Source organism: Misgurnus anguillicaudatus, chromosome 24 (genome assembly GCF_027580225.2).
Source record: "Misgurnus anguillicaudatus chromosome 24, ASM2758022v2, whole genome shotgun sequence".
NCBI classification, from domain to species: domain Eukaryota; kingdom Metazoa; phylum Chordata; class Actinopteri; order Cypriniformes; family Cobitidae; genus Misgurnus; species Misgurnus anguillicaudatus.
The window spans coordinates 16048517-16336874 of NC_073360.2; the positions used below are offsets into that span (position 1 = coordinate 16048517).

The 288358-nt window shown below is 37.2% G+C and overlaps 13 protein-coding genes and 1 non-coding gene across 24 annotated transcripts in view; 5 read left to right on the plus strand and 9 right to left on the minus strand.

Moving 5' to 3' along the window:
* Nucleotides 1-14167: 14167 nt before the first annotated feature.
* tyw1 (tRNA-yW synthesizing protein 1 homolog (S. cerevisiae)) lies at nucleotides 14168-103820 on the minus strand. 2 transcript variants are annotated; one of them, XM_073863049.1, is made up of 16 exons: nucleotides 103602-103820; nucleotides 102888-103015; nucleotides 102650-102781; nucleotides 102427-102528; nucleotides 99529-99723; nucleotides 99173-99451; nucleotides 95719-95838; nucleotides 85892-86024; nucleotides 73176-73228; nucleotides 72965-73083; nucleotides 66188-66297; nucleotides 58053-58230; nucleotides 55871-56006; nucleotides 45172-45282; nucleotides 31610-31777; nucleotides 14168-16157 (listed from the first exon to the last, which is right to left on the minus strand). In XM_073863049.1, the coding sequence occupies exons 1-16, from the start codon at nucleotides 103684-103686 to the stop codon at nucleotides 15936-15938; spliced, it is 2271 nt and encodes a 756-aa protein (XP_073719150.1). In that variant the 5' UTR covers nucleotides 103687-103820; the 3' UTR covers nucleotides 14168-15935. The 2 variants fall into 2 exon arrangements, with proteins under 2 accessions (XP_073719150.1, XP_073719149.1); XM_073863048.1 differs by having other exon boundaries at nucleotides 102650-102784.
* A 140-nt stretch (nucleotides 103821-103960) lies between these two features.
* On the minus strand, nucleotides 103961-120203 carry tmem120ab (transmembrane protein 120Ab). 2 transcript variants are annotated; one of them, XM_073863051.1, is made up of 13 exons: nucleotides 120068-120203; nucleotides 108421-108526; nucleotides 107445-107563; nucleotides 107215-107331; nucleotides 107063-107122; nucleotides 106454-106549; nucleotides 106280-106369; nucleotides 105994-106059; nucleotides 105784-105846; nucleotides 105575-105666; nucleotides 104776-104840; nucleotides 104527-104595; nucleotides 103961-104403 (listed from the first exon to the last, which is right to left on the minus strand). In XM_073863051.1, the coding sequence occupies exons 2-13, from the start codon at nucleotides 108487-108489 to the stop codon at nucleotides 104293-104295; spliced, it is 1017 nt and encodes a 338-aa protein (XP_073719152.1). In that variant the 5' UTR covers nucleotides 108490-108526; nucleotides 120068-120203; the 3' UTR covers nucleotides 103961-104292. The 2 variants fall into 2 exon arrangements, with proteins under 2 accessions (XP_073719152.1, XP_073719151.1); XM_073863050.1 differs by lacking the exon at nucleotides 120068-120203 and adding an exon at nucleotides 109697-109882.
* gdpd1 (glycerophosphodiester phosphodiesterase domain containing 1) lies at nucleotides 109271-119269 on the plus strand. The gene is made up of 10 exons (XM_073863052.1): nucleotides 109271-109782; nucleotides 110248-110290; nucleotides 112714-112849; nucleotides 115225-115270; nucleotides 115418-115539; nucleotides 115716-115805; nucleotides 115879-116012; nucleotides 117167-117226; nucleotides 117504-117555; nucleotides 117701-119269. The coding sequence occupies exons 1-10, from the start codon at nucleotides 109647-109649 to the stop codon at nucleotides 117836-117838; spliced, it is 957 nt and encodes a 318-aa protein (XP_073719153.1). The 5' UTR covers nucleotides 109271-109646; the 3' UTR covers nucleotides 117839-119269.
* An 88-nt stretch (nucleotides 120204-120291) lies between the features above and the next one.
* ypel2b (yippee-like 2b) lies at nucleotides 120292-134094 on the plus strand. Its single transcript, XM_073863053.1, is given in 8 exon segments — nucleotides 120292-120470; nucleotides 120568-120796; nucleotides 121657-121776; nucleotides 125323-125419; nucleotides 125422-125552; nucleotides 125770-125813; nucleotides 128930-129038; nucleotides 129691-134094. Coding segments are annotated over 6 exon segments (474 nt in total). The 5' UTR covers nucleotides 120292-120470; nucleotides 120568-120796; nucleotides 121657-121773; the 3' UTR covers nucleotides 129781-134094.
* A 21562-nt stretch (nucleotides 134095-155656) lies between these two features.
* Nucleotides 155657-202008, minus strand: hip1 (huntingtin interacting protein 1). 2 transcript variants are annotated; one of them, XM_055196185.2, is made up of 31 exons: nucleotides 201655-202008; nucleotides 183195-183258; nucleotides 182630-182772; nucleotides 180947-181003; nucleotides 177555-177635; nucleotides 176692-176768; nucleotides 176428-176489; nucleotides 173481-173621; nucleotides 172029-172086; nucleotides 171809-171884; nucleotides 171564-171707; nucleotides 171331-171428; nucleotides 171161-171233; nucleotides 170892-171075; nucleotides 170111-170199; nucleotides 167790-167906; nucleotides 167593-167694; nucleotides 165444-165638; nucleotides 165212-165359; nucleotides 165009-165095; nucleotides 163626-163733; nucleotides 162174-162310; nucleotides 160887-160997; nucleotides 160729-160787; nucleotides 160425-160518; nucleotides 160221-160321; nucleotides 159907-160012; nucleotides 159701-159824; nucleotides 157199-157260; nucleotides 157004-157121; nucleotides 155657-156881 (listed from the first exon to the last, which is right to left on the minus strand). In XM_055196185.2, the coding sequence occupies exons 1-31, from the start codon at nucleotides 201772-201774 to the stop codon at nucleotides 156871-156873; spliced, it is 3147 nt and encodes a 1048-aa protein (XP_055052160.2). In that variant the 5' UTR covers nucleotides 201775-202008; the 3' UTR covers nucleotides 155657-156870. The 2 variants fall into 2 exon arrangements, with proteins under 2 accessions (XP_055052160.2, XP_055052161.2); XM_055196186.2 differs by lacking the exon at nucleotides 201655-202008 and adding an exon at nucleotides 192870-193295.
* Nucleotides 202009-206281: 4273 nt separating this feature from the next.
* clptm1 (CLPTM1 regulator of GABA type A receptor forward trafficking) lies at nucleotides 206282-220370 on the plus strand. Its single transcript, XM_073862592.1, has 14 exons — nucleotides 206282-206437; nucleotides 211098-211228; nucleotides 211658-211781; nucleotides 211913-212071; nucleotides 214332-214449; nucleotides 214559-214644; nucleotides 214734-214849; nucleotides 214943-215192; nucleotides 215311-215404; nucleotides 215487-215677; nucleotides 215773-215868; nucleotides 215954-216089; nucleotides 218686-218853; nucleotides 219248-220370. The coding sequence occupies exons 1-14, from the start codon at nucleotides 206384-206386 to the stop codon at nucleotides 219424-219426; spliced, it is 1902 nt and encodes a 633-aa protein (XP_073718693.1). The 5' UTR covers nucleotides 206282-206383; the 3' UTR covers nucleotides 219427-220370.
* A 2419-nt stretch (nucleotides 220371-222789) lies between these two features.
* On the minus strand, nucleotides 222790-224038 carry mos (v-mos Moloney murine sarcoma viral oncogene homolog). Its single transcript, XM_055196190.2, has one exon. The coding sequence runs from the start codon at nucleotides 223933-223935 to the stop codon at nucleotides 222946-222948; it is 990 nt and encodes a 329-aa protein (XP_055052165.1). The 5' UTR covers nucleotides 223936-224038; the 3' UTR covers nucleotides 222790-222945.
* Nucleotides 224039-225564: 1526 nt separating this feature from the next.
* Nucleotides 225565-237839, plus strand: relb (v-rel avian reticuloendotheliosis viral oncogene homolog B). 2 transcript variants are annotated; one of them, XM_073862476.1, is made up of 11 exons: nucleotides 225565-225967; nucleotides 226496-226507; nucleotides 226617-226795; nucleotides 230679-230978; nucleotides 231479-231639; nucleotides 231792-231875; nucleotides 231998-232137; nucleotides 232409-232513; nucleotides 232590-232805; nucleotides 235206-235283; nucleotides 235368-237839. In XM_073862476.1, exons 1-11 carry the CDS (start codon nucleotides 225925-225927, stop codon nucleotides 235802-235804), a joined length of 1755 nt encoding a protein of 584 aa, XP_073718577.1. In that variant the 5' UTR covers nucleotides 225565-225924; the 3' UTR covers nucleotides 235805-237839. The 2 variants fall into 2 exon arrangements, with proteins under 2 accessions (XP_073718577.1, XP_073718578.1); XM_073862477.1 differs by lacking the exons at nucleotides 225565-225967; nucleotides 226496-226507; nucleotides 226617-226795 and adding an exon at nucleotides 229852-229991.
* Nucleotides 237840-239680: 1841 nt separating this feature from the next.
* On the minus strand, nucleotides 239681-243699 carry mrpl28 (mitochondrial ribosomal protein L28). 3 transcript variants are annotated; one of them, XM_073862792.1, is made up of 6 exons: nucleotides 243198-243699; nucleotides 242579-242893; nucleotides 242254-242403; nucleotides 241497-241631; nucleotides 241304-241393; nucleotides 239681-239905 (listed from the first exon to the last, which is right to left on the minus strand). In XM_073862792.1, the coding sequence occupies exons 2-6, from the start codon at nucleotides 242867-242869 to the stop codon at nucleotides 239810-239812; spliced, it is 762 nt and encodes a 253-aa protein (XP_073718893.1). In that variant the 5' UTR covers nucleotides 242870-242893; nucleotides 243198-243699; the 3' UTR covers nucleotides 239681-239809. The 3 variants fall into 3 exon arrangements, with proteins under 3 accessions (XP_073718893.1, XP_073718892.1, XP_073718894.1); XM_073862791.1 differs by having other exon boundaries at nucleotides 243194-243693; XM_073862793.1 differs by having other exon boundaries at nucleotides 241304-241390; nucleotides 243194-243689.
* On the minus strand, nucleotides 243681-243767 carry trnastop-uca (transfer RNA opal suppressor (anticodon UCA)). Its single transcript has one exon. It is a non-coding gene; the product is annotated as a tRNA-Sec (tRNA).
* Nucleotides 243768-244702: 935 nt separating this feature from the next.
* cul5a (cullin 5a) lies at nucleotides 244703-283442 on the minus strand. Of its 2 annotated transcripts, XM_073863286.1 has the most exons (20): nucleotides 283287-283442; nucleotides 281977-282086; nucleotides 281788-281887; nucleotides 263166-263342; nucleotides 262940-263081; nucleotides 262525-262670; nucleotides 262318-262398; nucleotides 262089-262182; nucleotides 258282-258412; nucleotides 257996-258103; nucleotides 255417-255481; nucleotides 254990-255073; nucleotides 254752-254884; nucleotides 254514-254645; nucleotides 254292-254422; nucleotides 253102-253270; nucleotides 252176-252337; nucleotides 248853-248971; nucleotides 248651-248774; nucleotides 244703-248562 (listed from the first exon to the last, which is right to left on the minus strand). In XM_073863286.1, exons 1-20 carry the CDS (start codon nucleotides 283302-283304, stop codon nucleotides 248368-248370), a joined length of 2421 nt encoding a protein of 806 aa, XP_073719387.1. In that variant the 5' UTR covers nucleotides 283305-283442; the 3' UTR covers nucleotides 244703-248367. The 2 variants fall into 2 exon arrangements, with proteins under 2 accessions (XP_073719387.1, XP_073719388.1); XM_073863287.1 differs by lacking the exon at nucleotides 254990-255073.
* Nucleotides 264645-269597, minus strand: LOC129434109 (uncharacterized). 2 transcript variants are annotated; one of them, XM_055192969.2, is made up of 4 exons: nucleotides 269269-269588; nucleotides 268813-268920; nucleotides 267602-267809; nucleotides 264645-265364 (listed from the first exon to the last, which is right to left on the minus strand). In XM_055192969.2, exons 1-4 carry the CDS (start codon nucleotides 269445-269447, stop codon nucleotides 264894-264896), a joined length of 966 nt encoding a protein of 321 aa, XP_055048944.1. In that variant the 5' UTR covers nucleotides 269448-269588; the 3' UTR covers nucleotides 264645-264893. The 2 variants fall into 2 exon arrangements, 1 of the variants encoding a protein (XP_055048944.1); XR_012367581.1 differs by lacking the exon at nucleotides 264645-265364 and adding an exon at nucleotides 266093-266608 and having other exon boundaries at nucleotides 269269-269597.
* On the plus strand, nucleotides 269620-279631 carry LOC129456028 (uncharacterized). Of its 2 annotated transcripts, XM_073862870.1 has the most exons (5): nucleotides 269620-269799; nucleotides 269893-270040; nucleotides 274554-274700; nucleotides 274857-275105; nucleotides 279078-279631. In XM_073862870.1, the coding sequence occupies exons 1-5, from the start codon at nucleotides 269797-269799 to the stop codon at nucleotides 279386-279388; spliced, it is 858 nt and encodes a 285-aa protein (XP_073718971.1). In that variant the 5' UTR covers nucleotides 269620-269796; the 3' UTR covers nucleotides 279389-279631. The 2 variants fall into 2 exon arrangements, with proteins under 2 accessions (XP_073718971.1, XP_055076801.2); XM_055220826.2 differs by having other exon boundaries at nucleotides 269620-270040.
* A 1314-nt stretch (nucleotides 283443-284756) lies between the features above and the next one.
* Nucleotides 284757-288358, minus strand: part of itgae.2 (integrin, alpha E, tandem duplicate 2) — a 15120-nt gene continuing 11518 nt past the window's right edge. For both annotated transcript variants that reach the window (XM_073862742.1, XM_055196196.2), the window contains exons 22-32: nucleotides 288331-288358; nucleotides 288144-288233; nucleotides 287981-288060; nucleotides 287807-287881; nucleotides 286863-286935; nucleotides 286398-286499; nucleotides 286276-286308; nucleotides 285835-285915; nucleotides 285418-285504; nucleotides 285235-285345; nucleotides 284757-284953 (exon numbers count right to left, since the gene is read on the minus strand). The exon at nucleotides 288331-288358 is cut by the window's right edge and continues 96 nt beyond it. In XM_073862742.1, coding sequence (XP_073718843.1) covers nucleotides 284900-284953; nucleotides 285235-285345; nucleotides 285418-285504; nucleotides 285835-285915; nucleotides 286276-286308; nucleotides 286398-286499; nucleotides 286863-286935; nucleotides 287807-287881; nucleotides 287981-288060; nucleotides 288144-288233; nucleotides 288331-288358 — 814 coding nt within the window. In that variant the 3' untranslated portion in view covers nucleotides 284757-284899. The remainder of the gene's footprint in view (nucleotides 284954-285234; nucleotides 285346-285417; nucleotides 285505-285834; nucleotides 285916-286275; nucleotides 286309-286397; nucleotides 286500-286862; nucleotides 286936-287806; nucleotides 287882-287980; nucleotides 288061-288143; nucleotides 288234-288330) is intronic.

Sequence of the window (288358 nt, forward strand, 5' to 3'; positions counted from 1 at the left end):
TCAACAGAAACCTATTCAGTCAAATCACATACAGTGATATTATGATGCGATAATTAAAATCCTCCTCGCTTCTAAGCCTGAGTGTCCACCAGCTGACACACACACACACACACACACACACGGACTGAATCAGTGAATCACAGATTTTTTGGAGCATGTCATTTTCTCCAGCCATCAGTCTCTGATAAACTGACCTTAGAATTAAGGCTGAAACGCATCCGACAACCATCTGATATCGACACTGACGTAAAAAAGCACTGTGGTAATCATGAACGATGGGGAACATTTTTAATACTGGGTTACCTGTCACATTATATGCTGCTAAATCGGGAAACGTCAACAAAAGGGTGAGTTATTGGAGTTGAAAAATGACCCCCTTTATTAAATACAGAAATCACAATGTTATTCCCGTCAAACCCGCTGTGAAGATTTAGTGGAGGAGCAAAAGCAGCTTTGCAAACAAACTCACTTCTTACCTGTCTGTAATAATGCACTGAATCATGACAAGCTTTTCATTCGGTTTACTGCATTTATGGTTCACCGTGTGAATCTGTGCCAGGAGTGCAAATGTTGTGATTGTGGATATACGTTGAGAAATGACTGAGAAAAGAGATTCATTCATTTTCATTAGCTAAGTAGGGCAGTCTGCAATGCTCCATGGAGAAAGCCTTCGGCTTTGAAAACCCAGCAAGCTTTGTGCCATCCACACAACCCAGACGTCTAGGATAAAACAAATTTGGTCTGTAAGTGACAATTTTATAGATGTCTAAACATAGCCAAAAATAAATACCTGAACACCTTGTAATCACACACTGGAATCATACATCTCACAAGTTATTTTGGCAAAAACAGCATTTCATTTTTGCTAGAAGTTGGTTAACTCTATTTCACGTCTAAACATAGATTGTGAAAAGGTGGCAATTGCTTGCTGCGATAAGTCTTATACAGTATACTGTACCAGTGACCAAACATTTCATTCACTTTTATATTTGTATGTTAAAGGATCACACATATGAAATATTAGTCAACATTATACCCTCATGTGATTCCTGTATGTAAACTTTTTTAAAGGTGCAGTGTGTAAATTTTAGCAGCATCTAGTGGTGAGGTTGCGAATTGCAACCAACGGCTTAGTCCACTGCTCATCCCTTGCTTTAGAGAAGCTATGGAAGCTGCCACCAGACAAACACGTCATCGTCGGAGACAACTTACTAAAAAAATTGTCCATTAAGGGCTTCTGGCGGCACAAAATGGCGACGTCCATGTAAGGGGACCCTCTTTGTATGTAGATAAAAAGGTCTCGTTCTAAGGCAATAAACACATAACAGTTCATTATGAAAGGTCTTTATACACCCCTGAAAATATAGTTATGTATATTTTGCATTTCTGTAAAGAGATCCTTCTAAAAATTACACACTGCACCTTTAATGGATTAAAATTTTTTAATATGCAGACCACACCTTTGTGTTATAACAGGACAACAAGCATCATAAAGGTTAAAAATCATATTTATCATTTTCTTATCATATTTTATATTTAGTAAATGACATACTGTAACATTTTTAGTGACCTACTTTTTTAACAGGTAGCGGTACAGAATACTGACCCAGTAACCAATTAATCCATAGGCACAGCAGCACATCCCTCTCTAAACTCAGGAGACTGTCTGAAGGAGGAATCAATCATAGGGAGTGCTGCAAAATTAATAGCTTGCAAAATTAAACGCAACCAGGTGGAACATACTACGTGTTCACAGCGACACGGCGTTACTATGAAGCATTTGAAGGATAAAAATGTTAGGATGCTGAGTCTGAGGTACAAGCAACAGAAGGAGGTGTGTGTCTGTCGGAGAAGAGGAGATAAATGAAACACAGGTGTGTTTCTGAATCCTCCATTACACTTTTGATAATGGCTGATGCTGGTCCCCTCATCGTGGCCTGACCAGTCTCTCGCTGTGTGGCAACACATTTTATAGAAACTGTACAGAATCTTTGTTAAAACAAAACCATTAGTATCATCCTCAATCCCAAGATATGTGTCTATGTGACTTTTACCAGTTTACACGACACCGAAACTTGTAACCGAATTCTGAGCCATGGGTAATGCAAACAACTAATTTAGCCATGCAAGCAACCTATTTAACTATGAATTTATAGTATACTGAAGAAGTAGCGTCTTACTTCACGTCATGCTACATATCCATGCAGTCATTTCCATCATAAAAAACACAAGTTCTATCTAATGTATTTTAATAGGGGAAAACTGATAACTTTGAAATTGCTAAGGTCCCACTAACAATTAAAACTGACGTCAAGTGTAGCACAATTACACTTAGGGCCAGGTGGCGGCCGGTGACTTCTTTTATCGAGGGCACTCAGTGCGAAGTTTGTATGAGGGCCGTCGTGTGTGTGGTTCCTTTTTTCAAAATATGTGTTCTGCGCGTTGTTTGTTGCGTCATGTGAATGTGCATCACGTGTTTTGTCAAAAAAAGTGCCTGCTGCAGACGCGTCTAAAGGGTTTTTGATAAAAGAAACGATCGCGTGTGCCAGATACTCGCATAATCTCATGTCTTGAGTGTATTTTGTGAATGTGAGCGTCTCTTTTATCATTAACGGTTTTGACGCGTGTGCAGCGGGCACTTATTTTGACAAATCATGTGATGCACATGGTTAACATGACGCAACAAACGCATATTTTGAAAACACGAGCAACACACATGACACTCCGAACATTTATTTTGAATTAGCGCCTCCCTCGGATGAACAGTCAAGAGCGCCACTGTTAGGGCCCTATTTTAATGATCTAACCGCATGGTCTGAATGGCATGGCAGTCTAAAAGGGTGTGTCCAAACTCACTTTTGCTATTACTGTGAAATTGGGGGTAGGTTGCTTACAATTTTTCAAAGAAGAATAGTATAGGGGATGCTGAGTGCATCTTAATCAGCTCCCTATAGGCGAATCAGTATATAGTCTACAAGAATTCGTATACAAAGACACTGCCTCACTTACCATCAGGATACTAAGGGCTGGACATTGGCTGGTCACTTTTGTTGGATAACCATTCTGATTGTTATTTTGCTGATTATTTGTATTGTAGGTCTTCTGGCCTCCTGTTCTCCACAAATGCTGGTTGGTTGTCCACTGGGTTGCACACATGTGCATCATGATCGCTTCAAAGCTGCATTATTCATAGCCTTCAAGGTGCTTAACGTTTCAAATCGTTTGATCATCCTTTAAAAATGTCGGTGAGACACAGCAGTTGTGAATTTAACGGTGTTTAGAGACCACTGCTTGGTGATTACGGCCTTTTCACAGCGCCCGGGAGTCTCTAAAATGTTTCAATGCGGTACAGTTCAGAGACGCACGGATGCTCTTGAGGGCAAAGAGGAACAGCTTGGTACCAACTGACACAGAGTCTCACTTAAATGTGCCCTCATGTTCCACAGGGTCTCTGTCCCTATAGCAGACTCACACACAGACTGTCCTAAATAAAGTCTTTGGCTTATTTTATTATTTCCAATCTGGAAGTAAATCCGCAATAGCCTGAGAAACACAAAATCATGTTTATACAATATGTATGTTTAAGTGCTGTAGAAGTTATAAATCTGGTTAATGATTCTGATTGGTCAATGCACCATACTGTAACAGCTATGATTTGAAACACCTGTTCACAGCTACACTGTAAAAAAATCTGTAGAAATTACAATGTTATTGCAGCTGGGTCTACGGTAATTTACTGTAGATTTAAATTTATTTTTTGGCAATAGTTTGTTCAAAGTTAAATAAATTTTAAATATTAACATTCAACATTGAAGCATTCTGGAACCAGAAATCATCATCAATCTTTTTCTGTTTTTTGCTTCAGATTTTGTTTCCTAGAATGTTTAGCTTGATGCTGTTTATTTGGTTTTACTCTGTAAAGACAAATACTTGTAAATGTTAAATGTTCATTTAACTTTGAACAAAATGTTGCCAGTAAATAATATTAAATTTAAATCTACAGTAAGTTACCGGCAACCCAGATGCAATTTCTACGGATTTTTTTTACAGTGATAACATACAGTATCACTGAGTGCCCTCTATGTGGCTTTTATAAAATTGGTACTATAAAATTGAAATATTAGGAACACAAATTTTCATTCAAACACTTTATGGATAATTCATCAAGCTTCATCCTTTCAAAAATACAAAATATACTGTAAAAATTCCTTGTTGCACTTAAATTTAAATTTACATTTAACATTTTTCTTGACTAGTGAGTTGCTATAAATTATAAAAATAAAGTTGAAATAGCTAAAGCAATATAAAACAATAACTTGAAATAGCTTATTCAAGTTAATATTTTTAATTTAGCAACTCCTCAGTAGTCAAGAAAGTTTAAATTAATTGTTTTTTACAGTGTATTACAGTTTTTCTTCTTCTCCCTCCTCCTCTTTCTCCACGTCCTCCTCCTCTCCATCTTCCTTCACCACGTCCTCCTCCTCTTCCTCCTCCTTCACCACGTCCTCTCCCTCCTCCTCTTTCTCCTCCTCCTCGACATATTCCTTCATTTCTTTGTAAATCCATTGTTCCAAAGCTCAGTGAACTGATTCGGACCTTTTATCTATCTATTGAAGGATTTGATTGATGTGTGTTGAATTTTGACTCTTAGTGTTTCCACCTTGGTAATTGTTTGCTAGTTGAGCCTAAGCTGTGCTGACCTGAGTAAACAGTTTTGAATGCTAGTGCTTTCCATATGACCAGATGGTGTAAGCACTGAGAAATGTAGTGATTTGTGTGTATAGAGTTTTGAAGTAACAGTTCACCAAATCTGACTCGTGTGAAAGCACGGGAATAGTGTTTATAGTTCAGCAAAATGGGTGTGCTTTTTGAAAAATTGCGACTTTTTAGTTTAAAAGCCTGGTTATACGGCGGTTTTCCAGACAGGGATTGGATAAGAGCTGTTATAAGAAAAGGACGTAAAAAATCTTGATGAAGTAGTTTATTGTGGTAGCAGTGACAAAGCACGTTGTACTTTGGGTTCAGCGGAGTCCAATTGAACCCTGAGCAAAGTCAGTCCTAACACTTTATACAATTTCAAACCTGTTTTCCCACCCCTAATGCTAATGACTAGAAATCAATAACAATAACTAAACCCAGCCCCTAACCCCAACATCACAGTGGCAAAGGCAAATCGTAAATTTTTTTTGAATGTGTTCGTTCAAATTAATATTAAATTAATATGATTTAGCCACCTCATAAAATACATACAAATTTCCATGAGATCGTGTTGGATATCCTTAAATAGCTTTCAGTCAAACCTGAAGTCAGATCATCCCACCGAATAAATATTGCAGCAGATTAATGCTATTTTAAAAATTCTGGCACTGTGTTAAATGTATAAAAACATAACATTTTCATGATACTGTACATGTCCAACTGTACCATGTCTAAAAACTGTACAATTGTTCATAAAACAAACTGTTGTGTGACTGCTGGTCATTTTTACAAAATGCACATACCTGTACAGACATAGTGTGGATATATTTTCAGCCCATATAGCTACTCACTGTATTAATTACCTTTCACAGGTTGGGACACTTTTGATTGCTGAAATACCAGAGATGGCATTCAATTAACCCACAGCCATTAATGAAGGCCAGACGCCTTTTCTTACATTTGGCATTTTGTTTATGGCCATTATTATGTGCAATATTATGTGGGATTGTAACGGTATGCTTTAATGAAAGCGATGAGAAGAGGAATCCATGTGCAAAAGTTGTTTATTTGTAAAATCCCATAAGGGCCAGCAAACAAATCCAGTAAGGGCAAAACCAACAAACGTAATCCAAAATACAGGCAATGTGTCAGGGCAGGCGGCAGTACGGGCAAAATCCAGATAACAGGCACAGGTCAAAAAACAGGAACAGATACAGATAAACAGGTAACAGATAAACAGATTCAGATAACAGGCAGATACAGACTAGATGTGGCGATGTAATAATCAGCCAGGAGCAGGTGAACAGGATGTGACTTAAATACAAAACAGACAGGAAGTGTGAAGTGAAACATGGCATGTTGTATTTCAAAATAAAAGCCAGAACAGAACAGGATGTCAAAATAAAAGTCCACAATACAAAAATACACAGAACACAGAACAAAACCATTACAGAACCCCCCCTCTAAAGGGTGACTCCCGGAGCCCAACAAACAAATTATCAAGTCCAATAGAGGGTGGGCGGGCGGGCCAGGACCTCTTGGCAATGACAGGGCAGTTCAGGAGAGGTCATGGGTCATGTGGCCAGGATGGTCGAGGATCATGGGGCAGATGCGGGCCTGGGTCATGGGGCAGGCTAGGACCTGGGTCATGGGGCAGGCTAGGACCTGGGTCATGGGGCAGGCTAGGACCTGGGTCATGGGGCAGGCTTGGACCTGGGTCATGGGGCAGGCTTGGACCTGGGTCATGGGGCAGGCTTGGACCTGGGTCATGGGGCAGGCTTGGACCTGGGTCATCTGATCCGCCTGATTTATCTGATTCGTCTGTTTTGCCTGATTCACCTATCCCATCTGATTAATCTGATTCGTCTGACCCACCTGTCCCGTCTGTTTCGTCTGATTCGTCTGACTCACCTGATTCACATGATTCGTTTGGCTCACCTGGCTCACCTGTCTCGTCTGATTCACCTGGCTCAACTGACTCATCTGATTCGTCTGGTCCACCATCTGGAATATTATCACCCTGGTCTGTGGAAGCTTTTCCAAGTTTTTTTTTTTGGGGGGGGGTAGTACCCGGACACAGGAAGGAGGCAGAGGACACCGAGGCGGAGGCCGAAGTGTACTCTGATCCTTCCTTTCCTGGTGATCTGGGTCTATTCCTACCCCATGACCAAGCTCCATGCCTGCCCCTTGATCCTGCTCCATGCCTGCCCCTTGATCCTGCTCCATGCCTGCCCCTTGATCCTGCTCCATGCCTGCCCCTTGATCCTGCTCCAAGCCTGCCCCATGACCCAGGTCCAAGCCTGCCCCATGACCCAGGTCCAAGCCTGCCCCATGACCCAGGTCGGACCCAAAAATCAGAATCCAAATAACAGGCAAGATATCAGGGCAGGCAGCAAACAGGCATTAAATCCAAAATACAGGCAGAAGTCAAAACACAGGCAGATCCAGATAACAGATAAACAGATAACAGATTCAGGTACAGAAACAGGCAGATGAATAGACTAGGTATTGGCGATGTAATAATCAGCAGGTAACAGGTGTACAGGAAGTGACTTATATACAAAACAAACAGGAAGTGTGAAGCGTGACATGGCATGATGAGTTTCAAAAAAAAAGTCAGAACAGAGCAGAGAATCAAAATACAAATAACAAAAATACACAAAATACAGAAAAATACAAGACAAAACCTTACAGGGATACACAGTGAGATTGTTTTATAAGTATCATTTTTTAATTAAAAAGCAAATCTCTTTGCAAACAAATAAACATCAATATGCCAGAAACAAACAGTAAATTTGGCAGTCATGTGGTTAACTGACTCACACCAGCAGTTAATAAGGGAATTAGTGATGCTTTTCATATTACTGTCTCTGTGCTGATGATAATGCTGCACATAGGGGCTGTGATGATTATTAGTGTGCTTAACAGCATGCATCATTTAGAAGGTCACTGAACCCCTACACTTGATGTCTTAATACACTGCTGGGACACTACAATATGATGTGCCGATAATGACAAGCAGCAGCGCTATGCTTACAAATCTTGAAAACTAAAACAGTGCATAAATTTAAAGATTTGGACAATAGGAGCGCTTATCCATGCAGAACTCACCTCGATAACTTACGGTTACTGTTAAAGGAATATTCCATTTTCTTAAAAGAAAAATCCAGATAATTTACTCACCACCATGTCATCCAAAATGTTGATGTCTTTCTTTGTTCAGTCGAGAAGAAATTATGTTTTTTGAGGAAAACATTGCAGGATTTTTCTCATTTTAATGGACTTTAATAGAGCCCAACAATTAACACTTAACTCAACACGTAACAGTTTTTTTCAACGGACTTTCAAAGGACTATAAACGATCCCAAACGAGGCATAAGGGTCTTATCTAGCGAAACGATTGTCATTTTTGACAAGAAAAATAAAAAATATCCACTTTTAAACCACAACTTCTCGTCTAGATCCGGTCGTGATGCGCCAGCGTGACCCCACGCAATACGTCACGACGTCAAGAGGTCACAGAAGACGAACGCGAAACTCCGCCCCAGTGTTTACAAGTGTGTTGAAAGAGGAGCGTTCCGACGTTGTTGTATGTAAACTGATACTAATTAATGTCTTTGTGTCAGTTTATTGTTTAAAATGGTCCGCAAATGTGCGTTTTATATATGTAACACGTGACCTCCCTATGTCACTACACATTTACGTTAGGTCGCGCTGGACCGGACCTTGACGAAAAGTTGTGGTTTAAAAGTATATATATATTTTTTTTCTTGTCAAAAATGACAATCGTTTTGCTAGATAAGACCCTTATGCTTTGTTTAAGATTGTTTATAGTCCTTTGAAACTCCGTTGAAAAAACTGTTAAGTGTTGAGTTAAGTATTAAATGTTGGGCTCTATTAAAGTCCATTAAAATTAGAAAAATCCTGCAATGTTTTCCTCAAAAAACATAATTTCATCTCGACTGAACAAAGAAAGACATCAACATTTTGGATGACATGGTGGTGAGTAAATTATCTGGATTTTTCTTTTAAGAAAATGGAATATTCCTTTAACTTTGTGGTTTACTAAAGTCCATACTAATAATAAAATAAATAATCCGAAAGCGTTATATCAATTTGATATTAATTTGCTTGGCCTTTGTAAGAAAGCAAACAGAAACATATTCTATAAAGGTCTCCAGTAGCATCCAAAAGCAAATCTGTGGTAGATGAGAGCTGCTTGAACTGTTGCAGATATTTTAAGCAACTTCCTTTTTGGCAAAAAACAGCTTAGTTTGGCACCAACTTCACCGAAATCTGTCCGTTTGACAAGAAGCCCAGAGCTCCGTGGCTCTCAGGCACATATGCACCACATAACCGCCACTCGCATTCACAGTCGGTGGATTAGAGATGTGGATCGAGAGGAGGCTTGAGGTTTATAGACAGCGGTAGTGACTGTGATTTTGCCAAGTACTGCATCCTCCTTGATCAACATCTTATGCTGGTGCGCGTACAACATAGCTTTTTAACCAAACATAGTCCTTATCACTAACTAAATATCAGTGGCGGCTCGTGGCTGCTCATCCAAGGTGCGCTAATTCAAAATAAGTGTTCGGAGTGTCATGTGTGTGGTTCCTTTTTCAAAATATATGTTCTGCGTGTTGAGAGATTATGTGTGCATGACGTGTTTTGTCAAAATAAGTGCCTGCTGCAGATGCATCAAAACAGTTTATAATAAAAGAGACGCTCATGTTAAAAAAACACACAAGACACTCCCTTAACACATTTGTGCTCTGATTACGCACAAATGTGAGCGTCTCTTTTATCATAAACCCTTTAGACGCGTCTGCAGCAGACACTTATTTTGACAAGACACGTGATGCACATAGGATCACTCGGCGCGCAGGACACATATTTTGAAATTACGAACCACACACATGATGAGCTACATACATGTTGTGACGAACTTCGCATCAAGTGCCTTCGAAAAAAAGGCACCGGCCACCGCTGCTAGTTGTGTTCAAAAAATAGCGCCAGTAACCTGATAAAACACTATTATTAGTAGCAGTAATATCTTTGCATTGGAAATGATTTACGTACAGATGTGGTAGTGTAATAAAAAAACAATAAACCCATGTGGTAATGACACACCACTACTTGAGTGATCAAAATAATAGCAGTGTGAAGTTTAATAGAAAATGAGTTAAAGGAACAGTATGTAAGAAATGTATATTAATGAATAATAAAATGGCTCTGATATGTCACTAGACATTAAGAAATCATTTTCATTTCAAATACTTATATCACTGACAACAGTGGTTTGGCCAGGATATTGTCATTTAAAATACCCACTAGATGGGGTAAAAACTACTTATTGCCCCTTTAATACTTAATGACATTTTAATGAAAATTTTAATTTGTACCACTGTAGTTGAGGTCAAGAAAAATATTCACGACGCTGTTATAAAACTATTTGACATAGTATTAACACTGGTAAAAAGTGGTCAGAAAAAAATCATGACACATTTATAATGGCCTCATGACAGCCAATGTCAAAAACAACCACATAACGTTTAACATGACGTTAACCCATAAAGCTAGGTAGTTTCTTAAGTTTGATCATTAATCTGCTATTTCAAATCTGCTATGTTGTCTTGGTAATGTCAAGTTGTCATGACAAGTTATGATGTATTGGTTTATGTCAAGTTGTCTTAACAAAGACTTCTCAAACAATGTCATCTGTGATCAAAAAAGACATAGTTGAGCAATGACACTTAATGACAGCTGTCATAAATCTCTTTCATGGTTATGACACGAGTCATGTCATGATTATTAAGGTATAATGTCAGTCTTATGCAGACCCCTTTAAGTGTTACCGTTAAATCTTAAGAAATGTCGGTTACACTTTACAATAAGGTTCATTAACATTAGTTAATGTGTTAACTAAAATGAACAAACCATGAGCAATACATCTGTTACAGTATTTATTCATCTTTGTTAATGTTCATTAATAGAAATAAAGCTGTTCATTGTTTGTTCACGCTAGTTCAAAGTGCATTAACAAGATTTTAATTAAGTATTAGTAATTGTTGACATTAACAGAGATTAATAAATGCTGTATAGGTGCAGTTGACATTAACATTAACAGAGATTAATAAATGCTGTATAGGTGCAGTTGACATTAACATTAACAGAGATTAATAAATGCTGGTGCAGTTCATTATTAGTTCATGTTAACTAATGTAGTTAACTAATGTTAACTAATGAACTTTATTGTAAAGTGTTACCGAAATGTCTTCAGTTTTAAGTGTCTACAGAGAAAAATGTTGACACTGCTATTTTTTGAAACACTTTAATATTCATTTTCTTTGCGTTTCTTAAAAGAACAAGGCAGACTTGATCAATTTTGCTTGATTTGGAATTAAATGTGTAATGTTTTCAATACATTTGAAAAGAGAAAATAAACTGCACTTTAATTTTGAAATTTGAAATGCACTTTATTTACTTTTATTAGTATTTTTTAACACAACTGTATCATTCTAAAAGCAAGAAAACTATTGTGAATAAACACTTCAGATTTTCAACATGCTTTTGAGAGGATGTTGTCAAGCCACCTACATGTTTTGACAACACATAAAAAACAGGACATCACTTCAGCAACTTTCCCTCATGCTTACCAGTCAGCCTACTGTTCTTTTATTTCCAATTACTCTTTACTTGATCTTGTATTTCAGACCTTTAAATGTGCAGAGGACAATTGTGTTGAGGCTTATAACACAAGCTGGGACAGAGATAATGAGACTGCGGATGCTAGACCGTCTCTCTGTGAAACCCATTTCTGGGATAGAGGATTGGGGTTGTATAGCCAAAGGGGATGTGAAAGGAGAAATCCATTACTGAGGCTAGGACATTTACAGTAAGAAATTTAGCATTTGTTTATAGTGAGATTCTTTTTTCAGTCTGAATGAGCAAGAAAAGTTTTAGTCATATGAAAAGTCTGTTTTATTAAGAAATGATCACAACACAATCTAATGGCAATATGTACTTACTGTATTTTGGGAAGTGGCTTCTTACATTTGCTGCATCCGTGCATTATCGTAATTACTGTTATTTTTGAGATGACAACATGTGACACTTAACTCGAAGCTGTTCACGTCCTTGGACTGAAAATTATATACTTTAATCCGCTTAAAAGAAGTTTGTTGCCAACTGTAAAATACATAATTACAAATACATTTTTAATGCTTCTGCTAAATACTGCATAACACAGAACGTGCATCAATAATAAAATACTGGAAGTGGTTTTACGTGAGATTTCAGAGGTCATGTGGTTCAAGTTATAACTCTCAGAAAGCTCTACAAGAACAAACACTTTTCACACGTTGAAATCTCGTAATAACGGTAACTACGACAAAGCATGAAAGCACCTTTTGGTACTAAATTGGCATGATAAAATGGATAAACTCTTAAAAATAAAGGTGCTTAAAAGGTTCTTAACATAGGAGGACAATTTTGGGTTCCTTTATAAGTTTGGTAAGAGCGCCACCTGGTGGATTACAGCGGAAATACAGATTGCCGGAAAAACTTTGGCAGGGAAGTGTTTTCTCTTAATTGATGAGTTAACTTGTCAATGGCGGGGAAAGAGTTAATAAAAACTGGATAGGTGGTGTGTGCCATGGCAAAATTCGGAATGTAAACCTGACTCAAAAAAGTCCACCTCCATGTCTTTACAATGTTCTGATGCAGAGATGCAGGTTTTGTTAATACTGTAATCTTTGGTTGCTAGGGAGTGAACTGGCATCCACCAATGATTATACTCCAAAGTCTGTTCACTTGACAACATGAATAATATAAAATGGTAAATGGACTACATTTATATAGCGCTTTTAACAGACCTATGGCCATCCAAAGCGCTGTACATGTTGCCTCACATTTACCCATTCACTCACACATTCATACACCGACGGCGGTGTCAGACATGCAAGGCGCCATCCAGCTCGTCGAGAGCAGCTGGGGTTAGGTGTCTTGCTCAAGGACACTTCGACACTTGGTCCGGTGGAGCCGGGGATCGAACCACCAACCTTCCGGTTTGTAGACAACCTACATGAACCACTAAGCCACTGCCGCCCCTAAACCAACCCCTGTGTCTCTACGATGTTCTGATGCAGAGATATAAGACTTTCTAGGGTACCTCTGTTTGGTTGCTAGGGAGTGAACTGGCATCCACCGGTGATTATAGTCAAAGCCACAAGTGAAACGAACCAACCCCCATGCCTCTACGATGTTCTGATGCAGAGATATAAGACTTTGTTTTTTTCTGTTGCTAGGGTACTGTATTTGGTTGCTAACGAGTGGCTTGGCAGTAGCCAATGATGATACTCCATAGGCTGCTTGCAAGTTTGAGGGATATAAACCAAAAGCCATGTCGCCATTACATTCAGATTTTAAGATATAACTGTTTGAATTTTGTGTTGATAGGGTGCTCATATGTGGTTGCTAGGTGCGTGGCTTAATACCTCTGTAAAGATTCTGAGAGACTGATTGGATGCTTGAGTAAAATGAGCCCACACCTATGTCTCTACGACACTGTGCTGCAAAGATATCCATCTGGGCATTTTATAATGGCAGTCTATGGGATCGGTTGCAAGGGTGCACAAAATGGTTGCTAGGGTAAACTTACACCCCATTGTGGGGTAAGTCCTGACAGCGTCGAGCACCCTCTTTAAATATAGTAACCCACATGTTTCTACAAAATCCTTGCTATGAGCTATGACCCATCAGTTTTTAGCAATGTTAAGTCTATGGGATTTTCGCCCATTGTTTGTCTATGGTAAATTTCGGCACCTCTTACAGTACACCCCAATGTGAGCTATATTCTTTCAGAGTCTTCCACCCTCTTTAAATGTTGTAACCCACGTTTCTACAAAATCCTTGAGCGGAGCTATGACCCATTAAAGTTTGGCGCAATGTTAAGTCTATGGGATTTTTGGGGTGTTTTTTTGCCCCCATTTCGGAAATCCTGCACTCGATCGCTTATAAACATCATATTTTTGCTGATAATAAAAACACTTCTGCCTTTATATGTTGTCTACTGTACCAATCAATGCATTGGCTTTATTATTGGCAAGTCTCAGATATCAAAGATTATACTGGTTAAACCCACCTTGAACAGAAAGCAGATACCATATAATCTAGATTGGTGTTAATATTATACACTTAAAAAATAAGGAACGAAAGCTGTCACCGGGGTGGATCGCTTTCAAAAAGCACACATTTGTACTAAAAGGGTGCATATGAGTACCTCAAATCTACATATCTGCCCCTATAAATGGTATATATAGGAACTTTTTAAAGGTTACCATCCCAGTGAAGGCTTTTGTACCTTTACTTCTGACTGTGTACTATTACGCTTCACTCAAAGACAAAGATTTCAGGTTTCTTCAGCTCAGAAACCAAATGTAATCAAGTTTATTTAGCTAGTCTAGTACAATAACACTCAAACGCCCTTTTTAATGGAAACACCAAAAGCAGCTACAACAAAATGTCATATATTTTGATCTGTAACACACAAACCTGTAGGCTCATAAATAATGTATGCAGTTTGTAGACACCTTTTGGCCAGTAAGAGACAGACAGCAGTCCTCAAAACAGCAAAAACGTAATACAAAAATATTAAAGCGACATCTGACCTCAAAGCAATCTTGGAAAAAAAGACACACAGGTGCTGTATAATCCAAGATACACTATTAGAAATAAGGGTACAAAAGCTGTCATTAGGACAGTACCTTTTAAAAAGGTCCTAATATGTACCATTTAGTTACAAATATACACATTAAAGGTACTAATATGCTACATTTGAACCCCTTCAGACCTAATTTTTTCAGTGTTTTATCAGTGTGCCTTATTTTGATTGGTTGATCAGCATTTTTATTAGTTTGAACCACAAAACACGCAATGTCCATTCCATTGGACGCAGGGTCCGAAGGCACACTTTTTAAAAGGGTACCGCTCCAGTGACAGCTTTTGTACATTTTTCCGAAAGTGTACAGTATCAAAGTGGGCCGTTACAGGACAAACGATAGAAAAGATCTGTAGTTCATTTCATTCCAGAATAGTTGTGATTGAGATGTTTGTGGGGTAGTTTCCAGCAATATGATGAGTCTTATTGTAACCACCTGATCCATACAAGTCCCATATGCCCTCTAAAACTTTAAAAGATCACACAAATCAGTTTGAGGTGACATGTTCATTAAGGTTCATAACACTACAGTGATGTTTTTCATTGCAGGTCTTGTCATCTATAAATCTAAGCCCTATAAAGGTACCGTGAAGCCTTAAATTCCACCACAAAACCCTGAAGGACTAATCAATACTAATAATTAGTCTTAAGGGGTCCATGCAGGGCAAAGGTGAGATCTGTCACTGTTCTCCAGGGGATAATCCGGCTCATCCGGTTCTCTGAATGATTGTGATGTCTGCATCAAGACTTCAGGAGAAAGAAAATCTTTATTATCATAACCACAACTTGAATTAAAAAGCTAACATTTATTAAAACTGCATGAAAACGAAGTATAGTGTATCTGTTGGGAACATAATATGTCTCTTTATTTTGTTCCTGATACGATTGCGTAACGATTAATCGCGATTAATCTATTGCCGAACAAAAGCCTTTGTTTACATCACATATGTGCGTGCACTGTGAACAATAACTCTGCATAAATAAATACACACACATGCTTGTATATATTTAAGAAATGTTTACATGTGTATATACATTTGTATATTTATGTATCATTTATTCTGTATTATAAATAAATACTTAATAAATAAATATATATTTTTTCTTAAAATGATACATGCATGTGTGCATATTTATATGTATACATAATTACCATACACAGTTCACACAAATATATGATGTAAACAAAAACCTCCACTCTCCAATAGATTAATCGCGATTAATCGTTATGCATCCCTAGTTCCTAAGCAAATCTGGAGAAAAAATGATGGTCCCAAGCTGTCACTGGGGCAGTACCCTAATATGTATCATTTAGGTACAAATATGTATACATTTTATACCAATATATACCTCTTATGTACTAATATAAACACTTTAGGTGCAAAGGTGAGCTTTTTAAAAGGGTAACACCCTAGTGACAGCTAGCTAGGGACCATTTTTTGACTGACAGTGTATTCCATACCCTTAAAACACATTCATCTACTACAGAATCAAACGAAAAATACATGATCCTTCAACATCAGCATCCCGAGATATTTTTGGTCTTGTTCTTTCTCTGAAAACGTGTGTCAGAGGGGTCGAATCCTCTTTCTCTGCCTCCAAAAAGAGCCCAGCTGGGTGTCTTCGCCATATAGTCCGTCGCTGAGAAGCTCTTGGTACCGCCACTCTCCTCGTATTCCTGAATGAGTTCCTGAAATCGCTCATAGTCGATCCACGTCCACCACTCTCCGTCCACTTGAAACTGCAAACACAAGAGAATAGGGAGGGTGAGCAACACACACACACACACGCATGAATGCACACACACACACACACACACCAATGTGAGACTTGGAGTGAGTGTCTCAATCTGACAGGTGTGCACTTTGACTAATGAGGCTTAACTGTGTTTTTTAAGCAGATGCCAACTGGGCAAAGCTTTGCCTCTTAAGTGAAACAGGAAGAGGGCAATAACAGTGCTCCCAAACCACACAGAGCTGTTTTTCTTTATTTAAAGATACAATTTCTCTAATAGTCACAATAATATGGCACTTTCGACTTCTTCAAAAGTGTCCTCCGAGTCCGCGTAAGTGCATATAAACTGTTAGCCGAGGATGTAGTGCAAGTCAAAAAATACAAAATGCTGCAAAAAGGGCACTTGTGAGCACCTTATGAATTCTAAAACAACAACTGGGACACCCTTCGGTCGGTCACATAGTCCCTGAAGCAAATAGCACACTTCATTTGAACCTGCAGATTTGCAATAGCCCATGAAAAGACTGCAGGGCTTCCCATTTGTAGTTTTTACGATTCTGAAGGGTTCTCAGGATTGCCGCCGTTGTGCACCCTTGCACCTTCGGCGGGATTAAGGTAGCATTAGACACAAAGCCGTGGACTACGTGACAAGTCGACAGCTTCATAAGTGTGCCAGTGAAACAGACAGTAACATTTGTGCTCTGTCTGGGAAAGACATGAAACTTACAAAACATAACATTTAAAGCATCTATTAACATTTACATCTATGCACCTGGCAGACGCTTTTATCCAAAGTGACTTGGATTGCATTCAAGGTAACACATTTATTAGGCCACCTGTCTATTTGTCTTAAAGACCTTGCTGAATCGTAAAGTGCTGTAATGAGGACTCTTTCCTTTTCAGAGAGATTTCAATGTTTCACCATTTTGAACAGAAGTGCCAAATTTGAGTCGTCACATTCAACTTCTCTCGTAAGTGAAGCATAACTTTCAATCATAACTTGCTGCAAGTAAATAACTGTAATTGGGCATTTGAATAAAAAATCTAAAAATAAATTTGAAAATGGATAACAACAATTATATAGCATTAGAGATACTACTGTGACTTTAAAGGGACACTCCACTTTTTAAAAAAAATGTGCACTAATTTTCCAGCTCCCCTAGATTGAAACATTTAATTTTTACCGTTTGGAATCCATTCGGACAATCTCCATGCCTTAAAATAGCAGGGGACTTTTTTCGAGCGCTGCGTAATATCATTACGCCTGCTGCAGCCATGTTACGGCAGCAAAGTCCTTGATTATTACGCCAGAATTAGAGTATAGTTCCTAGCCATATCTGCCTAGAAAATCACAACTTTTAATTTTCCGTCAGTCTTAGTACATGATGTAACTACAGAAGAGTCAAGTTTTAAATAGGAAAAATATCCAAACTGTCTGGTAATTTTTTAGCGCGATGCTAATGGTCTAAGCTATGCTAAAAGTGGTAGCGCCAGACCCGGAGATCGGCTGAATGGATTCCAAAACAATAAAAATCAAATGTTTAACTCTAGAGGAGCTGGAAAATGAGCCTATTTTCAAAAAAAGTGGAGTGTCCTTTTAAGATACTGTATGTAACATTGGGTTGCCAGACACATGCAGCAGCGCTACACTGAAGATAGAAAGTATACGTCTATCTAAATTTAATTGTAAAATTGCAAACCCGCTCATGTGGATGTTTATATCTCAATCTGCTGCTCATTTCGGAGGTGTGGGCAAAGGAGGTCGCATTTATGGTCCAATGCAGCCTCATTTGAGCAACTGTTTTAACTGGCAACCGAGCAGTCGAAATACACTATTGGTTTTATTGACAGTGGCAGGACCACACAGACCAAAACAACAACAGACATTTCGACCATTATGTACCATTTCAAAAAGAGAATAACTGGCGACTTCCATGTAATTGGACTCGTGGTTTATAAAGATAAAACGGCTCATTCTTAAAAACAATACAGTTCGTGTAAGGTCTTTATGGGTGATTCTCACGAAACCATTGAAACACCACAGCACTAATGATTTTAGCTTTAAAATGTGTAATATAGTAACATTAAAAAGCATCAGAATTAACAATACTGTGTTCTACCTTGCACAATGTGTGATTTCAACATAAGATTTTGTAATTGTAAATTTTATCTCATTTTCTGCTGAAATTCTCATTACCGCAATGTGTCCGGCTGTGTTTGAACGTGCGTTATGTTGTAATTTAATCAAATTAACACAAAAATATTAAGAAAAAAAATAAATGGATGTTTTGCTAGACTACTTTAGATGACAGAAAAAATATTTACTGAATATTCATGTATAATAATAATGAAGAAAAATTAGGAAAATTATGTGTCCATGCCTGATTCACTTTTTGAGAACAGTTTAAGCACACATACAGAATTTTAATAAAGTTTGATTTTGAGTGACCAAGCACATGGACCAGTTACTTCAAGATGGCTACCAGGTAAGATCATTTTTTACAGTTAATTTGAAATATTGTCTTGTCAGAATGCTTACACGACATTTTGATTATAATTACCGCAACAGATGCTTATTAAATGTTAATTTAATTAATAGAAGCATAATACTTTGATTTTAAATGCATGTGCAGAATCTCCAAATTATGTTCTTTCACGTTTGTCATGTCATTTTGAAAATATGTCAGTGTTGATGTTTTCTGACTGTTGCGGTAATGAGATTTTTTAGGACTAATTTTTTAAATTATGTTACAAAAAGTGTTAAATGATAAGTAAACGTTTTTAAATTAATGTTCCCATTTACTCCAGACTTTGTTTTTCAATGTCTGGTGGGAAAAAAAGTAAATTTAAGCAATTTTTACATTTTCATGCTTGACATTTTTAAAACCAAGTTTTCGTGAGAATCACCCTTATACACCACTGATAATATAGTTATGTAGATTATATATCATTTCTGTCAAGAGATCCTTATAAAAGATACACACTGCACCTTTACATGCTTAAATATACTGCTAAATTAAGCAGAAATAGAAACGTAAAAAAATGATACTAATACTGTAAGTTTAAGGCAGCTGTGGCACAAACCCTACATTGGGTCCTGGCCTATTAAATATGTTAAGCACTGTTCACATTTAATCAGTATGTGGGTGGGATTCGAACCCATGATGTTTTATTGCTGCTCCGCCGATACAGCTATAGGAACATTCACATCAAAAGCAAACATAATCAATCAGGATAACTTTAATTTTTAAAGTACCTAACCTTCAGTTTTAATCACTCACCTCACATTTAGACTTTCAAGTTCTGATCTATTTGTGGGGGCAGACGTAGCTTATTCTGCTTGTTTTCTTTTCTATACATTTAATCAATTTCCATCAGTGCCTACAACTTTGTCTGACACACAGAAGTAAAGAGTTGCGGTGCGGATCTGCAGTGATTACATTTCACACAGCCTTGATGAGACAACACTGATCCGCGCTCAGCATGGTGATGCAATCAGCTACAGGCGCCACACTCCTATTATCCCTTTCTCTCCAAACCCCTGTCTTTCCACAACTTTCTCATTTCCACCAAATCAAATTAACTGAAGAATGTGTTGCTCTCAGTGAACTTGCTGAGGTGTTTTTGTTCAAAGGCCTGATTGGTTTGTTGCGGACCAGGGTCGGGGGGAACACTTTCGGTCCGTCTCAATCAGCTCCCTTGTTCGGTAGTCAGGGCACTGATCAGGGAGCCGGACATTTTAAGGACCGTCTCAATTGCAAAATCCGTCCAGTACACTGGAAATTCCCTAAAAATGTCCATAATGCAACGGAAAACCTTTTCTGAAGCCTTACATACAAAATCGTGCAAGCCCATATAATATCCATATTGATAGTATAGCATCTTGCAGTTGATGGAGATTTGTGGGATGCACATCCAGGGCATGAAGCTCACGTTCCACCACATCCCAAAGATGCTCTATTGGGTTTAAATCTGGTGACTGTGGGGGCCATTTTAGTACAGTGAACTCATTGTCATGTTCAAGAAACCAATTTGAAATGATTACAGCTTTGTGACATGGTGCATTATCCTGCTGGAAGTAGCCATCGGAGGATGGGTACATGGTGGTCATAAAGGGATGGAGATGGTCAGAAACAATGCTCAGGTAGGCCGTGGCATTTAAATGATGCCCAATTGGCACTAAGGGGCCTAAAGTGTGCCAAGAAAACACCCACCACACAATTACACCACCACCACCAGCCTGCACAGTGGTAACAAGGCATGATGAATCCATGTTCTTATTCTGTTTACACCAAATTCTGATTCTACCATCTGAATGTCTCAACAGAAATGGAGACTCATCAGACCAAGCAACATTTTTTCAGTCTTCATCTGTCCAATTTTGGTGAGCTCGTGCAAATTGTAGCTTGAGTGGTACCCGGTGGAGTCTTCTGCTGTTGTTGCCCATCCGCCTCAAGGTTGTGCGTGTTGTGGTTTCACAAATGCTTTGCTGCATACCTCGGTTGTAACGAGTGGTTATTTCAGTAAAAGTTGCTCTTCTATCAGCTTGAATCAGTCGCCCCATTCTCCTCTGACCTCTAGCATCAACAGGACTGCTGCATACTGGATGTTTTTCACTTTTCACACCATTCTTTGTAAACCCTAGAAATGGATGTGCGTGAAAATCCCAGTAACTGAGCAGATTGTAAAATACTCAGACCGGCCCATCTGGCACGAACAACCATACCACGCTCAAAATTGCTTAAATCACCTTTCTTTCCCATTCTGACATTCAGTTTGGAGTTCAGGAGATTGTCTGGACCAGGACCACACCCCTAAATGCATTGAAGCAACTGCCATGTTATTGGTTGATTAGATAATTGCATTAATGAGAAATTGAACAGGTGCTCCTAATATTCCTTTAGGTGAGTGCATGTATAATCTTCAAATCTGCAGTTAATTAGTAAAAATAGCGGCTATTTAAAATGTGATTAGACGAATTCAGAGATGTGAGTTCCAGGCGCAACCAGTGTGCATCAGCGTACCATTACCCCGCTGAACTCATCTCGTCTACTCCTATGAATTGCCGCTGGCTCTGATGTATCTGTGTCAGACAGTCAAAAACGCTTTTATCCAAAGGAATTTACAAATGAAATGAGAGAGCATTTTAAGGGACATTTACAAGACTTTTTTAAAATGTCAAATAAATCTTTGGTGTCCCCAGAGTACATGAAGTTCTAGCTCAAAATACCATATAAATAATTTACTATAGCACGTTAAAAGTGCCACTTTATAGGTGTGAGCAAAAATGTCTTAAAGTCCTTTAAAATGCAAATGAGCTGTTCTCTGCACTAAATTGCAGTGCCGTGGTTGGATAGTACAGATTAAGGGGTGGAATTATCCCCTTCTGACATCACAAGGGGAGCCAAATTTCAATGACCCATTTTTCACATGCTTGCAGAGAATGGTTTACCAAAACTAAGTTACTGGGTTGATCTTCTTTACATTTTCTAGATTGATAGAAGCACTGGGGACCCAATTATAGCACTTAAACATAGAAAAAGTCAGATTTTAACAATTTGTCAAACATGACAAAAATAAATGTAGCCTATAAAGCTATGTTTATCGGTAGAAAGAAGGTAGAGTTTTATCTTGGGAAAGATGAATAAGCTATCTGATGTAAAGTTTTTGACATTGCTTCTGTTTATGTCATTGAATGTACCCCCTATACAAATGTAATCTTCAACCACAAAGGAAGCATCTGGAAGTGTGACTTTCCAAGACCTCTGTCTCTTTATTTCTTGAAGAGGGAGATGTCAGATAGCTAACAAAGGCAAGCGCTGTCTGAATTGTACTGAATCGTCAACTTTCTGAGTTGCTGAAATCAGCGTATCGGCACAGAGAGACACTGGTGATGTGCAACCAAAAAGTCAGCATAGGTTCCACTGTAAGTGTCCTTATGCTACATCATTATCTCTTTAGACGCTCACCTAAAGCTACCTAGAGGCAACCCTAGATCTGTGCGTCCCATAAGCACCTCAGTTCCCCCTCAGGACTTCTTTCCCTCAATCGTTTCGTTACAGAGTCATTTTCTGAGGTAAATCCCTGAGCAGCTCCCTTGTGGATCTTCAGCCGTCAGTAGATGAGGCTCCCATGATGCTCATCTCTGCAGGAAGGCTACGAATCACTCATCTACTGTACCGCTTTATGATGTTGCCTTCCCATCTTTGAAATTCTTGAGAACATTCGGTTCAGCTCTGTGTTTAAAGTTAAATACCTATACCTAAAATATAACAACACTATTAATATATAGTATTAACAAAACATTCAAGAGCCTTGAAATGATAAGAGACAATTTCCACTGAAACAGTAAGAGCGATACATATTAAGTGGCTCCTTGCCCTTTTAAAATGTTTGATTTAGTTTAGCTCACAGCTTGAAATCTGGTGACAAAAGTGCAGAATGATGTCATAAAAAACATTGATCCGTACTAATGGAAGTGAGAAACTGTACGATTTTAATGCTTTTATCTACTGAATGCAAATGTTTACAATGCATTGGAGCACACTAGTTTATAGATATCCTTCACACTTAAAAGGCAAAAAAATTAATGGGGGCTGTATGCAAGCTGAACAATAATTAACATCTCTGCCCAAGAATGTCCTTGCTCTGTCTAATACTATTGGCAAGTCAGATTTAATTTAGCAAGCATGGTTCATTTCAATGAAGTGGTTTCAGAAAATCAATGTAAATCATCACTCAATTGAGTTCCTGGAACTCTTGACAAAATTGTTTTATCTATTTGGGTACCACAATAAACATTTAGTCAAATGTTTATCCTTAAGCTTTTAGCTCAGATATATAAAATAAAATATTGCTTATTTTTATTAGTTGTTTTTAGTTTATTATTTATATTGCAGTGACCATAATAAATATCCTAAGTTTGGTACCAAGATAAATACCGCTCTTTTGTGGAGGACCACAAGAGTCATGCAAAATGTAATGAAGAACTTCAATATTTAATAACTACCTGGACAATAAAAATAGCAATTAATAGATTTGTTTAAAAATCCATTAATTCATCAACAAATAAATAGACAAAGTTACAAAAAAAAATCATTATGTAACATTTTATTAGATTATAACAATAATGTAGAAATGAAATATTAATCCATTAATAAATAGTTCAAAGTAATATAACAATTTACAAAAACAACATAAAAAAACTCAAGTTCATCATTTAATATTGCATTTATACATTCTTAATTAAATAATGGAATTTCAAAATGTATTTCAAAAAGCGATTTAAAAATAGAAATAAATAACTGGATTTATAAATTGAACTACAAATACAGGTTTAAATTAGGCATTTAAAAGGGCATTTCCATTTTACATTTCTGTTTTCATTTTCCCGATGGTTCTCCTTATTCTTTTCGTTATTCTATTTGCTTTTCGTTTTATTTAGCTTTTCTGTGACTCTTTGGGTGCTTGCAAATGGTCAAAGAGAAATGCAAATTAGCTATGGTCAGGTGGATGTAACAAGCTCGCTGATTGGCTCTGATTGTACGTCTTGCGCAGATTTATAGATCTCGGATGAGGAACCAAAGAGTCACGGAAAAGCTAAATAGAGAGGCTAAAACAAAAGCAAATCGAAAAGAATAAGGAGAACCATCGGGAAATGAAAACAGAAATGTAAAACGGAAATGCCCTTTTAAATGCCTACTTTAAACCTGTATTTGTAGTTCAATTTATAAATCCAGTTATTTATTTCTATTTTTAAATCGCTTTTTGAAATACATTTTGAAATTCTATTATTTAATTAAGAATTTGTAAATGCAATTTAAAATGATTAACTTATGGGGTGTTTTATGTTGTTTTTGTAAATTGTTATATTAATTTGAACTATTCATTAATGGCTTAATATTTCATTTCTACATTATTTTTATAATCTTACTTTTTATTGCCTAATAAAATGTTACATAATAATTTCTTAAAATAGAACTTTGTCTATTTATTTATAGATTAATTAATGAATTTTTAAACAAATCTATTAATTGCTATTTTTATTGTCCAGGTAGTTATTAAATATTGAAGTTCTTTATTACATTTTGCCTGTGGTCCTCCATACTCTTTATGTAATGACATTTAAAAGAAAAAAAACGTGCCCCCTTATCCGGCTTTATTGTTGTTAGTTACTTTTCATGCAGTAAATCATAAAATTCACAGTTCGGATCATATTATGGATGTTGAGTCACGGCTCATATCATTTGGCTGATCAGCAAAAAAACATATATTCAATTAGTTGTGAACTTTACCATAGCTAGCTAATGTACAGTACTTTTTCCAAACTACTTATGTTATGAGCTGGCAGCAAGCTACAAACTCAAAGCAGCCTTTCCAAAACAGAGCAGACAGACTACTGAACTTTACATGGTGGATATCACGAGAGTGTAAAACTGGCAGACCTTTAATTTTCTGAATGCAAAATTATCCTCGTCTGCCATGCCAACAGATGGCCATGCCATTGAGAGAGTGCTATCTGTGGGTCCATTAGTTTGTAAAATTGCTTCTGCATAGTTAACTCAGAGAAATCGGCAAACAAGGCCACTATGAATATGTGATTTGAGAAACTGCATCAGCCAACACAGACCTCTGCATTGTTTGCCAAACACTGAAGCCATCACCTGAAGTTTATGATGGTTTGGAAAGCGTGGTGTGCTGGGGGGCTTTTGTCATTTCTTTCCAACAATGCACTAAACAACCTGGCAGCTGGTGCAGTTACTAAGAGACTATTGGGTGTTTAAAGATGAGATTCATGGTTTTGTGTTTATTCGGTAAAGCTTCTTGTGAAAACTGAATGCACTATTTAAAGTTTCTACTATTAAATGAATAATCTAGTTTTTGAATTCATGAATAGACAATGAAAAATATTTTATATAAAATGTAAAATGTGGTTTACTAAAAGATAGATGGTAAGGCTTGTTAGGGCACCAACAGTACTCAATGTTATAGAAACCTATGTGTTGTGAATTATACCTGAAACCAAACCAAACCTGTTTTCCATCAGGTGAATATTAAAAGGGGTCATAGCGTGAAAATCTGACTTTTTCCATCTTTAAGTGCTATAATTGGGTCCCAAGTGCTTCTATCAACCTAGAAAAGGTGAAAAGAATAACCCAGTAACTTAGTTTTAGTAAACCATTCTCTGCAAACATATGAAAATTTAGGTAGTTCAGATTTTGCCTCTTTTGTGAGGTAGGTAGCAAGGTGAATTACAATAATACCGCCCCTTAATCTGCACTATCCACTATCCAAAAACGGCACTGCCATTTAGTGCAGAGAGAAAGAGAGAGAGAATAAATAATTGACAGCACAATTGAGTTTCAATTGCAATAAACCACAATCATTGCGATCATGTTTGCATTTCATCAACTCATTTGCATTTAAAAGGACAGACAAAGTGGCAAATTTAAAATGCTATAATAAATGATCTGTTGGGTTATTTTGAGCTAAAATTTCACATACGCAGTCTGGGGACACCAAAGACTTAATTTACATCCTCAAAAAAATCTCATAATATGCCCCTTTAAAAGAACCAAAAAAGCCACAGACTTGCGTTAAGAGACCAGTAATACCATTATAACATGACAAAGCAATAAAATAGGTTATAAACCCTGCCCTCTTCATGTAAATGAATGGTATATGAGCCAGAATTAGAAATCAAAAAATATACTTCAAATATATATTTTTTCTCTATTGATGGTTTCTATTTTTTTAGTTATGTTGATGTATGTTTAAGTGTTTTTTTACATAATGTATTTGGCTTAAGTTGGTTATTAGTAGGACTAATAATGTTAGCGATTACAGCAATGATTATTAATCTCTCTCTCTCTCTCTCTCTCTCTCTCTCTCTCATAATAATCGAATAGAAACATAAGACCAACACTTTGTGATGCTAATGCGAACTATTACTGCATTGATTATTAATCTCTATCTCCTTCTCTCATGAGACCATCATATCGCAATGCTAATGTGAATGAATACTGCATCGATTATTATGTCTATGTCTATCTCTCTCGATACTTGTAATCGAATCGAATTATGAGACCATCACACCATGGTGCTAATGTGAACGAATACTGCATCGATTATTATGTCTCTCTCTGTCGCTCTCTCTCTATAATTGTAATCAGCTTCCGCTGATTTTAATCCCATACTGTATTTGTAGCGATGTCGTTATGCGGTTTGACTAGATATGATGTTTAGCTTTGATGTTTTTAAGTAGTAAACGTATTCACGTTCAATTGCAGGAGAGTACAGCTTAAAAAAGAACCCCTTCACACACACGCATGCACTTTACAGGTGTGTGTACCAAAAACGGCACCACAGTGCAATCATATATGGGCAACTTGTAATCTGACATATTTTGTTCAATAATAATAATCTCTGTCTTATTGGAGTTTAGCATAATGAAGTTATTCTCTCTCACGCGAGTAAGACCGATCGCGCAATGCATCACATATGCTTAAACTTTTATGTAGCCACGCAACAATAATTTCAGCATGCATTCACTGTATACAGCGGGACGTGATGTTCTGATTTTTCGAACGGATTCTTAACCTAAAATGCACCGCAATGCAAGTGATGCAAACCAAATGCAGCGTTCTATTGAAAAGGAATGTATTTATTTCTGCCGTACCAAAATGCAATGAAGCAACTGAACGTCTGACTGGGGTGTCACTCTTCCTCACGCACAGATCGATTAATCGATTATTATGTCTATGTCTCTCTCTCTCTATAATTGTATAACTGAATACTGCATCGATTATTATGTCTATGTCTCTCTCTCTATAATTGTATAACTGAATACTGCATCGATTATTATGTCTATGTCTCTCTCTCTCTATAATGTATAACTGAATACTGCATCGATTATTATGTCTATGTCTCTCTCTCTATAATTGTATAACAGAATACTGCATCGATTATTATGTCTATGTCTCTCTCTCTCTATAATTGTATAACTGAATACTGCATCGATTATTATGTCTATGTCGCTCTCTCTATAATTGTATAACTGAATACTGCATCGATTATTATGTCTATGTCTCTCTCTCTATAATTGTATAACTGAATACTGCATCGATTATTATGTCTATGTCTCTCTCTCTATAATTGTATAACTGAATACTGCATCGATTATTATGTCTATGTCTCTCTCTCTATAATTGTATAACTGAATACTGCATCGATTATTATGTCTATGTCTCTCTCCCTATAATTGTATAACTGAATACTGCATCGATTATTATGTCTATGTCTCTCTCCCTATAATTGTATAACTGAATACTGCATCGATTATTATGTCTATGTCTCTCTCTCTATAATTGTATAACTGAATACTGCATCGATTATTATGTCTATGTCTCTCTCTCTATAATTGTATAACTGAATACTGCATCGATTATTATGTCTGTCTATGTCTCTCTTTCTATAATTGTATAACTGAATACTGCATCGATTATTATGTCTATGTCTCTCTCTCTATAATTGTATAACTGAATACTGCATCGATTATTATGTCTATGTCTCTCTCTCTATAATTGTATAACTGAATACTGCATCGATTATTAATCTCTCTCTCTCTCTCTCTCTCTCTCTTTCTATCCCTCTCTCTTATTCATCGTTGGCATAGTAATCGATCGTAATCGAATTGAATCGTTAGATCAGTGACAACTCGTACACCTAGTTATTAGACTCCACCCTACTACTAAAGCAGACTCTGGCTCCAAATTACTTCATCGGCGCAAGAGGTCAGCAGCATAGAACATGGAAGTCTACAGACACCAGTTGTCCAACATATTTAAAGTCTATGGGTAAAACCCAAAGCTTGGATTTAATTTCTTATTAAACCCTGTTTTATAGGCTTCCAATTTGTTCTTATGGGAAACTAAACAAACGGGGAACTAGTTCAGAACACAGCGAAATAGGGAAAGCTTAGAACAGGGTTCCTCAAATCTTACTCTGGAGGGCCGGAGCACTGCAGAGTTTAGCTCCAACCCTGATCAAATACACCTAAGCAAGCTAATCAAGGTCTTCATGATCACTAGAAAATCACAGGTGGGTAAGTTTGATTAGGGTTGGAGCTAAACTCTGTACACACAGAACGGATGTGTTAATTCCCTAACCCAACACCCTAAATGCGTTTCACCCATATTTGTGTTATAATTGAAACAACACATTTTGTGTTACTTTTAACACAACGTGTGTTTTATTTTAACACAAAATCCACACAAAATTACACATAATGTGTTAAAAGCATAACGCAAAAAGATGTGTAAAAAATGAACAGTGCAGTGGTCCGGTCCTCCAGGGTAAGATTTGAGGGACTTTGGCTTAGAAGATGGAGCACACTAACTCCACCGGAATACATAAGCTGTCATCTCCGCATGGTGAAGAGCTGTAAATTCATTCAGGTCTTACTTTGCCAGGAACGCCACAGATAAAGGAAGGAATGTTTTCAACCTTGAAATAAGAACGAACGAATAGGACGGCTAAACAAAGTCAATGCGATGAAATGCTGTCGGTGGCCTTACAAGGACCAATGTGAAAAATTGCTTCTCATTACAGGAACAATGGCCCTTCAGTACCCTTGTGAGTCACGGTCGTGACAAACCGAGGGTGAGAGAGGGTCCCTGTGCGGCCGCCTGAGACGCTGCGATGAATGATTTTTCACATCAAACTCAATGCCTTTTCATTTACCTGTCTGTCACGAGTTCTTTAAACATGCATGAGACGGGGACAAAACCCTAAAGCATTGCAGCCTTTCTGCAAGTCAAAGTGTTGAAATTCAACAAAACCAGGGCAGTCTAATCACTAAATTCCATAAAATTTACTGCAAAAAACATCATCATCCAACAAACCACACACCTGTGGAAGAACTCCTTCATTAGCTCTTCTAATGTAACTCTTTCATCAAAGGCCTTGCATTCAGCGTCCTTTCAAAATGCCTACCAAAAAACATGAACATCTCTCTCTTGTTTCCAAACAGTTTCTCGTGCCTGCGTGGGTTCGAGTGGATGTTGCTCGGGGCATTTACACTGAGTAAGATTCTCCACTATAGCTTATCTGAAGCTGTCATCTTTATCTCTGCGCTGAGACAGCAGATGAATAGAGGTACCAGTGCTTCTAATGAAGATAAACAGGTGGACATGTGCAATTACTAAGGGTGTCACGATTTCGATTTTAAATCGAAATCGATAGAAATTAAGTCTCAACCTCGAACTTCGAATTTAAAAATTGGATCGTCGATGCTGCCACGCCCCCATGTCACGTCCGGTCGGCTTGCCAAGCGGGGGAAAATAAACTCTCAGAAGTGCCTTTAAAAACATCCATCCAGCAGAACGCGATTTATATTTTAAACACGAGGGATGTATTGCTCCTTGAAATGCATATCATAAACAGGATTACTACCTAGTGATCTGCCTTCGGACAGAGCGCAACTCTCTGATTGTGCACGAGAGAGCCGCCAAGATGCAGCGGGTTTACTTTTAAACAAAAGGTATAGTTTGCCTCAGCTCGCATAAAAAGCATAAAACTGAACAAATACGTAAGGATTATTACTTTAGTTTATGTTTAGACTTTGGACAGATGCGAGATGCGCATGCACGTGAGACAGAGAGAAGCGCAGCTGCTTATGACGCACCGGTTTTAGTTCAGATAATAGGAGTCCAAGACGCGCACATTAAGTCTATCTGCGTGCAAGAAGGAATTCTCTCTCTACAAGCTCTCTCGCGTAAAGTAAAGCCTACAAACCCCCATGCGAGGAAAAGCATGCAATGTGCATGTTAATGTGAAACTATAATAATAATAATAATAATAATAATAATGCCATAAAATTTTTTGTCTTAAAAAAATCATTTAAAAATCGAGAATCGAATTGAATCGTGACATCAGAATCGAAAATGTAATCGAATCGAGGATTTGGAGAATCGTGACACCCCTAGCAATTACTGCCACTCACTGCATCTGAGAGAGAGCCCTCCATATCTAAGAAGAGAACTAAGGCTTAATGAAATAATGGGATAAATGGAAATCACGATCATGCATGAGGTAAATATCCAGTGAAAACAGTTATAAATAATAAAATGTATTGTATGGAGAAGGGTTTTTCCCTCCTAGGACTTTTCCCTCCTGAATAAAAAAGCCAGGAGTTTTTCTCCCCCTGGGGAGTCAGCTAACATTGGCTTAACTTAGCACCCTCTTCTATGTGTTACATTATCACTACGCTCGCTAGTACCATTTAATCTTAGCCGCTGTATTCTGCTGCTTATGTTGTCCATCAATTTTTGCATCTATTAATGTAAAGCTGCTTGGAAACAATTAAACTATTGTGAAAAGTGCTATATAAATAAATAAATAAATAAATAAATAAATAAAATGACATTAATTATTGTAATGCTGCGCACACACCAAAAGCGAAGCATTGCGTTCCTCGCTGTAGATAACTTGTGGTATTTGGCTTTGCGTCATGCGAACATTGGGGCAATTACGCCGGCCAACGCGCATTTTTTGCATTGTGCAGAAATCAAAAGAAGATATGTTGAAGAACACAGACAACACGGTCCACCAATGACTTCCATTGTATGGACATAAAAACAGTAACTTTGAGCGTTGCCGTGGGAAACGCTCGGCTGGTGTGAACGCAGCATAAGACATCTCTCAAAATATTAGGCAAAAGTCATATAGTTTTTGAATGACGTGAGGGTGAATATTTTTATTTTTTGGTGTACTACACCTTTAAATAGGTCAACGGGGAGCCAAAGATTTAAGATGGTTACATGTTTACATGCCCAAGTTCAAATGTTTAAGATGGCCATGTCTTTATAAAATCAAACAACTAAGACATGCAAACCAGCCTTAGGTGGGTCAAGATATTTTTCAGCACAGAAAAAGAGAAATTAGTGCTATAACATCAAAGCTTTACATTTCTATTACGAAAATACTCCACTGAGTGCAATAGTGTCTGTCAGAAGAGAAAAACCTTACAATCACATTTGTGTGTTGTACTTGATTTCAGAACACAAAAAAATCATATAAAGGACACTTGAAGAGGCATATAACATTTGCACATAAATATGTTTTTTGTTTGTGAGAGAACAGTGCTGGCAAGGGCTCGCAGCCCACGCAGACCATTAGAGAAGCTGTCACAAGAAACAAATGTAAAACCAAAGCGCCGGTAAGAATGATTGGCGCTATGTCACGAGACGACATAAAAACACATGAAATGAAGGTTTAACCCTTCACCCGAACTGGCAATTTGATGCAAGCGCCCGTATCAATGCTTGCTTTTAAAATGACATTTACAAAAACGGCATCGTTATTTATAAAAGCTTTGTACTTTGAAGTAAAAAGCTCAGTTTCCATGAAACACTTCACAGGAGTAAAAATGCTACATGCAAAGCACCCGCGAAGGGTTACCTTGTGGTGTGAGAGCAGCAGACAGTTGGAGTGTTCGTGTTCGCAGGCGAGTTCGTAGTCTGGTAGCAAGTTGGCCAACTGCTGCACGAAGTGGACAACCTCCTCGTGCCAAGGGACATTGGCCATGGTCAGGCTGCTGGCCGAGCTCTCACCGCAGTACGTCACTCCCTGAAGGAACAGCAAAACATACACAGAGTCTGTAATCACTTTACTTTTTTTATTTGTGAAGTCTCATAATCTAATTGTAAGATTAGGAGCATCAAAGTTTGACTTTATTCGGTATTAAAGATATCAAGGTTATATTTTTAAATGTAGGATGATTTTATGCAGAAAACAGTAAATAACACTAAAAACTTTAGCTGGGTTTTCACAGACTGTTTCACGTTGTTGCCGTTAAGATCGTTGGCCTCACCATATTAAAATCACTAGATTAGACGGCTCGTTGGAATGCTTGCTTTTGATTGGCCAATCACAACATCTGCAGGTTTGTTATTTCCAGATAACAACCCCTCAAAAAAAATAACACAAGCTAACCCGGATGCTGCAAATTATTTTGACAGGTACGGTGTAATATATTACACAAAAATTATATATAAATATGTTTTTAAATAACATATATTACATTATATTTAAACAAATTGCATGTTTGTGATATTTGAACGTCTCATCTTAAAACCGAAAGTAAATGGGTTTTCCTTGCGAAAGGTCTGCATTCGTTAAAAATTTGCAAATAAAATATTTCATAACCGCACGCAGCCCAATGCTTTTAGTACAATACGTGTTTTAACTCTTTCCCTGCCAATGACGAGAATTTCCGGCTTTCCGCAATATCGCTATTATCGGGTGTGCCTCATAAGTTTTGAAAAGTGAAGCCGCTGGTAGAGGTCTACACGGAAGACCCTATATTTTAAATGATCAGCCGGGTCCGGGTCGGGTCTCAATCTATTACTTCGGGCTCTGCATCTGATTTCTATCAAAAGTCCTTCACAAAAATGGAATTATCTCAGCTTTTTGCTCAAAATTGTGTGTTTTTGAAGAAACCTTCACATATTTGAGAGGTGATAAAAAGAGAACTAATGAAGGTATGATGAAACTGTTTTTTTTTTTGAAAGAAGACGGTCTGTTCTTTCATTTGATATATTGATTGTTTTTATATTTAAAGTTGAACATTTTCTAGAAGTCATTAAACTTTTGTGAAAAATGCTGGCGCTGGCAGGCCACTTTTTTTTTAAAAAACGCTGGCGGGGAAAGAGTTAATAAAACTGATATTTCCTAGCATGCTTTAAAACTCACTAATTTTCCTACTTTAGCTATAACTGCAAGGCCTTCCTCACTGTATAAAGTAGGGACGCAAAAACACAGAATTACATTAGCACGCACACAAAGCCCAAGGACATGGCAGCACGTGGAGGCTGATTCATAATGTTTTTTATGGATGATGGGAACTAAGAAAGCCAGATCATTTCATTTAACACACACACACACACAATACACTGGACAAAATGAACATCACACCTGATACCTCACATTTTTACAGTCATGAACTCTGACGTCTGATCGGATGGCGAAACAACCCAGTGTCAATTCAGGTCACACGCTTCGCGCTCATTTAAACCTTCACACATCATGAAAAGCAGTCATTAATATCTATGGCAGCCAGAGAAGCAACACATATCGCCGCTGGATGAAAACAAGACCCATGCGTGATGTGGCCGGCATTCGTTTACAAGCCTAGGTGTGTGTAGGAGTAGCTGTAAAGATATTACTCATCCTGTGATATAGTGAAAGCCCATTCAGCCTTCATAACTCTATATTAGGCTGGACAATCAATAGATGAACATCTCTGAATGACCAATTGAAAGAGAACCAATCACATTTCACAATCTCTAGACTGAGGTTTGGTCACAGGTCATATGAAATGTAATGTGGGTTAAAAATGGTTTCGAAATTAACAACGACATAAACAAACGGCTTTTGTGAGCCAAACTTAACTCACGGTAGACTTCCACAAAGAATCAATAACAACAGAGTCCTTCTAGAGTAGATTATTTCTGATAACAAGCAAAATAAATAACAAGTAGATTAGATTAGTTTAAATCATAGCTAAAGCTAGAAAAAACTAGTATGTTACAGTGTAACAAAAACGAAAGTTCATTTTCTTAAAAAAAAAATCCAGATAATTTACTCACCAAAATGTCTTCCAAAATGTTAATGTCTTTGTTCAGTCGGGAAGAAATTATGTTTTTTGAGAAAAACATTCCAGGATTTTTCTCATTTTAATGGACTTTAATGCAACACTTAACAGTTTTAATGCAGTTTAAAGTTGCAGTTTCAAAGGACTCTAAACAATCCCAAATGAGGCATAAGGGTCTTATCTAGCGAAACGATTGTCATTTTTGACCAGAAAAATAAAAAATATCCATTTTTAAACCACAACTTATCGTCTATCTCCGGTCCTGTGACGCGCGACCTCACGTAATTGCCTAATACCGTGGAAAGGTCACGTGTTACATATATGAAAGGCACATTTGCGGACCATTTAAACAATAAACTGACACAAAGACATTAATTAGTATCATTCCACATGCAACAACGTCTGAACGCTCCTCTTTCTCCACACTTCTAAACACTGGGGCGTAGTTTCGCATACGTCCTCCGTGACCTCTTGACGTAATGACGTATTACGTGAGGTCGCGCTGGCGCGTCACAGGACTGGAGGAAGACGAAAAGTTGTGGATTAAAAGTGCATATTTTTCAAAAATGACAGTCGTTTCGCTACATAAGACCCTTGTGCCTCGTTTGGGAACATTTAGAGTCCTTTGAAACTGTTAAGTGTTGGGGTCCAATAAAGTCCATTAAAATGAGAAAAATCCTGGAATGTTTTTCTCAAAAAACATAATTTCTTCTCGACTGAACAAAGAAACACATCAACATTTTGGATGACATGGTGGTGAGTAAATTATCTAGATTTGTTTTTAAGAAAATGGACTAATCCTTTAAAGTCACAATGTTATTGAAATTAAAAACTTCAACTTGTTTGGAATATTGTGGTATTTTTTTATAAATGAGTTATAAGCGAGCTTCATTCTTTTTTTATTCACGTACCCTTGTAATCTTTAGTCAAACACGCTAATCTCCTCCCCTTCCTGGAAACGACCTCTCTTTATGTCCAGTCACGAGGAATGGCGAAAGGGCGAGGGCCAGGAAAAGATCACAGGGATTAGCAAATAGCAACATGACCCAACTCCCAATGAACCAATCCATTCTCAATGGACAAATTAAAGCCAAGCCCTACCTTTAATTCTCATACGAGAAGTCATTTCACTATACGTCACGATGGGGTAAATAAACAATCACTAATTCAGTTACATTGTGACTTTAAATAATAGTAATGTGGAACCGAAAGAGGCTATGTGTTATCTGCACTTCAGTCATTTAGGTCGCGGCTGATGTCCAAAGCTGATATCAAGCCTGAAACAAAATTAATGAGTCCAGCTCTTATCTGACCGCTCTGTAGCCATACAGAATAACGATTACCTACTGGCCCAAGAAATCAATGGGGTGAGAACAATGGGGACGATTTCTCGGCCTGTCTCTACCAACACTATAGATTTTGTTTCAGACTAACAACGCAGCTAGTGAAACAAATCTGCACCCACTGTACTGCAACAGCTACTATGAAACTTAACAAAAATGGTGCCAAATAAATGTCATAAAAGTGGTCTTCAGAAGTTACTGTAGATAGTTTATCCTGTCCTCTGAAGTTTAAAATCTTCAATGACTACGGCAGATATAACTGGTGAGCCCAGCGCTGGCTCTCCATCTTTGCGTCAGGGCTAACAGATAAGACACTCTTTGAAGGATCATGATTTTAACAAACACAAATATCGCGATTACTTACCACAGGACTGAGAAACGGAGCAGTCTTTATAGGTCAGACAAGATATCTTTGGTATCATGACATTGTATGCAGCTATAAAGATAACTTTAAATAAAAATTGGACTATATTTTCACTTAATACAAGTTCTTGGTATAATTATGCAAAATTTAAGAGGTCACAAAAAAGCAAAATGTTTGTAACTTGCTTCATCCATGAAATGACTTTCTGCTCACCAAAGGTCATGTTTAAAGCAACAAATAAGGATCTCAGAAGCAAACACATCTAAACGTATTAAAGAGCCGCACAGATCCAAAATTGAATGTATTGCAGTGTGTCATGTCCATCAATGTAAACAATGTGCAAAGTAGTTGAACCAAAAAGTGCACGATTAATAAAGTTATTGGCTTCTAAAGTAGGGAGTCGACTCAATCGCTGAAACGAGTCGCTGAATCTCCCGCCTGTCTTTATCTACGTCATACGAACACTTTGCATAATAATCTTCGCCTACAGCCTTGCCCGTGGGAGAAACGAAAACTATGACCTGCCCACAGCTAGTTAGTGTGTAAACATCATATCACACTGTTTTTTTCAGTTGTGTTGTTTTCACTACCGAAGGATGAAGATATGAAGAATCTGTGGTTAAAATTACTTTATCAAGGAGAGAAGATACCCATATGGTTCAGTACCTTTATTTGGAACAACATGCGTCTTCTAACCACAACCTGTAAGTTACATACTTGCTTAAATGAGTGTAAAATGTTAGTGTCTGTTGTCGTTTTTATTGCTTGGATTAATGATGAATGATGTGTATTGATGTTGTTGTTTAAACTCTTAATATACTGTCAGAGAGTCATGCGCACTTGTGTTTACATTTTTGCTATGGTCCGGTTAGCTTACATAAATGCTTAAATGAGTGTAAAAACGTTAGTTTCTGTCGTTGTATTTTTGCTTGAATTAATGATGAATGATGTGTATTGATGTCGATAATGTCTTCTCAGTAAATCATGTTAGCACTAGGTCAATACATGTTGCACTATTGTCGGTCATGCCACTGATTTGTGGTCTGTGTCAGTTGATCAATCAGAGCAGAGTAGGCTATTGAAAGGTGGGGTTTAGGCAGAGTCGTTGAACAGCTTCACACGAATCGTTTGGGGATCTCTGAGAAATGGGGAAATTTAAAATTTATATTTTGAGAAAATTACAGCATGCATTTAAACCTGTTGTAAACTGTGATAGGACACTTAAAATTTGCATCTTACTGGCTCTTTAAGCGAATACTATCTTTACATCCTATACGCAATGAAATTGAAATGAAAAGCTGTAATTTGTTTTGAAATATTAATATTATTATTTGAATATTACAAATTCATGTGCCCTCATAATCTTTAATCAAAAACGCAAAACAATCCAATCAGTTCTCGATGTATGAATTCAAGTCCAGCCCTAGCTTTATTTCAGAAGCTGTTTCACTCGAATAAACGTCACCACGGGGAAAATAAGACAATCGCTACTTTCATTTCATGGCGAATTTAATCTCGGCCTCAGGTTATTGAGAAATACCTGTTTGTTGGCAGAACCATAAGTCACATAAAAAATGCTACATTCAGACAACATGTCAGATGCACCTAAAGGGTTTTGCATCTGAGCTCTTCAAATGCGTGCAAAACAAATGTAAACATATCAGTCTGAAACGTCATAATCTAAACTTTACAAAACAATACACGTGACTACGGACAACACAAGGGTGCCGGACAATCTGGTGTGTAAGTAGCTGTCAAGTGTTGTAAATACCCCAAGACTGAGCAGCACTCGTGGAGAACAGAATAAAATGGAAACCGCCCAACAGCTTCATAACTCAGAGGCACACGTTTCAAACCTGTTCGGCTACCACTGAACTTCATTACTACTCATATAAATCAACCCTCTCCTCCACATCTACAGAAATGGCCAAACGCACACAACACAATTCTGCCGCTGCTGTGGGTTTGATGGCTGGATCACTGGAGCGCCATAGAGGAAAATGAGATGTCAAGACATTCGATGCTTGGCTAAATATACAGCCTTGTTTAATGGCTAAAAGAAGCCGTCTGTCTGGTTTGGCTCATGCAAAGAGTCATTTGTCTAATTTAAAGGAATGTTGAGTGTTCAACGCAAATTAAACTCAATCAACGACATTATTCTTGAATCAATTATGGATGTTACAGTAAGTCTCGTACAATTATATTTACAATGGGCAAAAAGCTGTAATTGGTAACTTTTGCTTCTATTCTGCATCTCCAAACATAATGTAAAATTGGAGATTATGTACTTATCTTTACATGGGTTGAAAACCAATGACGTCAAACTGACGTTTCCCAACTAATTTCCCATGAAATCTGACCTGACAGCTTAAATTATAAATCATTTTAAGAGTTTATTGTTGCGAATCAGGTTAAAGAAAAGAGACAGATTTTTATGCTTGCTCAATACAGGATTTATGTTTATTATTAACCAAAAGTTATTACAGATTTAATGGTAGAAACATAAAGCTCAAATTGTTAGCACAACTTCAAATGTTTAGTTATTGTGGATTATTTAGGCTATAAAGTTGTCTTTATCATACACTGTGAAAAGTCCTTGTTGCAGTAATTTTTAAGCTTAATCAGCTTAATTCAATTCAATTCTTGAATAGTGAGAAGTTGCTATAAATTATAAAAATAAAATTGAAAACTTAGAGAGACATATAATGAAAATCTGACTTTTTCTATGTTTAAGTGCTATAATTGGGTTCCCAGTGCTTCTATCAACCTAGAAAATATGAAAAAGATCAACCCAGTAACTTAGTTTTGGTAAACCATTCTCTGCAGGCACGTAAAAAATAGGTTAATAGATTAATTTGGTTCTCCTTGTGATGTCAGAAGGGGATAATACCACCCCTTAATCTGCACTATCCAACCACGGCACTGCCATTTAGTGCAGAGATCAGATCATTTGAATTGTAAAGGACACACCCAAAAAACACATTTTGCTCACAACTACCAAGTGGCAATTTTAAATAGAATTTAATAAATTATCTATTTGATATTTTTAGCTAAAACTTCACATACATACTCTGGGGACACCAAAGATTTATTTGGCATCTTTAAAAAAGTCTGGTAAAATGTCCCTTTTAAGCCAATTTTTTTATAAATTTATAGCAACTCCTTAATATTCAAGAAAGTAAAAATTAACTTAAATATTTAGGTGTTGCGAGTACATAAACAAAGGTGTTGTCCTTTGTTGTTAGGTAAATACAGGGCTTGACATTAACACCCACCAAATGCGGGTAGATTTCGGCTGTGGCGGGTAAGACAGCCAATCCCACTAGCAACTTTGGCAGGTTGAATATAATTTTTTAATTGTGGTTTTCTTAAATTTATGCGAAATGATAAACAATGCGCAATGCGACACTGGGAAACTACAACTCCCATGAGCACTCTGCACCCAGCGCAACGCACAGAGACCGTTTGTTGAGACGCGGGCGCGATCAGCGGAGCGTTGCGGACCAAACGCCACCTTCCAAAAAAGTGCGCGAGAGCTGATGGATTTGCGAATGCACAAAAGGACGCAGTCTGAGCGCAAACATACTTCGGGAAAGATAAAACAAATGCATGGAATTGATCGAAGAGACATAAATTGCGTGCACACTCACAGGGCAAGAGCGGAGAGAAATTCAGCGCATACCTGAATGCACATGAAATCAAAGGAAACCCGCCAGCTGAGAGGTTTGGGCATCATTTAAATGTACGCTACTTTGGGCAACAATAATGCCCTCGTGACATTTGTCATTAAAAGTCTTAAATCACTTTTAACATAAACCATGATCAAGCTTATAAAATACAATCTGCATAAACAGTCAAATTTATGTACATTTCTTGACAGTATTTACTGCTGTTGTTAATAAATATTTAAAGTGGTTACAAAGGGGTTTTGTGTTTATCTTTTAAGTTAATCTTCTACACCCCTGCTCCACTTTTAATCCCTATATTCATTCAAAGTTAATCTATTTATGCCTTACTAGCATGTTTTTCATGCACCTAAATATATGATATGATCTATACCAGTGGTTCTCAAACTTTTTCCCCTTATGTACGGTGCATTTCTTTCGCGGCCCCCCCAAAGAAAATGTATAACAAAATACTGCTCTAAAATTTAACATTTTAATTAAACAAAACATATTAAGTTAAACAAAGTAGTGCTGTTGGTTAGTAGCCTTATTTTTGTTTTAAGTTTAATTACACAGAATTCATGATAAATTAATGTATTTTATAAAATGTCATAAAACTGGGGCCCCCCCTGATACCATCTCGCGGCCCCCAGTTTGAGAACCACTGATCTATACTGATATACCTGGTATATAAATGATGTCTTTATTTTGGGTGGTCAGACTGCATTTGAAATTCATTATGTATTTAATTTAGCTAAACCAAGTAAATTAGCTTGAATTAAAGTCATTTTAGGATGCCAAAGTCAAGTTTAATCATATAAAATGTATAGGTGCGTTCTATTCGACCGTAAGTGGACTGCGAAGTGGACTTCACAGGGTATTGCGCCATCTTAAGTGATATTCCAATCCGAAGGGAGCGAACATGTTCAGTTCGAAGGGCACTGCGCACGGCATAGGGAAACAGGGAACATCGATACATCACTTCACAGGAAGTGGAGAGCGATAATCACCCAACTGTCATTGCGCCCATCACGTGATCACCAGTCGGAACGGTCAGACCCGACTATGCAATTATATGGCAATCGTTTAAAAACACATATATACACATAGTTAACCAAATAAAAGTTTTCTTTCATATTTGCATGACAGTAAAAGCAGGGCTACAAGTCTGTTAATAGTCAAGTAATAGCAGCAATAGTCAATTTAAGTGTATAATAAACATACGGTTTTCATTACGTAGTACTCAATGTTTTTTTATTGTATAGTGTACATATTTTAAATGTGATAGTAAATAAAAATTAAAATATGAATGTAGTCCTATATATATTTTTGTTATATCAATCTGCCCGACCCCGTCGTTGACTTTCTTTGATGATGTTTGCAGGCCGTTCCAAATGAGCGGTTATTGTCCGTGAAGTCCACTTCAACTGATATACCGTGCTCAGGGAGTAGGGAGCAGTGAACACTCCGTAGGGACCCTGTCGAATGGAACGCACCTTATTTTACCAGCAACAAAATTGTGGCCAGTGAAAATGCTGAGTCCTGGGTATATACATAGAAATTTAGACTGTACTGGTTTTCATTGTCTGACATGAATTACACAATGTTTGTTTGTCTGCCGATTCAAAAAGTACAGCTAAAGGGTTCATATTAGTACCTGAGAGGTACATGTTGTTGGTACCAAACGTATACATACCTGTACTTAAATGGTACAATAGGATTTATTGCCTGGCTTAAAATATTTATATTGCAAGTGCCTTACTGTAAGTTTATTTTGTGTTTTATCATTCCTCTAAAAAATAAGGGGAAGAAAGCAGAAATGACTGATTGATTATGTTTGCAGTGGGCTGTGACCAAAAGATTAAAAACAGTATGGCACTTTTAGTGGGGTTATACGAGTACCAGCTTGGCCCATTGCAATCATTAAACAGCAGAGTGACACCATTAGGAAAACGGTTTCTGCAAATCATCTTAACATCTCTCTTGGATGTGGTCGACTGATAAAACAAACATTTCAAGTTTGCATGAGAATACACCCTTAGTGTTAACGGACAGGTGTCAAGAAGGTAAGAGACAATTTGCAATTTTGAGCAGGGCTGATAAACCGTTGAACAGGTTCAGAAATCAGGTCTAGAGTTTAAGACAGACCAGCTCTGTTTGGGTAATTTCTGTGATTTCATTTTACACATTTCCATGGCCTTTATTTTATCCCGCAGAAGGCGGTGTAAATCCTCGCCTTCTGCGGTCTATCAAAGCGGGTGATTATTGTTGCTAGGCAACAGGATGTCATAGTTGATGTCGGCTTTACTTTGGAGTGCTTCTGCTTTAAATGTGAATTCAGTGAGGTGGGCTCCCTACAGGGCAGGTGCTCAAAAGATCACATGACTGGCTGTTGAGTCGTAATGAGATTACAGCAGGTTTAGGATTTATATTAACAGAGCCATTTGGGAGTTTAACAGGGAAGAAATACCTGAATGAATGTAAAAAACCCAAAATAGCTGCATTTGTTGCTCCCAAATATACACTACCATTCAAAAGTCTAGGGTCTATTCTTTATTCTGGGCTCATGTTGGCTGCCTTTCATTGTTTGGCCCAAGTCATTTAAAAATGTTTTGTAATGAAATAAATTACATTGGCATAATTATATTTTTCTCCACATTACTCATTTCAGTAACAGTTGTATTTATTAACAATAGCTAACATAAACTAACAATGAACAATACTTCTACTGCATTTATTAATCTTAGTTCATGTTAATTTTAGCATTTACAAATACATTTTCAATTTAAAAGTTTATAACCGTTAATGAACAATTGTACTTGTATAAACTATCAATAACAAATATTTATATATGCAGAGACGGTTTCATCAGATGCACGTGCGGTGTTTGTTTAATGGTCTGACTAGTTACTTAACTGAACTCTTGAACAAATATCTAGTTGAAAATAACAAATGTTTTGGTTTCCTAAAGACGAGGAAAGATGCCGATCATTGATTACTTAAGGAATAATTGCAACGGGCCATTGAATTATAAGAAAATAATGCACACTCAAGGTGGTAATGCATTATTTTCAAATAATTCAAAGGACCGAAGTCAGTTATTCCACGGTTACCACAGACATTGCTCTGGTGCCTATTTTTAAGACATTTGACAAGTTAAGTGTGCGGTTATCAAAAAATAATGCATACCCACGGAACATTTTTTAACCAATCAGATACAGCATTCAACAGACCCGTGGTATAACGCTTTTTGATGGGAGGTTTGGCAGCCGAACTGTATTTAAGATTGCATACTTTATATAGTACACATTTTACACAGTAACGTTAACTAAGTGTAGTTTTTTATACGCTTTAGCTATGATTTGAACTAAGGTAATCTACGTGTTGTTTATTTTGCTTGTTATAAGAAATAAACTACTCTAAAAGGATTTCTAAAAGGATATTGATTCTTAGCGAAGTTTACCGGAAGTTACGTTTGTTCCACAAAAGCCGTTTGTTTATGTTGTTACTGCTGAAACTGTCTATATTGCTAATTATTAGTTCAATTTAACTAATGGATTTACTAACTACCCTATTTTTTTACATTTAGACATATGGTCAGATCAAAAGGCTTTTAAGAAACACTTCAGTCAAGTGACACTAAACTTTTGAATTTCCTTACAAAAGCAAAATTTAAGACAAAGCTTTTTGTTCATTTTGACGGTTACCAAAATAAAGTCAGCACTGCTCAATTGGTCCAGTGCACACTTCATATGCGATTACAGTATTTGGATATAAAACGATTTGAATCCAGTTTACACTTATTATAATTGCTCACCAGCTGGGATCGGATCACAAAATTTTACATTTACATTTACAACAGAGCCACTATGTTAACTCTACAGCACTAACACTTATCTCAAATATACAGTATTGAAAAGGCTTTTTATGTATATTAGAGCTCATTCTCAAAGGAATATTTGTGCAGTGGTGTGAAATGGTGATCAATGCACAGTTTACAATTAAATCACAATAAACTAAATAGATCTAGGATGCATTAAGGTAAATAAAAAATCATTATGAGAAGAGATTTAAACAGTTTAGTCAATTATATTAATCTTAAGAGTAGGTTAAATAAATTAGACAGGGGGCCAACCATGGGTAAAGAAAAGACTTTAGGATAAAGCCTAAATTGCATTCTGGCTATGTATAAAATATATAGATACATGTTGACATATATGCATATGAGTTTTATATGTTATTATGTGTAATATGTATTATATATTATTATTTTTAATAATTATTCATTTCCCAAACACTTCATCATTTGCCACTGATCAAACAAACAGATGGACGCTTATAAAAAATGTGTTGTTTCAGAGGCGGTACAGGTCCCCCCATCTGAAGGTTGTCCCCCCTAAAGTTATCATTAAAAACCACGTCTATTACAAATAATACAAACATATATACTTTAAATAATTGTGTAAGTAGTAAAACAATACAAATGCCAACGGGAAAGAAAAAAATTGTTTTAAAGCAACACTAAAGGCCGATTTATAGTCGTGCATAAGTTCTACACAGTAGCTACGGGCTATCCATAGCCTGTGCGTAGCCTGACGTGCACCTCGCGAAAATTTTTACAGCGCATCGGAGCTACGCGAACTGCAAGCGCTGTGATTGGCCCACCAAAACCCCTCCTGTCAGGTAAAAAAAACTGTGTCATAGGTAGTTCTGTTTGTGACGGTGAAACAAAGATGAGCCAAGTTGAGGAGTGATTTAACTCAAACTGCATCAAAAGTCGTTGTTTATTTACTTCCATCACTGCTGGTCTTCTCAAATTATACACAACAAGTTGCTGTTTCTTCTTCGTTTGTGGGTTAACTTGCTAAGCTTCTTCTTCTTTGACGTTTGCGCTGCTACTGTGGTTACACGCGTGGTTACTGCCTACCAGCGGCCTGCGTGTGTTTGCACTTCGACGCAGATGACGACGCAAAAGTATAAATGAAAACCGACGCGGAACCTATGCCGTCGGACCTACGCACAACTATAACGAGCCCTTAAAGGGTTTTTGCTCTTTGCTCCCCCTACAGGTTGGAAGCGGAATTGTCCATTACCACTATCGTAAATACTGCAGCATAGCTGGCTCTGATTGGATTGTAGGTCTGCCGTAAAGCAAGTTTTTGTAGTTTTCACTCGAACTACAGGCCCGAGACCCGACGGTTGGAAAATTCTTTAGTGCGGTTTTGGCCGATAGAGGGCTGCAAATCGAGCCTGTTTCGAGTTGATGAACGACTGAAACTTTTTTGGAAACGTTATTTTAAGGTTAAAAAAAACTCTTTGGTGTTGCTTTAATTTTAGAAACAATATGAGTCCCCTTCCTTTGCCTCACAGTTGTTTGATCCAGTGCCTGCTTTTCCCATTTACTAAAACTTAAAAAAACATTGCAATAAATAAATGGTATTGAAGAGGAATATTAGGCTTCTTTCTTTGTGTACACATATCCTTACAAGTAAACATTTTGCTGTATTATTTGTGTTCCCTTCAAATTTTTTGTTTATTGACACTCCACTGTTAGATGAAATTTACACCCATGATTTACCTTATTAAAAATAGCATATTATATTGACTGTAATAGTGTGATTAACAAAAATTATAAAAGAGACTAGATCAGTCGATTACAAGTAGATATTCGAAGTTTAACATTTAATTGAACCGACACCGTTTCAGCATTTCATTTAGCAGCTTCTCCTAAAACCACAGATTTATCTGGTTAAGTAAGTTAATCTTATCCAAGCTAAAAATCTGTCCTCTGAGGATCCATCGAGTGAATGCATTAGAACACAGAATCAATTTAAAGACCTTGGCTTTCCGCAAAAGGATTAGGGGAAAATGTGTGGGATTTTAGCAACAGCTTAACAAAGCTTCACACCTATTAAACTTAAAAGGGTCAACAGATCGACATTAACTCTGATGATCGAAATTAGCAGGATGGTAATGTAAATTAGCAGGATGCGTACCTTGACCTCGATGAAGTCTGGTTGGCCGAGGGCAATGAGATCAGCGTAGGCTTTAAGTTCATCCACATTCCAGGCCTTAACCAGGGTCAGTCTGTACACCGTTCGTTGTTGCTGGAGAGAAAAAACACAGTGTCAAGGGTATTTAATCTCATTTAGCAACACATTTTACTTTAATCTGATGGATTTGTGAGTGCAACAAGGTATTTAATGAAGGAGGAAATATAGCTGGCAACTGTGGGTTGAAACTTAAGTTTTCTGAGTTATGGTGCTGTTGTTCCAGAGTTCAGCTAGACCCTGCAGTAATCATAAAGCTGCCCTCATACCCTTTAAACCAACACCTTTCTGTTTTTTTGTTTTTCATTTTGTATGTGCAGAATCTATCACTCTCCTAGTGAAATACTAACTTGGCCTGTCAGACAGTTTTTCACTGTTTTACTTTTCATTCTGCGAGTCGGAAAGTCAGAAATGAGATTGCAAAAATATGCCATTTCAAATAAAAAGTATTAAATAACAGTAAAAAATGTTACTGAATAATTATCCATAGGTGATTGATCAGATTACCCAAAAGGGCATCAACATATAAAAGCTGGAATTATGCTAAAATCTAAAGAGCAGAATGGCTGATATAATATCATTTTTATGAAATGAAAATAAAAATAAATTTAAAAAATGTTAATACTTGTTGTCTACATATATGAGATTGTAAAGGTATGGAAAATAGGAGTCTTAAAGGGGTTGTTCAATGGTATTTCAAGCATTCTGATTTATTAACACAGTTATAGAGTTGTGGCAAAGTGTTAAAAAAGCATTTGGGCGTATTACAGAGTATTTCTGTGCTGAATGCACTTCGCCAGGGTTCCTACAAGTTTCGGAAAGTTTTTTTTCGATTACAGGTCCAGCTGACGTTTCAGGGGTTTCTATACGCATCACTTCTTTATATGGGCACTTCCCCCAGAAACCCCCCCCACCCATCAATCAGCGGGAGATGCTAAAACTTGCAAAATCACATCATGCGACACAGCTTTGTTTAATTTCAAAACTTAACAATTGCGAAAGAGAAATCAGACCAATCGGACGACGGAAGGGAGGAGTTCACACTGATGGGGAACTTCTCTACCTATTTCCGGCCTGACGCTTGAGTCTGTCCCAAAATACAACTCTGGTGCGCCCTGTTGGACACGCGTCAAGGGTCCCTAAGGTCTGCACTACATGATGTAACCAAAGTGTGGACTCTGAGGAGGTCCACAAGTTCGGAGTGTGCCATTTGGGACAGGGCCCCTGTTTACTTGTAAACACGTAAATGCAAATCTGTGATAACGGTTACGTCATGTGCATGTGTTAATTTAGTTTTAAACAATGAGTTTAATAACAATTCTCTGACAAAGTTGACAAAATTTTGGCGCTGTATAGTCACTTGTAATAATAAACCTACCTCAGTGTACCTCTAAACAAAACTGTTCAATGCTTTTGCAGTCTTGATTGTTTGTATTTATGGCTCTATAGAAGATATTTGTATGTAAAAGATATATGTGCGCAGGCGCGTAGTGTTTCTTTACAATGTAACATCGCCATCTACTGGCCTGACATGCATAATAGTGCATATTTTTAATAATAAAGCATCATCTTCGTGGATCTGTGTAAATGTTGATTTTTTGAAAGCCTTGTCACGTGTACGTAAAATTTTCAAAAGTGCTACGTAAAAAACGTTTTCTACTAAACATCCTTAAAGACATAGTGCGCTTGCCAACAGAAGACCAACAAAAACCTGTTCAGAGTCCAGTGCAACATTGCATTTCTAGCCATTGCGTCAATGTAATCTTGCTGACGATGCTTAATTATATCACTGGCGACAAGAGAGTCAGGGTGAGCACTGAGAAAAGAGAGAGAGGACTTTTTAATAAGCTCGTTGCTCCAAAACTTAGCCTACGGCGTTTACCCTGGGGTCTTAGAGAAGGTATCACACCAGCCTACATCATTACTCACAAAACCCTCACACCGCGAGGGAGATCTCACACAACACCGAGTGATAATGGACACTCGTCCCTCCAATACACAGTATTGCACCTTGTCAATCCAATGTTCGGTACAGGTACGTGTCACTTTCCTTAAAATAACCATGTCCGTCCCTACAGGCCATGTGTCTTTGCAGTGATGGCTGGTGGCTGTCTAAGGACAGATGTCAGCACTTTCAGCAATGTGCACGATCCATGCTAACTATCAGATGTGAAAGGTAGCCAATAAAAAACCTTACAGCTGGGGGAGATCAGGATGGATCTGTGCTCATGTATGTGAACTGGAGCAATGGCTAATTGGAGTGATGTGAAGGAAGGTGAGGGTATTTAGAGGAGCATCCTGTCAACGCTTCACCCATCCAGGTCAGCAGGCAGACAGCGGGGGAGAACAGACACATGCAACCAACAACATGCCAACGTTGTGACAGCTATATGTGTGAATAAAGGAAGTGCTGACAGTATAACCTATGCCTTTACTGCAGTTCACTTTAAGTTGTCAAACGCAAAAGTGGAAGTTCAGAAGCAAAATGGGCAAATAAACAGCAATAAAATTCATATACTGTAAACATGCATTATACATTTATCCAAAGCAACCTACAGTGCATTCAAGCTATACATTTTATTAATATTTGTTCCCTTGGAATCAAACCCATGACCTTTGTGCTGCTGACGCAGTGCTCCACCAACTGGGCTATAGGAACAATGTATCGCCCATCCTTTCAACAAACCAACTAGGAAAGCCCAGCAATCCCATGATGCCATGCTAAAAACCAAGGAAGGCAGAGAAGAGAGTTTGCTTTAATTCATCAGCAGGGGACGGATGGAAATCCAGCAGAATGGCAGTGCGAAGCTATAAAAAACTGTGTGACTTTTTGCCTGACCTCTATTCACCACGGTGCATGGTATTTTCAGCTCTGTGAAAGGTCTTAAAAGAGCAGGACCGCTTGTGCACATAAACCGCTTGGTCTTAACAACCGAACCAAAGTCGTGAACTGCAGAGTGGGGTTTTGACAGTACGGGGTTGGGGTAAATAATTCATTTGTAGAAATTAAGCACTGACTATATTGGAAAGATACGTCTTTCGAAAAATATTTTTATGCTCAAAATAAATAAAAATTGTATAGGTGTCTGAATGTGAAATAAGTCCCAGTCACACATCAAAATCTACATAACCACACACATAAACTTGGTAAACCTGCTTCCTTACAATCAACGTGTGCTGTGTAAGCTGAAATTATTGCAACTTGTTCAATAAAACATTTCTAAATGTCTAAAATGGCACTTAAACATTATCATACTTGGGGAATGATTTATTTTCCCACCTTGGAGATGCATAGTCTTCAATCATGAAAAAATGTTGCCACTTGCTACTTACACTGCAGTTTATTCACGTAGCTGGAAAAATGTCATCTATGTACATAATGTGGCCATTACACACAATCACATGTAATAAAAGGCACTTATACCGTGAAGCGAGCGCATTTAAATGCATCCTTATTCTTACTCAAAACACCATTATATTTTCCTGCTCTGTTGGGAAGCAAATGGCCAAAACGGTACATTAAGATGAAACATGGTGTGTGATGTGTTAAAGACAAGATGCAAAGTGTCAAATACAGTATCTCCTATTGAGTCTTTCCACTGAACCACAAAACGGTGATTTTTTTCCTTTTATTTGTATTATAATCTTTTTCCTCTGCAAGAATCCATTAGCATCAAAGCGTGTGAATCCATTGGCATCAGAGTGACACGTGTGAATTTATTAGTATTAGGGCTGCGTATCGATTCAGATGTTCCAGATTGATTTGATGTCGATTCACAAGCTATCAAATAGATTCAATTTCGATTCGGTTCGATTTACGATTCCGACTCTCTCGGGTCGTGTTTTTTTTTACTTGCTTCTCGATTCAACTCAATGAATTTAGATTTAATACAAATACTATATTTATTTAAAAAAGAACAGTGAACATACGTTTACAAGTGGGTAATTAATAAAAATTAATTAATAGCCACAAACCTGTATATTAAACTCTTTTATTTTGGGTACACTTGGGTACATTAAAACAGAACCCATCTCTAATTTTCAAAGCATACAATTATGTTAAATACAATACAATTTTTATGCAAGATGAAAAATGAATGCTTAAAAAAGGCAGAACAGTCGCATTCCTTGATCAAACAGGATCAGGTTATTTCATAAAAAAATGGATTCATGGCCTTTGTGAATCGATTTTGAATGAACCACATAAAAAAACGATTAATCGAAAAAAAAATTTTTTTGCCCAACCCTAATTAGTATCAGACAATATTTGAAGAGTTTGGTTCCAAAATGCAATAAACGCCTTTTTTATTAGTTACTGGCAAAATAAGGATTGTATCAGGTCAGTATTAAAAAGTAAATTCTTAATTTTATGCAAAATCTGATATCCACCCTGTTATTCTGTCATCTTTTCTCCCTTTTTTCCAAAACACGACAAACGCCAGTCCTCCTTCTCTTCAGAATGCAATAAATCCGCTCAACCAATCACGGCGGCACTTTGAATACACACAGAAACCTAGTTTGTACTTCGTGATTAACAAACAAACAAACAAAATAGTAATTTTGATGGCATTGATACACCTGTGGTGGTTTTCCATCGCGGGGAAGAAAAGTAAGCCACGTTTTTCAGAATGATGAGCTTTGTACAAATTGACGCATTTTAGAAAGGCGGAGCATAGAGGAGCAACAATAATGTACGTTGTGTGGGAAATAATGTGTTTTATGAACCATAAACCATGCTAATTATTACACCAAATACATTTTTTTTAACAACTTAACAAGGGCTCTTTAAAAATATGGCCACGCAATTATAAAACTCTGTAATTTGCAAAGTCAAGGTCCAACATATAATAAGCAATATAACTAAACGTGTTTATATTTTCTATTGTTATAATAACAACTAGTTTCCCAGCTTTGTGACTGTGAGGCTCTCAAGAGTTGCTCTGAACACACATTCATTCAATTCCACACTAAGTTGGGGTTTAAATAGAGTCAAAACAATTTTGCAAGTGCGTCCGAGGCAGATTTATTGTAATTATGCATTGCTTGCACCTGCTTTAATGGCAAAGCTCATTTTCAAGGTCATTAAGCTTTACCAAGAACATTTCTCCATGATGGTGCACTTTAGAAGAATCTACTAATAACCCTAAATGAATTAAAGATTGACCACCAAAGCTAAGTTTATAATGCAGGTTTGTCGAGAGTAGTGCTATTTACTTGTATTTTGCAGAAGGGGAAAAAAGTTAAAAAAAGGAAACAGAGATTTGGGAATAACAAGATAACTTGTCTTAGAGCAATAGGTTGAGGATAAAGATGCATGGGAACACGTATTAAGACAAATTTATCCTATGGGAACTTTCCAGAAAGCTTTACAGAACATGTATGAATGCATGCATTATTTATGCATTATTTTTATTTATGCAAAGTGCCTCATGCCATTAGCCAGAATAGGTCAAAGCTAGACATTAAAAAAACTGGTTGCGTAGTCTATATCAAAATATACTTTTAACTCAAAATTAATGAAGGAACACAAAGTTGCTTCATACAAAATGTCTGAGGCAATATCTGAGAACGAATTGAAATGCAGAATGCATTCTAAAGCTAAATAAATGAGGAAGTGATGTTTCATTTTAAAACTTGTTTTATTTATCTCTGACAAACAGAAGTCTGAAACAAATGCATGATCGCACTTAAATTCTCCCGATGTGAAGGATAAAAACGAATAAACCATGCTTAAAATAATGTGGATACTAATGCTGCGGCCACACCAGCCGTGGCAGAGGCGTCAAGCGTGATTTCAATGTTAAGTCAATGTGAAGACGCGTTGACGTGCCTTTGGAGGTCTTGCGGTGCAAATGAGGCGTTCAGCGCGGCGCGGTAGATGCGATTACGCCTTACAGAATTACAGAATTGAGCGTTGTCGCGGCAAACGCGCAAGTTGAAAAATTCAAACTTTGGCAGAAAAACACGCCACGTTAACCAATCAGGAGCTTGGCTCTAGTAGTGACATGATTACAGGAAGCAAGCAGAGTCGCAGAAGCCCCTCCCATGACGCGAATTTCCGCAAGAATGTCTCGATGAATAGAATTTCATGCATGAATGAAGCGAGTAAACTCAAAATGTTCAAGCGGCAAACTAGACGCAATAGACGCAAATTTGGTGTGAACACATGGTAAAATTTTGAAAACTGTCCCAATCTAGACAAGTAATGGTGACAAAGCAGGTGTCAGTTACAAAATTCTCTAGAAGATCCTACGAATTAACTATTTCCCCCTACATTGACGACTTATTTTGTCAATTTAGAGGAAGCGCTTTCCTGCCAAAGACAAGTTTTTACGGCAATCTGTATTTCTGCTATTATTCACTAGGTGGCGCTCTTACCCAACTAAAACACTAAAGCATGATCGAAAAACAGTAACTGTTTGTATGTTTTAATCATCATTCTGAATCTGAATTCTAACAAAAATCCTTTACAAAATGCAATTATCTCAGCTTTTTGAACAAAATTTTTTTATTTTTGAAGAAACCTACCCATTTTTGAGAGGTGATAAAAAGAAAACAAATGAAGATAGGAAGAAACAGGGTTTTTATGTTTGAAAGCAGAGGGTTTGTTTATTCATTTGATATATTGTATATTGTATTGATATATTTATATATTTAAAGAAGAACATTTGAAGAGTTTCGTTGCAAAATGAGATAACTCCGTTTTTTTAATTTTTCAGAAATCTTGTTTTTTGGTTGTGCATTCCAATTAATATCAATTCAACTGCAGTTGGTTCGTTTTGATTTAAACCTTCATAACTTAAAAAATACAGCTAAGTAGCACCATCAAACAAAATAATAACATGATAACATAATAATAAACATGTTTTGACAAAAATGTTAAAAACGGATTTATCTCGTTTTGTAACGAAACTCTTCATTTTCTGGAAGGCATTAAACTTTGGTGAAATTCATAATAAATGCTGGCGCTGGCTGGCAACTTCATCCCCTTTGACATCAAGTCCAAAAACAAACCAACATCAGTACTACATGCGCTTATCGCTGTTAAACTGCTCCTGCACAATACGCAGCCAACCCGCTGCAACTCATTTTAAAAAACAGAAAACACTCATCACTCATATGCACAGACGCGCACATACAGAGCGATCGGTCTGTTTCAACTGCAAATTCAAGAAAGTCATTACAGAAGTTTAGCACACAGGCGCTACAGTATGAATCATCTCTGAATGATGGCACTTAAAATCATTAAGCTGTAATGTCAAGGCCTCTGCGCAACAAACCGGTTTTGTAATCTCAGCACGTCGAACCGTGCGTTAGTGAAAGCTTTTGACGGACAGCACCTTTCGCTCTTGCTTCCTCAAGCTGGCATTTTTACAGAACTTCACCTTGCCACTGCAGTAAAACATCTGAAGCATCCAGCAGCATTTATTCAAAAACAGCGACAACGTGAGCACTTTAACACTCATTACCCCCATGCATCCCCCCGTGAGATTAAATCAATGCTGGAGCTTTAGAGTCATTAAGACTTTCACAGATTGCAATTATCGATCGATAGCGATTTATACAGGCCTGATAGAATATATAATAATGATATGTGAGAAGAAAACGGCTTACAGCTATTAATTAAACAATCATTTTTAGGACCAGCAATAACGGTTTCACAAGCTGTCATGGCCAACAGAATTACAGCATTTATCAAATACTGAACAAATGATGATAATCCTTCAGAAAAAACAGCATCTCTCTCTCTATTAGAGGGTTAGTGCAAAGAAACATACAATTAGCAGTGTCGATGTACGAGCCGTGTAATAGCATATGTTGATCACATCCAACTTCCTATTGATTTATTAACCGCAAAATTATAGTTAACACACAGTTTTACACAACCACATGTACTGTAGATAATCTGTGTCGGTAAGCAAAAATGTTGACTTGTCTAACTGCTAACATGATATCTTAAAAAGGGACAAGCTTCTTTCAGGCATCTTTATTGTCTATTAGCAGATCTATTAGCAGTATCTGTGCAAAAAATAAAATAGTCCCATAGTTTGTTAAAACAAACAACAATCATCTTTACAGTAATGTATTTACAATAAAACTCTATGGGAATTGTGCCAAAGAAAACCTTTAAAGGACAGTTCACCCAAAAATGAAAATTATCTCATCATTTTTCACACTGGACCACAAAGTCAGCCATAAGGATCTTTTTTTTTATTGAGATTTATACATAAATAAATAAGCTGAATAAATAAGCTTTCCATTGATGTGTATGGTTTGTAAGGATATGACAAATTTGGTTAGGATACAACTATTTGAAAATCTGGAATCTGAGAGTGCAAAAAATCTAAATATTAAGAAAATCGCCTTTGAAGTTGTTTAAATAAAATCTTTAGCAACACATATAACTAATGATAAATACATAATTGACATTTTTACTGTAGAAAATGTATAAAATATCTTCGTGGATCATGGTCTTTACTTAATATCTGTATGATTTTCAGCATTAAAAAAATTTATAATTTTGACACATACAATTTATTGGCTATTGCTAAAAATGGGTTTGGTGGTCCAGGGTCACATTTACTCTCCAGAGTAGGAAAGAATACTATACAAGTCAATAATGCTCAAAATCTTTCTTTCTTTGTGTTTTGCAGGCCAAGAAATTTAATTTATAGAAGTATGTAAAACTTAAGGCCAAGTAAATGATGAGCTATCCTATTAAGTTTTTTAAAAGTTAGTCAATACTTAAACATATTTGTCCGGTTTCCCAGACAAGGTTTTGTTTAATCCAGGATTAGACCTTAGTTATATTGGGACATTTAAAGGAATATTCCATTTTCCTAAAAGAAAAATCCAGACAATCTACTCACCACCATGTCATCCAAAACGCCCATGTCCCTCTTCGTTCAGTCGAGAAGAAACCACGTTTTTTGAGGAAAACATTGCAGGCTTTTTCTCATTTTAATGGACTTTAATAGACACCAACAATTAATTCTTAACGCAACACTTAACAGTTTTTTTCAACGGGGTTTCAAAGGACTATACTGGAAACGATCCCAAACAAGGCATAAGGGTCTTATCTAGCGAAACAACCGTCATTCCCGACAAGAAAAACAAAAAATATGCTCTTTTAAACCACAACTTTTCTTCTAGGTCCGGTCCAGCGCGACCTAACGTAAATGCGTAGGTACGTAGGGAGGTCATGTGTTACATATATAAAACGCACATTTGCGGACCATTTTAAACAATAAACTGACACAAAGACATTAATTAGTATCAGTTGACATACAACAACGTAGGAACGGTCCTCTTTCTCTTCTGTTACGTGTTGAGTTAAGTATTAATTGTTGGTGTCTATTAAAGTCCATTAAAATGAGAAAAATCCTGCAATGTTTTCCTCAAAAAACATAATTTCTTCTCGACTGAACAAAGAAAGACATCAACATTTTGGATGACATGGTGGTGAGTAAATTATCTGGATTTTTCTTTTAAGAAAATGGAATATTCCTTTAACCAATCACATAATTGAAAACTACAATACTAATTTCTCGCTAGAAATGCAATTTAAAGGTGTAAAAAGTGAAAATCTACCTTCATTTACACTAAATTTGTGCTCCAGTCGCTTCCATGGCCGCCATTTTATTTTTTCGAACTCGACCAGGCTCGACCAATCACATTCTTATTGTAAGCTCACGCATAGGTATCTCAGGAGACAGGAAGTAAACCTAACATTGAATTCGGACATGCCTTGATGCCTTTCTGCCTTGGAAAGGAAGTGTAGTATTTGAATGTAGAGTTTTCGGACGCAGCCCTAGACGGTTTCATTGGATGCATATGCGTTGTCGCGGTTACGCGTCTGGTCGGAACTTTACTTCTGGTTTCTGTTTGTTTGTCTGGCTAGTGGCTAACATTAACTCTAGAACAAATACTTTGTAAATGTTTTGGTGTCACTATGTGAAGGGAGGTTTGGCAGCTGGTTTGTAGTTAACATTGTATACATTATGTATACATAGTACATACGTAGTACATAGTACACGTTTTAAACAGCAACGTTAGCTCAGTGTAATTTTTATATGTCTTAGTTATGAAATAGATTCTAAGGTAATCTACTTGTTGTTTATTTTGCTTGTTATCAGAAATAAACTACTCTAAAAGGACTTTGTTGTTATTGATTCGTAGCGGAGTTTACCAGAAGTTGCTTGTGTTTCACAAAAGCGGTTTGTTCATGTTGTTACTGCAGAAACCGTCTTAATGTTAAGATTTGTCAGTGCAAGCTGATTTCAGTTCAACTCAAACAAGAGTTTTAATCTTGGACTAGACTTAAGCCCTGTCCGGGAAATAGCCCATTAGATGGTCACATGAGACTAGTGTAATCAAAACCGAAGTGATACATTAGTTTCGACCCTCTATTGTAATCATATAAAGCCAGTAAAAAAAACGTGCACAAACACCAGAAGAGACTACATGCATAAATCTACTCACTAACTACTGTACATGTCACATGTGTTTGCAAACACCCCCCTATACAATCAGCTCTCCCCACCCTAAACTCAATCACTTAAAAAAAGATTAATAAGGGGAAAAAATGCTTATGAATATGCTTTAAAATCCTTGTTTTATCTGAACTTTGGCAAAGTGGACTGACCTTTTCACCGAGAGCTTTCAGACTGTCCAAAAAGCGCTGCCAGAAGTCTTTAAAGAGAGGACGGTCAATTTTCTTCAGGCTGTCTTTGGTGCTGGCATCAACGCTGACATAGAGCTGTGTCACAGGCACTAGATTCCTACAGAGAAACAAAAATAGAGTAACATCCAATTATTTACTCACATTTTTATTTTTCTATATCAAAACACATAAAAAAGATGTCTGGGTGATTCAACTGTGCTATCAGGGCTCTTTCTTTTTATAAATCAATTACAAAGTAATTTTTTGAATATATAAAACAAGAAATTAAAAAGCAATAGGCCTATTGGTTATTTATTCTGAAGACATTCTGAAGTGTGCATTTATTCATTTAATTTATTTGTCTAATTATTATTTTATATATGTGTGTGCGTGTGTGTGTGCGTGCGTGTGTGTGTGTATCCCTTTATTTTATTTATTTTTTATGCTGGCATGGGGGGGTTCTTTTGTAAAATGTGAAAACTTTAAATAAAATATTTTTTAAAAACACTATATGTGAAGCGACACAACACAGCAAATTAAAAAAGGTCTCAATACAACTTTTTGGCTTAAGTTTAGCCTTTGGGTCTCTGTAAACCACTTTGTTTTTTCCTCCTTTAATGAAAACAGTAAAACATTCGCAAACAAAGCAGCAGATAGCTTTTCATTACAGTGCACTATAAAAAGTGTGTTTTTCAGAGTGTTGTTTGGACGCGAATATCCTTTCTTCTCCTTTTGGTTTGTTTATTACGCATGAGGGTCATGCTTCAGCATGTTAGTGTAACAAAGCTTGCAACCTTGAGATAAACGCCACATCGATTGACAACTGTTTTGCACTTTCTCAGCACAATAGCAAGATGCTAGACCAGTGCACGAGGTGACGTCCCCAGAGTAAACCCACCCCAGATCTGTGAGAGGATTCAGTGCATGCTTACATGAATGAAACCAGGATGTATTTTGCATTAAGCTGGGGAGCAGAGAAAGAGAGAGAGAGCTAAAAGCTTTTTAGCTGCTCAAAAAGTCGAATTTAGCACAAGCCAGCAGAAAAGGAGGAGCTGTAATTTGCAATTCAGCGGCTGTTTATGTGGCTTATCAGTGCAGTTACAGCCCATGTGAGACTTCAAAGTCTGAGGAAGAACTTTGAGCCGGAGGATGTTCGGGAGCTATAACCAGTGCAGATATAGGAAAAACAAACACGAGGCGTCGGCTAAAAGAAAACATGATTTTGCAGAGCTCCACATATCTAGGTCAACATTATTGTGGGAAAAACATTCTCGACAACCAATCAGATTTCAAGGTTAGAGTTAGGGAAAAGGTTATAACTTAATTTCTTGACAGGATTGTTGTTCCTGATGTCAACCCCCCCCAAAAAAACATGCTTTACACACCAAAATCAGGATGTGCTTAAAAGCACGAAATTCAGATGTCACTAGCTGGGTTTCTTTTAACCTGATTTTATGCACATTTGAAGTATTGCATCAGAAACTACACTGAAAAAAAATGATTCATTCAATTTACTCCATTTTTTAAGGTAAGTGGTTGCAATCGATTTTTTATTTTAAACTTTTATTTTAAATGTAGCTTAAATAAATTGATTGCAACCACTTACCTTAAAAAAAATTAGCAAATTGAATATTAATCATTTTTTTCAGTGTAGTGATCGAAACGACACATTTAAAAAAAATCCCTTAATGTGCTAGCTTAAGGTGGTTTTTACTTACTCGAGTAAATGCGTATATTAGTAGATGGAAGCGCATTTTCCAAATAAATAAATTCTGACATAGCAAACATTTAACCCACATGACTGATCATCTAGCTGTATCCGCAGACCTTGTCTTTCCCATTTATGGGGCTCCACATTGTCAAAATGCCCTTGCTGCTAGTGCCTGCATCAAAAATTCTGCATTTCTTCTTCTGTGCACAGCATTCGTAACTAAATGCAGTCCTGTCATCATTTCCTGAGCATGCCTTGTTTTATTTGGATACTGTTGGTTACTAGGTTTTCAACACCACTGTCATTCACTTGATAGAAAGGCGCCTTCGCATTTTGCAAATTTTGAAAAGATTTGCTTCGCGTTTGGATGGATACCCAGCTATTGGTGTCATCGATAACGATTCATATTTGAATTTTGGTTCTGAATCAGTAGCAATACTACATGAAGCTAACCTGATCTCCTCTGGGAACTGGGCATTGGTGACCAGGAAGCTGGATATGTGCTGCTGGTGTAGAAGGCGGAGGAAGGAGTTGATCTCAGGATACATGATGGGTTCACCCACCAAAGACAGAGCACAATGCTTTACGGTGAGTCCTTCTTCAAAGCGCTCTGGACGCACACCCGGCACCCCTGTCATGTGATACAACATACCGCATGGTTAGAACATGAAGAGGACGTATTATAAAGTCAAATTTATCTTTTGAGGACAAAGTATATTGTACTATGACAACATATTTTAAATTGTAGTCAAAACTTTTTATCAGCTGCAAAAAAAAAACAGAAAAACTAAATTATAAGTTTGCCAAATCTTGTGTTAATCCTGACTGTATGCAAGACGTGATTTCTAAGAAATTTAGCATAGCAAAATGTTGAAACAATCATTACGAACAATGTCTTTGATTTCAGTCAGATCTCAACAGTTAGTGGCATATTTCAGAACCAATTGCTTTGTCAATCTGTCAAAAAATAATACAGGCTTTGCAAGTAACTGTTGATGGATGGATTGATGGATGGGGGAGTTAAAAACCATACTGATCACTACAGCAGGCCAAAGCAGATTCGCTTATGTGAAATGGGCAACTCCTGAAAGAAGACAGACCATTTTTAATTCTAAAGCCCAGAGTATAGTTTTTTTTAACGTGTAAGCGAACGTATGTGCACAGTCGAAAACACAGCCTTGCAAAGTTTATTTGACTAGAATGTATAGAGATATGCTTGACGCATGTGCATTGCAACAAAATGCAATACATGTCCTTGTCTCTAAACTACATTGTCCTGTTTGCGCGACCTACATGTACAGGGTACGCACAGTTACAAAATATGGCGGTGCATGTGTACAATTCTGATACGTGGACCCTCGCATATGTGTACAAACAGGACCATACTTAAGTATGACTTAAGTGCCAGAGTTTAGATAAACTGTAAAAAATGCAGCATTTTTGTCAAATCAACATATATTTTTATGTTACTATAAATAAAAAAATGTATTTAACAATTCCATCTTGTTTTTTTAAGTTATGTCAACTTAGCACAGGTATAAACTTATAATAGTAGGTTGAATTGACCAAGTTGTTTTAAAAGGAAAACACCACCTTTTTGCAAATAAGAAAACATGGAAGTGTTTGGTGGCTTCTAAATTAATCCCTGTTTGGATACTAAGGAATGAATGGGGCTAGGCTAAATGCTAACAGTCACAATGCGCTGTACAAAAATAAAGTGCACGCATTGAAAAAAGATTTCAGTTTTATAAACTATAGGCACTATTACCTTCCGTATGTAGCATGACACCCACTGTCACTTTGAACTACCATTTAATAAAAAAAAACTAAATTGAAGAATGATGTTTTTTTGTGTTGTATAGCTCTTGGAAGAACAAAGGATGTGTAAAAGACTCGGTTAACTTAACAGTCTCTTTAATTTTCATATTCACAGTGACGGCGCAAGTATACTCATTCCTCCCACTTTCTCTCTCTCTATACAAACTCTGGCTCTCATTCTTATACTCTGCACAGCGTGTTTCCTGGCTTTTCATCTGCTCCATACGTTCAGACGCTGGTGTGTTTGTTTACTTAGCCCTGGGTCATTATGGCTCAACTATGAAGCAATGATGTCACCGCTAAATGTCAACTGTGCCACCAAGCCGGAGGCTAGGACCCTGTTGATGCAACACATACACACACATCTGGCACAAACCTAAAGTCTCTATCATGGGCTTTATTTCACTGGTTTAGATGCATCAATATTGATAAGGTTGGTATTATAAAGTATTATAAACATAATAAAAAGAGGTTGAACACCACGATTGGTCTGAAGTCGAACATACACGTTTTCGTAATAAGCACAGTAACAAGCAGATGAGTTATGGGGACACACATCGAAAACATTTTGGGAAGTGGATTGTGAGGACTAGAGAAACATTGATGTAGAGGAAACCTAACTATCTAAGTTGAGCAATCCCAACAAGATATATACAGTACATGTTAAACAACTCGATTGAATAATTCATGGTTAACTTAATTAGCAACAGTATTTTTATTTTTATTATTTAGTCCAGTGCAACACACACTGGGAACTGGAAATCATCTGCCCAGTTGAATCATTCACATAGCCCCAACTTAAATGGATTAAGTGAGTTAATCCTGCATGATGAAATGAATTTACATGAATACGTTTATAAATAAATAACATTAAAAACTTTTTTAACAACAGCATGTTTTTTGCGTACTTTCATCAAATTAATATTCATTTTTAAAATTACTTAATATTAATATAAACTGATAACACTAACGGTACATTCAGACGTGGCGAAAGGGTTAACACTTGATGGAAGGCTTGCCTGAAGCGTGGCAAACAGCCAATCACAGTGGCCGCAACACATGCTATGGTCTTCCATAAACGTAATTGGCTGGCTCTGACTAGGTTATTTGCATAAGGCTCTGATTGGCTGACACACGCAATGCCGCTTGAAAAGTTGAGAAATGTTCAGCTTCTGCCGCGAGCAATGGCACTGACGCGGCGCAGACGGATCCACAATTCAGTTCCAGGGCTCCAGACTAACTTTTTTTTTACTAGGAGCACAGTGGCCCCCAACTAAAAATTTTAGGGGTGTAACCAGAAAATGTAGGGGCACACACCAAAAATCAACATGCTTACCAAATATTCACATTTCTACTAATTTCCACTGTATTACTAATAAATACTTTAATGACAGATGCAGAAAGTACAAAGTGCTGTTTCAAATTCAGTGTCACATCACAAAAAAAGGTCAAATTTAGTGGTCGCACATGTGCGACTGGATGTAAAATTCAGTGGCACGCTCTCGAGTTTTGGTGGCAGTCTGGAGGCCACGCATGACGTCACCCATTAAAAGTAAATGGGAAGCACCAATGCTTATGCCCCATGTGAATGTACCGTAATATAACACATTTAAATCAGCAACCCTGCTCAATAGCAGACGTAATGTTCACTTTACAAAAATCAGATCCGCAGGTAGAAAATCCGATCTAGAAGATTTTATTTCTCTATCAGTCAAATTGACTTTGGGTTTGTGCCACATAACCTAATGACATTTCAGCAGATACCATCAGAAAACTCACTCTGCATGCTGCGAATCTGATTTTTGCAGTCTACAGCAGACATCTGATGAATTTTTCAGACTACTGCAGGCTGAAAAAAACACATCAAACGCTCTCCAAATCTGTCTACAAAGTTCTGTGATCAATGAGATATGGTAAAATAAAATCTGCAATATTAACTGACCCACTTTAAACCACTAGAAAAGAGCACCACAGAGGACCAGGGTCCTTCTTGAAAGTCCACAAAAGCCATCTGGCCAAAGAAGTTACGTCGCCCGCTGTAAAGAAATGCCAGATGTGGATCTCGAAAAAAAAGGAGATGAAAGTTAAACCAGACTCTGATCTCTGAATCTGGAGCTGAATTTACAACCCATTACCAGGTGACGTCACCTGATTGGTCAGATCAGAAATGAAAGACAGGAATGTGTTATCTCCCCAAAGGCTCATTCAAGAGGGAAAGAGAATAGGTTTGCAGACATTAAGATTGTTTTGTGACAGAATTATGTTGCATCAAAAATAAAAATATTTCTGAGAGTTTAGGGCGCCATTGTGACTGAGTATTTTTGAGAAAAACAGATGATTTCCCTTGGCAGTAACATTTTACTTATATAGGGTATGATTTATTACCCAATGAAAAATTTATTAGCCCTGCGAAACAGCTTTGTGATTCAAAATCTTGTGCTAATGTATTGTTACACCAAATTTCATGAAAATTGGACAAAGGCATATTTAGGAAATTTTGCTCTGGAAATAGAATACATAAAGGTCCCTGAAATCCAAACCCAAAAACCAATAAATAACAAAATAATAAAAAAGAAAATAATAGAATGAAGATTGCTGGTACACTGTAATGCTGTGTTCAGACCAGCCGCGGTAGAGGCATCAAGCACGAGTGATTTCAATGTTAAGTCAATGTAAAGACACGTTGACGCGGGTCTGGAGGTCTCGCGGTGCGAAAAAGGCGTTTAGCACGGCATGAATTGAGTGTTGCCGCGGCAAACGCGCGAGTTGAAACATTTTAACTTTGGCTGAAAAAGGCGCCACGTTAACCAATCAGGAGCTTGCTCTAGTAGTGATGTGATTACACAAAGCAAGCGGAGACACAGAAGCCCCTCCCATTCGTTTTACGCACGAACGAAGCAAGTAAACTCAAACTGTTCAAGCGGCAAACTAGACTCGGTAGAAGCGAATTTGACGCCTCAAACGCAGCTGGTGTGAACCCACTTTAAAAGGTGAAAGCTGCTCTATTTAAAAAATTACTTTAATATTTAAAAAGATTTTACTTAAATTGTTCACATAAAATAAATTGAAGTAATTTGTTAAGTTGATCCAATTTTTACTTTTTACAGTGTATTTCAATTCAGCAAATGCCACCTTATAGAAAAGCATAAAACTGTAAGCATCTATTAAAACCCTGAACTCTCTCAACCCTTAAATGAAGTCCCATCAAGATCTCCACTTAAAATGATCCCTGCCTGTCAATCTGATCAGATCACAAACTCTTCTCCCCTAATGCTGTTGAAAGCTGATGGACCACCACCAATCTCAAGAAGCAGACAGCCATGTGAGTGACAGGGTGCAAATGAATAAATTACAGCCAGTCGGACTGCACTTACAGCCTGTCCTCTTACTGCCTTCTGCAAACTATAGTGACGGCTAAATATACCCCAGCGTCTGTTGGACAACATCTAAAACCAAGAGGGTTTTCAGAGTGTTGAGATGTCAACTGTGTGTTGTCACATAATGTTGTAACTGGATTTCTTAGCACTGTGGGAAAATGATGTAAATATTCTACTATAGTTATATGCCAGACAAACATTTTGCTATTTGCTTAAATATATTTGCAATTTTTGTACAACTACATAGTAAAAGCCCAATCTAATGGCAATTGTTTGTTTGACCTTCATAATGTGTAGCTACAGTATATAAAATTACTCAGTTGAGTGTGTTTATTTAATTTTACAGGTCACATTTGCAACTAAAAATAAATGCATTACGCAAAAAAAATCAATTCAAAAAATGAATACCTTTTAATCGGTTAAAGCAGAAAACATTGCCGTGACTCATTTTAAAGAGATCACTAAAAGGAGAATAATGCATGGAGATGCATTTCTAAATCTATGGAAATCTAAAGAAGGCGCTGCAGTGGCGTTTTCCATGCGGACGGGAAATGTGAACCGTTATGTTTAGTCTATAATAGTTCATTGTTCATATTGATGATCTTATGGTCCATTTACAAATGTTTTTACGAACTGACTGTTTACGTCAGAAAACACCAAATAACTTCTATTCACTGTGCTTGTGGTGTGTTCCCCCACACGCGTACTACGCTCATGACAAAATCGTGGCCGACAAAAGTATAATAGCACTTTTGGGAGTACTTCGACTCGGCGCAGTAACACCCTCCCTCTCCCATTATGAGAGGGAGAAGGGGAGCGGACTTTTCAGGCGAGTCGAAGTACTCCCAAAAGTGCTATTACGCCATAAAATATAGTTCCTCTTTTAAATCCGCTTAGAAAAGCGCTACATTTTATTTTGTACCACCAAACTTGCTCGTATAACTACTCGTCTTAAATAGGAAAAACGTTGATGTGCCTGGGCACCTCCAACTCCATCTCCAAATGGCACCACCGAATGAATGGGGCTAAGCTAAATGCTATTGAAGCGTCGCAGCGCGCTCCAGCGCTTACGTGCACACACACAGATGATAGAGGGATGTATCAACAATTCTTAGTTAAGGTAATAACATATTTTAATATTAAAAATGAGTAGACTATTCCTTTAACACAGTTATAGAGTTGTTTTCTTATGCTAAACGTAGGCAAAGTGTCAAAAAAGCAGTTGGACGTGTTACAGAGTATTTCTGTGCCGAATGCATTTCGCCAGGGTTCGTACAAGTTTCGGAAAGTTTTTTTTTGATTACGGGTCCAGCTGACGTTTCAGGGGTTTCTATACGTATCACTTCTTTATATGGGCACTTCCCCCAGAAAACCCCGCCCACCCGTCAATCAGCGGGAGACGCTAGAACTTGCAAACAGCTTTGTTTAATTTCAAAACTCAACAATGGCACGAAAGAAGTGTGCTTTTGGATGTAAGGAGAAGAAATCCAGCCTTATGGAAACAATGGATATAGTTTATTATCTGGGGTAGCAGCGGAGTTTTGCTTGTGTGTTTGATGCGCTGGATTTTTTCAAACAGGTCATGAGTTGCACGCGGTAAGTAAGACTTCTGTCTTATGTTTTAAATATGCACGTGCATATAACATAAATGACACGAACATGTAATGAATCATAAGTTTAACAGTGTTGTATAGTGTTGCATGACTCGTACTCGCTCCTCCCGCGGTATAACTCCTCCTTCTTCATTTTTTCGTACGTTATCGGAAAGATTCTGTAAAGCTAATATTTCTTTTAAAAATCTGATTAAACTAAAGACTCTTCGGAGATATAAATGATGTAATACTACTCTACAGGTACTCCAGATTAACATCAGAAATGCAGAAACAGCATGTGTTACGCGAGCTTTAAATTTTTTTTTATTAAAAGTGTGTGCCTTGCCCTCGTATTTCCTTCGCTAGCGACACAGAAATTGCAAAAAACACAATCGCTTAAGTTTTAAAAATTAATATGACGCTTTAAAAAGTCAAAGCATGCTGCAATCAAATGCACTGATTCAAATCGTGCTCTGAATGAGCATGCAAATATAATTTCTGTGAACTGAATTCAAACAACTAAAGGCCGGGGTATACTTTTTCTGCGTCCGGCTCGCGCGCGCACATATGTCCGCGCAGCTTTCCAAGTATACTCCCCGCGACTGCACGTGAATGGCCGCGTTGGACACGTATACGCAATACAAATAATTTCTTATTCAAATTCAAATTATTACTCTACCAGTGCAGCACTGATTTGCAACATTTATAGTGCATTTTAAAAAATAGGATAGATGAAGAATAGTAGCGGATCCACCACTGCAAATAAAGTTTAGAACAAACAAAGAACAGAAATCAAACATTATGGTGACAAAAATGCTCCACAGCTTTCTGTTCTTGGAAGAAGTGAACATAAAAGAAAAAAAGATGATGGTGTGTGTGCAAATGCTGTCTATTGCCTTTGGGTTATTGTATATAGTGTGGTGTCCCGTCTCAATGCATGCGCTGTCATACGCTGAGTGTCTTGATGACGAAAATGACGTCATGCGGACGGCGCCCATACACGGACGTCCCTAGTATACCATCGGCTTTAGCCACCATGTTTGGCCTTTAATCAAAATGTGAAAATAAAATTAGAGAAAGACGAATTTGTATATTGGTCAAAAGTACAAAAAAACAAAGCCATATTTTTTTTATTTTTAAATTTTATACAGTGTGTGCTTGCTGGTAGGTCTACTGGTAGAGCCAAGGTCATGGGTTCAATGCCAGGGATCGCACGTGCTGAAATTTATACAACTTAAATTAAAATGCCGATTTGCATAAAAGCCTCTGCCAAATGTGTAAATTGAATGAGTTATGTTATTAATTAAAGCAGAAAAAAATGTGTTTATTCATACTTCATTCAGTGTATGAATAGTTCACCCCAAAATGAAAGGATAGTCATCACTTACTGACCCTCATTTTAGTTTTTTTATTCTGTTAAACACAAAACAAGATATTTTGATAAATGATGGTATCCACACAATTAACGGTTCCCATTGACTTTTATACTAGGAAAAGCAAATAATATGGAAGTCAATGGGTACTGTCAGCTGTGCGCTTACTATCATTTATCAAAATATCCTCTTTTGTGTTCAACAGAATAAAGAAATTTTTACATGTGTAAAGGGTGATTAAATGATGACCGAATTTTCATTTTTTGGGTGAACTTGCATTGTATAACATTGTGTGCACTTGTTTTAATACAATGGGGAGCACACTGTGCCCATAAAAGTTTCTAGTGATAGGATTAACCTTGAAAAAACCCATTTATGTTTGTTTCAAGGCAGAAGAAAAGGTTAGCTGAGGGTAACAGACGTCTTACCTTTGAATTGCCGAATCATATTCCTGTGGTTCTCCACGGCCTCCTGAAGGATCTTTTCGGCAGGGTCCATTTTCCAGCGCCACTCTGTGCCCACTGGATTGGTGTGGTGTCTGTGCAGAGAGAATGAAAGAGGACAGCTCCTGTCAGCATGACACCATCACAGTATTAAAAGCCGTGGAGCGCTGCCTCATTCACTTGAGAGGACCACCTGCACTCACACTGCTCAGCAAATTAGCATCCTGTGACCCTTTCAACAACTCTCACATCACATGAAAGGGCATACATGTCAGACAGTGTGGCTTTATTTCTGTTCCCCTGCTGCAAATAGCAACAGGAGATGAGGAAAAGTCCGGGTTAAGTCATCATACCTGCCACCGAACTATAGTAAAACCAAATCCTATTAAGAGTATGCATTAAGAAACTGCACTTTATAGTAGCGAACATCCATTATTGAAATTTTTAATGACTAAAGCATGAAGTACAGTCTGTTTTTTATGTGTACGCGAACACATGCGCACGATTGAACACACCGCCTTGCAAAGTATAGTTTTCTTGATACGTACGTTGTATTATTCGATACAATGCGTCCCCTGGACTACATACTACAATCTCCTATAGGAGCATACGTGCACAATGTATGCAGGGTTTTAAAAACTCGGTGGTGCACGCTTCTGATGACTAAAATTGCGTCACGTGCACTTTACATGGACCTTCGCATATGCATTAAAAATGTACCATACTTCAGCCTTAATGCTGATTTCAGAATGGAGGGATATAGGTATATAGAAGGTGTGATTTAATAATGTCAAATTTGGAAAATAAATGAACATTTAACACACAAAAGGTGAACGACCACTTCTGTAAATGGGATAAAGCCGAAGGTATACTCGGGCCGTCCGCAGGACATCATTGTCGCCATCAGGAGGGTCCGCGGTCGTCCACCTGGTCCCAAAAATTTGAGACCGCGCGAACAGTCCGTGTACGACAGTGAATGTGCTTGAAAATGTTGAGACAGGACACTACACTACAAACAATTACACAAAGGCAACATACATTGTTTGCACACACACACAATTGTTTTCTTCTTTCATTTTCACTTCTTCCAAGAACAGAAAGCTGTGGAGCAGTTTTGTCACCATAATATTTGATTACTCTTCTTTGTTTTCTTGTTGTTTGTTCCAAACTTTGTTTGCAATGGTGGATCAGCTATTTTTCTTCATCTATCCAAAATTTTTGATGTACTGAAATGTCGCGAATCAGTGCTGCCCTGAGTAATAATTTGAATAAGAAATCATTTGTATAGCGTACATGTCGAAAGCGGCCATCCGCGTGTAGCTTTGATGAGTATACTTAGAAAGCAGCACAAACGTGCAATGAAAAAAACGATTCATTGAATTTACTCAATTTTTTTAAGGTAAGTGGTTAGGGCGGTTCTAGGGTCAGTGGACATCAGGGGCTTAGACCAAAAACATCCACGCATGTGTTAAAATACACTTTTAATAAAAAATGATAAACATTTTCTAAGTGGTATTATTTTTTGCCAAAATATATTTTTAATTATGCTTATTAAAATAACAATGTTCCACTGAGTTAAACTGAGAACACTTTACACTGATATCAAAGAAGTTAAAACCTGTATGACTTCTGCAGAACACAAAAAATAAATATTTAAAAAAATATTGGTAACCCTAACATTACTCCCCATGACTTTGACTTATGCAAGTGGGGGCAACAGTTTTTTTTCTAACATATTGGCTTCTTTTACTCTCCCTCTAATTCACTGTCCCTTTATTTTATTTACAACTGTTCTCTCTTCATATAAATCTTTATTAAATCTTTTTCTTATTGCATTTCTTTTTAATGTCATTTTCTCCCCCTTTCACACTTATTTCTTAATTCATCCAAGATAAATAAAAAATTTCATCCAGAATATGTTCCTGGATCTCAAACCGGCTTGGGACCATATTTAAGATTGACATCTCACTGGAGGGCCGCAAAGCTATTTTAACATAAAATACACATTATTTTAATACTTCAATATTTGCTAATATACATATATTTTTCAATTATTTACCACAGAAATCACTGTTTATATTTTTATAAATATATATTTAACAGTATAAATATTTTCTTAACCTTATCTTAAATAACTGTGTATATTATCTTAAATAACTTTATATTAAAACCTGTAACTAAACTAACAAATTTAATTCCTGAATATGAATTTATTAATGATTCTACATTTTTCTAAGTTACAGACTTGATTTGGTTATGTTCAATCTCTGTGAAACTGAATATAAGGCTACTGCTCTATGTGTAACTGCATAGCAAGCAACCTAATGATATAGTTCATACAATTCTTATACTCCACCTCTCCCTCCTTATATGAGGTGTTACCATTGAAACTGTCACTTGGCGTAAATAACCCCATAACAGATATCTTCTAGACGAAAAGTCCCGACAAGATTAACTGATCGCATGGTGACAATGATATGATTGTCGTGAGTAGCAGAATAGAAAAGCAATTAAAATCCAACCACGCATTCAGTTATCCTCGCCGTCACGGAAAGACGCGCCACCTCTCAAGCCCTTTGAAATGAAAACGCGCGTTTTTAGACGCGACATGTGAATGGCCCCTTAAACGTTTAGCCTAAATCAATAATCAAACGAATATGAACTAAGTAAATACTGGATTATGTTATATTTTTGAGAGCAGACGCGGGCCGGGAGTTTGAGACCACTGCCCTAGAGTGTCTTATTGATGCCTGGTTGGTCAGTAATTTCTGGAACCCTCAGTGTGCGGTTCTTGTCAGACGTGAAGTTGATGAAGTTGAAACTTCTTGACGAGAGATTTACGGTTCGGCTGTAATAGAAAATATTTCAACGCGCATTAAAATAAGTGACGTGCGTATCAGGCATACTATTATAACAATCGGGGCTTTACTAAATACGTCCGGGGCTCAAGCCCTGCTAGCCCACCTCTAGCGCCGCCCATGGTTACAATCAATTTATTTAAGCTACACTTAAACAAAAAAAAAGAAAAATAAAATAAAAAACTTTTGTTTAAATGTAGTTTAAATAAATTGCAACCACTGAACTTAAAAAATTGAGTAAATTGAATGAATAATTTTTTTCAGTGTGTGTGCACACGAGCCGGACGCGGAAATAGGTATACCTGGCCTGTAAGAGGATCAAAAGCAATCATCTCCCAAAATTGGACCATTAATGACCAAGCTGAAATATTTATTTGCAAGTACTTGACAGGTTTCTTCCAAACATAAGATTTCATCGGACGCACATGTGTTGTCGCAGTTAAGCGTCTGGGTGGAACTTAACTTCCGGTTTGTTTAATGGTCTGACTAGTTGCTAAACTGCACTTTGATAATACCTCGTCGATAAAAAACAAATGTTTTGGTTTTCTAAAAGACGAGGGCACACGGCGACCATGGATCACCGCTTTGTGAAGGGAGGTTTGGCAGGCATCTGTACTTAACATTGTATACATTATAAAGTACACATTTCAACAATTAACATTAGCTGAGTGTAGTCTTTAATACGCTATGATTTGAACTAATGTAATGTACTACTTGTTTATTTTGCTTGTTATCAGAAATGAACTACTCTAAAAACACATTGTTATTGACTGGAAGTTACATTTGTTTTCACGAAAGCCGTTTGTTTATGTTGTTACTGCTGAAACTGTCTATAACAACTCCATCTAATAGCGTGAAAACTCCACAGTCACATTTTGCATAAATTCTAGCTTTATTCTAAATCTGTTGGGATCAATGTCTAATGTCTTTGCTTCATTTCGAGCGAGGTAGAAAAATGGATAAAATAGCCTAAATTATACGCCCCATCCGAATGAAGAGGCCTCTTATGAGTCATTTATTCAAGTGCCACTTTTAACCAAATTAGTCCCCTTATATGCAGTTCAATATTTCCCTTGCATTCCCCCTAAAGCAGGAAGCTAATCTAATTTCACATTCGTACTTCTTAAGCACATTTATTTGCATTATGTCATTAAATACTATGAGGCATTTGAGTACGCGCACAGCATGTGGCAATGAAACGAATGAAAAACTCGATTAGCTCGATACACCCACGATGCCAACAATTGCATCCGATACACCGCTCTTACACAACGGCATAAAAATAGAGCACCCCGTCAGTCTCAGGACGACAATTTTTCTTCATGATGTTTCATAATGTCTCAAAATTAGCCGATTCAATGAGAAAATTGGATGGGAAATGGCAGCTGTTCTCAAGGGAAGAATTTTAGCATGAAAGCCTTGAGACTTCCACAATCTGCTTTGATATTTCGAGACTTTAGCAGTGAGGGTGTCCCAGCATGCCCTGTAGCAGATTTACAGGGCACAAGCAAGTATACGGTTTATTTGCAGACAAATGTCACACACAGGATGATGTGGTCGGTCACGTCTATCTTACTCATCCACTTGTTACAGAAGCACCAGCTTATTATCTAACCATAAGGTAAATAAGGGCCACTAATGCTAGAAATCATCTTAGATCCACTCTTCAGAAGAGCTGAGCTGATTGAATATGACAAGCAATTTTTCTTTCCCCCGATGAAACCTCACTGTCAAAGGCAGGATTGCTGAACGCTAGCCTCTCTTCACAAATGTCACACTGAATCATCGTCGCATCTTCCTCTGCACTTATAATTTGTTCAGATGTACATCAGGAGACATTTCACAGAAACGTCCTTTCCGAGTAAAAGTCTGACAAATTCAATGTTATAATCGAGATCCTAAATGAAATCGGCATACCGATAAACAATTGCATACCAATTCCTCAATGTATAGTATGCAATGTAAAGCCTGGAGTATAGTCAGTTTTTTGTCACTGCGGCGCGACGAAGGCTGTCACAATTCGAAGGATCCTTCAGATGTAGGGATGGGAATGATTACAGGTTTCACAATTAACTAGAGGTGGGGGGGGGTCGATTCTTAGATGCATCACGGTGCGGGATGTAGACGATTCTGAATCGATTCACAAATGCCAAAAAACGATTTTCTGCAAAAAATGTAATAAAGTAATATTGACGAATTGCAAAAGGCGGAACTCTGAAGCGCAGAAGTGCAGAGCCCGGACAGTCCGTGGCGTGCACATAAAAAGCAGAAACACAATCCGAAGGAATGGCTGAGCGCGAAATATGAACACCCTCCTCGTTAAAAGCTGAAAGGTGGAAATATTTGGCTTCTATGAAGTTGATGACGGAAATGAGCTAGACAAGAGTCCCACTATTTCTAGGTTATGTCAAACAAAACTAAAATATTTCGGAAACACGACAAACATGAGAAACCATATTACACGTTTCCACCCAGAGAAGGTCTGCTAGTTCAGACACAAATTTATTTTCTGTTGGTTCAATGTTAATAAAATATATATTGGAAGTAAATTCTTCATGGGTCATTACTTCGTACTTTAAAAGCAAAGTATCTATGGTCACAAAAAAAGATTCACATAATCATTTTTAGCATTGCCTTGCCGCCCTCTGAATCGTCATCGAATCGTGAGATGGCTAGAGATTCCCACCCCTACAATTATCCACGATAAAATGTCCTGATGGTTAGTATTATTGTTTAAATTTAATTATCATTGTAACCGTGTTTGATTACCATGATTTTGAAAACTCTGGGTAAATCCTGTTCAGAATCAGCCAGGCGCGTCATATGCAACAGTTTTTTTGCACAAGAAGGCATTTAAGGGATAATGTTTTGTATTCATTCACGGTAAAGATAGATTTATTTATTTTTTACCACAAAAAAAATTACAGGGACATGAAATATTAAATTGTGATTTTCAAAACTAAAAAAACTTGATGTTAAATGTTTTCAGTGTGTGTGTATCAGTTGAACATTTCCATCTCATTTTAACAAAACCATGATAATATTGATAACCGTGATAACTTTGGTCACTGTAATGATGATATGAAATTTTCATACCGTCCCATCCCTATTCAGATGTGGCCTCCAAATGTGTCCTTCGTTATTATAGTTTATAAAGTTTTAAATAATGATAATTTTCTTACAAAATCGCAATGATTATCCTCAAAATGACCTCTGGAGGGCTTCAAAATCTCTGTTTACTACCATCTTAAAGCTTGAATGAGCCAGGACATTTTCTAATCATTTCCTCCAAAAAAACGCGATTATGCGATAAAATGATTCAATGCATAATCAGTCAAAGTTTGCATTTTTATAAAAAATACGCTGCACTTTCGCCGCATAAATTGCAGATTTCCGCGCACAAAATATCCAGGGCTTGTATAATTTCATAATTCATTTTGTAGCAAAAAGTCACATATATCTTAGCAGAAAGTTAAAAAATGTTGCATTTACTTCACACAGTGCAGCCACGTCCCCTGTTGCCATGATAACGTAATAAAGTGACGTAATTACGCGACGTGAACATCAATGAAAAGCTGCAAAAGCTGCAAACAGTTTTTGCAAGTTCCTGCAATTTCATTGCATTAAATTGCATAAATATCCCACATATTCCATCGCATTTTTTAAGAAAACATGACAAAAAAACTCAGCGTTTCTCTGGAAAGACTGTCTAATATAACTTTGTGTTTGTCTGAAAGAAGATGGTCATATGTATCTCGGATGGCTTGAGGGTGAGCAAATCATGGCATCCTTTGAATGCCTTGAGTAACAACAGCAATGCTCGTCTTAGTAAACATCATAAAGTACCTTTACCAGGAGCATTATATTAAATTCATTTTTAATTAATAGAAAAACTTGTTCTTACCTCCAGCAAAAAACACATTTGTTGGCACACGCCAGACTCGGTGTGGTCTCCATACAACGGTGTGATTCAATCCCATAAAAGGTGTGCTTATAGCAGCCTCCTCTGCCTCTCAGCATTGACTAATAAAGGAAGGCAACATTCATATTATATTTTCAGAGCTTTAGTTACTAAACAGCGCTGACAACAAAATCAATTGGAGAGAAAAACCCACCTTTGTCCAACGACACAGTTTCACCCCTGAGTGACTGCCTATTAGTTTATAACCTACAGACAAGAAATAAAAAACAAGTGTTTACGTAAGATTGACACAAAGTGGTTATATAGAAACTGCTGTAGATAATTTTGAGAGATTACACTTATACAGCTATATCACTTGTCATCAAACACAACCTAACATTGGTTTTACCCTGCCTCTGGGTTTCTGTAGACAAATTCATTTAAACTGGCTTGCGAGACAAGCTGGAATCAAATCCAGGCGAACTTGTTGAACGCTAGTCTGTATTAAAAATGCCAGCTGCTACTGGATTAGCCACCAATATGTTTAGGGTTTATGAGGTGGGTAATTTCACTAATATGGTTGGCCTACTTTCAAGAAAAGTAATTATTCTGTGTTACACTGATATGAAAATTAGCTCATTAGACAAAAGAATAATGATTCATTGTTTTGCACAAGCTGCCTGAATGATGAATTTGATATCATCTAGTGGACGTCTTTATGAAAACGTCTGACTCGAGCGAAACGCGCATCAAAGTCCAATTAAACCCTTATCAAACCCTCATTTCAAACCTACAAAATGTAAATTGAAAAAGAAAAATGATTACTGAATTTGATTAAGTATTAGCTATTATAGTACGCTTTGTGTGAAAATTATGCAAAGTCCAGTCCACCCCACAATGTCAGAAAAAAGGTCAAAATATATACAGTAACCTAGCAGTCACTGGGGCTGTACATTTTCAAAACTTACACTTTTGTACCTAAAGAGTTCATATTAGTATCTCAAATGCACATATCGGTACCATACATATCTGAACCTAATGGTATTTATTAGGACCTTTTAAAAGGGTGCTTCCCCATTAAAAGCTGGGATACATATTTTGACCATTTTTTCAAACAGTGTAGCCAACTATATAAACAACTTTCAATAATAAGTGTCACAATTTAAACCGCAATATTGTAAACAGAAATTGTGCCTCTGTTTTCAGGATCACCATCATCATCTTGCCTGAGAAATGGGGAAATTTTGATAATAAAGCTGCATAATTCATCCTGTCAGGGTTAACACGTGCTTAGGTTTACGAACAGGAGTATTTTCCGCTAAGCATTTAAAGTCCGCCCGTTTTTAAGGTCCACAGATCCAATTACCCACAACTGTGCCGTGCACCCTGGGGAATGCGACTCAATTTGGCCTCAATCCACACGTAAGGGCCATCACTAGGGCAACCATTACTCTTGAAACAGTCTTAATAAAGCAGTGGAAAATAAAGACGTCATTCCGGGCTTGAAAATGCGGTAAGGGTTCCAATCTTAACAAAACTTCATGTTAGAGAACAAATGGATATCAGAGCCTAAAAATAAAAATCCACAGTGCCACCTGACATAGGCCTATATTGAATTTTAAATCTTATAGAGAAAAAAAACACAAATTCTGTCCTCACTCTCATGTGTTCCCAATGTCATAAAGGTATAACAAAAAGGTCCATAAAAGTAGACTATACCTTTTAAAAGACAACCCGGTTATAAACACATGTAGGGTTTAACACTGGGATTGGCAATATGAATGTGAAAATAAAAACAGTACAAATGACAGTTTAAATAAACTTAATAATCTTTTTTTAATCGGAGGCTGCCATTTTGTTTTTCATCACTATACATGAGGTCAAATGGTTGCAAAAAAACATTCTATTAACACAACAGCGAGGTAAACATTATAAACAATCAGTAGAGAGCAGGTGGAGGTATTTGGTAGAGACCGACCGATATATCTGTTTTCTGATATTTTCCCCGATATTTGAGCATTTTCCGATGATCGGATATCGGTTTTGTAATATCGGATTGACCGATAAACGAGAGAATTGAGAATTGCGCGCTGGACGCATCTGAGGAGAGGAGCTCACAGCAGCAGCAGCGTGCACAGCAAATATGACGGCGGAGTGACGCGACTTCATTAAAAGGACTTTGAGTATACTTACTTTGCATCTGAGGCATTTATAACACATCTTATTTGTGCATTAATGTATGTTATGTTAAATAAGTTGATATATTAAAAGCAATGTATGCAGTTTGTCCAAGAATAGAGACGAACTCACAAAATCACGTGCTGTTCACTTACCGGGGTTGAAGGCTGAAGCTTTTAACAAGATTTACCCTAAGTTATATTAAAATTTACCAGATAAACATTATTTTGCTAAAATATCTATATAAATGTCTGTGGATATGAATTAATTATTTATTACCTCCGCAAGCGGTCACAGTTTGATACAGTTAATGCGTGAGTAAATGCATAGATAACAGCGCTGTCAACAGCCATTTCATTAGCTATAACAACAAAATATTAATTATTCTGACATCAAATAACATTACCAGTTAAGAAATTCAGTGATATATAAGCCGTTTTGTTTGTTACTTTACTGAATGTAGTATTCCAGTCAGTGATATTATTTGTAAAACCTCTTTGCTAACTACTTGTTTTACTGCTGAAGGCTACATGTTGCTGGTCAAAACAACCATATTATTCCAAAAAAGGCACTTAATCCACCTGTTTTACTCTATAAACTATGTATAACAAGCAGCCAACTCCGCTATACTTTTCTCTCTCTCCCGCTGCCAACCGCAGCGCGTCCTTTGGATCAGTCCATTTCTGACGAAATGATAGGGGTGTTTGGAATGGTCCATGTATTAGGAATATAGTTTCTACATTATTCATTAAATTAATATTATTCTTCACTCTTTCAGACCCCTCTATTTATTACTTTGTATGCAAAGAGGGAGTGATTGTGATGATGATGATTATTATAAGGGTTTGTTCAGTTCAGTAGTGTTGTAGTAATTATTATGTCAAAAACAGAAGTATAACAGTAAATAAAAATCGGTTCAGCATATCGGTTATCGGGCACATAAGCATCCAAATATTTGTTATTGGCATCGGTTTAAAAAAATGAGTATCGGTCGATCTCTAGTATTTGGTTCGCATTTCATTAAAAATACAGCATCAGATCTTCTGTTCAGCCCTTTCACAGAGAGTAACATAAATAAAGAATGATACAAATAATAAACTAATGAAAGAAGATCAAAATAAAGGCAATCTGAGAGGTAAGAATGTGTGAGTGGGAAATAAAAAAATCATACATGAAAAACTATAGAAGACAGTATTTACTATAGTAAACTGTAGCAATATTTCACAACATTACACGTCATCAATTTCAAAACGTGAAACATAATGGCAGCCACCATATGTTAAAATGAGTATTACATTTTATGGGTTTTTGAAGTAATGAAAATATTTAAAGGGGGGTTCAACAGTATTTCATGCATTCTGACTACCAGTTACAGAGTATTTCTGTTCCGAATGCCAGGGTTCTTACAAGTTTCGGTAAGTTTATTTCGAATACAGGTCCAGATGACGTTGTAGGGGTAAGCCAAATGCATGACTTCTTTTTATGGGCACTCTGTCAAATCACACGTCACACGCCAATCAGCGGGAGAGTGAGAACCGAGGACACGAAGTTATAGGCATCACTTCACACGACAGCTTTGTTTTATATCAAGACCCAATAATGGCACGAAAGAAGAAGTGTGTTTTTGGATGTAAGGAGAAGAAAGCCAGCCTTATGGAAACAATAGATATAGTTTGTTTATCTGGGGTAGCAGCTGAGTTTTGAGCGAGTGTTTGTTTAACACTGGATTTCACTGAAAAGTCTCAACCGGGTCATGAGTTGCATGCGGTAAGTAAGACTTCTGTGTTATGTTGGAAATAGGCACATAAGTGCATATTATATAAACAACACGAACATGAGATGAATCATAAGTTATCCAGTGTCTTATGTTGCACAATTCACGACTCACTCCTCCCGCAGCTCGTAACTCCTCCAGAATTTTTTTGTACGTTATCAGAAAGAATCGATAGTTTAATCTGATTAAACTAAAGACTCTGATATATGAAGGTTGTAATACTACTCTATAGGTACTCCAGATTAACATCAAATATGCAGAAACAGCATGTGTTATGGGAGCTTTCATGTTTTTCTATCAATGAATTTTAGTAGTTGAAGACAAATATAAAATATTAAAGCATACAAGTCTTCATAGTCTTTAAAATCTCCCTCTGTAGTTAACTCTGGTGCCAAATGCCAATGCTGTAGACATAACATTTGCTTGCGAAACATGACAGACATGCTATTCTTGCAATCAATACAGTTTCAAAGATCATTTAGTAGCTTAATCATTTTGTGCTTTTTCTTACAATCCAAGCTATCATAAGACTTATAGCACATGTGTCGGAAGACTTATGTAGTTGCACTTTGCATTACAAACGAACATTTCTTGCACTGAAATAAAATCATCTTTTCATGTGTACTAGAAGAAAACAATCCCGAATACAAAATGATATCCATGTAAAGTCTGATATTAAATGTGTTCTCAGATTGTCACACCACAAAAATGTGATATTAACTATGGAGGAAGAAATATTAAATAAACAAATACATACATAAATGAATAAATAATTACAAAAATATACATACATAAATATACATAAATGCAGAAATAAATAAGTAATTAATTAAATGCAAAAATAAATTAAATTAATGTAGAAATACAGAAATAAATGTAGTGGTGCAAAAATAATAAAGATAAAAAATGTATACTTTTGACAAAACAATATATTTATTTATTTATGTCTGCATTTAATAAATTACTTATTTATTTCTGCATTTATGTATTTATTTATTTATTTATGTATTTCTACATTTATTTATGTATTAATTTAATTAATTACTTATTTATTTCTGTTTTTATTTATTTATTTACTTTTTCTGTATTTCTGCAATTAGTTATTTATTCATTTATTTACTTTTATACCACGGGTCTGTTGAATGCTGCATTCTGATTGGCTGAGAAATGTTCTATGGGTGTTGATTATTTTTCTGTAAACCGCACACCTATCTTTTCAAACGTCTTAAAAATAGGCACCAGAGCAATGTTTGTGGTAACCGTGGTATAAGCGGAATAATTGACTCCGGTCCTTTGAATTATTTGAAAATAATGCACACCTGCGGTGTAACGGCATAATGCACACCTGCGGTGTAACTCCGCTTCGCGTCGTGCCGCATTACCACCTTGGTGTGCATTATTTTCTTATAATTCAATGGCCCATCGTCAATTATTCCTTACATATACACAATTCATTTTTCGCCCTACATAATTAACCACCCAGCCAAATCTCTCTCAACTTTCAAATACTGTTACAACCTGATTTGAAGCTCTGGATTGTGTTAGGGTCAGGGCCATGCTCTGTGCTCCAGTGCATCCTTTAATCCCCGTTCAAATAAACACAGAAATATGGAAAAACCTTTTAACGCTGTAACTCCAAAATTCAGTACTACATAGTTCACGGTCTTTGTAACGTGTTTCAGCAATACATTTCTACCATTTATAATGTGTTTAGAAAAAATTATCAGAATTGACTTTACACAGATTTTAAGTTTGGATATACTATCGCTTTAAGGACCCTATTTCTCTCTCTCTCTCTCTCTCTCTCTCTCTCTCTCTCTCCATGAAAGTGTGTAAGTGATGATAGGAGACAGAGCTCAATACTAATGAACCTATCCAGACTCTACTTCCTGTGTTCCTCCTAATCAAACACATGCTCCTATCTTTTAGGTGTACATATAGCCCGCGGTGGCTAAAGAAAGGGGATAGCACGCGCTCATCTTCTTCAGAAGAACAGCATATGATTGAATAAAGCTAGGGATCAGAGAGCAGTTCGGCTTAAAGTTGATATTGACTGATTCCCGCTACATGCTGCACCCTCGTGGATCGAGAGCAGAGCTTTTGTTGGTGATGTATATACGTAGACCTTTACAAAAACTGAGAAGCATCGAAAAAAAGTGAGACTTAAGCGAGATACAGATATTTCTTCTGAAAAGGAGCTAACTCTAAAGTGTCCAGATTAGACGGAGTAAAAATGTTTCAAGACAACATAAAATTGCATTTGTACTTTAAATTAAAAATGTGGGTGATCCATACGAGAATGGCACAGGCCTAAATGTTTGCAATGGATTGTAAAGAAGGTGAGATTTGTTTCTGGTCATTTTTTCTTAAGTTTTAAACTAGGAATCAAATTGGTGTTTGGATGCAAGTGAAGATTTTAGTTTTCGGGACATTTTTAGGCTGATACTAATTTTAAACAAACAACAATATTTGGATTATTTACCCCTTGCTCACTTACATGAACTATTGTTATTTACACAGTTAAAGGGTTTGATTCTCATGCTAAACATGGGTAAAGTTTTAAAAAACTAGTGAAGCATATGATGAAGTATTTCTGTGCTAAAAACACTCTGCCAGTGTTCGTATACGTTTCAGAAAGTTTTTTTTCCTGAGTATGGCCCTGTATGATGTCGTAAAAAGTGGAAGTCCTTATTTGGGCACTTCTCTCTGAATAGCGTGCGCACACACTGCAGCACTTCACAAACGATTTCTTTTTAGGTCACAAAATCATCATTTCACATTTTTAGTAAACCTAAACTAAAATCAATTTAACATTCAATGGGCCAAATTAAACTATATTTTGCACGTATTTGATTTTGTTTTACCAAGTATTTATTTTACCCAGAGAAAAATGTTGACATTATACATCTTAATGCTTTTACAGAGTCAATTAACAATTTGTTTGTTTTATCTGACTTTTTATGCGATATCCAATATGCGGATCGTTTTAAATTAAATAAATATCAACTGGTGACAAATAAAGAAACATACTTGGAATCATTCATTTCATACCTATTTATTTATGTTTTGAATGTAAAGTAGTAGACATTAAACACCTTACTCTATTAGCCTCAATCTGATTAAACACTTTTTGTCCCTTTCTTCTGCTCTATACTGTATGTTTCTGATTTTAAGGAATTTGAAGTCATCTCAGGGTCCCTCTGCTCTCTTCATCATTCAGCTTTAAATCACCACTGTTAATGCTCAAGGGTAATTCTGGTTTATCAGTAAAAGAGCAAAAATAATGGAGAGCGAGGGGACATTACAGTCAGCTTTTCAAGGAAATGAGTGTTATATAACGTAACATACACTGCGGGCTAGCACTGCTAAATTACACGCATCTGTTTGCACGTGTGCAATTCACAGCTTCTCAGTATATCATTCTATTTAAAGTAGGGCTGTCAAAAGTTTAAAACATCTAATCTAGATCAATCGCACGACTGTCATGAGTCAACTCGCGATTAATCGCGCATTTTTATCTATTCTAAATTTACCTTAATGTAACACTTCAAGTTTTTAATACCCTAATCTTACATGGTTGTGGACAAATATAGATGGTTTATGCAAATGTAGGTTTACACCAGCCTGTTAACATTTTCAACAGAACCATCAGCCATTGTTGTGTTTGTGAATTTTCCTTTCAGAAGACCCTTTTCTTTCTCTATTTCTGTTTGCTGCTTCATCATTTGTGAGCTGTGCAGGCAAATTGAGTCGGAATGAGCACATTTTCAAAAATGAGTCATTTATATTTTGACATTCTCTATTAGAAAACTTCAAAACAATGCATGATTTGTTGGAATTTGACAAAACATTACAAAGCTACACCTGTTTGAAGTTGAAAGAGTCAGCAAAGTTAATTTTGAGAAAAATCCAAAATTACCACAAAAATTACCACATCCATACCTTAAAATCACTTGTAAAACTAATAGATTTGGCACACACAAAGTCAAAAACAATATCTATACATGTTAAACTTTCTTTATTTTATTGTTTGATTGACATTGAGACAGACAGCTTTAAGATCTACTGTAATGCAAGGATCTAATATAATGTTACACATCAGATATTTTTTCCTCAACAGTTAACCAAACATTCACTTCAGATATAACATATATCTGTGTGAATTCTTGTCAAAATATTTTTTTTTAAACTGTAATTCTGTTCATGAGTGCATATATCGAGGTCACGCACTAACCCGTTTGTGTGCACGTGCTTCAGAAATCAGCGTGAAGATCATCACTTTTGAGTCTTGTCTCTCTTAATAACTCTTTAACATTAATCAGGTCCCCAACTTTCTCTCTCTTAATAACTCTTTTAAAATCAACCAAGACCTTTATTGTCTCTTTTAATAACTCTTTAACATTAATCAGGTCCCCAACTTTCTCTCTCTTAATAACTCTTTTAAAATCAAGCAAGTCCTTTAGGACGGTCAATACACCTCTCAAAAAACTTACAAATATGCATCATTTTAGATGTTCAACGAAAATTAAAAGCATTGGATTCGCTAGACGAGAGCTTAATGTTCTGATTTTTATGAAAACCTCCGACTCATTTAGACAGTGCTGCTTCTAAATGTATCCAACTGGGGTGAAACAGAAATTGCGTGTTGTGTTAATCGCACATGTATAAAATGAGTTTTATTACGCGTTATTAATGCGTTAATTCTGACAGCCTTAATATAAAATAAAGACCACCATCCAAAAACAGTTTTTTACACATAGCAGCTTTAAAAATGTATTTAAAATAGGGTGGTTATCTTGTCAGAAGTTGAGATACAAAACAGATAAGCTGTTCCTGGAATTATGAAGATGACACGAAAAATATTCCCTGGCACTGACCTAATTGTCGCTCATGCAATTAAATACTGTGGTGTGTTTTCACTTTCTAATGATAGAAAAGATGTTCCTAAAATGAATTATATAAGAATCATCATGTGTTTCTGTGAATAAGTAAACACAGAGACGATCAATGTTAATGTTTTGGCAAGCAAAGTTCAGGTATTTTTATGCAGAATAATAAAGCGTTGTGTCAATAAAATAATTATTTTTTTTCACATCATAGATAAAAGTTTAAGAACTGTATATCAAATGCTTAGTTTTAAATGTATCATTTTACAACAATTAACACAAATGACATTTGAAGAGTTTGGTTCCAAAACACGATAAACGCCATTTAAAAAAAAAAATCAGTATTGTAGCAGGTCAGTATTAAAAATTTCATTCTTCATTTTTCGCAAAATCCGATATCCGCCATATTATTCTGTCATCTTTTCTCTCTTTTTTCCAAACCGCAACCAACACCAGTCCTCCTCCTCTGCAGAATGCAATAATTCCACGCATTGTAAACAATAATGGCAGCGCTTTAAATACACACAGAATCCTAATTTTCCTCATCTACTTTGTACTTCGTGATCAACAAACAAACAAAACAAAATAATACCTTGATGGCATTGCTAAACCTGTGGTGGTTTTCTGTGGCGGGGAAGAAACGTAAGCCATCAAAATCTAATAATTTACGTGAGGCACTCAGACGACAGAAAAATGTCGGCTGTTTCTCCCGACAGCATCAAGGTCTGTCATGCTAACACATTGACCCTGAATATTATAACCCCGAATTTATAACACATTGACCCCGAATATTTTTAAAAAAGTTCAGCGACGACATCCCAAGGATGACAGCAGCAATGACAGTGTTCTTAATATGACAAAGTAAGTGTTTTGGTTAAAGCCATTAATGTTTTTTTATCAGTGGATACCACTAGTCAACTAAATGAATATAACATTGCAAAGATGAATCCACATTTATATATTGATTGAATAGATTTATGGCATTTTGAAAAAAAACTTTTATTGCATTTTGCAGAAAAAATAATCAGTTTTTATAATAAATCTTTGAAAATCAAATTATGGATTTGAATTTTTAATGTTACTATAACCTAAAGATGTTATGTAAAAGTTTGTAACAGAAAATTGTGGTTTGTCACTTTCTTGATATAGAAAACACATTTTTACCCAAATTAGTCAAAATGGATTTATTGCGTTTTGGAACCAAACTCTTTATATTTTAGTAATTTTTATGGTCATGACTCTTAATACTCTTAATCTCAAAATTTGATTATGCAACATTAGCAAGGGGTTTCACAGGCAGGTTCACATTAGGTTAAAAGAACTAACCAAAATTAAAATAATTTTTATTTTCCTTCTCATTTCTCGCGTAAAATGAAACTATATAGTGATTCATGTCAAACAGAATGACACCCATTCAAGAAAAAGTCTGAGAGCATGTGGAAATTTCTTGGTCTGAAACATAATAAAATAACAACAGCTCAAAAGGTGTTGCATACTGCCCCAAGCACATTGTCCCATTACAAACTGTGATTGGTAGCACACACTGTGCCCTTGGTGGAAGTGTGAAAGCCAGTTTGTAGGAGCTTTAGTGTGCAGCTGGTCTGGAGGCAGGCTAGCTAATAAAAGGTGTGGTGCTGGAAACTCTAGGGAACTCCAGCAGCAAGAGAAAAGTAATTGGACTTTGCTACATCATTAAGCTCCGTTAGGCATACTCACACCATCACAGGCTCCATACGCAAAAAGGCGACAGGGGTGAAATTTGTACCACACTAAAAGAGAAAAACCACCGCTCGGCAGCCGATTTATTAATAACGCACACGAGGAACACTTACAAGGAGGAAAACTGTCAAAAGTATGAGAAATAATCATAATTGAAAACGAGGTTTACTGTAACGTGGATGACAGTCTGCCAGCACTGAAGACCTAATTACCATCAGGACCCTGGCATCCGGTTTTTGTGCGATGAAAATATATATCTCAGACGTTTTCAATTATTCTCAGCTGGGAAAGCAGGAAATGAGTGTCCATCATCAGGGAAATGGGACATAACAGTAATCAGTGAGGTGTTTGTGCAGCTAATATGCTTCAATTGACAAATAAGCTAGCTGTCAATCCGTCAAAACAAATTTTATTATAAATGCAAAGAGCCTAGTTTTTAACAGTGATGCTTTCTAATGCAACCATAACGACTATTCCTCATGCCTGAGGTTAGGAATTTGAACAAACTCCCAAAAAAATACATTCTGGCATGTAACTGGGTCTGTGCTGAACACGATAGCTGAAAATGTAGCTTTTATGGAGAGGTGTGCGGTTTCATTTTTCTAAACAACATTATGATTCTCACATAGTGGAGGAAATAATATCCCACAGCATGAAAAGAGGAAGCTATATTGATGAATTTGTTTTGGATATCACTGAACATGCTTAAAATATTAATAAATAACATGAGACATGGATTAGGTTCAGAGGACTTGGCGCACCCGCTGCCTTTTCCTTAAACTACTCTCGCTCTCCTCTCCAATCAGGCCGGGGTGGAGGCACAGGTCTGCTCATTAACACTAGCTGGAAGTACACTCCACTCACTTCACTATGCACAAATCACACTTTCGAAAGCCATGCTGTTAACATCACCTCTCCTACTCAACTTCACATTGTTGTAGTTTACCGCCCTCCAGGTGCACTTCTGAATTTTACAGAGGAACGGCTCTCCACATTCCCTGAGGACGGCAGCCCTCTCATAGTACTCGGGGACTTTAACATCCACCTGGAGAAAAGCCCTACGCTGCAGACTTCCACACACTCACCTCGTCATTCGACCTAACTGCCACTCACAAATCAGGAAACGCCGCTCTTCATCTCTCTCCACTGGCTACCGATTGAACCGTGTGTCAGGTTTAAAAGGGCCATTCACATTATAACGATAACATTAACTATAACTATAAAAAATATAGTTTTGAAAATCGTTTTATATTTGCAGATATGAAACCCTGTCTATAAAAAATCCAGGATAAAGTCTCAATATCATTTTGAGATTAGGATCATAAAGGTAGTCATAGCCATGGCGTCCTTAACACTCATTTAAATCTTTCATATGGCATTACCCATTATTGAAGATATCAAGGTTATATTTTCACTATGTTCTTTACATGATGTACAATGTTTCTACACTCTAAAAAATAATTCAGGGAATCTGTTGGCACTATTTAATTTAATGCATTGGTGCAAGTTAAAAATTGTAAATAATAGATTTATTGAAAGATTTAAAGTTGCAAACGTTTTTTATTGAGTGGTCCAGACATGATAATGTTGATAGTTACATCAAGTTAATAGTGTGTTTAACTTCAAATTAATTATCTGTGTTAGTTTGTTTAAAACATTATTTAAGTTGTAGTAACTCAATGCATTTAGCTTGATAACTTCAGGTTCCCAGCATGCTTTGCATGGGACTTGATAGTGAGAGTAAATGTAGAAATATGGTGTTATTTTATGCATTTCTAATCAAGATGAAAACATGAGAAGACTTTTAATGATTATTGTTCTGTACTTTTGGTATTTAAAAGATGTTCTGTTATGTTGTTGATTTTTAAGAGGTTACCATTGTCCTGATGAATAGAGCATTTGCTCAAGTTGAGAAAAGACTCACCGAGCTTATCTTGCTGTTTTAATCAGATGGCATTTTGATAAAAATGCTAAAACTATAGAGTAGATTTAAAAAGAGTTCGAATCATTTTAGTAGTTTTGTGTAAATCAGTGTCCACGATTGAATCAAATTTAAAATGCAAAAAAAAAAACAAGTTAACACAACTTAATAATTGCGTTAAATCTCATAAAATTTAAGTACATCCAACTTATTATAGTTTGTTGGCCGGAATTAATTTCAGAAGTAGTTGTCTTAACTCAAAATAATTGATGCAAACTGTTGTGTTAATTTTTTTAGTTGAGTCCAAGCAATATTTTTTAGAGTGTATGTAGAAAACAGCAAATCACAGCTTTCACTGACTGGGTCACATATCTGCTACAGCTTTTATTCCCATCACACACATCTTTCATTGAGAGAGTGAATAACACAGGAAGGTTAATGCTTCAGTGTACCTTGTTTAGTGAGTGAATCTCTCAAGGCTGGAGTGATCATTTCTCTGCTCTCTTCCTCTTCCTCGCTCTTCCTCACTCCATTCTGCTTTGACAGCTTCACCCGCTGGGAGTTCACCTCATCTGCCTCCATCCTCTGCAAAAAAATAAGACTTATTCAAATAATACACCATATAACACCATTTAACCATAGTTCATTGGACACATTTCCTCAATTCAACATTTATAGTACAAGATGCTTTACTAATAAGTGGACCCTATCTGCAAAATTATGATGACATTTGATGGTTGCACACAAAATATCCACCTGAACGATTTTTACAAGGTTTTAATCTGCAAGTGGAAAAACGGTACACTGTAACGATGTACAAAAAGTCCTTGTAGCACTTACATTTTAAAGTTTAATCAATTTAAAATTACAATTAATTTATATAGCAACTCCGTCCTCACTAGTCAAGAAAGTTTAAATTAATTGTAGGGATGCACTGATAAATCGGCCAATAATGCTTGCAATGCTTCAATGAATTACGGTGAAATGCCACTACATCCAAAAGCCGGAGGGCTCTCTCGTGCAGAAACTCAATATGGGCCGCAGAAGAACCACCATTACACACAGAGATTTAAGTGTTTCTCAATGATCCTCTGAATTTCAAACCAAGGACTGAGCCCTTAGTTCGAAAAATATCCCAATATACATGAAAGGATGCATATGTGTAGCCCTCGTGCTCTTTGCGCTCTAAAATCACCTACAATCCTATGCGCACAGCGCCAAAAGCACACCTTTTCACTGACATAATGACGCAAAGACGTGCACTTGCTAGCCTGTTTCATTTATGTGTTCTTCGAATGCTTGCCTAGCCTCTGAAAGAAGTGACTTGTAAGGACCAGTCCTGCTAAGGAAGTATACTTGACATTGAGAAACACCTTATGAAACGCAGCTCCAGGAAATGACTTAAGCATATATTTATATTGCCACTCTTTAAACTTTTTCAGGTATTTTCATGATAATAAAGAATATGTATAATGATTATGTTTGACGAGTGTTGCTTTTTCAAATGCATGTTATAAATGACTGAAACTAACAGTAATTTTAGATCGATAAGGACTTACTGATCAAAAGGCGTAGTATGTGAAATAGCTATTAATAATATCGGCTGTGCGATTCAGAATAGTTATCAGTTAGGTATTATTAGTGTACTTATTATTAGCATTTATCGTCACATCCCTAATTAATTGAAAATTAAAGTTGATTAAACTTAAAGATTTAAGTCCAACAATTATTAAAGCAATAAGCCCCAAGAAGCAGTGGGTTACCAGTGCATTTTATAACAGCCAAAGGGCGTTGTTAGGCACGACGCAAAGCGGCTGTTATATAATGCACCGCAACCCCACTGCTTTGCGGGGCCCATTGTGTTTATAAAACGGTTACTTCATATGCATAGCAGATTTTCATAAAATGAAACACAAATAAGTTGTAATTATATTAGTACAAATATTACTCTTCCGCCAAACAAAGTAGTTCCTCAGAATCAAGTGTGGATGAGACAGAGCGTAGTTCCCAACCAACACAGACGCAGCAAAGACACAATAAAAATATAATTACAGACTGTGGTATTTATTTTTTTATTAACATTCATCGAATTTATACATTAACATTTATATCGTATAACTGTTGAAGTGATAATTAAATATGCTTGGAAGCATGCTTTACAGAAAAATTATCTTCTTTAAAATATCTAGTGATGCTCCGATCAATGCCGATCTCCACTAAAAATACGTGGCCGATCACTATTCTGAATCGAACAGCCGATCTTATTCACAGCTATTTCATGTACTACGGCTTTTAATCAGTAATCCTTATCGATCTTAAATCACTGTTAGTTTGAGTCGTTTATAACATGCATTTGAAAAAGCAACACCCATCAAACATAATTATTAAACGTTTTCTTTGTTATCATGAAAATACCTGAAAAGGTTTGAAGAACAGCAATATAAATATATCCTTAAGCCCTTTCCTGGAGCTGCGTGTCATCATAGCTGCATGCGTATTGTTCTTCGTCTACAGCGCACCATAGCTTTTGGATGTAGTGGCATTTCGCCGTAATTCATTGAGAAGCATAGCAAGCATTACCGGCCGATAGAACGGAGCATCCCTAAAAATATCAAATGAAAGAACAGACCCTCCGCTTTAAAAAAAAAAAACTTTCATCCTACCTTCATATGTTCTCTTATCACCTCTCAAATTTAAAAGCGGAGATAATTCCATTTTTGTAACAACTTTTGTAAGAGATCAGATTCAAAGCCATGACGGTGTTTTAAGTGGTGAGTGAATGCGTCAGTGTTTAAGTTGGGTAAGATCACCAACCAGTGGATAGCGGAAATATGAATTTGAGGTAGAAACTCCTCAGGGAACGTTTTCCCTTTATTGACGAGACGACTCAACAATATTTGTTGACATTTATCTGGATATTGCCATTAATTGTGCAATTGTAGACAACTTAAAAATATGATTAAAGACTGTGGCGTTTATTTTCATAAATTAGTACGCAACAACAGTGGCGCAGTGATACTTATGTAATGCAGTCTTTTATCACGGCTTAGAACGTGTTTTAAACAATCAAAATGAAGAACCAGAACGGCCCGTTTTATAAACTTTTTTACAGTGTAAATGGGGGGGTTGAAATACATATACATCCAAATACTATAAAAAAGCAGGCCAAAGAGACACTATAAAAACCTTCTACGATATATATACCCAAATATATATATATATATATATGGCCAGCAAATAGATTGAGCTGAAAGAATACTAATACAAAAGGTTGCTGACCCCAGAATTTCACTGTACCCTGCTTTGAAAATGATGGCACCCACAAGTGAAAAAAGACCTGACACTTTAACACAATTTAACTAAAATATGGCCATACTTTTCTGTTGAGCCAACCTGATGAAGGTCTTGGACTTCCATCACTGACCTTTATAGTGAACCTAATCTTATACTAAACAGTCTGAATTCAATTTTATTGCAATTCCAGCCTGCAGTGAGACACCTGAATATAGAAATCAAAGCTAAATCAATTCTGACATGATAGTTCCTGTTTCACTTCTCTGAATGAATGTTATTATTCCATATTTGCTATTTTTTCCATACTAAAAGGTCAGAGACAGTCTGGCTTTTCAGATTCAGACACTATGAGTCAAAGGTTCAGTGCTGTGTATGCCAGCTGAAGTGAATAAACAGACTCGGGGTACATGTGGCTGGACTCCATAGGTCACACTAGATGGTCTGAGCCTGACAGCATGTCACAGCTTATTCAAAGGATTTGTAAGCAATGCACAGTATCTCAAACCCACGGGTGTCAGAATGACAGAAATCCACACCAGCATATCAGAGTAAATATTCTTAAGAAGTTTATTTGATACATGCGATATTTTTGGTACATCTCTTCAGTTGTTAAGGACAATAATATGGATTTATTTTAAGTTTGAAATAGTTTTTCAAAGGGCCATGTGAAAACATTCATTCATTCTTTGATTCAGGTTTAAGAATACAACTCATTCATCTGAACATTTTCTTGGAAGTTGTGACAGGTACTAAATCAGTTGGTTTCTCCTTGTGTGTGTTTTACTGTTTTGACTTTGTTCATTTGTTTCAGAGTACGCCGTGTCCCTTGAGCAAATTCCAAAAACTAACAGTGCGGGTGGAAGTCATCGGGTGAAGTTAGAGCAGAAAGCGGGAGCTATGCCCTATCACAGCGAGATCTGTTGAGGAACTGCTGTGCACAACGTAGAGTTGACATAGCTGCAATCTGTCACCCAGAATTCATCTCTCTTGTCTCCATGCTTATGTCCTTCAAGCTTCCCCCCTCCAGACTGATATCTTCAGCTGGAGATGCTCCATTTCCCACAATCCACCCATTCAAGTGACAGTGTTGATGCAGGCGGTGGTCCTGAAGAGTTCATGCTGAGCAGCTGACAAATTCAGAATGACAAACAGCCAAAGTGACGACGAGTCCCTCCGGCTGCCGCCCGTCCCATGTTCGATGGTGCGGCTGCGGTTAATGCTGTAATCTCAAATTCCACCTTACTAATACCATATGCTGACAACTCAGCCTCAATACACACATGCCGTAAATCTATACATGACTAGGGTGTGCAAAAGATATACTGAGTGCATACAAAAGCTGAAATATGCTGCCTTTGGAAAATCCATTCTAAGGTAAGAAGGCATCAAGGCATGTCCAAATCCAATGTTTGCATCAGTTCTTGTCTACTGAGATACTTCATCTGATTGATTTTTGAAGGCAGCATGGATTTAACCTTTACTACCTCTGATATCCAACAGTCCTGTGTGCATCCGAAGGTGATTGGTTGAGCAGGGCGATCTCAAAATATTGACAAGGGTTTTAGAGAAATTAGGGCTGGGCTAGTGTTGAGTGAAATGCCCCATTTTGAGATCATCCTATATAGTCGTTTACTCATTTATTAAACTACTGCCCCACTACTTTCCTTATGACAAGTCCCTTGATTGGTGGACAAAAAAGAAGCAAGGGCAACACCGTCATGACCGCAACCTTCTTAAAACTGTTGCCATTAATCCATCTGCATCATTAAGTCTAAAATTTCCTACGTGCCAGGGAGTGGGAACAACAAACTTGTTGGTTTTAACCCTCTGCGCTCCTAACAACCTCTCTAGTGCAAGGAAATGTCAGAGCTGAGCATATTACAAGTTCATGTGCTAGAATGAGTCCATGCAACACGCATTCAGGTCCGAACAAGAGTCCAAGACGCGCGTTGCGTCCACGTGCATGTGAGAAGAAATACGTGCGCATTTCAAACTCTCTCGCGCAAAGTAAAGCCTACAACCCCTCTCATGCCAGGAAAAGCATGCAATGCGTATGTTAATGTGAAACTATGATGCTAATAACAATAACTATCGGCATGAAAGACCGCTTTTAGCGATATGTTTGACGATCATCGACACACGATACTATCGTCTATCGTCACAACCCTAGGCTGGGCAAAACAAAACAACTTTTCGATTAATCTTTTTTTATTTGGTCGATTCAAAATCGTTCCTTAAAGCCCACAATTTTTTTTTCCATATTTATTTCCGCAAACACTGAACGCAAGATTAACGTTAATCTAATTAATAGTCTTCTCCACTAGATGTCACCCTCTTTTTTGCCTTGCGCAATGTTACCAAGGAATGAAAGGCGATCATTCAGTGCTTAAAATGGCGGTTTCAGGTGCTTCGTCGACATTGATGCCACCTTCACATAAAAGGTCAGAGGTTTGGAAGCATTTTAGATTTCGCAAGCCAGACGACGACGATAGTGTTGTGGCTTTTAATTTCTTTTTATTAATTACTTGTAAACTTCTGTTCACTGTTCTTTTTTATAAATATAGTATTTGTATTAAATCTAGGTTCATTGAGTTGAAACGAGAATCGAGTATAAAAATCGTTCGAATCGAGAATCTAAAGATAGCTTGTGAATTGAAATCGAATCGATATGGGGCATCTGAACCGATACCCAGCCCTAGAGAAAATGTTGTAAGAGTTTCTGTATAAATTTCTATCTTCTTGCATTTCTAGCGATAAATTTGTATGTTGTTTTTGTTTTATTTTTAGGGCTGTCAAAAGATTAATCGTTATTAAATCGCATACAAAACAAAAGTTTGTTTTTGAATACCATATGTGTGCACTGTGTAATTATTTTGTATATATAAATACACACAAATGCATGCATTAAAGAAAATTAATTTAAAAATTATATATATATATATACACATTTTGATATATTTTTATATAAATGTAAAGATATTTATATATCTTTAAAACAAGCCTAAACACAAAGCAATAATAAAGCTCATCAAATTTCTAGGAACTAAAAGAACTTAAAAAAACAACACAAAATAATCTTTTAAAGGTGTGGTGTATATTCAGCACTTCCAAGAGCATCAGTTTCTCTGCATGCTGGGATATGCTTGTTCGTAAATATAAGAAAGCAGTGCTGTATATTTACAATGCAGAAATAAATAAAAAAAATAGAGCAATACAGAACTGATTCTTAATTGAGTTTATCAGAGGTGCACATGTGTTTAACAACAATAAAGTGAATGTTATGCATTGCAGATACTGCAGTGATACAGGGTCAGGTTTCTGTACAAGCAAACCCAATATTAAGTATATCTCTGATGCCACCTGGAGCCAAAGCGGAGTAATTCTACACAAATTAAAAAAGATAAAACCAGGTCTGCTCAAACTAAATTTGAATTTTAGACGTTTTCATTATTCAAGTCTTCAATTTAACTGGTTTCATAATTTATTCATATTGCACTAGGAATAAAAAATGAATTATGCATGCATCTATTGCGGCCTTGCATATTATTTAAACAGCCAAGTTATAAAATGTGACCCTGTCTGTGAAATCCAGGCAAAAGTTTCATAATTATAAAATTAGGAACATCAAAGTTTGATTTTAAACATTGATTTCACATTGATTTCAATCTTTGTCATGAGCTTACTAAATATTAATTAAAGATATAAATGTTATATTTTCAGAGAATGTTTTTTACATAACGTAGGATGATTTTAAGTAGAAAACAGTAAATCACATACAATTATTTTAGCTGGGTTTCTCACAGATTGAGACTCAAAATACTCAATTTAAATTGATAGAAAAAAGCACATTGAGAGCTATTCGAAAATAATTTACTGCTTACCGGCCAACAACAGAGAATTTGCCGTCCTAAGAGGTTGTTAGATGTTTGGCATTTTAGCACATCATTAATCAAAACAGCACAAACAGCTGAGGTACGATACTCTTTAGTCAGCAAATTAAAGGTGAAGGGTTTAACATCCCAACATAATGTACAGAAACCGCCTTTCCACTGCACACGACATTCGGAAACGCTTGTCGGAGTTCGCCCCCTAGCGGCAGTCGTAATCAAGTTTCAGTTTAATCGTACATGGGAGATAAGCTCATTCCAGCACAAAAGGTTTTATTCTAATATTTAACATGGTGGAATAAATAAATGAATGCAAATGAATGAAACAATTACAGCTATATGACAAAGACTGCCAAAATATTTTGGAGAGAACATATGGAGACAAGATTAAAATATTAATGTATACATATTAAATTAATAATGTATTACTTGTATCAGTAATGAATAGTTTTTTAAAGGACTCAAGAGTTACAGATAAAGTTAATCAAAAACACTGTAAAGGAAGTGCTTTGCTGCCTTGAAATTTTTTGTTGAATCAACTCGAATTTACAAATCATTTCAACTTACTATTATTTATCTTAACTAGAGAGGAGTTGTTATAACTACTTTTCTTAACTATATTTTATACGTTGTGACAACTCATCTCTGTTCACATGACTTGTAGGTCTGAGTTGATTTGGCGGAAAGTTTTGAGGCAGCAAAGTATTTTTTACAGTGAAGGATTAAATAATTTTCATCTTGCACAGCGTTTTGATAATACACTGAAATAGATTACTTCCGGTCAGCGCATCGCATGCGGTGAAGTCGCAAAAGTTAACTTTTTAACGGATCCAACTGCCAAAGCGGATCCGAGAATGTGGAAAGGCGGCTTAAAGTCGCCATGAAAATAAAATGACCTAGGGAGTCAGCTGACATTGGCTTAACTTAGCACCCTCTCCTATGTGTGGCATTATTACTACACTCACTAGTACAGTTTAATCTTAGCCGCTGTATTCTGCTGTTTATGTAGTCCATCGATTTTTCTGTGTTTTCTCCTGCATCTATTAATGTAAAGCTGCTTTGAAACCATGAAACAATTGTGAAAAGCACTATATAAATAACATTTAATTGAAAAAATAAATTGAATTGAAAAAAACTGTAATTTCATTGGAATATTGTGGTATTTTTTTTACAAATGACATTATTTAAAAAAAATGAATGTGCCCTCAAAATCTTTAATCAAAAACACAAATCCTTAAAATGATCCCTTCCTTAAAACGATCTCTCTTTACTTGTGGTCATATGGCATGGCAGGTGGGCAGGGTCTGGGAGAAGATCGCAACGATTAGCAATTAGCAACACAACCCAACTTCAAACGATTCAATCAGATATCGATGGACAAATTCAAATACATCCCTGCCTTATTTCATTTCAGAAGCTGTTTCACTCGGATATACGTCAACACGGGAAAAATAAGGCAATCACCAATTCCGTTTCATGGTGACTTTCAGACAAGTTAGTCATAAATTAAAAGTATAAACACTTGCGCTATTAAAACACTTTGTTTCCTGAACAGCCCAACATGAGAATATTTAGGGTGGGGTGATCTGGTCTTTTGACCAATGGCAGGAGGAGAATGCAAAATACTCCTCTGTAATGTAATTTTTGCAACCCTGCTACTAAAATCATCATCATCTAAAAGTTGGATAAGTTTTGCATTTATGTATGGTTTGTTAGGATAGGAAAATATTTGGCCTAGACACAACTTTTTAAAAATCTGGAATCTGAGGGTGCAAAAAAAAAATTAAAATATTGTGTCCTTAGCAATTGCATCCATTCACAAAAATAAAGTGTTGATATATTTACGCTAAGAAATTAAAAATATACATCTTCGTGGAACATCTGATCTTTACTTAATATCCTAGCAATTTTTGGCATTAAAGAAAATAGATAATTTTGACCCATACAATGTATTGTTGGCTATTGCTACTGGGCAGGACCACTGTAATGAGCCCTCAACAGATGGTTTACACAAAATGTATCTGTCTTGATCTGCATATTTGAAACGATGCAATTGGCTGATCGTTTGAGCTCCAAATCCATCTTTTAAAACCAGTTAAACGAGCATCTGATCCTGAAATTGTTTATAAAGGGCTCTTACTGGATTAAAATGGGTTGTCACTCACAGCCTTCACTGTTCAGATGAGGATGCGATATAGCGGGTACAAGTGTGTATGGAGAGATTTGTCTCATGAATCACTCCTGCGCACAGGCCTGTAGAGTGGGCGTCAGTGATCACAGTTCACGGTTACGCAAGTCTTCGCAGTGCCTGCTGCAGTAAACCATCTGCCACTCAGTCTCTTTCAATGGACACAATACTTCTGTCTATACAAAACTCTGCCCTCTTAAAGGAACAGTTCACACAAAAAAGAAAATTCACTCATCATCATGACTAGGGATGTAAAAAAAAATATTGAGCATCGTAATATTTCATTTGGCAATACTGTACCGATTTGCAAAAAAAAAATACAATATCTTTTTTTTTATAAAAAATAAATGAAAGATTCATGGCAGTTGTTTCGTTTGGAGTTTACGACCACTAGTTAGCATTCTTCTTATGTGTGAACTTAAACAGTACCAAGAAGTAATAGCATTGTATGCATATGGTGGTGTGATCTCAATGACAACTTTCCTAAAATGATACCCTATTACATTCCTAAAATATCCGAATATATTGGAGCGATTCACAGTATTGCAACACAACTCCTTAACACTGCTCTAACCCTGACCTTGTGTCCTTACAAACCAATATGCCGTTTTTTATTTTTGTAAACTTTTAGATGGTCGATTGTGAAAATGCCTGTATTAATGCAAAAGGAACAAAAGCTTCCAAATATATTCCAAGTTTCCAGCATTTGTATTTTTATGCATTCGGCAGACACTTTTATGCAAAGCAGCTTACATTGCATTCAACATTTTTATGTTCCCTGATATTTATCTTGTTCTAAACCTTTAGTTTTTTTATTCTGTTAAACACAAAAGAAGATATTTTGAAAGAAAAGCACACACAGTTGATTTCTACTTTTAACCACCACAGAATGTGCTGTTACTAGTTTTACCTTGGCTTTCTTCATGCTGTTCATCACATTCCCAAGGTCCTCCATGTCAATGACCGAGCCGTGAGAATGGTCTTCTTCACCTGAGGATTCAGAATCACTGCTGGACTCCATCAGCTCCTCCTGAGAAGTAGACAAAGCTTTAGGGTTTGCAAAAAACATCTTGTATATCTCACCTAAGAAAGGCCTAGAGAAGATTATCAAACATAAAGTCTCATAACGTTCTTGTAATTTGATCAGAAACATGTCTACAATCTCTGTATCACGATTTGCCTGTGTTTGTGGTGTTTAAAGTTATAGCCTACTCAATTTTAATATTAAAATATGTTAATACCTTAACTAAGAATTGTTGATACATCCCTCTATCATCTGTGTGCGTGCACGCAAGCGCTGGAGCGCGCTGCGACGCTTCGATAGCATTTAGCTTAAAGCCAATTTATACTTTTGCGTCGGGGTTACGCCGTAGGGTACGCCAGACGCTACGCACGTAGGCAACGCCGTCATGAGCATTTATACTTCTGCGTTTGTGTTGCTCTGCAGTTAACCGCCGAAATGCGTAGGAGGAAACACAATGCATTCACGCCGACCAATCACAGATCTTGCGGTCCGCGTCGTTTCGACGTGTAGTTACATTTTTGAGGAGGTGCACGTCAGGTACTGCGAAGGCTACGGCGACAGGGTTCGCGTCTATGCGTATATTACGGCGTACATATAACGCGCACCTAACGCAAAAGTATAAATTGGCTTTTAGCCCCATTCATTCAATGCCGCCATCTAGAGACAAAGCTAGAAGTGACCAAACACACCAACGTCCCCCCCATTCAAGACGAGCAGCCACACGAGCAAGCTTGGTGGTACAAAATAAAACGTAGCGCTTTTCTAACTGGATTTAAAAGAGGAACTATATTTTATGGCGTAATAGCACTTTTGGGAGCACTCCGACTCGCCTGAAAAGTCCGCTCCCCTTCTCACTCTCATAATGGGAGAGGGAGGGTGTTACTGCGCCGAGTCGAAGCACTCCCAAAAGTGCTATTACGCCATAAAATATAGTTCCTCTTTTAAATCCGCTTAGAAAAGCGATACGTTTTATTTTGTACCACCAAACTTGCTCGTATAACTACTCGTCTTAAATAGGAAAAACGTTGATGTGTTTGGTCACTTCTAACTTTATCTCTAAATGGTACCATTGAATGAATGGGGCTAAGCTAAATGCTATCGAAGTGTCGCAGCGCGCTCCAGCGCTTACGTGCACGCACACAGATGATAGAGGGATGTATCAACAATTCTTAGTTAAGGTAATACCATATTTTAATATTGAAAATGAGTAGACTATTCCTTTAAGACAATGTCTGACAAGGACATGTTGCTCAATAACAGCTTACATTTACCAATTATTATATATAACTAAGTATTATCCATCATCTGTGCATTCTTAACTCATTTCCTGACAGCCTTTTTAAAAACAAAATTGCCCGCCAGCATTTTTTGTGATTTTCACAAAAGTTTCACAAAATGGCTTTCAAGGAAAACATTTTCTTCTATAAATATATAAACATACAAATATATCAAATGGAAGAACAGACCCTCAAACAAACAAAATGGGAGATTTAAATGTTGAAAAATTAGTTTTTGCTTCAGTTCTTTTTTTTATAAATTGGGTATCTAGTGGATAATAGCAAATATACACATTACGGTAAAAACTCGTCAAGAAAGCGTCATTGGCAGGAAAATGTTTTCTCTTAATTGACAAAATAACTCGTCAATGGCGGGAAAAAAGTTAATAACAACAGAAGATAAGAAAATGTGTTTTACAGGCAGAGAAAAGTTATAAATGCTCTCTCAGTTTGTAAGTCGCTCTGAATAAAAGCATAGATAGGTAAATAAAGACACTTTTCCATGACCCTTCAATTGAAGAGCAAATAAAAAAGCAGCCAATGGAAACGCAAAAAACTGCATACCGCAAAAACGTTTTGACGCTCGGATGAGGTGGTCTTTCATGCGATTCGAAAAATGAATATCGCAAAACTGCAATGAAAAATGTTTTTTATTTTTGTATTTACAGGTCACCTGATGTGCATGAAAGTCACATGATCACTCTTTAAAAAGTAACTAAACCCTAAACCAATTTTTTTTAGTACCGTATTTTTCAGACTTTAAGTCGCTCCGGGAGTATAAGTGGCATCAGTCGCATCAGTCAAAAAATGCATCATGAAGAGGAAAAAAACACATAAAAGTCGCATTTATTTAGAACATTATTATTCTTTTGGGAGGCATTTTGTTTGTGAAGTCTTTCTCCGTTGTCTTTAAGTTAATGTTTCAGTTAACAGTTTTTTCAAGGGTAGGCTACAGGAGCAACATATAGCGCCCTCTCGTGGCTATAGACAGTAATGTTTTTCTTTGGTTCACTTTAGTCAGTATCAATTTATTTTGACATATAAGTTGCACCTGACTATAAGTCGCAGGACCAACCAAACTATGAAAAAAAGTGTGACTTATAGTCCGGAAAATACGGTAAAGATCTGTAAGAATGGGGCTTTATTAGTGCTGTTCATTGACTTGAGTAACTTTTTTGACAAAGTATTTAAATGCTACAATAGTGCTGCCCTCTTCAGGTTGAACAGTGGCTACTGCAGTTGAATTTTCCTCGCTACAACCCTACGTAAGCAGGTTCAAGCTCACCACGCCGTTGTTACGATCTTAACCCCACACTTGGTACGAGCTCAGTACATCCCCTCTATCTCCATTAGGGATCTGCCCACTTTTCTTGCATTTTTTAAATATTGCCAGTGGGTGGAGTCAGGCTCTGACCAGGGGTTTAGTTACTCTTTAAATATGGCGCAGTATGTTTTTTTGGAGGACAGTGCATAACATCCGACAAGAACATAACAAAAATCCTGCTCAGTATGATTTCAAATCGCTCTTGCGGTATTTTTATGTAATCTGGATGTTGTTCTTTGCGGCGCAGAATGATATTGAACATACCTGTCACCATGGTTTTTGAAATTACTTTTTGCGAAAGAACAAAATTAAGTTTTAGTCAGATAACATTGGTTAAAGGAAACGCTGTCATTCCGCAATAGTTTTTAATCGACATTTAGAAAATAACGCTTAATTTTACGCAAATGTTTAATGGAAACCAGGCTAATATAAATGCATTTCGATTTGATTTATAAAAATATTGAATAAAACACTGTGCACTGATGACTTATGCTTAATAATCTATGCGTTTGTTAAAGTAAATGGCTAATTTTAATCTCATAAAAATGTTTCCTGCAAGAGCACATCTACAAGAACAAATTTTCTTCTCGGGCCTATAATGTCACCCCTGCTGTTCAGATCCCATTTACATGAGTGAACCACACTCTGTAGCAGAACAATCTGCTCACCGCTAGTGCATTAAGAATGGTTACCATGACTACCTGTGTTCAAAGACATCAGAGAGAGGAAGCCGACTAACCTCTGAGCTGTTCTTCTGGGCGAGCGAGTGATCGTCCTCTGCCTCCTCCTTATGTTTCTTCTTATTTTTGCATTTTTCCTTCTTGCACTTCCCCGAGCAAACTTTCTTTTCACCTTTAGCCAGGGCCAGCAGACGGCTCAGGAACTTCGTTTTCCAGGCTTGGAAATCCGCCTGGATGCTGCCGTTTCGACTCTTCACCACGTTGCAATCGCCTTCACCTCTGGTCATGATCCGGGCGGCGCTCAGCATCCATAACCACTTATCAATGTTCTTACTCACCTGAATACATAAAAAAGTAAGAGTAAGGCTAATGCGACTGAAGCTGAGCGAAATTAATAAAAGAATAACTGTCTAACCGTGTTATAATGGCCGACGTAAACAGAGTTGCCTAGGCCGAAGACGGCATATCTCATTCCCTTCAGGTAGGTTTTTCCATAGCGAAAGTCAGTGGACGCTTCCTCAAGCCATTTACAAAACCATTCAGCGCTCTCTGTGGGCTGTCCATCAGTATACGTGGCCACCAGGAACACACAGATCATCTTGCTTGAACACTAAAGTAAAAAATGTTAAATAGGTTACTTATGGAAACGGCTTCTTTATAACAGATCGAAGAGTGTGATTTCTAATGCTAGGCAATAAATGTCTGAATCTAATGAGGAAATATTTTTTTAAAGGGCACCTATTTCATTGCTAAAAGTAACTTAATTTTGTTTATTTGGTATAATACAATGTGTGTCATATGGTTTATGGTTAAAAACACATTATTTTTCACATACTGTACATTTTTGTAGCTCCAGATATTCCTCTCTTCGTCAAACGCTCCGATTTTTACCAAACACATCGATCGGAACAGCGCTGTATCCCTGATTGGCCAGTCAACCTGTTCGTTGTGATTGGTCTGAATACCTCTGACGTCAGCCGGAAATGTGACGCTCCTTACCATGTTTGAAAGATTCGCGCACAATGCAATGCTAACAGGAATTAATTTACAGGCTGTGGGTCCAAAGTGGGAGGAATTATGATAATGTCGGTATTGTCTACATCACCAATCCCAGGAACATCGTTAACATGTACTAATACACACTTACACACCAAATGAATCGGACCAAAGTTGCTTTTTAATGCTTTTTATTTTAATACAGACTATTTTAAGGACATTTATCATTTTTTGCAATGTGATGTTATTTTAATAGAAGTTAAGCCCTTCTTGCCTCCAAATTCTCATTACTGTACTGCAAAGAAAAATAAAATCTATAATACAGTAATAAAAATAATATTGTCCAAACAGAAAAGTTTTCATCTACTTAAAATTAGTATAAATTTAATTTATTATAATTATTGTTATGTATTAGTTTATTTTTATTTATACTTTTTTGTTTGTTTGCTTCTTGTCTTATGTTGTGTTTGTTGTTTCTTTTGCTTTGGGTGTCTCTTGTTCACTGTGTTTTGTTATATTTAGAGAAAAAAAGCCAAATAATATTTTTAAAAAAGACATTTTTATTTACTTGAAATCAGTATATATTACATTTATTATAACAATGATTGTTTATTTGTTGCATTTATTCATTAATTTAATTTTCTGCATATTTGTTTGTTTTTATTTTGTTTATTTTGTGTTCATTTCTTTTTATTTGTTCAAAATAACCTGGTTCTTTTGGTCTAATGAGCTAAAGTGTGGATGAAAGAGGAAAGTTATTATCCACAAAAAGACCAATATTAAAAAGACTAATACCATTGATAGCAAATTTTAAAACCAAAACCTACAATGCTCCCAGTAATTTCTCAGTGATATTTCCCATCACAAAATGATAACAAATCTAGCAGTTTATATATTCATTTCAACATTTTCTACATTCAGGACACAAGTGAAAAGACCATAAATTTTACAGCACAATGAGGTCTTTGATTACGCGATGAAATAGCAACCAGCTGAGAGTGAGAGGTGCGCAAATACAGTAAACATGTTGGAAAAGCATTTTAAAGTGTCCAACAAAGACACGAAAACATACATGACAACAAGTTTCATTTATCATTTAAAATCAAGAAATCCCCGAACACCACGCAGCATATGAGAAAGACAGGGCGGCGATTCTGGGTATTTGTCTGCTGAATGCACAAGCACAGAGAACGAGAGACTTTAGCTCTTCATCTCATGTCATAGTACGACAAACTGCATCAGCAGTATGTAAGAAAAACTTCCTAGAACCAGTAAAGTCCTACAATAACAAACAGGCTTATATTAAATAAGAAATAAACTGTTTATTAAAGCTTTTTGGTAGACCACTTTGTTAAGAGCTTTTTCCTCTGTCATTCTCCTGTCAAACTTGCCGCCATCTCTCCCTTTGCTCAACATACAGTACCAGGGCTCCAGACTGCCACCAAATGGGAGCATTTTGCCACCAAAATTTGAGAGTGTAACCAGTAAATTTGACCTTTTTTTTATGATGTGACACTGGATTTAAAAACAGCACATTTAACTTTCTGCATCTATCATGAAAGAATTTATAAGTAATACAGTGAAAATTAGTAGAAATGTGAATATTTGGATAGCATGTTGATTTACAGTGCGTGCCCCTAAATTTTCTGGTTGCGCCCCTAAAATTTTCAGTTGGGAGCCACTATCCTCCTAGTGAAAAAAGTTAGTCTGGAGCCCTGAGTACAGTGCTGCATAAGCATTGTTGTAAGTTTTTTAAGGCAGAATAATAAATAGGTTATTTGCATTTTGTGCGGAAATAGAAGATCGGATTAATATCCGTTTAGCCAAGTCTCATGTATGTGGTCAAATATCTGATCAGAGAAGTGACCAGATATAAAAAGGCTCTATAATGACTGCTGGGAAAATGTTCATTGTTATATAATGAGAAAATAAATATAGTAAAATGGACATTCTGAAAATGTAACTTGTGCAATAGTGAGAAAATTGGCAAAAAATGGAAAATTTAAAATATTTTTGGGGGGGCATTTTTGCCTTAATTTGACAGTGATTAAGGAGAGGACAGGAAAGTACAAGGAGGAGAGAGGGGTATGGGATCGGCAAATGACCACGAGCCGGGAATCAAGCCAGGGTCACCGAAAGTGCGAAAGTACCACATGTCGGAGCCCGTCTTCGGCTGCGTGTTTCATTTTGTTCGGCTTTGGCCAACCATTTTTTTAATATGTGCCACACCATTTTACATACCAAAATGAGACACATTATCATACTGCTTGACATTGTAATGCTAAAACTGATTCTCTTTAAAACATGTTGTGCTCACCTCTTCTGCTAGACGGTCATCTGGATCATAATCTTTCATATCCGTGATCTCACACTCAAACCCTTGACCCGTGACATCTTCAGCAAGCTCTCTGGCAAACCCCTGCACAGGGATAGAAATGTAACACAACCACATCAGATATTTGCATATGATTTTATTAAAGGTGTCAAAAGAGTTTTTAAGCTTTTGGCACATGTGACAATGTAACATTTTAATATCCAACCTTTGCTGTCGCAGTCTGGGATCCATAAAATATTCTGACCCCAGCAACATGAATAACTTTCTCTGTTTCAGATGACAGTTCCTTCTTTCTCTCAGATCTTTGAGGCAGTGGATTTACAGGCTGGATAGGTTTCTTCTATAAAACAACAATTTATTATTTCATAATGGACATTGGACACAGCAGCAAAGATGTAAGCTAAAATGTAGTGAACAACATAGAGACTAAACAGACACGCTACCTTTTTGAAGGCTACATTCACAGTAAACCAGACTCCTATGAGAACAGCAGCAGCAGTATACAAATATAACCTGTTTTGCCACACAGCCAGCAGGTAAGGCTCAGTGTAGCCCCAAATGTCACTTAAAGCATCTGTGAAAGCAAATAATACAGTTAACCCAAACTAAACATGAAAACAACATTAGAAACAAAACAAAAATATAACGAGAACTGTATTGATTTAATGGGAACTATTATGGGGTCTGCTGGTAATATAAGTTATATTTTTGAGATGTCATCAGATTGGAACCAATTCAACACCTTTAAAAATCCTTCTGGTATAAACACACAACTAGAGAATTTTGTATTTGTCCTAATGGTGAACAGCTAAACAATAATATAGGTAAACAATAGTTTGCATTGTTGTTTTTATCAGCTGGGAAATGTGCGTTATATTAAACAATCAGCGATCGTAGCTGTAACGTACATTTTACTTCAAATATCGTTAAACTATAAAACACGAGGCGCGCTTTTCATGCCCCAAAAAGCTGCCTAGATGGGACGCTCACTAGGTTTCGAGACGCAGCCTTATTGCCTGTTTCGTGTGACGCGGTTGTTGTGCAAATATGTGTGAATGTGAATATAGACCATCGTTTATCATTTTATTATAAATAAATAATTTTGTATCTTCGCTATGGTATCTGCTAGTGCTCAGTCACGCGTGTAGAAATAAACTCATCTGAGACCTCACAACCGACTGCACAATACATCAAACTCGACAACGTCGCTAAAAACAACATCTTCTGTAGTTTATCAAACATGACAGCACTTTTTATAAATCTAAGTTACAACAAAAGAAAGTTATAGATCTAATGCGAACTATACAACAAGCTAACTTTACGGGTGCATCTCGATGGACGCCGCCATGTTGTTATGGTAGGAATGCTGGGAAAATGAGGTCACTTCAGGTCACGCTCCACGTGGGTATCGAAATAATTAAATGTTTGGATATATGTATAATAATAATAATAATAACAATTATAATAATAATACGAGTTCCTTAGGGTGTATAAATTAATAAAAAATAAGACACACTTTGTTTTGAAATATAATGAATTTATGAAAAGGGTTCATACATTGTTTTTATAATTTGTATTTTGTTAAATCTATGTAAATAACATTATTGTATAAAATAAGAATTTTATCTTATTACTTCTTAAAAATTCAATTACAACTTTTATTCAATAATATTTGAAAATAAGACTTATAGCACAATAAAATTACAACTTAATGAACTAAACTGAACTAAAATAAAAACACATGTTGGTATATGAAATAATGGAACTATGAAAGCCAGTTTATGATGTACCGTAAGATGCATTTTAGGCTGAATCTACATTCTTTGCTTAAAAAATAGTGAAAAAAAATCACAGCCTCTTGATCTTCTCATCATTCTTGAGCTTGTGACGAACAACTGCAAGAGTGGTTAAAAAGTTTCCAGTAAACAGAACCAGAAAGCAAAACCCACACATGGACACCTGGAAAGTAGTACAGAGGTAAAAGCAAAAATGTTATTATACTTTCAAACTTTGAGTCTTACATATTTTATTAAAAATCTATTACCTATATGCAATGAAAAGATCTAGTAAAGCAAACCTTACCTGCCACTCCTTACACTCCGGGAGCTGAGCCATTCTAAAGAGAGTTATACTATTCCAAAACTGCCAAAACTGTAACACAATTAACATTTAAATATTAACCATCACTTATAAAATAAAATTCATATGCCTGCCATTGCATGTATGCTGTAAAGGTTACATTTTTTTAAAGCCTGATTCTTTAAAGAGCCATCCATGACAAATAATACATATATGCTTGTATTGATAGTATCCAGAAAAGAGAAAACTCACTTGACCCAGGAAGAGAAACGGAAGGAGAAAGGTCAATCCACGCCACATCCATGACTGAAATCCCTCTGTGTAAACAACAACAAAGTTTATTTAATTTAATGTCATTTGCTATAAAAAAAAATGTATGCACACCCTATTGGTATAAGGGTCAATGACGTGACGTTAATTATTTTGTGTCAATTAAATGTAAAAGGGTTAAAATTGCTAAATAAATTTGCAGATTACTTGCATACATTCTTTTTTGAGGACCAAGTCTAAAACTTATGGTTTTATTTAATTTCTACAGAATATTTTGGGGATAATTGCAAAAATGTCAATGTGGTGTAACCGGTCTATGTCATTTGGTGCAACTAGTATTTTAATATTTAAATGAAAATATAAATATATTGTGGAATAAAATATAATTTTCTAGTTTTTACATCATTAATCAAAGATTATTTAGAAAACTGAGCTGTTTTCAGCATATGTCAGGACAAATATTATTATTATTTTGATGATTACGCATACTTGCCATCAAAGTGGATACAATATTTAATATTTCTCATTCTTTGGAGCAATTGGCGGTTACACGATTTGACATTTTCAGGTCCATTCATTCTTAACTTTCATAAAATTGCGCAAATATAATTTTTTATTGTATAAAATTAACATAAATACACTATGCGCATTGAAATAAACCTGATGCATGCTTTTAAAACAACATTTTTTAAAAGATTGAATTTCTCATCTTACCAAACCATTTTTGTTACTGACCCATAAATGCTTTTTTGTTTTTTTGTTTTGTAACTCACATACTCACCGACAGTTAGATCTAAATTGTGTCTTTCTCCTAGTGCTTTAAGTCTGTAGAGACATCCACTTTGATAGTAGTACTGAAGAAGCTGCACAAAGCTCTGAATGAAAAATCAGACATTACCTTTAAAGCCATTAAATATCATGTGCAGTTCTGCCATTGTGCTTTATCTGAAATGACAGATGCATCAGATAACATGTAAAGTTTATTACTTACTCTGATACAAAGAATAGGCCAGGAACTGGTTCCTGTATGACTGATACATTTCACCATCAGGCCTAAATACATTAAAATTCTAGTATGAGGGCAAACTAATTGTAGCAATTGATCTTTCATCATTAAGACTGTATATATCTGGGCTTATAAGCATTCAATAATGTGCAACATTGCTGTTCTGTATATAAGCATAGTTTGACACTACTCACCAGGTCAACATAACCCCAGACAGAAAGGTGGAAATATAGTGATGGAAAACCCACCAGCCCTTAATCCTGAAAAATTTCAGGAAAAATTATTTTATGATCACAAGCTTACAACTGAAAACAACTTGCACTGACAGATCTTAAAATACATCAGTGTCCTTTGTTTCGCCTTACAATGCACACAGGTAATGTTTTAGTAAGGCATGTTTGTTAAAACTAGTTATATTTCCTAAGGCTTAAGCTAATCCCTGTCCAGGAAACCACCCCATATAGTTTTAACAAATCTTACCTGGAGCCATTGCTGATGAGTATACTCTCACGAATTGTTAGGGTGCAATAGTACCACACCAACACGAAGTTCAGAAGCGCATCCACAACTCTGTAGTCACACAACAAAAGCAAACACATGAAATCTGACAATGTGACGTGAGTGACAGACAGCCCTGCATGAATTCATTCTTACCTGTAGTTAATGAAGAAGCGACACAAGAAGGTCAACAGGAACATAATCAAGGTCACACATAGTTTGAACTTTTCATACTCATCTTTGTACTCAGCTCTGCAGTAAAAAAATATTAAAAGCATTAGATGCAGTATAAAATATGAACCAAAAGAGAATGGTTAGCAAGATCTAGTTATTCAACAATTTACTTTTTTTTCCAAAAAGTACACGTGTACTTAAAGAGTGTATAAGTATCTCAAAAGGTATACATCGGTACTTCACAGGCACATATCTGTACCTTTTTAAAAAAAAAAACACCCCAGTGACAGCTTTCATACTATTTTACAGATAGATTTAAGATTTTAGATGTAAATGTCCGTAAAACAAGACAAATCTAAGGGTAAGAAAAAATGCTCCAATTTAAGCAAAAATACAACAAAATTTTGTGAGGTTTATACTCAGAACAAGAAAATATGCCATTTTACTCCTTTTATTTTGTTTAACAGAGAAATAAAACATAACCTATTTTATTGATCTATTTCAAACATAACTTATACATTAACTTATTTTCATGTACAGAATAGAGCAAATTATAGGGTTAAATACTTTTCATGTTTTATGAATGCTTACTTGGATTCTTTGCTCAGGAGGTTGACATTCACGTTTCCAAGGACAAGGCTAAGATAGAGCCTTGAAAAGAGAGGAAAAAATAACAAACATGCTATTTTATTACAAAGGTTATATCAACATCCTAAAATATAAAAATAGTAATCTTCCAATACCCATTTTCCTTTGGAAGAAATGCTTCCATTTGATTTAAAATGGTCGGCATATCCTGAATTTGACTTTTGACCTTTTCCACAGCATTCTTCTCCTCTTCTGTCAGACCTTTACTGACTCTTAAGTGACAAAAAGTAAGCATTCATGATAAAAGTAAACATTTCAGTTGGTAAAGCCTAAAAAAAAATTAAAGAATAAAGAATACTTTCAACTAGAAAAACAAGTTACCCACTTCTTCAATGTTTTGGATAAGTCCTTTATATTTTTCCTCTGTCGAGCGATGGAGGCAGCAAAGTTCTTTTGAAGTTTAGAGACTTCATCTAACTTCTGTATGTAAAGGCGATGAGTCTCCTTGACACAGCAATGTTTTGTTTCAACAGAAAAGTTATTGGATATTCTGCTTATACACATTAAAAAATGCTGGGTTATTTTCAACCCAACACTGGGTTGAAAAGGGCCAATCCCAACTTGTTTGGTTGTAATTTAAAGGTCACCTAATACGTCAACTTTTCAAGATGTAATATTAGTCTTACATGTCCCTAGAATGTGCCTGTGAAGTTTCAGGTCCAAATACCCTATAGATAATTTATTATACCCATTTTTGGGTCTGTCTCTTTAAATGTAAATGGCCCACCCTCCCCTGTTATTTATACCAAACACATACAATGTTTTTAATAAGACAATTACTTTATTTAATTTTTCATAACAAACGTGAGGTAATCACTCATGTAAAGAAGATTTAAAATAGAAATTATCACCTAACTGTGGTCTCTGCACGGTTATGGGCAGAGCCTGTGCAAAGTGACATCACTTTGCTCTGAAAACTACAAAACTTGTCTCATGAAACTATTGAGGTTTTATGGGGATTTAAAAATTAAAAGGAGTGGACAGGTTTATAAGAGGGTTGTGTACATGGGTGACACACAATTATCTTCAAACAACATATACAAGTGTATTTCTCAAATTAGGTGACCTTTAACCTATGCTGGGTTGTTTCAACCCAAAATGCGGGGTTGTTTTAACCCATTGTTGGGTGAGCTATAAAACTTTCTGGGTTAATTAAGCCCAACGGCTGGTTTGTCCCTTTTTGGCCCAATGTGTAAGATCATTTAAAGATAAGAAAGTCACAAATCTACTATTAATAGATGCATGTTAAGGAAGAAAACAAACCAAGTATGAAAATTCTATTATGACAGATAAGATCCTACCTGAATCTGCTGCAGTTCTTTCTCCCGAATATCCCATTCTTGAAAAGCTGTTGCAAGTGCTGTCGACATTTATACAATAATCGGGTTCCTCCTTCTTTGATAACACCTGAATGCAGGAGAAATGCAATCACAAGAATATCTTAATAAATATTGCAAATATTTACTTAAAAAAGCTTTACTTTTGAGGCATTTTGCTTGTCAATCATCTATGTATCTCTTACTTAAGAATTGCAATAGACAGAATTGAACTTTGTAGTGAACTTTGACAGACCAACCTGGCTGACCTATGACACACTTGGTTTCAGAAACTTTATAGGAAGGGCAACATATTAAGAGCCGCCCTAAGAATCCTGACTTATAAAATAAAGTGAAATTCAAGTTTTGAATGAAAATTACATTCAAAATATAAGGGGCGGGCAGGGTTTAGGACAGGGACTAGGCCTTATTTATATCAGGTCATTTAAGAAGCCGTAGTTTCACACATTTCACATATGACATATGACAGGTAATACAAATAAGCACATGAACAACATTAATAATCTTGCATTTTCTGTGATTCTGTGAAATTCATAGGACACAAAGTAAAATAGCATTTAATAAAAAAAAGTTATGAGAATAATTGTTTTTTAAATAAGTAACATGTTAAAATGATTCAGCATACTGTATTACAAGATTACGCTTTACATAAATATAGCTTTGACTTTTATACATAAAAGCCAATGAAATGTTTATTTTGGTTTCAATCACTGTCCTTTTACTTCAATGGATCTGACACGTTCAAGAAATTTGTCCAGCAGCATCCTCTTGCGTTCACTTGCAGGTTATTTTTCTTTTAGTGCGCATGCGCATTTTCGCGACCGCGGTAATAATATTGACTCGAGCGGTAACCAAACTGAGTCCGCCGGGGGATGGCCTGTCAAGAAACATTGGACTGCAAGCCCATGGGTGGGTTTTCAGTGAAAATCATGACGGTGCAACAAAAGCAGGATCTAATCTCATGGATATTGCATTCAAAGCCTTTTAAGATTCTCTCGTTTGTCTTCTGATCGCCGATACAGTGCGGTGGATGGCCAGCGGTGCTCGATGAAGAAACCGGCCGGTGTGTTTACTTCAGCGCGCAGAGACTGTCGCATTTGATGCCACTTGTCAATGAACTTGTAGTTATATAGACATTTTACAGGACTCCGTTGCTTTGCTCTGGATTTGTCCGGTACATACGTGTCAAAATGAGCACTGCGATTTATGTTTTATCCACCGTCACCGGGTATGTGCTTACCTCCGCGCTATTGCTGAAGTGTCCGTCTCTGCTTCACCGGAGAAAGAAAGCGGCTTTCTGCAGCAAACACATTTCACACCGCGGAGGTAACGTGCTTTTCACACTCCTATTCACGGTTGTCTCGTGTGACTTGGAATTCAGGGTGTGTTCAGTCAGTCTTTCTTTATGTGGGGTGTGTACGTCAAATTAATGAATGGCTGTCATATAGCACCCAACGACAATGCTGTCAGCTCGAAATGAACAAAATACTGGGTTGCAAATCTGCACGAGGCCTGTATATTGCATAATCAGTGTCTTTCCTTATTATAATAATTGATTTTATTTACAAGACAGCAATATCTCTGCTTCACTTTGATCAAAGTCAAAGTTCAAATACTTGGGATAATTGACTAACTTAGATATCGGTATGTGTACTGTGAACCCTACGACATAGCAGAGTGCTATATTATACAGATTTTGACCGTATGTAAGTAATTGACTGGTGTTTTAATGAGTGTATGAAAGCAATATACTTTTTTTTGTCCTTAAACATTGTTTTTCTTCATTTACAGGTGCTGGTGAAAACTTGGAGAACACAATGGCAGCGTTCAAGCAGTGAGTTTCACTGTATTTGAGAAACAGATTACTGTAAAATGAAACTATCCCATAATTTTGACACGCTTATCCCTTCCCAGATATATGATAGGATACAACCACCCTACAATGAAACAAATCTACCCACCCCTTCGTTTTTAATCCCCATTAAACCAAAGCAGTCTCATCGGACATGCTGTTTTGATTCTCTTAGCAATGTGATGTCACACTAACAAAGCCCCGCCTAGTGACTGACTGACTGACTCGTTAATTTTACCCAAAAATGTGTTTGTTAGCATGTTGTAGCGTTAATGCGGCTAAAGATACTATTGTCTCGGACTGTATTCACAGGAATCCAATCTATTTTAGTGCTCACTGTCTGTTGGTAGGAGTGAGGGCAGTAGCTTAAAGGGAGAATAAGTAGGATTTACCCCCATCTAGTGGTGAAATTGTATTTTGCATTCAAACAAATAGTGCTCTCTAGGGCCTCGCTTTTCCAAATGCGTGTTGCAACTGCGTTAGTCGTTACGTATTCACTAATCTCCTTGTCCGTTTCAGCTAGTTCACGTGTTTTGAATGATAATGCGTTGTGGAAACGCATTGGTAGGCTAGTGCTTTTTGTCCCTCTCTGCTATTATAGTTTATCAATACGGCGGAACGACATGGAAGCCTCCTTGGACTTACTCGTTCAATGTAAGCAAAGAGAAGAAATTCTAAGATTACAAAGAAAAGTCAAATCACTGGCAGAGGTTATTTGACACCAACAAGGACATATTTATGAATAAAGACATTGATTTTGATTAATAAAACACTTAAAACCCTACTTACTGTCCCTTTAAGGTACACGTTATTGCTCCCACCCAAATAGGGGCATTTTGGACATGCTATAATAAAGGATCTGTTGGGTATTTTCAGCTGAAACTTCACAGACACAATCTTTGCACACCTGAGATGTATATTACATATTGTAAAAATGATCATAATATGTGTCCTAATAAAAGTCTGGCTCTTACTAACTTCAAATCGTCATGATATTAAATTGGTTGTCCAGTGTTGTGAAGCTGTAAAATGCGGATACTGTACATCCATCATTAAAGTAATCCAAATGACACTACTGGAAAAATAGCAATCAATTTGGGAGTGAAAATGCTTCATAAACATGTGATGCATATCATTGTAGAGGTTATTGTAAAATCAGCAGTGTAAATTCAAATTAGGGCAGCACGTCGATAACGTTGAGTCTCATTGGTTCTCGCATATCTCGTAACTTAACAGTACATTCACACGGGACGAAAGCGTTAACGCTTGACGGAAGGCTTGTCTGAAGCATGGCTGAATGTACCGTAGTTGTCATAATGTGTTTCATCACAAGAATTTAAGTCTACAGTGGAATCTTAAATGCAATGTGTGTTGTGTGCACCCGTTGCCATGAACAGATTATACAGGTTTTGGATATATAGGGGTGGTTTCCTGGACAGGGTTTAGATTAAGCCAGGATTAGGCCTAGTAATATTTGGACCGAGGGGCAACCTTCCGATCTCTCTAATGAAGCCAACACGGAAGTGACTTAAACTGCAATTCATCGACTGGCCGCTTGAGGCTGGCTTCAAAAGGGAGTCAATTCCCATAGACTCCCATGTTAAAAATGGCCAACTTTACAGTAGAAAATAATATGTTTACAGCCTGGTACAAAAAGTGTTTTTGGCCTATATAGCTAATTTTGCCCTTCATGACAACTGTGAGGGGGGTGAATTTTTTTGTAACTCACCCGTTTAGATTATATTAAGCCTTAAACTTCTGCATAATTAAGGGCGTGGTCGCTTGAGTGTCGGTTGAACAGCCACTGCTGTCACTAGACTCGCGCTAGGCGGGCGTGGTTTCACCTCAGCTTCACCCATGTCCCGCCTCTTTACCCATTTTCGGTTTTCCGCGAGTAATTCGCGGGGGACGCGCGGCCAAGATGGCGACGGCAGGCAACGCCTACTTTAAGCTTCAAAAGCGATCTTCACAAACCAATGGGTGACGTCACGGACACTACGTCCATATTTTTTTACGGTCTATGATTTGGACATACGCAAACATGCCTTACAACAGCACTACAGGTGTGCATCTTGATTCAAAGCAATGGATATATTATATTTTAGGATAGCCTATGTCAGTGCAAGATGTTTTTAGTTATGAAAGCTCAAATTTTAATCTGGAACTAGGGAAATCCCACCAAAATGTATAGTGATGTTAGCGTCAAAAATATAACTTTGTTAAATCATAAATTAGTCATAAACAATTTCAGGCCATTTTCTGTTGATTTGATCACTGCATCTGATTTGCGGGTCATGCACCTTTTCTTAACCACACACTAAGAACATTGTCTTAACAAGTTAATGAGACAATTAAACAGACACTGTATTAACTCATCTTAACTCATTTGCCTTCACCCCACTCAGTGCTGTCAAACTAGGCACTGACATGTTGGAATTGGACTGTCATTTGACCAGAGATGAGCAGGTGGTTGTGCTGCATGATTCCAACCTGAAGAGGTCGACTGGGATGAATGCATACATCTCTGATGTGGCTTATGCTGTGAGTGGAAAGACTTCAAACATAATTGAACACTTTCAAATAATTGTAGTTGGTAGGGGTGTGATGAGACACTTACTCCACAAGGCATGAGATTGGGTTCACAAGAACGAGATTTTTACACTTTTTTTTTTCTCCAATTCAAAAATCTATGAATGGACAATGCTTTCTAATGTAGGGATGCAGAGTTAGTTGCATGCGATTGTCATGCGCATCACGTCAGTAAAGCCGGGTCAGTAAAATCGCCATCAGCTGCTTTCAGATGGAGCGGCATTTACTACACAGAGCCGTGGTTCACTGATAAGCAGGGAAATATTGCATTCGTAATCGCGGATGAATATCCTGCAGCCCTAATCTAATAGCAATTCGTACATATTTTACAAGGTGGCTAATTCATATTAATTTATACGACGACCACATTCATACATTTTTGTATGATTTGCCTTTGCCCTTGTGGCGTTGGGGTGGGGTTTTGTCATTTTTTTTAATGACAAACGTTTATTTGTGCACGATAAACTTTGTACAAATTCATACGAACTTGTAAAATATCATAGAATTCTTTTGAGATCAGGCTGGAATGGAAAATACTCTTTTATTCAACTTAAAAACACATAATTGTCACTAACAATTATTTTGGTAATTGGTAATGAAGTAATTTGATATTTTTTGGTAATATAAATAGACCTAAAGCTGCATTCAGACTAGCAGTAGCAGAGTGACGCAATCTCATTGATTTCAATCGAAGCTGTGCGACTTCCGGAGCGACAGTAACGATGGCGACTGGATGGGGCGTATCCAGTCGCGCGACAAAGTTGAGAAATGTTTAACTTTATGCAAATTATGAGCGACATTCGGGGGTGACTACCAATGAGAACGAAGCAGGGGAGGTCACGTCATCCATCTCTCATCAGTTACTGGAGTGGACGTTACTCATTTCTTTATGACAACCAGATATAGAACCGCCTCTTTTGAAAGAGACGAGCGACACACAGCGACAATGTCGCTTCTAAAGGTCCATCCACATTATAAGCAACTTTGTCGCTGTGTGTCGTCGGGTGCCTCCGAGCTTCCATTGAAATCAATGAGATCGCGTCGCTCTGCTACTGCTAGTTGTTTATGATGTGAATGTACCTTAACCTCTTCAGCTCTGCAGCATATTTTGAATTTTTTACAGAATTAGGCATACCAGAATTTAAAAGAGAGCCCTACTCGCATACTTTGGAATAAATTGATACAAATGGTCTCATTTGACAGAAAACTCTCTGAATTTTAAAACATGGGTAAAATATTGCATATTTTGTATTTTATTTGTTTACAACACTGTGATAAACACTGACAAAAAGTCAGATTTTTATTATTTTTTTTTATTAAGTTTTAATTTAGGACATGTTTGGTCTATGTCGCTTTAGACAATCTCTTATGATTCCACTAGGTGGCAATAAACAGGAGAAAAAATAATTTTGTTGATAGCATCTTCTAAGCAAAAGTTATTTAGCTTTAATCGAATGCTATAAATATGAAATATGAACATTATTCATATGATTTTCGCAAGGGGTGTGGTTGCGAAAAAACGAATTTAGACCTTATTATTTCTTTTATGTAAAATTAAAGCAAATATCATGGGACTTGCAATAAAGCAGAGGTTCTACTCTTTCAAAAAATACCATATATGACTAGTTTTGTGCTTTACAGTTTATAGATTAAAAAAAATAATAATATTATGACCTCCTCGCGGGCCCACCGGTGGGTCCTAGGGCGTGGCCAGAGCTCAAGAGGTTAAAGGCGGAGGGCACAATGTTTGAAAGCCAGTGTTGATATTTGAAATCACCCAAACAATCATGCCCCTACCCCAATAGAATCTGGACCTTCTCTTGATAGACCCGCCCCACACATACGCAACCCAGGCAGCGATGTTGGTTAGTAGACACGCCCCTTACTGCTGATTGGCTGCAAGTGTTTTTTGGTAGTCGGCCCGACACCCTTTTGAAAAGCGTTTTTCAGAAATTGTGCACTCCGCCTTTAATGTGAATGTACCTTAATGTGAATGTACCTTAAGTGAGCAATAACCTTTACAATGACACATTATAATGCTGAGTTCATATAAAGTATCATGTGGTTTCATTTTACAAAAACATTCAAATAAATGAAATTAAAAACCAGCATTATGTATTATAACAAATGCCTGCAGAGGGCGCCAACATCCTGGCGATTGATATTTTACTTTCACTTTACATTAAGAACACGCTTGCTTACAAACTTAACATTTGTCTTAAAATATTAAGAGATCTCGTCACACCTCTGTAGTTGGCATATAACCTCAATGCCAGTGTGAAAGTAAAGTCAGTGTTTGTGTGAAGAACGTGTGTTTGTATTTTCAGGAACTTCCACCTTACCTTTGTAAGCTTGGGGTGACTTTCAAGCGAGGTGAGTGTTAATGTTCAGCAACAAATATACTAATGTACAAATATACAGTGACACTAATGTGTTACACTGAACCCTACAATATCTAATATATGCATTTAAATGTAAGTTTGTACAAATGCTTCACATTATATTTCTTACGTATTTCAGAGTGCTTCTGTGAAGGAGGAGATGACAAATGCATCCCTTTGCTGAAAGACGTGTTTGATTCTTTCCCAAACACCCCTGTAAACATTGACATCAAGGTCAACAATGACACACTTATCAAGAAGGTGTGTGTGTGTGTGTGTATGTGAGAGAGATATGGGTCCTGTTGTCCCACTCTTGTTTCACTCTCTTGATTCCTGTCTGTGCAGCTGTTTGTTAATGCTTAAATTATTCACAGTCAGCAGGACGTGTTTGCCAGAAGCAGATTGTTCAGCTGATTGAGTTTTACCTTTTCCATCAGGTGTCGGAGATGGTCATTCAGTACAACAGGGAGCATCTGACTGTTTGGGGAAACTCCAGCAATGAAATTGTGAAGAAATGTTACAAAGAGGTAAAGTCAACTACATTGCAAAAATTTTCCAGCCTTTAAACTGTTTATACAATGTTTTGTTTTTCTTATGTAGAATCCACAAATCCCAGTCTTGTTCAGTTTGCAAAGAGTGCTGCTGTTATTGGGACTTTTCTATACGGGACTTTTGCCCTTCGTCCCACTCAAAGAGCAGTTCCTGGAGATCCCCATGCCGTCCATCATTTCCAAGTGAGCAATACTTGTTTAAAGTGTATAATATTCCATATGGCCTTAAAATAGTTGGATATCATAGTTGGATGTCCTATAGCTCTTTTTCCAAACATACAGTGAGACCAGGGTAGATTAATTTGGTGAGAAAATTACTATAATATGGTTGTATCTTAAGGAACAATACTTGTTAAGTGCAACTGATATTAGAATCATCAAACTCGTTGATTGAAGTTCTCCGAACTTGCGTCACGCAATGATCTCAGCTATTCCAATAGGGTGATTCTCACGAAATCCAGACTTAAAAGGTGTCCAGCATCAGATTTTTTAAAAAGCCCTTGGAGCCATTTTTTTCACATATAAGATTACTTTTAATCTTAAGAACTTAATATAACCATTATTTTTAAAAAGTTTAAAAAATATTTCCTATAGAATTACTTACATTTTTTAGATTATCATTATAAAAAATGATCATTACCGCAACATGATATTACATTAAATATATGCATTTAAAACCTCATGTATCGGTAATGAGAACTAAAAAGTTGTCTAGATACTATGATGACAAACAAAATTTTTACTTTTATCTGGAGAGAAAAATAAGAACTGCTAACCTGGTAGCCATTTTGAGTGTCACAGTCAATTATGTCCCTTCCAAAAATTTGTTTTTGGAAAATGTTAGTTCCTTGAGGGCTTAAACAATGATTGAAAATTGTTGCGGAGGATGAGAAAATTAGTCTTGGACAGATTTATATTCCTTATTGTTGTCTCTACATTTACCAATGATTGCCAAATACAACATGTTTCTTTACTGTAAATGTTTATAGTATAACATGCACTGAAGCTTTTTATTTTTAGATTTTTGAATTATAAATATTTCCATGTCAAAGAACCCAAATCCAGTCATGGACACGTTGCGGTAATGAAAATGTTCCACTTAAATGTGGAAAAAACAACAAAATTTGTTTATATGATGTCATTTGAAATCATGTGCAAAATAGTACATGAAGAGATGTTTATAACTGTATGCTTCTTATTTTGATACTCTTACTTTGCATTAACTTTTTTAATCAAAATGTTTCATGACACCTCATAAGTCTAATATTGCGAGAATCACCCAATAGCCATTTTGTTAGAAATCTGTAAAATTAAAATGATTTTTGCATGTCTTGTAGACTTCGAGACCCTGAGAGTCAGACAAAAAGGCAACGTTTCATAACATGGCTGGCAGACACGTGAGTATACGTACATACACACAGGCCTCTGCGCACCTTTCACCCAAATGTTTACTTTCACAGTTTGTGTTTCTTATAGGAATGTTGGAAATGTTGTTTGCTTGGTGTGACCCTTGACTAAGATATATATGCACACAGGCATAATTGTATTTACACAAGTGTAAATGATCGCTTGAAGCTTAACCCTCATCTCATTCAGATGTGTTGACATATTTTAAAGAACATAAACACATATGACTTCTAATAATGTTAATTGAAAATGTTGATGTATTTTCAGGCTTCTCATGAGAAAAGCTCTGTTTGATCATCTGACAAGAAGAGGAATACAGGTAGATTTAACTCACACACAATATGCTTTATGGGTGACCGTATGATGTGCGCAAGCAGATGGCAGGAGCTTTGTATGGAATTTCACTCTCGACAGGAACGTCATCGTGTGTCATTGGTGTTGTTTTTTCCCCATCCAAACCACAGGTGTATGTTTGGGTGTTGAACGACGAGGAGGACTTTAAACGTGCCTTTGACCTTGGAGCTACAGGAATTATGACAGACTATCCCACCAAGCTGAAGGAGTTCATGGAGAAAAACAACTATTATACCAACTTTAAATAAGACTTGATCAAGATGTTTTTCGCTGATCTTTGGCTCATTGGTACTGAAAACATTGCTTTGTCAATGAGTGTAGAAGTAGTGGCAGCTATTAGTTCTGCTTTCTTCAGCAATAAGAGCAACTGTAAAGGGATAGTTCACCCAAAAATGAAAATTGTCATCATTTACTCACCTTCATGTCGTTTCAAACCTGTATGAATTTAAATAGATTTTAATGGGAAACATTAAGGTATCATAAAAGTATTATTTGTGTATTATGCTTAGGAATCATGACTTTTATGATACTTTTATTGTGCATCCTTCAAAGTCTTTGAACTCTCAATTTGTTGTAATTGCTAGAATAAAGGCAACAAGTGTGTATGTATATGTATGTATGTATATGTATGTATGTATGTATATATATATATATATATAAGTAATAGGTTTGAAATGACACAAGTGTATGTAACTCATTACAAAATTGTATTTTTGGAATTCCTTTAAAGCACATTATGAAGTCTGACTCTTTATCTTGTATGTAGTGATACAGGTGGTCCACAAAAGTTGAATGATTTTTAAGTGTCTATGGTTGTGATAAATCTTAGTGTGATATTGTGAATGTTATGATGCCATTTCTGTTGTGACAAATGAATGATTGTTTGAGTTAATTGTCAAGACTGAAGCTACTGATGTTTTACCAAAGCATTGAAAATATTGGGTTATATTGTGGGATCATTCAAGAGACCAATACTAAGAAAGCAGTAAAAGAGATTGTTAATGTTTTCTGCGATAATCTGGTTTTATTTGACACCTGCATTTCGTCTTTGCTGTTTTCCAAATCAACAAACCGTGTTATTATCATTGTATCTCAATGTGACTACAAACTTCAGACAGTTATGTTGTTTTTGGTCCCAGTCGCAAGTTCGGACACTCATTTTTTACCACTTTTAAAAAAGTCATCAAAACTTTTAAAAACAAATGAAAAGCATAAGAACTTTGACCAAAAATGTTAACCACATCTTATATTTTAGCCTATTCAAAGTAGCCATCCTAAATTGCAGTTAAACTATCGATGGAGTTTACATAAACTGGAGTGCAAGAAAATTAGACAACTTTCCAATTATTTAAAAATGAATGGAATTCATTTATAAGCACAATCAATGTCTACAAATATAAGCATTTATAATCACAAAAAAATGTATATTTAGTCAAGTGTATCCAAATGTGCTACTTGTCGTATATATTTTAGTACGTTTGACAATTTGACGAAGGATGTAACAAATAATGACACTGTTGTGTTGCCATATCTAAAAGAAAAGTGTGAATCTTGAAGAATTGCTGTAGAATGCTGGACATGATAGCAACTTATTGAAATTATAAAGTGTTTGTGAACTTTGTGTTTGGTGAAACTTATTGGTACTTTATTTTTTGTGATTTTGCAATTGTATTCTTTTATATATATATATATATATATATATATATATATATATATATATATATATATATATATATATAAATTACTATTATTTATATTTAGAAAAGCTTCACTGGTTGTGTATGAACCCAGTGTTTTGTTTGATTTAAAATCGTTGTATTGTTATTCAGTTATGACAAAAGTTATCTAGTTTTATCCTCTGAATTTAAGCAGCACAGTTCTGTTTGAATTTGTAAATATGCTGCCATAAAATATATTAAGAGTGAATCTGGATTCATTTGCTTCATTGTGCTGTTATTTTGTATTCGTGTAATCTCAAAGAAAATCCGCTGGTCGATCTCATGCGGAGCCACAGGAAACGACAGGCAGTTTGACGTCAAAGTACCGCGAGAGCAATGCGAGAAACCATACGGGGAAGCCTAATTTTTTTAGCTCTCGCGGTATTTTGACGTCATCGCCTATTAGTTCTTGCGGTGCTGCATAACGTCGAACACACCTATTTAAAGGCTGTGGTGAAACTCTTCAGACGTCACAAATACATTAGGCTTGACCACAAGAGGGCGCTCTATGATAATGCATAAAATGTGTAATATAACCAAGGCAATTTTATATAATTTATAAAATATGTGCGTTACTATCAATTTACACATGTATTTGCACTTTATAAATATATATACACATACAATTCTCATGTACAAATGAATGTATTTATATTAGGGCCTAAAGTATGTACATATATTATTTTTGTAAGTTCCTTAAAACATGCACATTAATTACATAAAAAATACAATCGCTGGATATTAAAGCTTTACACTTACCTCACCGCACAAGCACTGATCCAGCAAAGAGGGTTATTGCGTTAAATTTTTAAGCTCCTCAACTAGTTGGAGCTGCAGGTAGACAACAGCCACAAAATATAATTGGTTGATTTTTCACGCTCTGACCAATCAGCGTATTGTTGCCATGTCCGTCCGACTCAGTGATTGGTGAAAGCAGCTGTCGTTCATCGTGTAGGTGATGCACACTGTAACCGTGCCCAGACAAAACTTGCTTCACGCGCTGGTTTAATATACACCACGTCGTCAACACTGGCCGCGAAACCCGAGCGGAAATTATCCGTGATAGGAATGCGCATGAAAACTTTGCTGTGAATCCTGAATTACTTCAACGCAGGAGGTGGACGTGCCATTATTTCATAACCTCGTTTTCTTCTTTTCAAAGGTAAATGCGAGCGATGTTTTCAAAAGTAGACAAATATTAAACTTTTGTGTGGTCATCGGCTAAATGTAAATAATGTGCAAACTTGCATTGGGATTAGGCTGATGATGTGCATCGGTTCATGATGCAGGCTTTGGAGATGCTGTATGGTATCTGTTTTTGGACAGAGTGATGTGATGCAGGACCGCAGTGGTGCTTGTTTATCTCACACCTCCACTATGACATCCACGCGCGTGCCCGCGACACCAGCATCATCATCAGCTTTACTGCAGCATCAAAGCGCTTTAACAGTGTATAATCTTTGACCAAATCCTTCTGTTACGTGCGATGTAAGTGTTGGCAGACTTAAATAAAGACATTTTTGCGTAACGCATGCATTATTGTTTACTGCAGTTTAACCTGCGTCATACTTGTTAGTAATTTAGGAGAACAGCATTGCAGTGTTTATTTAAAAACCTGGTCGTACTATAATAATGGTGTGTTTTAACAAGAATTTGTTGTGGACGTGTCGTAAAACCAAGTGAACACTCAGTACTAGTACACTGCATTTTTGTGCTCGAGTTTCTGAAACTTGGTGAGACTGCAGCATTAGGTTAGATTAGGTTAATACTGATAATATGTCTCACATTTTACTGAGACTTAAAAGTGTAGTGCCCTAGTAGTGTGAACAAGGTCTCAAATGTGTGTTAGTGGTTGTGATGTCATAAGGAATGAGGGTTGTGCCCTACATATCTGCCATTCGTGCATCAGGTAGCCTATCAGGACCAGCAACGCACTTAAATCTTGAGTTACTCTACAAAGCCATAATAAGATTGATTATTGTTTTAAATTCAATCATCTTTTCAATTCAACAGTCTTGTCTTTCACATGTCCTTTCAACAAATTCAGGAAGACGAGTGCTGCCTATTCTGAAGCAATGTTACACTGTCAAATCCAATCTAATGCAGATTAAAATTTACAGAGGTACTTCTTGTTGCATTATGTTAAGTAACGCCCTGCATTTATAAACGGAAACACAATCGGAAAGGGATAAGTACAAAAAGCTGACTCAGACCACTCGGAAAATTACAAAAACTCTATTCAACAATTTTCCTAATTATAATTTAAGAGAGTTGTAAAAATCACCATTTACAGGCAGATTAGAAAACCAGTCTCAATGTTATTACCACTAATGCACCATTGTGTCTAGACAACCAGTTAAGGATGCGATGCAACACAAGGACATTTTCCTCTCATTTCTGCTGTTATCCCCATCAGTGATGCTCCAGTTATATAAGGAAGGTTCCTGTGGTGCATAGGCTTTAAAATGGTGAGTACAGCCCCTCTATCACAACAAATGCATCAGATCATTTACTGTAGCAGCCCCTGTAGCAAAGACATTAGAGGGGTCTGGAAAATGTATGTGGTATTTATGTTTTTGGCGGTATTCGTCCTATGTTGATTTATACTGTTGTTCTTTTGAAAACACTGACATACAGTAGAGAAAATGTTGAGTTGTGTGTATCTTCAAAGATGCTTCTTTTACAAAAAACATTTTCAAGACTTTTTTTAGGATGTCAAATAAATCTTTGGTGTCCCTAGAGTACGTATATGAAGTTTTAGCTTAAAATAGCATATAGATAATTTATTATAGCATGTTAAAATTGCCACTTTGTAGGTGTGAGCAAAATGTGTTGTTTTTGGGTGTGTCCTTTTAAATACAAATGAGCTGATCTCTGCACTAAATGGCAGTGCCGTAGTTGGATAGTGCAGATTAAGGGGCGTTATATTCTGACATCACAAGGGGACCCAAATTTAAATCACCTATTTTTCACATGCTTGCAGAGAATGGTTTACCAAACCTAAGTAACTGGTTTTTCTTTTTCACATTTTCTAGTTTGATAGAAGCACTGGGGACCCAATTATAGCAGTTAAAGGATTAGTTTATTTTCTTAAAAAAAAAATCTAGATGGTTCACTCACCACCATGTCATTCGGGGTGTTGGTGTCTTTCTTTGTTCGGTCGAGAGGAAATTATGTTTTTTGGGGAAAACATTCCAGGATTTTTCTCATTTTAATGGATCCCAACACTTAATAGTTTTGATGCAGTTTGGAATTGCAGTTTTAAGGGACTCTAAACGATCCCAAACGAGGCGTAGGGGTCTTATCTAGCGAAATGATTGTCTTTTTTGACAAGAAAAAAATGCACTTTTAAACCACAACTTCTCATCTATCTCCATCTATCAAAGACATTAATTAGTATTATTCCACATACAACAACGTCAAAACAGTCCTCTTTCTCCACACTTGTAAACACTGGGGCGGAGTTTCGCATACAGCATCCGTGACCTCTTGACGTGATGACGTATTGCGTGAGGTCGCGCTGGTGGGTCACATGACTGAAGATAGATGAGAAGTTGTGGTTATTGTAGTTATATATAAGTGCATATTTTGTATTTTTCTTGTCAAAAATGACAATCGTTTCACTAGATAAAACTCTTATGCCTTGTTTGGGATCGTTTAGAGTCCTTTGAAACTGCAATTTCAAACTGCATTAAAACTGTTACGTGTTGGGGTCCATTAAAGTGAGAAAAATCCTGGAATGTTTTCCTCAAAAAACATAATTTCTTCTCTACTGAACAAAGAAAGACATCAACATTTTGGATGACATGGTGCTGAGTAAATTATTATTTTTTTAAGAAAATTGACTAATCCTTTAAACATGGGAAAAAGTGCAATTTTAATTAAATGTCCCCTTTAAAAAATAGTTAATCAGTACTTATGCAATTCAGCTGCTTCCTTGCCTTGTTGGTAACTAGCTTTTTATTAACGTGTTCAATACTTTTTTGCACATATTTATGGACTTTAATGTTGTGAATTCTTTATATTTGTGGATTTCTTGAGTTAATACTGATGTCTGGTGAAAATTTAATATGAATAACCTCATTGGAAGTATTTGTTCTGAAAAAAATGTTAAAGTGTTCAATACTTATTTCCCCCACTGTATGCTTTCACTTACGAAAATTAACCATGGTTTTATTGTAGTAAAAGTGTAGTAACCATGGTTAATTTCGTAAGGGTTATCTCATTCCCTATTGATTACATGCAAACTCATAAAACAGCATGTTTGACTATTAAAACATTTATAAAAATGTTCTTGCTCATGCTAAATCTTCAGTCATGGTGTTAGGTTGTTGTGAGTGCTTGCTTACAACACTGTTAAAAAAATAGACAAAATATGTACCCCAGCTGTCTGTCACTGGGGCAGTACCTTTTAAAAAGGTCCTAATATTTACCATAGGGACTGATTTTTATGCATTTGGTACCAATATGTACCTCCAAGGTACTAATATGAACTCTTCAGGTCCAAAGCTGTACTTTTTGAAACTTTTCAACAACTTTTGTGCGATTATTAAGGTATTTAGTGTATTGGGTGTTTTGTACTGGCCCAAGTAAGAAGAGCCCATCCCAAAGGCTTTACGATCAATCCCTTTTATGACTTAGGTCCCTCCTATAATGTATCATTCATTTAAAAATTGCTGTAATTTTATTTGTCTGTTGTTGAAAAATCACTCAATCCCTTGTTTTTGGCACCTGTGCCCTTTCGTGATCTGTGGTACAGTGCATGTTTTGGATCAGTGGTCAGTGTTTAAACCGGTGCATGATGGGTCACGGATCAGAGCTTGGCTGATGTGTTCGGCCTGCACGTTGAAACCATTCTGAGGCTCTCTTTGCTTTTATTGATTCTGTTATGGCAATGCGAAACCTGGTTTCAATTTGCAGCTAATTTGTTGCTGACAAGGGAGGGATGTAAACATACATTTTTCTGCCAAATGCATGCATGGTTTAAACAATAGAGTGCATTATAAAGCAGTAAATTGTAGATGAGCGATTTAGACTTTTATTAAACAAGTAGTGCGTTTCAAGAAAAAAATGTAGACATTTGGTACCAATATGTACCTTTGATGTACTAATATGACCTCTCGGGGTGCAAAGGTGTACTTTTTGAAAGGGTATCGCCCCAGTGACACCTAGGGACCTTTTTTTCTCACTGTGTTTATTTCTATGTACACCCTGTTGCACAGCTCTGAATAGGATAACCAGAATTATGCTGGTTAACATAATGGCTATGCTGGTCCACCAGCCTGGACCAGTATGGAACATAATTCCGGTCTATGCTGGTCTTCTAAGCACAAGTCTAGACCAGTGAGTGGATACTTTAGCAGTTGATGATTTACAGTACATGTCCATTCAATAAACCACTAGTACTAAACCATTAGTAATCCACTCTTACCACAAATTGATTTAACCTTAAGAAACAGCCTTAGATTATAGTTTAAATACAACATTGAGATGAAACCTGCATTACCTTTGAAAAAAGTCCCTTGGTCTAAATACTGTGTGTGTGTGTATGTGTGCAAGAAACCAAAACATCCATTATCTCATCTATTATGCATGATATCAGCGTATCACAAAATGCATTGTTTGGTCTCTGTCTTTTCAGTATAACATCTTCACTGGGCCCTAAAATATCCTTACGGTCATGGTGTGCATACTGAAGTCACCAGAATGCAAAGGAGTTTATTTGTAGACGTATGACAGTAGGAGCGTGTGTTTGCCCCTTTCCACTGCCGTGTGTTTGTGTGGGTAATGGCTTCGGCCTATCAGTAGATTCTTTATGCTCCGACCCCACGCTTTGGCTTGGAAACAATACAAAGTACATAAAAGCTGCTTTTCTCTACAGACTTTTAAAATATGCTCTCAACAAAGCCTTACAAATGAAAGGAGTACAAGACAGCATCCGACTGCTGCTGCTTTTTAAAGGGAGAAATCTATTCCCAATAGTAATCCCAAGGTATCCCCGTGTGTGTACGCAGGTGTATACCTCCCACCCCGCCCCACCACGGCCCTCACCTGTGTGTTGCGGTGCTTCCCTTGTGAGCCGACCTGGGCCGGCAGCCCCTTCTTGCACCGCCCGCCGACCCGGTCCATGGTTACCATGACGCGCTCCAAAACCTTCCAGGCGTACCTTCCCAGTTGCCACCGTACCTACAGCTGCATCCACTGCAGAGCACACCTCGCCAACCATGACGAACTCATCTCCAAGGTAAATAACAAGCTGCGAATGAATAACCCAATAACAGGTGTAGGTACAGGCCAGGAACAAACAAACATGTTTGTTAACCGTACAACACAAACATATTGACATGCAGTGTGAACTTCCTGTTTGTCATGAGTCATGTCATGAGTCAGGTCTGCCTAGCAAGATGAAAAGCTCATTTATTTATGAAAGTGACCTCATGTGTTCTCTTTCTGTCTTTTAGTCCTTTCAAGGAAGTCAGGGCAGAGCATATCTGTTCAACTCTGTGTAAGTTTATTTTTGTTTAGAAAATTGCAATCTCATTTTCACTTAACTGCTTTTGCTGGTACATTAATTAGAGGGATGGTTCACCCAAAATGAAGGTGGTGTCATTAATGACTCATCCACATGTCGTTCAATAAATAAAAGACCTTGGAACACAGTTTAAGATGTTTTGTATTTAGTCTGAGAGCTTGTTGATCTACGTACGTAGATTTTCAATGAAGGTTCAACAAGCTCTCGGACTAAATATTAAACATGATGAACTTACGAGTTTGGAATGACATGAGAGTAAGTCATTAATAACATTGTTTTCATTTTTGGGTGAACTATCCCTTTAAGCTTTTATTCTGTATAAACAAGCAAAGGATAATGTCGCTATCGTAAAAAATAGATGATGACAGGGTGATCAAGACCACACGCAGTGTGGATGGGTTTCATATCCCCCTAAAACTGTTGAATGTAGTACGTAATAGGCCTACACTAAAAATATAATCTGAAATATAATACGTAATATTTTACTAATGCAAAATGTACATTTTATCTATATTTTATGGTTTTGTTGCAAAAGTTTTCATATACATTTTAGCTTAAAGGTACAGTATGGGTTTTTAGCGGCATCTAGTGGTAAGATTTCAAATTGCAATCAATTTCAAAATGCAATGAGAAGCTACGGTAGCTGCCACTGAGCTAACATGTCATCTGAGACAACGTAGGGATGAAACGATTTCTCTAGAACAATTTGTCCGTTTAGGGCTATTGTAGAAACATGACGACAACTTCCATTTAAGCGGACCCACGGTGTGTATAGATAAAAACATCTCAACCTAAGGTAATAAAAACAATACAGTTCATTATGTAAGGTACACCACTGATAATATAGGTATGTATCTTATATTGTATTTTTTCAAGAGAGCTTTCTAAAAGTTACACACTGCACCTTTAAATTGAAATTGTATAAAAAAAAATTTAATAGCACTTTTTTACTTTTACATAAAGCATTACTAATATACACCTTATGAAAATTGTATATGCATATTTGCTTGATATAACTATAATATTAATTTTAAGATAGAAGTATAGCTCCATTTTTAAGCATACGTGAAGGTCACGCAAATTTCGTGGACGCTGTACGCACACTGCTGGATTTTTGTAACCATACGTACTTTGTACACGTAGGTCACGCATGTGCGTACAGGAGAATGTAGCATGTAGCGTTTTGTCACAATGTGCATGCGTTGGACGCCTGTGTGAACGTACGAGTCAAATAAACTATGCTATGTATATACACTCACCTAAAGGATTATTAGGAACACCATACTTATACTGTGTTTGAACCCTTTTCACCTTCAGAACTGCCTTAATTCTACGTGGCATTGATTCAACAATGTTGGCTCATATTGATAGGATAGCATCTTGCAGTTGATGGAGATTTGTGGGATGCACATCCATGGCACGAAGTTCCCGTTCCACCACATCTCAAAGATGCTCTATTGGGTTAAGATCTGGTGACTGTGGGGGCCATTTTAGTACAGTGAACTCATTGTCATGTTCAAGAAACCAATTTGAAATGATTCAAGCTTTGTGACATGTTGCATTATCCTGCTGGAAGTAGCCATCAGAGGATGATTACATGGTGGTAATAAAGGGATGGACATGGTCAGAAACAATGCTCAGGTAGGCCGTGGCATTTAAGCGATGCCCAATTGGCACTAAGGGGTCTAAAGTGTGCCAAGAAAACATCCCCCACACCATTACACCACCACCACAAGCCTGCACAGTGGTAACAAGGCATGATGGATCCATGTTCTTATTCTGTTTACGCCAAATTCTGATTCTACCATCTGAAGGTCTCAACAGAAATCGAGACTCATCAGACCAGGCAACATTTTTCCAGTCTTCAACTGTCCAATTTTGGTGAGCTTGTGCAAATTGTAGCCCCTTTTTTTTATATTTGTAGTGGAGATGAATGGTACCTGGTGGGGTCTTCTGCTGTTGTAGCCCATCCGCCTCAAGGTTGTGCGTGTTGTGACTTCACAAATGCTTTGCTGCATACCTCGGTTGAAACGAGTGGTTATTTCAGTCAAAGTTGCTCTTCTATCATCTTAAATCAGTCGGACGATTCTCTTCTGACCTCTAGCATCAACAAGGCATTTTCACCCACAGAACTGCCGCATACTGGATGTTTTTCCCTTTTCACACCATTCTATGTAAACTGTAGAAATGCTTATGCGTGAAAATTCCAGTAACTGAGCAGATTGTAAAATACTCAGACCGGCCTGTCTGGCACCAACAACCGTGCCACGCTCAAAATTGCTTAAATCACCTTTCTTTCCCATCCTGACATTCAGTTTTGAGTTCAGGAGATTGTCTTGACCAGGACCACACCCCTAAATGCATTGAAGCAACTGCCATGTGATTGGTTGATTAGATAATTACATTAATGAGAAATTGAACAGGTGTTCCTAATAATCCTTTAGGTGAGTGTATGTAAATATATGGGCTTGTTTAATAGCACTGTGTATTTAATGGTCATATTGTTTTCACAGTTGGTAAGGCTAAGGTGGTTGAGTTTCGTAATAATACCATTCATCCTATATTTCTTATGTATTTTTTATTTGCCTGTACTTTTGTATTTACTGTAAAGTAACCATTGGATACTGTCCTATATTTAAGTCCTGTTAAGCCGTTTAATACAAATGAAAATTGTGAGCTGCCTGATGATTAGTCGCGACTAATCGTTTGCAGAATAAAAGTTTTTGTTTACATAATATATGTGGGCGTACTGTGTATAATAATTGCAAAGTGTATAATAAATATAAAGTGTATATACACATGCAAGTATTTCTTATTATACACATTACACCCACATGTATTATGTGGACAAAAGTTTTTGTTCTGCGGACGATTGGTCGCGACTGGTTGTTAGGTAGCCCTACTAATAATAAAAAATGTATGTTTTTTTGCATTAAATATTTAAATAGCCCAGATCAGTTGCTGTTATTAAAATATTATGATTGACCAATCAGATTCCAGAAAGTGTAGTAAACAGTTCATGCACTGTAACACTATCATGTCTCTAACCTGATTGTACTTTCGTAATGTTGTGTCTGATTGTATCTCAGGGTGAATGTGGGATGTGGCCCTGCAGAGGAGAGAGTTCTGCTGACTGGACTTCATGCAGTTGCAGACATCTACTGTGAAAACTGCAAAACCACATTGGGGTGGAAATATGTAAGAAAACATTACCATATAGTATAATATGTCTTTTAAAGTAAAGATATTCTAGCCAGCTGCTTAATTTAAACGTTAATGCATCAAGCAAAAAGAAAATGAATGTTTGCATGTTTATATGGCATGCAAAAGTCAATCACATTGACATTATGCAAGTTATAATCACCAATGTGATGCGAGTGTAAGCATGCTCATAGAGGCTTGTCTAAGCAGGAGACATTCCTCGCGTGGCGTCCGTTTTTAATTGGCAGCTGTGCCGCATGCCGTTTGTTTTTTCCACATATCAGCACCACTGGATTTCCGGTCGCCCTTGACAGCCGGATTATAAGCGGTGTTGACCGATTTAAACGCAAGCATGTGATAAACCTACACACAAAGATATAGGTTACCATCACGCCCGTAGAGGCCCTGTTATTTATACACACGTCAGATATTGAGATGTTTGACACAGTGACCTTCTACAGATATCTGATGAGCTCCTAACAGCACCTTCAGCTATATAAAGAAAAGACAGACAGGATATTGAATGTTATAGTAAACTTAGTCGGATAAAAAATGCTCATTTACAAGAAAACATTTTGCATCTGAACTCTTCTTATACATTTGCACAATATCACCTCTGTTCCTGTGTTCCTTTCGCCTCCTGTTACAGGAACATGCATTTGAAAGCAGTCAAAAGTACAAGGAGGGCAAGTTCATCATCGAACTCGCCCACATGATCAAAGACAATGGCTGGGAATGAACAGACGCCTGGGAGAGTCGAAGTGGATGACGGGTGAATGCGTGGGTGGATGACTGACTTTGGTTTGCCATTACCCTCTTAAAACCTAAAATTCCTCCATCTCCTGCTGACACACACGCACCTCGTCCCCGGGTGCCCACCCGGACCGGTATCGGGAGAGAGGGCCGCCCCGGGTGGGCGTTGTGTGCCTGGAGGAGAGCGCGTGCGTGTGTGTGTGTCCTCCCCGATGCGTGGGAGCACACTGAGATACATGAATGCATACACAAGGTGTACAGACGTACATGCACACACATACGCCAAAGCATGTCACGCTTGTTTGTACTGTACGCAGCTCTATTCATACGTGTGACATAAGGCAGGGCTATGAGGGCACGCTGCGCTTGGCAGGATCGGGGTCATGAGTTGACAGAACTGACGGGGGTCTCTCCACATTCTGTTTGTAAGAAACTACCAGGGTTTTTCACATTCAGCACCATCTGTACAAGCGTGGAGGCCTGGCACAGGCAGATAGCAGCGAGGTCTGGAGAGATCAGTGAATGGGGCTCTTAAACCAATGGTTCGAATGAAGTTTACCCCTCCTGCTTTTAAAGAGATAATGCACATGAAATAAATATTCTGACAGAGTTGTTTTAAAGGCAAATGGCAGTTTAAAGAAAAATATTCAGGCTAGTTTTTACTTTATAATGAAGGTAAATGGGGACTGGCACCATCAAGCTCCAAAATGACAATAAAAGTATCATGATAGTGGTCTGTACATTTTGTTAACTATATATGAGGAGCTCACATGCAAAAGCCGCTTAGCATCACCTCCATCAAAAAATGAGATGTTATGCTCTCTGTCATGTATTAAATGTTTATCAAATAAAATCCCTGCCGCAGGCCATTAAAAAACTGCTTTGTTGGCAGAATCCGCTAAACGCTAGGACGATTTTTTAGCAAAGTCCTCTTAAGTGCACTCATAGATATGTACACTCGATGGCGCCTTGGCTACGGCAGTTCATTGGACCGAATGCGTCAAATAGAGCCGCCATCTTGAAACAGGGGACAGCGTCATTGTAGGCAACGATGTAACGGAAATAAAATCACCATAAATCGTCATGAATGCGATTTTCTTTTGGTTCGTTTCACCAGTCAAACATGTCTTTAGCATTGAGTCCAGAAAAAAAATAAAGTTTTGATATTTCGAAAATCTACCTTTTCTAACTATAATGCATAGTGCTAGTAGGCCTAACATCAATACGCAGCACAAAAGTCCGGCATCGTCCGAGTACGGCGGAGATAGCAGTGTTACCTAGCGACTTCCAATGACAAGTCCCCTGTTCTAGGATGGCGGCGGTTTTGACGCATGCTTAGAACCCCAAGGCGACATCTAGTGTATATATCTATGAAGTGCACTGAAGATAAATAGGATAAACGTCGGCATGTAAAACATTCAAAATTGTGTCGCTTGTGAGTACTTGGACCTGAAACAACCCGAACATGGCAGTCACATGGACCACAGCGCCCCCTGATGTGTGGTTCAGTTTCTTTATTTTTACATTCTGGCTTTCATCATTTGCAATGTTTCTAGTAGCATTCTAATGCTGCATTTAGACCAGCTGTGGTAGAGGCGTCAAGCGCGAGTGATTTCAATGTTAAGTCAATGTGAAGACGCGTTGATGCGCGTCTCGAGGTCTCGCTGCGCGAATGAGGCACAATTCTGCCTCATTCACGCGTCTAGTTCGCGCGAATTGAGCGTTGCCACGGCAAACGCGCGAGTTGAAAAATTTGAACTTTGGCGGAAAAAACTTGCTCTAGTAGTGACGTGATTACAGGATGCGAGCGGAGTCGCAGAAGCCCCTCCTATGATGCGAATTTCCGCGTGAATGTCTCGATGACTAGAATTTCACGTGCGAATGAAGCGAGTAAACTCAAAATGTTCAAGCGGCAAACTAGACGCGGTAGACGCGAATTTGACGCCTCAAACGCGGCTGGTGTGAACTCACGGTTAGTGATTTTGCAACTGTTTACTATGTCTTACCCAAAAAAATGGGTTTTATTTAATACAAAAAAAGCTTGTGTGCACTTAGAGGGTTTTTCAACGAAATACAGTCAAATTTGTTAAAAAGTTAATTTAAAAGTACTTAAAGGTGCAGGTGGTGAGGTTGCACATTGCAACCAATGGCTTAATCCACTGCTCACCCCTCGTTTTTGAAACACATAGAAAAGCTACGGAAGTCGCCACTGGACAAACATGTCATTCGTAAAAAAATGTGTCTGTTAAGGGCTTCTGTAGAAACATGGCGGCACAAAATGGCGACTTCCATGTAAGGGGACCCTCGGTGTATGTAGATAAAAAGGTCTCTTTTATTTTGAAAGGTCATTATACACCACTGATAATATAGTTTTGTATATTCTTTTGCATTTCTGTCAAGAGATCCTTCTAAAAATTACACACTTCACCTTTAAAAGTTACTGACTAATTGTATGTTCACACCGCCGCCTGCGAGAGTGTCAAAAAACGCTCTGGCTGCCCTGCCAGTGACGCTATAGAAAAAGTGTAGTAAACGCTCTGACGCGCAAATGCATTCTCTGGAATCGTCTCAAGTGGAGGTTTCCGCCTTCCGATTGGTTGCCACTAGTGCTGCACAATTAATCGCATCGCAATCGCAATGTCATCCTGTGCAATTATATGACAGCAAAATGTTGCAATTATATTAAATAAATAAATGTGAGGACTTGTTAACACAAACTTTCTGATAACAGTCTGATGATTTTCCTTGCTGTTTAAAAAAAGAAAGAAAAACGAACAAAAAAGGCAGTGCACGTGTGGCATGCACATGTGTGGTGTGCGTCGTCACTTATACCAGAGCGAAGATGGATGCAGAGGAGGTTGACAGTGATCTGGTAGCAAAAAAAAAACTATGTCTGTTGTATGGCGGTATTTTGGATTTAGGATTACTGACACTGAGCAGTTGCACGTGGCAATACGAAAACATTTCTAGTTTTACAAATACACATTTTAGCTAAACTGTGTCTGGATTTTCCTTGAAACCCATCAAGTTGACTCATGATACCATTTATTATAATCGCAATCGCACATTGCAATATTAGCAGCAATAACCGCAATGGGAAAAATTACCCAAATCGTGCAGCCCTAGTTGCCACCAAACCGCGTCATAGCTCGTTACCATAAAGTTGAGCTAATTTCAACTCTCCTCAACGCTCATACCGTCCATGACGCGCCGGAGCTCGGCACCGGCTCTCATTTAAAATGAATGACTTCCGGCCACTTTGACGCTCTTGGTGGTGGCAGTGTGAACGCACAATTTATTGCCATCAAAGTGAAATTACTTCGAAATTACTGAACCTAAACATAAGAGAGTGATAAAAATCTAATTTACAAGAAAACATTTCAGACGCACTTCAAAGGGTTTTGCATCTGAACTTCTCATATTATATATTTTAAATCCAATTGAGAGCTTTGTGTGGAAAAAAGACCAACATTTAAGTATTCCCATATGAAATCTTGTAAGCTGTATAATGACAGCATTTTCATTTTTCATCTCTTTAAGAAAAGATCTCATCGACTTTAAAAACATGCAGCCCACATTAACATGAATGTAAACCTTTGTGTATAGCAGTTTACAAGGTGTTGTATCTGGACATCTTTCTGTCTGTGTGTGTACCATGTTAAAAGTTTGTGCCGGTTTCAATTTCAAGGTGTGTATTTGTAGCGAGTGTTCTTGCTGTTAGTGGACTCATGAAATTAGGTAAGACACTGTACACTGCCTCTCCATTAGATTTGTATAATAAAAATCAAACCACTCTTGAAAGCTCCTGTGTGCTCAAGACAACTGAAATACAATTCACTTCAGTGTCGACATCATTAACCAAAGACCCAACCTCAAGTTAGTTGACCAACACAAAAATTGCTTTTTATTTCTTTGCTTGGGGCAGACAATGGTGGGGTGTGGAGTTGTATAGTCAGAAGGCAAGCTTATTGACATTTTTCTCCTCTTAAATGTATTATTTACTTGTCATTAGTTGAAATGACTATATAATGAATATATGTTTGTGTGTGTGTATACAGCTATTTATTCACAGCTGATTTTCATCTGTGTCAGGGACTAAATTGTTGCGTTTGTTTTAAATTATTACGACTGTCATCCTAGCATTATCACAATTCATGTCTTGACACCAAATTTACTACTTTTGTACTCCTGTAAGACGTTTTAACTGTAGTGCGTTTTATAAATGGAGGTGGAGAGGATAATGATGTTATTGGCACTCATCGATATTGATAGAAAATATCAATAAAGTTGAAATGTTGAATGGTTTGCGTGATTGTTTTATTTTTGTTAGTAATTCTGCATGCTGAAGAATTAATTGCTTATTCTTTTGCAATGAAAGCTCAAACTAAAATGTACTGTAGAGGGAGTCTATTCAACAAGAAGTCTTCTGAAGCCATAAGGTACTTTTGTGCATCTTTAAAGGTGCCAAAGAATGCATTGAAATAATCTGTTAAATTGTTTCCTGATATCTACATAGAAGGTATTTTACTTTATTAAATGCAAAAATGATCCAGAGACAGTTTTACATGTCCATATACAACTCTAAAATTTGTCCCCAGAATTAAATAATATATTATTACTGTATTTGAAAGGGTCATGAATAATAGTGTTGAGCTCTGATCTGATTGGCTCTTTCTCAGAGCAGCTCATTTGAGAAGCTCTATGTGTGTCCAAACAGAACTTATGTTTGAGCCTGTATTAGACGAAGATACAGAATTTGAGGAACCAATTGTTTGGAGATTGTTAAAGGGGGGGTTCAACAGTATTTCATGCATTCTGAGTAATTACGACAGTTATAGAGTTGTTTCCTCATGCTTAAGAAATGCAAAGTGTCAAAAAAGCAGTTAGATGTGTTAAAAAGTATTTCTGTGCCGAATGCACAAGTTTTGTACAAGTTTGGAATAAAAAAAATCTTACGTATCAACGTTATCGTTTTTTATGGGCACTTCCCCCGGAAAAGCACGCCCACACGTCAATCAGCGGGAGAGCGAGAACCGAGGACGCTAAGTTACAGGCATCACTTCACGCGACAGCTTTGTTTTATATCAAGACTCAACAATGGCATGAAAGAAGTAGTGTGTTTTTGGATGCAAGAAGCAAGCCAGCATTATGGAAACAATGGATATAGTTTGTTTATCTGGGGTAGCAGCAGAGTTTTGCATGTGTGTTTTTTAACGCTGGATTTGAGAAGTCCCAACCGGGTCATGAGTTGCATGCGTTAAGACTTCTCTGTTATGTTGAAAATCATATAATGTAAATGGCCCGAACATTTAGGGAATCATAAGTTATCCAGTGTTGTATAAAGTGTTGCTTGGCTTGTGACTCGCTCCTCCCGCAGCTCGTGACTCCTTCCGAATGTTTCCGTGTGTTCCAGAAACATTCGCTAGAGCTGATCTGTCTTTTATAAATTTGATTAAACTAAAGACTCTTCGGAGATATAAAGGATGTCATACTACTCTATAGGTACTCCAGATTAACATCAGATATGCAGAAACAGCATGTGTGGGAGCTTTAATGGACAGTGGCAGGTTTTTCTTTCAGTATGGACCTGCAAAATGTAACTATTATGTCAATAGTAGAACTTCAGCCTGAACGTTAGCATATAGCATTAACTAGCGTAAAGCGCTAACTGAACAGTCACAACTTTGTTTTCAGCATTGTAACAACATTGTAATTAATTTAATGTTGGGGCGTACATCACGATCATGTATCGTCACAGTCAGTGTTAGGTTGAGCTTGCCTGTTTTCCAGCGGTCTTTTATATGTGAAGTTTACAAACACGTTTGAGGCTCATGATATGTCATTACCATGTACAGAACTCTGTTTATTCATCTATGCCTAGGTACAGTTTTACATTCTACAGCACTAACATGTGTTTTTATGCATTTAACACAGACTCTCCTGGAAAGTCATGTTATAGTCACAAAAAAATGGATTAATTTATTTGTGTCCATCGCACGAAATTCAGCTTTTTTCGTGCCTTGAGCACAGATGTCATTTTCGTGTCATAAATAGTTTTTCGTGTCCGTGTCATTTTATGTATTGTTTTCTCATAGTTTTTTCCCATTTTCTTACCATTGTCGCTTGGGGTTGGGGTTAGAATCCCTTTCTGTTACATTTTTAGACATTCCAAACCCCAACTCAAGGCAAGAATAAGAATAGTTTAAAAGCGGAAGAAAAACAATACAAAAGAGTACATCCTAATACAAAGCCCAAATCTAACCCCAAGCGACAATGATGTTAAAATTGAAAAAAATGACAAAACAATACAAAAAAGAAAGTTGTAACATGGACACAAAAAACTATAGAAATTCGTGCTGAGTGACACGAAAAAGACATTTGTGCTCAAGGCACGAAAAAATCTGAATTTCGTTCCATGGACACAAATAAATTAATTACATTTTTGGTGACTATAACACGACTTGCCGTGAGATCATGTTAATTTAACAGATGGTTTTATCTAAAGCTACTGCTGCAGGGATGACGTATTTTTGTAGGCTAACCCGAAAGTTAGCGGGACGCTGGTTCCCTTGCAAAACAGCCCATTCATTTTTCCCATAGACTTTTGTGTTATTATAAAAAATAAGCTCAATGTTTAACAAAAGTGTATGACACACATTTTGTCAAAGTTAGTATTCACTGATGAACACAACTTTTATAAAGTTTGAAGTCAAAATTTGGCTTTTATAGTTCTAGTAAACGCATTTAGACTCCATAATTCTTAAAAGTTGTTGGAGTAATTTCAGAGAATTGGTTCACATATTGGTTAGAGATGTATTGCTGAAAGTCCTAAAATATTTCAACTTAATGAGTAAACACGCAGACATGGAAAATGAGGTAAAAATCCAGGTGTTGACTTAAACAAAACAAGCATTATTTCAATATGGAGGAGCTTAAAAAACAAGATGTGTCAGTGTGTTGTTCCAGGGACTGTGCCAGGCTTTCAGAGATACCCGAGCATCTCCTCTTTACATGGACAGATGGCTCTGTGTTTGCATTGGGGGCTGCGTCTCTTAGCAACTGCCTGCCTTTCTCCTGGAGTTGCGGAGGAGGCGGTAAGTGCGTGTCTCCAAAGGCCTCGTGTCATTCGGTGTCTGGGTCCCACTTCCAGCGTTTAGCTCATACAGCTCACTGAGAGAGGTTGTTTAAAGTCTGCCTGAGCTGTGCTGGTGTTTTTCTGATGGCCATGCAGGGTGAATAAGATGACGTATGGTTGTTGATGAAGCGGACATTAAGCACAAATGTAGACACATTTTTTCTTTAATACCTTCTTTAATAATTTTTTCTTAATAAGCTCTCATTGCGGAGTTATCAGCTAACCTACTGGACATATCAAATAAGATTGAACACACTGTCTCGCCCAACTGGTCACTCAAAACAGTTATTAAACAATGAAAGGAAGTTAACCGTTAACCAATGACGTCAATGTTAGTCACAGAGAAATGAACACAAGCCACAACATTACTTCTTCTGTGTCGTGAAAGTGTTTTTTAGTAAATACACACTAAACATTATATAATATTATGGCGTGACGCATTCACAGTCACACCTTAGGCGTGCATTATTTTCGAATAATTCAATGGCCCGTCGTCAGCAATTCCTTACACACACACATATTTATAATATTTTGTATCTGGTCTTTTCATATAGTGACTCATGTGGAGTGACAGACTTGTGTCCACAAATTGAATTTCAAAGGGGGATGAAAGTGCAGTTCAAAATGGAGAGGATTTCCATCATTTATTATAGTCTCCAAGCTCTATGCTAGTTTCTTTATAAAGGAATTTTCTGCATCTATGGCTAATATAATATAATATCATATATTAAAGATCCGGCGATGTATCGGCCGATAATCGGTATCGGTAAATAAAAGAGTTTTTTCACACTATTGGTATAAAAACAGCCGATAGTCATGACCAATATTGTCAGGACTTGTCAAGATGAGAACCCAAACGCGGACACGATAGATACAAAAATAATAATTTATTAAATACAAAACAGAAAACAAAAACCCACGATGAGGCAAACAACATGAAACAAGGCTTTAATACAAAAGACTAACTGGACTAGACTAAACTTGACACTTAACTTGACATTTAACAAACACAAACCTAGACCTAGACTAGCATAGATAACTCACACAACTTACAGGTAGTAGGAAATCATTACAAGTAAGGGATCGGGGAAAAAGTGACGAGACCCGGGAAATGCGTGGTCAGAATAAACCAATACTAAAACCACGCATCTCCCACATGAAACATTGTATTGTCAGAACCCTGCCATGCTGAACTAGATATAAATACAAAACAGGAATCTGGCAGGATCCTGACAAATATATGAACGGGAAAATGCAATGAATTTCAGCTCTGTGTATCCACCTAATTTTCGAATGCAGAAGTAAGTGAAGTGACTTTTTTTTTGTGCAAGACATCAATAGTCAATCGGTAAAAAACAGTGTAGAAAACAGGTAGAAAACAGTTCAATGCGCAAATATTAGTACAAAGACATACTAGTATCGTTACAATGGGAAAGTCAGACTTCGTGTTTTTAACCTTTTCAGGTGATGGTTTAAAACATCAGAACTGTCCCTCTGCTGTGAGTTTTTTTTAAACAGCTATTTTTAATTGACTTTGAGTTTTTATGGCGACACACATCAAGCTTCACACAGTCTGACAGTCAGCAGCATCATTCAACACATTGTAAGTTATTTGAACAAACTATAATAAACATATTAAACTATTACACATATTGAGTATTGTTGATGTTTTATGAAAATATTATTACATCACTTCTTACGCACTAGATGGAGACATGAGCTTATGAAATTATTTGCTTATTTTAACATAATTAGCTTTTTCATTTAAGACATAACAAAAGTACGCTCAAACACAATACGAACTATAATAAACATTAACTACGCAGATTATGTTGTATATATTCTGTACTGTAATCACATTTTTTGCAATAATATACACTCACCTAAAGGATTATTAGGAACACCATACTAATACGGTGTTTGACACCCTTTCGCCTTCAGAAATTCTACGTGGCATTGATTCAACAAGGTGCTGAAAGCATTCTTTAGAAATGTTGGCCCATATTGATAGGATACCTTCTTGCAGTTGATGGAGATTTGTGGGATGCACATCCAGGGCACAAGGCTCCTATTTCACCACATCCCAAAGATGCTCTATTGGGTTGAGATCTGGTGACTGTGGGGGCCATTTTAGTACAGTGTGCTCATTGTCATGTTCAAGAAACCTATTTGAAATGATTCGAGCTTTGTGACATGGTGCATTATCCTGCTGGAAGTAGCCATCAGAGGATGGGTACATAGTGGTCATAAAGGGATGGACATGGTCAGAAACAATGCTCAGGTAGGCAGTGGCATTTAAACAATGCCCAATTGGCACTAAGAGGCCTAAAGTGTGCCAAGAAAACATTCCCCACACCATTACACTACCAGCAGCCTGCACAGTGGTAACAAGGCATGATGGATCCATGTTCTCATTCTGTTTACGCCAAATTCTGACTCTATCATCTGAATGTCTCAACATAAATCGAGACTTATCAGACCAGCCAACATTTTTCCAGTCTTCAACTGTCCAATTTTGGTGAGCTCATTCCAATTGTAGCCTCTTTGTCCTCTTTGTAGTGGAGATGAATGGTACCCGGTGGGGTCTTCTGCTGCTGTAGCCCATCCGCCTCAAGGTTGGGCGTGTTGTGGCTTCACAAATGCTTTGCTGCATACCTCGGTTGTAACGAGTGTTTATTCCAGTCAAAGTTGCTCTTCTATCAGCTTGAATCAGTCGGCACATTCTCCTCTGACCTCTAGCATCAACAAGGCATTTTCGCCCACAGGACTGCCGCATACTGGATGTTTTTCCCATTTCACACCATTCTTTGTAAACCCTAGAAATGGCTGTGTGTGAAAATTCCAATATCTTGCATATTGTGAAATACTCAGACCGGCCCGTCTGGCACCAACAACCATGCCATGCTCAAAATTGCTTAAATCACCTTTCTTTACCATTCTGACATACAGTTTGAAGTTCAGGAGATTGTCTGGACCAGGACCACACCCCTAAATGCATTGAAGTAACTGCCATGTGATTGGTTGATTAGATAATTGCATTAATGATAAATTGAACAGGTGTTTCTAATAATCCTTAGGTGAGTGTATAGTAGCAGAATAAATAAACCAGCTAAATAAGCATATTTTTATCAGCATAATAATTTTAGTTGTTTTAAAACAATTTTTTGTATTTATGTTGACTGGCAGTTTCTATGAAAGGTCTTACTGGATGAATTGGTGAATACAGATCATGGGTGCACGTGCACCACATAAACATTCAGCTCTTCCAGTTAACAATTTGATCTCTCAGTGAAGTCACCATAATCTCACAAAATCCTCATAATGTTGTCATAATGTGTGGGTCACAGTGATCTAAAAGTGTAACCACACTGCAAACTCACTGTGTGCTCATATGAAGGTGACAATATGAGGAAACTGCACACTCACTGTGAGCTCATACTACCCATAAAGCACACGGTAAACAAAGTTCCAGATGTTGCTCAGAGAGCTAATATAGGTTTGCTAAATGGAAACATCTTTGCCAAGACGTCAGCATTTAATTGCAAATGATATCCGGCCAATAAAAAATCGAGAGAGACATGATTGTCTCTGCATTTAGTCCCATCGGCTGCATCATGAATACACACAAACACATGGCAACATACCAACAATCAATAACTTCCTGCCAGCTGTGGGAATCGAACCACAACCTCTGGGTTACACACAAGCCTGACTCGCTAACCACTAGGCCACAACGCTTGGACAAAAACAAATCTGTGGATCCTGGTCACTTTTACCTCCAATCTGTGTGAGCTTTCTAAAACCTTTATTTAGGCTTCTTGATGCAATTACGTTGTTGTTGTTGACATTTTATATGGTACATAAATTACACACCATGTATATGGCTGTATAAAATGCTGTGTGGAAAGTTTCCTAAATTTGATCCTATGATCGTTCCTATAATATTTCTTAAAAATTATAGGTAAGAAGGGTGACGTTCTACTCTTAGGCCAACATTTTCCAGACATGTGTGCTGTACTGCTATAACAGAATGAGTGTGCCATTACCCTAAAATTATGACCATAGTATGAGCTCACTGTGAGTGTACCGTGACCTTACATTGTAACCATAGTATGAGCACACAGTGAATGTGGTATGACCTCACATCATGAGCTATTGTCATGATCTGAGGTCATGACACATTTACTGTGCACTCAAACTATGCTCTAGGGCTGTCACGATTAAGAAATTTGGCTAACGGTTAATTGTTTACTAAATTCTGACGATTACTATGATTAATTGTCTGTTTTAGGACTTTGCCCATTATGACGATTAATTGGCTGTTTTATTGCTTTGACATTTAATTCCCATACATTTTTTGCTTGTTTTTCACACAAATATATATTTCAAAACTGAAAATTCTTCATAAGAAATAAACACAATAACTGGTCTGAAAAATAACAAAAAATGCAATCAAAATAAACTAACTATACCAGAACAGGCATTTAATAGTAGCCAATACTGTATTAGTACAATTAGTACACATGTACTTAATGGCTTTGCAATGTATCACGTTGCACTGTCAGTTAAGGAGCGCCATCTGATACTGTCTCGTTTATACAAGCGCTGCAGCTCCCCCTTGTGTTTTTTAGAGAGATGTGCAATCATTGCAGTGATCTGAAATCATCGCGATAAGATCAAACATTTGCGATGAGGCAATTATTTAATCATTGTGACAGCCCTACTATGTTCACAATGTGAGGTCATGATACACTCACTGTGCACTCATATCATGATCATGATGTGAGGTCGTGGCACACTCACTGTGCACTCATACCATGAACTCAACATTCTGAATTCACAATGAGCTCACATATAGCTCACACTGTGATTATCACAGTATGAGAATGGTGTGACGTCACTGTGATCATCGCGTGATCTCACGTGTTGACTGGGCTTGTTCGTGTATTATGGTTAAACAAATGTTTTGTAAAGATTTACTGCATTTGTACCAGGAATTATGGCAATCCCTAACTCCACAAATTATGCCGGTCTTCCTGGATTTCATAATAAAGATAAAAAATGGCACAATCAAGTCCCTCACAATACAACTACCATTAGCTTTAGTGGCTAACCAAAAGTCTTACACAAAGGAGCTCAAAGATGGCGGTGCCCACACTGTAAAAAGTAATACCTAGATCCAACTTATTAAAAGTGAGGCAAGTGGCTGCATGGGAAGATTTAGGTTGAGTCAACTTGCAACCTTTTATATGTATTTTGAACACACTAACATTACTTAATATGAATGCATTAAAATTGATTTGAGTCAACTAATTGTACAAGTATTACTCTGTTAGATAAACCTACTTTTTTTTGGTACAGGTAATGCATTTATGGGTTGCTACAATTAACCTGTACTCATTTTAATTAGGTTTTATGAACTTTTTTTTTTTAGTAAAATAAACCTATTCATATGTGAATAAACATTTTAATTGTGTCCTAGCTATTACCTCAGCAATCTAAATGTTACATTCTAAAAACTACAGTGATTAACTTTACATAAACAGAATTTGTCAATAACAATTACATATTCAATTGAAGAAGAAAAAAGATGAGAAGATGGATTGAAGACAATAACATTTATTTAAAGACACTTATACCTCGTGAGGTAATGATTGGCACAGAACACAGTCCAAAGTCCACATTAATTAAGACAATGAACAATGAACACATATTACCTTCAGCAACTTCTTCAAGGAGTCTTAAAGGAACACGGCAACTTTTTGGGACTTTAGCCTATTCACCGTATCCCCCAGAGCTAGACAAGTCCATTCACACCCTTCTCATCTCCATGCATGCCGCAACGCCGTCCGACACATCCACCGCCAGCCCAGCCCAGCACAAAGATCGGAGGGCAAACCGCTCCAGCTAGCACACTGATCTCAATAAGTGACAAAATAACGCCAATGTTGGTATGTGTTGGCAAGATCAGTATGCCAGCTGGAGCGGTCCACCTCCGATCCCCGCGCCAAGCCAGGCCAGCGGTGAGTGCGCCAGACAGAGCCACGGCACGCATGGAGATGAGAAGGGCACGAATGGACCCATCCAACTCTGGGGGACACGGTGAACAAGCCAAAGTCCCAAAAAGTCAGCGAAAAAAAGTCAGCCAGATTCCATTGAGAAATCATCTAAGACAACTTGTTGAGGAGATTTCCGTACTTGGATGATGGCTTAGGACGCATGGGGTCCAATCCAACAAAAAGCCTCTGATATATCTCAAAACCATACACCAGTTTTGATGGATACTTGAGGTCGACAGCATAGGCAAGTCCAAACAGGAGGCATCATGCTTTTGACAGGTTTGGCAAACCTCTGACCACGGACTTTCCTTCGATGGTAATACCAATTGTGTTGGGATGATGGCACATGTAAATGATCATTGGGGAACTGCAAAGCTCAGCGTGCACCTCTGTTTCAGCCCGATTCTATTGGTGGAGACAAAAAAAATCAAGAGTTTGGTCAGACAAACAGGTAATGAGATGAATGTAGCAGACAGGTAGAAGACATAAGACATAGTCAAAATTTTTCTTTTGTTACTAAATGTGTAGGATACTAGATGGCTACTGTGACTAGAGTATGTGACCAGAGTAAAGTCTACCATGACAATGCCATAGAGTGTGGGTACTAAACTATCATGATCTACTGTAGCCTGAGTGTTGTATTATTCTGGTTTAAAGGATGGATTACAATAAAACAATGCAATTGTCCTTGCCTGTCCCTGATTGACCATCACATTAGGGTTTAAGCTACAAAGTTTAAATATCTTTCAAGAGCAAACGTAATTACTCCATATGATAAAAATATTAACACAACCACTAACTTCAACGTCTTTGTCACAAACTTGTCCACTGCGGAGCCAGAATGAACATTTTTATAATGTCTTATTTTGACGTGTTCTGTAATGAATGTTCATGGAACCTCCATATAAGTTTAAAAACTAGTTCAGATGTGGACAATGTGAACATATTTTCAACATCATTTAAAGACTCATTTAGACAATGTATTATTTTTCTGGACCAAATAAACACTCAGGATGCATTAAATTAAAAGTCATATTTATTCCAATGTAGTTTCCATTTCGTTTGTCCAAAAATCATGAAAAAAAAACTTCACTCACACCTTTAGACAGCATAACTGTCTGTTATGTTATAATCTGTATTTCACACATATTTGGATTGTTAAGCTGCCTGCCCTTAGAAGACATACAATTCAAATAATTTGACTTTCTTTCTGATGTCTACAGAAGATCTTAGAGAATTAATAAAGGTTTAGATGTTGATATGTGTTTCTTTTGAAGTCACCATTATAGTAGTTAGTGTTTGCTTTAGCTGGGCTATTGGTCCTTGGTTGTCTTGTATTAACTTTTCTTTGACTGCTGTAATTGTGTGGTTGACAAACAGTTGCTATGGCAAAGAATCCTAAGATCAAGTGAGATCAGGTTTTCAGGTTTTTGTTGATAACAAAATCACAAACAAGTCTAATGTTACGTTTTTAAATGTAATGTTTATAGTTGACATTTAAAGCCACCTGCCTTTTGAAACTGTAGAATCGGCATCAATATTATAAAAATGATCACCTATACTGATGGTGAATAAAAAGCATGTGCACACAATGTTTTGCGCGAGTGAATTATGAAGTCACACACAGACATTAAGACTTTGCATATGAATCATAACCATGGTGACGATAAAGAAAAAATAAATTAAAGCTTCATGATCCAATGCATGATGGGTAACTTATAATATAAAACTCATTTGTGATTACCAAGCTTTTTTGATTTTTATTTGTCACCATTGTTGTGATTCAGATGCAAAATCTTTATGTCTGTGTGTGACTACATGATACACTCGCTCAAAACATCGTGTGCACATGCTTTATATACACCTTCAGAATACATGATCATAATAATGTTACTGGTGTCGATACTACAATTTCACAAGGCTGGTGGCTATAAATGCAAACTATTAACAGTAAAATTAAAAACACAACATTAGATGCTTGTTTTGGGCTGATTTCATCAACAAGGACCTGAAAACACCTGTTCTCACTTTACCTGGGCATTGTTTGCCATACTAATTGTGTTTTAAAAACACACAGAAGCAAAAGAAAAAATAATACAAGACGTACAAAGATCAAGAGGTCAACTAAAGCAAACACTGACCACTACAACGGTGACTTCAAATGAAACATAGATATCAAGATCTAAACCTCAATTAATTCTCAATTAGAACTTCTGTAGATGTCTGACAGAAATAGTCAAAGTAGCTGTATCTTCGTCTCCAGCTTATGGCAGGCAGCTGAAGGTCCCTGGTTCAAATCCGATATCTTTCACGATCTAAAGATGTGTGATTTACACAGATGCTAAGATGGACAGACACACTGTCTGTGAGCTACTTTGCGATAACAAATGGAAATTACGTCGAAATAAACCTGAGTTTTAATTTAAGACATCCTGAAAGTGTTTATTTTGTCCAGAAACAGTATAAACTGTCTAAATGAGACATTAAATGATGTCCACATCTGAACTAGTTTTTAACATTTTATGGAGCTCCCATGAACGTCTATAATGACTTACAGAACACATAAAAAAGACATCATATCTTTCATTCAGGCTCCTCAGTGGACATCTCTTCAACATACAATATTTGTGACAAAGAAACTGTGCTCAGTGGGACAGACATAAAAAAGACAAGTATCTTTAAGCCCAATACATACATGGTAGACACTGACGAGGTCTTCCTGTCTCTCCCCCATGTACTCAATCAGGCATCTCAGGACCACTTCTCTCCTTTTCTCCACAGAGGCAGATAAATCCTGTCAAAAAGTATAATCTGATCAAATTTCACAGCCAAATGGCAGTAGCACAAACCACAGAACCCCAGTATTTTTTCAACCATTCAGTTGCTATGAAAAGTCCTACTATACATACCACACTGTACTACAAGATGTCACACTATCACCAGCATCTCAGAAAATAAAAACATATGTGCATGTTGTTTATTTTAAAAAAGTCGAGGGGGACAGGTCACAAAATTGAGATTTAACTGTCGAAGTATGCTGTGTTCATCAATATGAATCAAGCTTATACTAGTACATTGTACTAATCTATTTCTCACCTCAAATGCTTTCTTAAACATTTTTAGCAGACCTTTTGTGTGTAAAGAGACCATTTAGGAGCAGTGCACACTCTGTGATGATCGTATCTGCCTTCTATTGGTGGTTGGTACATAAAAACCAAGAAATGTAATTGTATGCCCACACTATTGTTTGCAATTTTACCTATGTGTTACTTACCTGTGAATATATATAGGCTAGCTGTAATTGTATAAATTCTGAAGTTTTCCTTACCTGGATGTGAAGTTTGTAGACCCCAGGTAGCTCTTGGGTATCTAAAGACCAGGAAAAAGCATGTTAGAATAAGTTTTAAAATCAGTGGTAAATGTAACTTATTTAAGTAATGGGTTAGAAATAGTTTTTTTCTCAACCAAAACTATATAATTAATTGACTATGCAGCATTAAAAAACCGTGGATCAAATCTCTAAAATCAGACAGACTACTAAGCATAACGTTACATCTCTACAGTCTAATCTGTGCATCTGCTTTAGTAATGCAAAAGTATATAATCTCTGATTCCAGGTCGAGTCATGTCAAAGACACACTAATATTACCAGGTAACTTATCCATGGTAGTCGCGTGACTGCAAATTATGAATTTGTGAAATAAAAATATACAAGTTAACTGAGCAAATTTGTGCAACTAATTAATACGTCTGCATCCATCCTAAATGTTGTTATAGTGGCGATGATGTTAGCAGGTGCTGCTAAAAACATCCAATAAAACACATAGGCCACACTAAAGCACTTAATTAATTTCATATTAACAACACGGTCTCAACCGCTAACGTATCCACCGATCGATCGACCACACTGCCTAGCACTGTGAAGCCATTAGCTTGCCATGTGTGCAGGATAGCTAACGTTAGCTATTACAATTTGCAGTGACTTTCGAGTGACTTTACATCAGTTATTAGGCTAAATTTGCTCAACTCACCGTGTTAAACAGTCAAGTTCAGATCTGCTGCCGCGAACAAACTGTTGAAGAGCCGATCGAGGTCGAGGAAGATACTGCATCTGCCCGTGAAAGTCCGAGCCAATGAAAAGGGATGCCAGCAACTTATACAAAATGCAAAATAATTGTGTTTGATGAAAGCAGCTGCCACATCGACTGCTGCTCAAAAAAATTGTCTATGTAAAATCACTTTTATAACATTTATTGGACACGACAACCACATTCAAATAACAACCTAAATAAATTGCATTGGTTTTATTCAAAATATATAGTTATATAAACACTTCTATATTTTAAGTCAAGAGCAAGTATTTTGATACTTTTTAATATAAAACCAATAAAATAAGGTAGATTACAACTATTTAAAGTATATAAATCCTACTTTGTAGGTGTAGCACTTTTTACAGTGCACATTTACGTCAAAAATAAGGTTGATAAAGGATAGTTTATCAGTCATTATTTTCTCATCCTTATGTTGTTCTAAACCTGTATGAATTTCTTTTTTCTGATAAATAGAAAAGAAGATTTTTTGATAAATGATGGTAAGCACTAGGGCTGCACGATTTGGGTAATTTTTCCCATTGCGGTTATTGATGCTAATATTGCGATGTGCGATTGCGATTATACTAAATAGTATCATGAGTCAACTTGATGGGTTTTAAGGAAAATCCACACAGTTTAGCTAAAATGTGTATTTGTAAAACTAGAAATGTTTTTGTATTGCCACGTGATGTAGCAACTGCTCAGTGTCAGTAATCCTAAATCCAAAATACCACCATACAACAAACATAGAGGTTTTTTTTAGCTACCAGATCACTGTCACCCTCCTCTGCATCCATCTTCGCTCTGGTATAAGTGACGACCCACACCACACACGTGCATGCCACACGTGCACTACCTTTTTTGTTCGTTTTTCTTTCTTTTTTTAAACAGCAAGGAAAATTATCAAACTGTTATCAGAAAGTTTGTGTTAAGTCCACACATTTATTTATTTAATATAATTGCAACATTTTGCTGTCATATAATTGCACAGGCTGACATTGCGATGCGATTAATTGTGCAGCACTAGTAAGCACACAGCAGATTGTAACCATTGACTTCCATAGTAGAAAAACAAATATTATGGAAGTATTGTGATAAATGATGGTAAGAACGCAGTTGACCGTACCTGGGTGATTCTCACGAAAACTTGGTTTTAAACATGTCAAGCATGAAAATGTAAAAATTGCTTAAATTTACTTTTTTTCTCACCAGACATTGAAAACAAAGTCTGGAGTAAATGGGAACAGTAATTTAAAAACTTTTACTTATCATTTAACACTTTTTGTAACATAATTTTAAAAATTAGTCCTAAAAGATCTCATTACCGCAACAGTCAGAAAACATCAACACTGATATATTTTCAAAATGACATGACAAACCTGAAAGAACATAATTTGGAGATTCTGCACATGCATTTAAAATCAAAGTATTATGCTTCTATTAATTAAATTAACATTTAATAAGCATCTGTTGCGGTAATGATAATCAAAATGTCGTGTAAGCATTCTGACAAGACAATATTTCAAATTAACTGTAAAAAAATGATCTTACCTGGTAGCCATCTTGAAGTAACTGGTCCATGTGCTTGGTCACTCAAAATCAAACTTTATTAAAATTCTGTATGTGTGCTTAAACTGTTCTCAAAAAGTGTTGCGGAGGATGAGAACATCAGGCATGGACACATCATTTTCCTAATTTTTCTTCATTATTATTATACATGAATATTCAGTAAATATTTTTTCTGTCATCTAAAGTAGTCTTGCAAAACATCCATTTATTTTTTTTCTTAATATTTTTGTGTTAATTTGATTAAATTACAACATAACGCATGTTCAAACACAGCCGGACACATTGCGGTAATGAGAATTTCAGCAGAAAATGAGATAAAATTTACAATTATCAATTCTTATGTTGAAGTCACTTTTTGTGCAAGGTAGAACACAGTATTGTGTTAATTCTGATGCTTTTTAATGTTACTATATTACACATTTTAAAGCTAAAATCATTAGTGCCGTGTGGTTTCAATGGTTTCGTGAGAATCACCCACCTATTGAATTCCATCATATTTGTTTTTCCTAGTATGGAAGTCAATGGTTACAATGAGCTGGGTGCTTACCATCATTTCTCAAAATATCTTCTTTTGTGTTCATCAGAAAAAAGAAATTCATACATGTTTACAACAACATGAAGATGAGAAAATGATGACAGAACTTTCATTTTTGGGTGAACTATCCCTTTAATATCCAATATTAATGATCATTATATGTATACATATCATTCAGAAAATGTAATCTTCAGAATTTATTTAATGCACTTATTTAATATAACTACCAAACTATCGGTATCGGCCGATATCAGTCTGAATAATATAGAGGCAGAGGTGCCTTACCCAACCGTAAAATGAAGTTTCTGGAGAGGTAATGAGTCAGCAGAAAATCAAAAACAGCAAAGCACAACGAGTGCACTCATGTTCCTGAAGCATCAGACTGCAGCAGGGAAACATTGCACTCCGATTGGATCTCTTCTGTTTATTGGCTTGTGAAAGTGGAGTCCTTGGGGAGAACTATCTTTTTGTGGCCAGTGACCTCACATCTGCATCTGCCTTAACATGCAGCACCTATTTATATGTAACGCTTAAAGAATAAGTCCATTTTCTTGAAAGAAAAATCCGGATGGTTTGCTCACCACCGTGTCGTCCGGGATGTTGGTGTCTTTCTTTGTTCGGTCCAGAAGAAATTTTTTCAAAGGACTATAAACAATCCCAAACGAGGCATAATGGTCTAATCTAGCGAAACGATTGTCATTTTTGACAGTAAAAATAACAAATATACACTTTTAAAGCACAACGTCTCGTCATGTAGATCCGGTCGTGATGCGACAGCTGACCCCACGCAATACGTCATGAGGTCAAGAGGTCACAGAGGACGAACGTGAACTCCGCCCCAGTGTTTACAAGTGCGTTGAAAGAGGACCGTTCCTACGTTGTTGTATGTCAACTGATACTAATTAATGTCTTTGTTTACAGTTTATTGGTTACAACTAGCTGCCAGTAACTTACTGTAGATTTTACATTTATGTTATTTACTGGCAACATTTTGTTCAAAGTCAAATGAACACGAAACATTTTCAGACTTTATCTTCTACAGTAAGTTACTGGCAACCAGCTGCAAAACTACAGCAAATTTTTTACAGTGTAGACGAAAAGTTGTGGTTTAAAAGTGCATATTTTTTATTTTTCGTGTCAAAAATGACAATCGTTTCGCTAGATAAGACCCTCATGCCTCGTTTGGGATTGTTTATAGTCCTTTGAAACTCCGTTGAAAAAAAACTGTTAAGTGTTGAGTTAAGTGTTAACTGTTGGTGTCTATTAAAGTCCATTAAAATGAGAAAAGTCCTGCAATGTTTTCCTCAAAAAAACATAATTTCTTCTGAACTGAACAAAGAAAGACATCAACATTTTGGATGACATATTGGTGAGTAAATTATCTGGATTTTTCTTTTAAGAAAATTGAATATTCCTTTAACACAATGGCTTTGGGGAAGTAATAGGTTACCCCAAAAATGAAAAGTCTACTTTTACTCACTCTCATGTCTTTAAATACTTTTTAAGTCCTTTCGGAGCTTGACATCCCCAATTCACTTCTTGTCTGAAAGATACATATTCTCTCAATCCAAATCTTTGTCATCGCAGAAAAAAGTTGGATTAGCAATGACATGAGAGTAAGGAAACAATTACAGAATTGACATTATCAGATATTGCTTTAAAGGGGACATTTCACAAGACTTTTTTAAGATGTCAAATAAATCTTTGGTGTCCCCAGAGTACATATGTGAAGTTTTAGCCCAAACAGATCATTTATTACAGCATGTTAAAATTGCCACTTTGTAGGTGTGAGCAAAAATGTGCCATTTTTGGGTGTGTCCTTTTAAATGCAAATGAGCTGATCTCTGCACTAAATGGCAGTGCCGTGGTTAAAGGGCATTATTATCCCCTTCTGACATCACAAAGGGAGCCAAATCGGCCTATTTTTTCAAATGCTTGCAGAGAATGGTTTACCAAAACTAAGTTAGATTTCCTGATATGTCCCCTTTAAGGCATTATGTTTAATACATGAGATTTTGATGCTATATTAACTGTTTGGAGGTGACTGCCAATCCCCACCCTTCCTTTTTCAACAGTGTCGACATTCACAATAATCACTCCATAGGCAATCCTTAATCTCAACTTGGTCTTCAGCCCCTGTGGTATAGAGATCGAAGCCACAGTAACCTGATGGAGTGTTACTGTAGCTGCAGATGCTAAAAATAGCCGATCTGTTTCAAGGAGTCAAAACTGCAGTAGAGACTGACTCAGAGACAGACTGGTGCATTGACACAATGAACTGAGCACGCACTTAAGAGATACGTGTAAAGATCGACATATATAGGATATGTGTGTGGCATATTGCAGTTTAGTGTTAATGCATAGTGTGGCCTTTGGTGTTATTAGAACATAATCTAGACTTCAATATACAACATCATAGTCCCTGTTAAACAAACCTGCAGGAATGCCTATAGCTTTAAACAAATGTGAATGTTATTTCCTCTCTGGTTCAGGGATTGTGGTAATCTCTGCATTTGTTTAACATTACACAGATTGATTTATTCCTGTGGTCTATATTTAGTCCCAGACTGTGTGTGTGTCGAGTACTCTTATGAGTCAGTGTTCCTGTAGTGTGCAAGCGGTAGCGCATTGCATTAGCAGTGCAAAGGTTATGGGTTCGAACCACAGGCTACATAATAGTAAAAAGTACACGTTGTAAAGTCACTTTGGGTAAAATGCATACATGTAAATGTTTATATTATTAAACATTTTCCTTGAGAATATACATGCAGCCAAATATAAATCAGATGGTAGGATCACTTATGTATTATGTCATATAAAAAGTGCATTCGGTGAAATGTTGTTTGTGGTTTTCTAGCTTAGTGCTATAAGGTTCTGGTACATTACAGTCAAAATAGCGTACAGTCATATTTCAAGGCTTCAAGATGATGTTTTTGTAACCCGTAACAGCAGTGTCATGTGAGCCTGACGTTTGACTATGGGCATAAATGGTGCGTGAACAGTCTGTGGGCGTGTTCACTGATGCTGTGGGCGCGTCCAATGAGGTTGAGACTAGCGTCACACCTTCATATCTTTCACTTTCATCACTAAACCATCTCTGGTTAATGTCACCACTTATATGGCATTCATCGTGTTCTGGAGAAGTAAACTAATAAACCATATTTTTTCCATAAGGAAATATTTTGTTAAACATTTATTTGAACACGTGTAAATAATCCACTACCAACGCTGTCCAGCAGGTGGCACCCTTTCCTCACATTATGTCGTGACTTGTCTGAAAGTGTGTTTTCTTGTAGTTGCAAAACAAAAAACACGTGCTACAAATGGCCACAAATTTATATTTTACGTTTTAATTGTACTTTTTTGAAGGGGTTTTCAAACTGTGTTTCGGGACCAGTAGCGGCGTTTCACGAACACCTATGGCGTAATTTTACAAGGACATTCTCAAATAACGGATCTATAAAACTAAATAATGTGTGTACATAATCCACCAATGAGTACAAAAGCATACGTGTACTCCACCATATTCCACGGACGTGGATTTACAAATAACAACAATACTTATACAAACGAAACACAAAAATAAAAACTGAAATATTCTTATCCTGGATTAAAATGCTTTTCAAAGGCTGTAATTTTTAAGTAAGTGCAACTCCAGCAACATTTAATGATGTCCGAGTTAAAGGAATATTCCAATTTCTTAAAATAAAAATCCAGTTAATTTACTCACCACCATGTCATCCAAAATGTTGATGTCGTTCTTTGTTCAGTCGAGAAGAAATTATGTTTTTTGAGGAAAACATTGCAGGATTTTTCTCATTTTAATGGACTTTAGACACCAACAATTAACACTTAACTCAACACTTAACAGTTTTTTTCAACAGAGTTTCAAAGGACTATAAACGATCCCAAACGAGGCATAAGGGTCTTATCTAGCAAAACGATTGTCATTTTTGACAAGAAAAATAACAAATTTACACTTTTAAAGCACAACTTCTCGTCTAGATCCGGTGTCGTGATGCGCCAGCGTGACCCCACGCAATACGTCATGATGTCAAGAGGTCACAGAAGACGAACGCGAAACTCCGCCTCAGTGTTTACAAGTGTGCTGAAAGAGGACATTCCTACGTTGTTGTATGTCAACTGATACTAATTAATGTCTTTGTGTCAGTTTATTGTTTACAATGGTCTGCAAATGTGCGTTTTATATATGTAACACGTGACCTCCCTACGTCACCACAGGGGAAAATTAGGCAATTGATACTTCCGTTTCATCGCGACCTTAATGCTAAAACACTTAGGTCCATTAAAGGAACAGTATGTAGGATTGTGGCCAAAACTGGTATTGCAATCACAAAACTTGTGGCTAAAACTGGTACTGCAATCACACAACTGGTGGCCAATACACAAAATGACAACATAAACATCAGTTGAGGGCTGCAACTCCACTTTTTAAATTACAAAATCCTGGCCGGACCACTGTTGTCAGTGATATAAGTATTTGAAATTAAAATGATTTCTTAATGTCTAGTGACATATCAAGGCCATTTTATGATTAAATGATATAAATTTCTTACATACTGTTCCATTAAGAAGTTTCATGCAACCGGCCTGCTGTTTTGTCTGAATGCTGTCTGGGGGACTGCCATACGCAAACGCCACCCCCACAGTCGCTTTTTACTGTTGTGGTGAATGACACAAAAACCAGTTGTAAATATAAATATGAAATAAATAGAATGTAAATAATATTATATAAATAATAATAAAAAATTGATATGATGTACCATATAATAGTTTGATATTTCAATTATGTATATTTTTCCTGATATTCCTATTCATAATATGTTGGTTGGTCCCAGGATAGATAATACCCATTTGCCCTGCTGAAAAAAACAGCATAGACCAGCATAATTCCCATGTTGGTTTGTGGTCACCAGCATCAAAACACAACATAATGCTGGTCTTGCTGGTATGCTGTTTTTCCAGTAGGGTGAGCAAAATGAAAAGTTTGGATAGTATTTTATTGGATAGTATCCTGTAAAACTTACCACTGCAGTACATCACCTGGGATAAACCACTTCTGTGTTGACTAAGATTTCACTTACACAACAAAATAACTCACTAAATGCTTAACCTGAATAAATTACTAAAATCCTCCAGAATCCCCAGTAATGATGTATTCATATTTATTTCATAATGTTGTGATTCAAAGCAGCAATTCTTATGCATTTTTAAACGACAAAACAATTACCAAACAAACTTATTTTAATGTGTGAAATATTTATTTAAAAACTGAAAACAAACCGACACACAATTTAAGTATATATCATACAAAGATATTTTTCAAAATGTTATTGAGCGTTTTGTTTGTTTTTCTCATTGACAAAAGTGAGAGGCAGTTGAGTGGCTGAGCTGGCAAGACTAGACACAACCAAACCTAAACTAAATAAAACAAAACCGGAGGTCTTGGCGCTCCACAAAACGGAAATTAAATACCCAGTGTCGCAACTTAACATAACAGCCAAAGCAGTGCAACGAGAAAAAACAACAACATGAGGGTATTAATACACAACAACATATGAGATATACAGTATATATATATCATACCTCAGTCACAGCATCCACTCAAACACACACGCGCGCGCACACACACACACACGAGTAAGAACAGACATTATAATATTAGTATGAAAGAAAACACACGTCTGCGCGGTTTACCCAAATTCATATCGAGTCAATAGGACTATAAAGTCATTTGTGGAATTGATTAAGTTTTGCTTTGTGGAGAAGTTGAGGTAACCGTGGTTTGTTGCATGTCTCTGTGCCTGGACTGAGTCCTAGTTTAGACATGATCTGCTGGGAGACAGTTTTGGTCTACAAGGCCATGTGGTCTACATTGCTATAAACAGCCCTCTTCTCTTGCATCTCTACTATAACTCAATCTCATAAAAACGTGAAATATCAGGGTCATACCTCATCCCAAAATATAAACGAAAACCATAAAAGAATTGCAATGCACAAAACAAATGTATATAAAAGAGTCAAGTGCATTAATACAATATAATTGTAATAACACACCATGCTATCATTTAAAAATAATAAAAAATTAATTATTGCTGATTTATTACTATTTAACCTCTATGATATTCTTTACACAGCAATGTGAATCCTATTTTGTGTATTCAATTATCATAAAAATAACATCTTTATGGTCTTAAAATACAGTAGACCATGTTATTCCTGATTTTTTTTTTTTTTTTTTTGGGTGAAATTTGACCGAAATAGTTTTTCTTTAAATTAACCCTTTAAGATACACGTCGATTTAGAAAGTGGCACGCTGGAAGCTCAAGACATCAAACACATTGGAAGCTGACTGTTCTGACATCACACACGGCCCTGATCATTTCAGCATCACTTCCTAATATTAAACCACCAATTTAAAAAAAACACACCAGCCTAATGCTACTCAGATCAAGATTTTAGATGTCTTTACGAGGCAATGTGATCCTTGACCTTTATTTCCCTTTGGAAGGCACGGATGTCTCTTCTCGCGCCTCATTGTGAAAGGGTGCGTATACTGTAATGAACAGATACTGGTAGTATTAACAGCACTTAAGTGTAAACCGAGCAGGAACAGGAAACTCGAGTCTTAAAAATCAAAATCTTGCTTTTCGGAACTACTTCAGACTATCGGTAATGCATTTTCAATATAGTGTCTTATCTATATGTGCTGAGGAAATTACAACCTAATACAGAGCTATTACAATAACAATGATCGTGAGGTCACGAAACAGTCGGTACATTTTCAGTCATGGACTTTAAGTCTGTGAAATGCATCAAGACACAGTTTTGTTAAAATATGCTATTAGACAACTTAACGTCTAGTTTGTTTTTTCCTAAAAATTAACATTGTTTAACAGTAAAAAGCCTGTGGATGAATCTACTCTGGGTTCATTTACAAAACAAAAAATTTAAACGGAACATAAAACACCATCAAAAATACAACAGATACAAATACAAACGGACAAAAAGTGAATCATAAAAACTTCAGCTGAGCTCTACTGTGTACTAGTGTTTTTTTTCATGTGTTAGTCCACAGTGGGTCGTCATTTATTGTGTCCGACGCCCTTTTATTTGTCCATACTCCAACGACCACTGCTAAGGAGGGCATCGGGAAAGGCCGTACTCGGATTAGGGGTCTCTTTTTGGTGATCCTATCCAACAGCAGCCCCCTCACACTGGAGGACGGACTGGCGTTGAGGAATGCATTCGAGATGTGGAAATCACACACCGGTGCGGTTTGTTGCAGGGTATCAACATTTCCTGCAGATGGGGTGACTTAACCTTGTGCAATGCATCATGGGATGTGTGGTCTCACGGGGAGATTGCTCTACGTGGTAGGGGAGGAAAGGAAAGGTAGATTCTCCAAATGTAGCACTTGCACTTTCCTATTTGTCCACTAGGTGGTGCCACACAATCCACTTCCTTTCTCACACACCTCTTCATCATCAAACTCCAGGGGTAGGGGAGGGAGCGGGTTAGAAAAAAAGCACCTTTTATTTGGCTTTAATGTACATTATAAGAAAAAGTTAAAAAGTACAATAAAAATGGAGAGGGGAAAGATATCGAGTATATAAAGAAGCTAAGCGGCCGCTCGGCGGGGCTGCTGCGCAGAATGCGACGCGTCTCAACCTGTTCCTGCAAAAAAGAAAGACTGAATTACACGCAAGTACACACGAAAATACTTTAGGATGGATGCTTAACATATTGATATTAGTTAGCTATTATTTAGCACTGACTGGTGTTTTCGGCCGTCTCACCTTCCTCTTCTCCTCCCCAGCCTTCGGCCACGCCAGCGAGCTTGTAATGCTTCTTCCTCAATTCACCCAAACGCTCTCTCTCTTTCTGAAGCCGAGTCTCCAGCTCTAACACCAACACCTGGATGATTCATTCAAGAGTCAGATGCGTTCAATGCTTGTACAGATCGAATTAAAAATACAGGGTAACACGCTCACCTGTGCGTCCATTTCTTGCCTCTTGATCTGAGTGAGAGTCATAGTGGAAAAATCCATAGTATCTGAAACAAAGAGCATTCAGCATTAACAAAGCTGTGAAATTTAAAGGCGGGATGCATGATTTAAAAAAAAAACACTTTGGAAAAGGGAGCCGGGCCGAGAACCAAAACACACCTGTAGCCAATCAGCAGTAAGGGGCGCGTCCAGTAACCAACATCGTTGCCTGGGTTGCGTATGTGTGGGGCAGCTCCAGATTCTATTGGGGTAGGGGCGTGATTGTTTAGGTGATTTCGAATGTCAAAGACAGTGAATAGCCATCCAAACACAGCCGAGACATCCAGACTAAAACGAGATGAAATTTGGGCTGTCAGTGAAAATGTAAAGGTATTGTTTGTAGATGTTTAGCGGCATCTAGTGGTGAGATTGTTAATTGCAACCAATGGCTCAGTACACAGCTCCACCCTCTTTTTAAACGCATAGAGAAGCTATGGTAGCCGCCACAGGACAAACATTTCCCTGTGTTTTCGCTGATTTCACACTGTACTCAAATGCTGCCGCTCTGTCTTTTGCCACTCGGTGGGCGTAACCGCAGTCATTTTCGCCGAAGGTGACGTCACGTGCATACCCTCTATAGAATCTGAACCTTCATATGATAGACCCGCCCGCAACGATGTCCTTTAGACACGCACCTTACTTCTGATTGGCTACAAGTATGTTTTGGTACTCGGCCCGCCTCCCTTTCCCAAAGCGTTTTTCAGAAATTGTGCGCCATAGTCAAAAAATAAATAAATGAAACCAAACACCTTAATCAATGTTGACTTTGTTTACATAACAGAATATCAGACATCTTGTAAGTTACAAAAACGGCATGTAACCAAATTCAGGTTTATTATGGCTAGAAGTGGGTTACTCATAGCCGGACTATTATTGTTAACCTAGATGGTGAAATGAAAGCTATTTCTTGTCATTTGGCTTTGATTTGTAACCTTTAGCAGGTAGAGCAAACAGTATATGTGTAATATGCACTAGATGCATTATGGGTCTTCTACTACTTGGCCATATACAACTTTCTGTCCCAAAAAAATGCTCTGTAGCATGAGAATGTTCCCTTCCTAAAACCAACCACATGCAACTATCTAGCAATAGAAATGTGTCATGCTGACATACAGTAACACTACTGGCTATTTACACTTTACATTTTTTAAGAGTTTGATTCCAAAACACGATAAATGCCATTTAAAAACAATTAATTAGTTATTGCCAAAATCAGTATTATATCAGGTCAGTATTAAAAAGCAAATTCTTAATTTTACACAAAATCCAATATCCGCAGTGTTATTCTGTCATCTTTTCTCCCTTTTTTCCCCAAAACGCAATAAACGCCACTCCTCATTTTCTGCAGAATGCAATAAATCCGCTCCACAAATTACAGCGCACAATTCCATGCAATGTAAACAAACAATGGCGGCACGTTGAGTACACAGAATCTTAGTTTTCCTCATCTACTTTGTACTTTATGATCAACAAACAAACAAAAACAAAATAATACTTTAAATGGCATTGATAAACCTGTTGTGGTTTTCGGTGGCGGGGAGAAACGTAAGCCACTCGGGCGACGGAAAAATTCTCACAGGACAGCATCAAGCTTCTCTCATGCTAACACATTTTTGATTAATGCCATTATTTTTTTAATCAGTGTATACAACTAGTCAACTAAATGAATACAACATGGCAAAGATGAATGAACATTTATATGTATTGATTCAATAGATTTATAGCATTTTGAAAAAAAAACTTGTCATGGATTTATTGCATTTTGTAGAAAAAATAATTAGTTTTAGTAATAAATCTTTGACAATCAAGTTATGGATTTGAATTATGTTTTTATAACCTAAAGATGCTATGTGAACGTTTGTAACAGAAAATAGTGCTTTTCATCGTAATTATTCAAAATGGATGTATTGCGTTTTGGAACCAAACTCTTCATTTGTACCATACTGTACATTTGCGCTACGTCATCTGGCCATTTTATGCAAAGTGATATTTTGCATACTGTGGACGATGACATAATGCATTTATAAATTGTTTTCTTAGCATGGGTAGTAAACCGCTCTAAGCATACAAATCAGTAAGTAAAGCTAGCATTTGTATTTATTTTTATAATTTTGTGCTTATCAGCATTAACAATGTTCACAGCTGGTGTGAATGTGTAAACTGGTCAGTGTTGTTAAATGCCTGGGCTGGCACAGAAGAGATTGCAATGGAAAGTTGGATCTGGTGATGCCTGTATCTCTGGAGAGCAACATAAACCAGTTTATACAGCTATAGTTAAACTGGGGCAGTGTGTCTGTGGAGGTCAATGAAAACTCCACATGCTGCTCAGTCAGGACAACACTAGTTTACTTTCTGGGATGAGACCACAGAGTCAAATGACAGGAAACTATCGTGGGGAACCAAAACCACGTACGACAGCTCTTGCTGCAAACACATAAAAACACGTACCCGTATCCTCAATCTGAGATTTGCCGGACTTGGTTGACGCCACGACACCCGCGGTTGCCTGCGTGACTCCTTTGGAAGCCTGCTGCAGCCGGGTAAGGTTTGAGCTGCCCTTGTCTGCCTTCACCTGATGATAACAGAGACAGGATCATATAAAACCTTGGTTTAATCATCACGTGGTATCGCATGATGATTTGTTGCCGCTGTACCTTAGACGCTGCTACCAGCTGGGCCGTGCTGGCAGCAATCTCGTGCGAGCACACCATCAACTCTTCAAACTTGCCCTTGCCCTGTACCACCTGATCAGCGGCATCACTGCGGGAAAAAACAATTATCAAACACTTATTGTAACATCATATCATTTATTGGATTAACAATAACCTGTTTATAATCGCAACTTCACAATTCTGCATTATTGTGCCATCACAAGTATGCCAATATCAGTTTTTACATCAAATGTGGCTCATTCTATAAGATTTCAGAGCCTACGTTTATGTGTTTTCTCACTGTCTGAAATACTTACACTAACATGGTGGCACCCCAGCCCACAGCCTTGGAGGCCGAAATCAGACCCTCCGTCCATCGGGAGTTCTTGACGTAAAACTCCTTCATGCTTGCAGCACCCTGAAAAAACAACTTGATTGCTGTATTTATGCTTTAACTTTAACTCTTATGACATCACAGATCATATTTCTGGTTCCTAAAATCATTGCACGAGTTCGCTCACCCTTCCGCTCTCCACAATGTCCCTCTGCAGGTCTTTGGAGGAAAGCACCAGCACTTTGATGGCCTGCATAAGATCCGTACAAGACGCCAAGATCCTGTAGGGGGCGACAAACAGCAGCACTTGAGAGCGCATAGAGGCCTATCACATACTCAGGGTGGGACAGCTAAAGTAAACATCAAGCCCAAAATTGAGACATGCATTTGATGAGGAAATCCCAAACAATCCACCAATGAATATTGGGTATGTCATTGCTTAATCTTTGTATTCGCAACACATAATACCTTACATTGCATCTTGGTCTAACCTTTCATTGACTTCCATTTTGATACCAGTGTCAACCGCTCTAGACTTATTGAGCATTTCCTGTTTAACAGAAACAGAGAGACGTTAAACATCAGGAGTTGATCTGAGCATATTTATTAAGCATCTGTCTGTATGGCATGAAGAAAACAGTCCAAATACCCCGATTCTGGCCACGGCCGACTCCACAGCTGCCGATGTGGCCGCCATTTCTTGTTCCACCAGATCTCCAAGTTCACCCTGCTGTAGCTCCAGACCCCGTGGTCGTAACTTCTGCTCAAAGGAAATAAGTGAGAAAAATAATATGCTACTCATCATAGTGCATACTACATGTTTCAGAAATAGTGTTATATGGGTGATTCTCATGAAACCATTGAAACACCACGGCACTTATGATTTTAGCTATAAAATGTGTAATATAGTAATATTAAAAAGCATCAGAATTAACACAATACTGTGTTCTACCTTGCACAATGTGTGATTTTAACATAAGAATTTATAATTTGTCAATTTTATCTCATTTTCTGCTGAAATTCTCATTACCGCAATGCTTCTGGCTGTGTTTGAACATGTGTTATGTTGTAATTTAAACAAATTAAAACAAAAATATTTAGAAAAAAAATAAAGTGATTTTTTGCTAGACTACTTTAGATGACAGAAAAAATATTTACTGAATATTCATGTATAATAATAATGAAGAAAAATTAGGAAAATTATGTGTCCATGCCTGATGTTCTCATCCTCCGCAACACTTTTTGAGAACAGTTTAAGCACACATACAGAATTTTAATAAAGTTTGATTTTGAGTGACCAAGCACATAAACCAGTTACTTCAAGATGGCTACCAGGTAAGATCATTTTTTTTTTACAGTTAATTTGAAATATTTTCTTGTCAGAATGCTTACACGACATTTTGATTATCATTACCGCAACAGATGCTTATTAAATGTTAATTTAATTAATAGAAGCATAATACTTTGATTTTAAATGCATGTGCAGAATCTCCAAATTATGTTCTTTCAGGTTTGTCATGTCATTTTGAAAATATGTCAGTGTTGATGTTTTCTGACTGTTGCGGTAATGAGATTTTTTAGGACTAATTTTTAAAATTATGTTACAAGAAGTGTTAAATGATAAGTAAAAGTTTTTAAATTAATGTTCCCATTTACTCCAGACTTTGTTTTTCAATGTCTGGTGGGAAAAAAAGTAAATTTAAGCAATTTTTACATTTTCATGCTTGACATTTTTAAAACCAAGTTTTCGTGAGAATCACCCATATGAATGTATGGATCTTCTACATTTGTAAACGCATCGTGCTGTGTACTTTCTCCCACAATGCACCTGACCTGACTTTCTATCACTAACTTTGAATTATTTCACTGTATTCACATCCTATCTAAGAAAATCACACACTTCTAAAATCAATAATTGACTTAAAGACCCACTCACCTCGCCCAAGGCCATTACAGCGTTAAGTGCCGCCCTCAGCCGGCTGCAGTCTGCAGTCCCCATAGACTCCTGCTGCTTCAGTTGGCAAAGTAATGCCAGGGCCTCCGCACCGCACGCCTTCACGCTGTCTGCCAACGCTGCCCACGGACAGAGGAAGACAAAGACAGAAAGAAGAGAGCAGTGAGACGGGCCATCTGTCGCATGCAGACACCACACATAAGCTTAGCAGACGCATGACACAGATTTTCTGCCATATACGGCCGTGACGTCAGCAATTGTGGTTGTGGGAACGCCATTTGAAGCAGCTTTAACTAATCGATCGCATCTTCAGAGTCATTACAAGACACGGTGACACAAATGACCTTTTTGATTTATAAAGACTGACTCGGGGAAAGGAAACGACATTTTATATAAGGTCTCTATTAGTACTGTAAAGTAATTATACAGAGATCTGAGTATTAGATATTTTTTGCCCAAAAGTCAACTTAAAATAGTCCTAGTTTACCAAAATATGAATTGTTTCATATTTTACCTTGTATATGACTTCCATTCTTCAGCTGAACACAAACTATTAATTTTATATTAAATTGCTGGCTTATTATTACACGGCTTGATTCTGATTGGTTAGTCACGACATTTGCAGGTAACTTTTGTCAGGTACAGTCTATATTACACAAAAATGAAATGTAAATATGTCTTTTTTATTTTTATGTCTTTAAATAACATATATGATATCAGTTGTAAAAATAATTAAAACCAAATAGTGTGTTCGTGACATTTGAATGTCTTATCTTAAAAGCGAAAGTAATGTTTTTTTTCTCGCTGAGGGTCTCCATTCAATATTTAAAATCAATATTTACCTTTCTTACCTTACATATGATGTAAATAGCCTTGTAATAAGCGGGATAATGTACAGGCAGCCGTTTGTTATTGCTAAATAAGCCCCTTCAGTGTGATACAAGACCCTCCACTTCATGTCGAGTCCTAATAACAATCCTAATCGGGGCATATTTCTGCAATAACAACCTGCTGCCTATACATTATCATAGAAAGTATTTGTTGAAGCAACAATACCTTCCAGATTTTTATGAAATATTGTAAATAAAATGCTCTTTAGTTGTGCCTATATCACAAAATCCCACGCCTCACCTATCTTATTGGCAAGTTTACTTCAAACATTTGCACAAATTGCATAAAGATGAAATTTAGTTTCTAGTATGAATTGCATCAGTTATGTTTAAGTGATGACACAAGCTCATTTACATACATTTATGCATTTGGCAGACAAATTCATCTTAAGTGAGTTGCGGTGCATTACGAAGTACGCATTTTATCAATATGTGGGTCTCCAAACCAATGACCTTTGGCATTTGTAACTCAATGCTCTACCAACTGAGCTACAGGATCAAAGTTCAATTTGTTTAATTTGGGTGATTGAGATCTCATGCTCACCATCAGCTTGTTCCACTGGCACCATGTGTGAGGTGGCACTGCCCTGTACGATGACATCACCCACCAGGTGAGCGAACTGAGTCGCAGCCCGCACCAGCCCTGAAACATCTAATACACACACATACAGGAAATGGTTTCAATCTCTGACATGGTCTTACTCAGTCAATATTAAAGATATCAAGGTTATGTTCACACAATATAGTAATGTACATCATATTACTTTTCTTTAGGTAAAAAAATTTATATTTTTGCTTGTTTCTTATTCAGTGTATTTTTTTATTACATAAATATGACCCTTTAAATAAATTAAACAAACTTTATTTTTGATAATTTACTCAACTACTGTTTCAAAAGCATATATTTGACTGTTGACTACTTAAAAGGTGCAGTGTGTAACTTTTACAAGGATCTCTTGACAGGAATGCAATATAAAATACATACCTATATTATCAGTGGTGTATAAAGACCTTTCATAATCAAGTGTTATGTTTTTATTACCTTAGAATGAGACGTTTTATCTACATACACAGAGGGTTCCCTTACATGGAAGTCGCCATTTTGTTTCTACAAAAGCCCTTAAAAGGTAGGGATGCACCGAATCCAGGATTCGGATTCTGCCGAATACTGGGCTTTTTGACGGGGTTCGGGCGAATCTTAGATTTTTTTCCACCGAACCCTAGGCTTGCTCTACGCTGGTCGACGTCATGCGGCCATTGATGACACACATCGGGTGCTGACGTGGGGATAAGTTTTTTTCCGGTGAGCCGTTTCGTGAACGCACCTGGAAAAAACTAGCGCATCGCACCGCATTATGCATAGGCTTATGGTAATTGTCAAAATAGTTTTTCCCACTTGCCATCCTGGCATAATGTTGCATATCCTTTTTTTACAGTTAAAATCAAATAAAATGAAAAAAACACTGCTGTGGACGTTGCTTACTTCATTAATGTGTTTTACAGTGTTCATGGAATAAGGATGCGAATAGGATTCGGTATTCGGTTTGGACGAATCTTAAACAGTGGATTCAGTATTCGGCCGAACCCAAAAAATCTGGATTCGGTGCATCCCTACTTAACGGACAAAAATTTTTTACTAAGTTGTCTCCAACGATGACATGGTTGTCCGGTGGTGGCTACTGTAGCTTCATTATGCGTTTCGGTAACGGTGGACTGAAACGTTTGTTGCAATTTGCAACCTCACCACTAGATGTACTAAAATTTACACACTGCACCTTTAATAAACTGTAACTTGTCAAACTACATGCATGCTACTCATGATATAAAGTGCTTTTCCCAACACTACAGACTTTTGTGATATGTTGAAAAACAACAGTGCAAAAAGCAAATGAGTATGTGTGTGTGTGTGTGTGTGCAGGTAATTCACCCGTGTTATCTGACACCAAGCCATCTCTGGCCAACTGCAGGCTCTCCACGCAGTCCACAGCCACCTGGCACCTGGACACCAGATAATCTACATACACAAGACAGCAGGACCCATACTGTAATATTCATTACACGTTCACAGAGCAACTTTTATACAGCTGTATGTCTTGGTAAAGCTGAGGGTAATTTAAGTCGCTTACTGACCGGCTGAGCTGGTGCAGCTGATGTGTGCGGGGTCATCCAGCTGATTCAGGCTGTCCTGTATGATCTTCTCCGCCTCCTCCAGAGCTCCACGCAGAGCGGTCCAGCGCAGGGACACCAGCTCGCTCTCCAGAGCCTGTTCACGACTCTCCTATAGAAAAATAAGATCATGCATTTAGAAAGCTTGGGAAATTAAAATGAAATGACTTTATATGCAAGTTATATGCCCTCCTACCTTTTCGTTGAGCTGGTTTTGCAGGGCTTCGGCGGCTTTTACGCCACTCTCCCGCTCATTGGTCAGACTGCTCTGCACTCGCTCCAACTCCACCCCTAAACTTGCCAACTCCGCCTCCTTCTTAGAAAGCGTCTCCATAAGCCCCGCCTTCTCCGCCTCCAGAGCAGTAAGCTGAGTACTCATCTGCTCATGTGACTACAGAGGGAGTAAGAAATTATTTAATTAAACCCAAACCTTGATTTTTCACAGGGGTGCACAACATATCGGCAACCATATCGGTATTGGCCAATAAATTATTTTGTCCACTGCATGTTGGCTTTTTATTTCAGGCTCTCCAATATCTGATTTTTAACGTTTTGGAATCCATTCAGCCGATCTCCAGGTTTGGTGCTACCACTTTTAGCATAGCTTAGCATAATTCATTGAATTGGATTAGACCATTAGCATCGCGCTATAAATAACCAAAGAGTTTTGATATTTTTCCTATTTAAAACTTGACTCTTCTGTAGTTTTTCCGTCTTAGTACACGATGTAACTACAGAAGAGTCAAGTTTTAAATAGGAAAAATATCGAAACTTTATTTTTTAGCACGATGCTAATGGTCTAATCAGATTCAATGGATTATGCTAAGCTATGCTAAAAGTGCTAGCGCCAGATCTGGAGATTGAATTTTTACCTTTTTGGAATCCAATGTTTAACTGGAAAATGAGCATATTTTCAAAAAAAGTGGAGTGTCCCTTTAAATCCCTCACTGCTTCGGTTCGGAATCAACATGGCGGAGGACTAAATACGGCGTATAAAGACAGAGCGCAACGCGTCATATCCTGAAAACCATGCCCACCGGGGGGGAATCCATCCATCTCCAGTGACTTTGTATTGCGTGAGGCCGCCTCCTTGTCATTTCTGGCTTATAACAAAAAACAGAATAATGCCTAAAAGCTGCTGTGTGACAGGATGTACAGCTAACAAGCCAAGAAACCCAGAAATAAGTTTATATAAGCTGTCGACCTCAAAAAACGAGCGTTTGAAGACACAAAAGAGGAAAACAGGCAACTTTTCATAGTACTACTATTAGTAAAACAGCGCCCACTAGAGGGAAACGTAGTCTGCAATCCACTTTTTCTCCTTAAAGGCTGGGTTTTATGGCTCGACAGCTTATAAAAACTTATTTTTGGGTTTTTTGGCTTGTTAGCTGTACACGTTGTCACACAGCAGCTTTTAGGCATTATTCTGTTTTTTGTTGCCTCTCGCAATACAAAGTCAATGGAGACGGTTGGATTGTTTTCCCCTCCTGGTGGGCGTGGTTTCAAATTAGCATAACTGCGCTCTGTCTCTATAGCACACCTCTTGTCAAGCCTCACATATCCTTTATTTCTATTGTGTAATCTATTATTATACCATTGTGTGTCATATACATAAAGCACATAAGAAAAGAAACGTAGGATGTTGAGTTGGCTTTGTTAGTGTCAGTGAGGTTACGCAGGTGACAGAATGAGGTGGGGATAAAGAGCTGTTGATATATTAACACCCACATGCAGTTTGCGCACATCACTTAGGTAAATTCAGTCTTACATGCTAACACGAAATCACCACGTCCACCTACTCAACACAGATACGCTGAACCTGCAGTGAATTTGTGAAAAAGAGGAGTGAATAGTGACCTGTTAAAGTCTGTATGAACCGGAAGTTGTGACCGACCTTATTTCAGTATTGTTATGTATTTCAGAGTGAAACAAAATATTGAATGAGAAAAATAAAGTGCGTGGTCTGTTTTTGGCTGATTGGACCAGAGAGAGAGACAGAGAGAGACTAAAGAGTAGGCGGTCCTCCCATTTGTGTCCAGATTTTTTACTAGTGCATAGAATACAATACTTTAGTATTAAAAAAACCATATCGACTCTGCTTACTGAATAAAGATATAAAAATCATAATTTAGCTACAAAAAATGCTAAATTTCTGCATTACAAATAAATATTCACCCCGAAAAAATGAATTAACAATTCTATCGACTCCTCCAGCTTTGGAAATCATTTAAAAAATCCCAATATTCCATGATTATGGAAACCCCAGATTACTACTGAAGATTAAAGCTTCACTTAAAGATAAGTATAAAGGGAATTCAAAGACAGAGCAAAGGTTAACATCCCACCTGTTGAGAAGAAGAGGCGGTGCTCCTTAGGGTCTCTAGTTCGGTTCTGCTGGACATGACCTCGGCCTGTAGAGCTTGAAGTTTCTCTAACTGAACCCTCTCCTGCTCGTGCACACAAACAGGGATTTTTATGAAAGTGTACTACAGATACACAGGGCAGTGAAAGTGCATTATGTGGTTCACGTTAAGCGTCCAACCTGCTGACTTGCAGATTCCTGAGCGGCTTTCAATCTCTCCTGCATCTCCTTCTGAACGTTCTCCACTTCATCCTGTGCGGCACGAGCCACAGTCATCTGACGCGTGACCTCTGCATTCTGGGAAACGCACACAAACACACATGCGGTTCAGTACAGTAAAGAACAGAGCCAAGGCTTTTGGCTGACCCAGTTCTGCTTGCAAGGACGTAGGCCCCTCTGGCGAGATCAAAGTGAGAGAGAGTGTGATGCCAGCTTTAAAGTGTGGCAGAGGGGATCATGCCAAGTTTCATTTGTATGAAAAATGGAGTAAAGCCTGGTGGAGGAGCTGAACCACCTGCAGGTTTACAGAGAGGCACGAGACTGGAGATACCAATTGCAAGCAGTCTCAAGTATCTCTACGGTTGTTATGTAAGGGATAATTTATAGGCAGATGGTTGTTATCCCAGAAATAAGCTACGAAAGTGTGATCAAGACCTAAAGTGAAGCGAAGGGTCTTGTATCACACTGAAGTAGGGATGGGAGATAAATCGCCTGCGATTCTCATGCGTATCTCATCAGTAAAGCCGGTTTTGTGATAAGTAGTAAATCGCCATCACCTGCTTTCAAAGAGCCGTATTTCACAGGGAAGCTCGGCAAAATCGCATACATTATCGTATGCGATTAGTCCACAATTATGAATGCGATTTTGCAGAGCTTCTTGTTGAAATACAGCTCTGTGTAGTAAATGCCGCTCCATTTGAAAGAAGGTGATGAAAATTTACTACAAATCACAAAACTGGCTTTACTGATTAGATGTGCATGAGAATCGCAGGCGATTTATCGCCCACCGCTACATCGAAGGAGGTTATTTCACGATAACAACCGGCTGCCTGTACAGGGTTTCCCACAGCACTTTGCTGTTCGGGCGGCCCGCCTAAGCTGGATAACCCTACCGCCTTAACTACGTCATCAAAAATAAAATAAATAAAAACATAATTCGCTGCACAAAAGGCCATCAAGTGCATCTCGGAGAATAGCCACACGGCCAAATGAGAGAAAAACATGGTCCATCACTGTCGGAGGATAACTAGTAGTTGATAAAACATCTCGGAGAATAGCACGGGCGCGCTTCACACCGCGAGCGTGCGAGCGTGTACGCGCGCCACATGGCCAAATTGGTCCGTCAACTGCCAGTTGATAAAATGTGTGTCTGTGAGAACTGTAAGTGGACTTATGTGTTGGTTTTTTTTAAGCCTGTTATTGTATTAGTCTATAGTTCTTGCAAATTTAAAGTTACCTGGTGATTTTTGTTGTTCGAGCAACCTGCTAGCTAGGTTGCATGTGCTTGTTGATTAGATATAATTGTTAAGCGCTCTTGCTCACTTTATTTATGTGCATTATTTACATGCTACAAGAGTTACACTATTTTAAGATAATGTAATTAATAGTGGGAAATAATCAGTTTTTAAATTATTCGCGCTATCATCGTTCGCCACACGTTCTACAACATCTGCTTTAGTTTGTGTTTATTAACCCTTTAGTTTCACTTCATCACGCAGCTACTTTCGTTAGAGGTATCGGTTAAAACATTCATTCATTATTCATTATAAGGAAATAAAAGATTATTAATAATCTAGTATGTGTTCATTTTCTGTCATAGTTTCTTCAAATTAAGTTTTATTTGAGCGTTTTAAATAAAAATATTTTAATTTTCATCATGACGTGTACACCCTACCCTTTTGATTGCCACGCCCCTGGCCACGCCCACCCGCCCAACCCTATCACCTTAACTAACAAATTTTCTGCGGGAAACCCAGCTGTACATTATCCTGCTTATTACACGGCTATTTTCCTCATAAGTAGGTAAGGAACTTTAAATATTAATTTGAAATATATTTTTAACAAATGCAGACCTTCCGCAAGGAAAACACGTTTATTTTTTGTTTTAAAAAAAATAATAAGACGTTTATATGTCATAAACACATGATTTGGTTTGGTTTAATCATTTGTAAATATAAATGTCATATATGCAGACATATTTATTTAAACATTTTGTGTAATATTAAACTGTACCTGTCAAAATGATTGGTAGCATCCATGTTACTGTGTGTTATTAGTTTTGAACGGTTGTTATATGGGAATAGCAAACATGCAAATGTTGCGACTGGCCAATCAGAATCAAGCATTCCAATGACTGGTGTAATAAATAGGTATAAATGTGAACAAAACATTTTGCACAAAGACACCTGACAAGAAACATGTATTTTGACTGGCCTGAGACTGGAGGTTGATTACATTTGTACTACAGTCAGTGTATGGTGGATATCAGGATATCACTTCACCTTCCTCAGCAGGTCAGCATGGCTCTGGACCAGCTCGGTGTATTTTTCTTTCAGCTTGGTGTAGCGTTGTTCATTCGCCTGGGCTTTTTCTACACACAAAAACATGAAACGCATTACATTTCTGCATTATTGGTTAACAGAAAAAACTGGAAAACTCAAAGTCAGACCGATGTTGCTAGTACAGGATTCACTAGGTTGCAAACAGAGCAATGATAAACACCACAAAATAAATCTTTTCAAGCACACGGTTGATCTACAGTATGCTTGCATGCGGGTAAATTGGACTGCATTATTATTGGATTAGAGGATGGTGTGGATTGTTGTGCTTCTTAGCTACAGAGAGCAGCTGCGCTGTCTAATAAACATCCATCTCTGTCCTCCATCTGCAAACAGCCAGCTCTCGAATAACATATAACAGCGTTTAGTGATGCTGAAGGTTCAGCCCACAAAACATGCTGCATCTTTATCATGATTACTGTTAAAATTGATGCTCCAATACAACAGACAGAGGCAAAATAATTACATTTAAGAGGAAGGAAAACTTACAACAACCGCAATACAAGAGGAAAGGGTGTTTATGGTTTACAAAAGAGGAAGAGTGTAATTATGTGTGTTACTAAACATCAATTTGTGGACCTGAGGTTGATGCCCGCTTCTCAGATTTGTTTGCTCTAATATCTTCGATTCTGGGAATCAAACCCACAACTTTTTATGCTGCTTGCGCAATGCACCACCAGTTGAGCTACAGCAACACAGGACAGCATGAGACAAAATCTCTTACTCTCGATTTCACTGAGGCTTCGTTGCTCTTTCTCCGTGTCCTCTTTGACCCTCCGAAGGTCGTCTAGCTCCGCCCTCAGGAACTCGCCCTCTCCCAGCGCCTGCTGCTTCAGGTGTGTCTGCTCCGCTAGCTCCGCCTCCAGTTCATTCACACGCCCCCGCAGTGCTTGGCAAAGACGCCCACTCTGTGAATGGCCAAAACGTGCAATTTTCATTTAGGGACATTAGTACTTTCACATCTCTTCTTCTGTTGTATCCGTAGGTTCTCACCTCCAATCTGAAAGACTCCAATTCCTCTTTCAGGGCCTGTAGCTCAGCCGAGAGCTGCTCGATCAATCGGTCTCTGATAAAACAATACGACATTTATACTTAATATGCAAACGCTGTCTTTGTAGTTTTACAGGTATAAAAGATGACACATATTTGGTTTACGATCTTACTTGTCGTCTTTGCGCATGCCGTTCTGACCGTTGAAGTTGAACGGGTCTGTTGCGGCAGAGGTCCCGAAAAGGTCATCGAATTTAGTGTCCGCAGGGCCCTAATGGAGATCAAGCACAATGAGAAGCATTCCCATCTTTACACAGTCAACTAAACAAGTACCCATAATAAATTATGATGATGTTACTGTTATATGTAATATGTTATAGTAATGATGTGTTACTGTATGTAGTACCGGCAGAGGTGGTATATCTGTGTCCACCAGATCTTCAGTCTCCACCACATGTTCACTCTCAGGAGACGATGCCTCCGCCGGGATTACCACCACTGGACTGATGTGCTCGGACAGGGCCGACGCCCGCAGGAAGTTCGGAGGATTCTGAAAATACAAATACATGTGTGAATAAACAGAGAAAAGGTTTAGGGAGCCTACATGTATGCAAATAGAGACGCATCCTGTTTGGTATGCAGGAGTCTTACCTCAGGAAGTTGTGGGATCTGAATCAATCTCTTGAAAAACTGTAGGTTACTGGAGCGATAGAATAGACTCTTTAGTCTAGAGAGAGAGATTTAGACAGAAACGGAGAAATAAAGTGAGAAATGACAAAAGGGAGAGTGCCACTCAGCACAGCGGGAACTCGAGCGAGTCACACCATCTGTCCTGACAGAGAGACAATAAATATTGAACCTACAGACTCACTTTTTAAACTGCTCCTGAAAACGATCTCTGTGCCCCTGAAGAGTATCTGCTGGCAGACCTGGAGGGTAGGAGAAAACATTTAAACTGACTACATTTTACACATACACTAAATAACTTGATTATTTCCAATAATCAGAGTAAGGACTTAATCGCAGTAAGATGCTTAACATGACTCATGAAACCTCTTTACATGCAGTTTTTATTATCTGGATTATGTAAGGAATAATTGACGACGGGCCATTGAATTATAAGAAAATAATGCACACCAAGGTGGTAATGCGGCACGACGCGAAGCGGAGTTACACCGCAGGTGTGCATTATTTTCAAATAATTCAAAGGACCGTCGTCTGTTTATTCACACATGAATTTCAAATAATTCAAAGGACCGGAGTCAATTATTCCGCTTATACCACGGTTGCCACAAACATTGCCTATTTTTAAGACATTTGACAAGTTAAGTGTGCGGTTTACAGAAAAATAATCAACACCCATAGAACATTTCTCAGCCAATCAGAATGCAGCATTCAACAGACCCGTGGTATAATCACTAATAATTGTGGTTATTATTCGCACAGCACAAATAATGAACTCGCCTATAGGTGTGTTACTAGTCACTGTTTTAATTTATTTATGTTAAAGGACAAACACGTTCCCTTTGGATGCATTTCAAGTTTTTTATGCCGTGATGAACACAGAAATATTATGACAATGCCTGTAATGGTTTCATATGGCATTTCTGGAGTCATGTTGACAGATTCCTAATGTCAAGTTTACTACGAATTTGAGATTAAGGTTTGTGACAAAAAATGCATGTGCACTTCAGTTAGTGGGGTATAGATACGATTAAAGTGTTTACATGGCCGTGTATTGTGATTAAAATCAGCATACGCCAGGTTTTAATATGATTACACTTGATGTGATTGTGAGCTTAAATCGCATTATTTTGATAGAAGTATTGTGTTTACATCAGATGCAATCACAATATTTCCAAAATCTAATTATAATCGCATTATGAGGGTGCATGTAAACGTAGTCAATGATAATGTAAAGCTAAATGACTGTATGCCAAGCCTGACTAGTAACTATTGGCACAATTACATTTAATTTGATTTATTAAGACCGCATTACATGTAATCTGCTGTTTATGAATGAGGGCTAAATATAAAAACGGGTTAGATGCAAAAATATTGTTTATTTGACTTGCATATGTGTCGAACATCTGTGTACATGTCACATTGCGACAAAATGCAAGGATCTCCTGGAATCCATACTACATTCTCCTGCAGGCATATGCGCAACTTACGTTCAATAGAATGTATGAGATGAGACGCACACTGTACGCGGACCCTCACGCATGCATAAAAATATGGACCATACTTCAGCCTTTAGAGTTACTGGTTTGTGTTAGACACAGAGAGATGTTGTTTGTGGACAGCAGAGGGTTGAACTCACAGGAGTGGAGTTTGAAGAGCAGTTTGACTGTGTAGTCATATAGATGACTGCTGTCCAGAATGACCTGGATCAAAGGAGCCAGACGACACTGACCAGCCGCTGTCACAGACACCGAACGAGACATATCCAACGAGCTGAACACTAAAAAAAACAACACACATAAACAACATCTTATATAAAAGTACAACAGACAGCAGATCAAACAGTTTAACAGAATTATTATCATCCCTTTCTAAACGACATGTACCAATATTTATGTCCGTATTTTATAGGATTTTAGATGAAGGTTAGACTTGAACATGGATTGCCTGAATAACCACCATGTGTGCTGATCTTTGGACTAAAGCTCTTACACAAATCAAACCTTTAATTATGCATTTTAATGCAATACACTTATAGTGAAAATACAGTATTCTTCATCATACTGTTTTAAGGACTTTCTACCTTAAACGACAGTAACTTATTTTTATTTCCTTTTAACATGCTCTTTTCCAACCTATCCTCCTCATCGCCTCATTCACATTCATCTCCATCAGTCTCTCGCCCCCACCCATCTCATGCTCATTGATGCAGGCTCCTATGAGACTCAGTGTTCTCAGCACACAGAGGTGTGGTTTCCTGTACCAGTGAGCTGTGCTTGTGCCAACCTCTCCCTAATGCTTCCAGCACAGGCATACTGTGATCTAGCAGTGTTCTGGGTAGATTTAGGCAACTTTGCGATTTGGGTCTTACAGTTTAGCTCAATCAGGACAATTTCATTAATAGCATAGTCACAGACTTGCAGTACATGATAATTTGCAAAACAAAGAGGGATGTAAAACATGCTGCAGCTGGTGACTTAAAGGTATTTCACGCAAAATCTGAATAAAAACTAAATAATAAAAAATAATAAAAATCACAGCCAGTCAGAAGATATAAAAAATGGGTCAGTACATAAACAAATTGTTAAATAAAACAATTTAACATTATAAAAATACATTATTTATAAAAAAAAATCGAAATAAAAATCAATACAGTATTTGGATTGAAAATTGTTTCATTTCCTTCCTATAATTTACTTTTAAGATATAAAGTAAATTATACATTGTTTCTTTCATCGTGACTATATCTGATAATTAATATTCAGAACTTCATGTGCAGAACTTTAATTCAATGAGATCTCATTGTGGGTGGAGCTGTCAGCTGTGACATCATTGTAGATAAATGAATAAATTCTGTTTCTAGAACAGAATCTGCTGTTACTTGTCCCATATCACTGTAACAGCTAGTTAGGACAAAAACGTACATAAAAAAGATTAAAATGGAAAATATATATTTTACTGTACGTCTAACCACGTCTGGTTAGAACTAGTGATGAACCAAAAAGAAAATTCTGGGCCAAAACCGAAATTTCTAAACTTGAGCACAACTTTAAAGATACATGCAAGTCAATGTGATCTCTGACGCTAGAAATGCCACAGTGAGGGCAGTACCACATCACACAGAATTTGTGTGTTACAGCTTTCACCATCACGTCTTGTTGTGTAGCACTGTGATAACTGCCTAGCGCTGCGCTTTCTAACGGCCTAGCGCTGCGCTTTCTAACGGCCTAGCGCTGCGCTTTCTAGCGGCCTAGCGCTGCGCTTTCTAGCGGCCTAGCGCTGCGCTTTCTAGCGGCCTAGCGCTGCGCTTTCTAGCGGCCTAGCGCTGCGCTTTCTAGCGGCCTAGCGCTGCGCTTTCTAGCGGCCTAGCGCTGCGCTTTCTAGCGGCCTAGCGCTGGGCTTTCTAACGGCCTAGCGCTGCGATAACAGCTTAGCACTGACAAGAGAGGCAGAGCGCCATTTATTTTCGGTTTATTGAGAACCGATAATGTCATTTTCAGTTGAACTATTTTGGTGAAGAACCGTTGGTGCATCACTAGTAAGAACAAGGTGTTAAACCACTTAAAGATACATACGTTATATACATATACAAGAAGGATATACAGGAAGTGCGCTTTACCCTCCTGCTCTATGGGTGGCACTGAGAGGCTGGTTTGCCACCAAACACCACAAGAAGAAGATTGCGCTCACGTTTGGCAGAGGCTCTCAGGGTTCGTACACATTTTTACCAATACATTTCCATGACTTTCCATGACTTTAAAGGCAAAAAACATGACCCAGAAAATTCCATGTATACATAATAAAGAATAAAAATCCAATGAAAATTGGCATCTGCTAAATGCCCAAATGTAAATGTACCACGTTGGAGGAAATTTTGCGCAGTTCACGACTTGCCGGCTTCGCGCGAAAGTTAAAGTTAACCCGAGCGCGCGCTTAAACGCGACTCAAATACCCGATGCCTGGATTACATACACCATAATTACCCAATCAAATCTGTGAGAGAATGCAAAAGCATTTAAATATATTTTGTTCTCCATAAAAGGCAAGATAGCCCGTTGAGCAGGCGGAGATGCATTTTGCTTTGGGAACCCCGAGCGAGCATTCCCTCAACATGTCTGATCGGAAGATCGCCTGATAAAAATGAACATTTTATATATTATTTGGAAAAATTCCATGACTTTTCCAAAACTTTCTGGGTTTATTCGTTTTCCAGCACTTCTCCAGTCCTGGGAAATTAAGTTTTAAAATTCCATAACTTTTCCAGGTTTTCCAGGACCACATGAACCCTGGGCTCTACATTAACTGTAATTAATGGTGTCAATAACGTTCAATTTCTTGCAAAAAACAATCGATTGGCTTCACAAGATGTCAATATGTCACCAGGAGTCGCAGTGATTACTTTTGTATTGGATTTATCTGCTTTTTGACGTGGCAAAAACTGTTGACTTGCATTATTTGAATCACAGAGCACTGGGGTTTCTGCAAAATTTCATCTTTATTGTTCTACTGAAGAATAAATGTCACCAACATATCAGATAGCTAATTTTTATTTTTGGGTGAACTATCCCTTTAAACCGCAAACTTACCACCAAGAAAAAGATTCAGCTCACACTCCAAATAATCAAACATCTCCACTGTCAACTGGAAGCTACAAACATTGAGAAGACAGAAAACATAATCAACTCCCTTGTCATAAACGGACACAAAAAGCAAGATTGTGTTCTTACATTTAATAAAATAAATAAATAAATAATTAAAATTAACTTGACCTCAAAATAAACCTCTAATATGTAACCGATGGTATTTGTTCACAATCAGGAGTGAAACCATCAGACCAAAGCAATACTCACAAATTATTGACGTCGTTCTCGCCGGCTTCATCAAGCTGTCTATTTGACATCTGAAGGTTGCCAGGGAAACGAGGATTCTGGGAGAGCAGACGTGGGTGAACATTATATTTGAGGGAGTCTAACTCAATACAATCTTTTCAAACACCATGAATACAATTTGTCACGTGTTTATGTATTTTTTACTGAAATGGGAAGCAGGACAAATGGAAAAGCTTGTCTATTTTTTTATAACTAAGAGTCAGTCATAATTCACAGTTGGTGGCAGGTGGAAAAAAGTGGACTAGAGGCATTTATGCAAAAATCTGTACACCTGAGCATGAGATGTGATTTAATTCATCCAACATGCTTATATACTAAATGTCTAAATACTCACATATAAAAACTAACAAAGATAGTCTAAAGCAGAGGTCCCAAAATGTCTGCTTTAATATAATGGGGTCTGTATAACTAAATATCTATGCTCAAAAAGAAAAACCTCTACGTCTGAAATAGCCCCATACCCTTATACGGTGCACTATCTGAGTACATTAAGTACTGGACATTATCAAATGCACTCATTCAGTCCCATGATGCATTGCAATATAACCTCACAACTGATGTATGCTCACATAGCTGCCTGGTACTCATCCACAGTGAGGCTCACACTGAATAAATTCCCACATTTCAAGACAAGATGACACAAGCAATCCTTCCTGCGAACTCAGCGTGTGAATTCATTTGATTTCATTCACTATTTCTAGTGCACTATATTAGTAAAGTAACATAGGAAATAGTGAACGATAGTGGGCGATTTTGGACACAGAAGATCTATGAAGATGGTGATGAATTCTCAAGTAAAGGTCTTCAAGGTCTCAGTCACTCACTTTGATGTGAAACTCCATTTTGGTGATGAGCAGTTTGAGGTAGATGCTGCACAGCTTCCCGTAGCCTTCGCTCAAATGACCCTGAAAGGAGAGGAGAGGAACGGAGCGATCACTTTAAAATTTAAAATGATGTCATTGCCCTTCATATGCAACACAGGCAGCTAATAAGGCCTTGATGCGATCTCAGTTTTTCTCAATTATGAGTCATTGGGGCTGATAGAGGTCATGTTTGGGGAGTGTGAACATGTTTGTGTACACACATAATGGGAACAGCTGGAAATATAGTAAATGAGCTCATTCTTTCACTTCCTGTCCCCTTTACCACTCATTGTGACATCATCAACAGGAAGTGGACTTAACCGTTCACAGGAAGTGTTTTGTGTTAGTGTATCGTCAGCTAGTACTACAGGTCCTTTCACTACACATAAAGTTACAACTCAGCATGTTCCACCTAATCCTTCCTGTTGACTCCCGTGTAAAATATTTTGTCATCATTTACTTGTCCTCATGTCAATCGGATTCTTCTCTGTAACACAACAGGAAATATTTTCAAGAATGTGCACACTAGCTGACAAAACCACCACCAAAGAATAAGAAAAACTGCATTAGGAACCTTCATTGCAGGGAGAATGAGCAATGTTCTCAGATCAATATTTTGAGTTTTTTTAGCAAAACTAATTTGGAAATTTTACTTTTAAATTCAAATATAGTGGCACATTGATTTATATTTTTATTTAATTTATTTCCTTACGCTATTCTTAAAGTAATACTCCAGCCAAATGTAAAAATCACCCCATGATTTACCCACTTCCAAGCAATCCGAGATCTTTAATGCGAACACATTTGGAGTTATTTTAGTAAATGTCCTCGCTTTCCCAAGCTTATAATGGGAGAAAATGGCATCAGGGTACAACTTCTGACTTTGAAGCCCAAAAAAGTGCATCCATTCTTCACAGAAGTAATCCACATGGCTCCAATGGGTTAATAAAGGTCTTTTTCGAGTAATTGATGCAATATTGTAAGAAAAATATCTATATTTTAAACTTTATGAACAATAATAACTAGCTTCCAGTAACAACGACATCTTGGACAAGCTAGTTATTATAGTTTATAAAGTTTGAAATATGGATTTTTATGATTTTGACTGAAATTTCGACATATGCGGCTGCCCCGAGGTGTTTGTTGTATTTTCAGGTGTTTGTTGTATCACCTCCTACCTCTACAATGGCTGTATAGGTGTACTGGAACAATTCTTCCTAAAATGCTTTAAACTTTCATTTACAAAGCCGTGAAACTCACCGAGTGGTCGGGGGTGTTCACTGGTATGCTCACACGGGGGTCGCTGCAGAAGATGCTTTCCAACAGGTGTTTTAGCATTCGTTGTAAACTTGTGGACCTATTTTTCCAAACGCTTCACACCCGTACATTCTTCCGCCGAGAGCTTGAATAATAGACACACCAGCACAGTTGGTGGCGATAATCCACCTTTGCCAATTGCAAGAATACAAACAAGGTTCCTGGTGCGGAGTAATACCGTACCTCACAGCACATCTAATACAAGTCAATGGAGTTTGACAAAACTACGATAAAACAGCTGTTGGAGGGCATCTTTTGTAGCGATTTTTGTGTGAGCATATCAGTGAACACCCCTGACCACTCGGTGAGTTTCACGTCTTTGTAAACGAAAGTTTAATGCATTTTAGGAAGGATTGTTCCAGTGCACCTATTAACCCATTGTAGAGGTGGGAGTTGATACAATAAACACCCGAAAATTCTCGGCCAGCATCATGTGTCCAAATTTCAGTCAAAACCGTTCTATTTCATCATAAACAATCTGAAAACAGGGCTTTAAGTGTAAAATACCGAACTAAAGTCAGAAGTTGTTCCCAGTTTTCTACTTTTATAAAGCTTGGAAGAGCAATAACATTTACTAAAATAACTCCGAATTTGTTTGTCTGAAAGATGATGGACACATCATACATGTATCTCGGATTGCTTGAGGGCGAGTAGTTCATGGGGTAATTTTAAATATTTGGCTGGAATATGCCTTTAAGGAAGTTGCGCCACTGCGCCACCATGTTTGAAACACCTCCAGGTCTTGCTTTATCAAAACCAGATACTATGGATGCGCAAAGTCCCTACCCCAGATGATGTAATTCTTTAATGGTTGACTCTTTTTACTGGAAGGCGGGACTAGAGCAACCATATTGACCCTTGCGATCTTCTTTTTTTTCTCTTCTTATCACCTCTCAAATGTGGGTAGGTTTCTTTAAAAATACCAAATTTTGAACCAAAATCTGGAGATAATTGCACTTTTGTAAAGGACTTTTGTTAGAGATCAGACTCAGAACGATGATCAAAACATACACAGAGTTTTTACTGTTTTTGGCCTTAGTGGATGTGTCAGTGTTTTATAAGTTAGGTAAGAGCGCCACCTGGTAGATAATAGCGGAAATATGGATTGCCGTAAAAACTCGTCATTGACAGGGAAGCGTTTTCTCTTAATTGACGAGATAACTTGTCAATGGCTGGGAAATAGTTTACAAAATTTGAGTTTAATTTAGCTGAAGAAAGGAACATACATACATTATATATATATATTCCAGATAGCATAAATGTAACTAAATTATGAGAATATTTTCATTTTTCAGTAAACTATTCCTTTAAATCAGTGGTTCCCAAACTTTTTCAGCGTGCAGCCCCCCTTGTGTACGGTGCATTCCGTCGCGGCCCCCCAAAGAAAATTTGTGACAAAACTGTTCTAAAACTCAACATTTTAATAAAAAAAAAACATTAAATTATACAAAAAGTATAGTGCTTTTGGTTAGTAGCCTTATTTTTTTGGGTTTAATTACACAGAATTCATGATAAATTAATGTACTTCATAAAATGTCATAAAACTGGGGCCCCCTTGGCACCATCTCGCGGCCCCCAGTTTGAAAACCACTGCTTTAAATCACTACTCTATGTTTCACTGATGACCTTCAAAAGCCATGAAGATGAGAAGATGTTGACAGGGATCTTGGGTGAATTTAAATAATGTCAGCTTAAATTTAAATTTGACCTTTTTTAAGACTAATTTATGGGCATGGCATACAATATAAGGGACAGCAGACTGGTACTCATTACAAGTCAAGCTCTGCACGTCTTCCTCCACAGTGCCAAACACAAACCCGTCATCATTACCTAATTACAGATCATCTCTCTGCTGAAGATATAGTGCATCTGAGTCATGCACTGAATGTCAACGTATTCAGCTATCAATCAGCAGAAATTAAAATTAGACTGCTGACTGACAATCTGACAGTTTCTGTCAGTTTCTCTGGGACGAGCCTCTATTTCACTGTGAAATCATTCAGTACGGCTGCCGTGAAATGCGTGTACTAGCTTACCCACATCCTGCTCATGTCGGTCAGGTCAGACTTGTGCCTCATGGAGTCTTTAATGACCTGAGAGAGAGAAAGAGAGAGAAAGAGAGAGAAAGAGAGAGAAAGAGAGAGAAAGAGAGAGAAAGAGAGAGAAAGAGAGAGAGAGAAACAAAGTCCATCCCACTGTGAAATGCTTATAGCTTGGCTCCTAAATGTATTAAGACAATTTGCTGTCTATTTCTTATATTATAAGCAGCTACCTTTAAAGGCAGGATCCTAAATAAAACAGAAGGCCCAAGTGTGTTGTTCACGATTAAGATATTGACTCGACTCGCCTGAAAAGTCCACTCCCCTTCTCACTCTCATAATGGGAGAGGGAGGGTGTTACTGCGCCGACTCGAAGTACTCCCAAAAGTGCTATTACGCCATAAAATATAGTTTCTCTTTTAAATCCGCTTAGAAAAGCGCTACGTTTTGTTTTGTGCCACCAAACTTTTTCGTGTGGCTGCTTGTCTTGAATGGGAAGACCGTTGATGTGTTTGGTCACTTCTGGCTTTGTCTCTGAGTGGTGCCGTTGAGTGAATGGGGCTAAGCTAATTGCTATCGAAGTGTCGCAGCGCGCTCCAGCGCTTACGTGCACGCACACAGATGATAGAGGGATGTATCAACTCTTCTTAGTTAAGGTAAAAACATAGTTTAATATTGAAAATGAGTAGACTATTCCTTTAACACTGGAACCCACCGTAATGATAAGTCTGTGTTTTTTATTCTGAGTCATTACAGACAGCCCTCTCACATGTCATCATATTGCTTAGTTGATCTGTCACGTGTGCAGCTCGGACATTCACGTAACCCCTGCGCGCATCAAAAGGTTTTTATGGAGTTGGGTGATGGTGAGTGGTGGCGCAACTGACATCTTCACCTTTTGAATCGCGCTCAGGCGCGATTGCGCTCACACCACAGCCTTCCGCGCCTGAGCCCAAGTAAACCGCTCTTGAGCCCACCTCTGCAAGCCAGCCAGGGCGCGATTAACCAAATCTGAGCAATCACACTAGTCAAACGAACCAGGTTTTGGGGGTCAAACACACCGGAGCGCGGTTTGGATAGTGTGAGTACACCCTAATTACTGTTGGCTGGGAGTCATTTTGAGTAAGTAGCCCAACACTGCCTATTACACACAAATAGTCGATGTTTAATATGATACTAACTTTGAAGCCGCAATCCGTAACCTTTGCCTCTCTATCGCCACCTCTGTTAAAAAAAATAAAACTACATGTAACTTTACATACCAATCTTTGCCTATATTGACAAACTAACGTTTCCTGTCAAATACGACCCGACAGCTCAACTTATTAAAGTATTTTTCAAAGCTTTCTGTAAATTGGGGTAATGCAAACAGTTTTGCTCAATAACAAATTTTTGTTTATTTTTGCCAAAGTTACAGACTGCAACTTAAGAATTTTAAAAAGTAGGTAACCCTTTAACCAATACTAATATGAATTATGTAACAAATTATGAATTATCTATCATCAAATAATTGTTTTCTACTTGAAATGGAGCTGTGTATAAAACATTTGTTTTTTTGGGAGAGCAATGCAGATAGTGAGACAAATATTACATAACTGGAAAACGGAGTGTGAGTGACAAAGCAATAAAATGAGATAAAGCAATAGAGGGGTAGAATTAGATGCACGTCGGCATACTCACGCTTGGATGGCCGTCCCTCAGCAGCTTGTGGAAGACATGGCAAAATTTCCAGCAGAGCACTGCATTGCTGGAGAGGGGCAGGCGGTTGACAGCAAGCCAGAAGGTGTGAGCCCCTTTCTCATGATGCGTTCCCAATATACATGGTGAAAACTGCGGTCAAGGAGAAAACTGGGAAACACAGCTGGGAACTGCGTTAATGCTTTCACATTACAAACCCTGATGTCATGTTTACACCTGGCACTAGCATCCAACAGTTGTGCCTGTATGATGCATTTAGGGCTGCAACGATTAATTGCGTCCCATTAAAAATGCATCTGAAATCGATTCAGAATCTATTCTGTGTTTCATGCACAGCTTGTGTGTGTACTACGGATAAATAAATACAGACTGGAAATTCACTTCGGTTCAGGCATGTATTCCCCACAACAGGCGTGTGTCTGATTAAACCGTCTATTGTAGTTTTGTTTATATGTAACTATGCTAGGTCATTGTAGCTTGTCCTCTGCATGTTTTTATACACTATATACCAAATAGTCCAGTCCAATACCAAAAAAAAAAAGGATATTCCTGGCATGCTTCTCTTTGACAGCAACCTCCTGTGTGTTGATGGCTTTGTTGATGCTGACTGCCTGTGGGGGAAAATACAGAAAATGAAACATTTTGTTATTCGTTCTGCTCTTCTACATGAGTTCAAGTTTAAAAAGCAGCTCATGGCAGAGAAGTCTTCCTGTGTGCCGAGGGAAACAGTAAGTGTGTGTTTCAGTGAAGGCCTATTGAGCAACTCTAACCACTGCTGTGCAACAGCCACTGAATACAAATGAAGTTCGACTTTAGTGCTGGTCAACGTGCAGCATTACCTAAAAGACTCTTTTATTTCAGAGAGAGAACCCTGCTGCTTGCAATCCTAGTAGTTTATGATCCATTTGCCGGTCATATATGTGATGTTGAGAGCCCTTATGCAGAGCCATGCTTAGAGACATTAAGCATCTGTTGTGTAAACACGCTCATCGATTCCTGCTCTGTCATAAAAGCCAAATTGGTACAATTCTAGGTAGGACAATTTGGTACCTGCATAACATAAATGGTGCCTTTTTGTTTAAACATGCATAACATATTTAGCACGGTCAGCTGAACATTATGAACTTTTATCAGACTCTCAGCACACGGATGTGTAAGCCTACTTAGTAGGAGAGGTCAAGTCTCTCAGTCGTACTTCCTCTAAACATCATAAGCTCTTTTTACATCCAGCATTGGTTTTCATATTTTTTAAGTGTGCAGCTCTGGAATCCATTCAGCCGATCTTCCTGGGTCTGGTGGTACCACTTTTAGCATAGCTTAGCATAATTCATTGAATCTGATTAGACCATTTGCATTGCACTCAAAAATGACCAAAGACCTTCGATATATTTTATGACTCTTCTGTAGTTACATCGTGTACTAACAACGACGGAAAATTAAAAGCTGCAAATTTCTAGGCAGATATTTTGCGCAGATGTCACAATTACGTCACAGTGCTAGCTGGAGGCAAAACAAACATGAGGTGGCTTATACAGGGTCGGCTACACAAGGAGCTTGAAATGTCTTTTTGTTGTGTTGTTGGTTGCCAGAATCGACGAAGTACAGACCATTTGAAATTTTATCGTATACCTGCTGCCACTGGCAGACAAAAAAAAAATTTGATTGACAAGACAGCCGACTCGGTGGTTGCTTAGCAATATGAAAAGCCGCGTCGCACTGCTCTTTTTTTAAAAAAGGCAGTGCATCGCGCCTTGCATTTGTAAGCGTTTAAAGCGCTTTTGGTGTGACTGGCCCCTTAGACGATAAACTTTTTCAAATAACTATCGCGGGATCGGACAGTTAATGAGCTTACATATTCGGTAAAAAACTGCTTTTCTCCAGGCATTGTTACAGTTTTTCTCAGTCGCTTTGGTGCATTTCTCACATCACTATTTACATTTGCACAACAGTTAGTTCAACCTCCACAACATTTAGTCAATTGTGCAAATCATAGTAGCAGTTTCTCGTTCCTTCGAACAAATTGCAAATGCTTTTGGACATGCATCAATTGCTTTCATACAATTCTCTGCAGTTTTATAACATTATAATTTGCTTATGTCATGTCAGTCAAAATTAAATATACTTGTGAATGCTGAATAGTCATTCCATATAAAACTAAAAGTCCTCATTTCATTGGTTGAGTCATTACATATAAAAATGTTGAACTATTTGTCAAAATCATTTTTTTTCTTTTTTCCCCCGAAAATGTCTCCTAAAATTATATATATATATATATATATATATATATATATATATATATATATATATATATATATATATATATATATATATATATATATATATATATATATATATATATATATATATATATATATATATATATATATATATATATATATTTTTTTTTTTTATTATGTGGCCAGACAAAGAGGAATGTCTGGATGTGCAAGAATGATTACAGTACTATGTTGTATGTTCAGTTTCAATATGTACTGCAATATTGTTTACAGTTGTGCGCAGCCAAAGGGAGTTTATGTTTGTTGTAAAGAAGGTTGTGTTTTTTTTCTTTTGCACAATGCTGTGAACAAATTAGAATTGCAAAGAGCATATGCAGTAAAAATGTAAAACATACATACATTATTCAGTGTCTTGTACTCAGTTACCTCACTAAATACAGCAATGTGTTAATTCACTGTATTTTTTAAATAGCTGTGCAAATAGTATACTATATAGTGCTGTCTTGAGCATTTTCAGGTAGTGTCACCAAGATTTGACCTTTTCGCATTGGAAAACATTTATAGAATAAACTGTCATAATGAAAACATGACTAAGCCATTTGACTATCTTGTTCATGGTTTCAGTACTTTTTATTTTGAAGACACAGACACTTTCATTGACATGAAAACTTGCTTTTGAGAAATGTCCTATCCATTTTGAGCAAGTGACACGCTTTTGCAGGTTATCAACTAGGTTTTCTAGTCTGTACTAATTGTTTTGAGAACTGCATTAACTGTTGTGCAAATGTAAATACAGATTTGAGAAATGCACCAAAGCGACTGAGAAAAACTGTAAAATAACAAGCTAACAAAACTTGCTAGCTACCGTTTGTTGAAGTGTTCAGGGGAATCTTTCTGCCTCCAGCTAAGCCCCGCCCACAGCCGGGGACTATTTTCGTAGCCTGGCTGCGCCCTCCTACGCACTTCCGCTCAATTTCATTTTCCTTCAGTACCAAGTCTGGGATTTCTGTCTTTCTAGCGTTTCGAGAAATCTAATCTTTTTAGGACCAATCAGCGAACAGAGGGAGTGGCTGAGAATGCTGACGTTGTGCGTCAGTTTGAGTTGTAGTTCAGTAATGGCAGCGGAGAAAGACGTGAGGAAAAGCTACTCGGTCCGTTGTTGCAAAACTGCCGAATCTACAGAAGTTAAAGCCGGAGCAAGAACAATGTTTGCTAAGTTTTGTTGGTCTGATCATTCGGACTTGTTGTTTCCGGCCGGTTTCGGCTCATGATATACGTCACGACCACACGTTAGCGATTGCCTATGGCAGATCCTGAGTGACTCTGGGCAGATCCAATAGTGTTGAACTTTAACAGAGAACCCGCCTACAAGGAAGTAAACGTTTCTCAATGGAGAGAGGCCAGACTCTGCACAAATGAAACGTACGAGAGTCTGGTAGATCCAGGCTACTATTTTTGGCCACTGCGTAATTTACATGGATTGCTAACTGCAAGTTTCTTATAGACCAACCCAATAGGATTTTTAGCTATGCACTTATGCTAAAAATGGCACCTATCCTTGAACAGCAGTAGAATTGCAGGCTTCTTCCATGCGAGTAGTTTAAATATCACAACACACTCTTTCCAGGAAACAACGAAGCATTCAGAACAGATAAACATATGACTAAAAAAATGAAGTCTGTAAAAATTGGACGAAGTAAAGTTTCCATTAATGAAAAGGAAATTAAAACCTTTAGTAGGTAGATACACAACTAAAGGTTACCAAAAAATACTTAAGTTCCATCTAGTATGAGCTATTCAGAGAGATTTGTAGACACTGAGACTTTGTCATTCGTATGAATGCGGTGTGCCAGCTGCCCAGGTCTCTTGGCATTGGTCTGTGAATTACTTGGCTCTCTCACAAGCACGGGCGGCTGATGACAAAGTGATAATCACTTAAAGTAAGAAAAGGGAAATAAGGTGAGAGCTTAAGAATAGGGAGGGTATGAGTAGATGGAGTGTTCATCTCAACAGATGAATCTGTAATGAAAATATGTCTGGGTCACATTCCATCCAGTCTCACACAGTCTGTGACTTTTGCAAATCCCAAGGGATGAATTCAATCATCAAAAGCACTTGTAGGTCAGCCTGCTCTGTTTCTAAATGTGACATTGTTTGGGATTTAAATACAACCCTGTGTGCAATTAAAGGTGCAATGTGGGACTTTTAGAAGGATCTCTTGACAGAAATGCAATATTAGGGCTGTGACGGTGGCAGTATTTTACCACCGCGATGGTCATGCACCATGCATGCGCGTATGTGCTCCCCACATGTTCCCCTTAAGGCCAAAGTATAGTACATTTTTTAAAGGTATGCGAGAGTCAGCGTACAGTGTTCGTTAGTGTTGGGCGATATGCCCCAATTTGAGATCGTCCTATCGTCAGCCTGTGAGATCGCCGATACACAATTTAAAAAAAATGTATTTGTTCATTTTTAATCATTTATGACAAGTCACTTGATTGGTGGACAAAAAAGAAGCAAGGGCAACACTGTCATGACCACAATCTTCATAAAACTGATGCCATTAGGCCACCAGAGGTACTGCAATTTGTCGCAATGTGCATGTGTCGAACATCAGTGCGCGTGTATGAGTCAAATTAACTATCAGGGAGCTACACTTCGACCAAAATGGTCGCATATGCGACCTTTTGAACTGCCGTTGCGAACCTAATTTTTAATGGGTCGCAAATGTGCTACCTAATGTTTTAGACAATATGCTATGATTTACTGTGAGCATTTATTAAAACAGAAATGTGGATTTTAAGAATATGTTTTATAACGTGCTCTGAGCCTCCAACACGTTGGCTTCATTTTGCGTGAAAGCACGTCGTGTCTCTCCCTATCAGTGTGCGTTTGCGTGCTCAGCTGTTTCTCAATGAATTGGGTGGGACACGAAGCAAGCGCAGTGTCTTTCATGTTTCTGAACTTGAGCAGAGGTCTTTCTTCACTGAGGACGCGGGACCCGTATGGTTCCGGGTTTATATTTTAAATGGTCTGTCGGGTCCGGTTAGGTCCTAGTTTAATTACTTTGGGTCCCAAGTCTGATTAATGTTGTGTTTATAACCCGAGTCGATCGGAAAACGGCCATGAGCGCTACCGCGCTAAAGCTCGAGTGCATTTTCAGCGTGCCTCCGGTTACTATGGCGATGGTTCTTGTTACGAACATGCGCTGCATTTTCTTTCTCACATTTTTTTAATAATCTTATTATTAATAAACCATATCTTTTCTAAAACCATATCCATATTAAGTTTGGACAGAGATTGTAGCAAAAAGCAATGCTAATGTCAAGCCAATTGCACTGAACGAGCAAAGCAATGTAAAGTCTGTCACCGGGACAGCAAGTAGACTTTTTCAGACTTTTAAATCTGAAATAATGAGTGGATTAAGCTTTTTAAATCGGCAAGAGAGAAATAGAAAGAGAGCAGAAGCAGGAAAAGTGCCTATCTAATAGAAATTATTACCATTATAACATCAGTCATAACATCAGTCACATTTATAATCTATAGACCTGCACTGTCTATTAATATACTATACACAGTATTGTATTATATTGAGTTTGATAAAAGGGGTCTAATTGCTTCATATATCAGTGCAAAAACAGTAAGTGTTTCCGTGGTGCTTTGACAAACAGTGTCAGCTTTGTTAATGGCAAAGAAAGTTTGGGGTGGTTAGATTGATGAAATATAATGTGAAATTAATATTAATTTTCAAAAAAATCAAAGTATTGTGTTCTTTGTCACATGTATAGTAGACCATTATTTGTCAGTGGGTAATAATTGTCCTTTTCACCGGCTACCACCACCAAGTAAATTTCAGATCTTTGGGAAACACTGCAACGTTTAAGAAAACAAGGCGGCATGTGGTTTAAAAGATGGCAACTAAAATAAAAAGCATATTTGTATGCAATACAGTTTCATTATTGTTCATTATTATCCAGAGCGCCCTAATACAACTTGAAAAAAATATGTGCGACCAAATCATATTTTGCGCCAGTAACTGAAAAAGTTGGTAGCGCAAGTGCCACCAGTGGAAAAGGTTAGTGTAGTTCCCTGACTATGCTTTGAATGGCTGTGCGTTCATTCAACTGTACATGTATGCTCGCGTATGAATAAAAAAAAAATGACTATACCCAGTCCCAGAGCTTTACTCATCCTGAATGACATGTCATAGCAGCACATTACATGACAGAAGACACAATGTTCTGCATTGTCATCCCATATATAGACTCAAAAACCTGCGATGTTTCAACAGCAAATGATGCAACTTCTTTTCTCGCAAACCACATAGCAATGACACTTCCAGCTTTTGTATCTCAAAGAAAGCTCTCAAACAGCCTGTTACGCCACGAGTAGTTCATCTAAGCTGTCGTCCTCCAATCCCGTCAGCGCATTAGACGCTTAATTAATATGCCGGCGCTGGCTTTTCTGTATAAAGCGGACCCAAGCTTGTTAAACAAAACATTTGAATGATGATCTGCAAACATCTGTGTTAGTAGCTATTCTGACAGACAGTCCTAATGCAAAGTGCACAACATCAATCAGATCAATAGGATCGCAGACAGAAGTAATGGCCACCAGGGACGCTAGGATCGACTATCCTCATGTGACCCCATCTGCCCAGAGAGGAGTGTGTAAGGAAATGGCCCTCGTTTGTATCGAGTTATACGTTTTAACCCATGCCGTGCCATGATCATAAATAATTAGTAAGGCTTGCTTTCAGCAAACATCTTACTCAGAGTAATAAATGTGGGGTATAGTTCCTACATAATTCATCCAACAGTCACAAAAATGATACCTAAAATAGGGCAGGGTCACTTTTTCCATAGACCTAGAGGACCCAAACAACAAGGAACACCCCCCAAAAAAAAAGGTTTCACCTGACAAAAATTCACCTTACATAGCAATTATGTAGCTCAACTGGTAGAGCATGGCACTTGGATGAAAGTGCCTGCCAAAGTATTACATGAAAATTGCTCTAGGGTGTCTTACATGTGACCCAGTCTGTAAAAACGCAGCTAAAGTCATGTTTCGTGATTTACTTTTCTATATTAAATCATCCTGCTTATTGTAAAGAACATTCTGTTAAAATATAACCTTGATATCTTTGATATTGACCGAGTCAGGTCAAAGATTAAAAACAATGTGAATGAAATCAAACTTTGACGCTCTTATCTCATTGTTAGATTATGAGACATAGCCTGGATTTTCCCATAATTTCAAGTCATACCATTTAATTTATTTATTACATTTCACGACAATGATCTGTTAACCACATTTATCGCATACAACTTGTCGATTCCTCCTGCTTGGGGATGGGAAGGTCGCTAAATAGGTCAGGGTCTGTATATGATCTCTTGTCCGAATCAAATCCCAGGAGTATTCTGATGCCTCTTCTAGCACTTCCTGTCAGCTAAGAAACGCCCAGCTGTACCAACGCTTCTCCTGAGGGCATCGCTGCCAACCCAAACAACTTTCTCACATCCAGCCTTCCATTTTTGGTAATCTCACATCTTTGAGGTACTTCAAAAAACAAGCTGCCACCCGAAAGTGCACAATTGCTTTCAAAAGCACTGCTAACATCGGTCTGTGGCTTCTCTTTAGTTTATTCTGTGGCGTGGGTGTGTAAAACTAAAGTTGAAGGAGCTAAAAATACCTCTGAACTTCCTGAAGTGGCCCTCTGTTTTAATCACACTAGACCTGAACACCCTAAATTTTGATAGGGGGCTGCAGTTAACATTAGCGTTGTTTTTTTAGCTACACGGTCTCAGCTACCGCTCCACCCCTTTAAAGGTCATTTCACTGAAAGGCGACTGTGTGCTGCTGCATTACGAAATTACTTTTTCTTCCCTTTAAAGACGAATTTATAATTTACTCATTTATGACTCAAACTTCCTCTCACTAGGTCAACACCTAGTTAGGACCCGAAGGAATGGAAAATCACAATGGAAAAACACAGAGGTCCATTCAAATGCGTTGTTTGGTGAACTATAAACAGTTTGTTGATATTTAAAGCAGATACGTTTACATTCACGCATCTGGCAGACGCTTATATCCAAAGACGTACGGTGCATTCAAGGTATGCAGTACATTTTATCAGTATGCGTGTTGCTGTTGCCTTGAAACTGAACCTATGGCCTTTGTGCCGCTAGTGCAACAGATATAACATCGAGTGCCTGTTTTTTACATAAAATCATCCAACATAATGTAAAGAACATTCTGTGAAAATATAACCTTGATATCTTTGTTGTCAAGGTCAACCTTTTTAAAGATTGAAATAAATGAGTGAAAATCATACTTTGATGCTCCTAATCCCATCATTAGATTTTAAGACTTGGATTTCACAGACAGGGTTGAATATTTGTACTTTGTACTAGACTTGGATAAGTCCAACGACAACTTGTAGGTTAAAGCTTCAAATAAACAGCTGCTTGTCCCCCTAACACATCATCACTGTGGTACATTAGAGTCAGCAAAGCTCTGATAAACCCAAAAGGTGTTGCACGGTTAAAACATAGACTCGAGTGTGCTTTAGCCAAAATAGTAAGAAACCTTACGTTGAGTTTTACAAGCCTGCTAATGAGCCTACAACAAACCCAGAGGATGCCGCTCAAATCCAAAAAGTGCTCCGGGTTCAGTGCAAATTACATTAATTATCGACTTTCCATAAAGCTTCAGCCTCCGCAAACACATACAGGACACGCTCCGAACTCCAGTGGGGATCCCAGGACCCCACTCAAGCAAAGACTTGTTTTCATACCATGCCTAGGCGGAGCATGACATAAGGGATTTGAATAAGCAGATATCGCATGAAGAATATGTTGGGAGTCAAAGCAGAAAGAAGGGTGCAGCATTTTTTGTCAAATCTTGTGAGTGACCATAACACAATATTGTAAAATACAGAAGTCGGTATAGTTAGCATCTCTAGCCCTGTTTAAGATCTGAACATCGGATGCAAAGACAAATACAGGCAATGAACAGACAAAATTCAGACAACATGCTTCTGTCGAAGCCAAGCAGACCCCAGTGTGGATAAAGGGGGTAAAATTAGGACAATATTTCCCAATCCTGGTCCTCGAGCACCCCCCCCCAGAATGCCCTAGACGTCTCCTCACTTAACACACCCGATTCAACTCATCAGCTCGTCAGCAAGACATGTTAACCATTCTGGGAGGCGGCTGATGAGTCAAATCAGGTGTCCCAAAATAAGGAGACATCAAACCCTCCGGGAAGGGGCACTCGAGGACCAGGACCGGGAACACATGAGAAGCCACCTGATTTAGAGCTGACTGTAAACTAAGGCAAAGCACAAATATTTACTTAAACGTTTCCAAAAATAAGCTATATTTGCAATTCAAACAATTCTCAGACTGTATTCGTACCTTGCTTTATTATGGTGTAAACCAATCGTTTGACTAATGCGCTGCTAGTAAACACTAAACAGGAGGTTACTAAACAAACTCAACTAACCAAAAACAAAACAATAAGCGACCCTGATATCTACCACACAATAAAACAGGGCTAAGTTAGATATCGTTGCACAGAAACCTCCGTAAAGTTTGCATTAGTTGCACGACAAAATCAACACAGTCGCGTGCTCCTGTACGTTTAGAAATCACTTCAACGCACTCGGACCGATAAAACGTGTTTATATTAACCCACTATGACTCTGCGTGCAGCTCATTTTTCGTGGGAATGTTTCGAGATGGGCTACTTAACTAGTACTGGCTAACGCGCTAACTATTTAGCGCCATTTCTTCGACTCGTTTAAACGTAACGGTGCCGCACGCTCACTCGCAGCATTCTGAAGGAAATCAGCAGGGCGGTTACTTCAAAGCAACAATGTATTTACACACCACACACACATAAAATAACCCCCTTCCCACCCCCCAAAACGTGTAGATCTACCGATGCAGGCTAACAACATTCACATTTCGTCGACCACCTACCATTTTACTCGCATCCATAGCTCAAACGGGAATGTGGTGGAAGCGGAGGTGAATCCGTTCCCAAGGCAGGATTGAAAGAGAGACGAATCCGCTAAGGGAGGCGGAGGAACGGTCCGTTAACTCAACATGTGTCCCGATCTGGTGTCGAGTACTCCCCTCTGTCCTATTCTTCCCTGCTGTCGTACTCTTATTTCTCCCTCTTCCTCCTCGCTGAAGAGCCGATTGGCAGATGGCTCGACTTCTATTGACTGGACGTGGAAGAGAAGGGTCTAGAAAAGCATTCCTTCCAGCCCAGGAAGAGGGGTGTCATTCCCAACCCACAAGATCATGTGTGATAAGCGGGTTATTGAACCCTATTCTAATGTTGAGTTGAATTAAAACTCACCATGACTGCATACTGCAAGGAGGAGCTTTTAAATGCCCTGTCTTGACATAAAGTGAAACCACTTCCTACACACTTAATCTTCAACATGATGTAATATCACCACAGAAGCACTGACGTAATAACATCCACAACAAGCTAAAGTACAACATATCGAGGTAAATATATTTGCAACTTATCTGCATTGATAAGACACACACAATATACACAAAGCATAATGCTTTAAAAATGTAAATTGTATTCCTAGTGTACGTGAGATTTACATTTTTACCTAGCAAATTAAAAAAAAGTCAATAATACGTATAATACAGAACCTCAAGGACTAGAGTGCTATTGTTTATGTTTCTTTGCATGCAGTCACGTTACTAGGAAAGACTTAATTTGGGGGAATGGCGCCCCCTGCTTGTTAATATATCAGCCTGTAGCATGAGCAGCTCTATCCATTATTCATTTAACAGGTGCTCATGTGTAACAGAAGAACTAAAACACAGTGGGGTTTAAATAAGGACAGTGTTATGTTTAAATATTGTCATTAGGACTATAAATATAATGTCATTAATTTGACAGTAAATACTGTGGGCTAAGCATGGCTAATTGGCCCAAGTTAACTTAAAATTAATCTTGTACCCGTGTTTCAATGTTAACACGCACATGCATTCTGTTAACAGTGTTGGAAGCATTTAGAATGTGTTAAAAATCTGTAGTTTTTAACAAAATGTGTATTTAAATATATTTATAACAGTCATATGGGTGGTTTCCCGGACAGGGCTTATCCTAGACTAAAATGCATGAATAAGCTGCTTTAATTTTAAAAACATACTACATGATTTTGAATTAGAAATGTGAAATCCCCCTACTACGCTGTTTATTTTTGGATGTATTATCTTTTTCTTTTATATTTTATTTATCTATTTATTTATTTTTTTACTTAATATGTACAGAAGATGAATGCAAATTTAGTGTCTTTGTATGTAAATCTCAGTCTTGTTTTGTAATTCTCATAGTTATAAATGCCTTTTTGTATCTCCTTTCAAAGCATTGAATAAAAAAAATTAAAAAAAACATTGCACTGACAAATTTTAACACATATCAGTGCCATTGTTTTGCACACCAGTATTGTTTTTGAAAGATATGTTTTTAAAAAAGATTTAATGTCCTAATATAACTAAGGCCTAGTTGTGGCTTAATCTAAACCCTGTCCGGGAAAAAGCCCTATAGAGTTAATAAGACATTTTTGGTTTAAAAATAAAATAAAACAGTGACTTTAAAAATGGTGTTAGGACAAGTAAAACTATATTGCAAGTTCTGACAGAACTTGTGTTACTTTTTCTTCTAAAGCCTACACTCTTAAAATGAATGTGTTAAAACAACACATGTTGGGGTGGTTTCCCAGACAGGGATTAGTTTAAGGACTAGGCCTTAGTGTAATTAGGAAATATAAATAGTTTTAACAAACATGCCTTACTAAAAACATTATTGTTAAACAAGGGACATTGATGTATTTTAAGATATGTCAGTGCAAGTTGTTTTCAGTTTGGACAGCTCTTACATTTATTTTAGTCTAGGAGTAGTCTAATCCCTGTTCATAAAACCACCCGTTGTGCCTAGTTAAGGACAACACATTTAATGTGTTGTCCTTAACTAGACACATGTCGGTGTTATTTATGGAATAACACACTTTGTTTTAACACATCTTGTGTTGTCCCTTTTATTTATTTGAACACAAAATCGACACAAAAAGACACATAATGTGTGAAATAGGATAACACAAAACAAAACAATGTGTAAAAACATACTGATAAAACAGGTATGTTTTCTAACATTTTTTCCTTCTGGAACTGAGCCTTTGGGGAAAAAAATAGCTTAAGTGCACTGTAAGTGATGCTTTGAATAAAAGATGTTTTAGAAAGCCTAAAAGTGTGATATTAAAAGTTGTTTAGACCATATATGTGTGTGTAGTATACTGTGTATCATAATTATGTATATATAAACACACACACACACACATGCATGTATAATTAAAAAAAAAAGATAAATGTAGTTCTTGGTTGTTACACACACAAACACACACAAACACGTAAAAATTTCTTAAATATACATAAATCCGTGTGTATATTTATATATACATAATTATTATACACAGTACACATATATGATTTAAACAAAAACTTTTATTCTGCAAACGATTAGTCACGATTAATCATTTGCAGCCCCAGTTTAAAAATCAAACATTTACCCCCAGTCTACAGACGGGTTAAGACACTAGACTAAGACACAAGTTAGAGCTGTCTCAACCAAAAAATAACCAAAAAATAACTTGCACTGACAGATCTTAAAACATACCAGTGTGCCATTGTTTTGTCTCAAGATACACATAAGTTTATAAAAGATACTTAAAGGAGCATTTCACTCATTAACCTTTATTAAAAGTGTGTCATATTTGTAGTCGAAATGTAACATACATTTAGAATTTGGTGCCTATTTGACTGAGAAAAGGGGTGTTTGTAGTCTCACCCCCTCAACAAAGATATTGGACTTCCTGCTTTCAATTAATCAAAATGATGATTTTTACATCGTTGAAAGAAGGAAGTGCAACACTGAAATCTGTATTTCTCCAGTCTTAGCGGAAACTGGGGAAATAATGCACGACCATTCAAAAACATGGTTTTAACTATACAAAGCTTAATGCAAATAGGTGAAGTGTCCCTTTAAACCAGGCATTAAAGTGAAAGTAAAACTGCGAGCGCGATCAAACACAATTTAAATACTGATTCCTGAATAAGATACACCATAATTACCCATTCAAATCTGTGAGAGAAAGCGTAAGCATTTAAATATATTTTTCCTTCCTATTAGTCAAGATAGCCAGACGGGCAGGGCAGAGATGCATTTTGATAGCGGAGTGCAAGGCACAATAGCCCCGGGATGTCGGGCTGGCGATTTTGCGAGCCCTGAAAACAGCACACTATATTAACGTTTACTCAAACTATGGCACTCAAAATACTTATGCAAAAATGTGTCAAAAAGCGGACAACAGAGCAGCATTTCCAAACAAAGCATGCTCTTCATTGTTAACCACATCCTGGTACCGTGTGGTAGGCCCATCGGGACAGTTTACACTGCTCTGCTTTATTGGTCAAACATATTCAACCCAGTGTGACACTACATCAGTTGTGTAGTGACCCAGCAGCCAATGAATCACTGCACAACCATCTATGTCTGACTGTCCTCATCTCGCAATGACCACAAGCCTAAAATGAGCAAACACGTGAGGGGAAACACATAACACACTCCTCAGTAAATGACAAATTTTATTGCTCATTTCAGATAATGAAATGCATGACAAAGTTACATATACGGTTGTTCCAAGCACAATGTATCAAAGATCAATCTATGACCTTTGCTAATACAAACAGAGCTCCCAAAAGTTTTACCAAACGATTACATTCATTCGTGAAGGCTTGTAAATTACAATCACAATTTCCTGATTTTTCATAATCACAGGAACTCTATTCAAAACCTAAAATAAATAAAATGTATTATTTATGCTATGAAAAAGTACCAAATTTGCCACAAGCACTATTCTACATTAAAAACATAGATATGAGGGCATTCACTGTATTACATGCATTAATGGTCTGTTTGATAGCAGTATGATCTGAACACTCTTTGTGGCACAAACATCTGGCTGAAGCGAGGCCACATACCGTGCCCTGTGCATTCTGCTGTATCAGGGTTTTTCATACATGCCCTCCTACTTTCTATGACCCCAACAAACCCTCTCCACTGAAGATTACAAAGCACATGCGGAAATTAGGATAATGTGAACATATGAAATGCACTTAACATAGACTAAAACTGAATTTTGAGGAAAGGATATGAGTATATAGTAAGACACTGAAATAAGAAAAAGTGTTATAATTAAAGTAGATATTTAGAGAGACACTACATTAGGTATGTCTGGATATATGTTGGAGAGTCCTGTATAAAACATATGGGGGCAACAACCAAGAACTATTAACCAGGAAGAAAAACAAGAGATGCAAAATCACAACCATAACTGCTTTAAAGCTGCTTTTATACAATGCATATTAGAAAAGGAACATAAAAATCAAATTGATTGAATTCAAGTCGGCTGGTCTGAAAAAGTAGTAATATTGAAAATAAAAAAAGTAGCATGGCCTACATTATTGGTATTTAAGTATTTTAAAGCGGACATACCATGAAAATCTGACCTTTTTCATGTTTAAGTGCTATAATTGGGTAGCCTAGTGCAACCAGACTCTCGTACATTCATTTCATTTGTACAGAGAGTCTGGCCACGCTCCATTGCAAAGCGTTACTTCCGTTAAGGAGGGTCCTCTGTTGAAGTTTAAAACTATTGGATCTGCCCAGAGTCACTCCGAATCTGCCATAACCAATCGCTAACGTTTGGTCGTGACGTATGTTTGCATGTTAATGACACACCCAAAACGGTATATTTTTGCACACACCTACAAAGTGACAATTTTAACTTGATATGATAGAGGGTTTCCCGCAGCACTTTGCAGTTCTGGTGGCCCGCCTAAGCTGGGAAACCCTACTGCCTTAACTAGGTCGCCCCAAAAAAAGCACAAAAGGCCATCAAGTGCATCTCGGAGAATAGCGCAGACGCGCTTCACACCACGAGCGTGCACTTGCGCCACACAGCCGAAATGGTCCGTCACTGTCACTGAAGGATAACCAGTTGATAAAACGCGTGTCCGCGAGAACTGTACGTGGACTTATGTTTTGGGTTTATTTAAGCCTGTTATTGTTTAAGTCTATAGTTCTTGCAAATTTAATGTAAGTTAGCTGGTGATTTTGTTGTTTGAGTTAATAAACACAAACTAAAGCAGATGTTGTAGAACGTCTGGCGAACGATGATAGATAGCACGAAGATTGTAAAAATGGATCATTTCCCACTATTAATGACATTATCTTAAAGGAGTGTAACTAACGTGAGCAAGAGCGCTGAACAATTATATCGAATCAACAGGCATGTAAATTAAAGGTATCTGTTAAAATCATTTAATTAATTAATAATCTAGTACGAGTTCATTTTCTGTCATAGTTTCTTCAAAATTTTATTCAAGTGTTTTAAATAAAAATATTTTCATTTTCATCATGAAGCATACACCCTGCCCCTTTGGTTGCCACACCCCGGCCCCACCCACCCGCACAACCCTACCACCTTTACTAACTAATTTTCTGCGGGGAAACCCTGTAATAAATGATCTATATCAGTGTTTCTCAAACTTTTTCAGCCCAAGGACCACTTTATCTTCCATTTTTTTTCTGAGGACCCAGAATCCCACTCTAACACTCAATTAAAAATGCAATTAAACATACTATAACAGCCTAGGTCCCACTTAATGTCATTCCAAAGAGCCATTAGTTTAAAACTGAGGTGGTGGGTATATGAAGTCTATGGTTGTAACTATGGTAACAATAAAATATTGAAAAAAAAAAGGTCCCCTTAATGTCCAAAATCACTGAAATTCCAGGGATTTTACACATGAACAAAAACTAGTACATTACAAAACTAATAGATCTGTGGATTTTAGCTGCTTTCAGTTGATGCTTGATCTTTTCTTTTGACTCATCTTTGGTTTAGCCGACCAATCCATTTTTACGTTATTAAAACAGAAATGAAATAACTGATATCACAGTATAGAAAGTACATTAAAAATCTAATTAAATAACTGACGATTGTATAAACACTTGCCTAGTTTAGGTCATCTTTTGGCGGACCACTGGGGGGGGTTTGAGAATTACTGATCTATATGATATTTTGAGCTAAAACTTCACATATGTACTCTGGGGACACCAAAGATTTATTTGATATCTTAAAAACAGTCTTGTGAAATGTCCCCTTTAACCAAGTAAAAAGAAACTCAATGTCCAACCCATTTCAGTTTTGTAATGTGACTCATCTCAGAGCAAAACAGGATACTCATTAAGAAGAAACATGGGTGGGTCATGATTTCATTTAATGGGGATTGACTGAAAATGGTAATGTGGACATTACATATCAGAATTGATCCAGACCTGAAGGCTGGTTTATTCAATCCCTAAATACCATTATTGCTATTTTATGGCATTTCATATAATACAGTTGTTTTGTTTACTATACTTTTGACTTATTTGTAGAGGACTCATTTTGGCAACACTCGCATAACATGTTATTTCATCCATGTGGATTCTGATGCTGGCTGAAACCCGCTTTGACCACAACAAAGTTTCCCCGCTTAGATTTTGTTCTTACGAACTCCATGTTAAGTAGATGCTTGTCTTTTATCACCCAGCCACAAGGCAAAGCATACTCATGTCATTACTGAGAACCACACTAACATCCTCTCATTTAAAACTGGCCGAAGTCACACCACAAAAGACCCATTAATCTAAACATAGCGTTCCAAGGGCAGAAAAGAGACGGGATATTATGGGATCAGACTTCCTTTAGGCAAGCTAGCTGATAAGCACTCACAATAGCATTTCCCACTGAGACATGGTCAGTTGGGTTATATTATTTAATATTATTTATATGCAAGTATATTCCTTTTTGTATATTTTTATACATAACTAATGATTCGGTAACTGCTAACAAACAAGACTTTTCAAGCTAAAGCTTTTTGTTATTTAAAAATCAAAACAAATCAATTTTTATGTCCTGTGTAGAGATGAAATAAGCATATATTCTGAATGCTTTGACCTGGCCATTGGTCCTAAAGGAGTTCAAAGGCGCATGCGTCTGACTAATCCGTGTCAGTGGCCTACTTGTAAACACTAGAACTGAATTATGTGTGCTTGAGTCAAACGCCTAAATTGTGGAAAGGGGTCATTGTTAACACACCAAAAATTAAGTATGTTTATATTGCTGCAATGAAGTCTATGTCATGAAATCTGGTCTGAAAAGAGGCATTCGCTTGTGCTGTTTTACATACTATTTGAAACCCACCAGTAGGGCAGTAGACAGCTTCATTCATGTGACCTACTTTTCGTGATTGCTGTCTCTGGATGGGGAGGGGAGACCCCCAGAGAAGTGAGAAGTGTGCATGAACAATGAGAATGCATTTCTCTAATACTTCACAGCACACTTTTAGGCTCAAGCACTCTGACTGCATTATTCAAAGCGTGCACACGGCAAATAAAGCAAGAAATAATAAATACAGGATACTGCACTGCCTATATAAATATTATTCTTTACCTCAGGACATCATCTAAAATTTTACGTTACAGTCTGATGGCATGAACCAGAATCCTTCAAACCATCAAACTGAACTTGTTGGCTTTAGTGTTACATATCTATAGCAATAAAAACATGCATACAATTGCGCAATACATGGACATTACATAAAAACAAAAATTAGAAAGGATCCAGTCGTAAAACATAAAACGTTTTATTTTCATCATGAAACGTTTCATGAAACGTTTTCATAGATTAGATAGATAGCTAGATGGCAAGATAGATAGATAGGAATACATGCATGCATGCATATATTTTCTTAATGCACTTTGGAAGTAACCTACACTTAAGCAGTGCCAAGGCCAAACTTAGTTCCCATCCTAAATCACTGAGTTGGATTGACTGCCACTAATAAAGATGTGTGATAGGACCATGGCCAAGGGTTACATTTAAAAGGCTACCAATAAATTACTGTGTTTAAATATGACGACCTAAACATTGCAAATAAACATTCATTTTGTGGTTTGCGCAAACAAGAATTAGTGAGCTGCTTCGGAGTTAAAAAAAAAAACTGTCCAAGAAACAAGCAAGTGCTATGGAGCCAGCTGTGATTTATTTAGTCTAAGCAAGCAATACACTACAAATAGACCCATATTTGATTTTTTTTTGTACGAAACCAAGCAAATACACTACAAACAGCACCACTTTTCACCATATCAATCAACAATGATCTGTTTTCGATGCAGCGTTAAAAATTAGCAAAACTGACCAATAACCGCTGTTGCAGTTTTCTGTTTTAATATTTTACAAATCAAAATAAAATCAGTACGAAATATTTTTGTCAGCATCTGTCATTTAGAAAATAATGTTAATTAAAGTCATAACTTTATAAAAGCGGCAGGAAACATTACAATAAATGTAAAGCAGCTAACTTTACAAGGGGCGTTCGCCTGTATATCGTTTTCGCCAATAGCTGTGTGTTAATATCGCGGTGCGTCCCTTTTAAATTTCAAGTGTGCACAAAGTTTGATTTACTGTATCTACAAGTTTGGACATTGACTTAATGATGCCGTTCCTCTGTAACTATTCATAGACGTACTTGTTTTAGGTGTTGCTTTGAATGCAAAGGTCTCCGCTTAAATAGGTCGTTGGTGATACATGAAATTACTTGCCCCGCTGTGGGTTCAATGCCTTACCTGACCACGCTCGAAGTTTTCCTTCTCAACTTCTAAACTATTGGCACCGCCAGCACGGCGGCTCAGTACTTTGGGAATCGGGTTCGGTACTTGCTGCATGGAACTCTTGACGCGATCCATTCCGCTGAGAAAACCCTGCACGAACGACTTCTTAAATCAAAATAATCAACTTGAAAGAGACCGAATCGAACGATGACCACAAAAATCCCAATCCCTCACAAACGTTATCGCAAAAGGTCATTTTCTACGTCCACCGCCCATAAATATCATTCCGCTGCTGTCCGCTGTCTACTCGTGAGCGCGCAAAAACACGCCGCCTGCGCACGTTCCCAGATCTATAAGCAAAAACCACAACGTTGACTCGCGCAGTATACTATGCATATCAGCAAACTGTCAATGGCTCTTGGCTCCACCCAGCGGTTACAGTTGGCGTTCGTGTTCATGCGTTGCTGCGCAGACCAATCTGGATGATATCAAAGTACCGCGGGAGCGTTACGATCGTTGGAGGTTTTGCTGAGCTCTCGCGGTACTTTGATGTCAAAATCTGCGCAGCTCCGCATGACTGGAGGATAATCATTATCTTCTGTACTTAAAAACAGTTATGTTGACATAGGTTTGTGTACGTGTTATTTATAGCAGTCCTGAATGAACATAAGTGACATGCAAATGTCTGTTGTGCAAGTTTAACTGTAAACAATCATTTCGGTTATTTATAAATTGGACACAACTTTTTCCAAAGACTAAATGTAAATTAAGTAAATATGCATAATGTGTATATACTTGAAAGATTTTAAACGCTGTGTTTGCCATTCTTTTCACATAAATTTGTACTATAGTTTATTATGTTGTGTGGTATGACACATTATTGTTTTATAATTTTAATTATAATAGCAGTTCTTCAGTAGTTTCTCAATGAATATGAGGTCTTAAGATCTCCAAATGTAAGACAAAAATAATCTTTGCTAATTGCTGAAATGTATAATGATTTTGACATACATTACTCAAGTTTTCATTTATAATGACGAAAAATCTGACGTGTTTTTATTGACACCATCTTTTATTATTTTACACAAAAATAGCAGGAGTTGGCTTTCTGAACATTGATAGACTTTAGCTGGGTTTTCACAGACCATTCATGGGTATTGCAGGGAGACCAATATGACATGATGTTATTTATCGTCATATACTGTATGTGACTGGCTGAATGCAGAGATTAAATTTCCCTCTGATGCAAATTATATCAGCTAGCACAGTCAGAGTTTTGTTTCAATGATTCAGGAGGACTGTCAGTAGTGTGGGGTCATTTCAGTCTGGCTGTACACTGAGTGATCTTTATCTTCACTGCTGTCAGCGCATAGTGTGGCCAACACCACCATAGTATAATGTCAGCTAAAAAGAACAGAGAACTCTGACACCGAATGATTTGACTTTTTGCCAAAGGATTTCACCTCACATAGCTTTTACTTGTGCAATACAGTTTACATCTTGCAGTCTTGCATGTATTTCTGCAAGACATTAAAAAAAGATCCAATTAGTTTTTTACACCTGGTTCTGTGGTTGTTCTTTTGATGTTAGTCATGTGACTAGAACCCTTTAGGCAAGAATTACACTGCTACTCGTATATTACTCTGATATATACAATTTATTGAGCTAATGTTGGTTTATTTAATAACTGTAAACCAATTTTCATCTTGTTCTGTTTTTCCTATTTTTATAATACATACAGTATACTGTATGTGTATAGGCTATCTTTTAAAAAATATTTATCATCATTACTTTCCTTAGATAATCTTTCATTTTTTAAGTAAACCTGTGTCTATCCCTCTGTGATATTCCAACCACTGTGATGCTTAGAATCCCCAGTAAATCAATAAAATGTTATTTAAATAAAAAAACAAGATCATCCAAAGTAAGTTATTTTTTTTCATTTGACAGCATGAATAAGACAACCTTCATGTGCTTCCATGTATTTTGTAATTATAGTTAATTGTAATTGTAGTTAATTTTTTACAAAGCGCTACACCTTTCCCAGAATGCGAGCCTATTTAAGTCCCAAGGGTACTTCTATTAAAAACGTATCAAATCTAATAAATTTGAGCACCATTAATTAGTATAAACAAAAACAATCCTAGACATTTTTATGGCTGCTCTTACTAATAATTTCATCACAGTGTTGTCCTTCACCAGAGTTTTCACATGTCGTGCCATATTTCAAACATTATTTATCACAAATTAATTAAAAAAAGCATATGAATTAAATGTTACTTGAACTAATAAACTACATGCACAGATTAAGCATGCATTTTGTACTTTATTTTGCGTAATTTCTATATGGTTTAGCTGTCATTACCAACACGCTCTGTTTAAAGGGACTTTCCCACTGTTTTTTCATCAAAAATTTATTTGGTAGCCATGGTAACATTTGACATAGTGGAGAACATGGATTTCAAGCTGCAAGATTGATGCCTTGATGTCTAGAAAAGTAAATCTACTCTTTATTCTTTGCATGTACATTTATTATGCGTCATTACTATATGTGTTGTATTTCTGTATTTTTAAACATTTTTGAAATATTTTTATCACTTAATGGGGTGGTTTCCCGGACAGGGATTAGACTAGTCCTAGACTAAAATAAATGTAAGAGGTGTCTAAACTCAAAACAACTTCACTGACGTACCTTAAAACAGTGGTTCTCAAACTGGGGGCCGGGGCCCCCAGGGGGCCGTGAGATGGTGCCAGGGGGGCCCCAGTTTTATGACATTTTATAAAATAGATGAATTTATCATGAATTCTGTGTAATTAAACCTAAAAAAATAAGGCTACTAACCAAAAGCACTACTTTTTTATAATGTAATGTTTTTTTTATTAAAATGTTGAGTTTTTTTAACAGTTTTTTGTCACAAATTTTCTTTGGGGGGCCGCGAAGGAATGCACCGTAAACAAGGGGGGCCGCACACTGAAAAAGTTTGGGAACCACTGCCTTAAAATACACCAGTGTCCTTTGTTTTGCCTCAAAATGCACATAAGTAATGTTTTTAGTAAGGCATGTTTGTTAAAACTATATTTCCCAATTAAAATCAGGTCTAGTCCTGGCTTAAGCTAATCCCTGTCTGGGAAACTGCCCCTAAAAGTTAAAATGGTGTACATTATATGTCAAAAGCTAGCTACACTTTCTAAGTCATCATCTTAGCAATAGGGCTAGTTTTTTGACAAAAATGTCATTACCAGCACAGTCATTACCAGCACAATACATAATTTTGCAAAAAAAATTATGTATAAATAACAAAAGCATCCTACAATTATACATTTCTGACAATGTATTAAAAAGTTTTGATATATGGCATTCACTTAAAATAAGCTTAGATTCCAAGCTAGGGTAGATTAATGAATCAGAAATTTAGATACGTAAATGACTATAATTCATCTTGCAAGTAAAAATTTCATTAAGTTCAAGATAAATTAGATTACAAATGAAACCACAAAATGTTTTAAAAGCACTGATTTATATCATTTAAGTTTTATTTTATACATATATTTGATAATGTGATGGTAAAGACACATTTACTTGACATAGTTAAGAAAATGGCAAAAAATCATAAATTTCCTTATCTTATGGTATCAACCAAGCTCATTACGTCGATCCTGACTTATGGACTGATAATTTGATGTATACCAATTAGTCAAATTTGTAATTTTAATTTTCAAAATTGCAGCAACCCAATTTGGCCCTTAATCTGAGAAATACCCATATATATGTGTGTGTGTGTGTGTGTGTGCGTGTGTGTGCGTGTGTGCGTGCGTGCGTGCGTACGCGTGTGTGCGTGCATTTCAAGCATCTTGACAAAACAAGATATCATAAACACATAAACACAACTGTAAGTCCTTACAGACTGAGAGATTTCTATTATTCATACTATAAAATGGAAATAAACCACCAAGACATTAATTCAAATAAAGTCAAAATAAAATATATATTAATGCAACCACAAACAATGTTGGGGATTAAACACAATCACACTTATTAAACAAATCACAAAATTTCTTGCCCTTATCGCATCTCATAATTTTCAGAACCTCTCTATACATGTCAAGCTCTTTTTAAAAAACCTTAAACTGGGGTGCTGTTTTCAGAACTTTAATTTTTTTTAAAAGTATTTTAATATAAGACCTGGCACTTGATATATTTAGAAACATATCAATTTCTTGTAGTTTGGCTACATCTAGTGGTTATACAATGCCATAACACTTACTTAGCGCTTATATTGTTTACTATTTGCATGTACATTTACAAATGTAACAGTATATTAAAGGCATGGCATTGGTTCTGTAGTGAACCGGATATATCTATATATATCTATATATATTTATATATATCTATATATATATCTATATATCTATCTATATATATATATATATATATATATATATATATATATATATATATAAATCTGATCAAAAATGTAACTAAAAAAACGAATTTAGACTTGTTAAATATGCAGCATATATTTGTAAGTAATTTTCATATATTTTCATGTTTTAATTACTTTTATTATTGCTTTTTATAGTCTTTAATAGTTTGTATGGCAAATACATTTGAAGTATGATTTAGCAACGTGTGTGTTTACAACATCGCCATCAGTTAAACGGTATTCTCAGATGTGTTGATGAAATCTCGCGATATTGCAGATTACATACCACCGCTTTACAGTGTGCGATAGAGACAGTTAAGATGGCGGCGCAGGAGACTCAAGCGACACAGCAATCCTCCGTAAGCAACGGAGAGGTAAGAACGGTCAAAAATGTAGACTAGCCATTAAATTAACGTGTCAACGGACGACCATAGCATATTCAACGCGGTCAAGCGCGTAGATGCGTTTTTCGTGTCTATTTAAAAGCGGAAAACCAGATTGCCGGTCTGAATCAGCGACCCCTTTAATTCGGCATGCGATGGGGGAGAAATGCTGGCTGAGTCACGAAGGGTCTGTCGGTTAATGTCGTGTCACTGTAACCAGGACACTTCATTTTCATTCAGCAAAACCAGATGAACCCGTTAACAATTTAACACCGTAGGCTTTATTTCATAGTCATTAGCTGGTTATCTTAACAGCATTTTTGGTCATTATCGCGGTCGAACGTCTCTTAAACGACCTCTTAATAGACAGCTCGTTAGATTTAGAGAAACACCCATATTGTTAATGGCTAATCAAATATATAACCATCTCTATACTTTTAAGTTGACTGGTGTTAGCAATCTGGCTACGTAACGTTAGCTGCCTAGCTCTCCTGTTAGCTTCACATGTCAAAGCAGTTTAAAGATGGTTGAATATTGTGCAGTCCGATATGTTAAGGGTCTATGGAGAAACGACGGTATGTGTCCTGCTATAGATTTGGGAATGCGTTTGTAGCGATTATATCAGGTTCGTGCTGTCAGCTCTTTAAGGTATTTGGATAAGTGGTTTAAGACAAGGATGATCTGTACTTTTCTGGCTTCATACAGTTTAATTTCAGCCTGTCATGTGGATGTGAACATGAACATTTTATTAGCTGGTTCTGGTACTTTGTTAGGTTTTGCATGGATTTAATCTCAAAAAGATTTAAGATGATTCTCTGGTTGGCCTACTGCTGGAATAGTTAGCTCTGATAGGAAGGTTAGCTCTGGTTTTATGAATGAATAACTCTGGTTACTGATTATACAGGTCATAAAAGTCATGAAAGATTGCTCATGTGCACAAATGTTTTTTCCATAACATGTGTAGGTGGCCTAATGTAAACAAAAGGAAAACGGTTAGTCGGTATTTTGTCGTCTGTTTTGGCTTTTCGAGCTTTCCACGAAATGCAGAAAACTCTCGTGTCAGTTGTTCCTGTTTTTGAGACTGACTCCTGAACAAACTTAATTTGCCTGTTTGGTTTGGTTTTGATTAGTCTTGTTTGTTTTATTTATATCGGAAGATGTAGCTGTTAGTGGATCTAAAACACTAACACAGAAATTTGAAAGGCAATGAATCATAGTGGAGGTGCGCCAATATATCGGCAGGTTTTTGATCAATTTGAAACAAATTTGAATCAAATTTGAATCAGCATGTCAGCTATAGCCTGAATAATGCGATTTATCAAACCAATAGTTAGATAACTGCTTTAAAGTGCCCATATTATGCAAAATCCACTTTTACAAGGTGTGGACATAAATGTGTGGCAGTGTGTGTGAACACAACCATACAATGAAAAACATTTCCCATGAAACCAAAGCAGTCTTATTAGACATGCTTTTTTGATTTTCTTGTTAATGTGATGTCACACTAACAAAGCCACGGCTAATGACTGACTGGTTATTAGGGATGCTCCGAACAGGATTTTTGCAGCCGATACAGAGTACCTGTTTCTTGTTGTCATGATCTGCCGATACCGATTCTTGAAGCTGATATCCAAGCTCTTTGATATATATATATGTTGTATACGGTGTTTAATGGAGATGTGAAGATGCATCATGCTGCATGTTAGGACCGGAGCGTGCCCTCATAGAAAATATAGATATCTCTGTAAAGGCAGAGAGAGAAATCCAAATTTGCAGGTCGCACATGAGCAACAGGTTGTAAATATGGTTTCAAATTGCACCTGGATTCAGTAGCCCTATGATGACAGAAGTAAACAAAAAGATCGTTCATGAGATCGGCAAATTTAGCGAGTACAGATAATCGACCGATGCTGATCGATCTGAGCATTCCTACTGGTTCATTTTACCCAAGCAATGGAGCATGTCGATAGCATGATGTTCTTGGTTCTCGGCATGTGGACATTTTTTCTGCTAAAAGGGTTTGGGAACCTGTACTACAACAACACATGATGACATCATTTAGCATGCATTTAGCAATGACACTGGTTGTGACTATTCTCTTTGACCAATTAGTAAGTGTTTACATGTTACGAGTTGGTACTAAAAAAAGTATGAGGTACAACTAGGTACTGTACACAGTGGAATTGAGTAGACCCAAAGTATCGAGCTATACAGGGCGTACGATGCAATGGAAAGCGTACTGTACTATAACAACCACGTGTAGGTACAGGGCATTTACATGACATGAGTATCCACTTATAAAGTCATGTAAACGTTTGCCTGAAGTCCTGCAGCATTGTTATAATAGACGGGATGGCTTCCAGCTGCTCGATTTATTTGCATTCTGAAATTTGTTGGATGACATTTCATAATGCATTGTTTTGTCAGCAGGACTGCAAAGAATATAATGACAGGCATTAGCTTAAACTTTTAATCTGTGCTTGTGTACTTGCCTAGGGTATGCTTATTATACCTTTAGGTTTGTTTAAACACCGTTCCCTGGTCTGGGTGACGAGCCGTTGCAAAAATATGGTTGTATTTGAACTGTTATCTAATCTCTAATCTTTAGTTTTCTTGACTGTAAGCAAAATAATTTCTAATCAGATTCATATCGTCGTTTTTTTTTTTTTTGCAGTGGACATTTTTGAATGTACTTGGAGGGTTTTGCAGCAAAAAAAGCTGTTAAATAATAAAATGACTTAAGTGACATTTGTGAAAATAAGGCATTTCAGTTACTGACTAATAACCTTTTCATTGCCATAAAAGTAAAATGACTAAACTTAAACATAAGAGTGTGATTAGGGCTGTCACGATTATGAAATTTGGCTGACGGTTAATTGTCTAATAATTGATTATTTTGGGGATTAATTGTCTCTTTTATTGGTTTGACATTTAATTCCCATACATTTTTTTCTTTGTTTGTAAAATAATTTTCACACATTGTTGTGATTATTTAATTACAATTTTTGCAAGGTTTACCTGGCAGTAAATATCAATACACACAACACATATTTAAAAGTAATCTGATTTAGTCTTGTTAATACAGGCGCTGCAGCTCCCCCTTGTGTTTTTTAGAGAGATGTGCAATCATTGCGGTGATCTGAAATCATCGCTATAAGGTCAAAAAAATCACGATGAGATGATTACTTAATCATTGTGACAGATCAAGTGTGATCAGATCTGATTTACCAAAAAAGTCAGATGCACTTTTAGGGGGTTTTGCATCTGAGCTCCTCAATTGTAGTTATGCATGTTAAGAAAATTTGGTCATCTTGTCCCTAAAACGTCAGTTATCTATTGATAATCTGTCCGACACTTTGTCTAAAGCACACTATTTACAAGTATAGTCCTCGAAGAGCTACTGTGCTTGAGTGCCCTTATGCTAATACATATGGTAATACTATACTGTAAATGCCATTTTTATCGCACTTAATTGACCATGACATTTTTTTGTTTAAGCATCTAAATTAACATTAGAGTTACATTAATGTATTTGACAGCTAATTTTATCCAAACTAACTTGCAGTTTATTCAAGCCACAGGAAGATTTTATTACTTTGGACTTTCATAGCTCAGAAGATTTGATGGTGTCTTAGTTGATACTTAAATGAAACTATCTCAGATGTTTCCCCATGTTGCTTAGGAGAAATAACACTAAAACTAAAAACGAAATAAAATGCATTAAAGGTGTAATGTGGGTTTTAGCGGCATCTAGTGGTAAGAGTGTGAATTGCAACCAACCTCAATTTCGAAATGCAATCAGAAGCTATGGTAGCTGCCACATAATAAACATTTCTTTGTCTGAGACAACGTAGGGACAAAATGCACTCTTTGGCGAAGTTTGTCTTTTAAGACATGTAGAAACATGACGGTGACTTTCATGTAAGGAGACCCGTGGTGTATGTAGTATTAAAAACAATACAGTTCATTATGTAACTGTATGTGATGTATCATCACTGATAATATAGTTATGTATATAATACAAGATATCCTTCTAAACGTACCACATTGCACCTTTAAGAGTATGAATTTATAAGATCTATGTAGATTGTATAGGTTAAATTATCTGGATTAGGGTAAAACTGATTAGATATGTAGACGTTCATATTAAAATGTTGATTAATATTTGACTTTTGAACTCAAGTGACATTTGTTGATATTTTTTCTCTGAAAAATATATGAGGCACGTGAGACATAAGCAAATATTACCATTTGCTTTCCATTTAAAGGCGGGGTGCATGATCTCTGAAAGCCAATGTTGATATTTGAAAACACCTAAACAAACACACCCCACCCCAATAGAATCTGGACCTTCTTTGATCGACCCGCCCCACACATACGCAACGATGTTGGTTAGTAGACACGCCCCTCACTGCTGATTGGCTACAAGTGTGTTTTGGTAGTCGGCCTGACTCCCTTTTCCAAAGTGTTTTTCAAAAATCATACACTCCGCATTTATTTTTATTGACAGTCTATGAGAAATAATTTGAGAAATAATCTGATTTTTATCTGTACCTTTGAATTTAACATTGCAAGGTTTTGTATTTACTACATTGTGTTTTTAAAGTAATTCTTGGACTAATTTTATGCATTATTAAAATGATCTGTGCAGGTGAGCAGTAATGGGGCAGCAGCCTCAGGTCAGGTAGCTCAGACAGGTGCGACTGTTCAGGACCAACAACAGCAGCAGCAACAACAACAGCAGCCCAATGCCTGGCAGGTGATCAAAGGTGTCCTCTTTAGGTGAGTCCTATATCTGCACAGTCTATGGGATCCTTTAATTGTGTGTGATATTGTGACAATGCGTATTGGTACCCCGAGGGCTGTAATACTCAGCAGATGTTCCCATGAAGGGAGCGTAACTGACTACCAACTAACTACCAATGCTGCTCAGGGAGTTTTAATTAATGTCAAGAGTTTTATTCTCCCACAAGAGCTCATGTATTTTAACACATTTGTACTAATGCAACATAACAGAATTAAAAGTTTATCTTTAGATTTATAGTCATTCTTCAGTGATATTTCTCCATGTTTAATTAGTTTATATTAAAGCGGGCTAATCTAGTCTGATTTAATGACTTCCTAATACCTATTTCACCAGATGATGTTATAAGACAAACAGTGTTGCATCATAAGACTGAAGTCTGATTTGCTCTCATGTTTGTGTTTCAGGATATTTATCATCTGGGCTATAAGCAGTTGGTTCCGCAGAGGTCCATCAACTCCAGATCCCAACACTCCTGCTGGAGCTCCACGTGTGCCCAGCCGAAACCTGTTCCCCAAGGACACACTTATGGTAATGAGAAGTTATCTTGACTTTTATTTGAGGTTTTAATTTGAAACCACTTGGTTAAGTACACATGAGCTTAAGGTTTTCATAACAGCACTGATAACATGTCTTTCTCTTTTATCCTCATCTGTTCACAGGATTTTTATGTATATATCTCTGAAAATGAGGTATTTACAGATTTCAACAACACAGAAGCCTTGTTCTGGTTTCAGCAAGATCTAGTTTATGGAGATTGGACCACAGGAGATTCGGGGGACGGTTGTTATGAACATTATAAAGAGTTGGAACTTTCTGAGGTGGGACATGAATGCTTTGTAGAAATAATGTGAACTTGTGTTGAAACAAACAGATGTTAGATTGATTTGGTTTGACCAAACCGTGCATGGACCCCATTTACTTCCATAGTAAATGGGGTCCTTAGGAAAAAATAATACTTTTGAAGTAAATGCTGTACACAAACAGTTTAGTTACAAACATTTCTCAAAATATCTTCCTTTGTGTTCATCAGAACAAAGACATTTATACAGGTTTGTAACAACATGAGAGTGAGTAAATGATGACAGAATGTTCATTTTTGGGTGAAATATCCCTTTAATGTCTGGTGCTCTTTTAAACACTATAGTATGATATTAAAGTTAATTGATGTGAGACAAACAAAAGTAGCCATTTAACAGTGGCCCTAAATAATTTTTGTAATTTAAAGTGAGCCAAATATCAAAATTACCCCATGGTTTACTCAACCTCAAGCAATCCGAGATACATATGTCCATCATCTTTAAGGTGAACACATTTGGAGTTATTTTACTAAATGTCCTTGCTCTTCCAAGCTTTATAATGGTAGAAAACGGGAATCAGGGATCAACTTCTGACTTTAAACCCCCAAAAGTGCATCCATCATTGACATGGCTCCAAGGGGTTAATAAAGGTCTTTTGCGGGTAATCAATGTGAATTTGGTACACTGTAAAATTCAGTAGAAATAAAAGTGTTACTTGCAGCTGGGTTGCCACTAACTTGCCGTAGATTTAAATGTATGTTATTTACTGCCAACATTTTGTTCAAAGTTAAATGAACATTAAACATTAACAAGTCTTTGTCTTTACAGAGTAAAACTAAAATAACAGCATCAAGCAAAACATTCTGGGAAACAAAATCTGAAGCAAAAAACAGAAAAAGGTTGATGATGATTTCTGGTTCCCAGAATGCTTTGCATGAGGCGTTTATTGTATAGTTTTATTCTGTAAAGATAAAGACTTGTTAATATTTAAAATGTATTTAACTTGCCAGTAAATTACATAAATTTAAATTTTTGGTAAGTTACCGGCAACCAGCTGCAAGTAACACTGTAATTTCTATGATTTTTTTTTACAATGTACTTTATAAACTATAAAAACTAATTTCTGGTAACGGCGCCATCTTGGACTTGTACAATTTTTAATGTTAAATTTAATGGTTTTTAATAATTTTGTTTACATTACAACACATAATGTCAAATGCTTCCAATCAAAACCCATTCTATTAAAGGTGCAGTGTGTAAATTTTAGGCATCCAGTGGTGAGGTTGTGAATTGCTGCTCACCCCTCGTTTTGAAACGCATAAAGAAGCCATGGTAGCCGCCACTGGAAAAACACGTAATTGACGGAGACAACTTAGTAAAAAAAGTTTGTCCGTTAAGGGCTTCTGTAGATACATGGCGGCACAAAATGGCGACTTCCACTTAAGGGGACCCTCTGTGTATGTAGATAAAAAAGGTCTCATTCTAAGGTAATAAAAACATAACAGTTGATTATAAAAAGGTCTTTATACACCACTGATAATATAGTTTTGTATATTATTTTGCATTTCTGTCAAGAGATCCTTCTAAAAATTACATACTGCACCTTTAACTCTACAGTAAGGTAAACAAGTCTTCAATCAGTAGATTAAAATGAGTATGATGTAAAACAGAAAATGAGAGTAATAATAAATGCACACAGACAGTTTGTGGTGGTATGTGGTCTTGACACCTGCATGCCATTTAAAAATTCAAGAACTTCTTCTGTTTAGCCCTTTTAATTTGAACCAAAGAGTAAATGATAAACAATACAGAAAACATACAAATGAAAGATAATCAAAATTAAAACATTCTCACCTAATAAAATATAGTAGATGCCACAGTTTTTACTGTAGTAATATTTTGCGACAATCATTACACGTCATTGACCCAGTATGCACCATGCATGAAACATGGCGGCACAAAATGGCGACTTCCATGTAAGGGGACCCTCAGTGTATGTAGATAAAAACATCTCATTCTTAGGTACTAAAAACATAATGGTTCATTATGAAAGGTCTTTATACACCCCTGATCCTATAGTTTTGTATAATATTTTGCATTTATGTCAAAAGATCCTTCTAAAAATGACACACTGCACCTTTAAATGGACAAATATTTTTTGGGACTATTGTAAATCCAAATAAACAATTAATACTACTAATATTTATCTGCTGATGTTTACCTTCTGGCATGTTTTCAGTAACCTTTTAATTGAATGTCTGTATGTTTTCTACTTGTTCAGAGCTTGAAACAGAATGGCTCCATATACATCCACATTTACTTCACCAAAAGTGGCTTCCATCCAGACCCCAAACGCAAGGGCCAATACCGCAGACTGGCCACAGTACACACCACTCGAAGTGAGTATATATTCCTATGTGTCATACACAAATTTTGGGTTTTCCAAACACACTTCAGCAGATACGAATGATTTCATACTAAAGATTCTCACATGTTCGTCTTCAACAGTGCTTAACAAGTACAAAAGAAGGAAGTTTCTCAAGACGAAGAACCTTCTGACGGGCGAGACGGAAGCTGACCCAGAAATGATCAAGGTGAATTTTGCTCCTCCAACTAATTGGACTTATTGGAGATATTTCGAATCACTTGATTTTAACGTTTTTGGATTCTTGTGTGTTCCCAGCGGGCAGAAAGTCACGGTCCGGTGGAGATCATATCTCACTGGCATCCTAACCTCACCATCAACATGGTTGATGATCATACAGCCTGGGTCAAAGGTTCTGTTCCTCCTCCCCTCGACCAGCGTAAGTTCCTGCTATACCATAACACATATTTTTTTAAAGTAGCTGACCCAAAATCTCATCTTGTTAACATGGCTGTCCTGTGCTTCTCCCAGCATGTAAAGTTTGATGCAGTAAGCGGAGACTACTACCCCATCGTTTACTTCAATGACTACTGGAACCTGCAGAAGGACTACTATCCCATAAACGAAACCCTGGAGAACCTGCCCCTGCGGATCATGTACTGCCCCCTGTCCTTGTGGCGCTGGCAGCTGTATGCCGCTCAAAACGCTCGATCGCCCTGGAATTTCCTGGCTGAGGACACGTACGAGCAGTCAGATGAGGACCAGGACTCTGTTAAGGTTTGCACTGCACTTAGATATCTTATAGGAAATAGTTGAAAGGTTTTATAAAATACTGTCCAGATATTACAAACCTAAAAAAAGCCCTCATGTATTGGTTGTTTTTTTTTCCTAAAAGGTGGCGCTACTTGAGACCAACCCTTACCTCTTGGGCGTGACTATCGTTGTGTCCATCGTCCACAGCATTTTTGAGTTTTTAGCTTTCAAGAACGGTAAACGCTTGTATAGTGTCATTATAGATGTTTTGCTGTGGTTCTGCTGGTGTCTCATTCTCTCATTTCATTTCCTCTGCAGATATTCAGTTCTGGAACAGCCGACAGTCTCTGGAGGGTCTGTCTGTGCGCTCCATCATATTTGGCGTGTTTCAGTCACTGGTGGTGTTGCTTTACATATTGGACAATGAGACCAACTTTGTCGTCCAGGTCAGCGTGTTTATCGGCCTGCTTATCGACTTCTGGAAGATTACCAAAGTCATGGATGTCAGGGTGAGAGACGCTACCACCAGCAGGAATCGTGCTGTACGTCAGTCGCTTAAATGTTTTGCATCGCGGTATTGACTCTTGATTGTTTTGGTTTCCAGTTCGACAGAGAGAACAAGATTGCTGGAATATTCCCACGATTGGTATTCAAAGACAAGTCCACGTATGTGGAGTCTTCAACCAAAATCTATGATGATGTAAGCACGCTTTCTTATGCACTTACATGCAGTTGACTGAATGTTCACTTTTTTAAATGATATTGATTGTTCTTTGTTTTCCCAGATGGCTTTTAGGTACCTGTCTTGGCTGTTGTACCCTCTCTTTGGGTGCTATGCAGTTTATAGCTTATTATACGTGGAGCACAAAGGCTGGTACTCTTGGGTGCTCAGTATGCTTTATGGGTTCTTGTTAACCTTTGGTAAGTAGTTTTATTTCATGTTTTAAATAGCTGCATCTGATTGCATTGCTGGTAAACACACAAAATGTAGTAATCAGCAATGCAATCTCATGGGCTCTTGCCAAGACCAAATTAGAAATGGTGACAAGAAATGCATAAAGATAAAGCTCACATGCTCTAAAGGGGAATTCCACATTCACATTTTACACTCCAAGGATTTTCCACCATACTGTAAATAGAAGGAGAGCTGGAAACACTGCATCACGTGTACTGGAGCAGGAATGCCTGTCGACTCGACACATTAATATTTAATAGATTTCAAAATAAGTGTAACAGGAAAGTTTTCTCAGAGTAACTTGTTTGAAAGGTAGTGTGTGCAATTTTATATATACGCAAAACACACATCACTTAGTTTATTATTAATTTTATCTTTTATATTATGCTGAATTTAAAAAAAATCACATTACATCAAAATTGTTGTAAAACCAAACTTTTCCGGTTACACTTTACAATATTGTGGATGTTGTAATACACATACAATACACAATGGTTTGCAATGACTGCAAAATTATGTATAGTCAAAGTTTTAGGTTGATGCAGATTGGTGAGAAAAAGAGAGTACATTATTAACAGTTCAAACTGATTAACCCTAAAGCATTATCGTAGCGCATATTGTGCATAGCATCATTTAGCACCGTTTTGTTTTCTACAATACCGTGCAGCCCTAGTTAAAGGGTTAGTTTTCCCAAAGATTTTATTCTGTCAATTTTTACTCGCCTTCATGTTGTTTCAAACCTGTATACATTTTTTTTTGCTGAACACAAGGAAATATATTTTTAGGAATGTTTGTAACCAAACTCATCAGAAGCCCCATTGACTTTCATAGTATTGTTTTTTTCTACTATTGATGTCAATGGGGCTTCTGATCGGTTGTGGTTACAAACATTCCTCTAATGGCACTTTTCCATTGCATAGTACCCCACGGTTTAGTTTAGTTTGGGTCGGGTCAGTTCACCTCACTTTGGCGTGGTTAGCTTTTCCATCGAGTTTAGTAACACTTCGTAGTGGGAGGGATTATAGGCGTGCCGTTATATTTGCGCTGCCTACTGCTGTGACATCATACAAGTTGAGAGCGTCGTTGTACATTCCTATACATTTATTTATTTCTCAGTCCGCCACAAAATTAAAATTGGCCACCAAAGTGTTACCCTTCTCCCCCATTTTTTACTGTGGGTTCACACCATACGTGTTTGAGGCGTCAAAATCGCGTCTAGTTTGCAGCTTGGACATTTTTAATGCATTCGCGTCAGAAGCGAAATCCGCTTCTTGTGGGAGGGGCAAGTGCTATGCGGTTGTCTGTTTACAAGATGGCTGATGTTGATCGTGCATTCATCGAGAGAGTTACCGGTTTGTATTTGGTCACCTTACTATAGGGGGAAAATAGTTTACAAAACGGCAGGAATGCCACGGGTTGATAAACGTCACGTGACTCAAACGTGAAATGTGTATTTACCAGGTTGCCCAAAATGTCTTCACTGACACTCTTCCAAGCGAGGTCCTTTTTATTCCTGTCTCTATAGAAATAAGAACTTGTGTCGTATAGCTCAGGGTGACTGCTCACGGACAATATCAAGCGTTCCTCCATGTTGAATGAGTGACTCTGGCGGGGCTGCCGCCACAGCAGCAAGCAGGCTCCTGATTGGTTAACGCGGCGCGAAAATCCACCAAAGTTAAAATTTTTCAACTCGGGGTCTGCCACAAATTCCCGTCAAACGCAAAAAGCACCATTCACGCATATCGCGCGTACCACGGCAGACGCTCAATTCGCACAAACTAGACGCGCGAATGAGGTGGAATCCCGTCTGCCGCGTTAATCGCCTCATTCGCGCTGCGAAATGATTGTTTTCTAATGGGGATGCATAACGATTGATCGCGGTTGATCTATAGCAGAATAAAAGTTTTTGTTTACATCATATGTGTGTATAATAATTGTGTATATATTGAGATGCACACATTCATGTATAATTTGAAGAAAAAAATATTTATATATAATATAAATTATACATAAATATACAAATGTATATACACACACGTAAACATTTCTTAAATATATACATGCATGTGTGTGCATTTATTTATGCAAAGTTATTATACACACATATATGATGTAAACATAAACTTTTATTCTGCTTAATCGCGATTAATCGTTATGCATCCCTATTTTGTAATAAAAGACAGTCATATGCTGGCTCATTTATACTTTTGTCTACAAAACAAATTTTAAACATTTAAGCATGCACCCTAATATCAAAAAGTTGCTTGTATATAATTATAATAGTAATTTTTGCAATTATATTTGCTAGTAGTACAGAAATTACAAACTTCACATTTAAGTAGTCCAGCTGAGATTGCTCTAATACAAAAAATCCAACTTTTGGTCGGCTGATGGTTTAGTTTTAATTGCCGATATTGAGAAAGCATGTGTGGCCGATATAATACAAATGGAATTACCGTGGATGAGAGACAAACCGGTGACAAACCGTAATTACATATCACTATGTAAAATACCAGCTGGTCTTTCATCCTGTTAACTGTTCATGTGTCGTATTTTCTAAAGGTTTCATCACCATGACGCCACAGCTCTTCATCAACTATAAGATGAAGTCAGTAGCTCATCTTCCCTGGAGGATGCTCACCTACAAGGCCCTAAATACCTTTATAGATGACTTGTTTGCCTTTGTCATCAAGATGCCAATGATGTACAGAATAGGTTGTCTCAGAGATGGTACGTGCTTATGCATTTTTTATTCATACTTTATTTCCTTGATTAATATAGTTTTTGGACTTTGTGCACAATTAATGAGTGCCTGTTTTTCAAAACAGTATAAAGTGTGTTTTTTTCCTTATTACTCCTTATTAAATCAGTTCCCATTGGATAAAATCAGGGTGTGGAACTAATAGCTTAACACTGATCATGAGTGTTTCTGCTTTAAACCACTTTACTGTTCTTACGTAACGATTAAACTGATAATATCTTACTCTAAACCTAAAATAATTTTGACACACTATATATCGTTGGAAATCGGAAATTCATATCTCTTCACCATTTTGCAAAAAAATTATGATGGAGTATGAATATGTTTCGGACGTATTCAGAGATTGTACTGTTTTCTCCACAGATGTGGTGTTTTTCATCTATCTGTACCAGCGCTGGATTTACAGAGTGGATCCTAATCGTGTTAATGAGTTCGGGACCAGCGGAGTTGAACGCAATGGGGACAGCCCGGCCCAGCCGGTGGCCGCCGACACGACTGCTGCCATCACAGATAAATCAGAGGGGGAGAAGAAAAATGATTAACCTGTTTTAACCCTCTAGTCTTGTGAAGGTGTGTTAATGCATCTTCAAGGCTGAGTTTGTTTATTTGTCAGGGAAGGGAACTGGATTAAAGGTATTACGCAAAAGACTGAAGAAAAACGTTCAGTTCAACTTTCCTCCTCTGTGTTGGATCCGCAGGGGAAATAACTAATTATATTTAATGTAGATGTCCTAAAATCAGTTTTTTTCAAACTCCCATATTTTTGCAGTCAAAGTGAAATGTGATGTACTGTATTGTATATTTTTGGGTTGGTAACACTAATAATTTGAAGGGTTAAGTGGTCTGTAATTAAATCGCATTGCTGGAGTGAATAGGACGATTGCAGTACAGATCTTTTTTTTTAAGTCGAAAAATGAGGAAGAAGAGGTCAAACGTAGCCTCGCTGTCTTCCTCATTATGTGTACTTATTTTCTTTTCATTCCATGTATGAAGGGGTACCAAGATGCAGTTGTGTAAGGTGTAAAAAAGCCAGTTTTGTTCAGAAGCTGCCTGTGCGAGAGAGAGACTTTCCACGTTTTTAAAAGAATTGATGTTTCAAACCTGAACAAAAAATAAAGAAATAACAGCCTTGTAGGTATTAATATATAATTATATATTAATTTTATTAATAACTATGATGTTTTTCTCGTTTCTAAGCTTCTTTCTTTTGTATGTCCTAAACTGTACAGCATCCCAAGCCTGTAAACTTAACCATACTGTCGTTAAACTGTTTAGCAATAGCTGAATTACCAGTCCTACTGAGAACTTGTTTCGTTACATTCACACTCCAAAGCTGGTTCATATCCCATGGCACAGTCCAAAAATGGTGAGATGTTTGCCCGATTTGTCCATTTTTGTTGCTGTAATTCTAAATTGATTGGGCTTTTATTTTGGTACGTTCAAAATGATCACTCATGTTTATAGTAAAGTTCAAGTGCAGTTTGGACATTGTTTTATTTTTGTCTCAAGAGGTTTGTGTTTTAGATTTGGATAAAAATCTTTTGAAAGGTGTGAAGGCTCATAAAAAGTATAAAATCTATCAAAAGACTATTATACATTTTGCAAAGTTTTCCGAACTAAAACCACTTAAATTTATAAAGGAAAATGTTGATTATTTGGCTATGGTGTATTAAAGGGGCCATGGCACAGGACTTTTTCAAGATGTCAAATAGATCTTTGGTGTCCCCAGAGCACATATGTGAAGTTTTAGCTCAAAACACCATATAAATAATTTATTATAGCATGTTAAAATTGCCACTTTGTAGGTGTATGCAAAAATGTGCCGTTTTGTGTGTGTCCTTTAAAATGGAAATGAGCTGATGAAATTCAAACACTGATCACAATGATGGTGGTTTGTTGCAATTAAAACTAAATTGTGCTTTGGTTGGATAGTGCAGATTAAGGGGTGGTATTATTATAAAAAGAGCTCCTTATGACATCATAAGGAGAGCCAAATTTCAACGAACTATTTTTTCATGTGCTTGTAGAGAATGGTTTATCAAAACTAAGTTACTGGGTTGATCTTTTTCACATTATCTAGGTTCATAGAAGCACTGGGGACCCAATCATAGCACTTAAACATGGAAAAAGTCAGATTTTCATGCCATGGCCACTTTAAATGCACATTTGGTCCTTTGGGTTTAATCGCGTTGCTGAAATGTTTTGATGGTCACCAGTGCAATGACTTATGCCATTTTTTAGTTTGTATTTGAAAAAAAGTTTAAAGAGCCCCTATTCACAATTTTACATTTCCTTTGGTGTGTGTGTGTGTGTGTGTGTATTAGTACATGTTAAAGGCCGGGTGCATGATCTCTGAAAGCTAATGTTGACATTTGAAATCACCTAAACAAACACGCACCTACCCCAATAGAATCTGGACCTTCTTTTGATAGACCCCCCCCACATACATAACCCAGGCTACAATGTCGGTTAGTGGACACGCCCCTTACTGCTAATTGGCTACAAGTGTGTTTTGGTACTCTGCCTGATTCCCTTTTCCAAAGTGTTTTTAAAAATCATGCACCCCGCCTTTAACGATATGCAAAAGGTACATACCCCAAAGTAAATGATGACGCCAGTTATAGTTTCCAACGAAAATCTAAATTCTTGGACTACAAACAAACACACGGATTGTAGGCAACAGTTTACTTCCTGGGGTTATGTACCGACATTATCATAATTCCTCCCGCTTCGGACTGACAGCCTGTAAGTTTACTCCTGTTAGCAACCGAATCTTTCAAACATGGCAAGAAGCGTCACATTTCCGACTGACAAAAGAGGTATTCAGACCAATCGCAACGTACAGATTAGCTGGCCAATCAGGGACATAGAGCTTTTCAAATCAATGCATTTCAGGAAGAGAAGAAAATCTGGAGCTACAAAATGTACAGTATGTGGAAAATTGTGTTCTTTAACCATAAACCACGCAAACACGTTGTATACACAAAATAACGTTTTTAGCTATAAAGTAGGTGCACTTTAATTTTAAACATTTTACAACTAAGCATAGTTTTAGATCAGCTATTATTTTATAAGGGCAATATCATTTGATTATAGCATTACAAGAGAATGATGGCTTTTGTTTAGATTTTACTGAGATAAGGTTGGACTTATTATTATAAAAACGGTTCATATAAAGAAGATAAAATGGGCAAAGTGAAGTTCAGTTTTCTTTTATGCCTGTTTAGGCCCAAATTAAGTTATACATCACAGACTATGTTTCATTAAGAAAAAACACACTTTGGTAAAATATTGGTGCTGACTCAAGGCCGTAACCACATATTGAACATTGGAGGGACCATAACATTCAGGGCTATATGCATGGATATTAAAAACATCAAACTTTCTGATTATTAAATTGGGGGGACACCCCCCCTCAAGGCCTGCTGTGGTTACGCCCCTGACTCATGCGTCATCCAAACTTAAATTTTCTCTATATTATGCATCTAGGCCTTTTCACCAATGGAGCTTAATAATGAACTCATCACTTTCATAATGAATATACATATTTTGGTAACATTTCAATTAGGTTCCCTTTAATAATAGTTGTGTTTACTAAAAACAAACAGTGTGTGGTTACAGCATTTGTTAATATTTGTTAATAATAGTTCCTCCCAATGCAATTGTTTTTTATGTTAATTTTACATGCACAATAACATTCGTTTTAAAATGTATGAGAAAATGTTGAAATTAAGATTAATAAATGCTGGAAGTATTGCTCATTGTTAGTTTGTGTTAGGTAACAAATTAAACCTTATTGTAGTGTTACCCATATGTTCATTCACAGATATAAAAGCCATAAATGTCATGTGTATTTTAATACATCATCAAAAACCATCTTAATCAAACACACACACAAAAAAAACTTTGAACAGAAGAAACATTTTAATTAAAGCGTTTTATATTTTAAAACGTCTTACACAAATAAAAAACACATTTACAATATTTAAACTAACAAAATGTCACTTTTACAATAAAAATACATATTAGATTAAACCACTTCATACATTAAGAATAAACATTTATAAGATCAAAGAAAGTTCAGTCATAATCTGATCTGCTGTGGGTCGGATTTTGGGGTCACCGTCCCAACACCTGCTGATCAGATTCTGACATGCCTGTCCAACAGATGACTGTATAAAAACGTCCCTGGTGATGTCAGGGCGCAGATTATAAGCCACAACAGCGTACAGTATATACTGTCGGTCTCCATCATACGGCGGCTCTCGGGTGAGAAGCTGCCACATAGTGATACCAAAAGAATAAACGTCCACGCGCGGAGAAACCTCTTCACCTTTCAGCAGCTCAGGCGCGCGATGCGTGAACGTCCCTCCGATTTCACTCAAATGCGTCACTGTGTCGCTTTTGCTCGTCAGTTTAAAAGAACATCCAAAGTCTGCAAGTTTGCAAACACCCTCGTCTGACACCAAAACATTGGCGGGTTTTAAATCCAGGTGGACTATGCCGTGTGCGTGCAGATGCTGGAGCGCGCGCGCGATGTCGGTCGAATACCGAATACACGTGTCCATTGGCAACAGATCTGTGAGTCCGTATATAATCTGTTGTAGGTTTTTAGTGCCCGCGAACTCCATTATAATCGTCCCGATGTTGTCTTTAATGTTTAGATGCGCCGGAGCGCACGTGGTGGCCGCAATCACGCGCACAATGTTTTTGTGTTGCAGGTGCGCGGCGTTAAGTTCCGCCCAAAAACTTTGCCTCGAGGCCAGTTTGTTTTTCACACACCTCACTTGCTTTACAGCCACGGTATCTCCAAAGTACCTGCTTTTGAACACCATGCCGAATCCACCGCTGCCGATGGCCTCCAGAGACTGCAGCTCACGCCAGTTGATCACGGAGGACCACAGTCTGTGAGCGATTTTACCATGAAACGTGCTTGTGGGAACGCGCAAGGTACATCCACTTGTTGTTTTGGTTAGTGGGCTGCTGCATGCCCCGAACTCGAGCCCAAAATCCTTTGGCAATAAACGGGTGATGGGGATTGGTGACGGCATAGTTCATGTTCACCCTGGACTTGGAGCGTTCTTTAACGATATGGGGATTTGCTTAGCGTGGCACAGTTCACGTGATCATTTTCTGCATGCGTGTCATATGACGAATCCTAAACGAAGGAAAACGTCAGGGTATAATGGTCCATACTGGTTCCCGGTGTTTTGGTTTGGAAATAAACGTGACAGTTCCTTAATGCCGCGCTGCAAAGATGGATCAGCGTATGACATGATGTATTTAAATCCACCTCCACCCAATTTTTTTTGCTTTGGAATATCCACTTACACTAAACTTAATAATTAAAATGATAGAAATATATATTTGAAATTCTATTTATAATTAAATAAAAATATAATGCGCTTTTTACATATGCGAATCATTGCAAATAGCAGCTTTACAATAAAGATTTTAAACATAATCTTGATATAGAAAAATAATGTATCAAAATAATGATACAAATAAATAAGTAAAAGACAGGAAATAACACGTGATGGCAAAAAATATTTATTTAGTGAAAATGCAAAAATGTCATCATATACTATAATTGCATTTATTACACTATCAAAAAGTGATATTTTCAATAAATAAATGCAATGTAAACGTTACAAATGTAACTATTTAACATTTGCAGAACTCCCTTACAGGTAGTTGCTCGATTCGAAGAGCGTTCCTGATAGTCACGTGATTTGTAAATGCTGCAGAATAAATTAGGTCAACGTCAGCCTGGTGTTTTATTATTGTTGTATCAGCTCATATGCAGAACAGCAGGGGTAGTAAAAAGTAAATTATTGCACATAATGTAAGTAATGCCCAGACCGACCTGTGTGTGACATTACAGTAGGCTACCACAAAAGTACTTTGATGACACCTAATGAAACAGCGGTTAAGAAAAGCTACCACGTGCATTTGAAGGTTAAAGGTGTTAATTATGTAGTCTACTTCAATGAAATTTAGCTAACTATTTGCATAATTTGGCTGTTTTTAAACGTTTCCCCTGTAGGGGTTCAATCTTCAGATGCTCTCTATACAGGCTGACTGTCCTTATTAGATTCAGATATTCTGCAGGATTTACATGCAAATCACGTGACTATCAGGAACGGGCTTTGCAGCAGTTACCTGTAATATAGTTCTGCAAATATCACATAGTTCTCTAACATTTATTATAACATTTCTATGGAAATGTATTATTTGATATATCTAAATAATATATATATATATATATATATATATATATATATATATATATATATATAACATCTAAAAAATACATTTCCATCTGTCACAGTAATAAATACATCTGCATTATGACTTTTTGCATATTTTTCACGTGTTGTTTCTTTTCTGTTTATATTTATATATATTTTATATATATAATTTTTTTCTGTATTATTACTTAATACGTTATTTTTCATTTATTCTATATCAAGTTTTTTTAATCTTTTCTGTAAGCTGCTTCGCAATGAAAGCGCTATACAAAATATTATTTAATAATAAATTATATTGTTTATTATTATTACCTTGTTACGTAATTAAACGCATAAATTAATTTAGGAAATCACCCTTTCTCTTTCAAATGCCTATATATGACAAGATAGCTGATGCTTTAGCTTGAAAATCACCTGTTGTTAGTCCGCTGCCGTGGCAACGAGTCCTGGGGGGGTTCCCCAACAGTGACGTAGGGGGATTTCCACCCACCGTCTCAGACCGCCGTAGTTTGCTGGGAGGAGAAGTGAAACGAAAGACGACCAGCAAGCGATGTTTTTGTCATATTGCCATCATTAGCGCACGAGTCAGGAGCCTCCGCGTCGTTTCTCTCGAGGCTTTCTTTAACTTCAAGCGGCCCAAAAGCGGACCAAGTACCCGGAAATGAGTTCATAACTACGTTCTGATTTCTATCGGAGGATTTTCAGACGCAATATTTAACTACGAGTGCGGGTAGAAACCAGATAGGGAGAGAGAGATAAGGACTTTTATCCTTCCCTGTTGGGCTGGCGATGATAAACATGAGTATTCGCAACGGCGCTGCGGATAATGGAGGTCAGTTTACATTCTCATGTGATCTATCGGCCCTGTTGTCAGTGTGATTCAGCATGTTTGTTGTATAAATGTTTTAAATTGTAGTTTAAGGTTATATACTAAGTTACACACATGCAGTACATAAAACCGTACGGTTTATAACGTTACGTTGCGTATTTAATTACGTTATTAATGTAAGTAACTTAGGAAAGAAGTGGGAGTTTCTTAAGTTACAGGCCTGTATCGAAACAATAACACAATCATGGCAACAGTCTTATCATTTTGTCGCTTGAAACGTATGTTTCGTATGTTAACTTTAGCGCGTGATAGTACAGTTAGACGCTGTTGAAAACGCTAACTTAAATTAAGATTGCTAACGTTACGCTATGTTTTTGAAGTTAATGAATGATATGTATTGTTCATAGACGATTGTCCTTAAATGCCCTTTAACTGATGCATAAATAAAAACTACTTTCAGTTTCGTTTTCCGGTCATGCTGATGCAGTTTAACTCATTTATATTCTGTCTTTTCTTTTCATACCTGCGCAGGATTGGATCTAGGTGAGTGTCTTTGTGACGTCATTTCCTAATTTTACCTTAATCGACCTACAATAGTGTGTAGGTTAATAATCATTTGTGCAACTGGAGCTCATGTTCAATACTGTTCCAGATATTATCAACGAGTACCTTTTGGAAAAGTCAACAAAGGAGTTGTCATTGGCAGTCCCTTCAACAAAACTGCTCCCTGGTCCTCCACCTCCACCTGTGGACCAGGACCTTCAGTCAATTGATACACCATCTAGGAGCAGGTGTGGTCCAGTGTTGGTCGCCAGAGGAACAGCACCACAGGTGAGTCTTGCTGCTATTACAATTACTTCAGTTATAAGTTTATGCAGATGTGTTATTAGTGGTGCTTTGACATACTTTCTTAAACCCCAAACATTAAAAACCATAAAATGTTTTCAAATGCTTTGAATGCTTTGTTTGATGCTTTAATGTAACTTCAACCAAAATAAGAAGTTATAATATTGATTGGCCCCTCCCCCTTTTAAAATGGCCAATAGTGTTTAGTTTACCCCACAGCCTGCAACCTTAAAGGAATGGTCTACTCATTTTCAATATTGAACTATGTTATTACCTTGGCTGGGAATTGATGCATCCCTCTGTCGTCTGTGTGCGTGCGCGTGGGTGCTGGAGCGCGCTGCGACACTTCCATGGCGTTTAGCTTGGCCCCATTCATTCAATGGTACCAATCAGAGACAAAGTTAGAAGTGACCAAACACATCAACGTATTTCCTATTTAAGACGAGTAGTTATACGAGCAAGTTTGGTGGTTCAAAATAAAATGTAACAATTTAAAAGAGGAACTATATTTTATGGCGCAATAGCACTTTTGGGAGCACCTCGACTCGCCTGAAAAGTCCGCTCCCCCTCTCCCTCTCATAATGGGAGAGGGAGGGCGTTACTGCGCCGAATCGAAGTACTCCCAAAACGTGCTATTACGCCATAAAATATAGTTCCTCTTTTAAATCCGCTTAGAAAAGCGCTAGGTTTTATTTTGTACCACCAAACTTGCTCGTATAACTACTCGTCTTAAATAGGAAAAACGTTGATGTGTTTGGTCACTTCTAACTTTATCTCTGATTGGTACCATTGAATGAATGGGGCTAAGCTAAATGCTATCGAAGTGTTGCAGCGCGCTCCAGCGTTTACGTGCACGCACACAGATGATAGAGGGATGTATCAACTCTTCTTAGTTAAGGAAATAACATTGTTTAATATTGAAAATGAGTAGACTATTCCTTTAATTTGTGACCGGTTGCATAAACTGTTTAGATTAGTCTTAAAAAGTTAAGTCATCTATTTTTTTCTTTGAAATTGGTTATATCTTTTTAAAGTCAGTTATAAACGAGGTAGATTGGTCTTATTTGAAGCTGAAAAGTAAGACTGTTTAGTCCTAACTAATTGGTAGTTTGTCAGATTAGTTCTTAAGGCTTGGTTCTTAAAGGAAAACACCACAGTTTTTCATTCTTTTTTTTAAGTTCTTATCTCAACTTAGACAAATTAATACATACCTATCTTTTGTGTTAGCATTTAGGGGGCGTGCACACTAACGCTTTTACGCCCGCGGCCGGCGCACGTTTTCAATTGTTTCCAATGGAAGCTCAGCGTTTTTCAAATAAGCCAGGAGCTAGCGGTTTTCTTCCGCGCTCAGCTGAGCGCCAAGAGTTGAAAAATTTTCAACTTTGGATGAAAAGCTCTGCTCGTCAATGTCAATTCTCACGGGGCCGCCCAATCACAATGGAGGAGTGGTGGGACAAGTATCGCAGCAACCAACCGTCTCACAGCTGACGTATCACAGCTACCAAAGCGCTCAGCTGAAGAAAGCTGGCACTCAGCTGAAAAAACAGCTTTCGGCGTTGTCTGGGCATTTTCAGCCGCGTTTAAAAGTTTTGGTGTGCACAACCCCTTAGCCTAGCCCCATTCATTCCTTAGGATCCAAACAGGGATGAATTTAGAAGCCACCAAACACTGTTTTTCCTATTTAAAGACTGTATGGTGGCAGAAAATAAAACGTAGCGATTTTGTTTTTAGTGTATGAAATGAAAAATATATTGTATATTGGGGGAGTGATTATGTTACTGCACCAAAGGTCAAAGTGCTTCAAACAAAGTGCTCTTCCGCCATACATTATAGTTCTCATTTTTTATACACTTAAAAAATCGCCACGTTTTATTTTATGCCACCATACTTATTTTATGCTAACACATGCACGACGCACTGTACAACGATGAAGTGCACACATGGGATGGGTATGTATTAATTCGACTAAGTTCAGGTAAAAACATCGTAAAATATTGAAAACAGTGGTGTTTTCCTTTAACTCTGTGGCTATGTTTATACAACTAGCCACTTAAGTGCAGAATGTTGTCATAAAAACTATTGCTCCATATTGCCGTAAGTAAGAGACTGTAAGTTTTGAATGCTTATGTTTTCTAAAGTTTTGTCATTATTTACACACCCACCTGTCAATTGAACTCCTCAGTACACATTTTCTGTGTGTGAACTGTCTTTAAGGAAGTTTGAGAATGTTTACTTTTAAATCATGTGTAACAACTGAAACAACAAGCGATATTCACAACATAGAAAGTAGAGTAGTAAATGTATTCACTCAGGACACTTAAAATATATGACACAGACATAATCCAAGTAGAGTTATTTATTTAACACTTTTTGGGTCATTTTGAAGCTCGAAGGGTTTTCTGGTTACTATGGGAGAATATGGTGACCCACAATAACCAGAAAACAACACTTAAAAAATCAACAGTGTGCTTCTGAATAAGACTTGCACTGCCTGGGTGAAGACGAAAATGACTTATAAAGACTTCTATTGGAAAAAGGACCTGAACCATATCTATGGACCAGTATATAGTGGAGATTTGGTATTCGCCTAGCAACCACCCACCAGGACACCCTATGCGCCCGATGGCGAGTTTTACACCAGCAAGCACTATGTTGTTTTTGTATAAAGTAAAAATGTTATTCCTATAGGTATACCAGTTTCAACATGTTGTTTAATGTACTAGTCTGTTGGGTTCTGTGCATGACTGACTTTAACACTTAGGGTAAACAATAGAAACGATAGAGAAGTCAGCCTTCATGTTTAAACAATACATGACAGTAGTTTAGTGCAAAAGCTCCTAAGCTTTATTTGTAATTCTGGTTTTCCCAACCAATCACTTTGTTCAGTTCCAGCATGGGCATCAAACCCACAGAAACGGCGTTTCTGAGACTGTAATCTGATGCCTACTTTCAGTTAGTGCAGTTCTCTCCCCCATACGAATGACAGGGTGACAAATACCCTCCTCTTTGCACTTCTTACTTTCTCATTGGCTTACCAGCGCTGTGAACTTCCTGTTTCTTTACCATGCTCCATCTGGCTCTTCTCAGCGGTCCTTTGTGTAAGCGATCTGAGTACTTTCTTAGGCATGTCCAGACGTAGCCTTTCGCTGCTCTTTTAGATAAAACTCATCATTTGAAATATGTAAGACAGTTCAGTTCTCTTCTTTTGATGTTGATGACAATAGGCATGAGTCAAACAAGCCGTTCGTCAGCCTCCTTTTTCCTCCCCCTTTCTACTCACTTTCCTTTTCCCCCTTGTCGTCTTTTGTGTTTGTTGTTCAGTAATGCTGGCTGAAGTATTTCATTTTATGTGATTGGTTCGTATTGGTTGCAACAGGACTTTATTGATTAGACATGTTGTTTTCTAAGTTTGACAGACCAATACGATGTGTTTGACATTGCAGAAACTTGTTGAATGGAGATTGTGAATTGCGGGTGATGTCTTTGTCTTATTAGTAACATTTGGAAAGTCCAACTAGAAACATCTGATGGCAAAAGTATGACGGTGTAATAATACAAGCTCATGAGAAATCCTTTGTGTGGCTCATTCATTGTGGTGACATTTTTCATTTGTGTTTGAATATTTTCTTTGTTGCTCATTTATTTATTTATTTTCTTTCTGGAAATCTAGCTGTGCCCCAACTTGCTTTATAGCGCTGCTTGCTTAGGCAAGGCAGTGGCGAAAACGAAAATGAAAAGTTCATTGCTTTGGAGGCAGTCAAGCCATATCTAGAAACCTGAAAACCATAAAGGCTCATGGATTTGCTTTTGACTTAGCAACCACATAACAACACCCTGGAAACCACTGAAAGTATCTCTCTTTTAACAGCAAACAGTCAACTTGAACCAAATCCCAGTCGCTCGTACTGATGGTATGGAACCGATGCATGCAGTCCGTGGTTATAAATCTCATCGGCGTGGACCGGGATCTTCAGGGCCCCGGCGTGTTCCTCATCTGCAGACCGGAACCGAACATCTGGAGCGCTTTCTGGAAAAGCCGGAGCTGGTGGTGGTGGAGCAGCCAAAGGAGCGCGGGATGAGATTTCGCTACGAGTGTGAAGGACGATCAGCAGGCAGCATCCTCGGAGCCTCCAGCACCGAAGTCAACAAGAGTTTACCAGCCATTGAAGTGAGTCAAATGCTTTGTGTATTAAGTTTAGGGTGTAGACTCTTTCAACCTTAATATTTTCAACCTTTAATGCAAAAAAACCCCTAGCTGACTGATTCTAGTTGTAGGTACTATGCAGCCTTGATGAAATGTTAAACCTTCGGTTAAACCTCAAGATGTTATTTTCCATTAACACAAATGCAAAACTGATTAGGCCTCTTTGATTTAGTGGGTGTGTCTGGAATGCACCGACTCTCCCAAGTCAGCGGGGTTCCCCCATATGGTTTGTGGCTATTGTATAAGATGGTGTTAAACGTAAGGGCATCTATAAAAAAACGTTTCCTGGAGAGGTACACCATGCGTGGGCCTGTCCAAGGGAATTACCTTTAAGCCCCACAAATAAACACCCTCACCAATCATCGGCACCACTGGCAAATATTTGTGTTTGGGTACTTTTACCCGTTCCAACACAATGTTACGAAAGCAAAAGTGAAAGTGTATTTCATCTCTTCATCATGTAGATCCAGGGTCCCACTGACAACATCAAGAAAGTGACGGTCACCGTGTCTCTAGTGACAAAGGACATCCCTTACCGCCCACATCCACACTGTCTGGTTGGTAAAGACTGTTCGGATGGCATCTGTGTAATCCAGATTAATCCCAATAGTTCTCGCAGACACAGGTATCCTCTTTGGTTTATATCAGTTTTACTTATATTAAATAATTTCAACTTGTATATAGTTGACAACTTATAAACAAGACTTATACGCATGACTTGCATAATCAATTTGATTAAACTTTTTTACAATATGGTGTGATTTTTGTGTTTTCCAGTTTCGCGAATTTGGGTATCCAATGCGTGCGGAGAAAGGAACTTGATCAGTCGTTGGCGAGGAGGAGAAATAAGAATATCGATCCTTTTAACAGTGAGTGTTGAATCTCGTAATTTTCTTCATTGTCAGCGTAGCAAAATTTGGGGTTCAATTGTCCTGTGTGCAATGGTTTTTGGATTTTTCGTTGAATGTTGTTTCTGTCTTGTGTTTTAACACGGGGCACTCCAAGAGCATTGAAGACATGGATATGAATGTGGTGAGACTCTGTTTCCAGTGTGAACTGGAGCGAAAAGACGGAGACAGGTTTCAGCTCGCCCCTGTAGTGACCAATCCCATCTATGACAAAAGTAAGTGGTACACATTGGGAGAGAAAAGTAATCTGCATGTGCATTTTCCAGTATAATGTAAAATAAATAATAATAATAAATGCGTCAGTGCAAGCTGTTTTCAGTTAAGACAGCTCAAACCAGCATTTTAGTCTTGTACTAGACTGAAGCCCTGTCCGGTAAACTGCCCCTTAATGTTTAATTTATTTTTGAAGTGGACATAAACCATGCAGTAACATTGAGTTTGCATTTTCCCGCCAAATTATGTTTTTTATTATTTGTGTTTTGTTAGAGGCGACCACAACGGCAGAACTGAAAATCAATCGGCTTAATGTCATCAGAGGTCCTTGTACAGGAAAGACTGAAATTTATATGCTCTGTGACAAAGTCCAAAAAGGTAAGCGATTACCTCACAGCAATTTTGATGCCATTTTTCAGTGCAATTGTACTAAAGCACTCATTTGTGCGCACAGATGACATCGAAATAATCTTCAACTTGGACGACTGGGAGGCCAAAGCGGAGTTTGCTCAGACAGACGTCCACAGACAGATCGCCATCGTCTTCAAGTCCCCACCCTTCCGGGAGCAGAACATTGGCGAGGAGGTGGAGGTTAATGTCTGTCTCCGCCGTATTTCTGATCGGATGGACAGTGAGCCAGTCAAGTTTACCTATGTTCCAGATAATGCAGGTAATGTACTGAAAATCATATTACAGTACAACAAACACTACAATGATGTTTAAAGGTCCCATTATTCCTGTGTTTTTGAAGCTTTGATTGTGTTTACAGTGCGCAATATAACATGTTCATGTATCACGTGTAAAAAACGCAGAGACTGAAGTATTCCTGTAGGCCGAGTTTAGTCAAAAAACTATAACATTGACGTAATTCAACCGGGAAATAGAGGGCTATAGTCCAAACTGGCCGTTCGTTGTAGGCTTTATAAGGGGAATTCTGTTAAAGGAATAGTCTACTCATTTTCAATATTAAACTATGTTATTACCTTAACTAAGAATTGTTGATACATCCCTCTATCATCTGTGTGCGTGCACGTAAGCGCTGGAGCGCGCTGCGACGCTTCGATAGCATTTAGCTTAGCCCCATTCATTCAATGGTACCTTCTCCCTCTCATAATGGGAGAGGGAGGGTGTTACTGCGCCGAGTCGAAGTACTCCCAAAACGTGCTATCCGCTTAGAAAAGTGCTACATTTTATTTTGTACCACCAAACTTGCTCGTATAACTACTCGTCTTAAATAGGAAAAACGTTGATGTGTTTGGTCACTTCTAACTTTATCTCTGAATGGTACCATTGAATGAATGGGGCTAAGCTAAATGCTATCGAAGTGTCGCAGCGCGCTCCAGCGCTTACGTGCACGCACACAGATGATAGAGGGATGTATCAACTCTTCTTAGTTAAGGTAATAACATATTTTAATATTGAAAATGAGTAGACTATTCCTTTTAAAGGAAATATATCGCCTGACAGTGAACTTTGAGCTTTATCATTTTGTAGGTTTTATTTATGCTCTTACGGCAACATTACACACTAACTGAAGTTCAGTAAAATTGGGAAAAATGTGACATTTAATTCTATTTTAAGTAATAGATATTGATTAGGAACACCTTAATATGCTATTTTTATGTGGTAGCAGACTAATAATCCTTACTGAAGTCCAAACTGCCTCATATAGAAATGAATCAGCAATTCTTGTGCAATTTCTGAAATTGCAAAATGAAGAGCTGCCATGATGTCAGTCATTTAAGGGAACTTACAAATAGGCAGCATCATGCCAGGTGAAACCGAAAGTATGTAAGAGGAAACTGTTACACGTTAAATCAATGAGACTTTTGTTATTTACAGAAGACAACTCCATTATAAGTCTTTCACTGGCTGTGCTTGTAATGTTGCTGCTTGTGAAATCCCAGCTAAAGTCATTTTTTTACTCCTTTCTACATAAAATCATCCAAAACATATGACCATGACATCTTTAAAGATTTTTAAGATGTAAAATAAATCTTTGATGTCACCAGAGTACATATGTGAAGTACTAGCACTAAATATCATATAGATAATTTATTAAAGCATGTTAAAATTGACACTTTGTAAGTGTGAGCAAAAATGTGTTGTTTTTGGGTGTGTCCTTTAAAATGCAAATGAGCTGATCTCTGCACTAAATGGCAGTGCAGTGGTTGGATAGTGCAGATTAAGGGGTGGTATTATCCCCTTCTGACATCACAATGGGAGCCAAATTTCAATGAGCTTGATTGCAGAGAATGGTTCACCAAAACTAAGTTACTGGCTTGATCTTTTTCACATTTACTAGATTGATACAAGCACTGGGGACCCAATTATAGCACTTAAACATGGAAAAGTCAGATTTTCATGATATGTCCCCTTTAATATTGACTGAGTAAGGACATGTCAAAGATTGAAATCAATGCAAAACAGGATTTCACAGGTTTTCCTGGCAGGGTTTAGCTTAATTCAGGACTAGGACTGATTTATATTAGGACATACCTTAAAAAAAACCAATACTGGTGTGCATCTTGAATCAAAACAATGCTACTGATATATGTTATTTTAATGTAAGTTGTTTTTAAATGAAGGCAGCTCAAACATACATTTTAGTCTGGGACTAAGATAAGCCCCGTCTGGGAAACCGCCCCATAGTGACCTTTACAGTGAACCATTAGAGAACAGAAACCAATAATGATAGCTATACTATATTGTATTGTACCAATCATTGCAAATACCAATAACATTTAGCCTATTTAAAAGGATTTTTGTAAAAAACAAGGTTGTAAAGTCCGAAGTATGATGCAATTTTCGTCATCAGAAGAGTGTGCACGTACTGTATGACCTACACGTAGCGAAGAATGTAGTATGTAGCCCAGGAGATGCATTGCATTGCGAACGTCTTTGTACATGTATGAGTCAAACTATACTTTGCAAGACCATGCACTTAGGTTCGCTTACTCATAAAAAACAGACTATACTCTTGAGCACCCACTCTGTAGCTCTTCTATAACATGTTTCTGTAACGTGCAAAGTACAAAAGTTGATTTGCGTTTCACTCTCTCATCTGCAGATCCATATGGACTGAACCGCAAGCGGAAAATGAAATCGGACATTCAAAAGTTCAGCGAGCCGTGCAGTGTCCCTCAAGGTAGCCAAACCTCAGCCTTTTACCAAAAACAAAGACATTCTGGTAAACCCTCGACCATGTACATTAATGTTTTCATCCTCCCAGTTCCCACAGGTCAAGACCTCTTTGTGAAAGATCCCATCCCATCACAGCAATTCGAGCCATTCTATCCTATTCCGGAGTGTAGCGTTCCTAACGTTCCGATGGCGATCCCTGTCCAGGATGGAGCCGTTCACGTTCCCCAAGGCATGGAGGAAATTCTATATGAGGATTTTAAACATGAAGACACTTGCATTAGTCTGGATCCAGACGCTCTGGAAACCATCTACAACAGCATTAGTCAGTGCTTAGGTTTCAGCTTTATAGACAACGCAGATGCAAATTCAAACTTAGAGGTCAACCAACCATTAATGAACATGTCTACTATAAACGACGCACACTTTAGTCAGATGGTGAACGAGAGCCAGCCCTATCTAGCGGACCTGGAGAACGTGGATGACGTCTTATACCCTGTGAAAAGTGAGGATGTACCGGACATTTAAATTCTCCTGTGGACTTTGGAGGTACTGTACAGATGCTGCTTGACTTTGAACACAATGTGGACCAGGATGACCTGCAGTTCGGTAGTTTAAAAAGACTTAAAAAGCTGCTCAACCGCTTTTAATGGGCCAGTTGTGAAAATTTGCTAATTTATTGTTTGGCTTTAAGAGTAGATGCCAGCTATTAGTAGATAAGTAGTCTCACACTTAAGGTCACTAACATATTTAAGCGCGGTATGTAATGTGATGTTTGTCATTGGTTAACATTTCTGAATGGTTTCGACTGTGAAGTATAGGATAAAAATTAAATAACCCATTTGAACATAATTCTTCAGTTCTAGCAGTTAGATTTGATAACGTAAATCACACCACCTGACACGACGTGATAAACATCAATATCTACTGACTGTTTACAGCCGCTGTGATTTGCATGCGGTGAAATTTGATTTAATAGTGCCCTATTTGGTGTGACACAGACCCATTGTTGATTTGAATAACGTATGAAGAGCTCAGATGCAAAACCCTCTGTGTGCGTCTGACTTGTTTTCTTGTAAATAAGCATTTTTTATCAGGCTCTTATGTTTAGGTTTAGTAATTACACTTTAATGGCAATGAAAAGGTTATTAGTCAGTAATTGAAATACCTTTACAAATGTCACTTAAAGGCGCTCTAAGCGAATTCACGCGTTTTAGACCATAAAACATTTTTCGTTACATATAGCAAACATCACTGTCTGCTTGCTGCCTGTCCGCTGATCAAACTGTAAAAAACGCGATCTCTGTAGACAGCCCAGGCTCCACAAACTGCAATAAAAACAAAGTGGCCAAACCTACAAACAGAAACCATAAGTGTTCCAGCCAATAAACGACAAGAAGGATTTGGGGGTTGGGTGCGTTCATGAAAGCACGGAAGGGAGGGGGAGGACTTAGCTACGCTCCGTTTGTTTGAGAACAGTTCAAACATCAACAAAAAGTGACGTAACACAGATTCGCTTAGAGCGCCTTTAAGTCATTTCATTGGTATATAACAAATTTGACTATCTTTTACTGCAAAACCCTCTAAGTCGCCATTCACTTTTCACTTTCTTTGCTGAATAAACGTATAGAAAGCCATCAAAGCGAAAGTATTTGATGAACGTACAATCTTGCGCTCAATATTATTGTCATTATATATATATAAAATATGGTCAATATCATTCTCATTTTTGATGGAGGTGGCATTTAGCCGCTTTTGCATCTGAGCTCCTTTTGTATATACGTGCTGGATAAAGTCGAAGTGCTGTCACTTTACCCAGATCTGTGAAACCGGACTAGTGAGATTTATCTCAGACGAAAGCGTTTTCGTGACGTAAAAAGCACATTGTGGATTGAATTTGAATTTTTTAAAACTTTTTAAAATGCACTAAAATGCACCTAATGACGCAGACTCTAAGTTAAACTTTTACTTTAAAGTCTTCCCCTTATGAAAATGTATAGATTTTACTACAAATACTAAAAAAAATCAATGAACCATGATTACCACAAAGGTTGTGCTACATTAGTCATAGTTTAACCATTCATTTTTACTATACAAAACACGGTAGCGATAGCCCTTTAAGGCTGTGACACACAAAACAGACATTAAAGGACCAAGAAAAATTTGCTCAATATAATTACATATCAAATGTGAAATATTTGTAACCCTGTCTATGAAAGCTAAAGTCTGATAATCTAATGATGAGATAAAGAGCATCAGCTGTCAGTGTGTATAGATACGTCGTGTCTGCAGGAACATTACATTACATTACAAATGGAGGAATGTAGTTAAAATACAGTATGTAGTCACTGGCATATAAAGTGTAGTGCTTTGTCTGTTTTAACTGTACATATTAATACACATTTTAATGTTTTGAAGGAAGCATCATTGTAATCATTGGAAGACATTTCGTTCATATGTAAATATATATATATGTGTGTCTGTATTACTGCTGTGATTCATCTTTTTGTCGCTTTACACCTAATATGTGTAACGTGAATAAAGTTGTGTTGTGAAAAACAAATATTTTGACTGTTTTGTCAATGTATTTGCTAGTTTCTAGTAACCAGGTAAATGATTATCTTTCGTATCGAGTGGGTGACGGATACTATGGCCAAAGTCCAACCAAAACCGTCAAACGTGTTTGCCTTCTCTTTTTATATTTCTTGTCATTGACATTGGCAGACTCGGTGGATAAAATACAATGAGAAGTGCTGTCACTTCCTCATTCACAAGTAATCATGTGTAGTTGCGCTATTTATAGAAGTATGATGAATACACATTCAAAACCTTCCACAGCTTTTCATGGGAATAGTTTTCCCGCACCCCACTCCACAATTTCAACATTATTAATTGAGAATATACCAAGTACTCTCACATTTCAAGACTAACCATGTTCAATTTTGACCTGCAAAGCTCTGCAAAAATGAGGAAAGTTTAATATTGAGTAATCACATGTAAGGAAAATGTTATGAAATATTCTCCAGTTGGAAACTACAGTTCATTTGAACTTCTGTGAAGTTGATTTCATAATGCTGATTTTCGCAGAATGAAACATTATTTTTCATCTTATACACACTATGCTGCACACTACTTCTGAAAAACATTTGTGCAACAACACTATACGCAATGCCAAACATTTTAAAGGTGTGTAAGTCTTCTAAATAATATAAAAAAACAGTAAATAAAATAAAATATATATACAGTGAGGAAAATAAGTATTTGAACACCCTGTTGGAGCAATCATTAGAAAATGTAAGAAGCTAAACATGACTGTCAATCTCCATCAGACTGGGGCTCCATGCAAGATCTCACCGTGTGGGGTCTCAATGATCCTAAGAAAGGTGGAAATCAGCCCAGAACTACACGGGAGGAGCTGGTCAATGACCTGAAAAGAGCTGGGACCACCCTTTCCAAGGTTACTGTTAGTAATACACTAAGACATCATTGTTTGAAATCATGCATGGCACGGAAGGTTCCCCTGCTTAAACCAGCACATGTCCAGGCCCGTCTTAAGTTTGCCAATGACCATTTGGATGATCCAGAGGAGTCATGGGAGAAAGTCATGTGGTCAGATGAGACCAAAATAAAACTTTTTGGTCATAATTCCACTAAACGTATTTGGAGGAAGAAGAATGAGTAGTACCATCCCAAGAACACCATCCCTACTGTGAAGCATGGGGGTGGTAGCATCATGCTTTAGGGGTGTTTTTCTAAACATGGGACAGGGCGACTGCACTGTATTAAGGAGAGGATGACTAGGGCCATGTATTGGAGATTTTGGGGAACAACCTCGTTTCCTCAGTTAGAGCATTGAAGATGGGTCAAGGCTGGGTCTTCCAACATGACAATGAGCCGAAGCACACAGCCAGGATAACCAAGTAGTGGCTCTGTAAGAAGCATATCAAGGTTCTGGCGTGGCCTAGCCAGTCTCCAGACCTAAACCCAATAGAGAATCTGTGGAGGGAGCGCAAACTCCGTGTTTCTCAGCGACAGGCCAGAGACCTGACTGATCTAGAGAAGATCTGTGTGGAGGAGTGCAGTGTGTGCATTTTTTTTTTACAAATATAGTGAATGTCAAGTATGGTAGCCTATACTCTAAATGTGACCTCAGCATTTAAACCATTCCAGTAACCATTGAACATGCATGTATTACTGCATTGCCCGGGGAACAATTGGGGGAAAGAGGCCTTGCTCAAGGGCACCTCAGTCTCAACCAGCTGGTAGTGTGGCTCACACTGGCGACCTTCGGGTTACAACTGCAACTCTCTAACCATTATACAGGTGTAAAGCATATTTACTGCAATGTACAGTAAGAGTAATGTCTTTCTGAAATCAAACAAAACTAAAGGTATTCTAGTCCAGTTGACAAATTTGTATCTCTCGATGAATTTATTAAGTAAAAATGAAATATTTACAGAACACAAGCATGTTGTTGTTGCAGATGTTTATATAAAATAAATACATTAGGTATATTCAACAGTTGACCAGTCTTCACTTTCTCTCCACGATCTGAGGCTCAGACAGCTTCTTAAGGGCAAATTCATTCACAAGTTTCTCCACCAAACCACTGTAGAGAGGCTCTGGATCCTGACACACAGAAAAACAAGACATATTTAGTGCATGGCTTGGAGAAAATCTAGTTGGATGTACTAAAATATACTTAGGGTGTGTTTATACTTGACATGTTTGGTTGAATTAAAACAAACTCTGGTGTGATTGCTCAGGTTGGTGCGGTTCATTTAAATGTGAATGCTGCCACCCGAACTTTGGTGTGCAGTAAACAAGTGAACCGAGACCTCTGAAAAGGTGGGTCTCGGTCCGCTTCCAAACAAACTGTGGTGCGGTTCGACTGATATGTGAACGCACTAGGAACAGAGACAGCACAAACAGGATATCACAAAACATGAACTTGATTTTACAAGCAGGATGAACTTTAGACCAGGTTTTAGTTGGTCAATGGCGTAGTCTATTTCAGTTGCCTCAAAATAGCAATGCACCAATAATGCGCCTAAACACACCTTGTTTTCAGACCAGAACCCCATGGCTGCAAATGCATTTGCTATTTAAACAACGTGGCGCTAAACGTGAAAATGATAATTGCACCGGGTTGAAACTAACTGTAACATCTACAGCAGAACTTCAGCCTAAACGCTAGCATCTAGTAATGCAAAGTCCGATTCCTTTCCGCGAACCCGCTCTTTTCGGACAGTTTGGCTCATTGAACCGGTTCAAAAAGCAGATTCACCGGTTCCTGCCATCATCAAGAAATGACATCACTACGCATTAACTACTTGTATCAATGAAACATTCAAATAAAGTTGTTTGTGTCAACACATTAAAACATTCAAATGAAAAGTTGTTTTTGTGAAGGCATAGCTGAATTATTGCCTTTCATTCACAAGTAAGTAATGTTTGTGGTCACAGTTTCAATCACGGATCGTAAATGCCAGATACAACTGACAAGTTCTGACTAGCCTACAACTTGGATAAGATTCTTCATAGATGTGATCTACATATCCTAAGTATAAAGAATAAATAAACTTGTCTTTTAAACGTATTGGTTTTCCTTAAACAACGAAAATATGATTTGCATGCACAAAAAATCGTACTAAAATTAAAGCTTTTTAATAAAACAAGCATATCAAGAAACTAATAAAACAAGAAACTTTGCGCATCGGGCCCGTTCAAATCCTCGGTGATACACACGCAGTGTCAGCAACTCATCCGTCAGAATCGTCGGCGATCCTCGCCTCGGCAATCATCTACAAACTTTGTTCGGTTATTTTTAACTCCGACGTGATATTTTCGGCTGTGCGTCCTGCGTCATCAATTTGGAACCTTTGCCCAAAACTAAAGTTTGTTTCAGTTTGATTTATGAACCGGTTCGACCGGTTACTTTCTAAGAACCGGCACAAAAGAACAATTTGATGTGTACGAAAATCGAAATAATAGACATGTGCAACACAATCCAACACTATACATCACCTTCTTTTCTAATAGTCTTTGCTTCTCCACAGCCTCTTCTAGACTCAACCCCACCCATTCAGCCTCCTCCGCCGGGATCTCAAACGTCTGCTTACAAGAACAGAAAAAAAAGAAACTATTAAAATGCAGATTTCACTTGAACGAAATACATGAACGACATAAAGCATATTCTAGTCTCATAAACTCATCTTACCTTGTAACGGTTGTATATCTTCTCCCGCCGGGACGGATCATCGGGGTAAAGATCTGTCTCTTTTCGCGCCAGCCGTAAAAGCATAGCGCGTTTTAGATCCATGCCAAATTTGGAGTTCAGATCTTGCTTGGGGGTCTGAATATAAAGAAGATATACAAGGAAGTTGTGCTCTTCTTAACTTGTGTCAACTTAGTGTCTGTGTGCTTATGGGTAAATGCTTTGTGTACAGTGTACAGATTAAAGGTAAAAAGTCAAACCTATGTCCTTAAATCATTCTAATATAAACTAAAAGTTTATAAACTAACTGCCCTGTGTACTATGATTTAAAGGTGGAGTGTGTAAATTTTAGCAGCATCTAGTGGTGAGGTTGTGAATTGCAACCAACGGCTTAATCCACTGCTCACCCCTCGCTTTTGAAACACATAGAAAAGCTACGGTAGCTGCAACCGGACAAAGATGTCACTGTTGGAGACAACTTAGTAAAAAAATGTGTCCAATAAGGGCTTTTGTAGAAAAATGGTGGCACAAAATGGCGACTTCCATGTAAGGGGACCCTCAGTGTATGTAGATTAAAAGGTCTCGTTCTAAGTTAATAAACACATAACGGTTCATTATACACCCCTGATAATATAGTTTTGTATAATATTTTGCATTTCCGCCAAGAGATCCTTCTAAAAATTACACACTGCACCTTTAATGATTTATATATAACACCAAAATATCAGTTGCAAAATACGTAATTGTATAGATTTTTTACCTTAAGAATATAGAAGTCAAATCCATAAGCTGCATCAATAAGATCAAGCGTTCGAGATGTTACTGTTACATTAAACTTTTGGTCAAGGATCTCACTGTACAGCTCTCTGTTAAACAGCTGTGGCTTCCAGGTTTTCCGAAGTCTAGTGGAAAGCTGCCAACAAATGATCCATAATCAGTAATATAATAATACATAATATAAATTCTGGCAAAGCTGGTCATGTAATTCTTATATTCTACAGAATCTAATAAATACTGATGGGCAAACAGACATGCTTTACCAACCCAAATGCAATATTACTCTTTGATTTGATATACAGGTAGCTAAGCTTGTCATTTTTGGCATATCTAAAGCCGGAAATCCAGCCTTCTCCACCCCAGAGTCCGTCCTGTGATTCTGGTGGATAATAAATTGGGATGGGCACATCCTGCACCCGCTCACGTTGTCCAGTTTTAGGATCAAGTCTGTATTTAACACCCAGAGGTTTCCAATGTACAGCAGTAGGAGGGGTTGTGTCCTGCAGAGAGCGGAGGTAATGCTGGGGCAGACGGGCATAGATGCCTTTCTGCAATTTCAGTGCCTCCCATATTTTGGGGGGATATTTGTGTAAAGGCATTCTGCTTAATACAACAGACAAAACCTTGGAAAGAAGGGAAGAGTGAGAAACTATAGAGTTAAACAATCATTAATAGATCAAATACTAAATATTAATAATTAAAATTAGCATTGTTCACGTGTCATTAAATAGCCCATTATTAAAAACATAAAAATACATAAAAGATTTTTGTAATACACAACTGCTGCAATAAGAAATCATTTTAAACACGTGATAGTTTATGTGACAGGAACTACATGCTAGCAAGCTACAAGCTAAAATGTAAATATAACAAGAACATGGGTCTGTAAAACAAATACAAAGTACGTAAATATTTTAACATACCTACAAGAGAATGACGCGATCCAAGAACATTTAATTTAATCTTATTTTAATAAAATTAACCTGATAACATAACAGCAAGGCACACGTTGTACCGCTAACCAAGGGCATAATACGTCATTTCCTAACGCGAACGCTGCGATTGGTTCAATGTGTTGTTTACAACGTTGATTGGTTGGTTGCACTGTTCGACTTTATGCGTTGCTGCGCAGACTGATCGCTAAATGACATCACATTACCGTGAGAGCGACATGAAAGCACAGCTTTCTAATCGCTCTCGCTGTAATCCGATGTCATGTCGGTTTGCGGAACAACACACGACCTTTGAGCTGCAAACGCAATGCTTTTCTAAGTTAGTAGAGCTACATGAACGCTTTGCGCTTGTTTTTATCCGCATTTTAGGGGGTTAGCAATACATTTACAAAAAATGTTTGTAAATTCCGTCACGAAAACGTATAAGTCGCAAATCCACAGAAAACAATGAATGTTTCGCCCGAAAGGTGGAATTGAACCACTCTGCCGCTAAGCAGCTACAGGTTTGAAGCCTGCACCCCGGACCACCGAGGTTCATCCGGGCATTTTAACACGTCAGAGATGAGTCAATATAAAGCTCCTTATTTTGATATGTGTTTCATTTATGGTGACTAATGTGTAAGCATGTATTTACAAGCTTGTTTTCATTATTGTATGTCAAATTCATTGATTTGACATTATACGACGGTATATTGTTTGAAAGAGTAGTAGATTTTGGAGAAATCCTAAATAAAGTGCGATGTGCTGACATATGCAAATTACCTACTGCTCATTGGTTCCAACCACTGTTCAAACGTGGGCGGGGTTCCCTGTATCCTCCTTATTTCTTTTCTTTTATTTCTCTTATCAATCAGACTTTATATTTTAACGTTGTGTATAATGATTGGTTTACCGTATTATGAGTTTGTAACTTATATACAACCATATTCCCGGTAAATTAAACCCATACATTATGAATACTAACATGCTAAGCTATATTGAACAATCATTATGTACTATAGTTATGTACATTATGTATTATAGTTATGTGCATGTGAGAAAAAATAAATTAATATAACATTAATAAACGTTATAAATGTATACTTCATAATATTACAAACATTAAATACTTATTTATTTTCCTATTTACATAATTTAATTTGTTTAATATTATATATTAACATTTGACTTTTACCTAATTTATTCCATTTGTCTCTTTTATCACACTAAATCATTATTTCAAGATTAGTAATTAGTATTACTAAAAATCCTAAAACGTACAAATGTCTGTAGTTCTTCTGACTGATATTTCTATTTTATTATATGTATTATGGTATGTAGTATAAGATGTACTAGTAATGCAGCTATAATTGCATGTATATATTTATAACTCACATTATGTCTTGTCAGGATACAAATTTGATAAGAATGCTGTGCAGGAAGAAGATTTAGATCAATATTTAATTTTCAACAAAAAATCAACGCAACACAAAAATCAGCCTCCTTTAAGTCATTTTTATTTTGCCAGTAAATAAATAATGCAACTTAACAAACAAATAGAATCTCAATGAAACCATATAAGATAGCAGTACACATGGCTCACTCCAACTCAACTCCATGAACAGCATCTGTTTAACCTTTATCCACCGGTAGATCCCGGACGGTGGCACACCTCAGACATTTCATAGAGACATTTCAAATATTCTTGAAGCTGTTGGCTCCAGGCAAGAAATCTTGAAAGCAGGCAATTGTAAGTCACCCTCTCAGGATTACAGATCATTTTGCTTGTCACAAAAGCTGTGCGTCACATTACAGGCCACTCAAGTTTGTGTGTTCAGTTTTCCATTGAACCGCATTGAAACGAAATGATCAGTTTAATATTTAATCTCATACAAATGAACACAGAGAATTTTTCGAGTCACTCTGTGAATATAAATACTGATTACAAATATAACATATCTGGCTAAAGTAATGATTCTGAATAAACCGATTAAGAGATGTTTTTAAGATACACAAATGTTCAGTTGTGTTGATAGAAAGTTTGGATGAAGAAGTTTTGAAAACTCATACGAAGATGGAAGACAGAAGAGGGGGCACAGAAAAAAAAACACATGTGATAAAGTGGGACAGTCAGTGTTAGGAAATCACAAGACACATTATTACTACAGTATTTATACAGATTAGAGAATTCATTTTATGTGACTCTCAATTAATTTTAGGTCGAAAAGCATTTTAAAAACATCACGGACAGATTACTAACCCCAAGATAGAAATGACACCCTTTTAGTGGGACACAATAATCTTAATAATGTGTTCATATGAATACGCATTCAGAATTGAACATTTATTAGAGAAAGCTGCATCAACAGATCAAAAATGGTCTTTCCCAATCACTTATTGCATTGTATCACTAAATATTGTGAACACAGACCCCAATTACTGAAACATATGTGCATCAAAAAATACATGTGAACAAAAAAATAAGAGTATTTTATAATTTCACATAACATTTCCAATTAAGGTCAGACAAATTCAGACACAAAATTTATTTAATTCCATCCTCTTTCACTTCAAATAAATTGAAACTTCAATTTTTGGGACTACACGGCATTTGACATCATTCAAAAAAAATAAAAATAATAATTTAGTCCCAGAAGACCACAAGCACAAAGAAATGTCCTTTGTGATTGATAAATGTGATAGTGCTTGTCCTTAAAAATGTGATTACCTAGAAAAACTGATACAGGAAAACATACAGTAACAATGATTTTAAATTTCAAAATTGTAATGTAACAGAATATGGCAGCAGCCTACATACGCACGCACACACACAAACGCACACACATACACTCCCTCTCTCTCTCTTTACCCTCACAAACATGCTTAGCTTAAATAAATAAAGTGGACAATCAAATAACACAATGCTCTCAAATACTGTTGTACATCTGGGTAGAATAAACAACGCCTTCACACTACAATCAATGGGAATCTTTCTGCTATTTACAGTCAAATCAAACGAAGTTCAATTTAATGCCTGACAAGAAAAGCATTAGTGGAGATGGACAGCAATTCTGCAGACACTTTATTTAAACATCAGTGGCACATATTTTATTAGAAGGTTGTGATGTTGTCCTCAGAAACGTATGTGTCTCATATTTCGTTTGGATATTTTTTTATTACACATTAAAAAAAGACTGATTGTATATAGTGTGAGACGAAAAGTTTTAAGTTAAGCACAGTTCACCTATATTCAATAATGCCATTATTAATGTATATCAAACTCACTGACCAGAGGCTGCCAATATCCTAAACATACCTGTAATAAACTAATACTGTAGCTTTTAGTACTCATACAAAATAATATTCATGATACGTATGTGGGACACTGCATTTATTTCATATAATTTAACAAAATATCAATGTTTATTAAATAGTTGCACAAGTTTTTCTTCAAATGTGGTGACTGCGTCTAGTCATGTAATAGAATAACGTCAAAAAAGTTATATTGAGAAGGTTGTCGACTGAAGGTGGCTTTAATAGTATTCATTTAATAGTTTACCCAAAAATGAAAATATGTCATCAGATACTCACCAGCAAACCTGTATACATTTCTTTGTTTTGCTGAACAAAAAGGAAGATCTTTAAAATCAAGCAGGAATCAAGAGCACCATTGACTTCTATAGTAAGAAAATACTATGAAAGTCAATGGTGCCCCAATGTTTGGTTACTAACATTGGACAAAATTGATACAGGTTTTGAACATGAGGGTGAGTAACTGATGACACAATTTCATTTTTGGGTAAACTATCCCTTTAAATGATTGTAAAATTAAATAATTTGAGATCACATGAATTCATCAAAACCAGTTTAAGGAGAAAGCATTAATACACTATCCACTTTATTTCATTTTTAGATCAGCACTCCTGTGTTTTGCTTTGGCAAAATGTAATTAGCGAGGGCCGCGAGCCACAAATGAAGGCAGAACGATCTACTCTTAAATTAGTCCTCCTGTCCCACTTTACCTAATGCTTGCCAATACCCCTGTGCTTTAAATGTTGAGCAGACTCAACAATAATGGGGTGAGAGTTGTCTATAAACTTAAGTGGCAGTGACAAACTTTTGATGGGTTTTGACTTCGGGCCCTACAATGAGAAGACAGTACATTGGGGGACTTAAGAGCCCCCCTCTTGATTACAGGGCCTTAGCCAGAAAACAGCCCTGGAACAAATCAGTCAGCATCTATGGAGCAAAAAAGAAAACACACTGCCCGTCTCCATCTGGCTTTGCGTGAAATTAAACAAATATTAACAACGTTCCTGGCTAGGTGTACACTCCTTACGTAACAAACACTTGTGAAACGTATCCGAAACCACCGCGTGAGCCGGCGGACCCTGACCATGATTTTCTGAAAGCTTTTATTGGATGCCAGGATGTCTTAGAGTACAAATCCTGGCATTAATAAAGCTTGACTTTCTTGTAGCCTAAGGATAGGTGCAGAAATGTATCCTGTGTTTGAAACTCATCACTCTGATGAAACAACAACAAATTCAAAATAAAACCCAAAGACAAGAAAAACAACCCGAAAATAATGTTAAAACAAAGCCATGCTGATAAACTAGGCAGATATTGTGAAAAGTGCTAATGCTGGTCCTACATCCCAGGCCATGCTCCCTAGTGGATCCCTAGGCGACGGCAGTAGCGGGCGTGGCGGCTCTCAGCCAGGCTGTGCGCCGAGGACGGGCGGGGTGACGAGATCCACACGGAGGATTCAGGAGGGAAAAACACTCTAGCACAGCACACACAAACAAGTCCTCAGATGAATGTGACATTCCCACTGGCGGCATGCTGCTGGAGATGTGCACAAATAAAGGCAAACCGCCCACCATGCATACTGACTACCAATGGCAAAAATATAATCCTTTGTCTTTATTCATATTTTTTTGAAATCTCCTATCCTCATCTCGTGTGTCTTCACTGTAAGGTAAGGCAGGGATTTATTTATTTATTTTTTAAATGAACTTTTCTGGTGTCATCACTACGCTGGAAGACCAGCAGCCCAAGCAGTATCTTCAAGACATCACTATCCCTCCGCCGCTGCTGCTGGTCCTGCGAAAAGTACGTCATCCCCAAAACGGCGGCGAATCATCTGCGGAGTCGTTTCGGCGTTACGCCATGTAGATGAAGGTGTTAATGTCCGTCTCGTCTCTCTTGATGTACTTGTGCTCGATGAGCCACTCGATCTGTTCTTTGATCATCTTCTTCTGAGGAAGAAACATGTTCTTCAGGATCTCCACCAGCTCGGTTTGCAGCTGAGCGTTTGTGATCTTCTTACGCATTTTCATGATCTGAATGATGGCCTCCTGAAAAACATCACAATGTCGTGGGATAAAGACAAGAGAATCTGCATTAATGATATCGTTGCGCTGTCTAGTTTTTTGAGTTTCATACCTGCGTTCTTAATATTCTAAGCTGGACGATGCCTTCGTTCTCTTCTTCTCTCATTCGCTCGGTCGTCAGCTGCAATCGACCAATCAGGTTTATCTTTCCCCTCTTCTGAACCTTTGAGTTTTTTCTGTGGAAGGACGAAAATGATTATTTCTGTAAAAATAGTGAATGTTTATCATTTTAGAAAAGCAACATAGGTACTTACATAAGAGAGAATTCCTGGTTAACGAAAAACAATGTACTGTCTGTGAAGTCTTTGGGAGAGCTCACTTGAGGTTCATACGTCAGCACCTGGCGTTTGAGCTTTGGGAAGGCAACAAGAGACTGTGGAAAAAGAGATTCATCATTTTAAAACAAGCATTTTGAAGATAAATCAGGTTTTATGATTTATTACGTAGTATGAATGACTCCCAGAATGACTGACTGATGATTAGATCAGACCCTAGTCGGGCCACTAGGACCACTCACTTGATTTTTACAGTTTATGGCAATGAATGTTTGGATATCTCTACATATATGTCCTACTGACGCACTACAACAAAGAATAAAAACAATGGGTCTCATTCACCAAGCATGTGCAAGCAAAAATTTCAACAAAAACTACAACATTTCTTTTAAAATGTACAAAAATAATTCAAGAAAAACTAAGACCACAAGTATGCAATAATCAAGTACATTATAATCAAATACTGTTGTGTTCTGGTTGTATTCTAATAAAGAGAGAGACATTATTATATATGATTACTATACAATTCTACCAACAAATCTAATGATGGCATGGTGGCCTAAGACTGTTGCACAGTACTGTATTTTATATTATAATATTTTCTATATTATACATTATCTATCTTAACCTTTATAACTTCAAGGCCCCCCATTACCCACAACAAGTTAAGCCCCCGAACTCACAATTTCTACCAAGTAAAATATACTGGAGACTAGGCAGATGTATATTTGTTACAAAAATAACCAAACAATAAGAAAGATTAACATATTTGTTCGTCTTAGCTTATTTTAATTCTTGTTTAGTCTTATTTTGAATCATTTTAAGTCATCTTGAGACCCCTTTGAAAATTTGTTGAGGCCCCCCTGTGGTTGAGAAAAACTAATCTGTGCTATTATTATATACAGTATATTATATATTAAAGGCGGGGTGCATGATTTTTAAAAAATGTGTGTATAAACACGAAAACCGTACAGGGTTGTTAGTGAATAAGACCCAATATTATTTTTGGTAAAGTCTCTATTGCAGTGGTTCTCAAACTTTTTCAGTCTGCGACCCCCCTTGTGTACAGTGCATTCCTTCACTGCCCCCCAAAGAAAAAATTAGGGCTGGGTAAAAATATCGATTCATCAATGCATTGCAATTATTTGTTACTCAATTCAATATCAATTCATCAAATCCTATGAATCGATTTAGCCCCCCCGGCCAATGGCGGCGCTGTGGGCAACACTCTAGTGAGAGCGTTCAACGTTGTACAAGACGTGCTTTATCAAAACAGAAAGATCAAAGATGGCAAACAGCAGCACTTCTTTCAAGCCTTCACCATCAACGTGATCAAACATTAGTAATACTACACACATTATTGAAAAATATACTCAGGTACTTAATTGCTTGTGTATTTACTTATTATTGAATCGATATCGAAGCAAGTAAATCAATATCAAATTGAATCGAATCGAAGCATCAAGAATCGAAATTGAATCGAATTGTGAAATTCCTAACAATACCCAGCCCTAAAGAAAATGTATAAAAAAAATTGTTTTAAAACCTAACATTTTAATTACAACCCGAATTCAGGAAAAGTTGGGACGTTTTTTAAATTAGAATAAAATGAAAACTAAAGGAATTTCAAATCACATGAGCCAATATTTTATTCACAATAGAACATAGATAACATAGCAAATGTTTAAACTGAGAAATTTGACACTTTTATCCACTTAATTAGCTCATTTCAAATTTAATGCCTGCTACAGGTCTCAAAAAAGTTGGCACGGGGGCAACAAATGGCTAAAAAAGCAAGCAGTTTTGAAAAGATTCAGCTGGGAGAACATCAAGTTAATTGATATTAAGTCTGTAACATGATTAGCTATAAAAGGTATGTCTTAGAGAAGCAGAGTCTCTCAGAAGTAAAGATGGGCAGAGGCTCTTACGAAAGACTGCGTAAAAAGATTGTGGAATACTTTAAAAACAATGTTCCTCAACGTCAAATTGCAAAGGCTTTGCAAATCTCATCATCTACAGTGCATAACATCATCAAAAGATTCAGAGAAACTGGAGAAATCTCTGTGCGTAAGGGACAAGGCCGGAGACATTTATTGGATGCCCGTGATCTTCGGGCCCTCAGACGACACTGCATCACTCATCGGCATGATTGTATCAATGACATTACTAAATGGGCCCAGGAACCACTGTCGATAAACACAATCCGCCGTGCCATCAGCAGATGCCAACTAAAGCTCTATCATGCAAAAAGGAAGCCATATGTGAACATGGTCCAGAAGCGCCGTCATGTCCTGTGAGCCAAGGCTCATTTAAAATTGACTATTTCAAAGTGGAATAGTGTTCTACGGTCAGACAAGTCCAAATTTGACATTCTCGTTGGAAATCACGAACGCCGTGTCCTCCGGGCTTAAGAGAAGGGAGACCTTCCAGCATGTCATCAGCGTTCAGTTCAAAAGCCAGCATCGCTGATGGTATGGGGGTGCATAAGTGCATACAGTATGGGCAGCTTGCATGTTTTGGAAGGCTGTGTGAATGCTGAAAGGTATATAAAGGTTTTAGACGTCTATTTCAGGGAAGGCCTTGTACAGTATATTTCAGCAGGACAATGTAAAACCACATACTGCAGCTATTACAACAGCATGGCTTCGCCGTAGAACGGTCCGGGTGCTGAACTGGCCTGCCTGCTTTCACCTATAGAGAACATTTGGCGCCAAAGACGACCACAAACTCTTCAGCAGCTGGAAATCTATATAAGGCAAGAATGGGACCAAATTCCAACACCAAAACTCCAGCAACTCATAGCCTCAATGCCCAGACGTCTTCAAGCTGTTTTGAAAAGAAAAGGAGATGCTACACCATGATAAACATGCCCTGTCTCAACTATTTTGAGACCTGTAGCAGAAATCAAATTTCAAATTAGCTCATTTTGTGCATACAATTGTAAAATTTCTCAGTTTAAACATTTGCTATGTTTTCTATGTTCTATTGTGAATTAAATATTGGCTCATGTGATTCGAAAGTCTTTTAGTTATCATTTTATTAAAGTTTAAAAAACGTCCCAACTTTTCTGGAATTCGGGTTGTAGACAAAACAATGCTGTTGGTTAGTAGCCTTTTTTTTTAGGTTTAATTACACAAAATGAATGATACATTTATGTATTTTATAAAATATAATAAAACTGGGACCATCTCACGACCCCCTCACTGCTCTACTGTGCCAAACACTTGCACATTAATGTATGTGGCCAAAACAAAATGCAACAAAAACCTGCATTGGTTTTTGACCTCTGGTTGTGATCTTACCCAGAGGGTTCGTCTCAGTTCAGCATCAGGCAGCTCCGTGGCAAGTTTCAGATTCTCAAAGCTGATCTTCTCCCGGGGTCTTTGGTTCCAGGCAAAAAGTACCGCCAACTGAAAGGTTGTGACCTCCAGATCATACTGCCCTACTTCATTCTTGAAAGTGATCTACCAGAGAAGACAGAAAAACGGATTAAGGGTTTGCAAATAACTAAACAAAATAAACGGTAACATTAGATTAGTTGTCCTTGCAATGGTACTGTGACCATATTTAATTATCATCTATACAAACCAGTAAACACAGGAAACGTATGCACTGCTGTAATAAAAAACTTAATAAAATTATAAACCAAAGTTTTAAGTAGTTAGTTTGAGTATGATCTCTTAAACCTAAATGAAATGAAATCCTAATGTTAATCTAATGACTGAAGATGTGCTTAGTGCCAAAAGAGGTCACACTAAAATATTCCCTGCGTCCAAAATCGCATACTGTGAGAGTATGTACTGAATTAGATGAAGTATACTGTATGAATTTGTATTTGAATAGAGCCAAAATACTGCTTTCGAAAATTTTCGGAATTAAAACAACGCCTCTACTTCTTCGTTGGATAACTCCACTCCTGGGGGCTTACAGGATACTAAAGGGTCCATCGAATGAACACTTCAGGATCTTGCGGGAAGTAGTAGATCATATGGGAATTTTTTACTGTTTTTTGAATACTTTGAATTTGGACATATTACTCGCCTACTATATAGTATGAAGGTAGGTGGTTTGGGACGCAGTAACTGAGTTTTGTCAGAGGTAGCCATTTTGTTTTGAAAACTGTTTGGTTGTTTTACATTTTCTGTATTTTCTGTTTGTCTTTTAATAAAGAAAGCAGGTGGTGGATTTTGCACAACATTGTATATAAAAAGATTTTAAACAACCATACAATGCCATTGGACATCAGATGGTGCCAGTGGAGTTTGCGGCCGCTGTGGTTCTTCTTGTAGAAGTCTTCCACCTCAGGGATGAGATCTTCCAGTTCAGTGGGCAGAGATACGAAGACTTTCTCTGAGCTGCGTGACCACGCTCCAGCGTTCAAAATCTTTATGTTCACAGAGTCAGCTGGCACACAAAAAAGCATCAAATTAACTCTACACTTAAACGATTAGTCCATTTTCTTAAAAGAAAAATCCAGATAATTTACTCACCACCATGTCATCCAAAATGTTGATGTCTTTCTTTGTTCAGTCGAGAAGAAATTATGTTTTTTGAGGAAAACATTGCAGGATTTTTCTCATTTTAATGGACTTCAATAGAGCCCAACATTTAATACTTAACTCAACACTTAACAGTTTTTTTCAACGGAGTTTCAAAGGACTATAAACGATCCCAAACGAGGCATAAGGGTCTTGTCTAGCGAAACGATTGTCATTTTTGACAATAAAAATAACAAATATACACTTTTAAACCACAACTTCTCGTCATGTAGATCCGGTCGTGATGCGCCAGCTGACCCCACGCAATACGTCATGACGTCACAGAGGACGAACGTGAAACTCCGCCCCCGTGTTTACAAGTGTGCTGAAAAAGGACCGTTCTTACGTTGTTGTATGTCAACTGATACTAATTAATGTCTTTGTGTCAGTTTATTGTTTACAATGGTCCGCAAATGTGCGTTTTATATATGTAACACATGACCTCCCTACGTCACTACGCATTTACGTTGGGTCGCGCTGGACCGGACCTAGACGAAAAATAGTGGTTTAAAAGTACATATTTTCTATTTTTCTTGTCAAAAATGACAATCATTTCGCTAGAGAAGACCCTTATGCTTTGTTTGGGATTGTTTATAGTCCTTTGAAACTCTGTTGAAAAAAACTGTTAAGTGTTGAGTTAAGTATTAAATGTTGGGCTCTATTAAAGTCCATTAAAACGAGAAAAATCCTGGAATGTTTTCCTCAAAAGACATAATTTCTTCTCGACTGAACAAAGAAAGACATCAACACCCTGGATGACATGGCGGTGAGCAAACCATCTGGATTTTTCCTTAAAGAAAATGGAATATTCCTTTAAATATTTTCATTATTAAAACTTCATTTTTTGGTTTGGTATACAGACAGACCGAACTGTGCTTGTGAGTCAGCTGGTAAAGCCAGCTTGTTGTGTTTGTGCATCTCTTTGAAGACCTGGTTGAGATCTTCTGACACTTTGATGTCCTGAAACATCCTGGCGAGCTTGTTTACATAGTCTGCAGGCATACCGACTTCCTGAAGCAAGACGGGTTAAAGTAGACATAGTATTTAAAATAAAAATTTTATACGAACCAGATAGAGGTGCAGTCATTTTATCATATCTTACCCTGAGCCACTCAACCATATTCTCTTCAATCTCACTGTCTGCTGAGATGTCCAGGATCAGACGCCTCGTCAAATGGGCTTTGTGGTACCTCATGAACACATCCTTATTCTGGACATATTTTAGCACGAGCAACTACAAGAAAAACAAAATCATTGACACAAATGTGTTTTAGGACATAGATTAAAATGCATTTTTATTCATCAGACATTTGAGGAACAGTAAAACAAAAGCCCCTCACCACTTCTTTCAGCTTGAGCTCGATCTCCTCCGAGGTCAGTTTTTTGCTCAGTGGCGTCTTTCTTAGCAGCATGTCACAATAGTTGGCTAGCAGCTCGGGACACTTTGACTCTGGCTGTGTTTTAAGGCCCACCCTGCATGCAAACATATTCAAAGGCATTAAAATAATAAATAATTCTGCTAAAAATGAAAATCATGTTACCACTTCCTAACCCTTGTGTAATAGTGTATAGCTTTACTTTATTTGAGGGAGAACAGTAGAAGCTGCTTGTAGCAGAATGTCCAGGTGCTCTTTTCCATTCAGTAAGACTTTCGGTCCATACCTTACATTTTAGTTGAAATATTAGAATATAGTGCACAAATCATGCTTTTAGGATCATTTTTTAAAGTGCTCTTTTGTCCTATATGGAGTTTGTTACAAACGCTGCATGTTTATAAGTATGTAAGATATTTTATGTTTTTGCTATTGTTGTTATAAACTTTAGAGACATTAGTGACAATAATTTGGTGCTCTACAAAAGATTTTTCTATTCCTTTAAAAATCATCTCCAGAAAAACATTTCAGAACCACAGCAAACTCCATCAGAGAAAAAAATAAAAATGTATAGTGCATCACACTAAAAAAATGGACCTTAAACAAAAGCCAAGAAAGAAATCATCACTCACCCTTTCTGCTTCAATGGCAGCTCCAACTTAAATATTGTTGCATCATTCACAACTGCTTTGTATGCCTAAAAGTAATGAAAGAAAGTTATGTTTCTGTGTTAAACAACAACAGTGTCCTGTTTCAGAAAGGAGGTTTAGTGAAAACTCTGAGTATGTTAACCCTGAAATGAGGGATGCAATCAGTTTTTCGTTTCAGAAGGAGAGGTAACTTATACTGTTTCCAAGACAACTTACTCTGTGAACCTAACCTGGTCGGGAGCAGGTTTTATTCTGTACACACTGAGTTTTAGCAGTAGTTGTGTTTAAATATCTTGTTGGTTCATTCGGTACATTCATTCATTGTGCACATTTTACTACGTACACTGCAAAATGTTTAAGCTGTCTTTAACTTATCCCTGCCAGCCATTTTTTGAAAAGTTGCCCGCCAGCTTTTTGTGCTTTTCACAAAATGCCTTCCAGGAAAATTTTCTTCTAAAAATATTTAAACATAGAATATATCAAATGAAAGAACAAAACCACTGCTTTGAAACAAACAAGCAAAACGGGAAAAAACGTTTCATCCTATCTATATGTTTTTCTCTGCTTATAAACTCTTAAAAAGCTGAAATATTTGCTTTTTTTGTCAAGGAATTTTGTTAGAGATAATTTTTAGAACAATTATCAAAACATACACAGAGTTTAAAATTAGTAAATAACGTTTTGGCTTCAGGTTTTTCATAAATTGGGTAAGTGTGCCATCTAATGGATAATCGCGGTATTGCAGATTACCATAAAAATTCATCAGGAACCAGTGATGTGCGTGTTGATCCAAAACGAGTGGGTTACGAGTCATCCAAAAATAATTTTCATGACATTCGGGTCTCGGTCAGTAGAGTCATTTGCAATAAAGATGCCAATTAACTATTTTAAATAATTAATACTTTTAAAAAATGCGGGCAAGGAAGCAGGTCAGGTACAATATATATAAATTTTATTTTGCGGCCCGAGTTGCGGGCGGGTTAGTTGAAAACGTCGGTCGGGTGCGGGCTGTTTATACATTGACACGCGCATCACTGTCAGGAACACTCGTAAATTGACGAGATAATTCATCAATGGCGGGGAAAGAGTTAAAGGAATAGTCAATTTTCTTAAAAGAAAAATCCAGATAATTTACTCACCACCATGTCATCCAAAATGTTGATGTCTTTCTTTGTTCAGTCGAGAAGAAATTATGTTTTTTTTGAGGAAAACATTGCAGGACTTCTCCAACTTTAATGGACCCCAATAGACACCAACAATTAATACTCAACACCCAACAGTTTTTTTTTCAACGGAGTTTCAAATGACCACAAACGATCCCAAACGAGGCACAAGGGTCCCATCCAGCAAAACGATTGTCATTTTTGACAATAAAAATAACAAATATACACTTTTAAAGCACAACTTCTCGTCTAGATCCGGTCGTGATGCGCCACCGCGACCTCACGCAATACGTCATCACATCAAGAGGTCACAGAGGACGAACGCGAAACTCCGCCCCAGTGTTTACAAGTGTGGAGAAAGAGGAGCGTTCAGACGTTGTTGTATGTCAACTGATACTAATTAATGTCTTTGTGTCAGTTTATTGTTTACAATGGTCCGCAAATGTGCGTTTTATATATGTAACACGTGACCTCCCTACGTCACTACGCATTTACGTTAGGTCGCGCTGGACCGGACCTAGACGAAAAGTTGTGGTTTAAAAATGCATATTTGTTATTTTTATTGTCAAAAATGACAATTGTTTCGCTAGATAAGACCCTTATATCTCGCTTGAGATCGTTTATAGTCCTTTGAAACTCCGTTGAAAAAAACTGTTATGTGTTGAGTTAAGTGTTAATTGTTGGGCTCCATTAAACTGCATTAAAACTGTTAAGTGTTGGGGTCCATTAAAGTCCATTAAAATGAGAATAATCCTGCAATGTTTTCCTCAAAAAACATAATTTCTTCTCGACTGAACAAAGAAAGACATCAACATTTTGGATGACATGGTGGTGAGTAAATTATCTGGATTTTTCTTTTAAGAAAATGGAATATTCCTTTAAGTTTTATCAAATTGGCAGTGGAAGTCATTTTAACATACCATTTTATTTAGTGCACTAAAATTTCAACTCAAAATTTTAAATAGTAAATTGAAATTACTTGAATTACTTGAAATTAAAGCCAATTTGATATATTTAGGTGCAGAGACCGTATAAGTAACTAAAATTATTGATTGTGGCTTTTCATAGTGGTTGTATGTGTGCTCAACTCAGATAAACCAAAAACTCAGAGTTTCCCATTTCAGTGTAAATCAATTTCAAGTTTTAACTCAGAGTTGTTTGAACCTCCTTACTGAAAATAGGTGTGCAAGAAAAACTTAAACGATGTTTCATTCATTCAAAGGTAAAATGCCTCAATTTAATTGACTCAGTGAAATCAAGAGAGTTTATAATACAACATTCTCTTTTACTCATGTGTCATCAGATCTTTGTCAACCATCTGGGGTGTGATCTACTCATTCAGCTTTGCTTAACAAGACCAACTATACACAAATGAATGTAGACTGACAGCACGCTTACTTTGTCTCTGGCCGTCAGGAATCGCGGATCATCCTGGAATGCCTCCTTCACTAATCTACTAAAGCGATTGAACAGCGTCAGAAGCTGCTCCACATACTTCTCTGAGTCCTGCGGAGAAGCACATAAACAACAACTTTAACACCAGTTGGGCAAACTGGTGGCCTTGTGGTTCAAGATCTATGCTGCTAAAGCGAAGATATAGCCTCAAGCAGTGATGATTCAGGATATAATTGGTTACTTGGTGAAGATTATTTCTAAGTGATTTTTTTGTAAGTGTAATGCTCACAGTTGTGATGGTCTCAGCAGCAGCCACCATGTCTGCCAGGCCTGCACTGATGATGTGCTCCTCTAGATCTTTCAGCATGGGCTCGATCCCGTTGGGAACTTTATCCATCAATGAGAACATGAGGTGCAGCTCTGTGGAGCAGGTGGTCACACAGTGCCAAAAAGTATTATGTAGAGATAATGTTGATATCATTATGTTAAACTTATCAAAAAAGTTCTGAAAATGTGAGAGACCACAAACATGACGACTAAAAAATCTATGATTTGACAATTTTGTTCCTGTAGTGTGCAAACTGCTGCTATGTGGTCATGATAACAGCACACCACACACCCTCAGATTCCCTTCACAAACAACACGAGTCTCGACTGTGAGCAGGTCTCTCGCAGTCAAACGTGATTTCACATAGCAAACATGGCGGACGACGGGCATAAAGAAATGGCATTAATATGGTGTACTTTTTACATCTCTGATGTCGATCTCACTTTGGACTGTGCCTGCTGCTCTATGACTACGGTTGTTATGGTTTCGTCTTTCATCAGCTCGCTTTCTGATTGGGTGATGTTTTGTCCAATGTGACAATGTATAGGATGCGTACGAATCGGGACTTTACGAAGCATTGTCTAAGGGGAAAAATCTGCCAAAATTCGGTCCGATACTCTTTTAGTGTGTGGCGGCCTTTTAGCGGGTCACTTTGACAAACCACATTCAATTTTCATTAGCATTGATAAGCCATGGCCAATGTTAGTGGACACTAGAGATCAGTGTTACTCAAAAAATGTTATTAATCACTAGTTACTTATCTTTAATCATTTAAAGGATAATTCCGGTATTTAACACTTTGAGTCTCATATCTGGTTTGTTTTGGATGAACAACAGTGATGGACACAGAAATTTTGACAATAGGTCGTGTCTTGACTTTTCGACTCATTTAGAAGCATCTCTTGACTGCTTCAGAATGGAAGTCAATGGCCATGCACAAAATGTCATTAAAACAACACTTAACGTTCATTTTCAAAACTGTACTACTCACCGAGTGGTTCATGGTGTTCGTTGATGATTAAAAACAAATATATTGGCGCAATGTATGATTTCAATCCGTGTTATTTGCTATAGTGGAACTATTTTTTCAGATACCTCACAACCGCGTATATACTTCCGCTCTATATTTGAGTCTGAAGCATGAATGAACGTAGTCCAACAAACTGTAATAAAACGGTAGCATACTTTCAAAATCAAGTTTATTTATAACACTTACACCATCCAATATGTTTTTTTTTTCATCGGCAGAACAATAAAGATGATATTTTGCAGAAACCCCGGTGCTCCGTCATGCAAGTCAACCGATCCGCACACTTTAAGAGCTAAAGCATATATATCCAATACAACAATAATCCCCCATAACTCCGTGTGACATATTGACGTCTTGTGAAGCAAATCAATCAGTTTTTGCAAGAAACTGAATGTTATTTACAACATTATTAGCGTGAATGTCAAAGCAGGAAGCGCGTTTTCCGTTTGAGGCGATCTCTTCCACTGGTGTGCGTTTGGTGGCTGTTGGCTATGGATGTTGGTCTCTCTGCGCCACCTATAGAGCGGGAGCGTGAAGCGCACTTCCTGCTTGGCAAAAGCTCTGCATTAACGCTGTAAAATATTTATATATATTCGAATCCCAAAACTGAAATACGGAACGATTATTCGAATATTCTGGTCCAGCCCTACAAATATGGAAAAAATTTATTCTGAGAGAAACCGAGCGAAAAAACAACAACCACATGTAAACAGTCCCTTTTCTGTTTCCGGCGGCGGAGTGATATATCAGCGAGCATTGAGTCTTCCAGAGAAGTCAATGGAATTTTACAAAATGCCAAATAAAACACGACAGAAACTGTATTTCGCCACACAACTTGTTTTTAATCATCAACGAACACCACGAACCACTCGGTGAGTAGCACAGTTTTGAAAATGAACGTTAAGTGTTGTTTCAATGACATGTTTGTGCATGACCACCGACCTCCACTCCGAAGCAGTCAAGAGACGCCTCCAAGCGAGCCACAACCTCAAGACACGACCCATTGTCAACATTTCTGTGTCCATCACTGTAGTTCATCCAAAACAAACCAGAAATGAGACTCAAAGTGTTAAATACCGGAATTATCCTTTAATTAGATTAAGATTACTGTACAAATTACTCTTTCCAAAAAGTATTTAATTACTTATTACTTTCTAAATTCAATGTAGTAAATGATACAAAGATAGAAGCGGCTCAAATAAAGCAGCTCAAATTTACCACCCTTGGTAAACATGAGCAAAGAAAGCTATAAAAAAATTATCTATAATGTTTCTTCTTTTAATCTTTAATAATAAAAAAAATCATACAAATATAATGTTATATAGAAGTAAAACAATTGAAAGTGAAGTATCAATTACATTACGAAATAAATTATTTTCTCTAATACTCACTGGACATAAATATAATTAATATTTATGGATTAAGGATGTAGTATAAGGTTTTGCAAAATAGGCAATAATATGTATTTTTTAAGTACTAATAAACAGCCAATATCTATAATAATATTATAGTAGTATTAATATATATAGTAATATTAATGCTAATAACCAACCAGTTAATAGTGAGAATTGGAAACTGCACTAAAGTGTTACCATTATTCTTATTAACTCACCAAAGTATTTAAAGTAAGAAGGATACAAAAAAATTGGAAATTAAAGTTAACATTAGACTTAAAATTTTTGATGTTAAATCCACTATTATATTATACAGTGAGGCTCGAAAGTTTGGGCACCCTTGGTAAATATGAGCAAAGAAAGCTATAAAAAATAATCTATAATGTTTCTTCTTTTAATCTTTAATAATAAAAAAATCATAAAAATATAATGTTATATAGAAGTAAAACAATTGAAAGTGAAGGGGAAATTACATTACGAAATAAATCATATCTATAATAATAATATTATAGGACTATATATATGTATATGTATATATATGTATGAATGTATGTATGTATGTATATATGTATATATGTATATGTGTGTGTATGTGTGTTTATATATATATATATATATATATATATATATATATATATATATATATATATATATATATATATATATATATATATATATATATATATATATATATATATATATATATATATATATATATATATACACACACATACACATATACATACATACATACATACATACATACATACATACATACATACATATATATAGTACTATAATATTTATAGATAGTAATATTAATGCTAATAACCAACCAGTGGACAAAACTGTAATTAAACTACAGTAGCTTATTACTTATTAACTAGTTACACCCAACACTGCTAGAGATGCACCAGTGTATCACCTGACAAATACAGATAAAACAACCCGATAGTTTGATGTCTGTTGCATAATCTAGTGTCTTTCCATTGTTGGTAAAATATTTGCCAACACAAAGTACAAAATATATTTTGTCAGAAAAAATATATTGTTAATTACAGCAAAACGATATAAGGTGCATTACTAGGTGATACATAAATATGCTTGAATCGACAAATAACTTTATAAAAAAACACACACACAATTGGTGCATTCCCAGTGGACGACTTCTTTTGATTAACCGGTTTGGGCAATTCAGCTACACATATTACTAACAACTGCAAAAATTCTAATTTATAGTAAAATAAGCCCTTCTTTGTTCCAACATGACCTGTACACAGAGGTCTACATACAAAAACTAGACAAAAATGAATAAATAACAAAAATGTTAGACGTTGAACTCACTGTCTGTCTCGTTTCGTTTGATCATGCCTGGACATTCAGCCAAGATCGTTTCTTTAAAGGACGTCACCAGTGCATTCACACAACATTCCATAAGCTGGACAAACAAAACAATCCAACATTTCAGACACTAATACACAATAAATGACTGTAAATAAACAAATAATGAAAGCCTTATTATATACATACATGTATTAATGTATAGTTTAAAGTAGTAAATTCATATACTCACTGCTTGTACAGAGTTACATTCACGCCGTGTCTCTAAATACCGTAGTGCACGTTTCTCCTCCTCTCTTAACTTAGCGTCTGCCTGTTGACAGAGACAAAAGCAGGTGTAACTTTAGCAAATCTGCGTTTAGTTGTACATTATTGATTTGTGCCTAAATAGGAGTATATCCCGCTTTGGTCAACCGCATTCATCTTTGGAAGAGCGTACATATTTCATGTAGTTTTGTACTCCATTCTGTTGCAGATATGATGGTGCCTGGGTTCTGTAGAACCTCTCAGTGGAGTCTAGGTAGGCTTTCTCAAAGTTATCCCTGTAGATCTGCAGCTTATCGTCAGGATTGGAGCACAGGTTCACTGAGGAAGAGATCAGACAGATTCTTTACATGATTCAATTGCAAAATGATTCACGATGCATTTTAACGACCAATGAAAATATATGCAGATACAATAACCTAGTAACAGTGGCGGCTCTTTGGCTTTCGTTCTCTGTTCTGTGTCTTTAGAAAGAATTGTTATGCATCAGTGAATCGATTCTTTTCACCTCACTAACAGAGCTCTTTGACCAGACATGAAACAGAAGTCATGTTATCATTTGATTGTATGTTTTTTCGGTTCAATCTCACCATAAGACTCTCGGACCCCAATGACCAATTGAGAGTCAAACGCTTCTCCTAGTCGTTCAGCATGGACCAACTTCATGGCGCTGTCTTGCAGTCTATTCTTGATGTTGGAGAAGATGGATTCATTCCAAGTGTCCAGCATCAGCTGAAGAACGACCAAAAACAGAACAGTTTAGAACGACTTCCGATCACATAAAGAAAAAGTCTGCAGAAACCGTGTCATGCTCACCTTCCGAACAATGCTGTCCTCAACATTGGACTTCTTGTTGCTGCCCTGTTTGCCCATCAAGGTGATCTCCAACTGGCAGAACGGTTTGGGCAGAATGTCACACTGCGTGAAGAACTTCCTCCACTCCACGATGTAAGCCTTGAGGAGCGCCGTGTCATCTTGATGACTGAGCACTCGCTAAACAACAATGGGTGGGCCGACAATGATCAAGAATTAGAAAACATCAGCAGGCTTTTTTTAAACAATGGGATCATGTACAGATGATACTTCCCAAAAACCCAAAAGGATGAGAAGGTGACTCAATATATAAGTATTTTATTAATTATTATTTTATTAAAGGTGACATAGAATGATTGAACGGAGAATTTATCCTTGTTCTGTGATGTGACATCTAGACACATTTTTTTTTTTTTTGGGTCTGTAATGCCTTAGAAGCTTCTTAAAAACCTCTCTCAGATAGCTCTATTAGGGTGGGGGATTTTAAACAAGTGGTTTTGCACCTATTTGGCTCCCCCTACTGGCTTAACTTGCAATCTCGGTAACACTTTATTTTGATAGTCCATCTGTTGACACTCTACTACTTATCTACTACTATTCTGTAGCATGTCAACAATGCATTAGTTGACATTCAACAACAGTGGCTCAACAGACCAGTAACAAACACTTAACTAACTGCCTAATGAGAATAAAGTGCATTTCAAGTGTTTATCTACAGATGTTACAGAAACTGCCTGTTGATTGTTGGTATATTTTTTCAACAGACTATTAACTAATATTCAACTAAATATCTGTAGATTGTCACCATCTTGTAAGCTGAAAGTAAGTTGAGTCATGTCAACATATGATCAATAGCATAATATTGTCATCCTTACAAGGGTCATTTAAACAAAGGCTTATTCGACTATCTGTAGTTTTTAACTGAATCTTTAGTTTATTATCTGTTGAGAATCTGCAAATTATCATACTGCAGTTGAGTATCTACTGCTGGTTTACTAACAAATGGTTTATGATCAGTTGACTTTTAGTTGACATTCTCAACTTTGTGTTTGTAGATGCATTTTAGGACTATCTAATTAAAGTGAAAAACAGTTGAGAATAGTGAACTGTCTATAACGTATCAACAGAACACAGTTATACTAATCATATGCAGCATATTACTATTCAAAATCTTTAGTTTTATTATCTGTTGAGAATCTGGAGATTATCAACTATAGATTAGTTGCTTATCTACTTCTGGTTTACTAACAAATGGTTTATGATCAGTTGACTTTTAGTTGACATTCTCAACTTTGTGTTTGTAGATGCATTTTAGGACTATCCAATTAAAGTGAAAAACAGTTGAGAATAGTAAACTGTCTATAACGTATCAACAGAACAGTTATACTAATTGTATGCAGCATATTACCATTCAAAATGAGAAAAGTTTGCACACCCAGTACTTAACCCTGGATGACTAAAGTCGATGCCAGACTATTCACATCAGAGAAATACAGCTCTTTTATTAATAAACACTTCTATTAAAAAAAACATGCACTTGTAGCACAGAACTGTTTTTTTTATTCAATTAAATAATCAATCTAAAAGTCTAAACTGACGTTTCAGAAATATGTGTGGTATAGGAGAAAACAACTGTAACTGTAGAAATAAAACTGTAAAAATAAAAAATGCCAAAAAATAATAAAAATAAATGGTGTGATATGATTAACCAACAATGTTTACAGAAAGGTCCTAAACTGATCTGTGGTAATTGTTTCTTATGTCTTTGAGAAGTCTTCCAAGTACACCATGTTTATATGTTCTTGCTAACCAGTGGGTCCACTCTATAAAGCATAGGTGTTGTTTTAAGGTCTTCTCAGAACGATTCCCCCGCATTCGCCAAATTTGCATTTTGTAGGTCTGCCAAGCTCTCTCTAGATTTTGAGTATGTAGTCCTGTTTGTGGATCTACATAATTTTTACTGTGGTTGACCCTGACATGCTTATACCCCTCCTGGGAAAGACTGGCATATGCTTTCCACTCATCACTCACAACTAGACTTTGACGTTTCACATGTTTCTTGATGATGGGAACAAGGGTCTCCTTGTTTCTTTTCTTCACAAGACGAAGAATGGGACGTCTTCTTGCAGATTTGATCTCAAGTATACCAAACACCCATGATCTCTTTCTCTTCCAGGTGTTACCAAAGCGTCCTCTTGCATACTACCAAAAAACAGTGTGATCAGTATTACAAAATAAACAAAACAATCTCTGATACATATTTAATAATCAGGTGTAAATACATGATAATACCCTCTACATCTAAAATGTAATGTTTGATTCCAAAACTTTATGTAAAAGATTAAACATGCTAACAAAATAAGAACATTAGAGTGATTTGTTTTAGTTTTTTGAATCGGTTGCTAATACAAATTTGCTGGAATCTTTATGGTTGTTAAACAAAACATAGTTGTACATTAGTGTGCATACAGTATAAACATTAGTTAGTATATTTGAAAGTTTCTGTGTGTCATATTTAGTCAAGCACTTCTAAATCTTAAGTATCGCTATGACATGTTCAAGTTACTTGTCCGGTCGGACAAGAAAAATTCTGTCTCATTTGCCCATCCGGGGCATGTGCTTGTACCGAGCAAGCTTTAAGGGGACATTCCGCTTTTTGTGAGGGTATGTTCATTTTCCAGCTCCTCTGGAGTTGAACATTTGATTCTTGGAGTTTTGGGGTCCATTCGGCTGATCTACGGGTCTGGCGCTAGCACTTTTAGCATAGCTTATCATAATCCATGGAATCTGATTAGACCATTAGCATTGCGCTTAAAAATATTGATTTTACGCACTGCCCGAAAATAGTCCCCTTATTTACTTTCAATGGCAGGTACCACCAGACCTGGAGATCAGCTGAATGGATTCCAAGATAGTAAAAATCGGGTGTTCACCTGTGGAGGAGCTGGAAAATGAACATGTTTTCAGGAAAGGTTAAATGTCCTTTTAATGTCAAGCTCTGCATCAGTGTAATGACATCATATAAAAGTAAGCTAAATTCATATAAACAGATTGACATCATCATGTTTATATCCTTTCTATTATTCTTCCATCCTACCTACCTCAACTACTTAAAGGTCCTGTTTTTTCTGTGTTTTTGAAGCTATGCTTGTGTTTTTGGTGTGCAGTATAACATGTATTCATGTTTTGTGTGTAAAAAATGCAGCATTTTTCACACAATTTACTTATCTTTATAGCTCTGTTTTCACTGTGCTAAAAACAGGCTGATGTCTTCCTTGTTCTATGAAGTCCCTCCTTCAGAAATACGTATCAAGTTCTGATTGTGTAGTTTGTTTAGTGTGTTGTAATTCGACAGCAGCTAAGCTTAGCAGAGCCGTTTGACCTTAGCTGGCGACTGACGTATTCCTGTGGGCTGGACGTTCGGTGTAGGCTTTGAAAGGGGAATTCTATTAAAAAATATATATTGCTTGGTATTGAATTTTGAGCTTTACAATTATACAGGAATTATATATGCTCTAAACAGAAACATTACACACTAACTAAAATTTGAAAAAGGGATCAGGAAAACGGGACCTTTAAATCTTTCCTAAACTATGGGGCTGTCCACACGGAGACGTGTATCACTGTATACCAGGGGTGGGGAACCCTGGTCCTGGAGGGCCATTGTCCTGCAGAGTTTAGTTCCAACCCTAATTAAACACATGAAAATCTTGAAAGTCTTCAGGATCACTTGGAAATAAAATGCAGGTGTGTTTGATTATGGTTGGAAGTAAACTCTGCAGGACACTGGCCCTCCAGGACCCAGGGTTCCCCACTCCTGCTGTATACGTACACATTTTTTATCGTATTGGCGTTTCATCCACACGGATCCAGCGTTTTGGGAGACTGAAACCGCTATTTTTTGAAACCAGGTCCTAAAGTGGATAAATCTGAAATCGACACCCTTGCGGTTTCGTGTGTACAGCCAATCCGTATATTTTGTGAAGCGAAAACGTCATCACATCACTTGTCGGAAGCGTCACACGTAACAGCAACAACAATAACGGCTGACTACGTGATTGTGTTCGTGCTACAGAAGCTACTAAGCCTACTAGCTTTATAACAGCAAAATCTATTGCTTCTATGCGATAATGGACAACACCATACGTTGGTTATGCGCATGCTCAAAGTCTTCTTTTCCGTGTATAGTTTATATCTGTGGCAGAATTACAGCGCCCTATACTGGTCCGGCATATATACTACACCGCTTTCAGTCGGTTTCAGTGGTTTCGTGTTTACGGATTATTTTTTCAGAGCAAGGAAAAAAAATGATCGGATAGGGAATGCACCGGCTTCGTGTGGACATAGCCTATGATTCACATATCGATGTCAGCTCTTTTAGGATATGCAAACTTTAATACATTGTGTGTGAAGCCTATTGCACATTTTAATTACATTACCTTGCGTTTGTGGCAGAACTTGCTCTCATCAATGTGAACAAGGACATTAACTCCACCAACTCTTTGCTTCTTTTTCTTTTGGTGCTTTTTTAGGCTTTTTAAACAAACTCTTCTGAGTTTCTTTGACATCATGGAGAGAGTTGCTGTGCTCTTTGCAATGCCATCTTGAAGCATGTCTACTTGCCGTAGATGTAAACCCTGTGCAAATCTAACACAAAAAAATACATTTATCAAAATCAAATAAAACATTAATACGGGCAGCAGAGATATTAAAAAGCCAATTAATTAATAAATGAGCATATTTTCATAAAAAGTGGAATGTCCCTTTAAAGCTTGTTCGGTATAAGTACATGTTTTGAATGGGCAAATGAGACAGAATTTTACTGTCAAAGTGACAAACCAAAAAACGTCATCAATGCCGAAACAAAGGAGATCCATATGCCGAGCAAAGACATAACGATTATAGATCACTTTCCCAACATTTGTTTCTTGTTCTTAAAAGTATTGCTTATTACTGTTCAAAAAGCAACAGTTTAGTTTTTTCTCCTTTTTTTATGGGAGACTGCTGCGTAGCATTATAATAATCCAAATTTTATTTTCCCACACAATATAACGCCTCCCATATTTTTTTTTATACTATTTATATTAGTTGTGTTTAAGTTTACTTTAACCTTAGATTTTTTTTTCAGTTAATTCAGTGCTTCAACTTAAACTTATTCCAGTCACTTCGTTTTTGCAGGAGACTGGAGTTGTTAGCCTGAGAGTGACACCAACATAGCTTGTGTGAGTTGCATTTAAGGAACGATTGTTTAAAACCTTGCAGGCTGACAAATCAATCAAGGAAACGCCATCTATGTTGCTAAATTACACTGCACCATTTTTCATTTGCGCACTGAAATAATTCACCTGAGATTAGGTAAGAAATAACAGAGTTAATTTATGATTATCAAGATTGTTAGGCGATTTAATAGTGAAAGACGAATGTAGGCCTAATACAGGCAATAATATTGGTAGCTGTAATAAATAAATGAATTAATAAATAAATGAAAAAGGAGCAGGAAATAAGTCACAAGGAAGAGTGTGCCCCCCCTCAAGAAATTAAAATGCCCACCCAGTTATGCCATCCTGGCGCCAGGCCTGACACAAATGCACCCTACACATGGTGTTATATGTAAAATTCTGTTGTTATATATTCTGGTTGCATTGCTTACCTATGTATATACTTCATCCATGTGAATAGACTGCAGTGTGATTGTGAGAAAACTGACTCAGTCCTAACACTTCTTCTCAACCGTCCACATTTTTTACGTCGACACTCCCTGTAAATTTAAATAATTTCAGTAAATTTAATGTCTGGAAAAGTAATATTGCCACACAAACACAGACACTCACAGACACACAAACGCGCACGCACGCACACACACACACAGAGAGACAGACAGACAGACAGACAGACACACACGCGCAGGCACACACACACACACGCGCAGACAGACAGACACACACGCGCAGGCACACACACTCACACGCGTGCGCGCGCACACACACACACACACACACACACACACAAACACACAACACACACACACACGAACACACAAACGCACGCACGCATGCACACACACTTTTTTAAGCACCATTTAATACAAGCATATATATATTCTTACCATATGTAATGGTCTCTGGACTGAGAGGCAACCATCTTCATTTTCTTCTTGCACTTTTTGCATTTAATTTTGTGTCTCAGCAAGCCAGTCGATTGCAACCATTTTATTAATTTTAAAGATGATTTTTTGGTTTCTTTAACATAAACTTTACGCAAAAGTTTTCTCTCCAGTGAATCCATAGAGCCAGTGCCTAAGCTAGTGGCGTGATAGACAACCCACAAATTTAAAACTGGCGCACTTTTATTTTATTGGCTTAAGGTGCAACGTGATAATAGGCTTGTTCGACTTCATGCGGCGCTGCAAGAACCGACAGTCGGATGATGTCAAAGTACCGCGAGAGCGAGTTGAAATTAGACTTCTCCGTAAGATCTCTTGAATCGCTCTCGCGGTACTATGACGTCATCCAACTGTCGGTTGTTGCTACGTTACATCTCCTGAGTATTCCACGTTGACACGTGACTAAATGAGACGCGTCAAGCTCTTCTACAGTCTGATTGGCTGAGCCACACTGAACTTTTGCTTGTGAAGATGGTAAGTGTCGACTACTTGGAAATTATTGTAATATTTTTTGAAAAACATATTACTTGAATATGAAGCAATATTGATATCTTACATTTCTTTCAGCATAAACAAAACGTATTTGACCAAGGGCAATCAGCTCACCTCCCCTTACCTGGCAATGGAAATAGTGCTTTGGGCATGCATTTTACCCGGGCTAAAACACGAAGGGGAAATGCTGATGGAGAAGGAGAGGATTCCGTACAGAAAATTGGTAAGTTATGTTGATAAAAGTACAAGTATGTGTCGTTAATGTGCTAAATATAAAGTCAATGCTTCTGTAGGCGCAAATGAAAAGACGATTCAAAGACGCAATTAGACATCAATGTGTGTTGTGCGTGAATACGCGTTTGCGCGAAATCGATTAAACTTAAGCCAATAATTAACACGTGTCTAAACACTGTTGCTAGAAAAAACACAGACACTAATAAACTAGTAATAAAGCAACTAACGTTACCTTATTATGTAACGAGCTGCATTCAGACCTTTGGCCCGTTGCTGAGATACTTTAATAAGTGGGACATTGGGAACACGTTTTGCCTCCAGTTACTTATAATCTCGATATTTAGACTTGGAAAATTATTAACTATCACAAGGAATCGTGATATTTAGGTAACACTTTGCAGTAAGGTACTGTTTTACGTTAGCTTACTGCATTAGTTAACATGACCTAACAGATACCTCGATAGCACATATTATTCTGAGTATGTGGCAGTTTTAACATTTTCAACCTCAAACACTGGTTGATGCACACAGTAAACTAACTTGAATGGACAACGAACAATTGTATCGACTAAAACGAGTAAAGATAAACAAATGCCGTAAAACATTTAAAATTTATGCTAAAAAATGCATTACAGTTTTTTCGATTGCTAAATGACAGTGAGCACAACTGGAGCTACATGTCCAAAACTCTAACTACAGTCTGTACTACCAAAAGTCACCTGAGCTAAACAGCTCACATCACCTGCAAAACTCACTACAACCAACACAACTCTTAACACAACACTTAAAACAGGCTCAGTGCAGCCAAACACAATGCACAACCCTCACCGAGATAACACACACTGTCACTCAGAACACACTTGGGGGGGGGGGGGGGATCAAACACCAACACTGAAAATACAAACTTTTCGTCAATTTCAGTGACTTCATACAAAGTAATATTTTCTTCAAAGAAAAAAGTGACATTCTTTCACATGATTTAATTAAATTTTTAGAACATAACAATTCTTTAAGGTAAATGAAAATTAGCAGTTTGCTTCAATAGTCTGTAGTACTTTACGGAATTACAGTAAGAAGGAAAAAGGTATAAACTAAAAGTGTACATACTGTAATTCAAACAAATAATTGAGGGGTTAATCCTGCCTCTCTATAGCATCAGGCCACAGGTTTTCATCAACATCACATCTAATGTTGTCTCTTGCCATGCACCAGTTTTTGGTCCACATGAACTGATGCTGTGCAAACTGTAGTAAGAGTTTTGCACATGTGACTCCAGTTGTGCCCACTTTCGTTTAGCAATCGAAAAAAAACTGTATTATTACCAGAAAAACAGCAATATTACTGAAATAAACTATTTTTAAATGCCCAAAAACACGTTGTTATAACTGCACTAACAAATCTAAGCTCAATAACAATTGAAAAAAAAAATTATTTCTAAAAACGTTATATATGACTAAACATTATATTTAAATTAAATGTATTCCTAGAATCATTCAAAGATCCACACATTATTCCATATTACTCCCGTTACTGAGTAGGGCTGTGCAAAAATATTGATACAGCTAACTATCGTGATAGTTAGCTGTATCGATAGTGTTTCGATATTTCGATTTATACTATCGATATTTTAAAACCATCAAATCCCTCTGTGTGCGTCAAATGACCTCCTCTGCCGCTGCTGTAGTTGTCACTGTCCAGTTGTCTGCCATATACGGCCATTTTGCCAATGTCTCAGAAGTTAGAGGGAGTGAGAAAATGGCAGAAAATGTAAAAACACCTGCAGCTTTCAAAGAGCTGCAGGTGTTCAGCTCTATTTTTTTACATTTTTGATGAAAAATTATTGCAATGTATCACAACATGCAACGCATTGCATTGTATCGTGACACGTATTGTATCATGAACCCATGTATCGTGATATGTATCGTATCAGGAGGCCCTTGCCAATACCCAGCCCTATTACTGAGCATGTTCGTCTCTGGCCTCGCTCTGTTATAACAGTGTGATTGACAGGTGCTCTTTCCCATCTTTCAAACAGATTATTTTGTATAGTTCTCCTTAGAAAAATGAACCATAATTTTATTATAATGAAAACGTTTTTTTGTCAGATTGATTACGATTTGTATTACCTTAGTTTAAAGCTACACTGTGTAGGATCCACTCCCATCTAGCGGTGAAATTCTGTATGACAACCAACTGAATATTACTTTCTAGCCACCCCCACCCCCCATTTAGAGCGCATTTTAACTCGTACGGTGGCCATGTCATGCCAAGTAAGGGTGGGCGATAAACAGGTAGACATGATTAACCGGTAGAAATTCGTCAACCGGTAGAGATTTTGGACTATCGTCTCTATATCGAGGTTACGTGCCCAAGTCACGCTCCTGTGCGCGTGGTCACGGAAATGTAATGTTTGTACATGTATTGAAGAGCCGCAGTTTTAAAACAAGTTATTTTAAGCCATTGAAACACAAATAACAGATCTATATGCGTGTGCTCTTTCTGTGTTTGAGGAGCGTGCAAGTCGCGCAACTGCTGCTCTTTCTGTCTGTGAGGAACGTGCAAGTCGCGCAACCGCTGCTCATTAAGCTCGTAAGCATTTTTCCCGCTTTATTGGCCTTAAATATATGTATGTGTCAAAATTCCCGTCTTTGCAAGCATTTTCATAAACACAATCATTTAGGGCTTAAGAGAAAGTGAACAGCTAAAAGAGAAAACACATGTGTAGCATAAAGTAGGGTCCGGACTTTGGTCTTAAAGGGGAAGTTACGTTGGGGAGAAGTGGAGAAAGCCTCAGCCAGAGCCATAGAGATAGATGAGACATTTATTGCTGCTTAATACTTACGTATATAATTTGGAAATCATATAGACATCGTAGGAAATATATAATGTGGTATACTGCAAAGTTACCATGCTAATTATTATTTATGATATATGTGGAGATAAATAAAGCTTCGCAAATCTGCTGATTTGATCCATTCATGTCCTGACCACCAGGCTAGAGATTTTTAAACATCCTTAATCCACACTTACTAGTCTATCAAATAATATCTAAAATATATTGTTTTGTTAAATAAATGATGCTTTGTTATATTGTTTATGCGATCATAAGGAATCACACAATCATTTTATTCGCAGAAGCAGCGGTCAGCAGCTGCAGCACACTAGGATCCGACCGCATACATACTGTAATAAACAGCCGTTCGGCGGCTTTATACATCAAATAATGTCATTTGAGGAGGAACCGCTCATTGATCACCGTATTTTTATAAATCTTGTACATGGTTGGACCTGCCGAACAGGTTGAGCACTTTTATATACTTTGTTGATCAGAGAGGCTGCACAGTTTGACCAGCGGGCTGCGGGAACCAGCCGCACATCACGCCGCCAGACGGTGTTGCTAATATAACTCGAAATGTATAACTATTATCAGATGGGCACACCGGGAAAGTCCCGGTGTCCCGATTGTCACTCCGCTACTGGCTGTAAGGTAGTGAGTGCGTTTTGGTCGCTGGTCGACCCCGCAAACAGATGTGACGTGCCTCACTCGGCTTCCAGGATTTGGCATGCTGTTTGTGCTGAAGATCGGATAAAGTTACACCCATTTCAGGCAGGATCATGGACCCCCTCAAGCCAGCACGCACGAGTATGTTAATTTTTGTTTACTTTCTACACAAATGCTAACGTTATGCTGTCTGCCTATCTCTCTATACTAGCCTATCCGTCTGTCTGTCTGTCTATGTATGTATTATCTGCGCTATCAGAACTGTACTTTACTCGTCTCTCTATAGTCACTCTCAATGCTCTCAAGGCGGCTTTGGTAAATTCTCTCCCCAGCGTGACGTCATACAGTGCGTTGTGGGGGAAAGCAGAATCATTGCAAACCGCTGTACTTGTTTGTATTATTCCGTTTTGTGATACCCAACAACATAAAATACAATGGATAACAGTTTAAATGTTTATTATCAACAAGCAAATTGCACAAATTCATTGAAAAATTTAATCTGCAACACGCCCTTTAACTAAAAATTCCATGGTTATGGTTATTGTGGTGAGACAATATTAAATTTGGTTACTGTTGTTTTACTACAAATAAAAACTAAAAGACTATGTTAGTTTAATTAAACAATGGTAAAATTAATAGTATACTTTATGTATATGCATTTATGGTGAAACTGATGCATTTTTGTGTCAATCCATGCTCATTTTGAAGACTAAACATGCACTATCATCACACTAAATCAGCGCGTGCAGCTTGCGTGCAGTACAGAAAAAATAGACTCGCTGCCGAAATGATCGCAGCACTGCTGCACCGCACCGCATCTGCAACAGACCGGACGGACCGCATACATATGTTGTGTGAAAGCTCTAACCTGTTAACATGGGCACGTTAAAAATTACGCACCGCAAATGACTACATACGGAGTATGTGTGAAACAGGCGTAAGGCCCCTCTACCACATTGATCTTCGTAATTTATCTTACTGTATTTGATATATTTTGCAGCTGGTAAGGTGGACAGTCTCAAGCCTGTCAAACAACATATTCTTTGGAAGCAAAAGGCAGAGATGCTCCAGTCTCGAGTGAATGAGCTGGAGGAGGAAAATGACTTTCTCAAGAAGCAGCTTGAAGAGAAGTCTGCAAAAGAACAAGGTTTGTACAGGTGGAACAGATGGCTCTCCATAACCTGTGTAGGCTTCAAAATACTTCTATCACAGCATAACTGTACCATTTTGAGGATTAACTGGTTTAGTGATCTAGTGACCTAATTATTTGCATGCACTAAATGTAAAACTTATCATTTTACAGAAGGGAATATTGAGATGATGGCCACTGAAGATGAGGAGCCACAGGCCATAAAATTGGACTCCAGCACTGACACTACCACTGATTCCAGCACTGATTCAAGCTCTGACTCCAGCTCTAGCTCTACTTCTGACTCTTCAGATGAGGACAAGAAGAAAAAGAAGCGTAAAAAGAAGAATCACAAGAATAGAAGCAAAAAAAGAAATAAGGAAAACAAAAAGGTCAAGAGGTCAAAGGGAAAAGGAGAGCGAGGTATGGTAGACTCAAGACACACTGTACTTATTACAAATTTAGTAGGGGTGTAACGGTACACAAAAGTCACAGTTTGGTACGTACTTTGGTTCAGGGGTCACGATTCGGTACGGGTTCAGCACAAAAGGAAAAAGCAACGAATACTAAAAGCTGGGGATCTTTTCTTTAATTTTGAAAACACAGTAGTGCAAATTAGTTTGTTCCAGTTAGTGACACCTCTCTGAGATATGACATACTGCCTCCTTTAGTGTATTAAACACGAATAGAATCAGGGGTTTTGCGAGACATAAATCTTTACTGGGCCTATTACTTCTCTCACTTTTTCTTAAAAGCTTGCTGCATGCAGAAGAAAGGAGCACAACGCTTGCTTAACCCACCGTACATACACTGCAACAAGTATTAGGAAAGGTAAACAGGTATAAGTGTTGTCACGGTACCAAAATTTTAGTAGTCGGTACCGATACCAGTACAAATTTACAGTTCTCTGTACCATTTTCGGTAACAAAGCAAAACACAAAAACATGCAAATTAAACACAATTTTATTAATAAAGTTACATGTTAATATAAATTAATAATATAAAAGCATTGCCATTCTGTATAAAATGCATTTGTTGCTGAAAGGTTTTAGCAGCTGTTGTCTGTGTGTGTTTGCTGGTGTCCTTCATGCTGATAAACATTATCCTCTGATGCTTTAAAAGACAAATACAAAAAACTTCAGTAAGACAACTGGTTAAACATAGATGCATATGCAACATTAGATGACTGACACTAAATAGCTGTTTTTAAATAACAAAACTGAGATATTACATTTACAAAAGACTACATAGATTTAAGTACCTGCATGCATAAAACGACATACATTGCTAGCCGAACATTCATTACTTTCTAAGACAAGAATTTTGTATATACGTGTCATCAAAAAGAGAAAGCATGTTTTCTCATTTATTTTACCCATGTAAAAGTTTTTAAAGCATTAAAAGGTTAATAAGAACACCTGACAGAATGAGCACTAGCCCCGCTGGTACTATACTTACTATTAAGTTTACAAACGGGGGTTTATTTCATTCCAACATTAAAATGCTACAACACTTATAATGCAAATGCAATAAAACTGAAGCTCACCTGCTTGAACTCTAATGAATTCAGCCGACGCCTTTAATGTTTTTCCTCCTTTCATCCGGACATTTCACTCGTTCTCTCGGTGATGCGCTTTAAATCTGAAGTATTTCTGTAGGCGAGTAACTTGACTGCACAATGATTTTGTGGAGTTCAGTGACCCTGCGTTGCGACTCGCATCGCTCACGTCTTCTTGTTGCATCTATGAAAAGTTTCCGCATTAGTTCCTGGTATATCGGATTGACCCGGTTCCAGTTTATTTTTTACTACCGGCTTGGTACCGAAGACCCGGTACTCTGAAAACACCAACAGGTATACATTTAAAATGCTGAGGCTCTCAGCCATATAGTTACTGTCAACTGTTTATGTAATGTCCTAAACTAGAGGTAGTGAATTATATAAATTCATGAAAGATTGATTCATAGCATACAGAATCAAAGACGGTACATGTTTTCATACATATACAGTACCTTAACCACGTACTGTCACCTTAACTTCTGTGTAACTTTAGATCCTCAAAACAAAACCAGTCCAATGGCCATTAAAACCTGCCCAAAATAATCTAAATAATCAGCTCTAAAAATCAGCTTGTGGAAACGGTATAAAAGTAGCCTAATTCTTTACTCCACCTGAAGGCCTCAGACTTGGCAACACAGTGGCGCCTGGACATGGATCTCTGCATCAGTTTCAGTGCGTCTCGGTTAATTGTTTTGTAAAGTGAATTTTGTTATTACTACGTTGCAATGCACACAGATTCAGTGGTTTCTTGTGCCGCAATTATCAATGGAAATGAAAACAGTAACAATTAAAGCAAATTGTTAAAATTAGACCTTGAGATTTATACTGAGGCACAGTAGATTTACACTGGGGCACGTGGTTTAGCAACGTCTCTGAATAGAATGCACTTTTGCATAGGCTCTTTTTTTGTATAGCTTATGAAGAACAAAAGTTATACATTTGTACCGGCATCCCTTTGATCAATACATGCAAAACAATGCATACACTCTTTATTTAAAGAGCACCTATTTTGTTGCTAAAAATGTTAAGCTTAGAGGTTAGATTCACCGATTCTGAATCAATTTTTATGTTATTTTTTAAAGATCGATCTGTAACTCAGAGGATCGATTTAATAATTAATAACTTAATTGCGGCGTCATTGAATTCACGCATGCGCGCCAGGTGGAAGGACAGTGAAACAACGAACATGCCGGTCAGTAACGTTAAGCAAGCGGTTGTTTTGAAAACTCCAGAAACGTTCAAAGCTGCGATCTACATGTAAAATAATCCCCTCATAACAAATGAACAAGTTATTTGTGTTATTTTTATAATAAGCGCCAGTGAATCCACCGCGGGTCTCCAGCGAATCTCTCTTTCTCCCTCCCTCTGTGCTCATGCAGCCGGTCTCTGACGGGCAGAGGTTTCTTGTGGCGCGCCCCAACTCGTTGCCAAATAAAGAGTTCTTCTCGCACATAATGCTAATAGTTGTAAAGTTTTCTGAACTTTAAGCAACTAAGACAAAACTCTAATTTATATCAGTTACACGTGCGCTGCTGGAGCGATGTAGTTTGACGCCTAATTCGCTTATAGTACAAACATCTTTGATCTGAAAGACGAGTAAGAGACGCAAATGTTAAGGTCTAATAGAAAGTAAAGAGTGTCAAGACCTTAAAACGTCATCACATCATAGCACCCGTCATAATATCTATATCTAAAGCTCTGTCTCTCATATACAGATATTTATCCTGTCTGTAGGTTTGTGCATAAATTTATACCTGTTCATTTTACATACTGCCTATTTTTAATGTAATGTATGCATAAATACAAAATACAATGCATACTATAGCTTCAATAGTCTATAAAATTAATAACTCAATTAAAAACAAGATTCTGTCTATCAAGACTTAATCTGTTGTTATCCTCTGGGCATTTTCACTTTAACATTATTTACTTTAAATAACTGCACATTTTTATAATCCAAAAACAATATAAACTGGAAAACATGTATACCATGAAATATATTGTTACCGTAAAATAAAATGACTCATTCCGTGGAATAGATTTTTGGTAATTCCGCGCACCCCTATCTGGCACCATTTCGGGCTTTTTTTCAAAAACACACAAAATCTTGGAGATTGGATCGTATCGAATAATGATAATCGATTCAAGATCTTGAGAATCGGAATCGAATCGATTCTTGAAATTTGAATCGAAACCCAGCCCTAATTCTGACATCACAAGGAGAGCTAAATTTTAATGATTTATTTTTTCACATGCTTGCAGAAAATAGTTTACCAAAACTAAGTTACTGGGTTGATCTTTTTTACATTTTTTAGGTTGATAGAAGCACTGGGGACCCAATTATAGTTAGAAAAAGATTTTTATGATAGGTCCCCTGCAGATAGTATACATTGGTTTTATTTGTTTTTCTAAAGGTGATGATGACAGATTAGTACAGGATGCCAGTAACAGTAAGATGTAATAGTTTTCCCGGTGCAATATTAGCATTAAACGTGATGTCTATTTGTAGTTTAATGATAAAATATGTTTTTGGGACAAAATCAATCTTCAATTTAAAACAGGGATAGCAGGGATCGGGGTATTCTGAAACGTAATGAGAGTATCGCCAAACGTATCAAGGGTGGTGTATTGCTTTCTTTCGGCTTAATTTGGAGTGTCGTTACACCCCTATTATGTACTGTTTATTTGCAAAGGGTGGTTGGGGTGTACATTGCTCAAAAATGCTTTATTTATTGAAGTCATGGTAATTTCTCATTTAAAATTTTCTGTAATGCTAATTCATTACACAAAAAACTAAAATTATTGGGATTGTATTTACAATATTGTTTTCTTTACAGTTGCCACAATCAGTGATGTGGTAAGAAGATATCGACGTGTCCTTAAACTTGTGCAGAAAGGTTTCAGGATGACCAAAGCTTTCAAGAAAGCCGGGGTTTCAAGAAATGCTGTAAAAGACACAGCAGCAATTGCAGAAATTTATATAGTAGACAAAAGTGTACTGGATCAGTTCAAGGGAAAATACACACTTTTGAAACTAGCACAACATTGTCAGAAAAAAATTGTTGGTGAATTGGCAGAAAAGATAAATGAAATGAAAAACAACAATCAGCTAATCCCTTTTACTGTAAAAAAAACTGAAAAAAATTAGTGCAACAATATGTGAACCAGATAGTTGTTGACTCTAAAGGTTAAATCGAGTTGTTTTTCATTTGTTAATTTTTTTATCTTGAGCAATAACATGTTGATGTATAGTTGGTCAAGTTACAGTTGTTTTCTCCTACACCACACACATCTCCGATACGACAGTTTAGACTTTTAGATTGATTATTTTAGTTAATTGAACTGTTAAAAAACAGTTCTGTGCTACAAGTGCATGTTTTTTTTTTTTTTTTTGAAGTGTTTATTAATAAAAGAGCCATATTTCTCTGATGTGATGCCTACAGTGTTTGTTCTTCATAGTCTGGCATCGACTTTAGTCATCCAGGGTTAAGTACTGGGTGTGCAAACTTTTCTCATTTTGAATGGTAATATGCTGCATACAATTAGTATAACTGTGTTCTGTTGATACGTTATAGACAGTTTACTATTCTCAACTGTTTTTCACTTTAATTGGATAGTCCTAAAATGCATCTACAAACACAAAGTTGAGAATGTCAACTAAAAGTCAACTGATCATAAACCATTTGTTAGTAAACCAGAAGTAGATAAGCAACTAATCTATAGTTGATAATCTGCAGATTCTCAACAGATAATAAAACTAAAGATTTTGAATGGTAATATGCTGCATATGATTAGTATAACTGTGTTCTGTTGATACGTTATAGACAGTTCACTATTCTCAACTGTTTTTCACTTTAATTAGATAGTCCTAAAATGCATCTACAAACACAAAGTTGAGAATGTCAACTAAAAGTCAACTGATCATAAACCATTTGTTAGTAAACCAGCAGTAGATACTCAACTGCAGTATGATAATTTGCAGATTCTCAACAGATAATAAACTAAAGATTCAGTTAAAAACTACAGATAGTCGAATAAGCCTTTGTTTAAATGACCCTTGTAAGGATGACAATATTATGCTATTGATCATATGTTGACATGACTCAACTTACTTTCAGCTTACAAGATGGTGACAATCTACAGATATTTAGTTGAATATTAGTTAACAGTCTGTTGAAAAAATATACCAACAATCAACAGGCAGTTTCTGTAACATCTGTAGATAAACACTTGAAATGCACTTTATTCTCATTAGGCAGTTAGTTAAGTGTTTGTTACTGGTCTGTTGAGCCACTGTTGTTGAATGTCAACTAATGCATTGTTGACATGCTACAGAATAGTAGTAGATAAGTAGTAGAGTGTCAACAGATGGACTATCAAAATAAAGTGTTACCGCAATCTCATCACTGATTGGCCGACCCCGCCGCCACCCAAAAAATGCAGCCAACCATTTCAAAGTGGAGGGGCAGTTAGATGCCTGTAATGTCATAAGCATCAGTTTTTCAGATTGGGCTGTTTTCTGGCTGACATTTCTAAAAGAGGAATTTCTATGAGACTGAGATGTTTAGCATGTTTAGCACTTTTTGCATGTTTGTGAATGTGGGTAGACTACCATTATTCAACAAAGACAAGCTAAAAATGGTTTTTCATTCTCTGTCCCCTTTAAGTGACACATTTACGTAACATCAGCCTGAATGGAATCACATCACTTAACTTAATCCCCATCAAGGTGGTGTTAAATAAGGAATACAAGTATTCACAGGGTTCCCACACATTAGTTAACTTCAAATTCGAGGACCTTTCAAGAACTTTCCAGGTCCAATACACTCAAATTAATCAAGAACTAAATGTGGGGATGCATTTCAAGGGAGAGCAAGGTTACATTTTAAGATACATTGTTAAAGTTCTCTTTTGAGAGAACTTGCGCTGCGTCACTGCGGTGACACTTTGGGGACGCCTCCAGGGGTAAGTGTGTCTGAATGTGTATATCAAATTCAACCAATGGTGAGGCTTAACGACAAAGACAGGGTGACACGGGAGCCAAGAAGTATATCGCTATCTGAAATTTTGCCAAAGACGGTGTTACAGGGACGAAGGAAGTATGGCAAGGGAGACGCAGCGTCTCGTTCCCTTCTCAGGGAACAACAGTTGCATGTGTAACCCGCGACGTTTTCATGTGTCAAACACAACTATGCAAAAAAGCATTTTGGAATGAATCAACATTCGCATACAAAAGATATAAGCACTTAAACCGAACAGTTTAGCACGTGTGCCTAAAAAGTCTAGAAATTTTATGATTATCCTACACTACACAGGGAATAATATGGATTTTTTTCAGAAAACTTCTTGCATATAATAGATTGAAGCACTTTCAATGACCTGTATCTATACATGTATATTTTTAAAAACTTCCCAGGGCCTTTAATTTCTTCCCCCAGATTCACAAACTTTCAAGGATTTCAAGGACCCGTTGGAACCCTGTATTCATGATATAAGTATTTATGGAGAACCATACAGTAGCTCGCTTAAATTCAGGACAAATCTTACCGCTTGGGCTTGCTTAATAAAATCTAAGATGTCCTCTTTGAGGGCCTGATGGATCTTTGCTGGTCCTTTGTCATCCCATAGACAAACAGCATGAACATCTCTGTGGCAATGAGAAAAAAACAGAAGGAGGGCTTGAACGCTCAGGCTACGTTTCGGGTTTAGGATATTAAAAGATTTGACGGGCCTTACGAGAAAAGATCGAACCACTGCTGCTTGGTTACAGATTCTTGGCGAAGCAACTTGAGGACAATGGGGCGCATAAGATCCCACTTGTCCTCAAACTGGAGGGACCCCTTGTTCTAAAAAGAAAAAGACATTCAGGAGAATACAGTCAATACAAAAAAATTATTTACATACAATGCAAGAAACCAGAGATATTATGGGGACTCAGACAATTGGCACGTTTTAAAGCTCTGAACAAATGTAGTAGTTTACAACCTATAGCAAATAAAAAAATCTGCTATTACTTAGACCTGTGTTTCAAAGGCAGTCTGTAAAATCCAAAGAAGTATTTATATTTTTGTAAGACATTTGTGTTGCAAGAACATAAGGACGAATAGATAAGCTATTTGCAAGCTGTAGCACATACAAAACCTATGCTGCCTACTTAAACAGCATTTCAGGGCATAAAGCCTTATTTGAACATCCACCGTGATGCCCCAAAATGTTGTCTAGACTCACTGGCAATTCAAAAAATGTAGTGCACGATTTGTTAAAGTATTCATATTTTTGTAAAGTGTGTTTGCATGTTGAAGACCCCAAATATTTATGACTTTCAGGTATGTACTTCTCAACCAACAGCAAAAATATATATTTTTATCCAGACTGTATGTGTGTGAAAACCTAGAGAGCACATTACCTGGGCATGAAAGGTGCATTGTAACACACCTTAGTTAATTTAGTGAGCAGTTCAATAGATTTTATGATACAGCCATCATTTTAGGAGCATTTAAACAAACTATCGCACTATGACACAAGTGTCATTGGTCTAACGTTAGTGCACTATTCATATGCACTTATTTCGTTTCATATAATGCCTAAAAATGTCTAACTCTTGAAACGTGACACATAGCAAGGTAGGAAAAGAACAGCACGTGACAAACATATTAGAACATTAGCATACAGTTATTACAATCAGTGTAATTTAACCAGTGGCCAAGCTAGCAACATAAGTGCTAACTGTCAACAGGAGCAAAAGTCTTTAAGGATATATAACGTTCCTCATAATCGACACAACAGTGATGGTTAACGCCCAGTGAAGTGCATAATGATTTAAACTAACGTTAGTCTGTATGCAGTCCAGCAGTGTTGTTGTTATTGGCTTTATGAATCTCAGCTAGCACAGAGCCTGCTAGCTAAAGACAGTCAACAACACATCTAATAAGCTCAGTGGACGTGCACGTAACAATCCAGCAAATTATCAAATATAATTAGTCATATAGGCGGACTTTTAAATGTCTAGGAAAAATCTGGAGGCAAAGAGCTTAAACATCTCTTACCTTTAACAAATTAGACATCGCCGTGTTTCCTTAACTTATCCCCTCGCACGAACTCTCGCGAGACTTCGGTATTAGAACGCAGTGTGCGGGATTAGGTCACACGCAGTCGATGTGGAAACGGCTGTGTGAGTGGAAGTGTGGTGGAATTGTAATTGTATTGTTAAAATGTTTCTGAAACGATTAAGTGTAATTCAGCATCCTTCTGCTTTATAATATGCCATGTCAAATGCAACGCTCGTTTAATTTTTACAAAATTGGCGGTAGCATTAATGGGTCAGATACATGACTAAACATAGGCAGACAGTTGAGAGAAATCCTTAAAGGGTTTATCACATGGTGTGTGTGTGCGCGCGACTGTTTATAGGTCTGCTTGAGATCAAACGGACTGCGCAGACAGATGGGCGTATGACATCAAAGTACCGCGAGAGTGAGTGGAAAGCATCGCGGTACTTTGATGTCATACGCTGATCGGTCCACGCAGCGCCGTATGAAGTCGAAGAAGTATGTGGTTCATTTATTTTACTTAATTTATTTACAAAATGTAAATTTCAAGGTGCTAAGTCATAGTTTCTGTTTTTGTATGGAAGTCCTACCTGGACACTCTTACTGACTCCAGCAACTTTAAAGCCATTAAAATTTTATCAATGTGTCAATTGTTTGACAAAGTTATAATAATAATAAAAAAATTTAGTCATGGACTTGGTGGACATCTGATAGCAAGAATTTGTTTGTGTTTTTGATTTATTTACATCATAAATTTATAGGATATAACATAATAAATGAAACAAATAATATATCTCTAACTTGGTGATAGAGTAGCATACACTGCAAAAAATTACTTTCTTACTTAGTATTTTTTTCTTGTTTTTAGTAAAAAATATTTAAAAATTCTTAAATTAAGATGTATTTTCTTGATGAGCAAAATGACCCAGGAAACAAGTCTAATGTTTAGACAAAAAATATAAACTTAAATTAGTGCTTAAAACAAGCAAAAAAAATAAGCCAATGGAATAAGAAAAATGTCCTTGAAATAAGTTAACATGTTTCATAAACACTTAATTCATAAATTTCTTATTGGCATATTTTTTGCTTGTTTTAAGCACAAATTTGCTTATTTTTTGATATTTATGATATTTTTTGTTTAAAAACTAGACTTATTTTCCTAAGTCATTTTGCCCATCCAGAAAATACAGCTTCATTTATTTTTACTGAAAACAAGACAAAAACACCAAGTAAGAAACCCCCAACTTTGCCAACTTTTGCACATCTAAGCACTGAGATAGTATTGAGATCTCTTCTGAAACTCTTGATACTGTAAGTCACATGTGAGATAAATGTCATTTTCTCGTGATGAGCAACAAATCAAGTGAAGGAGATTTAAGTCAGCCAGTTGATCTCAAGTTATTTTGGATTTCAGTAATTATGATGAGATATTTTTTAATATAGCAATTGTGTATTTCATGTACTGTACATATTAAATACAATCATTTATTCATAGTTTCTCAATAATAAATTGCTTACACAAACAATACATCTCTTAAAATAATCATTTCTTGACACAAATATAAGGAATATAAATGGGAAAATATGGTCCCTCTTTGGCTTTGTTGGTGTTAGTCTGGGGTCTGCACTTGGTCCATTTTACGCCGCCGACGGAAAAAGCCACACTAAACAAGAGATCATATAAAATGCATGAATATTAAAAATAGTATGAAAAAAGAACACAGTAGCCTACGCAGTAAGATAATATGTGACCCTGTCTGTAAACTCCAGGCTAATCAAAGTTTGATTTCACTCATTGATTTTAATATTTGTCATGCTCTTACTCAGTCAATATTAAATATATTAAGGTTATTTTCACACAATGTTCTTTACATTATGTAGGTTGAGTTTATTTAGAAAACAATAAATCACAAATGTGTAGACAGACAAAAAGGGTTAATTGTACCTTTATGAGGATGATGATGATGATAATAAGAAGCAATAGTCCTCCTATGGAGCCTCCTATGATAGATCCTTTAGATGATGTTACAGCCAGCTTTGTAATGATCACCTCCACCTGCATTGCATTAATGAGTTTGTCAGTACATCATTTTAAACATTAATGATTAATGCTTAAAATAAGACTCACTTGATCGGTCCTCAAAGGATTATTTGCAACATAGGTGGTCTTATCAAAGCTGTATTGCCCTACAGCTATGATCTTGTCTGATTTGCCCTGAACAGATTTAAAAGGAACAGTAAAGTTTTTTGCATAAACAGCAGTTGGTAGTTGTGAATGATTGTTATTAAACCCCCGGTTTCACAGACAATTAGGCTAGGTTTAGACACTTTTTTGAGTTGTCTCATCTGAAAATAACTTGCATTGATAGATCTTAAAATATACCAGTGCCATGATTTGTCTCAAAATAGACACCAGTAACATCTTTTTCTAAGGCATTTTTATAAAAAATGCTTAAACATCTTAATTTAACTTAAGCCTAGTCCTGGCTTTAGCTAAGCCTTGTCTGTGAAACTAGGCCAAAAAAAAAATGTTTTAAGAAATTACCTGAACATCAAATATATCGACCTTGGCATCAATGGTGATTTTCTGCAACTTTTCCATGGTGCACTTGACAAGATATGATGTCTGAAAGCACATTTTTTTATTTAAATGGGAACATAAAATGTACTTGTGTGTTTTATTTAAAAGTAATACATTATTGTATAAGGAGATATCCTAGTGAACCTTCCACATGTATTTGGGGCAGCATCCTTGTTGGTCCTAGAACAACAATCCTGATAGCCAATCACATTTTGAGGTGCTCATTTTAGAGTTATGGCTTGTACACTTACCAACCAATGTTATTTTCTCTAGTTTAAGTAGTAGGTTAACACTGGAGATTAGAGTAGAACTTAATGTCTTTGTGTTGCAATCCATGACTAACAAGGATGACTCGGAAAGAAGTCGTACTCAGCAAAATCAGGATGTGGAGAGAATATATCTTACCTCTACTTTCTTATTTGGGGGCAGAGAGCAATTCTAATGCAAAAAAGATTAATAAATGTTACTTTGAGAACTTTGATGTTGTTTAATGTCACTTTAAGCACCGGATATTAAAAGTGTGATACCTTTGGTGTGACACTGTTGATGGTCACATCTGTGTTGAATGTTTCCTTTGTTATGGTTACAACTACATCAATTGTGGCACCATACTTGTTTACACCAATAAACTCAAATACAATAGAATAGAATAGAATAGAATATTAGATTATATACTGATTCATAGACAATTAATTTATGGATTTGGCAGACAAAGCGACTTATACAGTGCATTCAATCTATACATTTTATCAGAATGTGCCTCCAAAGAATCCAACCATTTGCATTGCTAACAAAATGCCTTACCATCTCAGCTACAGAAACACATTACATTTAAAAACGAACTGCTACATTTTTTTTAGTAAACCAGACTTTTACATTTTATGAGGACAATGTGAGCAGTGTTAGTCCATGCAAAATGCCAAACTGTTGAAGTAGGCCAATGATTTACGTTAATAAATCTTGTGTCAGGTGTTTTTTTATGTACACTGTACCTCAAATACGAATTCCAGGTGTGAAGTGTGTCTCTTTCCTTCTTCTACAGTGATTCTGGTTCGATTGGCTTTGCTGTTGTAGTAAAAAGTAAATTGACTTTAGTATTACACATAAAAAATACCTCAAAGAACAAATTCTTAGTTAGTTGCAGTGCTCGAATTGAGGGGGGGATCCGGGACCCCCCTTAAGGCATTAGGGACCCCCTATAAGAAGTAAAAATTATACTTAAGGGGGTCCCTCAGGTATTTTTACTTTAGTTAAAGATAATGCTGATAAACTCGTAAGGATGTAGTACATTTTGTGAATAATTTTTTTACACTAATAAACGTTGTGTATATTTAAACATGTGAATGTCCATTGCTAAGTGCATGTTCGTTTTATACTTGCTTAGCACTGCTTCAGCCAAGCGCTGATGAGGGGGTGTCTAAAATAGCAAGAGGGGGCGATCACTTGAATGCATATAATTTCCCCAGCTAGAAAATACATATAGCTTTGGTACGTTAAGTTTTAACGCGTTTTAAATAAACATCTTGGTAATACAACCACAAAAACTGCAGTTATAGTGAGCAACGTACAGAGCTCCGAACAATCTTAATATATACCACAACAAAAAAACTAGGGGTGAACCTGAACAGTCGAAGATTCCATGCTTCCACAGTCGAATCGTCACAGATGTGTTATAAAATGAGGATCATTCAGTTTTGGCCATATAAGGGTGCACATTATCTGATTTCACATATAACAACTTTCTCCCAATATATTAATATACAGCATATTATCATTATGATAATACTATGCCAATAATATCTAAAAAAAAGTTACTTGTCATTTGTCGTTTTTATCATGATGCGCTAAATTTCAAAGTTTGGGGTTTGCTGCTGTCATGGCGGGGACCCCCCATAAGACTTGATTCAATCTGAGCACTGGTTTGTTGTTAACTTACCCAGTTAGCTGGATCGGTAGGGAGTACATCACATCAAACGTGTATATTTTAGAGTCCAGCAATGCTGCATTTTTACTAAAAACAGTTGAAAATGTTTTAGAGAACATCACATTCAAATATTAGCATTTTTGTGCATTTCTGACATGAAGTGAAACTGTGAGAACCATCTTCAACCTTGTTAGATTGGCAATAATCTCAAAATTCTTCAACTCATATTTCTTGTTCATGGGTTGCCAGGAGATGGGGATGCTGGTCTGTCAAAAGTGAAAATAAAATCATAATGTGCAAACTGTAAAAAAAATGTAGGTTGTTCATAAGATGCGTGACAGATTCATACCTTTACACCTTTTCTGAAAACTGTTTCAGGGTGAAGAGGAAGACATTGTATGTTATTGTCGTTCTTTATAGGACAGTGAACTTCAGCTTTCTAAAAACAAGGAACAAAGTAATACAGGTAGTCACGCATCCAGCTAATGTACATACAGTATCAAACAAATGAACGTGAGGTAAAAGTATTGTTTTACCTTTAGACTGAGGATGCTGGGGTAAGTC

Excerpts from the sequence above, each read along its gene's own strand:
- hip1 (XM_055196185.2), bottom strand. The coding sequence starts at position 201,774 with ATGGATCGCGTCAAGAGTTCCATGCAGCAAGTACCGAACCCGATTCCC. Across the intron at positions 171,885-172,028 it reads TTTCAGGAGCAGTTTAAAAA|ACTAAAGAGTCTATTCTATC; the intron begins GTGAGTCTGTAG and ends CTCTCTCTCTAG. Across the intron at positions 157,261-159,700 it reads ATCTCAGATTGAGGATACGG|ATACTATGGATTTTTCCACT; the intron begins GTACGTGTTTTT and ends TCTTTGTTTCAG.
- mrpl28 (XM_073862792.1), bottom strand. The coding sequence starts at position 242,869 with ATGCCTTTACACAAATATCCCCCCAAAATATGGGAGGCACTGAAATTG. Across the intron at positions 241,632-242,253 it reads TTGACTTCTATATTCTTAAG|ACCCCCAAGCAAGATCTGAA; the intron begins GTAAAAAATCTA and ends CTTTATATTCAG. Across the intron at positions 239,906-241,303 it reads AAAGACTATTAGAAAAGAAG|GATCCAGAGCCTCTCTACAG; the intron begins GTGATGTATAGT and ends TCTGTGTGTCAG.
- cul5a (XM_073863286.1), bottom strand. Across the intron at positions 262,183-262,317 it reads AATGTAACTCTGTACAAGCA|CTTATGGAATGTTGTGTGAA; the intron begins GTGAGTATATGA and ends TTGTTTGTCCAG. Across the intron at positions 248,775-248,852 it reads AACCAGGAATTCTCTCTTAT|AAAAAACTCAAAGGTTCAGA; the intron begins GTAAGTACCTAT and ends GTCCTTCCACAG.
- LOC129456028 (XM_073862870.1), top strand. Across the intron at positions 270,041-274,553 it reads GGATTCCGTACAGAAAATTG|CTGGTAAGGTGGACAGTCTC; the intron begins GTAAGTTATGTT and ends TATATTTTGCAG. Across the intron at positions 275,106-279,077 it reads AAAGGGAAAAGGAGAGCGAG|TTGCCACAATCAGTGATGTG; the intron begins GTATGGTAGACT and ends TTTTCTTTACAG.
- gdpd1 (XM_073863052.1), top strand. The coding sequence starts at position 109,647 with ATGAGCACTGCGATTTATGTTTTATCCACCGTCACCGGGTATGTGCTT. Across the intron at positions 115,271-115,417 it reads TGGGGTGACTTTCAAGCGAG|AGTGCTTCTGTGAAGGAGGA; the intron begins GTGAGTGTTAAT and ends TACGTATTTCAG. Across the intron at positions 115,806-115,878 it reads TGAAGAAATGTTACAAAGAG|AATCCACAAATCCCAGTCTT; the intron begins GTAAAGTCAACT and ends TTTCTTATGTAG.
- clptm1 (XM_073862592.1), top strand. The coding sequence starts at position 206,384 with ATGGCGGCGCAGGAGACTCAAGCGACACAGCAATCCTCCGTAAGCAAC. Across the intron at positions 212,072-214,331 it reads AAGAGTTGGAACTTTCTGAG|AGCTTGAAACAGAATGGCTC; the intron begins GTGGGACATGAA and ends CTACTTGTTCAG. Across the intron at positions 218,854-219,247 it reads AATAGGTTGTCTCAGAGATG|ATGTGGTGTTTTTCATCTAT; the intron begins GTACGTGCTTAT and ends TTTTCTCCACAG.
- mos (XM_055196190.2), bottom strand. The coding sequence starts at position 223,935 with ATGCCGTCACCAATCCCCATCACCCGTTTATTGCCAAAGGATTTTGGG.
- tyw1 (XM_073863048.1), bottom strand. The coding sequence starts at position 103,686 with ATGTTTGATAAACTACAGAAGATGTTGTTTTTAGCGACGTTGTCGAGT. Across the intron at positions 102,529-102,649 it reads CCCAGACTGCGACAGCAAAG|GGGTTTGCCAGAGAGCTTGC; the intron begins GTTGGATATTAA and ends ATCCCTGTGCAG. Across the intron at positions 16,158-31,609 it reads TGCTGCTCTCACACCACAAG|TTTCAAGTGGACGGAGAGTG; the intron begins GTAACCCTTCGC and ends TTGTGTTTGCAG.
- LOC129434109 (XM_055192969.2), bottom strand. The coding sequence starts at position 269,447 with ATGGATTCACTGGAGAGAAAACTTTTGCGTAAAGTTTATGTTAAAGAA. Across the intron at positions 268,921-269,268 it reads TCCAGAGACCATTACATATG|GGAGTGTCGACGTAAAAAAT; the intron begins GTAAGAATATAT and ends TTAAATTTACAG. Across the intron at positions 265,365-267,601 it reads AGTTCTGCCACAAACGCAAG|TATGCAAGAGGACGCTTTGG; the intron begins GTAATGTAATTA and ends GTTTTTTGGTAG.
- relb (XM_073862476.1), top strand. The coding sequence starts at position 225,925 with ATGATAAACATGAGTATTCGCAACGGCGCTGCGGATAATGGAG. Across the intron at positions 226,796-230,678 it reads CCAGAGGAACAGCACCACAG|CAAACAGTCAACTTGAACCA; the intron begins GTGAGTCTTGCT and ends CTCTTTTAACAG. Across the intron at positions 235,284-235,367 it reads GCCGTGCAGTGTCCCTCAAG|TTCCCACAGGTCAAGACCTC; the intron begins GTAGCCAAACCT and ends TCATCCTCCCAG.
- tmem120ab (XM_073863051.1), bottom strand. The coding sequence starts at position 108,489 with ATGTCGACAGCACTTGCAACAGCTTTTCAAGAATGGGATATTCGGGAG. Across the intron at positions 107,332-107,444 it reads TTATCCAAAACATTGAAGAA|AGTCAGTAAAGGTCTGACAG; the intron begins GTGGGTAACTTG and ends TTGTCACTTAAG. Across the intron at positions 104,404-104,526 it reads CGGAGTGTAAGGAGTGGCAG|GTGTCCATGTGTGGGTTTTG; the intron begins GTAAGGTTTGCT and ends ACTACTTTCCAG.